The following is a 238,053-nucleotide window of genomic DNA, read 5'->3' as shown; positions in this document are numbered from 1 at the left end:
ACTGTGGATTTGGAGGACGAATGGCATGCGGTGATGCAGGTCAACCGCTGTTCCATCCAATTCAAGCTGGACACAGGTGTTTCTGCCAACCTCCTCTCACAGGCAGACTTCAAACGCATCAAGGAGCCCCCAAAGATCCTTCCAGCAGCCTGCCAGCTCCTGGACTATAACGGTAATGCCATCACGGCACTGGGGTCCTGCCATCTACTCGTCTCCAACCGGAGTACCCATGCATGGCTACGGTTCAAAATTGTCAAGGCAGACAGGGCATCCCTACTGGGTGCGCATGCCTGCAAAAGCTAAACCTGGTGCAGCGGGTTTAATTCAACGACATCCTCCAACATGGATCTTCAAGCTGGCACTGACGACATCCTCGCTCAGTATCCAGATGTGTTTGACGGGATGGGCATTTTCCCATATCGGTACAAGATCCTACTGCAACCTGATGCCAAGCCAGTGGTCCATGCACCACGCCGGGTCCCGGCTCCGCTGAAGGAGCGCCTGAAGGAACAGCTCAAGGAGCTGCAGCAGCAGGGGATCATTTCCAGGGTAACCGAACCGACTGACTGGGTCAGTTCGATGGTGGTGGTTAAAAAAACCTCTGGAGACCTGCGCATCTGCATTGATCCCAAGGATCTCAACCAGAATATAATGCGTGAACATTACCCCATCGCGAAGCCGGAGGAACTCACCAGTGAGATGGCACATGCACGGTTTTTCATGAAGTTAGATGCGTCACATGGATTCTGGCAAATCCAGCTGGATGAGTCCAGCAGAAGGCTCTGCACCTTGAACACACTGTTTGGCAGGTACTGCTATAACCATATGCCGTTCGGCATCGTCTTGGCATCGGAGATATTTCATCGCATCATGGAGCAGATGATGGAGGGCATCGAAGGGGTTTGTGTATACGTGGACGACGTCATCATATGGTCCACGACCCCTGAGGACCATGTTTCCCGTCTCCAGTAGGTATTCCGCCGTGTCCACGTCAATGGCCTGAAGCTGAACAGGGCCAAATGTTGCTTTGGCATGTCGACACTCAAGTTCCGAGGAGATCGGATCTCTCAGCAGGGCATGTGCCCCGATACAGACAAGGTCAAGGCCATCGCAGCCATGAAGGTCTCGGAAGACAAGAAGGCGGTATTGCGCTTCCTGGGCATGGTCAATTTTCTGGGCAAGTTCATCCCAAACATGGCCTCACATACCACGGCCCTACGAAACCTAGTGAAGAAGTCCACTGCCTTCGAGTGGAAGGCGGCCCATCAGGCAGAGTGGTTGGAGCTGAAAGCCAAGCTCACCACTGCACCTGTATTGTCATTTTTCGACCCAGACAGGAAAACACAAATTTTGACAGATGCGAGCCAGGATGGCATTGGTGCGGTCCTGCTGCAACGCGATGACACTTCATCCTGGGCACCGGTTGCCTACGCATCAAGGGCAATGACGCCCACCGAACAAAGGTATGCACAAATCGAGAAGGAATGACTGGGGCTTCTCACTCGCATTCTCGTTTCACGACTATGTCTACGGCCTGCCGACATTCACAGTCAAGATGGATCACAGGCCCCTCGTCCATATTATCCACAAGGACCTTAATGACATGACACCTCGGTTGCAGCGCATCCTCCTCAAACACAGAAGGTACGACTTTGAACTGGTCTACATGCCTGGCAAGGAACTCATCATTGCCGATACACTGTCCCGCTCCATCGCCGTGCCTAGTGAACCACCGGACGTCATCCGGCAAATTGAATCACAGGTTAAGTCACAGGTGCAGCTGTGTGCTAGCACCCTCCCGGCATCTGATGAGAAGGTGATTCGTATCCGTGAGGTGACAGCCAAAGACCCCCTCTTGCAGCGTGTTATGCAACACCTAGCCAATGGCTGGCAAAAGGGCAGTGCCCTCAATTTTTCAATGTAAAGGATGACCTCACGGTGGTTGATGGTATCCTCCTCAAATTGTACCGGATTGTAATTCCACAAAATCTCCAGAGTTTGGTGCTCCGTCAAATCCATGAGGGCCACCTGGGTGTGGAAAAGTGCAGACCAAGAGCCAGGCAGGCTGTCTACTGGCCTGGGATCAGCCAGGATATCGCGAACATGGTCCTTAACTGTGCGACCTGTCAACGCTTCCAGCCAGCGCAGAGTAAGGAGACACTTCAGCAGCATGAAATCGAAATCTCTCCATGGTCCAAGGTTGGCATCGACCTCATCCATGCAAATGGTCATGATTACGTGTTCATCTGATTATTTTCCAATTACCCTGAAGTCGTGAAGCTCTCAGACCTCACATCTCAGACCGTCATCAAGGCCTGTAAGGAGACATTCTCCAGGCATGGTATCCCACTCACTGTCATGAGTGACAATGGCCTGTGCTTCAGCAGCCATGAATGGTCTCTGTTTGCCCAGTCGTATCAGTTCAAACACGTCACTTCCAGCCCACACTATCCGCAGGCAAACGGAAAAGTTGAGAAAGGGGTGCACATAGTGAAGCAGCTCATCTGCAAGGCCGCGGATTCTGCGTCTGACATTCACCTTGTGTTGCTTGCGTACAGGGCGACCTCACTGTCCACTGGCATGTCGCCGGCTCAACTCCTGATGAACAGGGACCTGCGAACGACATTTTCAGCCATACACGTGCCCAACCTGGGTCACCTCCCGGTGCTGCAGAAGGTGCAGCAACTCCGAGACTGGCAAAAACAGGGCTATGATGCTCATGCCACCGATTTGCCCGTGTTATTCCCGTCAGACACTGTTCGGGTCAAGATCCCTGATGGAGGCTGGTCAGCTCCAGCTGTTGTTGTTCGACAGGCTGCCCGCAGCCCCCACCCCCCCGCCGCTCGTATGTTGTGCATCTGGCTGATGGTTCTGTTGTGCAACGAAACAGACGGGCACTGTGCAAAGTTGCCTGCCCACAACCACATTTGTCTCCGTTTCCTTCTGTTGTTTTGCCACCTCCTGATACCTCGACTCACGAGGCCACCAGTCAGGCTTCAATCCCGCCCATCAAGGCGCTGTCATCCCCACCACCACCTCTCCGGCGGTCGACCAGGATCAGACGCAAGCCACAGAGACTGGACATATGAACATTTGTTCTGTTTGCTATGTTCTGTGTTCTCGCATTAGGCAGCTGTTTTCACATGTACAAATGTTCACATCCACTGCATGTATACATGTTAATATTGGCCTATTCTTGTAAATACACTCACATATGTCATCCAAACATAAAAAAAGGGGAATGTCATGAAATGCAGGCACACACACACATAACGATGTACAGACAAGCAGCTAATGAACACAGAGAACACATGACCAATAAGCAGGCAGGACACTCAGGGGTGGGATCTGACTATAAAAGACACAAAGCCCTCACACTCCGCCTCTTTCCACTGATGAACATCTAGTCAGTCAAGGGTGTTGTTACAATCTCACACCTCCGCCACGTGGCTAAGAGCTACTCTGGTTCAGTCAGACAGAGTAACCACACTTAAGTTAGCAGAGAGTCAAACGCACAGAGAACTGTGCTAACTGTGCTATTAGTTCAATAAACCTGATTGAACTAACTTCAAGGTCTGGAGTATCTTTCTGATCTAAGTTGCATCCAGTTGCAGCCAGTGTTAGGCCAATGTACCTAACATGACAGAGTGGTCAATCTACCTACCCTGCACATCTTTGGGTTGTGGAGGTGAGGCCCACAGAGACACGAGGAGAATGTGCAAACTCCAACAGGCAGTGACCCGGGACTGGGATCGAACTCCGGTCCTCGGCACCATGAATAAAACCTCACTTATTGCAGCTGCTGTCTCAGTTCCCCCTGGTAAACATTTAACAGATTTTCTCATATGGGAGTAGCATTCTTCATCCTGAGGCCTTCAAACTAACAACATCCGTGTGGGATTTGTAGCCTTAGATATGTTTGACAGAAGATCAGAATAGAAAGACCCTCAGCGTCCAAGGCAATGAAGACATGTAGTGGGATCAGCACATATACAGCAGCGAGGGACACAGGAGAGAGGAAAAATTGAGATCAGGCATGGGAGGCGGTACAGAGTAGGAGCTAAGATTGAACCAGTTCTTGAGGAGTGAGTCTGTCACTCGATGATGGATTCTAATTTTGGCAGTGACTGTCACTCAGGGAATGACACTCACTCATGGTGTAACTTTGGGAGTGACCTTATGCTCAGGGCAGAGCCTGGGTTTGTTTAGTTACTCTGTGCTTGTAGTGACCGGAGAGTGATCATTTCTGAGGAAATGAAATAAAAGACATAGAGAGCATACAACCTGATGTAAACGGTACCTGTGGGCGTGAGGTTGCATTATTACATCTTGTGGATGGCGCAAAGAACCCTTAAAGTCCCGCAATTTTGCTATCTAAGGAACAAGAATTGGGTTTCAAGCCATACAGCTGCAAGGAAAGAAGTTACTGTCCAAATTGGAGGAGGGCAAAGTAAATTCAACTGATTCCTGTCTAAAGGACAGTCCTGTGATGTACCGGCCCAAGAGCGAATTAATAATGTGACATTAGATCATGATATTAGACTTGGAATTGTACCCCAGCAAGCACACAGGGAAATCAGTAGTTTGAGTTTAATTACTCTGCAGCATGGCAGCAGTGGGCTCCAGATAACACAGCCGCCAGCGGAGGGTTGCTGGCGGGGTGATGTGCTGTGTGTTCAGGAGTGGAAGATACTTATATTTCTACTTGTGACACTACAAGTTACTAAGCATGTCCCTGGGGAGGGGTATAAAGTTGAATCTCTTGAGGTGATTGCTGATGGGTTTGTGTAGAGAATGGGAGCATATGGATATATGGTAAAGGGGCTGAGCATATGTTACTCCTGACCACAGGCAATTGCTGTACTGAATGACAATATTATGCAGTGTTTACATAAAATACATTAAGATCAGAGTGGCAACCCCTCAGTGACAGTCACAGGAGAGCCGGTGAAGAATTCTTTGGGTGGCCCAGTCTGGCTGATGGTGCTTTCCTGATTGTGGAGAGTAATTACCCATGTGGAGGACTGAGCTGGAGGAACACCATCAGATCCTGTCTTCAGCTTTCTGGCTCAGTCACCCGGGAAGATATCCACTTGGCAGGGAGAACAGGGGTGATTTTCAACCCTCGGTAGGGTGACAAGTTGAATGAGGGGAAGAAGTCAGGAAAAGCTGCTGGAGGAACAGTTAAAAAGGCCCGACTGACATCAGTCAGCATGTTTTCGTGAGGGGGAAGCGTGTGAATGGATTTGGCAAAAGGGAAGGTCGCGTTATTGAGGAGATCTATCTGCTAGTGTCAGCTCTGCGGCAAACTGCGAAGGAGCGGGAGGGTGGGTGGGATCCTGGTTCCCGCAACAAGGATTCACAGGTGCGCAACTCCAATTCCAATTGCCGCCGGGCTCGAACGCTGGCGCCAACTGTCGCTGCGCGCGGCGGAACTACAATTCCCGTCAGGCACTGCGGACTGGCTCTCCCCCTGATTCCATACTACCGCTCCTTACTGCGCATGGGTAATGTAGTTGCGACCCGGTGGGAGTCTGCCTGGAAAGCGGCTGCGCAGAACTGCGCAGAGCTCGGAGTCAGGGAAGGCCCGCCCCCTCTACGTGACTGGCTGAGTGATTGAAACTGTTGGCGGGACATGTCCGTACTTTGTGTACGTGATTGGCTGTGAGAGACGTCAATCAGACAGCCCACCCACTCTGCCCATTCTCTCCTCTTCCTCTACCACAGCTGCTTCACTTCCTGTAGGGACTGAAAACCAAGTTAGCAGATGGTGAGTGAAGGAGCAGAATTTAGAAAATTGTTACAAATAATAATCGAGCTCGATAACATTTCACTGCGACTGAAGTTGCTAATGAGCAACGAATGGCACGAGCAGTTATCAAATGTTTAGACGTTTTCTCTAACAATCCAACGAAAAATAAACTGGCCAAACAAAGCCCAGTCGGCCATTGATTAACTAAACTCCAGTAAATGTTCCCCCCATTAACCTGACTGAACCAGCCACCACCACAATTAGACTTTATGTTCCACTATCAGCAGATTCACAGTGTTTACGGGAAGCTGTCCAATCTCAGCCTCAGCTTCCACCAAATTCCCTTCTCCTCCTCTGCCTGAATTGTAACATTGACCAACCTGCCACAAAGTGTTTACCTCTGGGATTCCAGAGAATTCTGAACCAGCAGCCAACACCGAGGCCCCTTCCGTGATTCTGCCCCTGTCCACATCAGGATGAATGTCCCTGGGGGTGTCTATTGCCACTGGATGTGTCTCCTTAACCAGAAGCCGTGTTTACCCCTGAATTCTCCCTGACAGCCCAAAGAAAGGATACCCTCTCCCCTCGGATCATAGTGACTAGACTTCTTGCTGTCCCTGTGAGAACTTTGTCTCTTTCTTCTCTCCCCTCGCTCTGTCTCTATCTCTTCCTCCCCTCTATCTCACAGACTCTTTCCATCTCTCTGTCTCCATCCCTTTCTCGTCTCTGTCTCCATCCCTTTCTCCTCTCTGTCCCTATCTCTTTCTCTCTCTCTCTTCACCTTTCTCTCACACTCGCCCTATCCCCTCTCTGTCTCTCTCTCTCTCCTTCTATCTCTCTATCTCGCTGACTTTCTGTCCCAAATCTCAAAGACAGAAAGTCTGTCTAGTCAGCCCCAGTTGCTCCTGTCTTTGTTTTCAGGTACGACTACTTTGCAAAACATTGCAGATGCTGGAAATCTGAATGAAAAACAAAAATTTCTGGGAAAACTCAGCAGGTTTGCCAGCACCTGTGGCGAGAGAAAGAGAGTTAACGTTTCAAGTTTGCATGAATCTTCTTCAGAATGTGCTAACTGTTGTGATAACTTTGCATCTTGCTTAACAAATCCCAACTTGTTCCTGTGGCAACCAAGCCACCTGACCCGCAGTTGGGCAGAGTTGTACAGCCTCCGACGAACCTCTCTTTTCTAGAGTTTTCTATTTTACCTTAAATTACAAAGACAGTTTAGAACATAGAACATTACAGCGCAGTACACGCCCTTCGGCCCTCGATGTTGCACCGACCTGTGAAACCACTCTAAAGCCCATCTACACTATTCCCTTAATAGAACATAGAACAGAACAATCTTACAAACTTCACATTGATAACACACCTGAGCTTCCTCAGCAGTGGGGAGGATTTAAGTGGTCTGGAGGAGAGTTCTTCCAGCACCACGGATGAGGTCGAGTTTGATCATCCACTCGATTACCTGAAGGCACTTTAACATTGTGTCTTGTACTGGTGTGCTGGGTTCCAACAATGTTGAGAATGGAGGTGTTCAGGCCTTCTCCTGTTACTGGACAATTTACAGAATAGAATGATAGAAAATTTAGGAAACAGAAAGAAGCCATTTATCCCATTATGTGTGCGCCGGCTGAAAAAAGCTTAATCCCACTTCCCAACATTTGTTCCATAATTCTGCGGTTACAGCACCTGAGGTGCAAATCCAGACACATTTCAAATGATTGGAGAATTCTTTCCTCTCCTACCATTTCAGGCAGTAAGTTTCAGACCCCCTCAACACTCTAAATGAAAACACTTCTTCTCTCCCTTCTAATCTTTCTACAAATCACTTTACATTCTTCCCCCTAGTCACTGACCTCTCTGCTAAAATAAAAGGGCACCCACTCGATCCAAGACCCTCACAATTTTGTAATCAATTCTTCCCTCAGTCTCTTCTGTTCCAAGGAGAACAACCCCAGCCGATCCAATCTTTCCGCATGGTTGCAATTTCCCAGTCCTGGCAATATCCTCTGAACACTCTCTGCCCCCCCCCCCCCCCCCCCCCCCCCCCCCCCATCCCCCTCCAGTGTAATCAATCCTATCTGTAAAAAGGTGATCAGAACTGCAAACAGTACTCAAGACATGGCCTAACTAATGGTTTTAACTTTTCTATCATAACTCACCCTGCTCTAATAATCTCTCCCTCGGCTAATGAATGAAAGGATTCCATTTGTCTTAACCACCTTATCAACCTGTACTGCCAACTTCAGGGATCTGTGTGCATTATCTCCAAGGCCCCATTACTTCCATTACACCTTTTCCATTATTCTCACTCATTGTGTAACGCTTTGCCTTGTTTGACCTGCCCAACTACATCATCTCCCACTTCTCTGAGTTCACTTGCATTTGCCACTTTTCTGCCCACCTGAGCACCTTCTTCTATTACATGACTGATTGTCCACAATTTTAGGCAAGATGTTCTAGGACCACAGACAGTTGCCCTGATCTGTTGAATATGGGGCTGTTTAACTCTGTTTATTCCTGCTGCCCTTGGTGTTTGGTCTGTCTGTAGCCCTTGGTGGTATATTCACTTGGTTCAAACCTGGACGCGAAGGTTTACCCTGACCTCCTGACATGTCTATCTACTGGTTTGATGATAATCATGGAATGAAGGTGGTGCCAGGCTGTGAGATTGTGGTGGATACAATCCTGCTGGTGATGGCTCACTACACCTCATGGCTACCCAGTTGTGAGGTTGTTGTTCGTCTACTTCCCCAATGATGATTGACATGGTGAAGTGCTCATTCCTCAGTTGGGAGAGGAATGGTATTTTTCCTTGACTTGTTCGACATGAAACCATGCAGTCAATATTAAGGACTTCCCAAACTGCCAGTTGGATGGAACATACCCAGGGATGGGGGAGGGAGGAGTTTGGGATGTTTCCAGATTGATACCATTCAGTTATTTGAGCTCATTGTGAATTGATAACCTATGTTACTCAGCCCGACTGTCTCTTCTTCCATTGTTCTCATGGTGCCTGGGAAGATGGGGATCAGGTAGAGGAAAAGAAGTAGCCACATTGTCTGTCCTGGTCACGATCCACTGTCCCTGGTGGAAACAGAGGGTGTGTGACAGTCAAGCGAGGAAAACAAAAGGACTTATATCTGATCTCCTACACAGGGGAATAGCAGACTGGCACTCACTGTGGAACTGTCTCTAACTGAGGAGTAAGTCCCTTCAACAAAGCAGGAGAGGGAGTTGGAAAAAAAATCATGTTTCCTTTCCCTGTTTTACAGAATGATTGCACTGTGCTACACTGAAGAATACAGAGAGGATAGACACCGCAGATAGATCCTGACCATCACCCAAGGAACAACTGCACAACTGTGGGAAGACATTCAGTTCCTTCACAGCATTGCTCAACACAAAGAAGGTTCGGCAGTGAAACCATCATCTGAAAATCGGTCGGGTCAGGGGAGCTTTGACATATCATCAGATCTGAAACTGGTCAGTGGTGTGGAACCTTTCATCAGAACCAACATTTCTGAAGGTTCAGCTGTGGATGAACGGTCAGGGTGAGGCTGGGAAGTGGGCTCTAGTGTGGTGACAGCTTCAATCATTCATCGAGCTTCATGAACCACTGACTCATTGCTAAGGGTGAAAGGTTGTTTGTGTCTGAGCTGTGCTCATCAGGCTCAGTTGTATCACCTGTAACTCAAAGATAGGCATATGGAAGAGAAACTGTTGAAGTGTGAGTTGTGTGACAAATCATTCTCATGTTTATCCCACTTGCGTATCCACCAACGCACTCACACTGGAGAAAAACCATTTACGTGTGAGGTTTGCAACAAATCATTCTCGCAGTCATCACATCTCCACAGACACAAACACATTCACACCGGGGAGAAGCTGTTCCGCTGTGACGTGTGTGAGAAAGCTTTCACACAGTTATCGAACCTCCAGGTCCATCAGACGATCCACACAGGGGAGAAACCCTTCAAGTGTGAGTTTTGTGATAAAGCTTTCCCAACATCTACAAGGTTCCTGATACACCAGAGCGTTCACACAGGAGAGAATCCCTTCAGGTGTGAATTGTGTGACCGAGCCTTCACGCAGTCATCAGCGCTCGCGCAACACCGACGCATTCACACAGGGGAGAAACCATTCAAATGTGAAGTGTGTGCAAAATCATTCTCTCGCTCATCTCACTTTCGTGTTCACCAACGCACTCACACTGGGGAGAAACCATTCACCTGTGAAGTGTGTAAAAAATCATTCTCCCGACCATCGAACCTCCGTGAACACCAACGGCTTCACACTGGGGAGAAGCCGTTCAAGTGTGAGGTGTGTAACAAGGACTTTGCTCAGTTACCAGGCCTGGTGAGTCACCGGCGCATTCACACAGGGGAGAAGAAAATATTCACCTGTGAGGTGTGTAATAAGGACTTTGAACAGTTATGGGGCATGTTGGATCACCGCCGCATTCACACAGCGGGGAAGACAAGTGAGGTGAGTGACTGAGCTCAGCTGGAGGTTGAAGAGGATGACAGTGACCAATTGTTGACGGAGATGAGAGTGGAGAGGGAAATCGAGAGGAATTTAAGGAATGTCAGAACTGGAGTCATCCCTTGAGTAATGCAATTAGATCATGGCCGATCCGAATCTTCACTCCATCTACCTGCCTTGGCTCTGTAACCCTTAATCCCATTGAGTAACAATAAACCTATCAATCTCAGTTTTGACCTTTTCAGTTGACCCCCAGCCTCAACAGATTTTTGTGGGGAGAGTTCCAGTCCCCTTTTTGTGAAGAAGTGTTTGCTGACATCACCCCTGAACAGCCGAGCTCTGATTTTAATGCTGTTTCTCCTTGTTCTGGACTCTCCCACCAGAGGAATAGTTCTCTCTAATGACTCTATCAACTTGTTTGATCACCTTAAACACTTCAATTAAATTATAGAACACAGAACATTACAGCGCAGTACAGGCTCTTCGGCCCTCGATGTTGCGCCGACCTGTGAAACCATTCTAAAGCCCTTCTACACTATTCCTTTATCGTCCAGATGTCTATCCAATGACCATTTGAATGCCCTTAGTGTTGGCGAGTCCACAATTACCCCATTATTTTCTATATTCAAGGGAATGCAAGCTCTGTCTGTGCAACCTGTGGTCATTTAACCCTTGAGCCCCAGGAACATTCTGGTGAATCTACGCTGCACTCCCGCCAAGGCCAATATATCCTTCCTGAGGTGCAGTTCTCCAGATAGGGTCTAAACAGAGCTCTGTACAGCTGTAGCAGAACTTCCACAAGGACACAGTTGGTTTTGGGGAGGAGAAGTTGTGGATTATCTTTTCTCTTCAGGTGGCCCTGGAGTAATGAGCAGTTTCGATAGAGGAAGGCAGGACTACTAGTGTTTGATATTGTCCATTCAGATTTGCTAACGGATGGCTAAACCAGTTATGTACCAGATACACGCAAATCTTCACCACTTGGACTTGAAAAACAGGGAGATCGACCAGGATGGAAGAGAGTAAAGGTAATTTTTGGAACAAGTGTGTAGAAGGTGAATATGAGGGAGTGGTTAAACCAGATTGACCGGCTAGAGAAGCAGTGTATGAAGGCCAAAGGGCAGAGAGTTGCGAATTTAATAATAATCTTTATTGGTGTCACAAGTAGGCTTACATTAACAGTACAATGAAGTTCCTGTGAAAATCCCCTAGTCGCCACACTCCGGCGCCTGTTCGGGTACACTTAGGGAGAATTCAGAATGTCCAATTCACCTAACAAGCATGTCTTTCGAGACTTGTGGGAGGAAAACGGAGCACCCGGAGGAAACCCACGCAGACCCGGGGAAAACGTGCAGGCTCCACGCAGTCAGTGACCCAAGCGGGAATCGAACCCAGGTCCCTGGCATTGTGAAGCAACAGTGCTAACCACTGAGCTACCTAGTGAGTGTGTGTTCGTAAAGTGAGCCAGCTCTCAGGCATGTATGTGGGGTAGAATCGGACTCTGCTTTAGTTGGTGATGTGATTCATACAAGGGTAAAACCCTTCAAATGGAAGGTTGGTGACCGAGCCTTCACACAACCACTGATGCTACAACATCACCAATGCGTTCACTCTGGGGAGAAACTATTCAGCTCTGAGGTGTGTGGCAAGTGCTTTGCATAATTATCGGGACTGGTGTATCATTGACACATTCACATGAGAGAAATCATTGAAGAGTGAGGTGATGATCAAATGATTGTAAACACATTGATCAGCAAACAATGATACATCCACAATGAGGAAAAGACATTCGAGCATAAGGTTTGTGACAAGGTCCATGTTCTTCCTGACATACCAGCCAATTCACTCGAGGCGTGAGGTTGTCAGAATGCTTTCATACTCATCTGATCTCTCGAGGCAACAGAGGATCAAATGTGAGGCATGTGACAAATGACTATGGGATAGAATTAGACCTTGCTTTAGTTGGTGATGTGAATTATGGACAGATCCTCTTCAGGTGATGGGTGTTTGACTAATACCATGACTAATGTTTGTACTCTCCTGTTGGGAGGATAACTATCCTGAGCATGGCGAGGGAGTGGAGGTGAGTCTCTACAGACCTGAGTTCCCTCAGCCCATCATATCTCGATGTAATAACAGTGTGATATGTTCACCAAACACTCTTCCCAGATTCAGTTCATGTTCTGGGAAAGATCTTGGTCATTTTTATTGTGTATTCATAATGTTTTTAGTGTTTCCTCACAAGCAACCTTGTAGCTGAACAGGGGCACTTTAAGAGAACAATTGCGTGACATCATCAGAGATGACATCGTCGGCCATTTGCGCGGGCAACCGGGTACTCTAACATCGCAGTCTTTAGTGTTAACTTCTTCTAAATAAAGATCTGTTTTGGTTGAACCTCCAAGGCCTGCAGACTCGATCTTGAATCCACAACAATTTACAAATATTTTGGTTTTGGTTGATTCAAAGTTTGGTGTAAACTTAATATTGTGTTGCCGTCTGCTTAGTTATCAGTCTTTTATGCATATTTATAACTCAATAAGTTTAATTTTTATTAACTGAACCTTAACTGTCTGATTATTCAGCATGATTTTTCCTATTCACTGAAATGTCCCGGAGCCTACACAATATATTGGTCAATGTTACTGTGGGCTGGAATCTCCATCAAGGGTTTTATAATTTCTGGTTCATGGGAATCAAAATTTTCCTTTAAAAAGAAAGATTTGCTGAGCGTTTACTCTAGCTTGTGTCAGTTCTATCAGTGTAAGCCAGCTGAAATTGACCAGATCAGGAATATTAAACCGGAATTATGTCAAACGTGAATTAATATTGCATCATTTTAAATGTAAGTTTTGTCAATCGTAAATTGAACTTTTGTGATCTTTTACACCGGTTTATTAAACATCACCCAGGAAGCTGGCACCAACCACAGAAATGACCACGGCTCCAGATGGGAATAATGAGAGTGGTGAGTTTCTGCCGATTGTGCCGGTTTGAAGTGGCTCTTCAAATTACACTGAGTTTTTGGGTGTTCAGGCATCAACAGTCAGTTATATTCATTGCTCCAGTCTGTGGCCAGAAATTATTTCAGCAAACTACAGGCCCACAGACAACAGTTTATTTCAGTTGTGTCACATAAATAAGAGCAAACGTTTAATATAGTCATAATGTAATTATGACCTCAATAATATTGTCTGGCATTTCTACTTTGTTTATTCATTGGTGACAGAGTTTAAAATGGTGAACTTTCTCTCTATTCCTCTCTTTATAATGCTGGAGGAGGAAAGTCAGAAACGGGGAGGACAGAGAAGAGGGTGAAAGAGAAAAAGGGCTGCATGAGTGGCCCTTCTTCATCTCAGTGGGCCGCAACAATGAAATCAGAACCGATTACTGACCATGATCAAGATTAAATATATTTAATACATGCCAAATGTTTCATAACGAGTTATAGAAAATACTTATTTATATATTGATTGAACTATCATCAACATCAACAGGTAAAAAGAAAATAAATATTTATACTTTTGGACGTAGAGCAAGTGAAATGTGTAATCAGCACACATGTCACTTCACTTGCCCTTGCTTTACTGTGTGTGTATCACTTCAGTCATACAGGTAGGAAGAAACTATGTGGATGAAAATTAGAGGCATGTGGCAACCCTGAGCATGGGCAGCGGTCAGCAAAATGTCTCGTGGGCCGCACTCAGAACCCAGACGGTCCGCAGGTAGCTCCCAGGCTCGGGGCTGCCCGCCACTGCCTTAAAGCCTTTTCCTCACTATGAGCAGTGCAATGATTCTGCCATCCCAGAGTGCTGTCTGGACCAACATCATCTGAGGCAAGGGATGAGAGCCAGTCCAGTAATGGAGAGATCATGAGAATGATAAGAGGAGGAATCTTCAACATTACTGGGCCCATTGAGACAGCTCTGACCAACACCATAATTGTCCCTGTGTTTTATTGTCAGTTCTCTCGCTCTGAGATATTTTATTCTTTATTTGTTCTCGTGTCTCTTCCTTTATACTTTATGACCTCCAGCCCCATTCTCTCCCTCCATGTTTGTACAAAGGATCTGTAATTGCGCTGAGAGAGCTGCAATCATGAACATAAGAAATTGGAGCAGGAGACCACTCGGCCCCTCAAACCTGCCCCACCATTCAATACAATCATGGGACTGATCTGCATCAACTTTACCTTCCTCCTCCACTCCCCACATTCTCTAAAAGACCAAAACGATCCATCCCATTCTGGAATGTACTCAGTTCCTGAGCGTCCACAGCTGCCTGGGATGGAGAATTCCAAAGATTCACAACTATCTGAGGGAAGACATTTCTCCTGATGAAAAGAGCCCATCAGTTTGAGCTGAGACTCCACATTCTTAAAGGCACTGATTGGACACGGTGGAATATTCCATTACATCAGGAAGCTCCTGACTCCCCACTGTTTCTGGTGAGGAGGGGAAGGGCGTTTTATAATTATTCATTAAGAAGCAGTCTCCACCCCTACCCCTCCCAGTTACAAGAAGTTTCTGGTTCAGTATTGTTATCTCGGCACCGCCATTGGTAGATCTGGAGAAGAGACAGAAGACAAGATGGTGGAGGATCCAGTGCAAGAGAAGCAACTTCAGTTGTGACAGAGAAAGAGGGAATGTGAGTGAGGCAGGGTGAGAGGGAGAGGGAATGGTGCGGATATAGAACCAACGTGAGGGAGGGAACGAGAGAAGGGAGAGAATGTAATACTGAGGCAAGGAGAGGGAAAGGGAGTGAGGTAGAGAAACAATGTGGGGATGGAGAGAGAGAATGGATGCAGGAGTGAGGGGAGGAGAAAAGAGGAAATATGAAAGGATGGGAGAGGGAATGAGAATAAAATAATGGAAAGAGAGGGGGAGAAGGAAGCCACTAAGGGCAAGAGAGCGGGAGAAAGGGTTTTGGGTAATAGGTCTGTTGTCAATCACATCCAAGCCAATCTCAAGCCTCTCTGAGGATGAATAATGCTATTCCCACATTAGAAATCTGTGTCAAACGTTCACTGGGGGGAGCTGAGACAGCAGCTGCAATAAATGAGGTTTTATTCAGATGGGACATTGACAAGGTTAAATCCTCACCTGATCTGCTGCTCAAAGTTGCCTCCATTTCATCAGTCAGTTTCCCAAACTTCAGGAAACTACTGTTATTCCAGAAATAGAGGGTGTGACAGTCAAGTGAGGAAAAAGAAGGGAATTTCTAAGCATGGAGTCAGTCCCTTCAGCAAATGAGAGGGAGTTGGAGGAACTTTCCTTTTCCTGTTTTATAGAAGGATTGCTCCATACTACACCAGAGAATATGGAGATACCAGATATCTTGGGATACCAGACAATTCACACAGGGGAGAAACTACAGATGTGGGGTGGATTCTCAGTAGATGCGGCGTGCCTCCGCCGGCAGCGGGATTCTCCGTCTAGCCAGCCAGCCAATGCGATTTCGCATTGTGGGCAATCCCACACCGCCGAAAAATCCCCAGGTGTGGTTGTGCTGCCGGCGCAACGTAGAATCCCGTCAGTGAAGAATGCAGCCCGCGATGTTTGCCACAAGGCTTTCACGCACTTCATCGATCTCCTGAAGCACCAGCTGATCCACACTGGTGAGAAACCACTCAGGTGTGAGGTGAGGGTCAGAGCCTGAGAGTCTCTTGCAGTGTCTCAATTAGCTTCAGAGCTGTATGCTGGATGAACTAGAACATGTGACTCAAGCAATGTATGAAAACAACAATCTTTATCAGACAACTTTTTTGGGGAAAATATTTTTTTTTAAAAAACATTTCATTAAGGCATTTATGATTTTATAACAATAAACAATACAAATACAAATGTAAACATAGTTCAGTGCGTAACACATCCTCCATCTCCCACTGTTCCCGCCTACTCTGGACACAAATTAGCCTAACCCCCACCCCCTTATTGAATCTGCTGACAGTTCAATTTTCTCCGAAGAAGTCGATTCTGAACAAACGCGAACGATCCTCTCAGGGCCAACTTTTTTTCTCAAGTCTAAGAAACCCAGCCATGTCGCTAACCCAAACCCCCGATTTTGGGGGCTTCGAGTCCCTCCATGTTAACAATATCGGTCTCCGGGTTACCAAGGAGGCAAAGGCCAAAACGTCAGCCTCTCTCACCCCCTGGACTCTTCCAACACTCCAAAAATCGCCACCTCTGGACTAGACACCACCCTCGTGTTTAGCACCGTGGACATGACATCTGCAAATCCCTGCCAGTATCCTCAAAGCTTCGGGCATGCCCAAAACATGTGGACAGGATTTGCGGGCCCTCCTGCGCATCTCACACACCTGTCCTCTACCCCAGAAAATTTGCTCATCCGAGCCACCGTCATGTGTGCCCGGTGAACCACCTTGAATTATATCAGGCTGAGCCTGGCACATGATGAGGACGTGTTAACTCTGCTCGGAGCATCCTCCCATAGACCTGCCTCTAACTCCCCTCCCAGCTCATCTTCCCTTTTACGCTTTAGCTCACCTATCTGGGTTTCCTCCTACTTCATAAGTTCTTTATAGATTTCCGAAACCTTCCCCTCCCCACCCCCGTTCTAGAAACTACCTTGTCCTGTATCATCCCCTGTGGAGGTAGAAACGGAAAGGTCGAAACCTGCCGCCGCACAAAATCCCTTATCTGCAGATATTGAAACAGATTCCCTCCTGGCAATTCAAACTCCTCCTCCAAATCCTCCAAACATGGAAAGCTCCCATCAATAGATAGATCCCCCAGCCTCTCAATCACTATTCTCTGCCACCTCCGAAACCCCCCATCCAGCCTTTCCAGGACAAACCAGTGATTACCACAAATTGGAGCCCACACCGACGCTTTCCCCACTGCCATATGCTTCCGCCCCTACCCCCAAACTCTCAGAGCTGCCATTACCACTGGGCTTGTGGAATACCGAGCCGGCGTGAACGGCGGAGGTGCCGTTACCAGTGCTCTTAAACTTGTGCCCTGACATGATGCCGCCTCTACCCGCTCCCACACTGACCCTTCCCCTGTGTTATTCCTGGTGTCTGAATAAAGCTCGTAGTCTTACAGTTGAAATAGATGCTTTATTTTGAGTTTGTTCTCCCTCCAGCGCTTATACTATGTTACATCTGAGCTGCCTGTCTGTGTCCTGCTCACCAGCTGCCGTTCCTGTGAAGAGTCCCTGACTTCCTGTCTGTCTTTATACATCTCCCGTGCTCCCTCTAGTGATTGCTTAGTTGTAGTGCATCTACATTGACACACAGATATGCAGATCACTACATCCCCCTTTTAAAAAAAACATTTTCTGTCCAGTGTTAAAGAAAATTGTACAAAACAGTGAGATTAATTATGATATGTATATCTGTACAAGTGGTGATGATATTGGTTATTCTAAAAAGCCAATTAATATTCATGTGTCCAATCTTAATAAACACATTTATGAGTCCAAACTTTATGTATTTGTTTGGTTGAGTTTTTTTCTGTTGTTGGTGTGGTGATGTTGATATTGTAACTTCTTTGTGAGTGTCGTCAGTGTTCTTGCGTTTTAAGTAACCAACAATTCATCACGAGGTGTTCGAATGGTCGAACCACTGATGTTGACTGACGTGGATTTTTTTCTGTGCTTGTGGTATCCATTTAGTGTGTCATGTGCCTTGAAAGCTGGTGTGCTCGTTGGAGCAAATGTGAATTTGTGATATTAGTTGTCATGTCATGGTATGTTTGTATTCTTGTCATTGTTTTTGAGTGTAAGGTTGCATTGTCCTTCGTGTGCAGAGTTGTACCATGTTGTACAGGTCGTTTTATTGTTTCTGTCTTTGTTGTTTTCGTTGTCGTTCTTGTTGCTGTTGTTGTCTTTGTTATGCTTCTTGCTGTTGTGCTTGTAGTTTTTGTTGTTGTTCTTGTTGTGCTTTTTGTTGTTGCTGTTGGTCTTCTTGTTTCTGTTGTACTTCTTGTTTTTATTGTTCTTGTTGCACTCAATAACTGCTCCGTGTGGATAATTTGAGTCATTCTCCAAGTTATTGGTGTCTCTGTCTTCTGTGGTGGTAACTGCTGTTTCATTGAGCGTTTCTTCTTGAGGATTGTGAGAATGATCTGATGTTGCATTAATCTTGGTGACATCAGTCATCGGTGGTGGATTTGATTCCTCTTCTTTGCTTCCTTGGTGCTCCTCTTCTGGAGTCATTTGCAGTGCATTTGAATCATCTTTGGTTTCTTGGTGCTCCTCTTCTGGAGTCAAAATCTTCAAGATTCCATTTTCTTGTCGGTCTTGATGCTCCTCTTCTGGAGTCAAAATCTTCAAGATTTCATTTTCTTGTGGGTAGTTTAGAGTGGATGAGGTTTCAATTGATGTGGTCTCTCTGGACTCATCAGTAGCCATACTCTGTGCTTCTGTACAGACGAGCTGAGATCTGTCAATCTCATTGTGATCCTGCACACCCTGTATGTCGAGTATGATCACATTGTCACTGTTTTCACTTACATTTTCTTCTTCTGGTTGCTCAGATACGGTGGGTAGACCTTCGTGGTCTTGATCATGCATGGCGTTTGCTATGGAGTCTTTAATTGCTTCCATTTTGGAGTCTGTCAACGGGCTCTCTGTGGAGGCTTGCGTTGCTCTCTTTGTGTAGTCTTTCATCGCTCTCTGTATGGAGTCATGCAGTGTTCTCTCTGTGGAGTCGATCTGTGCTCTCTCAACGGAGTCGGTCAGTACTCGCTGTGTGGCGTTGTGCTCTTGGGTATTTGACAGATTGCTGTCATCCAATGTTTTGACAATCTGCCATTGCATCATGGTATTGGATTCATCTTCCATGAGTGGAGTCGTGTTGAGCTTCCCAACCGTGTCGTTGATGCTATGATCATCATATCCGAATATCTCAGCTATGTCTGAGTAGTATTCTTCAATATACAAATCATCTCTTTTTGTTTCGGATTTGTTATTGTGCTCTTCATGTTCAATGAACAAATCTTCTTAGGTTTCTGATTTGTCATTGTGCTCTTCACTTTGGGTGGTGCAAACTGTTTGTTCCAGGGTACTGAGGAGGTTATTTTCAACTGCTGGGAGAAGTTCAGGCATTGTCCCGTCTTTCGAGATATAAAAATTGGATTTTGTGGCTTTAAAACTCTTTTTTAAAATTTTCGGGCATTTCCCTTTTAAGTAGGTGTGGTCCGGGTCTTCTGACGTCATGGCGCTCGTGACGGCATTCGTACCAATCGATTGCGCATGCGCAAATTGATTTTCCTTTACTGTGCGCTTTTTCTTCAACGGCACATTCGCATAACTACCTTCGAACGGTGCGGTCTTTTCCTTCAACTGCACATGCGCGACTTGCGCATGCGCAGATCGATCGGCGAACGGTGTTCGATATTCTGCTGACTGAGCATGTCCATCTTGCGCATGCGCAGGTCGATCTCCGACCCAACCCTCTTTTTTAACTGCGCATGCGCCATTGGCTGATTCCATCGGCGCATGCTCGACCGCAGGACCTAGATTTCTGTCTTGTTCCCCGGGCTGTTTAAAATGTGCTCAGACGCCATTTTAACTTCTTCAGACCCGTGAAAAAGAACTTTATCGCCGTTTTTCCTGGGTAAGCACTTAAAGTTATCTTTTTCTTGCAATCTGCACTTACCACTCGCGATTTCCAGTGTTAAACCTTTCTGTTCTGGTAATGATTGGTTGAGTTTCGCATCACTTATGCCCTGTGCATTTTGGTCTCCAAGCATTGAATGTCTTAAAGCAGTATTGTTACTGGTGTTACAGTACTCTTCAAATTTCTTCAGTATTACTTCTAATTTGGTGTTCTCTTCAACCTTTCAAGTATTTAAAGCAGTTATAGATTTTTCTAGCTATATGTCCCGCTGTTGTGAGTAGCATTGTTATTTTCAACAAACAAAGAACAAAGAAATGTACAGCACAGGAACAGGCCCTTCGGCCCTCCAAGCCCGTGCCGACCATGCTGCCCGACTAAACTACAATCTTCTACATTTCCTGGGTCCGTATCCCTCTAGTCCCATCCTATTCATGTATTTGTCAAGATGCCCCTTAAATGTCACTATCGTCCCTGCTTCCACCACCTCCTCCGGTAGCGAGTTCCAGACATCCACTACCCTCTGTGTATAAAACTTGCCTCGTACATCTCCTCTAAACTTTGCCCCTCTCACCTTAAACCTATGCCCCCTAGTAATTGACCCCTTACCCTGGGGAAAAGCCTCTGACTATCCACTCAGTCTATGCCCCTCATAATTTTGTAGACCTCTATCAGGTCGCCCCTCAACCTCCGTCGTTCCAGTGAGAACAAACCGAGTTTATTCAACCGCTCCTCATAGCTAATGCCCTCCATACCAGGCAGCATTCTGGTAAATCTCTTCTGCACCCTCTCTAAAGCCTCCACATCCTTCTGGTAGTGTGGCGACCAGAATTGAACACTATACTCCAAGTGTGGCCGAACTAAGGTTAATTTCTTCTGAGGCTGCTTTCAAATCATGAGCTATAATATATATGTTGAACATTTGTTTAAAACTTTTCCAACTATGACTTGAATTACCGGTTGTGTTCAGCTGCGGCGGAGTTCCAATAAATTCCATTAAATCAGCAAAGTCTTCCCATGTCGAATGTCCGGTACGAGTTTTCTTGTAATTTTGATCTTTCTTTGTTTGCATCTTGTGTAATCTTATAGTAAGCATTCTGAAGTTACTGGTACCATGTGTTATTCCTTGTGTCTGAATAAAGCTCGTAGTCTTACAGTTGAAATAGATGATTTATTTTGAGTTTGTTCTCTCTCTAGCGCTTATACTATGTTACATCTGAGCTGCCCGTCTGTGTCCTGCTCACTCTTACATCTGAGCTGCCGTTCCTGTTAAGAGTCCCTGACTTCCTGTCTGACTGTCTTTATACATCTCCCGTGCTCCCTCTAGTGATTGCTTAGTTGTAGTGCATCTACATTGACCCCCTGAGATATATATATATATATATACACACAGATATGCAGATCACGACATCCCCGACTACCCATTTCCTAATCATGGCTATATTTGCCACCCAGTAGTAGATACTAAAGTTCGGCAGCGCCAGCACCCCCCTCCCCCCCCCCCCCGGCTCCGCTCTAACAGCATTTTCTTTACTCGCAGGGTTGACACTCCGGGTTTTTGGGTGTTCAGGCACCAACAGTCAGTTATATTCATGACTCTAGTCTACATACTGTGGCCAGAAATTATTTCAGCAAACTCCAGGCCCCACTGGTAATAGTTTATTTCCGTTGTGTCACAGAAACAGGAGAAATAATTAATAATAGTTTAATATAGTCATAATCACATTATTACCTCAATAATATTGGCTGGAGTTCCTGCTTTATTTAACTGATGATAGTTTAAGAGTGAACTATTTCTCCATTCCTCCCATCTTTATAACACTGGAAGAAGAGAGAGGAGAGTCATGACAGATAGAAGAGAGGCAAAAAGAGGAGAGCCAGGCAGAGAGAAGTGAGGTAGCAGAAAGGAAGAACTGAAAGGATAGGAAAGTGGAAGAGAAGGAAAATGAAGGGATGGGAGGAATGGACACAGTAATGATGAGACCAGAGAAGTGGAAAGAGCAGGAGGAGGAAAGAGGGGTGGTAGGGAGGAGAGGAAAGAGAGATAGAAGCTGGGGAAGAGCAGGTGAGAGTAAATTCTTCCCTCCCTCCTGTGCTTCTTACCCTATCTCTGTACCTCCTGTGCCGTTCTCTCCTGTCTCATCTGCTGTCTGTGAAGGAGCAGCTTCTTCACTTGTACATAGATATTTGTGCTTATGGTGACAGATCCGGTTGTTCAATTTCACTGTGTACGACCAAACTGGGTACGTCTCTACACAGATCACAAGTTGCCCAGTGAGCTGACTTTTTGTGAGGCTGTTGAATGTTTTCACCCTGACTGGCTCTCCAACTCTCAACTCTGGCAAAAACCAGCAGTTTAATCAAAGTAATTTTGTCTTTCTGTCATTTCACTTGATCGTGTTACTAATTCTGGCCTCAGTTGCTTTTTAGCTGTTGGAAGAGTAGTCTTGGTGCAGCGTGACGTTAGTCACTGGACTGGATAACTTTCCATGCCTTCAATTACTTTGTACACATCTGTGCTGGTTCTAATTGCTTTTTTTTTGATGATCCCCTTCACAGTTTTCAGCACCGTATCAGCCTTTCCTGGGGATCGTGTGGAGATGATGTGTTGTGCATTTATTCATCAAGTGTCTGAATTCTTCACTTGTGAATTGAGGGCCATTGCCACTCATCACAAAGTCAGGGATGCCACGACAACTGAAGTGTGGTTTCAGCTATTCTTCGATCTCACTGATAATTGTTGACATTAGCTAGTCTAACTCCCAGTCATCTGAACAGTGGTTGACTATGATGAGATAATCAGTTCCAGTAAGAGTGAAGAGGTCTACTCCAAGCTTCATCCATGGTTTGTCTGGGATGGCATGAGTCATGAGCAACTCTTTATCTTGCTTAGCTTGAAGTTAATTAAAAACACTGCACTGGCTGACAGAATCCATACAGTGCAGAAGGAGGCCATTCGGGCCATCAGGTCTGTACTGACCCTCCAAAGGAGCATTCTACCTTGGCCCACTCCTTGTCCCAGTAACCCTGTGCATTGATCATGGAAAATTCAACTGACGTCACATCTTTGGACTGTGAGAGGAAACCGGAGCACTTGGAGGAAACCCATGCAGACACAGGAAGAATGTGTAAACTCCACACAGACAGTGATGTGGTCCTCAAACTCATTGCTCATGTTTGACCAGCAGAGGTTTTTTATTTCCTTTCTCAGACTAGACTGGATTTCTTGACGGTTTGTGTGAATGTGTTTCAATACCTCTTTAGGGATAATGAGCCTCAACTCTTTGTACAAGATGCTATCTTGGGCGATCACTTCATCACATCTATAATGCAGAAAGAGGCCATTCAGCCCATCGAGTCTGCACCAGCTCTTAGAAAGCCCATGGCGCTACCATATCCCCATAACCCAGTAACCTCATCTAACCTTTTTTTCCACCTAACCACATCTTTCGACTGTGGGAGGAAGCTGGAGCACCCGCAGGAAACCCATGCAGACACTGGGAGAAAGTCACCTGTGGCCAGAATTGAACCTGGGACCCTGGAGCTGTGAGGCAGCAGTGCTAACCACTGTGCCACCATGCCACCCAAAAAAAAGATAGATACTCTGTCCAATGCCCTCTTCAGCAACAGGTATGTCCTTGACGGCTTTCATCACAACGTCCTGTAACATTTGAATTTCACTGTGCAGTTTGCTTGATCTGAGCAAGATGCTGGTCTCAGGTTCAATGTTGTTGCTGGATTGTCATCCAGGAGATATGTGGACCTTGTGAAAATCTTGTCACAAACACCGTTCCTGAAGAGATTCTCTCCTGTGTGAATCCACGAGTGGCCCAGGAGTGTTAAAGATGTTACAAAAAAAGCTTAATCACAAACCTCACACTTGATGGGTTTCTCCAGGCTGTGGCTCCTCTGATGGAGCTGGAGACTTGATGACATTGAGAATTATTTGTCACATACCTCACACCTAAATGGTTTCTCCTGTGTGGGTGCGTTTGTGTTTGTTGAGGTTCCCTGACAGTGAGAAGGATTTGTCACACACCTCACATGTGAACAGTTTCTCCCCTGTGTGGGCGCATCTATGTGTGGGAAGGTTCGATGAATGAGAGAACGATTTGTCACACACCTCACACTTGAATCCGTGGCTGCGTGGGCTTTACCCCCACAACTCAAAGATGTGCAGGTTAGGTGGATTGGCCACACTAAATTGCCACTTAATTGGAAAAAAAAATAATTGGGTATTCTAAATTTCTTTTGAAAACCTCATATTTGAATGGTCTCCTGTGTGAACATGCGGATGAGCGGAGAGCGGATAACCAAAAGAATGATTTGTGACACACCTCACATGTGAATGGCTTCTTCCCCATCTGGCTTCACCGATGATTCCCCAGGAGTGCTTGTTGTGTAAAGCACTTGTCACATACATTTGAGCAGCTTGTCCCCAGTGTGAGTGCGTTGAATTTTGATGGATATACGAACGCTCAATTTTACACACTTGAATGGTTTCCCTTTCATGTGGCAGTTCTTGTGTTAGTGGTGGGGCAACAGATGCATCATGTGTGTTCAGAGATCCTCTGAGGCTATGGAGCCTCACAAACCTCAGACTTGACCAGCCTCTCACCTTGATTAGTGGTTCATGAGGCTGGATGAACGATTGAAGATATCACCACATTTGGAGTCCACTCTCACTTCTTCCCGGCCTCACCCTGACCGATCACCCAGAAAGGTTAGTTCAAATGGAAGATAAATCACTTGCGTCGGATAGATTGTATTTCAGGGAGTTGAATGAAGCCGGGGAGGAAATAACGGATATCCATAGGATCATTTTCCAAGCCTCACTAGATACAGATGAGTTACCAAAGGATTGGAGGTCTACGAAGGCTGTACCATTAATAAAAAAGGGTTGAGTGGTTGTTTGGTTGAGTGGGCACAGAAGTGGCAATTCAATAGGCCAGAAAATTACCGACTGGTCAGTTGGACTTCAATGGTGGGCAAATTATTGGAAACAATTCTGAGAGACAGGATACTTAGAAAGGAACAGATTAATCCCAGAGAGTCAGCTTGGATTTGACAAAGCAAACTGAATAGAACTTACTAACTGAATAGAACTGTTTGAGGAAGTAACAAGGAGGATTGATGAGCATAGTGCAGTGGATATTGTGTACACGGATTTCAGGAAAGTATTTGACAAGGTCCCACATGGCAGACTGGTTGGAAAAGTGAGATCTCATGGGAGACAGGGGAAGGTGGCAGATTGGATCCAAAATTGGCTCAGTGACAGGAAACAAAGGGTAGTGGTCGACGGATATTTTGCAAATGAAAAACAGTTCCACAGGGCCAAGTATTAGAATGCTTGCTGTTTGTTGTATATATTAACGATTGCGTGCGCAGCTCGCCATGGCACAGCGTGGCTGTTGAAAGCCGGGAGACCCCACTCCCGGGATCTACCCAGCTCCCCACGCCTCGCGAGATTCAATGTGATCTCGCGTAAAGTTGCGATGTGAATCCTGGCCACACTTTTGGCAAATCTGCACATTAGAGCAAGATAGTGCGCCTCACTCTAATTTGCAGATTCCCAAGTACCTGAGGCTTTGGGATTCAACCCCTTCAACGCGGAGAACTTGGGTGAGCGCCGTTGAGTACTGGTCTCCACAAACGAAGATCAGAAGGAACTGCACTCATGGGGGTCTCCCAGGGGATCGGAGGCCCTGAGCTGATTCGCCTTTGGGCAGAGTGGTGCCTGGTCTGCTGGTGCCACCTAGGTACCCTGGCAATGCCAGCCTGGCGTCTTGGCAGTGCATCTGGTTGTCAGCTTGGCACTGCCAAGTGCCTGGTTGGTACTATCAGTTGGCATGGGTGGTGCCAGGTTGGCACCCTCCCATAGTGCGTTCAGGCTGGGAGGAAGGTTGGGGATTGTTTGAGGACCTCAGAGATGAGGACGCCATTTAAAGATGGCATCCTGATCTCTCGCTACAATGGGGTGTTCCGGCGAGCGTAGCTCCCCACTGTACAAATCAAGGCTATATGCGACCTTGGCCACGCGTTCCCCGTTCAGCCCCCTTATTCAACTCGACCGCTGGAAAAATGCGGCTAAACGCGCTCGCTAGGGGAGTTTGTTCCCTTTTGAGAGAATCGTGCCCTTTGACTTAAATGTGAGTAGTACGATTAGAACATTTGTTGATAGTAGTTGATAGAGGAAAACTGTCGACTGCCGAATGAGATCAATTGTTTGGTTGAGTGGGCAGAGAAGTGGCAATTCAATCTGGAAAAGTGAGGTACAACATTTGGGTGAGGGCAAGCAAAGCACGGGAATACTCAATAAACATGAAGATACTGAGATGGTTTGAGGAAGTGAAAGACCTTGGAGTGCACATCCACAGGTCCTAGTTGGTGACAGGACAAATGGACAAGGTGTTGAAGGAAATATATGGAATGTTTTCCTCCATTGGGCGAGGTATTGAATACAGCAGCAGGGATGGTATGATGGAACTGTATAAAACACTGGTCAGGGCACAGCTGGAGTTTTGTATCACCACATTACACAAAGCACATCATTGCTCTGGAGAGAGTACAGAGGAGAGTTACAAGAACATTACCAGGGCTTGAAAATTGCTGCTATGAGGAGAGATTGGATAGGCTCGGCTGTTTCCATTAGAACAGAGGAGACTCAGGGGTGACTTAATTGAATTAGCCTAGTTTTTCCACCGCAGAGCTGGGAGCCGAGGTCAAGGCAGGATACCCGGTTTATGGTCATTTTATAGACCCCACAGAGCCACACCAACCTGTCCGACTTCAACATGAGGAATACAGGCGCGGCCCAATCGCCATAGGGGACAGGGCGAATAATACCAAGTTGCTCCAAATGGTCCAATTCCCGGTCTACCTTGGCGGGAAGTGTGTACGGCACAGGGCGGGTGTGCAAATATCGGGGTTGGGTGTTCTCTTCCACATTTATCGTGGCCATAGCTCGTTTAATGGTCCCGAGGCTGTCACTGAAAACCGAAGAGAACTTGGACAACACTCCGTCCGGTCCACAGGGGTACATCTGGCTTACGCATTGTCAATCTAAATAAAGTTGATGCAGCCAATCGCGCCCCAATAGGCTGGGCCCATTGCCGCGGACTACCACCAATGGTAGGCATGCTGACCGGTCTCCATATGCCACGGCACATGGGTGGTGCCCTCGATTTCTAAGAGATCCCTGGTATATGTGGTCAGTCGGGTCCCCGTGTCGCCAAGTTCTAGCGGCTGAAGACAAAAGAACAACAAAGAACAAAGAAATGTACAGCACAGGAACAGGCCCTTCGGCCCTCTAAGCCCGTGCCGACCATACTGCCCGACTAAACTACAATCTTCTACACTTCCTGGGTCCGTATCCTTCTATTCCCATCCTATTCATATATTTGTCAAGATGCCCCTCAAATGTCCCTATCGTCCCTGCTTCCACTACCTCCTCCGGTAGTGAGTTCCAGGCACCCACTACCCTCTGCGTAAAAAACTTGCCTCGTACATCTACTCTAAACTTTGCCCCTCTCACCTTAAACCTATGCCCCCTAGTCATTGACCCCTCTACCCTGGGGAAAAGCCTCTATCCACTCTGTCTATGCCCCTCATAATTTTGTATACCTCTATCAGGTCGCCCCTCAACCTCCTTCGTTCCAGTGAGAACAAACCGAGTTTATTCAATCGCTCCTCATAGCTTATGCCCTCCATACCAGGCAACATTCTGGTAAATCTCTTCTGCACCCTCTCTAAAGCCTCCACATCCTTCTGGTAGTGTGGCGACCAGAATTGAACACTATACTCCAAGTGTGGCCTAACTAAGGTTCTATACAGCTGCAACATGACTTGCCAATTCTTATACTCAATGCCCCGGCCAATGAAGGCAAGCATGCCGTATGCCTTCTTGACTACCTTCTCCACCTGTGTTGCCCCTTTCAATGACCTGTGGACCTGTACTCCTAGATCTCTTTGACTTTCAATACTCTTGAGGGTTCTACCATTCACTGTATATTCCCTACCTGCATTAGCCCTTCCAAAATGCATTACCTTTCGTAATGTCCGGATAGCAGTAAATATGAAAAAACTGACGATCGAAACCGCCGCTCCCACGTCCAGTTCCATCTCGGTGGGGTGTCCCTTTAGCAGCAGTGACACCCGGATAGGTGACGTTCTGGGGCCAGTCACACCGTTCAACGGTAGGGTTGGCTCGTCAGCTTCCAAATTTGATAAAAGGTAAGAAATTTCAAAATTATATTTATATTTTTATATTAAACACATAAAGGGTAAAACTGGTCTTCGCCTGTTTTACACTCTGCCTGATTGTCTTTTCCTTTGTCCTCATGGTGTCAGTGAAGATGGGGTCTGGGCAGAGGAAAGAAAGTAGCCACATTGTCTGCTCCTTGTCACTATCCAGTGTCCCTGCTGGAAACAGAGGGGGTGTGACAGTCAAGTTAGGAAAAAGAAAGGACTTATACCTGATCCCCACACAGGGAAATAACGGACTGCCATTCACTGTGGAACAGTCTCTAACTGAAGAATCAGCCCCTTCAGCAAAGGAGGGGAGGGATTTGGAGGAAATCATGTTTCCTTTTCCTGGTTTACAGAAGGATTTATCTGTACTACATCAGAGAATACAGAGAGGATAGACACCGCATACCACAATCTATTAAAAGTTGTGGGTCAGGTGAACTCCATGATACATTTTGGGGTTCTCTAAACCCTGGCCCATAACACTTCCACTTGCACCCTCTCGCACTAGATCTGTTCTTTCGCTTGATACCTGTAGAACTTCACAATCATTTCCGAGATGTATTCCGTGGGGTTTCTTCACTCCATTCCCTCCGGCAACTCCACCATTCTCAAGTTTTTGGTGGTGAGACCTATTTTCTTGGTCATCGATTTTCTCCCTTAAACCAAGTCTTAATCAGGCTCGCTACTAGGTCTCCAATTGTGCGATCCAGTCTCTTTGGTCTGTGGTGGCTTCTCCAGGTCTCTCGTCTTCAATTCCTGGGCCTCCATCTGCCGCTCCATTTTGCCCATCGCCTCCCTCATGGTGGCTGTCACTGTCTCCACAGCTGCCAGGAGGTCTCTTTCCTGAACCTCTCTGTGCCTCTACAGTTCCACGGTTGGGGCAGCGGAGTAACACCGATCCACCTCCAGTATGGAGTCAGTCAGCCGCTGCTTGGTTTCCCTTTCCTTCCTGTCCATGAAGGAATTTTCCGACAATTTTGAACCCCCCCCCCCCGAATTACAGAAAGAAAGAAACACAAAACAGTCAAGAATTATGCAAAACTTTTACATTGGGTTTCCCCATGTACAGTAACCCCCCCCCCCCATATGACATTCAAAGGTACCCGTAGGAAAGGCCCCCCCCCCACCCAAATTTCCCCCCGAAAGAGACCCCCCCTCACCCCCCCCCCCCCCCACCCTTGGGTTGCTGCTGCTGCTGCTGACCTCCTCTTAACGCTCCGCGAGATCGTCTAGGAACGGTTGCCACCGCCTGAAGAACCCCTGCACAGACCCTCGTAAGGCAAACTTTATCCTCTCCAGCTTAATGAACCCTGCCATGTCATTTATCCAGGCTTCCACACTGGGGGCTTCGCGTCCTTCCATAATAGCAAGATCCTCCGCCGGGCTACCAGGGACGCAAAGGCCAGGATACCGGCCTCTTTCGCCTCCTGCACTCCCGGCTCGTCCATTACCCCAAATAGTGCCAACCCCCAACTCGGCTTGACCTGGACTTTCACCACCTTGGACATAGTCCTCGCGAAACCCCTCCAAAACCCATCCAGTGCCGGGCACGACCAGACCATGTGGACGTGATTCGCCGGGCTTCCCGAGCACCTCCCACATCTGTCCTCCACCCCAAAGAATCTACTCAACCTCGCCCCTGTCAGATGCGCTCTGTGAGTAACCTTCAACTGTATTAGGCTGAGCCTGGCGCAAGAGGAGGAAGAATTAACCCTACTCAGGGCATCAGCCCATAGACCCTCATTTATCTCCTCCCCAAGCTCCTCCTCCCACTTGCCCTTTAACTCCTCTACCGAGGCCTCCTCTTCTTTCAGCTCTTGGTAGATCGCCGAAACCTTGCCTTCTCCAACCCATACATCTGAAATGAGCCTGTCCTGAATACCCTGTGCCGGGAGCAGCGGGAATTCCCTCACCTGACGCCCTCACTTGCATATACCTGAAAGCATTTCCTGGGGGTAACCCAAACTTCTCCTCCAGCGCCCCCAGGCTCGCAAACGTCCCATCTATAAAGAGGTCCCCCATTCTTCTAATCCCTGCCCGATGCCAGCTCCGAAATCCCCCATCCATCCTTCCCGGGATGAACCAATGGTTCTCCCGAATCAGGGACCAAACCGAGGCTCCCACCTCGCCCCTGTGTCGTCTCCACTGCCCCCAGATCTTCAACATCGCCGCCACCACCGGACTCATGGTGTACCTTGTCGGCGAGAGCGGCAGCGGTGCCGTCGCCAGCGCCCTCAGGCTCGTGCCCACACAGGACGCCATCTCCAACCTCTTCCACTCCGCTCCCTTTCCCTCCATTATCCACTTACGAATCATCGCCACATTGGCTGCCCAATAGTATCCGCACAGATTCGGCAGAGCCAGCCCCCCCCCCTGTCCCTACCCCGCTCCAGAAACAGCCTCTTTACCCTCGGGGTCTTATTTGCCCACACGAAACCCATGATACTCCTACCTACCCGTTTAAAAAAGGCCTTGGGAATCATAATGGGAAGGCACTGGAACACAAAGAGATACCTCGGGAGGACTATCATTTTAACCGACTGCACCCTGCCCGCCAGCGAGAGTGGCAGCACATCCCATCTTTTGAAATCCTCCTCCATCTGCTCCACCAACCGCGTCAAATTGAGTTTGTGCAGGGCCCCCCCAACTCCCAGCCACCTGGATCCCTAAGTACCGAAAGCTCCTTCCCGCCCTCTTCAACGGCAGGTCATCTATCCGTCCCCTGGATGCACCACAAAGAGTTCACTTTTCCCTAAATTAAGCTTATACCCCGAGAAGTCCCCAAACTCCCTTAAGATCCGCATGACCTCCGCCATCCCCTCCACTGGATCTGCCACATACAGCAACAGGTCGTCCGCATACAGCGACACCCGGTGTTCCTCTCCCCTCGGACCAGTCCCCTCCATTTCCTGGACTCCCTTAGTGCCATGGCCAGAGGCTCAATTGCCAATGCAAACAGCAAGGGGGACAGGGGGCACCCCTGCCTCGTCCCTCGGTACAGCCGAAAGTACTCCGACCGCCGCCGATTCGTAGCCACACTCGCCACCGGGGCTCTATATAGCAATCTGACCCAGCTGATGAACCCCTCCCCGAACCCAAACCTCCGCAGCACTTCCCAATGATACTCCCACTCCACCCGGTCGAAGGCCTTCTCCGCATCCATAGCTGCCACTACCTCCGCTTCTCCCTCCACCGAGGGCATCATAATCACATTGAGGAGCCTCCGCACATTAGTGTTTAGCTGCCTACCCTTTACAAATCCCGTCTGGTCCTCATGAATCACCCCCAGGACACAGTCCTCAATTCTCGTGGCCAGTACTTTTGCCAGCAACTTATCATCCACATTGAGGAGCGAGATTGGTCTATACGACCCACACTGCAGTGGGTCCTTGTCCTGCTTCAGGATCAGAGATATCAGTGCCCCGGACATTGTCGGGGTCAAGGACTCCCCTCCCTTGCCTTATTGAAAGTCCTCACTAGCAATGGGCCTAGCAGGTCCACGTATTTCCTGTAAAACTCGACCGGGAACCCATCTGGCCCCGGGGCCTTCCCCGCCTGCATGCTCCCCAATCCTTTAACCAGCTCCTCCAGCCCAATTGGCACCCCTAAACCAGCCACCTCCTGCTCCTCCACCCTCGGGAACCTCAGCTGATCCAAAAATCGTTGCATCCCCTCTTCATCCGCTGGGGGCTCAGATCTGTACAGATCCCCATAGAAGTCCCTAAATATCTTGTTTATTCTCACCGCACTCCGCACCGTATTCCCCCCGCTATCCTTAACTCCACCTATCTTCCTCGCTGCCTCCCTCTTACGAAGCTGGTGTGCCAGCATCCGACTCGCCTTCTCCCCATACTCATACGTCGCCCCCTGCGCTTTCCTCCACTGTGCCTCTGCTTTCCCTGTGGTCAACAGGTCGAACTCCGTCTGGAGGTTCCGCCGCTCCCTGAGTAGTCCCTCCTCGGGGGCCTCTACATATCACCTGTCCACCCTTAAGATCTCCCTCACCAACCTCTCCCTCTCCCTGTTCTCTCTCTTCTCCGTGGGCCCTGATGGAGATTAACTCTCCCCTGACCACCGCCTTCAGCGCCTCCCAGACTACCCCCACCTGCACCTCCCCGTTGTCGTTGGCCACCAAATATCTTTCAATACATCCCCGCACCCGCCCACACCTCCTCATCCGCCAATAATCCCACATCTAGACGCCACAGCTGGCGCTGGTCCCTCTCCTCTCCTAACTCCAGCTCCACCCAGTGTGGGGCGTGGTCTGTGGCCGAATACTCCGTTCCCTCCACTTTCTGGATTAGCGTCCTACTCAAAATTTTAAAATCTATCCGGGAGTAGGCTCTATGGGCGTGGGAAAAAAAATGAAAATTCCCTGGCCTGGGGCCTGACAAACCTCCATGGATCCACTCCCCCCATCTGGTCCATAAACCCCCTAAGCACCTTGGCCACAGCTGGCCTCTTACCCGTCCTGGACCTAGAGCGATCCAGTGCTGGATCCAGCACCGTGTTGAAATCCCCCCCCATTATCAAGCTTCCTACCTCCAGGTCCGGAATCCGACCCAGCATGCGTTTCATAAATCCGGCATCATCCCAGTTCGGGGCATATACGTTTACCAGTACCACCCGCACCCCCTGCAAACTACCGCTCACCATCACATATTGACCTCCATTATTCACTACAATATTCATTGCCTCAAACGACACCCGCTTCCCCACCAGTATTGCAACCCCTCTGTTCTTCGCATCCAGCCCTGAATGGAATACCTGTCCTACCCATCCCTTTCTCAGCCTAACCTGATCTGCCACCTTCAAATGTGTCTCCTGGAGCATAACCACGTCCGCCTTCAGTCCCTTTAAGTGCGTGAACACCCGGGCCCTCTTGACCGGCCCATTCAGGCCCCTCGCATTCCAAATTATCAGCCGGATTGGGGGGCTGCTCCTCCCCCCCCCCCCCCCCCCCCGCGGCCGACTAGCCATCTCCTTTTCCATGCCAGCCACGTGCCCGCGCCTCCCGCACCCTCCAGTCCCACAGACGGCGGACCCCCGCGCCGACCACCTCTCCTACTTCAAGCTCCCCTTTGGTCAATGCAGCAGCAACCCTATACCCCCCCTCTTCCCCCCCACTAGATCCACATCTAGCCCTTTTGCTCCCCCCATAACACTCCCGTAAGTCAGCTGACTCCTGCTGACCCCGGCCTCTCTCGCCAGTCCATCGACCCCCTCCAGTGAGAATCCCCCCTCCCCCTCCCTGGCAGTCAGTGTGCGCTCCTCTCCAGCACCGCCCATCCCCCCTGGCCCCCACCCCCGTCCTTCCCCAGCGCGGGAAAAAGCCCGCGCTTTCCTGAGCCGGCCCCGCCCCCTCTGGCGCAGCTCCTTTTCCGGCCTTACCCCAATTCCCCATCCCCGGGCCTCCACTCCCCCTCTTCCTTCGTCGGGGTCTGCCCCACCAACACCGACGCCCACACTCTCCCCATCAAATCCCTTCACCCATCCCCATCCAGCACCCAAACCAGAGGAACATTCCCTAAACATAATAAACACCGTATACACGGTAAACATCCCCCCACAACAGACCCTCAGTTTGAATCCAACTTTTCAGTTTGTATAAAGTTTCATGCCTCATCAGGCGTTTAGAAATAGTGGTGCCAATCCTGGAACGTGACCCACAGTCGCGCCGGCTGCAGCATACCGATCTTCACCCCCTTTCGATGGAGCACTGCCTTAGCCCGATTGAAACCAGCTCTCTTCTTAGCCACCTCTGCACTCCAGTCCTGGTAGATTTGGATCTCCGTGTTCTCCCACCTGCTGCTCCGCTCTTCCTTGGCCCATCTCAGGTCACACTCTCTGTCCATAAAGCGGTGAAACCTCGCCACTACCGCCCTTGGCGGCTCGTTGGCCTTGGGTCTCCTTGCTAGGACCTGGTGAGCCCCATCTAGCTCCAGAGGCCTTTGGAAGGCTCCCGCGCCCATCAGCGAATTGAGCATCGTGCTCACATATGCCCCAGCATCGGGCCCCTCCACTCCTTCAGGGAGACCCAGAATCCGAAGATCCTTCCTCCTCGACCTATTCTCCAGGTCCTCAAATCTTTCCGCCCACCTCTTGTGCAGCGCCTCATGCGCCTCCACCTTCACTGCCAGGCCCAAGATCTCGTCCTCGTTCTCTGAGGCTTTTTGCCGCACCTCCCGGATCGCCGCCCCTTGGGCCTTCTGGGTCTCCACTAGCTTCTCAATCGCCGCCTTCATTGGCGCCAACATTTCGGTTTTCAGCTCCTCAAAGCAGCGTCTAAGAAACCCCTGCTGCTCCTGCGACCACTGCGCCCATGCTGCTTGGTCTCCACCCGCTGCCATCTTGTTTTTTCTCCCTCTCACTTTTCGCTGCTCCAAGATCACTTTTTTCACCGCTCCACTCCTGGTCAAATCCATATAATGTCGGGGGGACCTTGCTGTCACCTTCCCACACTGGAAGCCGTTGAATAATTGCCGTTGGGGCCCCTCTATAGAGCCCAAAAGTCCGTTCCCGGCGGGAGCTGCCGAACGTGCAACACCAGAAGTCCCCGCAAGATACATAATCATTGATTGCTTGGGATATTTCACAGAATCACAGAATTTATAGTGCAGAAGGAGGCCATTCGGCCCATCGAGTCTGCTTATAGGGCCCTTATGGACAGGAAGGGAAGGGAAGCCAAGCAGCGGCTGACTGACTCCATACTGGAGGTGGATCGGCGGTACTCCACAGCCCCAACCGTGGAACTGCTGGCAGAAAGGAAAAAGCTGCTGATGGAATTTAACCTGCCCTCCACACGGAAGGCAGTCCACCAGCTCCGCCAGACATGGGAGGCCTTTTACGGACATGGAGACAAAGCCAGCCACATGCTGGCAAACCAGCTAAGCAATTGGGCTGCTGCGAGAAAGCTCAAATCAGGGACAGTAATGGCAGGATGGTAGCAGACCCAAATGAGGTCAAGGCCTTTACAAATTTTTACCGAGGACTTTACAGCTCAGAGTCCCTGGAGAGGGCCTTGGGGATAGTACAGTTCCTTGATAGACTGGATATGCCGGTGGTGGGGGAAGGACAAAAAACAGCCGCTGGATGCAGCCCAAGGGCTGGGCAAAATTGTGGATTGAATCAAATCCGTGCAGTCAGGAAACGTGCTGGGATCAGATGGGTTCCCGTAAGACTTTTACAAAACATTCTCAGCAGCGCTGGCCCCACACCTGTGGGAGATGTTCAATGACTTACTGTCTAAGGGGACCCTGCCACCCACACTGACCCAGGCCTCCATTTTATTGATCCCCAAAAAGGACAAAGACCTGACAGTGTGTGGATCATGCAGACCCATCTCCCTCCTAAACACTGATGCGAAAATCCTGGCGAATGGAGAGCTGCTTACCAGATGTGATCGCGGAAGATGAGACCAGGTTTGTGAAAGGAAGACAACAGCGAACGTCAGACGCCTGCGATCCCAGGATCCCATCAGGGGAGAGGACACCAGAGGTAACCGTCTCCTTGGACACTGAGAAAGCCTTCAATCAAGTAGAATGGAGGTACCTCATGGAGGTGCTTAAACAGTTTGGGTTCGGAGAGGGATTCAACACGTGGGTGAAGTTCCTGTACAGCGCTCCTATGGCGAGCATATGGACAAACACCACCGGCTCCGAATACTTCTTGCTGCACAGGGGAATGAGCAACAAGCAGACCCACCCCCTTTGAAGGCCTAAAGACCAAAGAGGGAGGGGGACTTTCCCCTTCCCCTTCACCAACAGAATGAAGGCTACAGACAAATGAGGGGAGAGACCCCAAACACACCCGGATACAGAAGGGGGAAACAAGAAATGACTCCTACCGTTAAGCGACAAATTAAGTCGGAGCAGCTCATGCTTTACTAACTAAGATGAACCCAGTTGTGGAGATGGGATATTGCTCTCAGGTACCGAAGTGGTGGCTCCACCCACAGCAAGCGAGCCAGTACTGCAATAACTGTATAGTGTGCACCCTGGCCAGTCCTTTTTTCCAATTAAGGGGCAATTTAGCATGGTCAATCCACCTATCCTGCACATCTTTGAGTTGTGGGGGCGAAACCCACACAGACAAGGGGAGAATGTGCAAACGCCACACGGACAGTGACCCAGGGTCGGGATTGAACCTTGAACCTCGGCACCGTGAGGCAGCAGTGCGCCACCGTGCTGCCCTCCGTTCTAGTACCTCAATGACGTACTTCCACTCCAACTGGTCGAAGGCCTTCGCTGCAGTGTCCTCCCCGGGTGGGGACATGGCCATGTTCAACAGGCATCTGATGTTTGCCTTTGACAAACCCCTTCTCACCTTCTGCGATCACTTCTGGCAAGCAACTCTCCAGTCATCTCGCCAGAATTTTCGTTAGAACTTTAGCGTCACTGTTTAGGAGTGCGATGGGCCTGTATGACCCACACTCAGCTGGGTCTTTCTTTGGGATCAGTGAGATCGAGGCCTGTGCCACCCTCAGTAGCAAGTCATTGAGCATCTCCTGCAAGTGCAGGGCCAGGGCTGCTGCAAACCTTTTGTAGAAGTCCACCTGGAACCCATCAGGTCCCAGTGCCTTCCCGGATTGCATGGGGTTGATGCACCCCATGACCACCTCCAGCCCAATGGTGCTTCCAGTCCCTGTCCCTTTTGCTCCCCCTCAGCTGCGAAGTCCAGCCCATCCAGGAATTATTTAATCTTCAAGTCCCCTTCCGGTAGAAGGTTGAGAAGGCTCTGTTGATATCCTCCGGAGCCGTGACTATCCGTCTCTGATGTGAGCTATCTCTCACATGCGACCGCATGTATCTTCAGCTGGTGTGCCAGTAGGCAGCTGGCCTTGTCCCCATGTTCATAAAAGGTCCCCCATGTCAGCGGAACTGACACACTGCTTTCCCAATGGAGAACAGGTTGAATCCCTTTTGCAATTTTTTCCTCTCCGCTAGGAGCAACACGGTAGGGGCCATAGAGTACAGGAAATCTACGTCCAATATGGAGTCGATCAGCCGCTGCCTGGCCCCCTTTTCTCCTCTGTCTCTATGAGCACTGTAAGCTATTATCCTCCCCTGATCGCTGCATCCAATGCTGATGGCTATTGTCGGCGAGTGGGCATCATCCCAATTTGAGGTGTACACATTCACTAATACCCTTCCAGAACCGCACTTACCATTATGTACTGTACCCCTGGGTCAGTCACTGTGTTGGTCGCCGTGAAGGCTACCCTCTTGCTGAATAGTATTGCAACCCCATTTGCCCTTGTGGCTGATATGCCTGTCTCACCCCGCTTTTCCTTACACTCATCTGGCCTTTAGTTTTTAGATACGGCTCCTGGAGAAAGATTATGTTGACCCTCAGGTTTGTGAAGTGGGTGAAGACTCTGGATTTTTTTGACTGGGCTGTTAAGTCCCCTTACTTTCCAGGTGACTCTCTGGGGGGGTTTCTGTCCCTGTGCTCCTATAGGGTCAGCCATATTTGCTTTGTGGACATTGTGGTAAACCACTGTGTACATATATAATGATGATAACCTGGTGTTGTAAAACTTCTTACTGTACATATATTAGGAGATGTACGGTAAGACCCTGTACTACAGGTACAGCGGTAGTCCCTGCCTGCTGGCTCCGCCCAGTAGGCAGAGTATAAATATGTGTGTCCTCCATACAGCAGCCATTTCGCCAGCTACTGTGGGAGGCCACACATCTTAGAGTAATAAAGCCTCAGTTGTATTCAACTCTCGTCTTTGTCCAATTGATCGTGCACCAATTTATTACTCTAAAGTTTTCAGAAGATGGACCTCCGCATCAAGCCGGATTGCCTGCAGCTGGATCCGCAATCAAGCGACGCCAAAAAGGACTTTCAGCACTGGCTAGCTTGTTTCGAGGCGTACATCAGGTCTGCACCAGATCGAATTCCGGAAGCTCAGAAAATACAGATACTATACTCGAGGCTGAGCTCCAACGTCTATCCTCTGATCTAGGACGCGCCGAACTACGACAAAGCCATGGCGCTACTTAAAGAGAATTACGCCCAGCGGACGAACAAGCTCTTCACCAGACACGTACTCTCCACTCGCTGTCAGCTCCCTGGTGAGTCCGTAGAAGAATTCTGGCGTGCATTTATTCCACTAGTGAGAGACTGTGACTGTCAGGCCGTTACGGCCACGGAACATTCAAACCTCCTTATGCAGGACGCTTTTGTTACGGGGATTGGGTCAGACCACATACGCCAGCGACTTTTAGAGGGGCCACGCTCGATCTCGCAGAGACAAAGAAACTAGCGCTATCCATGACGGGCGCATCGTGCCAATACGCCTGCGCCACGCGCCAGCCAGACAACCCCAGGGGTCCCCGATGTTACTTTTGCCGCCAACAAAAACGCCCCCGCCAACGCTGCCCAGCCCGCGCTGCCCTTTGTAAGGCTTGCGGTAAGAAGGGGCACTTCGCCGCGGTGTGTCAGGCCCGCTCAGTCGCCGCTATCGCCCCGACCCCCCCTCGTTTACGCACAATGGGCACCGCCATCACCTCCCCGGACCACGCGCGGCCAGTTGGCACCGCCATCTTCCCCCTCAGACCACGCGCGGCCAGTTGGCACCACCATCTTCCCCCCTCAGACCACATGCGGCCCATGGGCACTGTCATCTTTTTCAACCCCCGCCACATGCGGCCAGTGGGCCCCACCACTTTGTCCACCCAAGATCTCCAGGTGCCGCCATCTTGTCTTCCACACGGCACATGGGCACCACCATCATTCCCGGACCCGTGCCCCCCCCGGGTACCCCATCGTCCGACACCAGCGACAACCAGCCACAACTCGCCTCGATCACCATTGACTAGACTTGCACGCACAACTTGGCCACCGCATCGACCGGCGTTAAGATCGATGGGCGCGTGACCTCTTGCCTACTGGACTCCGGGAGCACCGAAAGTTTCATCCACCCTGATACGGTAAGGCGCTGCTCCCTCGCGGTACACCCCGCCAATCAAAGAATCTCCCTGGCCTCTGCATCCCACTCCGTGGCGATCCGGGGGTACTGTATAGTCACGCTCACGGTCCAGGGAGTAGAATTCAGCGGCTTCCGCCTCTCCGTCCTCCCCAACCTCTGCGCTGCCCTGCTACTCGGCCTGGACTTCCAATGTAACCTCCAGAACCTAACCTTGAAATTCAGCGGGCCCCTACCACCCCTTACTGTGTGCGACCTCGCAACCCTAAAGGTCGACCCACCTTCCCTTTTCGCAAATCTAACCCCGGATTGCAAACCCGTCGCAACCAGGAGCAGACGGAACAGCACCCAGGACAGGACCTTCATCAGGTCAGATGTCCAGCGGCTGTTTCGGGAAGGCATCATCGAGGCCAGCAACAGCCCCTGGAGAGCCCAAGTGGTAGTAGTTAAAACTGGGGAGAAACACAGAATGGTCGTGGACTACAGCCAGACCATCAACAGGTACACACAGCTCGACGCGTACCCCCTCCCACGCATATCTGATATGGTCATTCACATTGCACAGTACCGGGTCTTCTCAACTGTAGACTTCAAATCCGCCTACCACCAGCTGCCCATCCGTAAGGCGGACCGTCCAGACACTGCCTTGGAGGCAGATGGTCGCCTCTATCACTTCCTCAGGGTTCCCTTCGGAGTCACCAACGGGGTCTCGGTATTCCAAAGGAAGATGGACCGAATGGTCGACCGGTACGGATTGCAGGCCACCTTCCCGTACCTAGACAATGTCACCACCTGTGGCCACGATCAGCAGGACCACGATGCCAACCTTGCAAAATTCCTCCACACCGCCGCTCTCCTAAACCTCACGTATAACAAGGAGAAGTGCATGTTCAGCACGAACCACTTAGCCACCCTCGGCTATGTGATCCAGAACGGAGTTCTGGGGCCCGATCCCGACCACATGTGCCCCCTCATGGAGCTCCCCCTCCCCCACTGCTCCAAGGCCCTCAAACGCTGCCTGGGGTTCTTTTCATACTACGCCCAGTGGGTCCCAAACTATGCGGACAAGGCCCGCCCACTCATCCAGTCCACTCTTTTTCACCTGACGGCCGAGGCTCAACATGCCTTTGACCGTATCAGAGTCGATATCGGCAAGGCCGCAATGCACGCAGTAGACGAGACGCTGCCCTTTCAAATGGAGAGCGATGCATCAGACGTCGCCCTAGCCGCCACCCTCGATCAGGCAGGCAGGCCCGTGGCATTCTTTTTCCACACCCTTCATGCCCCCGGAATTCAGCACTCCTCCGTCGGAAAAGAGGCCCAAGCTATCGTTGAATCTATGCGACATTGGAGGCATTACCTGGCCAGCAGGAGATTCACGCTCCTCACTGACCAACGGTCGGTAGCCTTCATGTTTAATAACACACAGCGGGGCAAGATCAAAAATGATAAAATCTTGAGGTGGAGGATCGAGCTCTCCACCTACAACTATGAGATTATGTATCGCCCCGGCAAGCTCAACGAGCCCCCAGACACCCTATCCCGAGGTACGAGTAGACTGACTCTGGACCCTGCATGACAGCTTTTGTCACCCGGGAGTTACACAGTTGTAGCATTTCATAAAGGCCCACAATCTGCCCTACTCCATCAAGGAAGTACGGACAATCACCAGGGACTGCCAGTTCTGTGCGGAGTGCAAACCGCACTTCTACCAGCCAGACGGTGTGCGCCTGGTGAAGGCCTCCAGCCCCTTTGAACGCCTCAGCGTGGATTTCAAAGGGCCCCTCCCCTCCACCGACCATAACACGTATTTTCTCAGTGTGGTCGATGAGTACTCCAGATTCCCCTTCGCCATCCCGACATGACGTCGGCCACCATCATCAATGCCCTCAACACAATCTTCGCTCTGTTCAGTTTCCCCGCCTACATCCACAGTGACAGGGGATCCTCATTCATGACCGATGAGCTGCGTCAGTTCCTGCTCAGCAGGGGTATCGCCTCCAGCAGGACGACCAGCTAATACCCCCGAGGAAACGGGTAGGTAGAGAGGGAGAACGGGATGGTCTGAAGGGCCATCCAACTGGCCCTACGGTCCAGGAATCTCTCAGCCTCCCGCTGGCAGGAGGTCCTCCCCGATGCACTGCACTCCATTCGGTCACTACTGTGCACCGCCACTAACGACACACCCCATGAACATCTCTTTGCCTTCCCCAGGAAGTCCACATCCGGGGTGTCGCTCCTGACTTGGCTCGCAGCTCCAGACCCGTACTCCTCCGTAGACACGTCCGACTCCACAAGGCGGACCCGTTGGTAGAAAGGGTTCAGTTGCTCCACGCGAACCCCCAGTATGCCTACGGCCACCAGGATACTGTCTCCCTCAGGGACCTGGCACCAGCAGGTTCCACACACACACACACACCTCTGGCCCAGCTCCACACACCCCTCCCCCGGCGCTCCCAGAAACAACCCCCCAGGACCATCCGTCCTCCCCCTGCCCACACCCGAGGATGAAGAGGATCTTGGAACGCTCCCGGAGTCACCGAGGACCAGACCAACATCGGAATCGCCACCACCACTGCATCGCTCCAAGCGTCACATCAAGGCCCCGGACCGACTAAACCTATAACTGGTTCGGGACTGTCTACCCACTGGACTTAAAAATAATTTTTTTTTTGCAATACTGTACATTAAACTCAAATTTGCTGTATATAGTTCTCCACCACCCCCCGCCGGACTCAATTTTAACAGGGGGTGAATGTGGTAAACCACTATTGTACATATATTAGGAGATGTACGGTAAGATCCTGTACTACAGGTACAGCAGGAGTCCCTGCCTGCTGGCTCCGCCCAGTAGGCGGAGTATAAATATGTGTGTCCTCCGTACAGCAGCCATTTCGCCAGCTGCTGTGGGAGGCCACACATCTTAGAGTAATAAAGCCTCAGTTGTATTCAACTCTCGTCTTTGTCCAATTGATCGTGCATCAGACATGTCTCAGCATGTCCGGGTTCGCCTTTGTTCTTGGCCTGTCCAAGATGGCCGCTGCTGCCTTCCTCTTTCCTCCGATCTCCATGTGTGACCAGTCTTCTACCCTCCCCCCTCCCCTACCAGACTCCCAGAACTCCTCCGATCGAGTAATCTAACCTTTCCTCTCCCAACACCTCCTGTTCCGCCCCTTTCTTTCCTCCCATCCCTTATCCTTCAAACCCTGAACCACCACCCCCCCCCCCCCCCCCCCTCCCTCCCCGCTGACTTATCCTCCATCCCTGTCAGATGTTCCCTCCTCTCAGGAAACCCGCCAGACCCCCCCCCCCCTCACATTACTCCCATGAACCAGCACGTTCGCTAGTGTGGTAGCCCTCCCTGGAAAAGGAGCCCCATAATCCCTACCTGTCTGATTCCTCCCCGACCTTGACCCGTTGCTTTCCCGATTTAGCATTGTCCTGACTGGGGCTTGCGGAGGGGAGACCTTGATGCTCAAGAAGTGCCAGTCCCCTCCTCGCCCTGCTGGCCTGGCCCTACTGCATGTCCAGTCCCACTCTATTGCCCTAATGCTCTGTGACCCATAAGCTTTGTGTAGTAGTTTGCAGTGAAAATACCAATGATGCTTTCCCACTAAACAATCGCGGGACGGAACGTAGACTGGTTACCCGCCAATGGGACAAAGTCTCGCCGAGTACAGCATGCTGAATCGCACCTTGTTCTTAAAGTTTGGCCCCATTGAACTCCACTCGGCACTTGGCCAGGTAGGCCCAATGTCCTGATAGTCTCGGATGGTGTGTCTTTCCCATTTGCACGACCGCATGTTCTTTGCCCAACTCGGGATTCGTTCCTCATCTTGGTACTTGTGCAGTCTTACAATTATTGCCCGCGGTGGTTCCCCCAGTTTCGGCTTTTGGCAGAGCGACCTGTGGGCCTGGTCTACCCTGATTAGTTTCCCGAGTATTTTTTATACAAACTAAGTTGGGCTCCTACCTTTTGTGCCCTCTGGTAGCCTGCTGATCCGCAGGTTTTGCCGCTGGGACCTGTTCTCTTGGTTGTCTATCTTGGCCTTCAGTGTCTTTTGGGTTTCCGCCAACCTCGTTATCTCGGCCTCAAGTGAGGCAATCATTTTGTCTTGCTCAGTGACTGTTTTCTCAAATTCCTGGATCGTATATCCTTGAGCCTCCAGTTGTCACTCCACCCTGTCCATCCTTCACCGTATGGGAGCCAGTGCGGCCTCGATTACGGTGTTCATTGCCAACATTAGGTCCTCCTTTACCGCCTCCCTATGCTATTGGAGTTCTGTCGAGATGAACTCCATCAGCCTCTCCGTTGATGACTGGGACAGCGTTGGCGACCCTGCTGAGTCCGCCAAGTTTGGATTCATGTTGCCATGCGGGTCCCCTTGCTCAGATGTTGGGGTCTTTCTCTGCTTTTGCTCCCCTTGCGACCTGTCTGGTGGTTCGGCAGCATCCCAAACCGGGTGAGTTGTTGATGGGAGGTCAGTTGGTTTGGCTTTTTTACATTTCCTTAGTCAAAAAGGTCCAAAGCAAAGTTTCCAGGCGGGAGGCATGTTTTGCGGAACCGCTGAGCTCATGGCCACTACCGGATGTCCGCTGGTCCCTTCCTGGGGAGAATATTCTTGATACTGGTGGATGTACACTTCAAGTAGCTGAATATTCAGGAAATGGGGTAACAACTTCAGTGGCCACCATTGAAACCCCAAGACACATTTTTACCATTCATTGCCTTCCCGGTGTATTTGTTTCTGCTCATGGCACAGCTTTTACAGAGGAGAAATTCCAGTGTTTTGTACGACTAATGGCATCCACCACATTCGAATGGCCCTCATCACCTGGCCCTGGCCTTAAATGGCCTGGCAGAAAGAGCAGTGCAAAGTTTTAAACCATAGAAACATACATAGAAAATAGAAGCAGGAGGAGGCCATGTGGACCTCCGAATCTGCTCCGCCATTCATTATGATCATGGCTGATCATCAAGTTCAATAGCCTAATTCAGCCTTCCCTCGCACATCCCTTGATCCCCAAGATCTATATCTAATTCCTTCTTGAAATTATGCAACATTTTGGCCTCAAATACTTGCTATGGTAGTGAATTCCACAGATTCACCACTCTCTGGGTGAAGAGATTTCTCCTCATCTCAGTCCTAAAAGGTTTGCCTTATCCTCAAACTATCATCCCTAGTTTTGGACTCCTCCACCATCAGAAACATTCTTTCTGAATCTACCTTGTCTAATCCTGTTAGAATTTTATACGTTTCTATGAGATACCCCTCACTCTTCTAAACTCCAATGAATATAATCCTAACCGACTTAAGTCTCTCCTCATATGACAGTGCCGCCATACAAGGAATCAGCCTGGTAAACCTTCGCTGCACTCTTTCCCCAACAAAAGCATCCTTCCTCAGATAAGGACACCAAAACTGCACACAATATTCCAGATGTGGCCCGATACAATTGCAGTAAAACATCCCTATTCTTATACTCAAATCCTCTCGCTATGAAGGCCAACATACCATTTGCCTTCTTTACTGCCTGCTGTACCTGCGCGCTTACTTTCAGTGACCAATGCACAAGGACTCCAAGGTCTCTCTGAGTATCCATCTCTCTCAATTTACACCGACTCAAATAATAATCTGCCTTCCATTTTTGCTACTGAAGTGGATAACCTCACATTTATCCATATTATACTGCATCTGCCATGCATATGCCCACTCCCTCAGCCTGTCCAAATCACGCTGAGGCACCTCTATATCCTCCGCCCTGCTCACCTTCCCAACTAACTCTGTATCATCTGCAAATTTGGAGATAATAATTTAGTTCCCTCATCCAAATCATTAATATATAATCTCAACAGTTGGGATCCGAGCACAGATCCCTGCGGTACCCCACAAGTCTATGCCTGCCAATCGGAAAAGGAACCATTTATTTCAACTCTTTGTTCCTGTCTGCTAACAAGCATTCTATCCATCTCAAGACACTACCTGCAATCCCATGCACTTTAACTTTACATAGTAATCTGCTCTGTGAGACCTTGGCGAAAGCCTTCTGAAAGTCTAAATAATCCACATCCACCAGTTCTCCCTGGTCCACTCTACCAGTTACATCATCAAAGAATTCCAGTGGATTTGTCAAGCATGATTTCCCTTTCATAAATCCATGCTGACTTATACCACTGCTTTCCAAATGCTGTGCTATGAAATCCTTGATAATGAACTCTAGCAACATCCCTATTCTCGACATTAGGCTCACAGGTCTATAGTTCCCGGTTTTCTCTCCACCTCCTTTTCTGAATAGCTGGCTTGTATTAGCTACCCTCCATTCTGTAGGAACCATTCCAGAGTCCAAATAATTTTGGAAAATGACCACCAATGGATCTACTATTTCCAGGGCCACTTCCTTAAGTACTCTGGGATGATTATCAGGCCTGGAGATGTAGCCGCGTTGAATCCCATTAATTTCCCCAAAACAATTTATTTACTAATGCTTGGGGCTGCATGGTGGCGCAGTGCTTAGAACTGCTGCTTCACGCTGCCGAGGACCAGGTTCGATCCTGGCCCCAGGTCACCGTCCATGTGGGGTTTTCACATTCTCCCCGTGTCTGCATGGGTCTCACCCCACAACCCAAAAGAAGGACAGGAGAGGTAGATTGGCCACACTAAACTGCTCCTTAATTGGGAAAAAAAAGACTGGGTTCTCTATTAAAAACATTTCTTTACTAATACTGATTACCTTCAGCTCCTCACTAAAACTTGTGTTTCTCAGAACTTCCGGTCCATTATTCATGTCTTCCTTTAGGAAGACAGAAGCAAAGTACAAATTTAGTTCCCGAGACATTTCTTTGTTCCCCATTATGAATTCCCCAGTTTCTGACTGTCAGGGGCCTACATTCATTTTTGTCCATCTTTTTCTCTTTATATACATATAGAAACTTTTATAGTCAGATTTTATGTTACCCGCTAGCTTATTTTCATATTGTATTTTCCCCTTAATCAATCCCTCGACCCACCTTTGCTGAATTTTAAACTGTTTCCAATCCTCAGATCTATTGATTTTTCTTGCTAATTCTTGCTTCACCTGGTGTTCCCCAATTTGGCGAGGCAAGCTACACAAAAGAAGTACCATGACTAGGCAATAGATCATTTAAAATTGGTGATCTTGTTTTGGTAATTAACTTTGTATCTAGTCCACCATAAATACCTGGGAAATTTGTGGCAAAGTCCGGTCCTGTCTCAAAGCTGGTGAACTTACAAGGGAGACGAGTACGGAAGCACACAGACCACATGAGGAACAAGGAGGCTGCAGCCCCAATGACTGGTGGATCCAGTAGGCACTACGAACGTCCCTTTGAAACCTGAAGCAAGGGGCACAGCCTTGGACTTATCACTTAGATACTGAAACTAATGCAGCAGAAATATTATAATGTCAGCCGTAGTTTAGTTACAACTGTCGTCGGAGTCAGAAAGTTGTGGGTTCAAGTCTCACTCCAGAGACTTGAGCACTGAGGTTAACACTTCAGTGCAGTAATGAGGGAGTGCTGCACTGTCTCGGAGGTACCATCTTTCAGATGGGTTAAACCCCGTCTGCCCCCTCAGGTGAATGGAGGTGATCCCCTGACACTACCTTGGATAAGAGCAGGGGAGTTATCCCTGATGTCCTGGTCAATGTAGATCCTGCAATCAGCATTACAAAAACAGATTATCTGGTTATTATTACATTGCTGTTTGAGAGAGCTAAATTACAAAGAGGAGAGACTCATTAAAATACACTTTTGAACAACACATGTTGATGAAAGTTGATATAAAAATGCAAGTCTTTCTTTCTCAGGAAAATGTTCTGCTTCCTGTGAAACTGGAAATTCTAAACCCATTAATGGGGAAAGTATACCAGCCCACAGTGACGTTGAGCAATATATTGTAGACAGCTACTGAGTGTTTCAGTGGATAGCAACACATCATGCTGACAAATCAGGTAGATTGGGTCAAGCTAAAAAGTTATTTATTGTGAGTTATAAATCTATACAGAAGATTGATAAAACAGCAGACAAACAATAACACAATATTCAACTTACACCAAACTTTGAATCAACCAAAATAACAAAGCATTTGAAAATGACTCAAGATCTTTCCCAGAACATGAAATAAATCTTGGAAGAGTGTAAGGTCAATTTGTCACACTGTTATTACATTGAGGTATGATCGGCTGAGGGAACCTGGGTCTGTAGGCACTCTCCCCACACCCTCACCATACTAAGGATAGTAGTCCTCCCAGACAGGAGTACAAACATTACCCATGGTATTAGTCAAACACCCATCACATGAAGAGGATCTGTCTATAATATACATAATCAACTAAAACAGGGTTCGATTCTACCCCATACCCACTCCTGACAGATGAGTACAAACATTATAAATAGTATTATTCAAACACCCATCATCTGTCTATAAGTCACATGATGTGGAGATGCCGGCGTTGGACTGGGATGAGCACAGTAAGAAGCCTTACAACACCAGGTTAAAGTCCAACAGGTTTTTTTCGAATCACTAGCTTTCGGAGAACTGCTCCTTCCTCAGGTGAATGAAGAGGTGGGCTCCAGTAACATATATATGGACAGAGTGAAAGATGTAATACAATACTTTGAGCTGTGCTCCGAAAGCTAGTGATTCGAAACAAACCTGTTGGACTTCAACGTGCTGTTGTAAAAATTCTTACCATAGGTCACATCACCAACTAAAGCAGGATTCTCCCTCAGATAGGTTCTTGATTAATAAGGGGATCATGGTTATGGGGAGAAGGCAGGAGAATCAGGATGAGAAAAATATCAGCTATGATTGAATGGTGGAGCAGATCCAATGGGCCGAGTGGCCTAATTATGCTCCTGTGTCTTGTGGCCTTATACCCACTCCTGAGAGCTGGCTCACTTTACTAACACACATACTGTTGCGACTCCCTGGGCTGTTGCGCGGTCAATTCCCGCCTCACTTGACCTGGAATCACAACACATGTAAGTTAACTAATAATTCTTATAAAAATACCTGAAGTATTTCGCCCTTGGTTGCCCAATAATTGCAGTCTAGGTTTGTAAGTTTAAACACAATTACTGTTGATATATAACAAGAATTATAATTAAATATGCAGCAAATACAACTAGTTAACTATTATCTAATTCCCTGCCTTAACATGCCCCTCCTCCCCTACCCTATATATACACACACACAATACAAACAAACACAGAGAGAGAGAGAAAGAATCTTGTTTTGAACAGGTGAGGAAAAGGATTTGAAAAGTCACTGAGACTGTCCCAGAGACAGGCTTTTGAAAAGGATTCTAAAAGATTAACAGCAAATAATTGCTTCGTAAATACAATTATCATCTTTGCCTTTCTATGTAAGTGAAATGAGAGATATGTAAGTTCATTTGAAGTGATGTTTAATGGGAACTTGTGTGTTAAGAAACTATATGTAATCTGTTATTGTTAGGGTTGAAGTTTTAATGTTTAAATATTGTTTTTCTTCTGTTTTAATAGAGTTTGCTGATAAAATAACCAAGCCTTATTTCTTATATTATCAGTCCTGGAACAAATCTATCTTTCCGCACCTCATGAAAAACTTTAAAATGGTTTTATTTTGGTTCAGTCTCTTAGCCACTGTCAAACAGTCCGTACCACTAAGACAAGTGGTATTTAATTCACAGGAAGCATTGGGGTACCCGCCAATGACCCACCCATTACAAACCTCCCATTTGGGTCGATCAAAATCATAGCCGCCAGAAAATATATTTTCTTATTAATCAGGATCACAACACCCCGGGCCCTACTGTCAAATCCTGAATGAAATACTTGCCCAACCCAGCCCTTCAGTAATCTTGTCTGAACCTTAATCCACAAATGGGTCACCAAAAATCAGCACATCAGCCTTCAAACGCCTAAGATGTGCACTTTTGATCTTTTTACCAGGTCATTTAACCCCCTCACATTCCAAGTGACCAGTCGTATAGGGAGCTATCTACCTCCCCCACCCCAGAATCAGAGATTCCCATCCCGTGGGGCAGTCCAGGAACTCAAGGTGAGCTGACATCAGGTCCACCCAAGATGGCTGTCACATCCACCGTCAAGACAGAACAAAGAAAGGTTTAAAGTCACCATCAGAGAACCACCCCACCCTGCCTCCTACCAATACCACACCCAAATAACCCAGCGAAGAACAAGGCAAACAAAGACCCCCACCCTCCTCCCTCGCCTTCCCAAACCCCAACCAACACAGCAACAAAACACCTAAGCTCATGCTAAAATAACTCCCCACAGCATAAGCTGTAGATACCCCCATCCCTCTGCTCCCGTTAACTAACTATTGAACTATTTTGCGAGAAGGATGGTCCCCGCACAGAGTAAAATAAATATAACAATAAAAACCTGTCACACCAACCAGCACTCTCGCACGCCCTCACCCCCCAACCCCCACTCAAATCCAACTTTAACTGTTCCACGAAAACAGAAAGATACATGAACAATAACACCCACCCCACAAAATCCACAATAAAAAAAATCCAGGTACAAAGCTCCAAGAATGCCCAAAAAACACCCCAAAACTTCAAAACTCAGCCGCAAAGCCCCAGACATACAACTTCCCACCAGTATAAATCAGTTATCACGATCCCAGTCCATGCTTCTGCACAAATGCCTAAGCCTCCTCCAGAGTTTCAAATTTGTAATCTTTCGAGTCAGAAGTCACTTGGAGGCGCGCAGGGTAAACCACGCCAAATGTAACTTTGCTCCGATACAACGCAGCCCATCTGGAGCCCAATGCTCATTGACCACAGCAGAACTTTTTCTGTCTCTTCAAAACTGAAAGCGCATGCTGACCGCATGCAGTGGCACAACAGCCCGGGGTTTCTGCCTCAAAGAGTTGTGGGCCTGGTACAGCTCAAGACGGGTTGCCATTTTTCCTTCCCTCACCATCTTCCATACCAATTGCACCATAAACTTTGTCGGACTTGGGCCCTCGAAGCACTCTGGCAAACCAACCAACCTCAAATTCTGTCTTCTGAAACGATTTTCCAAATCGTTCATCCTGGCTCTTAATGCCGTGTTGTCATTGACCAACCGCGCCACCTCCACTTCCAGATAGGTGATCTTTTCACTTTGCATTGTCAGAGCCACCTCCACCTCTTTTAGCTCCACACCCTGAGCCTTTACCACATCCTCCACTTTTGCAAAGGTCGGACAAATCAAGGACATCATCCCCTCAATTTCTCTTTCATGATCTTCTGAAACGTCTTGGCGTTATTTCTGAAGCTGCTCCCGCTAGGATGCCTGTAAGCATTACCAGGGTTAATGGAGTGGCCACTGACGCTCCAGGGGCCTCCGCTATTTTGCTCACAGACAGAGCTTGAGGCTTCCGAGTTCAACAACGTTTCCTTATTTTTCTGTTGCCCAGTCTTGTATTTATTGGGCATCCCTCTGTCGTGGGAGTCTTAAAGCCATCAAACTAACCCAACTCCAGCCCAAATCCCTTCCAAAAATCAGGCAAAAGGAGCTTAAATAAAAGTTCTCTGGCGGGAGCCACTTCGTGCACGACCGCTCTACTATATGCTGCCATCAGAAATCCAATCTATCGGTAATTTAATTGAGGTGTTTAAGATGATTAAACAACTTGATTGAGTAGTTCGAGAGAAACTATTCCTTTGGTGGGAGAGTCCCGAACAAGGGGACAGAGCATTAAAATCAGAGCTCGGCTATTCAGGGGTGATGTCAGCAAACACTTCTTTACAAAAAGGGGACTGGAAATCTGGAACTCTCTCCACACAAAAATCTGTTGATGTTGGGGTTCAACTGAAAATTTCAAAACTGAGATTGAAAGGTTTATTGTTAGACAAGGGGATTAAGGCTGATCTATAGAGCCAAGGCTGGTCTTTAGAGTTAAGATTCAGATCAGGTATTATCTAATTGAATGGTGTCACAGGCTCAAGAGATGACTCCAGTTCCAACATTTCTTAAATTATCTTGATTGCCCTCTCCACTCTCATCTCCAACAACAATTGGTCAGTGTCATCCTCTTCAACCTCCAGCTGAGTTTCTGGCCCCATACCCTCTCCATCACAAAGATCACCTACATCCCCCTCTGTAACAGCGCATATTTCCAACACCCCCAACCACCCCCGCATTCGTCCATCTGCTGTCAAAATCCTCATCCATGGTACTGAGTGAAGTGTTTGTCACACACCTCACACTGTTTCCTCAGTGTGGGTGAGTCAGTGTTTCATGAGTATTGCTGACTGTCAGGCTCAGTCACTCACCTCACTTGTCTTTCCTGCTGTGTGAATACGACGGTGATCCAACATGCCCCACAATTGTTCAAAGTCCTTATTGCACACCTCACAGGTGAATGTTTTCTTCTCCCCTGTATGAATGCGCCGGTGACTCACCAGGCCTGGGAATTGAGCAAAGCCCTTATTACACACCTCACACTTGAACGGTTTCTCTCCAGTGTGAAGGCGTTGATGTTCACGGAGGGTTGACGACCGGGAGAATGATTTCTTACATACCTCACAGGTGAATGGTTTTTCCCCAGTGTGAATACGTTGGTGAACACGAAAGTGAGAAGAGCGAGAGAATGATTTCTCACATACTCTGCATGTAAATGGTTTCTCCCCTGTGTGAGTGCTCTGGTGTTCCAGGAGCCTCGTAGATGTCGGAAAAGCTTTATCACAAACCTCACATTTGAAGGGATTCTCGCCTGTGTGGATTGTCTGATGGACCAGGAGACTTGATAACTGTGTGAAGGCTTTACCACACATCTTACACGTGAATGGTTTCTCCCCTGTGTGGATGCGTTTATGTACACGAAGGGTCACGGACTGTGAAAATGATTTGTTGCACACATCACAGGTAAATGGTTTCTCCCCTGTGTGAGTGCGTTGGTGTACAAGGAAGTGAGATGAGCATGAAAATGATTTGTTGCACACCTCACACTTGAATGGTTTCTCTTCCATGAAGCTGTCCTTGTGATAACAGTTGTGTCACAGAAGCACCTTGTGTGTCAGGAGATCTTATGAACCAATGGGGGCCTCCTCACACCTCACACTTGGTCGTTCCCTGCAGGAATGAATCAGTGGTTCATTGAGGCTTGATGAATGATTAAAGCTCTCACCACACTTGGAACACTTCTTCCCAGCCTTACCCTGACCAATCATCCACAACCGAATCTTCAGAAAGGTTGATTATCTAATGGAAGGTTCCACACCACTGACCAGTTTCAGATTTGATGATCTTTCAAAGACCCGACCAATTTCTAGATTATGGTTTCACTGTCCAACCTTCTCTGTGTTGAGCAATGCTGTGAAGGGACTGGATGTCTTCCCACAGTTATGCAGTTGTTGCTTGGGTGATGGTCAGGATCAATCTGCGGTGTCTATCCCCTCTGTATTTTCTGGTGCAATCCTTCTGTAAAACAGGAATAGGAAACGTGATTTCCTCCAACTTCCTCTCCTTTGCTGAAGAGACTGACTCCTCAGTTAGAGACTGTTGCACTGTGAGTGCCAGTCTGCTATTCCCCTGTGTGGGAAATAAGATGCAAATCCTTTCTACTTCCTCAATGTCACTAGTTTCTTTACTCTGACCGGTCCCCATCTTCCCGAGCACCGTGAGTGCAATGAAAAAGACTGTGGGGCAGAACGTAAAACGGGCTGTCGATTCAGTATGAAGTCATGTCACAGAATGTATCAATCTGGAAATATCCTAGACTCCTCCCTCACCATTCCTGGGCATGTTCCATTCCACTGGCAGTGGGAAGTCCTCAATACTGACTACATGGTTTCATGTCAAACAAGGTCAAGGAAAACTATTAGTCCTCTCCCAACTGATGAATGAGTATTTTACCATTTTAATCATCACTGGGGAAGTTGGCTAAGGACAGATCCCGAACCTGAGTCTCCATGAGATGCAGTGAGCCAGAAACAGCAGCAGGACTGTATCCACCACAATCTCACAGACTGGCACATCCCTCATTGCATGATTATCATCAAACCAGTAGACAGATACATCAGGAGCAGCATTGGGTAAACTTTTAGAGTACAGGTTTGAACCTAATGAAGGTTATTATTGAATCTGCATACACCACCCCATCAGACAGTGTATTCCAAATTCTAACCACACGTTGTGTAAAAATATTTTTCCTCAAGTCGCCTTTGATTCTTTTCCAATCAGCTTTTATCTGTAACCTCTAGTTTCCACCAATGGAAACAGTTTATCTTTATTTACTCTGTATAAACCCTTCAAGACTGTAAACATGATCTGGTTTCTTCTGTACCCTCACCGAAATTCAAAAATAGGATGACTTTTCATAGTCCACAGGATAATAACCAACTCTCAACACACACAACTCAAAAATAGGAAATCAGGGAGAATCCTCAGACACCCTGCCCCTCCCAGATAATTCCACCTCACCTTCTCATATTCAGCAATGACCCATCAACAAAACTCAGCCTGTAAATCAGAAGGGAAATGCTTCAATAAACACTCAATATCAAACACAGCCGATCAACCAGCTCAGCACAAAGCACCGAGTAAACAGGTCTCTGAGCTGGATCTTCTCACATAGCATAAGGGGCATTTCCACACCTGACTGCCCACAGGATAGTCAGACTGCCTGAACATTAGTGTGGATATTGTGCAATGTAATTCTTCTAAATTCTGCTCCTTCACTCACCATCTCCTGACTTGGTTTGGAGTCCCTACAGGAAGTGAAGCAGCTGTGGTAGAGGAAGAGGAGAGAATGGGCAGAGTGGGTGGGCTCTCTGATTGACGTCTCTCACAGACAATCCAAATATTTCTGCAGGAACAGGAGTTTCCTGAAGTTTGGGAAACTGACCGGGGAAACGGAGGCGACTTTGAGCAGCAGCTCAGGTGGAGATTTAAACTTGTCATTGTCCCATCTGAATAAAACCTCACTTCTTGCAGCTGCTGTCTCAGTTCCCCTGGTAAATGTTGACAGAGATTTCTAGTGTGTGAATAGCATTCTTCATCCTCGGAAGCTTTCAAACAGACAGCATCAGTGTGGGATGTGTATCCTCCAATGTGGTTGACAGCAAATCAGGAGAGAAAGTGAGTAATGTTTCATGTTATTTCTGTAAGGGCCATGAAGAATCCAGAACGAGTTAGTTGAGTCAACAAAAAACTATTTTGTTCCAAACACTTAAAAAAAATTTAGAGTACCCAATTCATGTTTTCCAATTAAGGAGAAATTTAGCATTACCAATTCACCTACCCTGCACATCTTTGGGTTGTGGGGGCCAAACCCACGCAAACACGGGGAGAATGTGCAAACTACACACGGACAATGACCCAGAGCCGGGATCGAACCAGAGACCTCAGCACCGTGAAGCAACAATGCTAACCGCTGCACCACCGTGCTGCCCTTGTTTCAAACACTTTTATCGACAGCTCCAGTAGTTCCCTACTGGGTCTTCTCTAGTCATTGCCTTACTCACGACTCTATTTGAAATAGTTAATGGTTCACCTACCCCCTTATCGGGAGAGCTCATATTCCGCAAGATCCACTGGGTAGCCAAACAACCCTACCCCATAATATCTGCGTGGTGTAGTACCCTCAATAGGACACATGATCAGCACACACTTGGAGGGCCGAAGGGCCTGTTCCTGTGCTGTATTGTTCTTTGTAACTCCAACCCCTCCAAAAAATTAACCATGTCCAAATCATCCTCTGGAGGTTCCGAGCTGAACAATCTTTTGTAAAATGCCTCATTCTAGTCACCTTCTCGGGGCCAAAACCAACACCCCCGCCCCCCACTTCCTGGGACACCGCCTGCCGCCTCAACTGGCATGCCTGCAGCCTGCTGGTCTTCTCCCCATTGTCATAGACTGCCCCTCTTGCCCATCTCAACTGCCGCAGCACCTTATCTGTGGACACCAGGTCAAACTGTGCCTGCATTGGTTCCAGTTCATGAAAGGGTCCTCCAAATACTTCCCATCCTCCTTCAGTATCTCATCCACCAACCACTGATGCTCCTTCATCACTTCCCTATCGACCTGCGCCTTGTATGCAATTGCCTGCTCTCTCACCAACGTCTTCAGGGCTTCCCACGACATGGAGGTCGAAACCTCCCCATTCCTGTTGATCTCTACATAATCATCCAACACCTTAGCCATCTTTACACAAAACCCTAGGTCTGCTAACAACTCCACCTCCAAACTCCATGCTGGCCGCAAATCTAGCCCCCTCTCCAAAACAATATTCACCAGGCGCGGAGCGTGTTTGTAAATTACAATTGCAGAGTACTCTGTTTTCCTTACCCGGGGCAGCAGAGCCTTCCCCATTATTACAAAAGTCAATCCGCAAGTAGACCTTATGTACAAGTGAGCAGAAGGACAATTCCTTCCCCCCGGAATGTAAGAATCACCATGCCCCCCCCCCCCCGCCCCCCCACCATGGGTCCACCCCCCCCCGCCGCCCAAATCTCTGTCATAAACGGCATACCTTCCCCAAAGGGGTGAGCGACTTTGGCCTGGAGCGGTCCTCTTTCGTGTTCAGGGTCTCGCCAAAATCAACTGGAGTATGTCTATGGATGTGTGACCATGCATGGGAGTGCATGATATAATAGGACTGAGTCAGCACGGCTTCGTCAAGGGTGGTCATGTCTGACAAATCTGTTAAGAGTTCTTTGAGGAGGTAACAAGGAAGTTAGACAAAGGCAAACCAGTGGACGTGATTTTAGATTTCCAGATGGACCTTGACAAGGTGCTGCATAGGAGACTGTTAAATAAGTTAGAGCCGATGGTGTTTAGGGTAAGATCCTGGCATGGATAGAGGATTGGCTGACTGGCAGAAGGCAGAGAGCGGGGATAAAGGGGTCTTTTTCAGGATAACAACCGGTGACTGGTGGTGTGCCTCAGGGGTCGGTGCAGGGACAACTGTTCACAATATACATTAATGATCTGGGAGAAGGAACTGAAGGTACTGTTGGTACATTTGCAGATGATACAGAGATACCCAGGTGGACAGGTAGTATTGAGGAAGAAGGGGGAGCTGCAGAAGTACTTGGACAGGCTAGGAGAGCGGATTGGGAAATACTTAGGAAATTAGAAGCACAAAGGGATTACGGAGTTTTTATTCAAGATCCTCTAAGATTAACATGTAGGTTCAGTTGGCAGTTAGGAAGGCAAATGCAATACTAGCATTCATATTGAGAGGGCGAGAATACAAGAGCACGGGTGTACTTATGAGGCTGTATAAGGTTCTGGTCGAACCCCATTTGGGGCATTGTGAACAGTTTTGGACCCCGTATCGAAGGAAGGATGTGCTGGCCTTGGAAAGGGTCCAGAGGAGGTCCCCAAGAATGATCCATGGAATGAAGAGCTTGGCATATGAAGGACAGTTGAGGACTCTGGGTCTGCACTCGGAGTTTAGAAGGACGAGAGGGAATCTTATTGAAAATGAACAGGATACAGCAAGGCCTGGATAGACTGGACGTGGAGAGGATGCTTCCACTAGTAGGAAAACCTAGAACCTGAGGGCACAATCTCAGAATAAGGGGACGATCCTTTAAAACAGAGATGAGGAGGAATTTCTTCAGCCAGACGGTGGTGAATCTGTGGAACTCTTTGCCACAGTAAGCTGCGGAGGCCAAACCACTGAGTGTCTTTAAGATAGAGATCGATAGGTTCTTGATGAATAAGGGGACCAGGGGTTATCGGGAGAAGGCAGAAGAATGGGGATGAGAAAAGTATCAGCCATGATTGAATGGCAGAACAGACTCGATGAACCGAGTGACCTAATTCTGCTCCTATGTCTTATGGTCTTATATAGATTCTGAACCAGGAAGACATACATAACTGCCTCACATGATTTTGTTTCCTGGTTTGTCGACCGCATGTGCCTTTTTTTTGCGTTCTTGTATTGGTTTGGCTGTATAGCAATATTAATACTACTGTGTATTATATACAACATATGTAAATAATGCCGAAAACCAAAGGGCATCACGGTGGTTAGCACTTCTGCCTCAAGGCACTGAGGACCCAGGTTTGATGCCCGCCCCGGGTCACTGTCCATGTCGAGTTTGCGCATTCTCCTCGTGTCTGCGTGGGTTTCACTCCCACAACCCAAAGATGTGTAGGGTAGATAGATTGGCCACATTATTTGCCCCTTAATTGGAAATAAAAAAGAATTGGGTACTCTAAATCTGTTTTTAAAAGAGTGACAAAAACAAAATACTTTAAATAAAAATGAGGGGAACCAGGCCCGAGACCAGAGCGGGACAGCAGACAATTGTGAGAGGCGCACCGGCCTTAAGAAGTGAGAGGAACCAGACCTGAGACCAGAGCGGCACTGGGAGCAAGCATGGGAGGAGCGATAGCCTTGGTAAGTAGGTACTGGTGATTATTTCTTACTGTCCAGTGTTTGAAGTAAAAATTGGTCTTAATTTTTGATTAAGTTTGTGCTTAAAGTATAAAAGTATGGTCCCCAGTATATACTTAATATTCCTTAAACTAGAATAAGTAAAAATAAAGGGAGTAATTGAAGGCAAAGTCATGGCAGCTTGGTCATGTTGAATGCTCCTCTTGTGCAGTGTGAGGTGACCATGTGTGCAGGAAGTGTCGAGGGATGCAGCTACTCAAAATCCGCGTTTAGGATCTGGAGTCACTATGGGATATCTGCACGAATGAGAACTCCGTGGTTAGCATGCAGTGAGGTGGTCACACCTGTAAGAGATGAATGATCCCGTTTACTGCCTGTTCTTGACTTCAGGATTTCCGGCTCAATCAAAAACATGTTTATTAATAAAACACTCCCAATGCCCTAATACATGATCTCTAAAGTAGTGTAATAATGCCACACAACACTCAAAAACTACAGCTTGTTAATAAAATCCTCCACTGAAAAACCACAGGAAAACCCCGTTTAAGCCCGAACCTCAACTCAAATTCCCTCAGGATTTTAGGATTTAGTTGCGATCCTTAATCTATCCTTAAACCTCAGCCACACTATCCCTCAGATCTGGCTGATACAACTCCCTACGTTTTGTTGTTCTGGTGCAAGTTGTAGGTCTGTGAATCAGATTGTCCCTTCCTGACTCTCCTTCACGACTGCAGTGTCAGAGCCTATGGCCGTGGCCTTTTTATAATAAAACGTTATCGAAAATATCAAAGCTCATTTCCTGGAGACATTCTATTTGGACAGTTGGTGCTTAGCACTTTTTTAGTCTCTTTAGACTGGTTCCTGCCTTGGTGCAGACAAACCCATTCATCACGGTGTTGTTGCCCGACTGAAACAATGGCGCCCATTCAGGTGAGATGTCTCTGGCTTCCATGTTGATGTGTATGTGATAAAGTTCGTTTCTCATTAGCTGTTGTCGGTGTTGTTTGTTTGTCTGTTGTCTGATCAGCTCTGATGGTCTCCCAGTTTCTTTAATTGGATTGACTGATGGCCACAATTTTGTGTCTTTGAAATTATAATGTCCCGGTGTCTTTACACAGAATAGATTGGTCTCAGTATCGACATGCTTTATGGATTAACCCCTGACAGTACAACCTGCCTGTGTATTGAGGTTTGGTCTGTTAATTTGTCATGTTTATGTCCATGAAGCTTTTTGTTTTTTATATATTTTTTTAATATAACTTTAGAGTGCCCAATTATTTTTTTCCAATTAAGGCGCAATTTAGCGTGGCCAACCCACCTAACCTGCATACCTTTGGGTTGTGCGGGTGAACCCCATGCAGACACAGGGAGAATGTGCAAACTCCACACAGACAGCCACCTGGGGCCGCGATTGAACCTGGGTCCTCAGCGCTCTGGGCAGCAGTGCTAACCACTGCGCCACAGTGCCGCCCTTGTTTTTTTACATTTAATAAAAGTTCAGCTGGAGGGGATTCTAATCCTACAAATCCCCTTTTTTGTTTACAATTTACTCCACACGAATAGTCTGTGAAGAAAATGATCATTCTTGAACAAATATTTTTGTTCTTTTTAGTCTGTTCCAATTCTGTCTGCCACTACACACACATGTAATCTTTAAAGTGTTCAGGTCTTCACTTTCAAATATCTCTGTAAATACAGTTACATCATTTGTAAACACTTTGAGGCAGATAAAAGTGGTTTAAGAAAGATGCTGTGAAGTGGCTTGTGATCAGACTCGACCATTACTTTCTCTCTCCCAGATACCAATTCAAATGCTCACAAGCAAAGACAATTTCTCGGCACGCTTTCTCAATCTGTACATAGCATCGTTCAATCTGTGTTAATGCTCTGGATACAAACATAAATGATCATCCTTGCTGCATGAGGGTTGCTCCAAGTCCTGTTTGACTCACATCTCACTGCAGGGTGACTTCATCATTGGCATCATAGTACCTCAGCACTAGCGTTGTTGTCACTTGTTGTTTGATGTGAGTGAAAGCTGCTTCTTGTTCTGTGCCCCAACACCACTGAACATTCTTTGCAGTGAGCTCTTGTGGCGATTCACACTCTGATGACAGATTGGCAAGAACTTGGTGAGGTAGTCCCCGTGAGGTTCACTTCCGTGTAGGTTCACTTGAAGGTCAGGAATGGTCAACATGGTTTTGTCAGAGGGAGATCATGCCTCATAAATTTGATTGAGTTTTTTGAGCTTGTGACGAGGCGTGTAGATGAGGGTAGTGCAATTAATGTAGTTTACATGGATTTCAGCAAAGCCTTTGACAAGGTCCCACATGGGAGACTAATAAAGAAGGCAAATGCACATGGGATACAGAGTAACTTGATAAGGTGGATTGAAGATTGGCTTAGCTGTAGGGTGATGTCAGATGGTTACTTTAATGACTGGAAGCCAATGTCCAGTGGCATACCAGAGGGATCTGTGATGGGTCCCCTGTTGTTTGTCATTTATATAAATGACATAGATAACTACATGGACGGGGGTTGTGGGGGTAGGATCAGTAATCTTGCGATGACACAAAGATTGGCCGGGTGGTTAACAGTGAAGTCTTGGGTTACAGGAAGATATAGAAGGGATGGTCAAATGGGCAGAAAAGTGGCTGATTGAATTTAACCCTGAAAAGTGTGAGGTGATATACTTTGGAAGGAGTAACGTGACAAGGAAGTATTCAATGAAAGGCATGACACTGGGAAGTTTTGTGGAACAAAGGGACCTTGGAGTGTTTGTCCATAGATCTCCAAAAGCAGAAGGGCAGATTAATAGGGTTGTGGAAAAGGCATATTGGACACGCCTTTATCATTCAAGGCATAGATTACAAAAGCAGGGAGGTCATGTTAGAATTATATAGAACTTTAATGAGGCCACAGCTGGAGTACTGTGTGCAATTCTGGTTCCCACATTTTTGGAAGGATTTGATTGCACTGGAGGGGCTACAGAGGTAGTTCTCCGGGATGTTGCACTGGAGGAGCTACAGAGGTAATTCTCCGGGATGTTGTCTGGGATGGAACATTTCAGTTATGAAGAGGTTGGATAGGCTTGGGTTGTTTTTGCTGGAGCAGAGAAGATTGAGGGGCGACCTGATCAAGGTGTACAAGATTATGAGGGGCATTGACAGGGTGGCTAGGGAGCAGCTGTTCCCCTTAGTTGAAGAGTCAGTTACGAGGGGACATAAGTTCACGGTCAGGAGGTTTAAGGGAGATTTGAGGAAAAACGTTTTTACCCAGAGGGTGGTGACGGTCTGGAATGCACTGCCTGGGAGGGTGGTAGAGGCGGGTTGCCTCACATCTTTTACAAAGTACCTGGAGGACCACTTGGCACATTCAAGGCTATGGGCCAAGTGCTGGCAAATGGGATTAGGTCGGCAGGTCAGGTGTTTTTCATGCGTCGGTGCAGACTCGATGGGTCGAAGGGCCTCGTTTGTGCTGTATTATTTTGTGATTCTGATTCTATGTTCCAGGAGGTCCATAAATTGTGTGACGGTTTTATTACCGAACTCACATCAATAGATGTTTCTCCCCTTTGAGTGTGTTGATGGACAAGGAGATACACTGACTGTGGAAGACTTGTCAGATATCTCACACCTGAATGATTTCGTATCAGTGACAATCTGCTGTTGTTTCAGATATTTCAGAGGGTTTAGTGAAAACTCTCACACAAATATCGCATCTGAAGAATTTTTATGTGTGATAATCTGCTGTCCCAGGAGAGTTGAAAACATCAAAGCATTATCACAAATCTCACACTTAAACGGTTACTCCTTGTGTGGAGGATCGGTGACCTTAAAAACGTTTTGCACACTTCACATGTGAGTGTTTTCTGTGAAAGCTTTGGTGTACACGGAGACTTGATGATGAAGAGACTGATTTATCACTCGTCTCACACTTGAATGGCTTCTCCCTTGTGTGATTGAGTTGGTGTCTGTGGAGGGTCGATGAAGTTGTGAATGATTTGACGCATACCTCACACTTGAATGGTGTCTCTCCTATATGAATGCATTGGTGCAAGAGGCGTTCCGATGATGAACAGAATGGTATGTCACACACCTCACACTTGAATGGTTTCCCCTCTGTGTGAATGCACAGGTGTCGGTAGAGAGTCGATGACTGAGAGAATGATTTGTTGCACACTTTGCACGTGAATGGTTTGTCCCTTGCGTGAATGCATTGGTGTGCACGGAGGTTCCCTGACTGTGAGAATGATTTCATGCACACATCACATTTGAATGGTTTCTCCCCTGTGTGAATGCGTTGGTGTGCACGTAGGTGCAGAGATCTCATAAATGATTTGTCACAGGCCACACATGTAAATGGTTTCTCCCCTGTATGAATGCGTTGGTGTATGCGGAGGTTCCCCGATACCGAGAATGATTTGTCACACACCTCGCATGTGAATGGTTTCTCCCCTGTGTGAATGCGTTGATGGACAAGGAGACTAGATGGCAGCATGAATGATTTGTCACACACCTCGCAAATGAATGGTTTCTCCCCTGTGTGAATGCGTTGGTGTACGAGCAGGCCAGATGACAACATGAATGATTTGCCACACACCTCACATGTGAACGGTTTCTCCCCTGTGTGAATGCGTTGGTGAGTGCGGAGGCTCGATGAAACTCTGAACGATTTGTTGCACACCTCACATGTAAATGGTTTTTCCCCTGTATGAATGCGTTGGTGTGCGCGGAGAGACGATGACTCTGAGAATGACTTGTCACAGGTTTTGCACGTGAATGGCTTCTCCCCAGTGTGAATGCGTTGGTGTTTGTAGAGAGTCGACAAATCCGAGAATGATTTTTCACACGTTTCGCAAGCAAATGGTCTCTCCCCTGTGTGAATGCGCTGGTGAATATGGAGACTCGATGACAACAAAAATGATTTGTTACATGTTTTGCATGCAAATGGTTTCTCCCCTGAGTGAATACGTTGGTGCTTGCGGAGATTCCCTGATAATGAGAATGATTTGTCACATACCTCACATGTATATGGCTTTTCCCCTGTGTGAATCCGTTGGTGTCTGTGGAGAGTCGATAAAGCCGCAAATGATTCATCACACACCTCGCACCTGAATGGTTTCTCCCCCGTGTGAATACGTTGGTGTATGCGGAGAGTCGATGACAATGAGAATGATTTGCCGCACACCTTGCAGGTGAATGGTTTCTCCCCTGTGTGAGTGCGCTGGTGTTTGCGAAGGTTCGATGGATTTGTAAATGATTTGTCACACACGTCACACGTGAATGGCTTTTCCCCTGTGTGAGTACGTTGGTGTGTGCGGAGGTTCCATAACTGTGAGAATGATTTCTTACACACCTCACATGTGAATGATTTTTCCCCTGTATGAATGCGTCGGTGTTTGCGGAGGTTCGATGGATCTGTGAATGATTTGCTGCATACCTCACACGTGAATGGTTTTTCCCCTGTGTGAACAGGCCGGTGATTTAGCAAGCCAGATGACTGTGCAAAGCCCTTGTTACACACCTCACATGTGAATGGTTTCTTCCCTGTGTGAATGCGTTGGTGTTTGCGGAGGTTCACTGGATTTATGAATGATTTATCGCACAGCTCACAATCGAATGGTTTTTCCCCTCTGTGAACAGACCGATGATTTTCTAGTCCCGATAACTGTGCAAAGCCTATGTTACACGGCTCACATTTGAATGGCTTCTCCTTGGTGTGACTGCATTGGTGAATAATGAGCTTCCTTTGGTGCGTGAAGGCTCGGTCACAGACCTCACACTTGAATTGTTTTCCTTCCATGAAGCTAGTGTTAATGGTTATACAACAGATGCACCTTGTGTATTAAGAGATCTTATGAGCCTGTGGAGCACACGTCTCAAACTTGAACAGCCTCTCACCTGTAGGATTCAGTCAGTGGTACATGAGACCCGATTAATGATTGAAGCTCTCACCACACTTGGAGCCCACTCACACTTCTTCCCAGCCTCACCCTGACTGATCACCCACAGCCAAACCTTCAGAAAGGTGTGTCCTGATGGAAGGCTTCACACCACCAACCAGTTTCAGATCTGATGATCTATCAAAGCTCCCTTGACTCGACCGATTTCCAGGTGATAGTTTCACTGTCCAACCTTCTCTGTGTTGAGCAATGCTGTGAAAGGACTCAATGTCTTCCCAAAGTTGTGAAGTTGTTCCTTGGGTGATGGTTAGGATCTATCTGCGATGTCTATCTCTCCGTATTCTCCTGTGTAGTACATTGCAATCCTTCTGTAAAACAGGAAAGGGAAACATGATTTCCTGAAACTCCCTCTCCTCTGTTCGAAAGGGACTTGATGGGAACGGGAACTGCAGGGAGGATGAACAAACTGACCACAGCACCTGCTGCAGAGAGCCATTCAAGTGTTGGAGGTTGGGGGGGGGGGGGGGGGGAGAAAGAGAAAATAAATGCAGTCATAATTGGGGATAGTATAGTTGGGACATAGACACTGTTCTCTGTGATCAGGGTCGAGAATCTGAAAGGTTGTGTTGCCTGCCTGGTGCCAGGGTTTGGGATATTTCATCTGGGCTGCAGAGGAACTTGGAGGGGAGGATAAAGATCCAGGGCGGGATTCTCCGCTCCCGGGATTAAGTGCCCACGCCATCGTGAATGCCGTCGCGTTTCACGACGGCGCGAACAGGGCCCGGGCATGACCTATTCTGGCCCCCAAAGGGGGTCACCACGGCGCTGGGCGGTTCACGCTGCTCCAGCCCCCTTACGCGGCGCCAAACATGCGCCATGCCAACCCACGCACACGCAGTTGGGGCAGCTCATTCCTGCGTATGCGCAGTTGGGCCGCGCCATCCTGCACATGCGCAGGGAACTTCTTACGCGCGCCGGCCCCTCACCAACATGGCGCCGGGGTTCTGGGGCCAGCTGCGGAACAAACTAAGCCCCCAGTTTTCGTGGTCCACGTAGGTGCCAGCAACATAGGTAGAACAAGGACAGAGGTTTTGCTAAGGGAGTATGAACAGCTCGGGGCTAAATTAAAAAGCAGAACCAAAAAGGTAATAATCTCTGGATTACTACTTTAGCCACAAGCTAATTGGCACAGGGTGAGTATGTTTTGGGAGGGGTGGGGGGGGGGGGGGGGGGTAAATGTGTGCCTTAAAGATTGGTGCAGGAGAAATGGGTTTAAATTCATGGGGGATTGGCACTATACTGGGAAAGAAGGGACCTGTTCCGATGGGACGGTCTTCATCTTAATCATGCTGGGACCAGTGTCCTAAAAAAATCATATAACTAGGGAAATCAGTTGTAGGGAAAATTAGAAAATCCAAATTAAAGGAGGAGGTCAGAGTGCAGGTTGTGGTAGCGATGTGGTGGATGGTTTCCAGAAAATAAGGGTGAGGGGCAGAACGGGTGAATGTCTTTATGCACCGAGGAATTATAAAAGAGTAGGGAAATTTGACAACAGAACAAACTTAAAAGCTTTGTGTCTAAATGCACGAAGCATTCAGAACAAACTTAGTGAGTTAACGGTGCAAATAGAGACAAAAGGGTATGATTTGGTGGCAATCACAGAAATATGGTTCCAGAGACCAGGTCTGGGAATTGAATATCCAAGGGTACGCAGTATTTTGGAAAGATAAACTGAAAGGAAAAGGAGGTGGTGAAGCCCTGCTGGTCAAGAAAGGGATCAGTGCGGTAATGAGAAATGACGTAAGCACTGGAGATCAAGATGTGGATCAGTCGGACTAGAAATACGAAATAGCAAAAGGAAGAAGTCCCTGGTAGGAGTAATCAACAGGTCCCCAAAAGTAGTTCTACAGTATAAACCAGGAAATACTGGGGGCTTGGAAGAAAGGTACGGCAATAATCATGGGTGATTTTAATATGCACATAGACTGGGAATCAAATTGGCAAGTGTAGCCTCGAGGGAGAGTTCATTGAATTTAGTAGAGATTGATTGTTGGAACAATATGTTGTGGAACCAACCATGGAGCAGGCTACTTTGGATTTAGTATTGTGTAATGAGGAGGGATTAATTAATGATCTTCTATCTAAGGATCCTCTCGGGAATAGTGATCATAGAATTCAAAATTCCGTTTGGGACCGAGAAAGTGGAGTCCCACATTGGTGTTCTGGAATTAAACAACGGGTAATTACACAGGCATGAAGACTAAAAGGTAGGACAGCTGATGAGCAGTGGCAGTTGTTTAATGAGATACTCAATTCCTCACAACTAAAATATATTCCGGAATCAAAGAAAGATTGTAAGAGGGCTAAACGAGGAGACTGGATGGCATCGTGACACAGCGGTTAACACTGCTGCCACACGGCGCTGAGGACCTGGGTTCGGTCCCGGCCCGGGTCACTGCCCATGTGGAAGTTTGCACATTCTCCCCGTCTCTGCATAGGTCTCACCCCCACAACCCAATCATGTGCAGGATAGGTAGATTGGCTACGCTAAATTGCCCCTTAATTGGAAAAAAAAAATTGGGTGCTCTAAATCTATATAAAATAAAACAAGGAGGTCAAGGACAATGTAAAGACAAAAGCTTGGGTATACCATGTTGCAAAGGCCAGTGGCAGGCTGGCAGATTGGAAACTTTCAAACATAAACAAGGGGATACGAAAAAAAGTAATAAAAAGCACTAAGGTAAATAATGAAAGAAAACTAGTGCAAAATATCAAAAATGATAGCAAAAGCTTCTATAAGTACATAAAAGGGAAGAGAGTTGCTCAGGTGAATGTTGGTCCCTTGGAAGATGAAACCAGAGAATTAATAGTGGAGAAGTGTGAAGTTATGCATTTTGATCAGAAAAATGGGAAGGCAACTTATTATCCAAATGGGGAGAAACATTAGGGTGCTCCGGTGCAGAGGGATCTGGGTGTCCTCGTGGATGAGTCACAGAAAACTAGCAAGCAGGTAGAGCAGATAATAAAGAAAACAAATGGAATGCTGGCATTAATAGCTAAAGGAATAGAGTATCAAGGTAATCACGTGTTGTTGCAACTATGCAAGTCATTGGTGAGACTGTACCTGGAGTATTGTGCACAGTTTTGGTCCCCTTATTTGAGGAAATGTCGTGGCTTTGGAGGCAGTTCAGAGGAGCTTCACAAGGTTGATTCCAGAGATATGGGGTTTGTTGTACGAAGAGAGATTGAGCAGTTTAGGCATATACTCTCTAGGGTTTAGAAGAATGAGGGGAGTTCAAATTGAGGTATACAAGATGACAAACGGTATAAAAAAGCAGACATGGAGCAGATGCTTCCTCATGTGGGGCATTCTAGAAAGAGAGGTCATAGTCTCAAACTAAGGGATAGAAGATTTAAAAGAGATAAGGAGAAACTACTTCCCCCAAAAGGTTGTGAATCGCTACCCCAGAGTGCCATGGATGCTGGGACAGTGAGTAAATTTAAGGAGGAGTTGAACAGATTTTTAATTTGTAATAGATTGAAGGGTTATGGAGAATGGGCAGGATGGTGGAGTTGAGGCCATGTTAAGATCAGCCATGATTGTTTTGAACGGTGCGGGAGGCTCACAAGGCTAAATTGCCTGCTCTTACCCTTAGTTCTGATGTTCTAAGGAAGAACTATTCTGTCTAATTTCACCATCCATCTCTCGTCTGTTACCCTGTAGGTAACAGCACCTCAAGCACAAATCTGGCCTTCTTGATTGATAATGGGATTTCAAGATTAACGTGTAGGTCAGGGGTTATGGGGAGAAGGCAGGAGAATGGGGATGAAGAACATATCAGCCATGATCAATGGCAGAGCAGACTCGATGGGCCAAATAGCTTAATTCTGTTCCTGTATCTTATGGTCTTATGGACTCCTCAGTTTTTAAATTTATACTTGGACAGGGTGTGGGTCTCGCTGGCTAGGCAAACATTTATTGCCTTAAGGAGCTGATGATGAGCCACTTTCTGGAACCACTGAACACCATGGGGTACCAGTACACCCACAGTGTGATGAGGGAGGGAGTTTCAGTATTTTCACCCAATGACTGTGAAGAAACAAAGATTAGGGGCACGCTCTAACCAAATCAAGCCAGGGCGCGATCTAACTGGGCAGTACGGTAGCACAGTTGCTTCACAACGCCAGAGTCACAGGTTCAATTCCCGGCTTGGGCCATTGTCTGTGCAGAGCCTGCACGTTCTCCCCGCGTCTACATGGGTTTCCTCTGGGTGCTCCGGTTTTCTCTCACAATCCAAAGATGTGCAGGTTAGGTGGATTGGCTATGATAAATTGCCCTTAGTGTCCAAAAAGTTTGGGGGGGGGGGTTACTGGGTTAGGGTGGAGGAGTGGGCTTAAGTGGGGTGCTCTTTCCAAGAGCCGGCGCAGACTAAATGGGCCGAATGGCCTCCTTCTGCATTGTAAAAAAAAAATCTCTGAAATTGGAACCGAGTCCTGTGACGAGCCGTTTCCTGCACTGAGGAGCTCCGCTCGCCAGAGCTCCTCAGTACAGGAAGAGATTGACTCCCCCGACATGACTCCCAAACCGCCCCAAAGCCCCAACTAAGGGGGTCATTGGGCTCCCCTCACATGTGCAGGGCACCCCCAGTCCCAATCCCCACTGTGGAAAAATGCCAGCCTGCCACCTTGGCACTGCCAGCTTGGTACCATGGCAGTGCCCCTGGCAGTGCCACTTGAGAACCTTGGCAGTGCCAGGCTGGCATCCAGGCAGGCGGTACCAAGGTGCCAGGTAGCACCAAAAGTGCCAGGGTGCCACCCTGCCCCAGAGGGCAATGACATGGTGGTCTCTGATCCCCTGAGAGACCCCCAACAAGTGCCATTCAGTCTGGTCCCCGTTTGTGGGACCAGCACTGAATGGCACTTGCCCGAGGTCTCCAAGGCACAAGGGTTTAGATTCCAAAGCGTTGGGTAGATCAGCGGAGTGCATATTAGAGTAAGACGAGCTGATATCAGGAACTCAGGAGCCTCAGCCCTTGACCCTGTCCAACAGGTATGAGGCACTTGCTCCCTGTGTGGATGGCGAACAGGGCTGCAGGAAGGATGAGTCAGCTGACCAAGGCACCATGGTTCAGCAGGCCATTCAAGGGGAGGGAGTAAATAGGCAAGTTGTAGTTGTAGGGGATTCTATTATCAGGGGGATAGATAGTATCTTTTGTGAGCAGGATAAAGAGTCGCACATGGTATGTTGCCTGCCCGGTGCTAGGGTGCGGGACATCTCTGACCGGCTTGATAGGATACTGGAGAGGGAGGGGAAGGATCCAGTTGTTGTGGTCCATGTCGGTACCAACAACATAGGCAAGTCTAGAAAAGAGGACCTGTTTAGGGATTATAAAGAGCTAGGATTCAAATTAAAAAACAGGTCCTCAAGGGTCATAATCTCCGGATTACTGTCCGAGCCACGTGCAAATTGGCATAGGGAGGCAAGAATAAGGGAAGTTAACACATGGCTGAAAGAGTGGTGTGGGAAAGAGGGGTTCCTTTTCATGGGACACTGGCATCAGTTTTGGGACAGGGGGGGACCTATACCGTTGGGATGGTCTCCACCTGAACCGAGCTGGGACCAGTGTTCTGGTGAAAAGAGTAAATAGGGTGGTCAATAGGACTTTAAACTAAAGATTGGGGGGGAAGGGAAAGTCAGGGAACCAAGAGGTGAAGTAATCAGTGGGAAGCGTAGCTGCTTAGGAATACAAAAAAGCACGAAAAGACAGAACTCAGGAAAGGTTACGATAGTCCCCATCCCACAAAATATGATACAGTGTATGGAAAGGCTCAGTAAACCAAGGTCCACCGCACTAAGAAAACAAAAAGGGACGGTCAATAGAGAATTAAAGGTGCTATATTTAAATGCGCGCAGTGCACGGAACAAGGTAGATGAGCTTGTGGCCCAGATTGTGACTGGCAGGCATGATGTGGTAGGCATCACAGAGACGTGGTTGCAGGGGGTTCAGGACTGGCATTTAAACATCCAGGGATTCACAACCTATCGAAAAGACAGGGAGGTGGGCAGAGGGGGCGGGGTTGCCTTGTTAATTAGGAATGAAATTAAATCAATAGCACTAAACGACATAGGGTCAGATGATGTGGCGTCTGTGTGGGTAGAGTTGAGGAACCACAAAGGCAAAAAAACCATAATGGGAGTTATGTACAGGCCTCCGAACAGTGGTCAGGAGCAGGGGCACAAAATGCACCACGAAATAGAAAGTGCATGTCAGAAAGGCAAGGTCACAATGATCATGGGGGACTTCAATATGCAGGTGGACTGGGTAAATAATGCTGCCAGTGGATCAAGGAAAGGGAATTCATTGAATGTTTACAGGAGGGCTTTTTGGAACAGCTTGTGATGGAGCCCACGAGGGGACAGGCCATTCTGGACTTAGTGTTATGTAATGAGCCAGACTTGATTAAAGATCTTAAAGTAAGGGAACACTTAGGAGGCAGTGATCATAATATGGTACAATTCAATCTCCAATTTGAAAGAAAGAAGGGAGAATCAGATGTAAAGGTGTTACAGTTAAATGAAGGTAGCTACAGGGGCATGAGGGAGGAACTGACAAAAATCGACTGGGAGCAGAGCCTAGTGGGAAAGACAGTAGAACAGCAATGGCAGGAGTTTCTGGGAGTAATTGAGGACACAGTACAGAGGTTCATCCCAAAGAAAAGAAAGGTTATCAGAGGGGGGATTAGGCAGCCATGGCTGACAAAGGAAGTTAGGGAATGCATCAAAGCAAAAGAGAAAGCCTATAATGTGGCAAAGAGTAGTGGGAAGTCAGAAGATTGGGAAGGCTACAAAAACAAACAGGATAACAAAGAGAGAAATAAGGAAAGAGAGGATCAATTATGAAGATAGGCTAGCCAGTAACATTAGGAATGATAGTAAAAGTTTCTTTAAATACATTAAAAACAAACGGGAGGCAAAAGTAGACATTGGGCCGCTCCAAAATGACACTGGTAATCTAGTGATGGGAGACAAGGAAATAGCTGAGGAACTAAATAAGTACTTTGCGTCAGTCTTCACAGTAGAAGACATGAGTAATATCCCAACAATTCAGGAGAGTCAGGGGGCAGTGTTGAATATGGTAGCCATTGTAGTCACCTAAAATGGCTGATTCCCGATTAATTTGGCCAAACCCCGATGTAAAATGGCGAACTGAAAAGGCTGATGGTAAAATCAGCCAACAGGACCCAAACGGACAGCTGCAGACAGAACAGTGTATTCGGCTCTGGGGAAGTCGGCCCAGACCGATACCTGCAACCATTAGCAGCACATCAACCCAGCCATCTGCATTTTAATCAGCTATCCCCGGGAACAATTGCTACAAATTAGCAATTGAAAGCCGATCCAGACCCCTCGGCGCCAGCAATGGCCGAGACAAAGAAAGGTGAACGACCAGCCCCCGATCAAGGAATCGCCCCATTATTGGAGCATATCGAACCCAGTGATTGGGACCAAGTCCAATCACTTGGGACCAGGGTCAAGGTCCGCCCCGAGAGGCGGGAAGCCCCTGGGAACTATAAAGATGGGGGCCAAGTTCAGATCGACCCTTCTTCTCCTACTCGCAACCTTCGAGACCCTTCGACAAAAGAACAAGTAAGTCTTACTCCAGCGATCGCGACCAGATAGGTGTTCCAGACTATCGACCCGTACCAGCCTTTTTGAATCCCGCAGGCCAGACCCAATTCGATAAGCCATTCGTTTCCCTGACCTGGTGGGCCATCACCAAAGTTAAGTATTGGCCTTTAGTGGTAGGTAATAGTCTAGAGGTAGGATTATTGTAGAAGTATTTATTGCTGTATATAATAAATGATCGTTGATTTAACATTTACTAAGCGGTATGCTACATTATTAATCATTACTTGAGCTTGAACCACGTGGCGGTATCAGAAAGATACCTGGCGACTCGTGAGCAAAGGTGACAGAATTAGAGCTAATAAAACTAAGGCGAATAAGAGCAACATTTTGGCGACTCAGCTGGGACCCGATCTCGAAGTGGAAAACCACTCATGGAGAACCCAAGACATTTTGAATTAGAATCCAATTGGAAACAAAAAAAAAAACCACAAGTGTTCAAGCGGTTCTGATTAATAATTCACAATTCGGAAGTGTGTGTATGCATGCGTAACTAACAGGGCTATAAGGTAAAACTGATAGATTTTTGTTGCGTCAAAACTGTCGGAAGTCTGTATTTTCGGAAATTAGCGCAAGCGTACCCGCATCTACGACACCACCTTAGCCCCCTGTTCCAAATTTAACCGAAGCATGCAGATAGGAGAGATGGCCATGCAGGCAATGCAACGCCTCATGAACCCCGAGGAATTTGCGGTCGCAGCAACCAGCAGCAGTAGAGTGGGACAGTGCCCCACTTGGGAAGAGGAAATTCGGAAATACCTCAAGGGCAAAGGATGGCCCATGTGGAATGATTTCTGTAATAATGACGACTCATGTCCCGGAAGTATAGGGCATACTTGGTGGGAGAACATGAGTGAAATCCACAAAAAGAATTTAGCAAGAGCTCGCAAGCCAATGGCAATTGTGTCCTGTCTGGCACAATTGCGAGGCACAGAGGAGGTCGTCAGGACGCTCCGCAAAGAAGTAGAGGGCATACATCGTATGAGTAAAGTCGATGTATGCGAGGTGGAGAAAGAGAATCTGGAATTAAGGCGGAAATTAGCAGCAAAGGACGAAGAGGTGGCTGACGCCAAACTGGGTCACCAGTCTTGTCTGGCGCATTTGAGTAGTTTCCAGTCCCAGTACGAAAAGGCTTATCAGGACACGCAGTGTGCAGTCCTGGTAAAGAAAGAGACTGAGCAGCAGGTGAAGACGCTACAGAAGCAATGTCGCGATCTCAAGGCAGCCTTGAGAGCGCTCCACGCTGCAACCACGGAACAAAGGCAGAGCACCATAGACCATGCGAAGTGCCGGAATCAAATTGCAGACCTGCAATCACTGCTTTCTGTCCAAAAGGGATTCCAAGAAACCTTTGGGGAAAGTTTAGACCAGGAAGACGGCCCTGATTGGGAAGAATTACAGGAAACAGCGCAGAGATATGTTCAGGGAACATGTGCGCAGGGAAAGCCCCAAAGGAGAAAAGCATCCCCACCCCCCACACAGCAGGTAGTTCAGGCTCCCATGAACCCTGTAACAACCCACCGCACAGCCACATCAGACGAAGCGGAATTTCTCTATTCCACCCCCCTCACAGTGACCCAATTACGGGACGCATGTGCAAAAATCACACCGTTCCTCCCCGCTTCAGACCCACACCATTTCTTTGCCACCGTCAAACATCAGGCGACCATGTACAGCCTGGATGAGCGAGAGCATGTAAAGCTCATGGTTCTAAGTTTAGATCCATTGGTAGCAGCAGCCCTTCCCGACCCACAGAACGTAGGGGGAGGCACCCATGCAGAAATGCATACCGCGATCCTGGATGCGATCGGGTATTACCGGGGCGACCCTGTAGATGGCCTAAATAAGTGTAGGCAGAAGAACTCTGAACACCCCACAGCGTTCGCAGGACGCTTGTGGATTCACTTCGAAGACGTTTTTGGAGACGTCGACCATGCCCATTTGTCCCCAGACAATATGGCCAAATGGACCCGCACCCTTATCTCCCATGCCACAGAGGCAGGACAGAATGCCTGTAGTAATTATGATCCCTCGGAGAAGGCTCATAATGAGAAGTGGGTGGTTAAAAGATTATCCCGCGTTTGGGAGCAGTCTGTTCACAATCAACCCGCCGCTAAAACCACAGAGGAAAAGCAAGCCGCCGCAGACATGCAGGCAGTAAAAGCCACACCTCACAACCCCGCCTGGGTAAATGAGGGAAAGAACAGCCCCCCCACAAAACCGCAAGAATGTTACAACTGCGGACAGTTGGGACATTTTGCAAAAGAGTGTAATGCCCCCAAAAAGCCACAGAGAGACCACAGACAGGCACTCTGAGTAAGAAAAAGGCAGAGCCCATCCATAGCGTTAGCGCCCGTTCGGATCAGACGGACTTGACCGGAACGGACTGACGGTGTACAGGCTCCCCCAGTTGGGTCTGCGATACCCTTTGGGATAGGTCAGGACGACCCGTAGTCACAGCGAAAATTCGGGGACAGCCTATCGAGTTTCTTTGGGACACAGGAGGGTCCCGCACCACCATAAATTCCTCCACCCTTTGTCAGGACACGTGGCCCACTACAGCCACTATCACCCTCAGCGGCTTTACAGGCCACTAACAGCAGGGACACATCACAGCCCCTGCACCCATTCAAATAGGAAACATTACCACAAAACACCCCGTAGTTTTAGTCGACCTGCCCCACATAGCAGGACACATTCTGGGAATCGACTTTATGAATTCCCACCACCTATCTTTCGATCCAGTCAAGCAGTGTGTCCGGAAGATGGCGAAATCTGCTATAGCCCCCGCAACGCTCAACATAGGGGACTATATGAACAAAATTAGCACAGTAGGCGAGTTTTGGTTCAACTCCACCACACTCAGCACGGACCGGCAGGTTAGGGCAGTCCTGCAAAAGAACAGGGCGGCATTCGCGACCCACAAGCACGACTGTGGACGGATGACTGGCTCCGTACAAGTAACAGGACTGGACCCTAGACCCCAAAAACAGTACGGATTCCCCCTAGAAGCAGAGGGAGAAATCCTAAAAGTTATAGAGAGCTTATTAGAGCAGGGCGTACTAAGACCGGTGGCCTCTACTAATAATGCTCCGATTTGGCCAGTGAGAAAGCCCGACGGATCATGGCGCTTGACCATTGATTATCGGGAACTCAATAAAGTCACCCCCGCAGCAGCCCCCACCGTAGCAACAAGTCCCGAGACCATGCTCAAACAGGGACTCAATGCCCGATATTTCACGGTTTTGGATGTCAGTAATGGATTCTGGTCCATTCCATTGGCAAAGGCGTGCCAGTATAAATTTGTCTTCATTTAAAGCGCAGCAGTACACGTGGACATGCCTGCCACAGGGCTTCCACAACTCCCCCTCCATTTTCCACCGACAGCTGGCAAATGGACTAGCGAAATTTTCTCGCCCCGAATGTCTGGTACAGTATGTAGATGATCTACTACTGCAGACAGACACCAAGGAGGAGCACATTGAGCTTCTGTCCGAACTCCTGGAATTGTTACATTCCATTGGCTGTAAAGTAAACCCCAAAAAGGCCCAGATTTTGGAAGAAAAAGTGGTATATTTGGGTCCAATTATCACACACGGCAAACGCGAGATCGAGCATAAAAGAATTGACTCGATCGCTAAATTGCCCCTTCCCCAGAACGTTTCAGCCCTCCGGTCGTTTTTAGGACTGGTTGGCTACTGCCGAAACCACATCGACGGTTTCGCCAGCAAGGCAGCGCCTCTCTCAGACCTCCTAAAGAAAGGAGCCCCCTGGGAGTGGCTTCCGCAGCATACGGATGCTGTGGAATCATTAAAACAGGCGCTCATAGCCGCCCCCGCACTACAAGTTCCAGACCTGCTTGCCCCTTACGCCATAGAGGTAGCGACCACAGACCGCACCCTTCCAGCCGTGCTCCTGCAGGAACGGCACGACCAGTTAAGATCCGTAGCTTATGCCTCCCGAATTTTAGATGCTGTGGAGCAGGGATTTTCAGCCTGTGAGAGACACCTGCTCGCAGTTTTCTGGGCAGTCCAGTACTTTTCCTATATTACCGGACTGAACCCCATCACCATTCTGACCGAGCACACCCCCACCCAACTTTTACTGGACGGACGACTTAAGGACGGTACCATCAGTCAAATACGCGCAGCTAGGTGGACCCTTCTCTTGCAAGGATGGGACATCACAGTAAAACGGACAAAGACCCACACATACTTAGCGGACAATTTACAGTACCCCGGAACCCCCCATGAATGTGAAATCATCTCTCCACACCACAACACAGGCTCCTTTATAGCAACCCCCCCCAGGAAAATAGGTAATCCATCTCAGAGCCCCCCTCACCCAGACACGTGTGACCCCATTAAGATTTATGTGGATGGATCTTCCACAGTCTTAGATGGGCAACGCATAACAGGTTGCGGGATTTATGTTGAGGACGCAAAGGGACGCGCCCTCGAGGAGATAGCATTAAAACTCCCCGGACACTTAGGCGCGCAGGCGGCAGAGCTTGCGGCCATCGCGTACATAGTAGACCACCCAGATTCCTTCCCCAGTCCAGCAGACATATATTCAGACAGCCTATATGTCTGCAACAGCCTCACAGAATTTCTGCCCCTCTGGGAAACAAGAGGATTTGTTTCCGCGGATAGGAAACCCCTCCCCTCAGCCCCATTACTCCGCCATATTCTACAAAAACCCCAGAACAGGACTTTTGGCATTATAAAAGTCCGCAGCCACCATCTTTCCTCCCCCCCTGGAAATGTAAAAGCCGACGCACTGGCTAAGGCAGGATCCAGGCATGGGTACTTTTGGAAACCCCCCGAAAGCGCGCCAGTGAGTGCGCCAGTGAGTGCAGTTCAGGTCACGCAGACTAGGATCGAAGATCTAGTAGAGGCCCAGAAGCAGGATAGCGCTCTCACTGAGATCGTGAAAGGGAAGTTTCCAGCCTCCTACGAGAGGTTCAGAAATACACTGACCACACATGACGGTGTGGTGTTAAAGGACACCCTTTATGTAGTTCCTGAGCAGGATAGGAACCAATTAATCTGTTTATTCCATGATGGTCATGGACACCAGGGAATCAATCCCACCACAGCCCACCTCAAACAGCTTTGTTGGTGGCCAAATCTCAAGGAAGACGTAAGCCATTACAGAGAGAATTGCCTTATATGCGCGCAGAACAACCCCGATAGATATGCAAAACAGGCCCAACTCAGCCACACCCGACCCGTTAACGGCCCCTGGAATAACCTCCAGATTAATTTTATAGGTCCATTGCCCCCTTGCAGGAATGGCTATAAATATGTTCTGGTGGTCATAGACACTTTTACAAAGTGGGTGGAAGCATTTACAGCCCGCACCAACACCGCGAAAACCATAGCCAAGATTCTAACCCACCACATTTTTACTAGATGGGGACTCCCCCGCAGTATTGAATCGGTCCAAGGTTCTCACTTTACGGGACGGGTCATGCAGAATGTCCTCACGATATTTGGCATAACCCAAAAATTCCACATTGCGTACCACCCAGTCGAGTGGTATAGTGGAGCGCATGAATTGGACCCTAAAAACCACCCTCCGAAAAATGGTCCAGCAGAACAACACCGCTTGGGACTCAGTCCTCCCTTTTGCGCTGATGTTTTTGCAATACACTGTTTCCACCTCCACAGGTTACATCCCACACACTCTTCTGACCGGACGCCCCATGAAAGGGACAGAATACTTGTTAGGTTTAGACCTGACCAGCCCTGAAGTTACGGCCCTCACCCACGAGAAAGCCGTGGAGCAATTAGTTGCTAATGTAAAAACGGCTCAGTTAGCAGCCGCAGTTAAATTGGGCACCAAAAAGAAACAGAGCAAGGCCTGTTTTGATAAGGCAGTGCATGCAACGGAGTATGATATAGGATAGCAAGTGATGTTGTCTGTATATAACCCCAGCACATTCCTGTCTCCAAAGTACTCGGGTCCGTACTCCATTACGGATAAAGTAAGCCCATCGGTATATAAAATAAAATACCCAAATGGTAAGACTGCGTGGTTTCATATCAACCAGTTAAAGGCTTATGGAGCACAGTCAAACCACGCCCACCACGTCATGCTTGACGCAGCAGACCACACCCCGCCCACAGCCAACGTAACCAGACCAACCCCCACCACGTCCAGCCCAGACACGGACTCGCCCTCGACTCCACCCCCAAAATCTACACTCCGCCCCGGAACGCCCACAGACTGCAGCAGCAGAGACAGCGACTGTGACTCGGACGATAGCCACAGCACGCCTCCCTACTATCCCCATACAACCGGACCCACACCCAGCGACTCCGATTTCGACTCCAGTGATCCCTTCATGATCACTTTTCTAAACAAATCCCACCACCGACCACCGAACCACACGGACGACCCCAACTTTGTCCCCACACAACTTGACACAACTCATTGGCACCGCGACAACTCCTACAGACTCGTCCGCAACGACGAAAGCAACCCCAACTCACACCACGCAGCCCTTTCAGCCTTAATTCACTCCAGAGTTTGGCACCCGGGAGAAGGGGACGACCTTGAGTCTGACTCCCAAGCCGCCAACCCCTTTGCGACCCTGTTCGCAACAGAGAACTGAGGTGTCCACATGGTGTTTAAAGTAAACACTTGGGAGAAGTATTGTCCTTCCTGATGGAACCTGCAGGATGTTTTATGTTGTTCGTACGTTTGTTTTGTGTTGTTCGTCCTACAGTAAAAAAAATTCCAGACGCTTGTTCAGCGGTACCAACTTGTCTAGATACCTGGTCAACAGACCAGGTGCTTGTTCAGTGGAACTAGCTTGTCTGCAGACACTTCAGCAGATACCTGCTCACCAGATGCCCGATCGTAACTGCTCTTCTGATTCAAGGGTAGAATCACTATAGCAGCCCCACCACGATGACTACAATTTTGCCCGTTCTTGTCGGTTGCTCAGGTAGTGGAGAAACGGCGTGAGACCCGCCCTGCCTGGGGACCCCCCCGTTGGTCAAACACGCTCGGGTAGGGGAGATACGGCATTGGTATTCGTCCTACCCGGGGACTCCATCCAAATCTTACCCGTCGTGGCCCATACGCACCTCATTTAACATTCTTTCATTTCAAAAAGTTTTTATTTGTTTAGGCGACCTTTAGGTTGCTGCCATATGCTATTTACATCCTGGAACATTTGGCTGGTAAATCAGCACTGGTCCGTCATTGGGAAGTGTGCCGTGTCCTAAAATTTGTTTTTGGAAAAAAATGAGGGAGTCACACATAGTGACCAATTATAAGGGTATAATTGGCCCCAAAAAGGACAGACACACGAACACACCGGATATTAAACCAAGGTAGTTACAGATACTATGCTTGTTTTCACAGAACTCCAGAGGCTCCAGGACCGGAGAAAACAAAAGAACACAAGAAGGAAAAGGAAAGAGGACAGCCAGGACAGCCATGAGGACTTCTTTCATCGTGCTGAACATCTTTTTCATGAACATTTGGTTGCACGGGAACGCGGACCCCATTACTTCAAACCTCCCTGCCGTTAATGTTTCACTGCCCCGCAGTACCAAAGACCAGTCACCAGCGACACTGCATCTTCTTGGTGTGCCAGGTTCATAACCTGGTACTCCCTGTCCTACGTGATTGAAGCACTGTTAGCGTTGGCGATACTCTGCTGTGTAGTGCAGACTATGCACCTCCGCAAATGGAGAAGGAGAGCGTACCGCGCTCGAACCCCGGTATATCGGATCCGATCCCCTATATTCGGTTATGACCAGACCCCAGACCCCCGCGACCTATAACACAATAATAAAGAACATGCACTTGCGTTTACTGCAAATAAAAGATGTACAAAACTTTTCATGAACAAAAAAAAAATGTATGATCCTGAGCTTGACTGCCAAGCCAGGAAAGAGTATATTAAGTGTTGTGATTGTTGTTGTATGTTTTAGGAAGATAGGATAATCCAATGTTTAGTGAGTATAGTGTATTTAGGTAAAATTAGAGGTTCCAAGTTTTTTAATTTTGTAAATGCATGCCCCTGCCTGACATAGCGCCCTTAGAATTGTTTAGGTAAAAAAAAATTGTGCATAGCTAGGGTCAGAGCAGTGGCCATGTAGGAGGTGTCCCCCCGGTCAGGGAATGGAAATAACAAATTTATGTGATCCTTCACGCTTCGCGTTAGGATCACAAGGAGGGGACGTAGCCACCTAAAATGGCTGATTCCCGATTAATTTGGCCAAACCCCGATGTAAAATGGCGATCTGAAAAGGCTGATGGGAAAATCAGCTAACAGGACCCAAACGGACAGCTGCAGACCGAACAGTTTATTCGGCTCGGGGGAAGTCGGCCCAGACCGATACCTGCAACCATTAGCAGCACATCAACCCAGCCATCTGCATTTTAATCGGCTATCCCCGGGAACAATTGCTACAAATTAGCAATTGAAAGCCGATCCAGACCTCTCGGCGCCAGCAGTGGCCGAGACAAAGAAAGGTGAACGACCACCCCCGATCAAGGAATTGCCCCATTATTGGAGCATATCGAACCCAGTGATTGGGACCAAGTCCAATCACTTGGGACCAGGGTCAAGGTCCGCCCCGAGAGGCGGGAAGCCCCTGGGAACTATAAAGATAGGGGCCAAGTTCAGATCGACCCTTCTTCTCCTACTCGCAACCTTCGAGACCCTTCGACGAAAGAACAAGTAAGTCTTACACCAGCGATCGCGACCAGATAGGTGTTCCAGACTATCGACCCGTACCAGCCTTTTTGAATCCCGCAGGCCAGACCCAATTCGATAAGCCATTTGTTTCCCTGACCTGGTGGGCCATCCCCAAAGTTAGGTATTGGCCTTTAGTGGTAGATAATAGTCTAGAGGTAGGATTATTGTATAAGTATTTATTGCTGTATATAATAAATGATCGTTGATTTAACATTTACTAAGCGGTATGCTGCATTATTAATCATTACTTGAGCTTGAACCACGTGGCGGTATCAGAAAGATACCTGGCGACTCGTGAGCAAAGGTGACAGAATTAGAGCTAATAAAACTAAGGCTAATAAGAGCAACACCATCACAAAGGAGAAAGTGCAAGAGAAACTCAGAGGTCTAAAAATTGATAAATCTCCGGGCCCAGATGGGCTACATCCTAGAGTTCTAAAGGAGATAGCTGAAGAAATAGTGGAGGCGTTAGTTATGATCTTTCAAAAGTCACTGTGGCAGCACGGTAGCCTTGTGGATAGCACAATTGATTCACAGCTCCAGGGTCCCAGGTTCGATTCCGGCTTGGGTCACTGTCTGTGCGGAGTCTGCACATCCTCCCCGTGTCTGCGTGGGTTTCCTCCGGGTGCTCCGGTTTCCTCCCACAGTCCAAAGATGTGCAGGTTAGGTGGATTGGCCATGATAAATTGCCCTTAGTGTCCAAAGTTGCCCTTAGTGTTGGGTGGGGTTACTGGATAATGGGATAGGATGGCGGTGTTGACCTTGGGTAGGGTGCTCTTTCCAAGAGCCGGTGCAGACTTGATGGGCCGAATGGCCTCCTTCTGCACTGTAAATTCTATGATCTATGAGTCAGGGAAAGTCCCAGAGGATTGGAAAATCACTGTTGTAACCCCCCTGTTCAAGAAGGGAACAAGGAAAAAGATGGAAAATTATAGGCCAATTAGCCTAACCTCGGTTGTTGGCAAGATTCTAGAATCCATTGTTAAGGATGAGATTTCTAAATTCTTGGAAGTGCAGGGTCGGATTAGGACAAGTCAGCATGGATTTAGTAAGGGGAGGCCGTGCCTGACAAACCTGTTCGAGTTCTTTGAAGAGATAACAAATAGGTTAGACCAAGGAGAGCCAATGGCTGTTATCTATCTTGACTTCCAAAAGGCCTTTGATAAGGTGCCTCACGGGAGACTGCTGAATAAAGTAAGGGCCCTTGGTATTCGAGGCAAGGTACGAACATGAATTGACGATTGGCTGTCAGGCAGAAGGCAGAGAGTTGGGATAAAAGGTTCTTTTTCGGAATGGCAACCAGTGACGATGGTGTCCTGCAGGGTTCAGTGTTGGGGCCACAGCTGTTCTCTTTATTTATTAACGTTCTAGATGACGGGACTGGGGGCATTCTGGCTAAGTTTGCCGATGATACAAAGATAGGTGGAGGGGCAGGTAGTATGGAGGAGGTGGGGAGGCTGCAGAAAGATTTAGACAGTTTAGGAGAGTGGTCCAAGAAATGGCTGATGAAATTCAACGTGGGCAAGTGCGAGGTCTTGCACTTTGGAAAAAAGAATAGAGGCATGGACTATTTTCTAAACGGTGACAAAATTCATAATGCTGAAGTGCAAAAGGACTTGGGAGTCCTAGTCCAGGATTCTCTAAAGGTAAACTTGCAGGTTGAGTCCGTAATTAAGAAAGCAAATGCAATGTTGTCATTTATCTCAAGAGGCTTGGAATATAAAAGCAGGGATGTACTTCTGAAGCTTTATAAAGCATTAGTTAGGCCCCATTTAGAATACTGTGAGCAATTTTGGGCCCCACACCTCAGGAAGGACATACTGGCACTGGAGCGGGTCCAGCGGAGATTCATACGCATGATCCCAGGAATGGTAGGCCTAACATACGATGAATGTCTGAGGATTCTGGGATTATATTCATTGGAGTTTAGGAGGTTGAGGGGAGATCTAATAGAAACTTACAAGATAATGAATGGCTTAGATAGGTTGGACGTAGGGAAGTTGTTTCCATTAGCAGGGGAGACTAGGACCCGGGGGCACAGCCTTAGAATAAAAGGGAGTCACTTTAGAACAGAGATGAGGAGAAATTTCTTCAGCCAGAGAGTGGTGGGTCTGTGGAATTCATTGCCACAGAGGGCGGTGGAGGCCGGGACGTTGAGTGTCTTTAAGACAGAAGTTGATAAATTCTTGATTTCTCGAGGATTTGGGGCTATGGAGAGAGAGCGGGTAAATGGAGTTGAAATCAGCCATGATTGAATGGTGGAGTGAACTCGATGGGCCGAATGGCCTTACTTCCGCTCCTATGTCTTATGGTCTTATATGCAGATTTACAAAATAGTTATCCCATCCCACAATGGGCAGGATTTAGTTTGCGACATCTCGGGAGATCGCGTTAGGAAACGGAATCTCCCGGCATCCACCAGCCATACTGCCTTTCGAGCTCAACATGGCCAGTAGATCGTGCTGATAGTTCCAAGTCAGGATGATGTGTGGCTTGTCGGGGAATTTGCAGGTTCGATCCCGGCCCGGGTCACTATGCGTGTGGAGTTTGCATATTCTCCCCGTGCCTGCGTGGGTCTCACTCCCACAACCCAAATATGTGCAGGGTAGGTGAAATGGCCATGTTAAATTGTCCCTTCATTGAAAAAAAAAGAATTGGATACTCTAAATTTTAAAAAAAACATGACTGACTGCCTGACAGATGGTAGATAGCTTTCAGAAGTTGGGAGGTGAATTACCTACCACAGATTCAAAGCCTCTGACCAGTTCTTGTAGCTACAGTATTTATTTGGCTCGTCAAGTTCAGTTTCTAGTCAATGGTAACCCCCAGGATGTTGGTGGTGGGGATTCAACAATCTGACAACCAACGGATCAGATCTAAGCTCTGAAGTTCTGCCACATCTCGTTGTCGATGGTGGTTGGCAATTCAGTAATTAACTGGAGGATGTGGCTAGACAAATGTCCCCATCCACAATGATGGAGGAGATCAGCACATCGAGAAGAATTCACAACAATCTTCAGCCAGGAGTGCTAAGAAGATTATCCAACTCGGCCTCCTCCCGAGGTGCCCAGTATCACAGCTGCGGTGCAGAAGATTGCCACCAACAGAAGGTTTCCTTGCCCATGTTTAACCTGATGCCATGGAACTTCATAGGTTCAGAATCAATGTTGAGGACTGTCAGCATAACTCCCTCTGAATGTATTCCACTGCAACCTCCTGTAGGTCTGTCCTGCTGGTGGGATGGAACATTCACAGTCAGGGTGATGGTGGTTCCTGGGACATTGTAAACAGGTATTATTCAGTGTGTGTGACTATGTGAGGCAGTAGCTTGACTAGTCTGTGGGACAGCTCTCCAATTTTAGCACAAGCCCCCAGATGTTGATAAGGAGGACTTTGCAGGGTCGACAGGGCTGGGTTTGCCAGTGCCGTTTCCAGTGCATAGGTTGATGTCTAGTCTGATTTCATTGTGCTGTGAATAGTCGTTGGATACAACTGAGTGGTTGCTGCATTCATTTCAGAGGATATTTAAGAGTCATACATATTACTGTGGGTCTGAAGTCACATGTAGGTCAGACCAGGTAAGGATGGCACATTTCTTTCCCGAAAAGTCATTCATGAACCAGATGGGTTTCTATGACAATTAACAATGATTTGATGGACACGATTACTTAGACTGGCTTTTAAATCCAGATTATAAATTGAATTTAAATTCCACCAACTGCTGTGAGGTGATCTGAATCCACGTCCCCAGAGTATTAACCTGAATCCCTGGTATTATTAGTCCAGTAAATGTGCCGCTGCCACCTCCTAGTTAGAGACTGTTCCATTGCCTATGGAGCTCGAGGACCCAGGTTCGATCCCAGCCTAAGTTCACTGTCTGTGTAGAGTTTGCACATTCTCCCCATGTCTGCATTGGTTTCACCCCCACAACCCAAAAGGGCTGTTTAGTACAGGACTAAATCGCTGGCTTTGAAAGCAGACCAAGGCAGGTCAGCAGCACTGTTCAATTCCCGTAACAGCCTCCCAAACAGGCGCCGGAATGTGGCGACTAGGGTCTTTTCACAGTAACCACATTTGAAGCCTACTTGTGACAATAAGTGATTTTTATTTTATTTATTTTATTATGTGCAGGTTAGGTGGATTGGCCATGCAAAATTAGTCCTTAATTGGAAAAAATTAATTGGGTATTCTAAATTTTTTTTTTTTAAGTTAGACACTGTTCCACAGTGAGTGTCAGTCTGCTATTCCCCTGTGTGGGGCATCAGATAAAAGTCTGTTCTTTTTCCTCACTTGACTATCACATACACACTGTTTCCAGCAGGGATACTAGATACTGACCTGGAGCAGACAAAGTGGCTGCTTTTCTTTCCTCCGCCCAGACCCCCATCTTCCCAGGGACCGTGAAGACAATGGAAAAGACAATTGGGCAGAGTGTAAAACAGGCTATCAATTTTCCATGAGCTCGAATTGTGCTGGTGAAGACCGGTTTTACCCTGAGAGTTTGTTTTTAATATAAAAAAAGCTCAAGAGAAACGTGAATTAAATGGATATTGTGAAATCTCTCCATATGTTTTCCAAAATTATTTGGAGAAAACACACTGGGCAGGAAGTGCTGGAAGCTAAGGAAAATATTTCTTCAAGTTAACTGATTGAAGGGTTCTGATTTATCCTGGGAAATTACATAAACTGCACATCCCAAATTCAGCTCTTAGACACAACACTTGGCGAAACTATCAAATCCAATCCTACGGTTTTGTGAAAGACCAAGGCCGTCAGGTAAAATCTTTAAAGAAGACATTAAGACATTTCAATAAATGTGTCTCTGCCCCTCCCAGATAATACCACCCACCTTCTCAGTAATGGCCCATCAACAAAACTCAGCCTGTAAATCAGAAGGGAAATGCTTCCAATAAACACCCTCAATATCCAACACAGCCAATCAAACAGCTCAGCACAAAGCACCGAGTAAACATGTCTCTGAGCTGGATCTTGTCACACAGCATAAGGGGCATTTCCACACCTGATTGCCCACAGGATAGTCAGACTGCCTGAACATTAGTGTGGATATTGTGCAATGTAATTCTTCTAAATTCTGCTCCTTCACTCACCATCTCCTGACTTGGTTTGGAGTCCCTACAGGAAGTGAAGCAGCTGTGGTAGAGGAAGAGGAGAGAATGGGCAGAGTGGGTGGGCTCTCTGATTGACGTCTCTCACAGACAATCCAAATATTTCTGCAGGAACAGGAGTTTCCTGAAGTTTGGGAAACTGACCGGGGAAACGGAGGCGACTTTGAGCAGCAGCTCAGGTGGGGATTTAAACTTGTTATTGTCCAATCTGAATAACACCTCACTTGTCATCGCTTCTCGGCCTTTTGGCTAAGATGAGCATGAGGTCAGGAGTAATGCCTGGATTTGGTATGTCTCTCTTGTGGGGACCATGCATTGGATACAATTTGAATTGTTTTTTGGAGCAGGCAAGGAGCTGGATTAGAGGTTTGTCCCTGTCCACACTCTTGAGCTCTGGCTTTGTCACTCTGATAAAGTCATTTTTAAAAACTCACTTGTTGCAGCTGCTGTCTCAGTTCCCCCCTGGTAAATGTTGGACAGAGATTTCTAGTGTGGGAATAACATTCTTCATCCTCGGAGGCTTTCAAACCGAATCTATCTCACTCCTCCCCACTCACCTCCCACAGCATTATAAAAGCACAGTAAGAAGTCTTACACCAGGTTAAAGTCCAACATGTTTGTTTCAAACACTAGCTTTCGGAGCACTGCTCCTTCCTCGGGTGAAGCAGTTTTTTTTGGAGCAGTGCTCCGAAAGCTAGTGTTTGAAACAAACATGTTGGACTTTAACCTGGTGTTGTAAGACTTCTTACTGTGCTCACCCCAGTCCAATGCCGGCATCTCCACATCATAGCATTATAAAAATGAGAAATGGAGAGAAACTTCACCATAAATGGAAAAAAAACAAGCCTTGTCCAATATTATTGAGGTAAAATGTAATTATGACTATATTAAACTATTTTTATCTATATCTTCTGTTTCTTTGACACAAAAACTATTATCTGTGGGCCTGTAGTTTGCTGAAATAATTTCTGGCCACAGCATGTACAACACCATAGTGTTATGCATATGACTGACTGTTGGTGCCTGAACACCCAAAAACCCTGGGTGTAATTTGGAGAGTCGCCTCAAACGGGCACAATCGGCAGAACCTCACCACTCCTTATTCCCATCTGGGGCCGTGGTCATTTCTGTGGTTGGTACCAGCTTCCTGTGATATGTAATAAACCCATGTTAAAGATCATGAGTGGTCAATTTATGTTTCACATAAATTTCATTTTAAATTCCTGATCCAAGTTCAGCCGGATTCCGCCGATCGACATAACTAGGGTAAGCTCTCCATCACAACCGGGGCTCTTTGTTGCACATTTGTTAAGACATTTTACTGAAGCAATTTTTTTTAAATTGTCTTGGACATATTGAAGCAGTTTTATTTAAAGGTGATACATTGTGATCTGATTGAATTGATGATCAATGCAGTGTGTAAACATCTACAGGATAACTTTTTCACTCATTTTATAACATGTTTGTGTTTAAGTAAATGGTGGGTGGGGTTGACACGGAGAGCCCAGAGTCTGAGGAATTATTTGTGTGGCCCTGACAACAACTTTAATCCATGATCATGGAATAATCGATCTGGATTTGGATTTGAAAGCCACAATCTTGTTCTCTGAGTCAGAGGGTTGTGGGTCAAAGTCCCACTCTAGGACTTGAGCACAAGAAATCCTGACTGACACTCCAGTGCCATACTGAGGGGTAGAAGTGATTACAGAGTTAGGGAGGGTAGAGGCTATGGAGGGATTTGAAAACAACTTCAAAAACGTCATTAAAACAAACACTGAGCTTTCCCGAGAAGAGTGCGTTATTCCTTCAGTTTTATTCTGACAGACTATTAGAACTGAGTCTAAAAATGGGCAGCACGGTGGCGTAGTGGTTCGCACTGCTGCTTCACGGCACTGAGGATCAAGGTTTGATCCGGGCCCTGGGTCACTGTCCGTGTGGAGTTTGCACATTCTCCCTATGTTTGCATGGGGCTCACCCAAAAAGATGTGCAAGGTAGGTGAATTGGCCCCGCTAAGTTGCCCCTTAATTGGAAAATAATAATTGGGTATGCTGAATTTTTTTAAAAAAAAGAACTGTGCCTAAAAAAATAGAACTTTCATGAGTAGATGAATGCAGAATGGTTAATCAGCAGTACTGATTGAAGATAATCACTTACGATGTCCATTCCAGCTGATACCTGAGACATTAACACCTTTCACAGCTTCAGGAACCCAGATACAAAGACAACACTGACACCTGCAGCTCCAACTAGTTACCATTTAAATCAAGTGAAACTTTCAGGCTGCCAGTTTACAGGGGAAAAGCATTCTGTACACAGCCTTGGGACTTCACCCCTTGGAAAATTAATTTAATAGAACAGAAATTTGTCAGCCGTAGCTTAGTTAGCACTCACGTCTCTGAGTCAGACTGTTGTGGATTCAAGTCTCTCTCCAGCGATCACAGGTTGATACTGCAGTACTGTGGGAGTGCTGCACTGTCAGAGGTACCACCTTTAAGATACCACAGAGGTACCATCTGGGTCTTTCCTCCCAGGTGAATATAAAAGATGCCATTATACTATATTGTATAACACCAGGGTAGTTAGCGCTGATGTCCTGGTCAATGTGGATCTGCCATAAACATCACAAAACGTATTATCTGGTCATTATCACATTAATGTTTGTGGGAGCTTTCTGTGCACTGATTGACAGCCATGTTTTCTACAAGTTGCACACTCGATGGGCTGAATGGCCTCCTTCTGCACTGTAAATTCTATGATTACAACAATGACCACACTTCAAAAAGTACTTTATTGGCTGCAAAGTGCTTTCAAATGCTTAGTTTGTGAACGCTGATATAAAAATACAAGTCTTTCTTTCTTAGGGAAACGTTGTGCTCACTGTGAACTGGGAATTCTGAACCCATTGATGGAGAATGTATACCAGCCACAGTGACCAATATATTGCCTACAGGACTGTAGGCTCCTGACTATTTTAGCGATTAGGAATACATCTTTCTGACTGAAGAGATGGGTTAGGTCAATTAAAATAGTGAATTTATTGTGAATTATAAATCTATGCAAAAGATTGATAAATTGCAGACAAACAATTACACAATACTCAGCTTACACCAAACTCTGAATCAACCAAAATAACAAAGCATTTGAAAATGACTCAAAACTTTCCTAAAACATCAAATGAATCTTGGTGAACCTATCTCACTGTTGGTACATTGAGTTATGAGGGGCTGGAGGGAACTCTGGTCTGTAGAGACTCACCCCACTCCCTCACCATACTCAACATAGTCGTCCTCCCAGACGGCAGAGTACAAACATTACCCATGGTATTTGTCAAACACCTGTCAACTGAAGAGGATCAATCTATAATTCACATCACCAAGTAAAGCAGGATCTGATTTTACCCCACACCCACTCCCGAGAGCTGGCTCACTTTACTGACACACACTCACATCAGGGGAAACTCAGAATAATAGACGGACATTTCTTTAAAACGGCAACAACTGTGTGAACTCATAACAAAGAGTTTCTCTCCTACATGAGTGCATTGATGGACCAGGAGATACAATGACTGTGTGAAAACCTCATCACACACTTCACATTTGAATAGCTTATCCCCTGTGTGAATGCGTTGGTGATTCAGCCCTTCGGAAGTGAAATAAATGTGAGACTGTTTTCTCACACACCTCATATGTGAAAAGTTTCTCTCCTGTGTCACAATACCCTGTGCTAGTGCACGGTCAATTCCAGCCCCACTTGACCCGGAGTCACAACATAAATTTAAAATACCTGAGGTTTTTGGTTGAGCCCAATAAACTCCAGTCACCTAGGGCGTAATTCTCCGGAAACGGCGCGATGTCCGCCGACTGGTGCCCAAAACGGCACAAGTCAACCGGGCATCGCGCCGCCCCAAAGGTGCGGAATGCTCCGCATCTTTGGGGGCCGAGCCCCAACCTTAAGGGGCAAGGCCGGCGCCGGATGAATTTCCGCCCCGCCAGATGGCGGAAAAGGCCTTTGGTGCCCCGCCAGCTGGCGCGGAAATGACATCTCCGGGCGGCGCATGCGTGGGAGCATCAGCGGCCGCTGATGGCATTCCCGCGGAAGCGCAGTGGAGGGAGTCTCTTCCGCCTCCGCCATGGTGGAGACCGTGGCGGAGGCGGAAGGGAAAGAGTGCCCCCACGGCGCAGGCCCGCCCGCGGATTGGTGGGCCCCGATTGCGGGCCAGGCCACCGTGGGGGCACCCCCCGGGGCCCCCAGGACCCCGGAGCCCGCCCGCGCCACCTTGTCCCGCCGGTAAGGTAGGTGGTTTAATCTACGCCGGCGGGACAGGCATTTTAGCAGCGGGACTTCGGCCCATCCAGGCTGGAGAATCGCGGGGGTGGGCCGCCAACCGGCGCGGCGCGATTCCCGCCCCCGCCGAATATCCGGTGGTGGAGAATTCGGCAACCGGCAGGGGCGGGATTCACGCCAGACCCCCCCGGCGATTCTCCAACCCGGCAGGGTGGTCGGAGAATCTCGCCCCAGGTTTGTAACATGTCATAATAAAATCTTTATCGTCACAAGTAGGCTTGTAACATATAATAATAATCTTTATTGTCACAAGTAGATTTACATTAACACTGCAATGAAGTTACTGTGAAAATCCACTCATCGCCACACTACAGCACCAGTTCGGGTATACTGAGGGAGAATTCAGAATGTCAAATTCACCGAACAAGCATGTCTTTCGGGAATTGTGCGAGGAAACCGGAGACCCAGAGGAAACCCGCGCAGACATGGGGAGAACGTGCGGACTCCGCATAGACAGTGACCCAAGCGGGGAATCGAACCTGGGTCCCTGGCACTGTGGAGCAAAAGTATTAATAACTGTGCTGAAGTATTTTATTATGCACAGTATTATAACTAAACAGACAGAAAATGTAACCAATTGTCTAATATCCCTTTCCCAACCCCCCTCCCCACCTTCCCAACTACTCTCACTTTCTACACGCGCATTGACACACAACACAGATCAAAAGGGAAATAAAATATGAATAAAACTAAAAGGATAAAGATCCTTGATGCACTGAGATGACTTCTAGTTTATATCTTTTTGAAGTTCAGCTTTCGTTTTGACAGTTCTTCCTTCCAGGCTTGTGATAGTTTCTATTCAGCTCCATTCCAAGTTGACAGCAAAGGATGTGTCGGGCATTCACTGCTTTCAGAATAATAAAGCCATTCCTTCACGTAAGCAAGCAGGAGAGAGAGAGAGTGTTCCCATCACTTTCAATGTCTAAACACTTCTGCCCAGTTCTCCAAGAAAGCATTACGCAGGAACTAATCACTGACCGTTGTCAGGCAGAATAATGGCGATGAATCATTGAAGTTCTCACCACACTTGGAGCCCACTCACACTTCTTCCCAGCCTCGCACTGACTGATCACCCACAACCGAAACTTCAAAAAGGCTGATTCTGATGGAAGGTTCCACACCAGTGACCAGTTTCAGATCTGATGATGTGTCAAAGCTCCCCTGACCCGAAGGATTTCCAGATGATGGTTTCACTGCCCAACCTTCACTGTGTTGAGCAAATTCATGAAGGGACTGGATGTCTTCTCACAGTTGTTCCTTGGGTGATGGTCAGAATCTATCTGTGGTGTTGATCCTCTCTGTATTCTCTGGTGTACTATGGTGTAATCCTTCTGTAAAACAAGAAAAGGAAACATGATTTCCTCCAACTTCCTCTCCTCCTTTGCTGAAGGGCTGATTCCTCAGTTGGAGACTGTTCCACAGGGAGTGTCAGTCTGCTATTCCATTGTGTGGGGATCAGATAAAAGTCTTCCCAGTCCCGAAGGAGGAGGCCGGGTTTGTTTATCCATATTATTTCTGGCTGAAGATCCTTTAACATTGTGTCCGACACTCCTTTGCTGGGCTCCAACATGGTTGAAACTGGAGGTGATCATGTTGGCACAATTCTGAACAGGATTTGGGAGGCCGACAGGGTGTTGATCTGACCTGCTGGTTGTGCAGCTGTTTAATCTGCTTATTACCTGCTGCTCTTGGTGTTATTCTTCCTGTTGCCTCTGTATTACTGTAGAATGAGAGGGGAGGAGGAAGAGAAGGAGAGATCAGAGTAGACAAAAAGAGAGATGGCTCATAAGAAATAGGAGCAGGAGGCCATTCAGCCCATCAAGCCTGCTCTCTATTCAATAAGATCATGGCTGATGTGACTGTGGCCTTTATTCCACTTTGCCTGCCTGCCTCCAAAGCCACTGATTCCCTTGTCGATCAGAAATCTGTCTAATTCAGCCCGGAAAATATTTAATGAACCAGCCCCCACTGCTCTCTGGGGTAGAGAATTCCAAAGAGCAATCACCCTCTGAGAAGAAATTCCTTCTCATCTCAGTCTTAAATGGGAGACCCCTTGGACGGGATTCTCCGAGCCTCCGTGCCGAAATGGCGCTCGGCTAGGTAGCAGAGAATGGGGCCTCAGACCCGCGATTGGGTCCGACGCCGGGACACGATTCTCCAGCGATTGGAGAATCGGCGCCAGTCGCGTGTGGTCGATGCAGTGCCAGTCAGGGGCCATTGAAAGAGGCCCCTTTTACGATTTTCAGCGGTCAACCAGCCGAGTTTCCGCCGGCGTGCTTCATGTATGGTTCCACCCGGCGGGAGCTCGGCGTCACGGCTGTGGTGGCTGTCCTGGTAGGGGACGGGGGAAATCAGACTCTGGGGGGGGGGCCTTGGGGGACCTTCACGACGGCCAGGCCCGCGATTGGGGGCCACTGATCAGCGGGTGCATACGATCTGGGGGGGAGCTCTACCTTCTTCTGCGCCAGCCCGCTGTGTGGCTCCACTGTGTTGCGCGGCACCGGTATAGAAGCGGCCACATACAGGGTCGCGTACGGCAGCTGGACCAGCGCGGAGCACTCCGGTGCCATGCTGGCCCCCTGTGGGCTACAGAATCGCTGGCCAAGAGGCACATTTACACCGGCATGAAGCAATCCAGTGTTTACACCGGCGTCAACACTTCGCCACCTTTTTAGAGAATCCTGGCCCTTATTTTTAAACTGCAACCGCTAGTTCTAGATTCACCCAAGGAACAATAGGGAGGAGGAGTGAAAGACATAGGAGAGAGAGAATGAGATTGAAGTGCAGAGATCGATGGAGTGGAGCAGGAGGAGAATCAGAGAGAAGGGAGGAGGATAGGTAGGAGAGGAGGTATCGGGAGAAGAGATATTGGAGGCGATGATGGGAGGAAAGTAAATGACTTCATTAAATTGAATACAACATTCAGAGAGCAGTAGCAGAGGTCACTCGAGTTTTATGGAATAGCTGCTTCCCCAAGGTGCTGGGAGTGATTGATAAAACTCAGATACATTGAAGGTTACCTGAGGAGACTCACAGAGCTCCCGAAACAGAAAACAATTCCACTCTTTCATGCCGTGTGTAATGGCCATCTGAGAATAGTCCATGTGAATGTCACTCACACGGGATCCCACAATGCTTTCATTGTCAGGAACGTCGCAACTACATTTGGGGAAGGTGAGCGACCTGATGGTCAAGTAATTAGGGACAAGGTCCATCCCTTCCTTCCATGGTTGTGGTCACCAGTTTGTGCAGCACACATTGAGGTGTTGTTTATTCAGGCCGGCGTCTGAGACACTCCAAACACTCAATTCTTTCTCTCCCAGATGTTGCTTTTCCACGTGTTCATGTCTCCTTTCCCCCTCTTTCCTGTGTCCCGTCTTTCCTGGGCCCCCTCTCTCCTGTGTCCCTATATCTCCTGGTCCCAATGTCCTCCTTATCCTCTCCCTCTTGTGTGCCTCTCCCCTGTACATGTGCTGATCGCACCACTGCACATCATCACTGCATTGGATGATGTGTGTCTTCCTCTTTTTGGTCTGCTGTCAAACGCATCCCAGGCTACACATCGTACACTGATGTTGTCACTTTGAAAGCCTCCGAGGGGGAAGGATGATATTTTCACACTGGAAATGACAAACGTTTACCAGGAAACTGAGACAGCAGCTGCAATAAGTGAGGTTTTATTCATATGGGACATGTTTAAGACCCCACCTGATCAAAGTCACCTCGTTTCAAGTTTATGGAAACTCCTGTTACTGCAGAAATATTTGGATTGTCTGTGAGAGACGTCAATCAGAGAGCCCACCCACTCTGCCCATTCTCTCCTCTTCCTCTACCACAGCTGCTTCACTTCCTGTAGGGACTCCAAACCAAGTCAGGAGATGGTGAGTGAAGGAGCAGAATTTAGAAGAATTACATTGCACAATATCCACACTAATGTTCAGGCAGTCTGACTATCCTGTGGGCAATCAGGTGTGGAAATGCCCCTTATGCTGTGTGACAAGATCCAGCTCAGAGACCTGTTTACTCGGTGCTTTGTGCTGAGCTGTTTGATTGGCTGTGTGTTGGATATTGAGTGTTTATTGGAAGCATTTCCCTTCTGATTTACAGGCTGAGTTTTGTTGATGGGTCATTACTGAATATGAGAAGCTGAGGTGTAATTATCTAGGAGGGGCAGAATTCGCACTGATTTACGATTATTGAGTTGTGTTGGAAACTGGTAATTATCCTGTGGCCTGTGAATGGACGGTTCTGTCTGAATGTTGGGATCTGGATGTTTCCTGTCTTTCCAAATCCCTGCCAAAACTCCCACTCCGTCTCTGTAACCTCCTCAGAAAAGGCAAAATAAAGATTTGTATTTATGTAGAGCCTTTCACGACCACCAGATGTCCCAAAGATCTTTACAGCCAACAAAGAATTTTTAAAAATAAATTTAGAGTACCCAATTCATTTTTTCCAATTAAGGGGCAATTTAGCGTGCACCAAGCCTGCACATCTTTGGGTTGTGGGGGCGAAACTCACGCAAACCCGGGGAGAATGTGCAAACTCCACACAGACAGTAACCCAGAGCCTCGGTGCCGTGAGGCTACAGGGTTAACCCACTGCGCCACCGTGCTGACCTAACAAAGTATTTTTGAAATGGGCCCACTGTCATAATGTAGGAAACATGGCAGCCAATGTGTGCACAGCAAGATCCCACAAATAGCAATGTGATAATCATCAGATAATATGTTTTAGTGGTGTTTATTGAAGGATCAACTTTGGTCGGGACACCAGGGATAACTCCCCTGTTCATCTTCAAAATAGTGTCATGGGATATTTTACACGCACCTCAGAGAGAGCCATGTGTTTAGCATTACATCTGAAAGATGGTACCTCTGACGGTGCATCACTCCCTCACTATTGCACTCGAGTGTCAGTCTCAGTGCTCAAGTCCCTGGAGTGGAACATCAACCCACAACCCTTGGACACGGGTGAGAGAGTACTACCTCCTGAGGCAAGGTTGACAATCAGCTCAGCCCCACAACCCTCTCAGATCTCTGCACCCCTCCAAGTTGTATCTCTTGGGTAGCTTCCATTGGTGTTTGAGTTTTCAGCTCCCTGGATAATAAGCTCTGGTATTCCCTCCCGAAACCTCTTAAACTCCCTCTCCTTTCAGATACTTCATAAAACCAATCTCTATGATCTAGTGTTTGGCAATCTCCTAACATCTATTCTGTGATTCACTGGCATTTTGTCTGTTAATGTAGCTTGAAGTGTTTTCAGACCTTTTACAGTGATTTGTTTCAATTATTAGGTCATGAGATGTGGGCATCGCTGGCTGACCAGTTTATTGTCCATCCCCAATTGCCCTTGTGAAGGTGATGGTGAATTGCCTTCTTAAACAGCTGCAGTCCATGAGGTGTAGGTACACCTACAGTGCTGTTAGGGAGAGTTCTAGGATTTTGATCCCGTGACAGTGAAGAAACGACAATATATTTCCAAGTTAAGATGGTATGTAGATAAGAGGGGAACCTCCATGTGGTGGTGTTCCCCAGCTGCCCTTGTCCTTCTATGTGGTAGAGCTCACAGAGTTGGAAGGTTCTATCGAAGGAGACGTGGTGAGTTGCTGAAGTGCATCTTGTAGATGGTACTTACTGCTGCCACTGTGCATTAGTGCGGGAGGGGTTGGATGTTCGTTTGGTGGAGGGGGTGCCAAACAAGTATATTTCCTCAACTATACTTCCTCAGGAAACTAAGGAAATTCAGCATGTCCACATTAACTCTTACCAACTTTTACAGATGCACCATAGAAAGCATCTTATCTGGCTGCATCACAGCCTGGCATGGCAACTGCTCGGCCCAGGACCGCAAGAAACTTCAGAGAGTCGTGAACACAGCCCAGTCCATCACACGAACCTGCCTCCCATCCATTGACTCCATCTACACCTCCCGCTGCCTGGGGAAAGCAGGCAGCATTATCAAAGACCCCTCCCACCCGGCTTACTCTTCCAACTTCTTCCATCAGGCAGGAGATACAGAAGTCTGAGAACACACTCAAAAACAGCTTCTTTCCTGCTGTTACCAGACTCCTAAACGACCCTCTTATGGACTGACCTCATTAACACTTCACCCCTGTATGCTTCATCGGTGCCGGTGCTTATGTAGTTACATTGTGTGCCTTGTGTTGCCCTATTATGTATTTTCTTTTATTTCCTTTACATTTCATGTACTTAATGATCTGTTGAGCTGCTCACGGAAAAATACTTTTCACTGTACCTCAGTACACGTGACAGTAAACAAATCCATTCCAAGTGGCTGCTTTCTCCTGGATGGTGTTGAGCTTCTTGAGTGTTGTTGGAGCTACACTAATCCAGGAAAGTGGAGTATATTCTATCAAACTCCTGGCTTGTGTCTTGTACAGTCGGGAGGTGAGTTACTTGTCACAGAATTCCCAGCCTCTGTCTGACCTGCTCTTGCAGCCACGTCATTTATATCGCTGGTCCAGTTCCGATTCTGGTCAATGATGAACTCCAGGATGTTGACATTGGGAGATTTAGCCATGTCACTGCCATTGAATGACATGAGGCGATGGTTAGATTCTCTCTAGTTGGAGATGGTTATTGCCTGGCACTTGTGTGGCGTGAATGTTACTTACCACTTCTCACGCAAGCCTGGATAGTTTCCAGGTCTTGCTGCATATAAACAAGGACTGCTTCAGTATCTGCGAATGGTGCTTAACATTTGGTGGTCATCAGTGAACATCCCCACTTCTGACCTTATGTTGGAAGGTCACTGATGAAGCAGCTGAAGATGGTTGGACCGAGGACACTACCCTGAGGAACTCTTGCGATGATGTCCTGGGACTGAGATGATTGACCTCTAACGACCACAAACATCTTCCCCTGTGTTGGGTATGATTCCAACCAGCGGAGCTTTTACCCCTGATTTCCATTGACTCCAGTTCTGCTTGGGCTCCTTGATGCCATACTCAGTCAAATGCTGCCTTGCTGTCACCTCACCTCTTGAGTTCATGTTAATCTTTTGTCCGTGTTGGAACCAAGACTGTAATGAGGTCAGAAGTTCAGTGATCCTGGCAGAACCCAAACTGAGCATTAGTAAACAGTATTACTGAGTAAGTGCCACTTGGTATTGTTGATCGTCACTTCCATCACTTTATTGATGACTGAGATGAGATGGGCCAGTAATTAACTGTGATGGATTTTTCCTGTTTTTTGTGGACAGCACGTAACTGGGCAGTTTTCCACATTGCAGGATAGATGCCGTTATTAAACCTGTACTGGAATAGCTTGGCTAAGGAAACGGCAAGTGCTGGAACACAAGTCGTTAGTACTATTGCCGGATTGATGTCAGGGCCCGCAGCATAAGCAGTATCCAGTGATGGAGTGTATTGAATTAGCTGAAAACTGATATCAGTGATGCTGGGGATCTCAGGAGGAGACTGAGATGGAGAGGAGATGACACCTCTGGCTGAATATGGTTGAAAATGCTTCAGCGTTGTCTTTTGCATGATTGAGGAAGAGGATATTTTTGATGTCTCCTCCTCCAGTTAGTTGTTGAGTTTTTAAAAAATAAATTTAAAGTACCTAATTATTTTTTTCCAATTAAGGGGTAATTTAGCGTGGCCAATCCACCTACCTTGCACACCTTTGGGTTGTAGGGGTGACACCCATGCAGACATGATAAGAATGTGCATACTCCACAGACACCAGGGCCGTAGTTGTTGAACTGTTGATCACCATTGATTGGGCGCACTAGGGACCTGGGTTCAATTCTGAATTTGGGTGACTGTGTGGAATTTGCACATTCTTCCCATGTCTGCGTGGGTTTCTCCGGGTGCTCCGGTTTCCTCCCACAGTCCAATGATGTGCAGGTTAGGTGGATTGACCATGTTAAATTGCTCCTTAGTGCCCAAAGGTTAGGTGAAGTTACAGGGATGGGGTGGGGGACTGAACCTGGGTAGGGTGCTCTTTCAGAGGATAAGTGCAAATTCGATGGGTCGAATGGTCTCCTTCTGCACTGGAGAGAATTTATGATTCATGACTGGATGCGACAGGTCTGCAGAGCTTAGATCTGATCCGTTGATTGTAGGATTGCTTAACTCAGTTTATCACATGCTGCTTCCAGTGTTTTACATGCAAGTAGTCCTGTGTTGTAGCTTCACCCGATTGAACTCTCATTTTTAGGAATGTCTGGTGCTGCTCCTGACATACCCTCCTGCTCTCTTCATTGCCTCCAGTCAGACTCTTTCAAGCCTGCTTCTTTAAACAAGCTTTGGGTAATCTGTACTAATATTATCTTGGCACATGTTAAAAGTGTTACTAAATGCAAGTTGTTGTTTGTAATTGTGTAAAATACAGAAAGTGAGCAAGCGTTCAGTAGGAGCAACGTGATTCCCCTCATGGTTCACTACCCTACTGCCCCTCTCTATGAAGCAGTCTCCCAATGACAGGTAGAACCTTCAAAGGAGCTGAAATAATTTGTTGATTTTTAAAATTGTTTTACAGAAGAATCATCCTGAATTAAACAAGAGAACAGAGATCGCTGATAGATCCTCTTCATCACTGGAGGAGATGCCAGCGTCAGCCTAGGGATAACTCCCAAGGAAAACCATCTTCAGTCATCCAATCACTCAGCAGGAATTTGATCAACAATCGGAAGTGAAACCGAACAGTGTCCAGCGTCCACTTCCATAGGTTAGACTATGGGATATCAGTCAGTACAGGGGATGGAGGAAATGTAACGGATTGGAGGGAGTGTTCTGGGGATGGAACCAGTGATAGATTGAAACTCATTGACACACCTGAAACATTGAAACATCTGAGATGGAAGGTCATTCAGATTGAGGGCAGCTCCAAGGGCGAGGGGAGCTCTGAGGGTGAAGATAGCTTTGAGGATTCATTACACCGTGTGAAACGTTTGCAAATCCTGACAAGTGACTGATCTGTGATGAGGGTTCTTATCTGGTTGTAGGAGCTCCTCATTCACAGATAGACAAGAGTGTTAACAGTCTCAGTGAAGGCATTGTGCCTCCTGCATCTTAAGGGCAGACACATGGAAGAGAAATCAATTGAATATGGACAATTTGACTGAGTCGTCGCAGTCACCACATCCTGTGAAACCGCAGCCCATCCACATGGAGGAGAGGCCATTCAGGTGTGAAGTGTGTGAGAAGTCTTTTGTCCGATCATCATACCTCCTCAAACACCAGCTCACCCATGCAGGGGAGAAACTGTACAAATGTAAGGTGTGTGATAAAACTTTCTCTCAGTCATCGTCCCTCGTGGACCATCAGAGAACCCACACGGGGGAGAGACCGTTCACATGTGACGTTTGCAATAAAGCTTTCTTAAAGTTGTCCAATCTCTTACAACACCGACGTATTCACACTGGGGAGAAACCCTTCAGGTGTGAAGTATGTGACAAAGCCTTCACACACCCATCAACACTCCACCAACACCGACGCATTCACACAGGGGAGAAACCCTTTCGGTGTGAGATATGTGACAAAGCCTTCACACACCCATCAACGCTCCTCCAACATCGACGGATTCACACAGAGGAGGAAAAACCCTTCGGGTGTGAGATATGTGACAAAGCTTTCAAACATCCATCGACACTCCTCCAACACCGACGTATTCACACCGGTGAGAAGCTGCTACAATGTGAGTTTTGCAACAAAGTGTTTGTGACCTTCTCAAGCTTGCAGGTCCACCAGCGCACACACACAGGGGAGAGGCCCTTCAGATGTGTGGTGTGTGACAAATCCTTTGCTCAGTCATCGACACTCCTGCAGCATCAGCGCATTCACCGAGGGGAGAGGAAGTTCCACTGTCAGATATGTGACAAAACCTTTGCACATTCTTCAACCCTTCTACAACATCAGCGGACACACGGAGGGGAGAAACCCTTCAAGTGTGAGGCTTGTGACAAAGCTTTCGTGAAATCATCCACACTCCTTGTCCACCAGCGAACTCACACGGGGGAGAAACCTTTCCGCTGTGAGGTGTGTGGTAAAGGTTTCACACTGTCATCCACCCTCCTGATCCACCAGCGGACCCACACAGGGGAGAGACCCTTTAAGTGCAAGGTTTGTGGCAAGGCTTTCACCCAGTCATCGAGCCTCCTTCACCACCACAGGATCCACACAGGAGAGAAACCCTTCAACTGCGAGGTCTGTCAGAAAGCTTTTACACACCCATCGAGCTTGCTGCAACACCAGCGGATCCACACAGGAGAGAAACCCTTCAGATGTGACATGTGTGACAGAGCCTTCACCCATCCATCCCGCCTCCTCGATCACCAGAGGATCCACACAGGAGAGAAACCCTTCCAATGTGAGGTGTGTGATAAAGCTTTCACACGCTCCTCAAATCTCCTGGATCACCACAGGACCCACATGGGAAGAGAGATCCTTCCGCCGGGATTCTTGCAACAAAACCTTCACACAATTTGAGAATTCTTCATATTTGCAATATCATTGTCATGTGCTGGTAAAACAGGTTTGTGTGTGTGAATATGGGTGTGACTGGTTTAGTTAAACTGGAGACAGTCAACTCTCTAACTGCGATTCGGAATTGGATGAGTAACTTTGATCGTGTTTCGGCCTGGTAGACTGCAAAGGTCAAAGCATCAATATCGGAGGTATGAAGGCAAATGGTTGAAATGGTAATGGCAAGGGGACCAGGGTAGCAGCTTGATCAGAATTTACATGAGAAGTGATTTAAAGCTGACTGTTGTGTTTAAGAGCAAACGTATACACTAGGTAGATTGTAAATGTGTGAGACAATAGTAAATTTACTTTATAAATATAGTAGCCGTAAAGTAATAACAAAGCATTGATCAATTCTGGGAACATGAACTTCCAAATGATTTGAGAAACAACAGAGTGTAAAATCAAAGTTTAACATATAAATACAGTACAGGTGGCGCAATGATTGGCGTTGCTGCCTCACGGCGCTGAGGACCCAGGTTCAATCCTGGCCCCGAGTCACTGTCCGTGTGGAGTTTGCACATTCTCCTGTGTCTGCGTGGATCTCAACCCCCAACCCAAAGATGTGTCGTGTAGGTGGATTGGCCATGCTAAATTTTCCCTTAATTGGAAAAAAAGAATTGGGTACTCTAAATTTTAAAAAGAAAATATATAAATACAGTAGCCATAAGTAATAAAATGTTTGATCAATTCAAGGACTGCAGAAACAAAAGAATGGAACATCGGGGAGAAAAAACATATCTGAAGTGAAACTGAGATTTGTTGTGGGGTGGCTATGGGATATTAAACAAGATATTGTGTGTTGAAGTCAGACCTATGAACACCAGTTCTGCTGTCACCCTCCGAGAGGAGAGTCTGGGAAATTAACCTGGAGCAGTAGGACATTGTGTGGGAATGTTACTGGAGGTTTACTGAACAGAAAATCTGGAAGTGTTATGCTTTGGGAAATATTTCTAAAATATTGTTAACTGTGTAAAGGTGTTCTTGTGTCTTGAAATGTTATATTATTTTCCCTTTTAAAAAAATAAATGTTTTAATATATTTTAAATCATCACATGCTCTGGAATTTACTTATCTTAACTTCAAATAACTCCTCATAATATATACAAATTGCAAATCATTGTGGCAGCTTGTTCCAATATTCCCTTTGTAATTTGGGCAGCCTGGCACTTACCACCTGCCGTAGCATAACACACAGGAGACAGACCCCTCAAGTCAGCACTGTTTCACCGACTTGAGCTTCCACATTGTCTCCGTACAGGTTAGAAACCAACCCAGAGTGAGATTGGGCAGATCAGTTTCACCATCTCCTGCTCCCCATTTCCACTATGATCACTGCAGGAACTACTTCACTGACAGGCACACAGGCTTTGAGTAAATTCAATGGATCTCGGCTCCATCTGTGTCAGGTTGTCGACTATTTCTCAATTTTTAACCAGAGCAGAGCACTGGCATTTTTAAATAGAGTGTTGGCCTGCTGTATCTGACAGTACGTCTCTTAACATGTGTGTAATCACTGCATAAAGCAGCCCAGTTGTCTGAAGTCCCATCCACAACCTGAAACATTCAATCCCTCCACCACTGACAGTGGCAGCCGTGTGTACCATCTACAAGGTGCACTGCAACTCACCAAGGCTCCTTCGACATCACCTTCCAAATCCATGACTTCTACCACTGAGAAAGACCCTTGGGAACACCACCAACTGTAAATTTCCCTCTGAGACTCACACAACCTACTTGGAAATATATCGCTGTTCCTGGGTCAAAATTCTGGAACTCCTTCTTGAACAACACTGTGGCTGCATCAGCACCACATGGACTACAGTGATTTAAGAGAGAAATTAAACAACAATTAAATAATTTTTCTGCAGCTGTTGTATCAGTTTTCCTGGTAAACGTTTGACAGAGATTTCTAGTATGGGAATAGCATTCTTCATCCTCAGAGGCTTTCAAACTGACAACATCAATGTGGGACGTGTAGCCTCCGATGTGTTTGACAGCAGATCAGAAGAAGATCTACAGCATCCAAGGCAGCGATGATGTGCAGTGGTGGGATCAACACATGTACAGGAGAGAGGGACACAGGGGAGAGGCATAGAAAAGAGAGGTTTGAAGAGCACCCTTAAGACTCAGATTCACTGTGAGACTTGGGGAGGGACTATGGGAATGACCGTGTGACTCTGGGAGTGACACTGACTTGGCAAGTGACACTGACTTAGATTGGGGAGTGACTTGGAGACTGTTTCCTCACTCCTTCCCAAACCTCACTGCTGGTTTGTTGCACACTTCCTGATTTCACTCTCCTTGCCTGACTCAATATCATTTTCCAGGATTTGGGAGGCAACAACATGTTCAACAACTTTGGAGAGGACTCCCGATTGCAGCTATGCTGAGCTAAGTCGCACGTTCGGCAGCTCCTGCCAGAAACGGACTTTTGGGCTCTTTTTAGGGCCCCAGCGGCATTTGTTCGCCGGTTCCCAGTGTGGGAAGGTGAATGTAAGATTTCCCTGGCACTGTATGGATTGGACCAGGAGTGGAGCGGTGAAAAAAGTAATTTTGGTGCAGCGAAAAGTGCGAGGGAGGAAAACCAAGATGGCGGCGGGTGGAGACCAGGCAGCGTGGGCGCAAGAGCAGCAAGAGTTTCTTAAGCGCTGCTTCACGGAATTGAAAGCAGAGCTGCTGGAGCCGATGAAGGCTTCGATCGACAAGTGGTCGAGATCCAGAAGGCCCAAGGGGCGGCGATCCGGGAGGTGAGGCAGAAGGCCTTGGAGAATGAGGACGAGATATTGGGCCTGGCGGTGAAGATAGAGGCGCACGAGGCGCTGCATACAAAATGTCAGAAGTTCGAGGACATGGAGAATCGGTCGAGGAGGAAGAACCTGCGGATTCTGGGTCTCCCGGAGGGAGTGGAGGGGTCGGATGCTGGAGCATACGTGGTCACGATGCTGAACACGTTGATGGGCGTGGGTGCCTTCCCGAGGCCCTTGGAGCTGGATGGGGCCGAGACCTGGCGAGGAGGCCCAAGTCTAACGAGCCGCCACAGGCGATTCCACCGCTTGGTGGACAGGGAGTGTGTCCTAAGATGGGCAAAAAAGGAGCGGAGCAGCAGGTGGGAGAATGCAGAGGTCCGTATATACCAGGACAGTAGCGCGGAGTTTGCCAAGAAGAGGGCCGGGTATAATCGGGCTAAGGCGGTTCTGCATCGGAAGGGGGTGAAATTTGGGATGCTGCAGCCGGCGCGACTGTGGGTCACGTTTAAGGACCGGCACCATTACTTTGAGACGCCAGAGGAGGCGTGGACCTTTATCCAGGCCAAAATGTTGGACACGGACTGAGGGTCGGTTGTGAGGGGATGCCGCGGGGGGGCGCTACTGTGGTTACTGTGCTTTGGGGGATGTTCTGTTCTGTACTGTTTCCTTGGGTACTGGGTGGGGCAGGGTGAAATGGTTCGAAGTGGGGGTTTTGTGAGAGTGTGGGCGTCGGTGGTTGGAAAGACGGGGCCCCGTTTGGGGGGGGGGGGGGGAGGGAGCTGGGATTAGGCCGCAAAAGGGAGCTGCGCCAGAGAGGGTGGGGCCGATTTGATGGAAAGCGCTGGCTTTTTCCCGTGCTAGGGAAGGAAGGGGGCGGGGGGGGAAGGGCGGCGGTGTTGGAGAGGCGCGCCCGCTGATGGACGGGTGGTGGGGGGGAGGGGAGATTACCATACTGGGGGGTCGATGGAGTGGCTGGGGTCAGCAGGAGTCAGCTGACTTACGGGAGTGCTATGGCGGGAGCAACGCAACTAGGGGAGGACCTAGCTGCGGGAGGGGGGGGGAGGTGGGAGAGAACTGGGTTGCTGCTGCATTGGCCAAAGGGGAGCTCGGAGAGAGAGAGTCGGGGCGGGGGTCTGCCACTGGGGGGGAAATGGAGAGTGCAGGAGGCGCGGGCACGCGGCTGGCCTAGAAAAGGAGATGGCTAATCGGCAGGGGGGGGCGGGTGCGGGAAGTCCCCTGATCCGGCTAATAACTTGGAATGTGAGAGGCCTGAACGGGCTGGTCAAGAGGGCCCGTGTGTTTGCGCACCTGAAGGGACTGAAGTCAGATGCGGTTATGCTCCAGGAGACGCATTTGAGGGTGGCAGATCAGGTTAGGCTGAGAAAGGGGTGGGTAGGGCAGGTTTTGCACTCTGGGTTGGACGCAAAGAATCGAGGGGTGGCGATTTTGGTGGGGAAGCGGGTGTCGTTTGAGGCGCTGAACATCGTGGCAGACAATGGAGGTAGGTATGTGATGGTGAGTGGTAAGCTGCAGGGGGTGCGGGTGGTATTAGTGAATATATATGCCCCGAATTGGGACGATGCCGGATTTATGCGGCGCATGTTGGGCCGGATTCCGGACCTGGAGGCAGGGAGCTTGATAATGGGGGGATACTTTAACAAGGTACTGGATCCAGTATTGGACCGCTCCAGGTCCAGGACGGGTAAGAGGCCGCCGGCGGCCAAGTTGCTGAGGGGGTTATGGACCAGATGGGATGAGTGGACCCATGGAGGTTTGTCAAGCCGGGGGCCAGGGAATTTTCTTTTTTTTCCCACGTCCATAAAGCCTACTTCCAGATAGACTTCTTCGTTATGAGCAGGGCACTAATCCCGAGGGTGGAGGACACGGAGTATTCGGCCATAGCCATCTCAGACCATGCCCCGCATTGGGTGGAGCTGGAGCTAGGGGAGGAGGGACCAGCCCCCGTTGTGGCGCCTGGATGTGGGCTTGCTGGCGGATGAGGAGATGAGCAGGCGGATCCGGGGGTGCATTGAAAGCTATCTGGAAGCTAACGATAATGGGGAGGTGCAGGTAGGGATGGTCTGGGAGGTGCTGAAGGCGGTGATTAGGGGAGAGCTAATCTCCACTAGGGCCCACAAGGAGAGAGAGGGAGAGATTGGTGGGGGAGATTTAAGGGTGGATAGGAGGTATGCAGAGGTTCCCGAGGGACTAAAGGAGCGACAAAGCCTCCAGGCCGAGTTCGACCTGTTGGCCACCAAGAAGGCAGAGGTGCAGTGGAGGAAAGCGCAAGGGGCGGTGTATGAGTACGGGGAGAAGGCTAGCTAGATGTTGGCACACCAGCTTCGGAAGCGGGAGGCAGCGAGGGAGATTGGGGGAGTTAGGGATAAAGGGGGGAACATGGTGCGGAGTGCGGTGGGAATAAATGGGGTATTTAGAGATTTTTATGAGGGGCTGTACAGGTCAGAGCCCCCGACGGAGATGGGGGAATGCGTTGATTTTTGGATCGGCTGAGGTTCCCGAGGGTGGAGGAGGAGCAGGTGGCTGGGCTTGGGGCACCGGTAGAGCTGGAGGAGCTAAGGGGCTGGGGAGTATGCAGGCGGGGAAGGCAACGGGACCAGATGGGTTCCCTGTGGAATTTTACCAGAAGTACATGGACCTTCTGGGCCCTCTACTAGTGAGGACTTTCAATGGGGCGAGGGAGGGGGGGGCCCTACCCCCGACGATGTCCAGTCGCTGATCTCGCTGATCTTGAAGCAGGACAAGGACCCATTTGTGTAGGTCGTATAGGCCAATCTCGCTCCTCAACGTGGACGCGAAGCTGCTGGCGAAGGTGTTGGCTACCAGAATTGAGGACTGTGTCCCGGGGGTGATTAACGAGGACTAGACGGGTTTTGTGAAGGGAAGGCAGCTGAATACCAATGTGCGGAGGCTCTGTAACGTAATCATGATGCCTGCAGTGGAGGGGGAAGCGGAGATAGTGGCGGCGATAGACGCGGAGAAGGCCTTTGATAGGGTGGAGTGGGGGTACCTTTGGGAACTGTTGAGGAGGTTCGGGGAGGGGTTCCCACAGGGTTGGGTTAGGCTACTTTACGAAGCCCCGGTGGCGAGTGTGGCCATGAATCGGAGGAGGTCATAATACTTTCGACTTAACCGGGGGACAAGGCAGGGGTGCCCCCTATCCCCCTTGCTATTTGCATTGGCAATTGAGCCTTTGGCTATGGCTTTCAGGGAGTCCAGGAACTGGAGGGGGCTGGTCCGGGGACGGGAGGAACACCGGGTATCATTGTATGCCGATGACTTGTTACTCTATGTGGCAAACCCAGTGGGGGGGATGCCAGTGATACGGATCCTCGGAGTTTGGGGACTTTTCCGGGTATAAGCTCAACGTGGGGAAGAGTGAGCTCTTCGTGGTACACCCAGGGGACCAGGGAAGGGGGATAGACGAGCTTCCATTGAAGAGGGCGGAAAGGAGTTTTCGGTACCTGGGGATCCAGGTGGCCAGGAGCTGGGGGGCCCTACACAAGCTCAACTTGACGCGACTGGTGGAGCAGATGGAGGAGAAGTTTAAAAGGTGGGATATGCTGCCACTCTCCCTGGCGGGTAGGGTGCAGTCGGTGAAAATAATGGTGCTCCCGAGGTTCCTTTTTGTATTCCAGTGCCTCCCCATCCTAATCCCCAAGGCCTTTTTTAAGCGGGTCAGCAGGAGCATCATGGGATTCGTGTGGGCGAAAAAGACCCCGAGGGTGTTTCTGGAACGGAGTAGGGACAGAGGAGGGTTAGCGTTGCCTAATCTGTGTGGGTACTACTGGGCTGCCAATGTGGGGATGATACGCAAGTGGGCAATGGAGGGTGAGGGGGCGGTGTGGAAGAGGCTGGAGATGGCGTCCTGTGTGGGCACGAGTCTGAGAGCGCTGGTGACAGCACCGCTGCTGCTCCCGCCGACTAGGTACACCACGAGTCTGGTAGTGGCGGCGACTTTGAAAATCTGTGGGCAGTGGAGATGCCACAGGAGTGAGGTAGAGGCTTCGGTTTGGTCCCCGATCCGGGAGAACCATCGGTTCGTCCCGGGGAGAATGGATGGAGGGTTCCTGAGCTGGCACAGGGCAGGAATTAGAAGGATGGGGGAGCTGTTTTTAGATGGGACATTTGCGAGCCTTGGGGCGCTGGAGGAAAAATTTGGGCTTCCCCCCCGGAAATGCCTTCAGGTACATGCAGGTAAAGGCGTTTGTAAGACAGTAGGTGAGGGAGTTCCCACTGCTTCCAGCATGTAGGATCCAGGATAGGGTGCTCTCGGGGGTGTGGGTTGGAGAAGGCAAGGTCTCGGCCATCTACCAGATGCAGGAGGAGGAGGAGACCTCGATGGAGGAGCTAAAGGGTAAATGGGAGGAGGAGCTTGGGGAGGAGATAGATGAGGGTACGTGGGCGGACGCCCTGGGTAGGGTTGATTCTTCCTCCTCTTGCGCCAGGCTTAGCCTGATACAATTTAAGGTTCTTCACAGAGCGCATATGACAGGGGGGAGGCTGAGCAGGTTCTTTGGGGGTGGAAGACAGGTGTGTGAGGTGCTCGGGGAACCCAGCAAATCACGGCCATATGTTCTGGGCGTGCCCGGCGCTGGATGGGTTCTGGAGGGGTGTTGCGAGGACGGTGTCTAAGGTGGTGAACACCCAGGTTAAGCCGAGCTGGGGGGTTAGCACTATTTGGGGTATCGGACGAGCCAGGAGTGCAGGAGGCGAAAGAGGCCGGTATTCTGGCATTTGCATCCCTGGTAGCCCAGCGGAGGATTCTGCTACAGTGGAAAGATGCGAGGCCCCCAAGCGACATGGCAGGATTTATTAAATTAGAGAGGGTAAAATTTGCCTTGAGAGGGTCTGTGGAAGGGTTCTTCAGGCGGTGGCAACTGTTCCTAGACTTTCTAGCGGAGCGTTAGGAGGTGGTCAGCAGCAGCAACCCGGAGGGGAGGGGGGGGGGGGGGTGTATTTTGTGTTTACTATTGTGTTTATTATTGCTTAATGGGGGGTTTGTATATTGGGGGAATTCGGGATGTAGTTGTAAGATGTTTATTTATGTGCTCTTTGTTTTTCTTTTTTCTGTAAGGGGGGGCTTTGTTAAAAGTATGTAAAAATTTGAATAAAAATATATATTTTTTAAAACAACTTGAGGTAAGGGAGGTTGGAGATGGGAAGGCGTTTGCAAGGATGGAGGGGTCAAGTGTTGAGAGAGGGAACGTTTGGGGGAGGGATGGAAGGAGAGAAAGGGGAAAAGGAGGCTTTGGGGCGAGAGAGAGTTTGATAAATAGACAACATTGATCACTTCCACAATTACAGTTTACTAAAAATATGAGAATCTTTGTCCAAAATAAAACCAATTTAGGGCACGACCAGTAGGTATTAATTAGAGAGGCTGGGACAGAATTGCATTAATCACAGGTTGGATCAAAATTTGGATAAATCTTAGATAATTTAACTTTAGAATGGATGGATGTGATATAAGATTTTAAATTATAGAAAGCTGTTCCTTTCACATAGAAATGAGTAACATACTCGAACAAGAATAGACGTCCATAAACAATGTTCCATGTGGTATGTAAAATGGTTACTGTCTCAAACCTTTATTCATATATCATCACATTAATGAAATTAAAAAATGAAAGTCACCACAGTCCAAGAGGACCATAGGCTGCTCTCCCCTTTGAGAGAGCTGACTGATGATGATTTAACCTGAGGGTCACCAGACCTCAGGAGACAGAGACAAGGCTGAGGGTCGGTACAGGAACTTTAATATGGAATCCACAGTGTACAAAGATATTTATCCGAATATCTCCCGGTTAAAAAAAAAATTCCATATACTATAATTTCCAAACGAGTCCACATGCATTGTACATCTAGAAAATGATCACAAATGAACAAAACTGTTTGTTCTTTCGAGCTTGCTCCAATTTTCTCTCGACCGAAACACACATTGCTCACATAATCTTTAGTATTCAGGTCTTCTTATGGGATGTGTGTGAGGTGTTGTTGGCTATCCAGCTATGTCTGCTGATTCCTGAGGAGACGTTGCCACTCTGGGGAACATTATTGCCAAGATGACTTGTAGTCGTGATTGTTGCTGCTGATCTGTTGCATTTGTTGGGGACCGGTTGACCTCTGAGACTGAATGCCATTCAGTTCTTTGCGCAGTTGGTGAAATCAGATCTGCCTCATCAGCTGTCTGCTGTGAAGGAGCAGCTTCTTCAGTTGTACATAGATATCTGCAGTTGTGATGATAAATCTGGTTGTTCGCTTTCACCATGTACGATCGAAGTGCCAACTTCTCTACACAGGTCCCAAGTTTCCCAGTGAGCTGACTTTTGTTTTTACTCTGACCTCTCTCCAACTCTCAGCTCTGCCAATGATGTGGCCACATTATCAAAGTGGTATTTATCTTTGTCGTTTCACATCGGTCTGGTCACTGTTACCTGGGGGATTGGCTCTGTGTTCAAGAGAGTAAAATTGTGGCCGAGGAAGAGTGCCTCTGTTCTCAGAGTTACAGTCTGACATATTGACCTGGGGGAGTGTCTGTGTTGTTAATGACTGTGTCTTGGAGATAAACTCCACTATGAGGACATAAAAGAAAATAAATACAGATTGTGCATCTCGGCGGGGCGGGGGGAGACAGCTGGAGTGTTGTATGGAAGACCTACCATCTCGAGCAGAAACGTTCAGTTTTTCTCCACAGATGCTGCCTGACCTGCTGAGTATGTCCAGCAATTTGTGTTTTCATTCTAGTTTTTAAAAGCACAGAAACAAACCATTTGCCTCATCAGCTTTCTACAGGTACTTACGTTCGTTCCAGATGAGCTTTCCCCCCACCTATTTTATCTCACTCCATCAAGAGAACCTTATATTTCTTTCTCCCTCATTTACTTAGCTGGCTCCCCATCAAATAAATCAAAACCATTTCCCTCAACAGTTCCCTGTGGGAGGAAGTTCTACATTCCAATCATTCTCTTGGGAAAGATGTTTCTCCCGAATTCCTCATTGACCATCCTATATTTCTAAACCCTCGGTTTAGACTCTCCCACATAAGTGAGAACATCTTCTCTCCCCTTATCCCCAAATTCTTAATTTTATAAATTCCACATTTTAAAGATTTCTACGCTGCCCACCCCTCCCCCCAATCAGTCTTCTCTTTTCTGGGGGAAAGTGCTAACCTGTTCAGTCTTTCCTGATAGTTACAATCTCTCAATTCTCAATAACATCCTTATCAATGTTTTTTCCCCATCTTGTCCAGTTCCTTTCTGTCATTTTTCAATATGTTGATCTGAACTGTGCACAGCTCTCCAAGTGTCGGCTAAAGGTTCTAGAGAAGTTCAACATCACTTCTCTGCTTTTCAATCCTATTCTTCCAAAAATCTGCTGCAATGGTGAATCTTCCCACCGCCATCGCTCTGGTTCCTACCAAGGGTCAGTCTCTGCTTTTCAATTCGATTCAGCCGCTCGGGCTCGCGCTTCCTCACATTCCACTCCCGAACGCTGGGCGCCAACCGCCGCTGCGCGCGGCAGAACTACAACTCCCATCAGGCACTGCGGGCGACCGCTCCCCTGATTCCGCTCACCTGATCCCCTGCTCACTGCGCAAGGCCCGGTGCCACATGCTCCAGGGATAATTCTGAACGGGTGAGAGTCTGTCTGCAAAGAGCTGGGCGGAGAACGGAGTTGATGAACTCCCAGCCGATCCCCTGATTGACTGGCTGTGCAGAATGATCGACATGTCCGTTATGGGCGGGGATACTGTTACATCTCTCCTGGAATGGTGGTTAGGGCCGTCAATCGGAGAGCTAAGCTATTTGATTGGCTGTGTGTTGGATATTGAGTATGTTTATTGGAAGCATTTCTCTTCTGATTTACAGGCTGAGTTTTGTTGATGGGTATGAGAAGGTGAGATGTCATTATCTGAGGGGGGAGACACAGGTTTTCTTTAAACATTTTACTTGAAGGCCTCGGCCTCGATTTGATAGTTTTGTCCAGTGCTGTGTCTGAGAGCTGAATTTGGGGTGTGCAGTCTGAGTGAGTGCAGTGTATCTAATTTCCCAGGATAACCCAGAACTCTTCAGCAACACTGAAGAAATGTTTTCCTTAGCTTCTGGCACTTTCTGCCCAATGTGTTTTCTTCAAAACGTTTTGGAAAACAGGGATGAAATGTCAAAATCTCTATTTAATGAGCATTTCTCCAGTGTAATTTTTATATTAAACATATACTCTGATGGATAAAACTGTTCTTCACCGCCCAAGCAACCAATGAATTGATAGCCTATTTTACACTCTGCCTGACTCTTTTCTATTACCCTCACCGTGTCTGGGAGAATGGGGTTTTGGCATGAGGAAAGAAAGTAGCCACATTATCTGCTCCTGGTCACTATCCAGTGTCCCTGCTGGAATCATCAAGTGAGGAAAAAGAATGAACTTTTATCTAATCCCCCACTTAAGCGAATAGCAGATTGACACTCTGTGCAACTGTCTATAACTGAAGAGTCTGGATTTGTTTATTGACACGTGTACGGTGAAAAGTAACGTTCTGCATACAGTTCAGGCAGATCATTCCATACATGTAAAGAAAATACGTAGGACAAACATAAAATACACAATGTAAATACAGAGGCACAGGCATCGGGTGAAGCATACAGGAGTGTAGTACTACGAAGGAGAGGGAGTTGGGGGAAATCATGTTACCCTTTCCTGTTTTATCTGAAAATCAGTATGATCAGGAGAGCATATCATCAGATCTAAAACAGGTCAGTGGTGTGGAACCTTCCATCCGAACCAACCTTTCTAAAGGTACAGGTGGAGGCAATCGGTCAGAATGAGGCTGGGAGGAAGTGTGAGTGGGCTCCAAGTGTTGTGAGAGGTTTGATCATTGAAGCCTACTTGTGACAATAAGCGATTTTCATTTTTCATTTCATTTTCATGAACCGTTGACTCATTCCTACAGGTGAGAGGCTGTTCAAATGTGTACTGCACTCCTGTATGCTTCGCCCGATGCCTGTGTCTATGTATTTACATTGTGTATTTTATGTCTGCCCTATGTATTTTCTTTTCATGTATGGAATGATCTGTCTCAACTGTACACAAAACAATACTTTTCACTGTACCTCGGTACACGTGTCAATAAACAAATCCAGAATTCAGACTCTTCAGTGATAGACCGTTCCACAGAAAATATGATGCACCACAGGCGCAGAAGATCTCTGAACACTGGTGCATCAACTTTCCCACCTAAAAACAACAGGAACATGCAAGAGAAACCATTCCAGCATAAGGTGTGTGACAAATTGGCACGGGCGCCACGGTAGCACAGTTGCTTCACACTTAGGGTCCCAGGTTCAATTCCCGGCTTGGGTCACTGTCTGTGTGGAATCTGCACGTTCTCCCTGTGTCCGCGTGGGTTTGCTCCGGTTTCCTCCCACAGTCCAAAGATGTGCAGGTTAGGTGGATTGGCTACGCTAAATTGCCCTTAGGTTAGGTTAGGTGGGGTTACGGGGATGGGGCGGAGGTGTGGACTTAAGTGGATGCTCTTTCCAAGAGCCGGTGCAGACTCGAAGGGCTGAATGGCCTCCTTCTGCACTGTAAATTCTATTAAATCTTTCTTGTCATCATCAATACTTTGTTCACACCAATGCATTCACACCGGAACTAAATTATTCAGGTTAGGTGTGAGATAAATCATTTTCACAGTCATCAGATCTCTTTGTACATCAACGTATTCACACAGGAGAGAAACTTCACGTGTCGTGTGTGACAAATCATTCTTAACATCACCCAATCCTTGCTCACACCAACGCATTCACACAGGAGAGAAACACTCGTGTGTTGCTTGTGACAAATCATTCTCATCATCAATCCAAAGGGGTTGATTTGAAGCCGGACCCTATGGTGGCGATCTTTGGGGTGTTGGAGGTGCCAGAGCTGCTGGAGGGGAAGGGGGCCGATATCTTGGCCTTCAACTCTCTGATTACCCGGTGACTGATACTTTTGAGTTGGAGGTCGGCTACACCATCAGGGTTCATGGTATGGTATGAATTTCTCAGGTTGCAGAAAATCAAATTTGCCATAAGGTGTCAGAGGAGGGCTTCGAGGTACGGTGGAGGCTGTTCATGGCTATATTTGAGGAGCTGTTTGACGTGGGGAACGGGGGGAATAAGAGGGGTGGAAAATATACAAACTGTATAATTCTGTGAGTGTTAAGGTTATGTTATTTTGTAACACACGTTTGGAATGAAATATTTTTTTTTAAAACCCTGGTTTAAAACACATACAGGCAGTGTGTCTACTAAATTTAAAGAGTCATAAAAGGTGAGGTATTCATTCATTACAACCACTTACTTGGTTACAGATAAAGGTCTAATGGGATATTTCTATGATTGCTGGAGATTCCCTGGAGAATAGATAATTTATGAGGGATTGTATTTATTCTGAGCTAAACAGGTCATGGAACATCGTAGGATAAGGTGATGTAAGTAATGAGAGGAGCCAGGTCTGCCTAGTTTTGCAGTCTGTTATAGGATTTAAGGTTGAACAGCAGTTTTTGCCAAATGTTGTTAGATTGAGCAGAAGTGTACTGGATCTGCTCTTGAAAGTAACTCTCTCCAAAAGTCTGCACAGCCAAGCAAGTAACTTGTTTTTTTAACTTTATTTATAAGTGGCATTTAAATTATATTGGGTTGCTTAGTTGGAATTAGTGGCAGGTGTAGATAGTTAGTTCAAGTTTTTCCTTTTGTCTAATAACTGTTCAACTGATAATTGTATAAGTTTCTTTGATGTTAATGTCGTTAATTCTGTGTTTAAATTAAAGTTTGTTTTAACATAAAAGATATCTGCTGGTCAGACATCCTTTTCTCATAGTTTTACAAATCAAAAAAAAAAATTGTTTGCCATTCTTGTCCGGTATTGTAACAAAATGTCAGCTAATTTTACAATTCATGTTTAATGTGTCAAACTTTATATTTCTGAAACTTGTCATCAGCCTTTGAGTGAGAAAAATTTAAATGTACACCCACCCCTCTAAGCGAAGAGGTGTAGAAGGTGGCTATGAGGTTAAACCAGATTGATGGCTATAGAAGCATTGTGGCGCATGGATGGTCAAAGGGCAGAGAGTTGGGGAATTAGAAAGTGCTGTCCAACTCACCTGGGGAAGAGTGTCTTCCAAGAACAGAAACTGATTGGTTCATGGACCTGTAACCACTTCTTCTCTGTAACAATTGGTGGGTTTGTGTGATGTAAACAAGCTCCATTGTGTTTGCCGTGTTACAATACTCTGGGCTAATGTGCAGTCAATTCCGGCCCCTCTTGACCGAGAGTCTTAACACAATTGAAATTAACTATCAATTTTTAAGAAAATAACTGATATCTTTGGTTGCCCAATAACTACAGTCACCAGGTTTGTAAATTTAAATACATTTAATTTGTGTTAATAACAATAACTATAAGTAAATACAACTAGTTAACTACTAACTAATTCCCACCCCCCCTCTTCTTTAACTCACCCCGCCCTCTACACACAAGAAGACAGACAAACACAGAAGGGTGTAAGACACATTACAACAAATAAAAGGATAAACGTCTCTGTTTCAGATGGATGTCTTCCAGTTAAATACTTTTAGTCTATGCCTTCAGTTGGGTGCTCTTGCTTTCAGTCTGTTATGGTTTTCACTATAGATTCATCAGGATCTTAAGAGTTCTCTGCAGTCTCAGAAACAGCAGCCAGGAGACATTTTGGAGAGAGAAAAAACAACTCACAGAATCTTCTCTCGGTGTCCAGGAGCGTTCTCCCTGGGTTCTCTGAAAACAGCCCACCAGGCTAAACCCAATCATTGTCTTTTGCTAGGCAGGATACGGTCCTTAGCCAATCCATTGGTTCTCAACCAACCAATCAAACCAAATTCCTCCGATCTCTCAGGTGCCAAAAAATCTGAGTTCTTCTGTTCAAAATCTAAATCTGTAGAGCACAGTGTACTATTTTGCAACTTTTGAGTTCCTCACTTCCTCCGCTTAACTTAACGACAAAGTAAAAGAAATGGGAAATAAGGGAATCAACAGGAAATGCCCTTACAGCCACCGTTTCTGACCATTGGAATGGGAGCCAGGCTAAAGCACAGGGATTTTTACAGAGGTCTCTGTCCGTAGTATTCTGAGTTTTCCCTGATGTGAGTGTGTGTGCTGGTGAAGTGAGGCAGTTCTCAGGAGTGGGTATGGTGTAGAATCAGACCCTACTTTAGCTGGTGATCCTCTTCAGGTGACGGGTGTTTGACTAATACCATGGGTAATGTTTGTATTCTCCTGTTTGGGAGGAATACTATCCTGAGTAAGATGAAAGAGTGGGGGTGAGTCTCCACCGACCTCGGGTCTCTCAGCCCATCATACCTTGATGTAATAATGGTGTGATATGTTCACCTTTCACTCTTCCAAGATTCATTTCAGGTTCTGGGAAATATCTTCAGTCATTTTCCAATGCTTTGTTATTTTGGTTGATTTGAAGTTTGGTGTAAGCTGAATAATGTGCTGTTTGTCTGATGCTTAATCAACCTTCTTTGTTGTTTAATATCTCACAATAAATTTATGTTTTTAAACAAAACCCAAACAACCTGATTCATCAGTCTGTTGTGATCATATTCACTGAAACACTCAGTAATCTACTATAAGAATCTTGTACACAATAATATTGGTTAATGCCACTGAGGGCTGGTGTATATTCTCCATCAATGGGTTTTGAATTTCCAGTCCACAGGAAGGATTGCCCTAAATAGAAAGAATTGTATTTATATATCAACTTTCACAACCACAAACCCAAAGATGTGCAGGAAAGGTAGAGTGACCATGCAAAATTGCCCCACTAATTGGAAAAGAGAATTGGGTATTCTACCAATTTAGTTTTGAAAAACTTTCACAAACTCAAGGTATCCAAATGCACTTTTCAGCAATGGTGTGTTTTTGAAGTATAGACACTGTTGTAATATTGGAAATGTTGCAGCCCAATTTGCATACAGCAAGCTCCCACCAACCTCAATGTGATAATGACCAGATAATCTGTTTAATGATGCTGACTGTGAAAACCATTTTGACCAGTACATCGAGGTATCTCTGCTATCGTTTTTTAAAAAGGATAACTTAAATTAAGAGTACCCAATTAATTTTTTCCATTTAAGGGGGAAATGTAGCATGGCCAATCCACCTACCCGGCACATCTTTGGGTTGTAAAAACGAAACCAATGCAAGCACAAAGAGAATGTGCAAACTCCACACAGACAGTGACCCAGAGCCGTGAGGCAGCAGTGCTAACCACGACCACCGTGCTACCCTAACTCTGCTATCCTGTAGCTGTAGGATCACGGCATCTTTGATGGGCAGCACGGTGGTTAGCACTGCTGCTTCACAGTTCCAGGGTCCCAGGTCTGATTCCCGGCTTGGGTCACTGGCTGAGCGGAGTCTGCACGTTCTCACCGTGTGTGTGTGGGTTTCCTCCGGGTGCTCCAGTTTCCTCCCACTGTCCAAAGATATGCAGATTAGGAAAATTGGCCATGCTAAATTGCCCTTCGTGTCCAAAAACGTTAGGTGGGATTACTGGGTTGCGGGAATAGGGTGGAGGTGTGGGCTTAATGAGATGCTCTTTCCAAGGGCTGGTGCAGACTCGAAGGGCCGAATGGCCTCCTTCTGCACTGTAAATTCCATGAACCTGATAGTACAGAAGGAGCTTTGGTTTAACTGATCTGAAAGATGGTACCTCTGACAGTGCAGCGCTCCCTCAGTACTGCACTGGAGTGTCAGCCTCAGTGCTCAAGTCTTTGGACTGAGACTTGAACCCACAACCTTCTTACTCAGAGAACAAAGTTGCGGGTTCTTCCAGATGGATTATTCCGTGAACATGAATTAAAGATGTTGTCAGGACCACACAAATAATTCCTCAGACTCTGGGCACCTGCACAAACCCAACCCACCATTTATTGAAACATAAACATGTTGTAAAATTCAGTGAAGAAATTATCCCGTAGATGTTTACACACTACATCGATCATGAAGCCAATCAGATCACAATGTACCACCCTTAAATAAAACTGCTTCAAAATTATGCGAAAAATTGCTTTCTTTATACACCCTGACAAATATGCAACAGCCACGTGCATAGATTGTGAGAGTTTACACCAGTTTGTGTTGGTTTTATCAGTGCAATCCAGATGAAATTAATGGTATCTGAAATGTTAGTTACATCTAGTGTAAATTTACCTTTCATGATCTTTAATACTGGTTTATTAAACGTCACCCAGGAAGCTGGTACCAACCAAAGTTATGACCACAGCCGCAATGGAAATAATGAGAGTGATGAACTTTTGCAGATTGCTGAAGGAGAAAGATAGGAGAGAGAGAGTTAAGGAGGAAGAGAGAGACAAGATTGCGAAAGGAGAGGTAGAATTGTGGACAAGGACTGAGAGTAGAGAGATAGGGAGGAGAGATGGGAGGTGAAGGAACAGAGAGCAGAATAAACTACCCCTCCAGAGCCCTCTATATTCTTTTTGTGAGCGCCATGATGAATTCACCACGAGTTTGTAGAATCGAAAGAAATAACCTTATTTACAATTACATATATACAACAGCAGCAGTATTCCACTACTGCTCACTCCTCTCTAGCTGGTTCCACACTGGCCAGCTCTATTTATGCAGGTGATTCTGCTAATGATTTTTCCGCCCCACTCATTGGGGAAGCTCATACTCAGGAAGGATTGTGGGATTGCCATTAGTCCCCAGCCAGTAGTAATCAGGCAGGTTATAACATCCCCCCCCCCCCCCAAAAAACTCCAAGGAATCCACCGAAGAGCCTGGCGAAGGAGGGCGTCGGACTCGTTTTACCGCAGGCCGGACACCATTTGTATGAGGTGCTGGATCAGGCGGTGTGTAGCGAAAAGGAGAACAGCGCGTCCACGATGAACGGCAAAACGGTTGTATATTCTCAGGCTACGGGACCGAGGACTCTCCCTCGGAGCCGTCCTGTGTCTTCACCTTGGAGTCGGAGTCCACTGCCTCCGTCATCTCAGCGTCCCTATCTCCACACGGTTCTGCAATGACCTGCGCAGGCTTTGAGTTCAGCGCCAGAGGAAGATCGTGAGGATGATCCTCCACTGTGTCTGGTCTCTGCGGCTGTAGAACTGAGCTCCGAGGGCAGGGAATCTTTGGAAGAGGCGGTCTTCTGGACCGAACGTGGTCAATGTGCTTGCGCTGGAGACGACCTTGGCTTGCACCTGGTAAGAGATAGAGCCCGTTCGACAAAAGATAACGCCAGGGACCCACTGGGCACCACCAGCAAAATTTCGAACGAACACCAAGTCACCAGGCGCAAACTGCTGAATCGGCCGAAGCCAAGAAAGGCCATTCTTGAGTGCGGTGTACTTTTGCGCCAATGTCCGGGAAAACCATGCTAAGGTGGGTGCGAAGTCTCCGGCCCATTAGGAGTTCTGCTCATGTTACCGCATGTGGAGTTGTCTTTTATGAAAACAAAAAACGAGCCTGTCTCGTGTCCATAAAACCGGAAGACTGTTTCTTTAGGCCCCATTAACGTCTGCACTCGCGATCCGCCAACCCATTGGAAGCTGGGTAGTATGGAGCGGTGCGGATATGGCCTGTTCCGTTCATGAACCTCGCAAACTCCTCACCTGTGTAAGGAGTGCTGTTGCCCGTGACGAGTACCTCGGGAAGGCCTTGCGTACTGAAAGACAAACAGAATTTCTTGATCGTTGCGCAGGACGTTGTGCCTACCAACCTATTCACCTCTAGCCATTTATATTGGGCATCAATTAATAAAAGGAACATGGATCCTTGAAAAGGGCTGGCGAAATCTGCATGCAAGTGCACCCAAGGCCGCCCTGGCCATTCCCAGTGATGTAAGGGAGCGGCCGGCGAAAGCTTCTGATGCTCCTGGCAAACGGAGCAGTTTTGGGCCACCTTCTCAATGTCGGCGTTGAGGGCTGGCCACCAGACATAACTCCGGGCCAACATTTTCATTTTGGTCACACCCGGATGCCCATTGTGCAAGTCCTTTAGTATCAGCTCCTGTCCTTTTTCCGGGACGACCACACGTGTCCCCCACAAAAGGATACCGCCTTCCACGTTAAATTCTGACAGCTTGGAAGAAAATGCCCGCAACTCGCCTGGGAGATGTCTATGCTGCCTACCAAACAGGACTATGTGCCAAACCTTTGACAGGACTGGATCCGTCTGGGTCCACTCATGGCAAGGAGTCCATCGAATTTAAGGTTGCAACCACCTCACCGGTCGTGGGGGTCGACATGGGGCCGGTCGACAAAGGCAATTGGCTCAGTGCATCGGCATTCGCTATCTGTGTCCCTGGTTTATGCTCTCGGGAATACTCGTAGGCAGCAAGCAACAAAGCCCAGCCCTGGATCCGTGCGGAAGCAATGGACGGAATTGGCTTATCCTCTCGGAAAGTCCAAGCAAAGGCTTATGATCAGTCATGATAGTGAAGTGGCGGCCATAAACATACTGGTGTAAGCGTTTCACCGCAAAAACCTCCGCCAAGCCCTCCTTCTCGATCTGCGCGTACTTCTTTTCTGCTGCAGTCAATGTGCGGGAGGCGTAAGCTATCGGCTACACGGCTCCGTTCTCCATCTTGTGAGACAGTACCATATGAGGATGCATCACACATGATGAGCAAAGGCTTTTCAGGATCATAATGAGTTAGTAACCCAGACGACAGCAATTGCTGTTTCACCCACCGGAAAGCGGTTTCTTGCGGCTGACCCCAAACCCAGGTGTGATTCTTCTTTAACAGAAAGTGCAATGGGGCAGCGGAGTTGCTAGATTGGGGAGGAACTTCCCGTAATAGTTTGCGTGGCCGAAAAAAGAACGAAGATGCGAAATGTCAGTCGGGGCGGGGGCTTGTTGAATTGCGCGCACCTTCTCGATGGGGTGCAAACTTTGCGGTCCACCCGATAACCCAGGTAAACCACTTCCTTCGCCTGAAAGAAGCACTTTGTACAACGTAAACATACTCCAGCCTCCCAGAAGTGTCTAAGGACAGCCTCCAAATTTTCCAAATGTTCCTGCTCCAACATCCCCGCAATCAAAACCTCGTCTAAGTAAACAGCGACATGTAGTAAACCTCTCAAGGTGCCTTCCATGATGCGTTGAAAGATAGCGCAGGCAGAGGATACTCCAAAGGGCAACTGTGTATATTCATACAGGCCCCGTGTGTATTAATAGTTACATATGACTGGGAGGAGGGTCCAGCTCCAACTGTAAGGCGGCGTGACTCATATCTAATTTTGTGAACGAGAGTCCGCCTGTAAGCTTCGCGTAGAGATCTTCTATGTGGGGCATTGGATATCGGTCAAGCCGGGAAACCATATTCACTGTAAGTTTATAGTCGCCGCACAAGCGAACCAAGGCATCTGGCTTCATTACAGGTACAATTGGCGCTGCCTAGTCAGCGAAACGGATGGGCCAGATAATACCCAAGGACTCCAAACGAGTCAGCTCCCTTCTACTTCCTCGAGCAGGGCATAAGGCACCAGGCGCGCCTGGAAATAGCGCGGCGTAGCTCCTGGTTTAACCTGGATACGGGCTCTGGCCCCTTTTATCTTCCCCAAACCGGGCTGGAATACACCTGGGTACCGTCCTAATACCTCCGTCAACACTCCAGAACCTGTTTGAAGGACGTGCTGCCACTGCAGCTGCAAATGATGCAACACGTCCCGACCCAATAGGCTGGGCCTGTGGCCGCGCACAACGAAAAGCGGAAAACGCCTCTCCTGGCGTCCATAAACAACAGGGTTCATCGTAGTTCCCGCAATACCCAATGGTTCCCCCATATAGGTGGCCAACCTGGCCTGTGTATTGGTTAATGTAAGGGTCTGTATACCCTGCTTGATGTGGTCGAATGTCCTCTGGGCAATCACGGAGATACTGCACCAGTGTCTAACTCCATCTCAAGCGGGTGACCATTGACCCGTACTGTCACCTTAATGGGGGCCGCACGGGGAGCTGCCACACAATGCAGCTGCAGGCATTCGTCCTCCATCTCCACATCCTCCGGAGTAGTCAGCACAGGTTCATCCAGCCCCTGGTCTGGCCCCAGTTTCTGTCGGAATGACAGTGCCTCTGGCACCCCCAGGACCGGCGTCCGCGACGGGGTTGGCGCACACAACATGACACGGTTCTGGAGAAGGCTCCCTTCGGGGAGGAATGTCCGGCCACCACTGGCGTCGATCCGGATGCTGCCCCACCCAAGGTATGGCAGGAGTGCGGGGAAACGCTTTTGAACGGAAGGGGTTGCGCCCCAAGGCATGCACCTCCATTTCCTGTAGCTCCTGCACTCCCCGTTCTGCGCTCTCTCAGGACAATGCTATCTGAATGGCCTGTTGAAAAGTCAATGTTGGCTCAGCTAACAACTCTCTCTGGGTGACCGCGTTGTTAATACGTCGAACCAAACGGTCGTGTAAGATTTCGGACAGTCTCACCATAGTCACAGTACTCCGCAATCCTGCATAGCCTGGATGGAAACTCAGCAAGGTATTCTCCTGCAGTCCTCTTATTATCGGTATTAAACTGATAATGCTGGACTATCGTGGACGGGATTGGGTTAAAATGTTGCCCCACCAGGGTCACAAGTTCATCAAATGTCTTGGTGTCCGGCACAGCTGGGTACGTAAGGCTCCTAATCACCCCAAACGTATGCGGGCCACAGGCGGTGAGCAAAATGACCACCTGTTTTCGGTGATGTTATTTGCCCGGAAATAACAACACATCCGTTGTGCGTACTGGTTCCAACTTTCCTGCGCAGCATCAAATACATCCAAACGTCCATAAAGATGCATGGTGCAACAGAAAAAAAACTTCCAACCTGTATCCAACAAAAATTCAGGGAGGTGGCTTCAGCAGCATAGACAGCTATCCACTTTAAAACTCGTCGGCAGTTTTGTAAGGGCCATGAAGAATCCAGCACGAGTTTGTAGAATCAAAAGTAATAACTTTATTTCAATTACATATATACAACAGCAGCAGCACTCCACTACTGCTCACTCCTTTCCAGCTGGTTCCACACTGGACAGCTCTATTTATGCAGGTGACTCCACTAATGATTTTTCCGCCCCCCCTCATTGGGGAAGCTCATACTCACTAAGGATTGTGGGATTGCCATAAGTCCCCAGCCAGTAATAATCAGACGGGTTATAACAATTCTGCACCCCCTCTCTCTCTTGTGCCCCCCTCTCTCCTATGTTTCTCTCTCATGTGCATTTTATTATCCCACCACTGTCCATCATAGCTGCCTTGGATGCTGTTGGTCTTCCTCTTCTGATCTGCTGTCAAACACATTGGGGGCTACACATTCCACAGTGCTGTTGACAATTTGAAAGTCTCCGAAGATGAATGCTATTCCCACACTAGAAATCTCTGTCAAACGTTTACCAGGGGAACCGAGACAGCAGCTGCAATAAGTGAGGTTTTATTCAGATGGGACAATGACAAGTTTAAATCCCCACCTGATCTGCTGCTCAAAGTCATCTCTGTTTCCCGGGCAATTTCTCTAGCTTAAGAAAAAACCATGTTGCTCTAGAAATAATTGGTGTCATTTGAATTTTAAACACTGTTCCGTGTGGCGTGTAAAACAATTACTACACATTACTACACAAAACGTTTATTTACGTTTGATAATTTCAGAGGTCACATTAATAGAGGATTCACAGTGTACAAAGGCATTTATCCAAATGTTAATCTGTTCATAAAAAATAAAAAGCTTCCATGCACTGTAATTTAAAAATTACTCCACATACGTGCCATAAAGAAATTCATCACACATGAACACAAAACCGTTTGTTCTTTCTAGTCTGTTCCAATTTCCTCCCTACCTACAAACACATTGAACACAATCTTTAAAGTCTTAAGGGACGTATGTGAGTTATTGTTGGCTGCTTATCCGGTGTCTACTGGTTCTTGAGGTGACTTTGGTTGCGATTCAGCCACCACAATGTGCCTGGCGCAGAGCACAGGTGAATCCTGGGAAGGCCCCAAATTAGGCTTCACACCAGGCGCAGGCCCAATCACAAATACCCGACTTGCTACGCCCGGCGCAATCTGGATCACATACTCACTGGGCATCATCTAGATAATGATAATTAAATGAGCCATTCTGCTCATTTAAATATGCTGACACCGCATTCACCTGGTTGCCGGGGTCACTAGTCGAGCTGCAAGGCCTCAACCGGGTGTCGATTAGTGCAGGTTTCCACAAGGGTGGACCAGGCATGTTAGCAACTGGGGGAGTGTGATGGGGGTGCACTCTCAGAGGCCATTAGAGCCCCCGTGTGATCAGGGTCAGAGCAGGGTAGTACCCTGGCACTCGCCCTGGCACTGTCAGGGTTCTGGAGTACTGCCCAGGTGCCAGACTGGCACTGCCAAGTTTGCGCTGCCAAGGGTTGGGGCCTGAGGAGTGCCATGCCATAAAAGGGGGAGGTGAGGGGCTATGAAGAGGCTGCAGAAAGGTTAGGAGGGTAAAGGTGGCGACCTGAAAGGGTATTCTGAAATGGGGGATGAGAGGGACCTTCAATCTCACTTGGAGATCGGGGCAGCCTTTTAACATGGCGCCCTGATCTCTGAGGAGCTGGTCTTGCTGACGGGTTGAGCTCCCCAGTACCGGGAAAACTTTGAAGTCTGGCCATGACCGGTCAGAAACTCCCCAAGGCCCCCCAAAAAAGGCAAAGTCAAACGTGGCCGAAACCACAACTTGGAATGTTTCCAGTGAATCCTGCCTATTGTCTCTCTGCGGAACGTTGCAGCCCTGGTGAGTGCTGTTGCTGTGATAATTGCTGCTGCTGATCCATTGCATTTGTTGGGGACCGGTTGACCTCCGGGACTGATGGCCGTTCAGTTCTTTGCTCAGTTGGTGAAATCAGATCTACCTCATCAGCTGTCAGTTGTGAAGGAACACTTCTCCAGTTGGACATAGATGTCTGCAGTTGTGACGATAGATCTGGATGTTCACTTGCACCGTGTACGATCAAGGTGACAACTTCACCACACAGGTCCCACGTTTCCCGGTGAGCTGACTTTTGTTGAGTGTATTGAATGTTTTCACACTGACCGGCTCTCCGCCTCTCAGCTCTGGTAATGATGTGGCAACTTAAATGAAACTACATGTTGAAGGCTCCAAAGAAAATGCTGTTGTTTCTCTGCTCCAGGGAAGTACTGGACGACGAAGGTCGGTTGTGTCCCGTGTTTGTTTTCTGAGGAGGTCGGTGCAGTTTTTTGCTGTGGCGCGTTGGAACGGTCGATCGATGAATCGAGCGCCATATACCGTTCTTATCAGGGCATCTTTCAGCGTCTGTAGATGTTCATTACGTTCCTCCTCATCTGAGTAGATCCTGTGTATATGGAGGGCTTAGGGGATGGCTTCTTTCATGTGCAACTGGAGAGGGGAACTGGAGGGAGGGACCTTGGATTCATGTCTCATGCCATTTAATCTCCTACCATCTGGCCTGGGCTTGCGAAATCCTATTAAGTGTCCTGGCTTGAGACAATTCACACCTCTTTAACCTGTGATTATCCCTCTCTCCAGTTGCATTGTCTGGACCTGTAAAGACGTAATTACCTGCAAAGACTCACATTCAAAGTATCATCTTGCATCATTGGCTTTGTCTTTATATGCTATATTTGTGTAACCTACCCCTTCACTCACCTGTTGAAGGCGCTACACTCCAAAAGCTTGTGATTCCAAATAAACCTGTTGGACTTTAACCTGGTGTTAAAAGACTTCTTACTGTGCCCATCCGAGTCCAACGTTGGCATCTCCACATCAGATTACAAAAGCAGGGAGGTCATGTTAGAGTTGTATAGAACTTTGGTGAGGCCACAGCTGTAGTACTGTGTGCAATTCTGGTTGCCACATTGTAGGAAGAATGTCAGTTCACTGGAGGGGCTGCAGGGGCGACTCGCCAGGATGTTGCCTGGGATGGAACATTTAAATTATGAAGAGAGATTGGATAGGCTTGGGTCGTTTTTGTTGGAGCAGGGAAGATTGATGGGTGACCTGATCGAGTTGTACAAGATTAGGAGGGATATGGACAGGGTGGATAGGGAGCAGGTGTTCCCCTTATTTTAAGCATCAGTTATGAGGGGACACAAGTTCAAGGTGATGGACAGGAGGTTTAGGGGGGATTTGAGGAAAACCTTTTTTACCCGGAGGGTAGTGATGGTCAGGAATGCACTGCCTGAGAGGGTGGTAGAGGTGGGTTGCCTCACATCCTTTAAAAAGTATCTGGATTAGCGCTTGGCCATCATAACATTCAAGGCCATGGACCAAGTGCTGGCAAATGGGATAAGGTAGGCAGGGCAGGTGTTTTTCATGCAGGTCAGTGCAGACCCGATAGGCCGAAGGGCCACTTCTGCACTGTATTGTTCTGTGAAGAGCCAATCACAGGCTGGAATTCTGTGGAGAGTAACTCACTTCCTGACTCCCCAAAGCTGTCCACCATCCACAAGGCACAATCCTTGTGATGGAATACTCTCCCCTTGTCTTAATGAGAACACCTCCAACAGTGCTCAAGAAGCTCGGCACAATACAGGACAATGCTGCATGCTTGATTATGCACTCCCTCATCCCCAACAATATTTGCTCCCTCCACCATCTACACTATGTCCTTCAGAACTCAGCCAGCTCGGTCAGTAGTGGGGCTACCGAGCCCCCTCTGGACATTAAAGTCCCCAACCCAAAGTACATTCTGTGCCCTTGCCATCATCAGTGCTTCGTCCAAAAGGTCAATTGGTGTTCAATAGATTTATGATGTGTGGGGGAGGCGGTGGCTTAGAGGTATTGTCACTGGCGTACTTGTGGTAATGCTGTGGGGATCCAGCTTCAAATCCCGCCACTGCAGATGGTGAAATTTATATTAAATTAAAATCTGGAATTCGACGTCTAACGATGACCATGAAACCATTGTCATAAAAACCCATCTGGTTCACTAATGTCCTTTAGGGAAGGAAATCTGTCATCTTTACTTGGTCTGGCCTACATGTGACTCCAGACTCACTGCAATGTGGTTGACTCTTAACTGCCCTCTGCGACACCCACGTCCCATGAACGAAAAAAGAAATCAGCTGAGGGGCCAGGACAGGAATGATTCTTATGGCAGGTTGTGACCAGCCAGATGTTTCCTTGCACATATTAGATTTGATGCCATGATACTTAATAGCTGCAGAGTCAATGTTGAGGACTCTCATGGTAATTTCCCCCGACTGTGCCCCCAAAATCTGGTGGGTCAGTCCTAGTGGTGGGAGAGGACCTATGGAATAAGAGTGAAAGTCTTAGTCATACTCAAGCAATCAAACCTTACAGACAATGGCTGTTGCCTGATTGTTGGAAAGCTCTCCTAATTTTGGCACAAGTTCCCAGACATTAGGAGGACTTTGCAGGGTCGACAAGTGCTACATCTGGTTTCATTGCTTTATGGGTATGTTGTGGTTTGATGCAACTGAATACATGCTGTAATGTTCTTTGATTGGGCTAATGTGGAATCTCAATATTGCTATGTGAACAAAGAACATTAGACTAAAACAATTACACTAATGAGTAACTAAAATGTCTAAGATGAATACAGTTGGAAAAAATGTCTAACACTAACTTACACTAAGATACTACAGAGCTACTTTAATATGCAACTGCTATCAATTCCTTACGAACACCTTCTACAGGAACACATGGTGCATCCGACTCCCGTGCCTGCATACTCGCCCCGCCTGCTGGTCGGATGCTAGAACTACACAGTAAAACATATAACTTATAATACACATGCAGATGATGATTTACTTATAATAATAATAATTATATACAGATGATAGTCTACCTATCATCACACTTGCTAGCCCATTTTAGAAGGTATTTAAGAGTCAGCTTTTTGCTGTGGATCTGGAGCGCATGTTGGCCAAACCAAGTAAGGTCGCAGATTTACTTCCCTGAAGGACATAAATGAACCTGATGGGTCTATGACAATCAACAGTTGTTTCATGGTCGCCATTATTGTGTATTAATTGAACGCAAATTCCATTAACAGCTGGGGCGAGGGGTGGGGGGAATATTTGAACCCATGTCCCCAAAGCATTAGCCTGGATCCATTGTATTCCTGGACCAGTGACTTCACCATTGCCACCCCCCAGTTAGAGATTGTTCCACATAGAGTGCCAGCCTGCATATTGCCCAGTGTGAAGGATCAGATACAAGTCCTTCCATTTTGGACTTCATTTGACTGTCACACATCCTCTGTTTCCAGCAGGGAGACTGGTAGTGACCAGAAGTAGAAAATGTGGCTACTTTCTTTCCTCCACAGAGACACTCATTTTACCAGGCACCACAACGTCAATGGAAGTGACAACTGGCGAGTGTAAAACAGACTATCAATTCACCAAGAACTCGGGTTGTACTGGTGAAGTCCAGTTTTACCCTGAGAGTATGTGTTTTATATAAAAACACTCTGGAGAAATGTTAATTCAATATACATTTTGAAATTTCTACCCTTATTTTCTCAAATTATTTGAAGAAATCACACTGGGCAGGAAGTGCTGGAAGTTAAGGAAAATATTTATCCAGTGCAGCTGACTGAAGGGTTCTGGTTTATCCTGGGAAATTAGACACACTGCACTCACTCAGACTGCACATCCCAAATTCAGCTCTCAGACACAGCACTGGGCAAAACTATCAAATCCAAGATATAGCTTTTGGGAAAGGCCGAGACCTTTAAAGAATCTTTAGAGAAGACATTAAAAGACATTTCAATAAATATGTCTCTACCCCTCCCAGATAATTACACCTCACCGTCTCATAATCAGTAATGATCCATCAACAAAACTGAGTCTGTAAATCAGTGGCACGGTAGCACAGCGCCAGGGTTCCAAGTTCGATTCCAGCTTGGGTCACTGTCTGTGTGGAGTCTGCACGTTCTCCCCATGTCTGTGCGGATTTCCTCCGGGTGCTCTGGTTTCCTCCCACAAGTTCCAAAAGACGTGCTGGTTAGGTAAATTGGACATTCTGAATTCTCCCTCGGTGTACCCGAACAGGCGCCGGAGTGTAGCAATTAGAGGCTTTTCACAGGAACTTCATTGCAGTGTTAATGTAAGTCTACTTGTGGCAATAGAGATAAAGAAGAAGAAAGAAAATGCTACCAATAAACATACTCAATATCCAACACACAGCCAATCAAACAGCTCAGCTCTCTGTTTGACATCTCTCACAGCCGAACAGTCCAAGAGAAAGCATTAGCCGCGCCCATATATGACGTCAGTCATTCTGTGCATCCAGTCAAATTTGGGTGGGGTGCAGAGTCGAATTGAAAAGCAGAGATTGAGCCTCGGTAGGAACCAGAGCGATGGTGGTGAGAAGATTCTCTACATGCAAGTGAAGAGAAAGAAGTCATAGCACTCCGACTGACAGGGCAACAGAGAAGAGTTGCAGGAGGAGGATAGTGTGGTCGGGCATGTCAAAGGCTGCAGAGAAGTTGCTTCTCTCTCCACAGATGCTTCCTGACATGAGCATTTCCAGCATTTTCTTCATCTCTATCACATTTCCAGCATTCACAGTATTTTGCCCCATTGGATTCCAAGAGCTGGCTGTGTGCAGTTTAGGGAATGGACTATGGGCTGATTTGATGAAGCTTTGAAAATAACAATATTTTGTCTTCATGCCTTCATGTGGACAAATTATTTCAATTGGAGAGGTTAGGGAGGACCAACGGTTATATTTACAAGGGCAAGGGCAGAACTACAGATTCATCAATCATTAAAAGTAACAAGGTGTGGTATTATAGGTATTACAGTACCTGATAGGCTAAAGTACATTGGTGGAAACTGTGTGCTTTTTATTGGTTAGAATGTATGATAGCTCCGCCCTGCTAGGCGGGGTATAAGAACCCGTTGTAGCCACTTAAATTGGCCAACTCCCAATTCAAAATGGCGAACGGCAAAGGCTGATGGGAAAGTCAGTCAACAAATCAAAAACCAGCAGCTGCAGGTTGGCTGTGTATTTACCTCTGGAAAGGCCAGACAATATTGATACCAGCAACCATCAGCATAACAAAGCAACAGCCATCTGCATACTGACGAGCAATCCCCGTGAACAATAAGCAACATTTGGACACACAAAGCAAAACCAGACTCTTCGGCGCCAGCAGGAGCCTACACAAAGGGAGGTGAACGAGCACCTCAAGACCGGCCATCGATCAGGGAACCGCTCCAGTATTGGAGAAAATCGAACCAAGCGATTGGGACAAAGTCCAATCACTTGGGACCAGGTACAGGGTCCGCCCTGAAAGGCAGGAAGCCCCTGGGGACTATAAGAATTGAGCCCCAAGTTCAAATCGCTCTCTCTTCTCTCTTCGTCCTGCCCGGGTCACCCAGCAACGAACCAACATTGACCGTGACCGGTGCAGTGACTCCAGTGATCATCAAAATCGTAAGTCTTAATTCAACGCTCGCTACAAGATAGGCGCTCCTAGCTACCAATCCGTACCAACTTCGAATCCCGCAGACTCCGAATCCGAACGAAAGGCCATTTGTTCACCTGACCTGGTGGGCCAGTACAAAGTTAAGTATAGGCCTGTTAATTGTAGAAGTAGCTTAGACGTAGAATTTGTGCATGAGTAGCGATTACTGTGTATAGTAAATGTGCTTTGATTTAAATCTTACTAATCATTACTCGGACTTGAACCTCGTGGCGGTATCATAAAGATACCTGGCGACTCGAGAGCAAAGGTAATAAAACAGAGCAATTGAACCAAGGCAAAGTTAGCAACACCGTGCCACCCCAGCAGCCTTCATTCTGTACCTGAGCTGCTGGGGGAAACATCTAGCTTATTAAAGCCTTCAGTTGGACTACAACCTCGCTTTAGTGGTCATTGATCGTGCATCAATTTAATAAGCTAGTTTTTTAAGAAGAAAGGATGGAGCTCCGAATCAAGCCGGAGTGTCTGCAACGCGAACTCCGCAGCAATCTTTAAGCACTGGCTGGTGTGCTTTAAAGGGTATCTCGGGACGGCCAAAAACGCACCCACGGGAGAGCAGAAACTGCACGTCCTGCACTCAAGGGTGAGCCCGGAGATTTACACCCTCATCGAGGAAGCGGAAGACTTCGATGCAGCAGTAGAGCTGCTAAAAGGACACTATATTCGCCCGGTAAACCAGGTCTACGCCCGGCACCTGCTTGCAACAAGGCGACAAACCCCTGGGGAATCGCTGGAGGAATTCTACCGTGCACTCCTGGTGTTGGGAAGAAGCTGCAGCTGCCCGCAAGTTTCGGTGAGCGAACACACGGAACTCTTAGTCTGGGATGCTTTCGTGGCAGGTATGCTATCTTCACAAATCCGCCAGTGCCTGTTAGAAAAGGACACCCTGGGTCTCAGGGAGGCACGGGCCCTTGCAGGCTCCCTGGACATGGCCTCCAGGAACGCCCGCGCTTAAGTTCCCGACCGCACGGCAGCCCCGGGGCAGCGTGGAACCCCTCCGCGGCCGACCCCGAGACTTCCCCCATTCCCCCACAGGCCTGTGCTGCAAGGCGGCCTGGCAACCCCGGGAGGCCCCGCTGCTACTTTTGCGGGCAGGCCAAGCACCCCCTCCAGCGCTGCCCGGCCCGCGCATCCACCTGCAAGGGATGCGGCAAAAAGGGCCATTTCGTGGGAGTATGTCAGGCCAGTGCGGTTGCCGCGGTCTCCGGCGGCGAATGCGGACCGCAACCACATACTTCTCCACGGGCCCCGTGCGGCCAACAGTCGCTGCCATCTTCATATTCCAGGGCCACGTGCGGACCCCGGGCGCCGCCATCTTGTTCTGCGGACGCCACGTTGGAGGGATGGGCGCCGCCATTTTGTGCACCCTCAGCCATGTGCAACCAATGAGAGCCGGCATCTTGAATGAACCCCCAGGACCCCAGCTCGGCTGACTATGCACTGCCCGAAGAGAACTGTCAACTGCAGCAATTAGCCTCGGTGACTCTGGTTCAGTCTCTGCCTCGAACACTCTTTTTTTAATAAAAATATATTTTATTCAAATTTTTCGGCCAAACAAAACAATACAAAGGTTTTCCCTCTTTACAACAATAAAACAATATAAATAACAGTGACCGTTTTAACAAGTAAATAAATAATATATAAACTAAATGGCAACTGCCATAACTAAAAACAAAAATAATAACTCTCCAGATAATACAATCAAACAATCCAATATACATAACCAAGTGCAAATATCTATACAAAAACCACCCCTGAGGACCCACCCAAGCCCCTCCCCCCTGGGTTGCTGCTGTTACCTTCCCATTTCCTTTATCGTTCTGCGCGGTAGTCAATGAACGGTTGCCACCGCCTGGTGAACCCTTGAGCCGAGCCCCTTAGTGTGAACCTTATCCGTTCTAGTTTTATAAACCCTGCCATGTCGTTTATCCAGGTCTCCACACCCGGGGGTTTGGCTTCCTTCCACATAAGCAATATCCTTCGCCGGGCTACTAGGGACGCAAAGGCCAAAACATCAGCCTCTCTCGCCTCCTGCACTCCCGGCTCTTCTGCAACCCCAAATATAGCCAACCCCCAGCCTGGCTCGACCCGGACCCCCACCACCTTTGAAAGCACCTTTGAAAGCACATTTGCCACCCCCACCCAGAACCCCTGCAGTGCCGGGCATGACCAAAACATGTGGGTGTGGTTTGCTGGGCCTCTCTAACATCTCCCACACCTATCCTCGACCCCGAAAAATGTACTGAGCCTTGCTCCGGTCATATGCGCCCTGTGTAAAACCTTGAATTGTATCAGGCTTAGAATGGCGCACGAGGACGACGAGTTTACCCTACGTCGGGCCTTCCCGTCCTTCCCCTATGCCGTCTCCACTGCCCCCAAATTTTCAGTGTTGCCACCACCACTGGACCTGTGGTGTATTTCTTCGGGGAGAACGGCAACGGCGCTGTCGCCAGTGCTTGTAGGCTGGTTCCTTTGCAGGACGCCATCTCCAATCACTTCCACGCCGCTCCCTCCCCTTCTCCCATCCACTTACACACCATTGAGATATTGGCGGCCCAGTAGTATTCACTTAGGCTCGGTAGTGCCAGTCCCCCCCTATCCCTGCTACGCTGCAAAAACCCCCTCCTCATTCTCGGGGTCTTCCCAGCCCACACAAAACTCATGACACTTTTCTCGATTTTCTTGAAAAAAGCTTTCGTGACCATCACCGGGAGGCACTGAAACACAAAAAGGAATCTCGGGAGGACTACCATTTTGACCGCCTGCACACTACCCGCCAGTGACAGGGGCACCATGTCCCATCTCTTAAAATCCTCCTCCATCTGTTCCACCAATCGTGTTAAATTAAGCCGATGTAAGGTTCCCCAACTCCTGGCTATCTGAATCCCTAAGTATCGGAAATCTTGTTACCTTCCTCAGCGGTAAATCATCTATTCCGCTGCTCTGCTCCCCCGGATGCACCACAATCAACTCACTCTTCCCCATATTCAATTTGTACCCCGAGAATTCCCCAAACTCCCTGAGTGTCTGCATTATCTCAGGCATCCCCTCCACTGGGTCCGCAACATACAGCAATAAATCATCTGCATACAATGATACCCGGTGTTCTTCTCCCCTGAGTACTCCCCTCCACATCCTGGAGCCCCTCAGTGCTATGGCCAGGGGCTCAATCGCCAATGCAAACAGTAACGGAGACAGGGGACACCCCTGCCTCGTCCCTCTATAAAGACGGAAGTAGTCAGACCTCTGCCTATTCATGACCACACTCGCCACGGGGGCCCTATACAGCAGCTGTACCCATCCAATAAACCCTTCTCCAAAACCAAATCTCCTCAGCACTTCCCACGGATAGTCCCACTCCAATCTGTCGAATGCTTTCTCGGCGTCCATCGCCACCACTATCTCCGCCTCCCCCTCTGGTGGGGGCATCATCATCACCCCTAGCAGACTCCGTATGTTCGTGTTCAGCTGCCTCCCCGTAACGAACCCAGTTTGATCCTCGTGGACCACCCCCGGGACACAGTCCTCTATCCTCGTCGCCATCACCTTGACCAGGAGCTTAGCATCTACATTTAAAAGGGAAATGGGCCTGTAGGACCCACACAGCAGCGGGTCTTTTTTCTTCTTCAAAAGGAGCGATATCGTCGCCTCCGACATAGTCGGGGACAACTTCCCCCTTTCCCTGGCCTCATTAAAGGTTCTCGTCAAAAGCGGGGCCAGTAGGTCCATATATTTTCTATAAAATTCCACCGGGAATCCGTCCGGTCCCGGGGCCTTCCCCGCCTGCATGCTCCCAATCCCTTTTACCACCTCCTCCATCCCAATCTGTGCTCCCAGTCCCGCCCTCTCCTGCTCCTCCACCTTCGGGAATTCCAGCTGATCCAGGAAACACCTCATTCCCTCCTTCCCTTCCGGGGGCTGAGCCTTATATAACCTCTCATAGAATGCCTTGAACACCCCGTTCACTCTCTCCGCTCTCCGTTCCATCTCTCCCTCCTCATCTCTCACCCCACCTATCTCCTTCGCTGCTCCCCTCTTCCTCAGATGGTGGGCCAGTAGCCGACTGGCCTTCTCTCCATACTCATACTGTACACCCTGTGCCCTCCTCCACTGTGCCTCTGCCTTACCCGTGGTCAGCAGGTCAAATTCCACATGTAACCTTTGTCTTTCCCTGTACAGTCCCTCCTCTGGTGCCTCTGCATATTGCCTGTCCACCCTCAGAAGTTCTTTCAACAATCGTTCCCTTTCTTTACCCTCTTGCTTCCCTTTATGTGCCCTTATGGATATCAGTTCCCCTCTGACCACCGCCTTCAACGCCTCCCAGACCACTCCCACCTGAACCTCTCCATTGTCATTAAGCTCCAAGTACCCTCTCGCCCTTAAACATACCCCCTCATCTGCCAATAAGCCCATATCCATTCTCCAGAGTGGGTGCTGTTCTTTTTCCTCTCCTACCTCCAGGTCTACCCAATGTGGAGCATGGTCCGAAATGGCTATAGCCGTATACTCCGTCCCTGTCCCCTTTGGAATCAGTGCCCTTCCCAAGACAAAAAAGTCTATCCGTGAGTATACTTTGTAAACATGGGAGAAAAATGAGAACTCCTTACTCCTAGGCCTAATAAATCTCCAGGGGTCTACTCCTCCCATCTGCTCCATGAAGTCCTTGATCACCCTGGCCGCTGCCAGCCTCCTCCCGGTCCTGGACCTCGACCGGTCCAGCCCTGGATCAAGCACCATATTGAAGTCTCCCCCCATTACCAACTTTCCCGCCTCCAGGTCCAGGATACGTCCCAGCATACGCCTCATAAAATTTGCATCGTCCCAGTTCGGGGCGTATACGTTCACCAGAACCTCCACCTCCCCTTGCAATCTGCCACTCACCATCACATATCTACCCCCACTATCCGCCACTATGGTCTTTGCCTCAAACAGTACCCGTTTCCCCACTAAGATAGCCACCCCCCTATTCTTCGCATCTAAACCCGAATGAAACACCTGCCCCACCCATCCTTTACGTAGTCTGACCTGGTCTATCAGTTTCAGGTGCGTCTCCTGCAACATAACCACATCTGCCTTTAATTTCTTTAGGTGTGCGAGTACCCGTGCCCTTTTAATCGGCCCGTTCAGCCCTCTCACGTTCCACGTGATCAGCCGGTTTGGGGGGCTCTTTACCCACCCCCCTTGTCGACTAGCCATCCCCTTTTTTAACCCAGCTCCTCACCCGGTTCCCACGTACTTGTATATCCCACCGACGGTGCCCCCCCACCTCGACCACCCCATCCCATAACAGCTCCCCCTTCTCCTTAGCAGCAGCAACCCAGTTAACCCCCCCCCTCCCCGCTAGATCCCCCTCTAGCGTAGTTGCACTCCCCATGTTGCTCCCAGAAGTCAGCAAACTCTGGCTGACCTCGGCTTCCCCCCTTGTCCTCGGCCCCCACTGTGCGAGGCCCCCTCCTTCCTGCGTCCCCGTTCCCGCCACAGTTACCATAGCGCGGGAACAAAGCCCGCGTTTCCCACTCGGCCCCGCCCCTACTGGCGCATTTCCCTTCTCCTTCCCCTTTCCGTCCCACTGGCGCCCACAGTTCCTCATACTCCCCCCCCCCCCTCCCAACATGGGGAAGAGAGAAAAGTTACAGGGTCACAGAATTAACAAATTGAAAAATTGCCCCCCCCCCTTCTCCTTCCTCGCCCCACATAATCACCCTACCACTTTGTCCCAGAAGCTCTTTCTCTCGCCAGACTATTCCAGCTTCTCCTCCACAATAAATGTCCACGCCTCTTCTGCCGTCTCAAAGTAGTGGTGCTTCCCTTGGTGTGTGACCCACAGTCTCGCCGGTTGCGACATTCCAAATTGAACCTTCTTTTTGTGAAGCACCGCCTTAGCCCGATTGAAACTTGCCCTCCTTCTCGCCACCTCCGCACTCCAATCCTGGTATATGCGGATCACCGCGTTCTCCCACCTCCAGCTCTGAGTTTTCTTCGCCCATCTGAGGACCGTCTCTCTGTCATTGTAGCGGAGAAACCTCACCACTATAGCTCAAGGTATTTCTCCAGCCTTTGGTCTTCGCGCCAGAACTCGATAGGCTCCCTCCACCTCCAAAGGGCCCGTCGGGGCCTCCGATCCCATTAGCGAGTGAAGCATCGTGCTCACATATGTCCCGACGTCCGCCCCTTCTACGCCTTCGGGAAGACCCAGGACTCTTAAATTCTTCCTCCTCGAATTATTCTCCAGTGCTTCCAACCTCTCCACACACCTTTTGTGCTGTGCCTCGTGCGTTTCTGCCTTCACCACCAGGCCCTGTATTTCATCTTCGTTTTCAGCAGTCTTTGCCTTCACGACCCGAAGCTCCAGCTCCTGGGTCCTCTGCTCCTCCTTTAGCCCTTCAATCACCTGTAATATCGGGGCCAACAGCTCCTTCTTCAACTCCTTCTTCAGCTCTTCTACACAGCGCCGCAGGAACTCTTGATGCTCCGGGCCCCATAACAAACGGCCACCTTCCGACGCCATCTTGCTTTGAGCTTCCCTTCCTTGCCGCTGCTCCAGAGGATCCTCCGTAATCCGGCCGCTATCCTCTCCCTTTTCCATGCGTGTCCGGGGGGGATTCCCTTCTGGTTTGCCGCACAGTGTTTTTCGCCGTTTAAATTGCCGTTGGGGCTCCTATTAAGAGCCCAAAGGTCCGTTCCAGCGGGAGGTGCCGAAACGTGCAACTCAGCTGGTCATTGCCGCACCCGGAAGTAGCCTCGAACACTCTCAACTGCTACGATGACCGCATTCATCAACGGGCACGAGACGTCCTGCCTAATCGACTCTGGGAGCTCGGAGAGCTTCATACACCCTGACACGGTAAGGCGCCGTTCTCTCCTCATCCACCCTATTAATCAAAAAATCTCCCTGGCTTCCGGTTCACACTCAGTGGAGATAAAGGGGTTTTGTGCAGCAAACCTCACAGTCCAGGGAAGGGAGTTCAAAAATTTCCGTCTCTATGTCCTTCCCCACCTCTGCGCGACTACACTCCTGGGTTTAGACTTCCAGTGTAACCTTCAAAGTCTGACCTTCAAATTTGGCGGCCCTTTACCCCCCCCTTACTGTCTGCAGCCTCGCGACCCTTAAGGTCGACCCGCCTTCCCTGTTTGCGAACCTCACCCCGGATTGCAAACCCATCGCCACCAGAAGCAGACGCTACAGTGCCCAGGACCAGATCTTTATTAGGTCAGAGGTCCAAAGGCTACTGAGTGAAGGAGTCATTGAAGCTAGTAACAGCCCCTGGAGAGCTCAAGTAGTGGTGGTAAAGACCGGGGAGAAGCATAGGATGGTCATCGACTACAGTCAGACCATCAACAGGTTTACGCAGCTGGACGCGTACCCTCTCCCCCGCATATCCGACCTGGTAAACAGGATCGCGCATTATAAGGTTTTTTCCACGGTGGATCTTAAGTCCGCCTACCACCAGCACTCCATCCGCACTAGTGACCGCAAGTACACTGCCTTCAAGGCAGATGGGCGGCTCTACCACTTCTTAAGGGTTCCCTTCGGTGTCACCAACACCGAAGTCTTCCAACACCGCTGGTCTTCCAGCGCGGGATGGACCGAATGGTTGCCGGTACGGTTTACGGGCAACATTCGCGTATCTCGATAATGTAACCATCTGCGGCCACGACCAGCAGGACCACAACACCAACCTCCGAAAATTCCTCCAGACCGCAAAAATCCTTAACCTTCCATGCAACAAGGATAAATGCGTGTTTAGCACCGACCGCCTAGCCATCCTCGGCTACGTAGTGTGAAATGGAGTTATAGGCCCCGACCCTGAACGCATGCGCCCCCTTATGGAGTTCCCCCTCCCTCACTGCTCCAAGGCCCTGAAGCGCTGCCTAGGGTTTTTTAGCTACTACGCCCAGTGGGTCCCCAACTATGCGGACAAGGCCCGTCCCCTGATTCAATCCACAGCTTTTCCCCTGTCGATAGAGGCCCACCAGACCTTCAGCCGCATCAAAGCAGACATTGCAAAGGCCACGATGCACGCCATCGACGAGTCCCTCCCCTTCCAGGTCAAAAGCGATGCGTCCGACGTAGCTTTGGCGGCCACCCTCAACCAAGCGGGCAGATCCGTGGCCTTCTTCTCTCGTACCCTCCATGCTTCCGAAATCCGCCACTCCTCAGTCAAAAAGGAGGCCCAGGCCATAGTAGAAGCTGTGCGACATTGGAGGCATTACCTGGCCGGCAGGAGATTCACTCTCCTCACGGACCAACGGTCGGTTGCTTTCATGTTTGATAATGCACAGCGGGGCAAGGTAAAAAACAACACGATCTTGCGGTGGAGGATCGAACTCTCCACCTACAACTATGAGATCTTGTATCATCCCGGGAAGCTAAACGAGCCTCCTGACACCCTGTCCCACGGCACATGTGCCACCGCACAAGTGGACCGCTTCCGAGCCCTCCACGAGGACCTCTGCCACCCGGGGGGGGTCACTCGCTTTTTCCATTTTGTCAAGACCCGTAACCTGCCCTACTCCATCGAGGAGGTAAGGACAGCCACCAGGGACTGCCAAATCTGCGCGGAGTGCAAACCGCACTTCTACCGACCAGAGAAAGCGCACCTGATTAAGGCTTCCCGTCCCTTTGAACGCCTCAGCATGGACTTCAAAGGCCCCCTCCCCTCCACCGACCGCAACACGTACTTCCTGAACGAGATTGACGAGTACTCCCGGTTCCCATTCGCCATCCCCTGCCCCGACATGACCGCAACCACTGTCATCAAGGCCCTCCAGAGCATCTTTGCACTGTTCGGGTTCCCCGCTTACATCCACAGTGATAGGGGGTCCTCCTTTATGAGCGACGAACTGCATCAATTCCTGCTCAGCAAGGGCATCGCCTCGAGCAGGACGACCAGTTACAACTCCCGGGGCAACGGACAGGTAGAGAGGGAGAACAGAACGGTCTGGAAGACCATCCTATTGGCCCTACGGTCCAGGAACCTCCCAGTCTCCCACTGGCAAGAAGTCCTCCTGGATCCCCTCCACTCCATCCCGTCACTGCTTTGTACGACCACCAATCAGACACCTCATGAACGTCTCCTTGTCTTCCCTAGGAAGTCCTCCACTGGGACCTCGCTCCCGACCTGGCTGGCAGCACCCGGACCCATCCTGCTCCGAAAACACATGCGGGCGCACAAGTCAGACCCGTTGGTCGAGAGGGTCCATCTGCTCCATGCTAACCTCCAGTACGCCTACGTGGCGTACCCCGATGGCCGACAAGATACGGTCTCCCTACAGGACCTGGCGCCCGCCGGAACCCCACGCGCATCCCAGCCACCAGTCCCACCCTCCCCTCCATCGCAGCACCTTACAGGAGGATCGGTCCTTCCGCCAGCCCCGTCTAGGCCCCCGACCCACCGACACCCCCCTGCAGGCGCTCCCTTCCCAGGTCAACCGTTTTCCCCACCAGCGCCGTCTAAGGGTGCCGAAGCTGCCATGGAGATCGAAGCCATGGTCCCGGAGTCACAGACGCCCGAGCCTCCACCGGAGTCACCACCGAAGCTCCGACGATCGCAGAGGACGACCAGGGCCCCCGATCGACTGATTGCTTCATTTTAATTGTAAACTGTAAATATAAACCATCAAATGTACATAGCTATCAGAATTGTAAATAGTTACTAAACACTGTACGGAGGTATTACTGTACCTCCATGACTAATTATACCACGTTGCCATGTTTTGTAGTTTCAGGCCACCACACCCGTTGGACTCATTTTTTTAACAGGGAGTGAATGTGGTATTATAGGTATTACGGTACCTGATAGGCTAAAGCACCATTGGTGGAAACTGTATGCTTTCTATTGGTTGGAATGTATGATAGCTCCGCCCTGCTAGGCGGGGTATAAGAACCCGTGCCGCCCCAGTAGCCTTCATTCTGTACCTGAGCTGCTGGGGGAAAGCCTTCAGTTGGACTACAACCTCGCTTTAGTGGTCATTGATCGTGCATCACAAGGCAGCTAGCTCAACAAGGAAATTTTCTGAAACATCAAACAATCACACTATTATATTACTATTTCTGATAGTAATGTTGTATGCTTTGTGCAATACAAGTTACTCACTTGCTTCTTCCAGAATGATCTTTAACTCGATGATGATTAACACTCGTAGTCTTCCAATTAGAGCAAATACTTTATTGAGTAACGTTGAGAGTTTGTTCTCTCTTCAATGCTTAAACTAGATGTTACATGAACATGCTTGATTAAGAAATACTTATGATTATCTACACCTGTGCTTAGCTGTCCTTGTATGCTTGTGGTCACTAGACCCTGTTCCAGTGAAGAGACAGATCCTGGCTTCAGTCTGTCTATTTATACCTGTATCTAGCGCTGCCCACTCGTGATTACTTGATTGTTACGTCTATACATTAACCCCTTGTATACATACAGATCACTACAGCACCCTTTTTTTCTTTTACATATTTTCTGTACTGTTCTAAATGTCATGTGAGAGTACCTTTAATAAATGGGTGTTTATAAATGGGTGTGTATATAAATATCTGTAGTGAGAGTACCTTTAAGAAATGGGTGTTTACTACTGCAGTGATGTCAGAGAGTGGGTGGAGCTGGGCTGTCTGTCAGCTTTACACTTTCGTTTTTGAGCAAGCTACAGGGTGTGCTTTAGTTTCGTTTTCAGTGTTGGAGCTGAAGCCAGACCAAGCAGGTGTATTGCTGTTCTCTCTGCCATCAAAAGATTATCTCTTGATCATTTGGTGAATTCAGAATTATAAATGTTCTCAGTAGTGAATGTAAACCTAATGTGCTTCTGTTGAAAGGTGTTGCTTCTGTCTTCTGGATGTTGTTTGGGAAGTTATTAAGGATTACTTAGTGTTGTATTCTTTGGGGGTTGTATTTGAATTAATGGTTGCTAAGTTGTTCACTGTATGTTTTAAAAAGGTTAACTTGAGTTCATAGAATAAACATTGTTTTGTTTAAAAAAATACTTTTCCATTTCTGCTGTACCACACCTGTAGAGTGGGCCGTGTGCTCCCCATACCACAATCTAAGTTGTGGGTCGGTTGAACTCCATGATACACTTTGGAGTTTTCTAAACCCTGGCCCATAACATAAAGAAAATTGTATAAAACAGGAAAGATAAATGATGATATGTATACCTATACAAGTTGTGACGATATTGATAATTATACAAAGCTAATTAATATTTATGAGTCCAATATCTATAAATTTAGTCGGTTGAGTTTCTTTCTTCTTCTTTTGGATCTTCTTAACTGTTGAAGTGGTGATGTTGATGTTTTGATGTCTTTGTGAACGTCGCCTGTCGTCTTGTTGTGACGTAAGTCTTGTCGACTAATTGACTCATTCAGATCCAATGTAGGAAAAACTGGTGTTTGAAGTTGAATCTTTTTTTGTAGTCTGACCTGGACTTTTGTCTGTGTTTGCGGTATCTACTCTGTATGTCATCTGCCTTGAAAACGGGTTTGCTTGTTTGTTTTGGAGCAAATATGAATTTGTGAGATTCGTTGTCGTGCCATGTTACTTTTGTACTCTTGCCATTGTTTTGGACTGTGGTGTTACATTGTCCTTCATGTACAGACTTGTACCATGTTATACAGGTTGTTGTTCCATTGTTGTTGTTTTTGTTGTTTCTATTGTTGACTTTGTTGTTTTCATTATTGTTCGTGTTGTTTTTGTTGTGCTTCTTGTTGTTTTTGTTGTTATTGTTTTTGTTCTGCTTCATGCTGTTTTTGTTTTGCTCAGTGACTGTTCCTTGTGGATAATTTGAGTCATTCTCAAAGTTATTGGTATCAGTGTCCTTTGTGGTATCTGATGTTGAATTGAGCTTTTTGACTTGAGGTATGTGTGTGTGATCAGATGTTGCATTGATCTTGGTGACATCAGTCATTTCTGGTTGATTTGATTCCTCTTTGATACCTTGGTGCTCCTCTTCTGGAGTCATTGCTGGTTGATCTGCTTCATCTTTGATCTCTTCGTGCTCCTCTTCTGGAGTCAACATCGTCAAGATTTCAGTTTCTTGTCGGTTGTCAAGAGTACATGAGGTTTTAATTGATGTGGTCTCACTGGACTCGAGGGTAGTTTTACTTTGATTGTTGAGTGCTTCTATCGAAGAGCTGAGATCTGTCAATCTCGCTGTGATCTTACAATTGTGTATGCTGATTGTTATCACTGTGTCACTATTCGTACATACAGTAGTTAGACATTCATTGTCTTCTTGTTCATCAAATAAGGTAGAAATACCTTCATAGTTGTCTTTTTGTTGTTCAAATGAGCTGTGTAGACTTTCATGCTTCTGGTTGCTCAAATAAGGTGGATAGACCTTCATAATCTTGTTGTTGATTAAATGAGCTGGGTAGATTTTCTTCAGGTTGTTGAAATAAGGAGGATAGACCTTCATAGTCTTCTTCATGCATGGTTGTCACTCTGGAGTGTTTAATTGCATCCATTCTGGAGTCTGTCAATGAGCTCTCTCTGGAGGCTTGCGTCGCCCTCTCCGTGGAGTCTTTCATCGCTCTCTGTGTGGAGTCATGCAGTGTTCTCTCTGTAGAGTTGATCAGCGCTCTCAACGGAGTCGATCAGTACTCTCTGTGTGGCATTGTTTTCTTCTTGGCTATTTGACAGGTTGCTGTCATCGAATGAATCAACAGTCTGCCATTGCATCATGGTATTGCACTCATCTACAATGAGTAGAGTCGTATTGAGCTTTTTAACCGTGTTGCTGATGCTATGATGATCATATCCGAATAACTCAGCCATGTCTGAATAGTGTTCTTTAATAAACAAATCATCTTCTTTGGTTTTGGATTTGTTATTGTGATCTTCACTTTTAATTAACAAATCATCTTCTTTAGTTTTGGATTTGTTAATGTGCTCTTCACTTTGGATGCTGCAAACTGCTTGCTCTCGGGTTCTGCAAAAGTTATTTTCAGCTGCTGATTGAAGTTTAGGCAATGTTGTGCCTTCTGAGGGAAAAAAAATTGGGTTTTGTACCTTTCAGAGTCTTATTTGTGATGGGCAGTTTCCCTTTATGTGGGTGTGGTCTGAGTCTTCTGACACTATGACGCTCGTGACATCATACATAATAATCGATTGCGCAAGCACAAATCGATGTTCGGATGGTGTGCGATCTTTTCTCAAATGAGTATGCGCAGCTTCTTGCGCATGTGCAAATCGACCTTCAGCAGTGCGGGTTTTATCAACTGCGCATGCAGTTCTTGCACATGCGCAAATCAGAATTTTGCCGGTTTGCGTCCTTTGTAGATGTGCGCAAGTGCGCACTGGTTTGAATCGGAGCTGCCGCGATGAAGGTCTTTTGAATGCAGAGACACCATTTTAACTTTCTCAGCCTCGTGGTGGACCTCTGTGCCGTTTTTGTGGTAGTAAAACTCACTATACTGTTCTTTACTTTGTTTGTGAGTTAAACAGTTTTGAATCGTGATTTCCAGCGTTAAATCTTTCCATTTTAATAATGATTCTCTGAGTCCCTCATCACATATTCCCTTTACAATTTGGTCTCTGAGCATTGAGTCTCTTAAAGCAGCAAAGTTGCAGGCTTGTGCTATTGACTTTAAATCTGTGACAAAGCTGATGAATGATTCTTCATGCTTTTGCAAATGTCTGGTGAACCTGAATCTCTCAAAGATTTAATTTTTCTGCGTTTTGCAATGGGTTTCAAATTTTCTAATTTTTACATCAAGTTTGCTTTTGTCCTCCCTTTCAGAATAAGTGAAAGAGTTGTATATTTCTACAGCCTGCTGTCCTGCAAAGGATAAAAGCAGAGCTATTTTTCTAGCTTCAGAAGCAGTGGTCAAATTGTGTGCTTCCAGAAAGATATGGAATTGCTGTTTAAAAAGTTTCCAATTAGGTTTAAGATTACCTTTAGTCTACTTGCAGGCACGGAGATGGGTTGAAGTTTGTATGCTTCAACGCAAGAAGCATCAGGAATAAGGTGGGTGAACTTAAGGCATGGATCGGTACTTGGGACTACGATGTGGTGGCCATCATGGAAACTTGGATAGAAGAGGGGCAGAAATGGTTATTGGAAGTTCCTGGTTATAGATGTTTCAATAAGATTAGGGAGGGTGGTAAAAGAGGGGGGGGGGGAGCTGGCATTGTTAATTAGAGATAGTATAACAGCTGTAGAAAGGCAGTTCGAGGAGTATCACCCTACTGAGGTAGTATGGGTTGAAGTCAGAAATAGGAAAGGAGCAGTCACCTTGTTGGGAGTTTTCTATAGGCCCCCCAATAGTAGCAGAGATGTGGAGGAACAGATTGGGATACAGATTTTGGAAAGGTGCAGAAGTCACAGGGTAGTAGTCATGGGTGACTTCAACTTCCCAAACATTGAGTGGAAACTCTTTAGATCAAATAGTTTGGATGGGGTGGTGTTTGTGCAGTGTGTCCATGAAGCTTTTCTAACACAGTATGTAGATTGTCCAACCAGAGGGGAGGCCATATTGGATTTGGTACATGGTAATGAACCAGGGCAAGTGATAGATTTGTTCGTAGGGGAGCATTTTGGAGATAGTGACCACAATTCTGTGACTTTCACTTTAGTAATGGAGAAGGATAGGTGCGTGCAACAGGGCAAGGTTTACAATTGGGGGAAGGATAAATACAATGTTGTCAGACAAGAATTGAAGTGCATAAGTTGGGAATATAGGCTGTCAGGGAAGGACACAAGTGAAATGTGGAACTTGTTCAAGGAACAGGTACTACGTGTCCTTGATATGTATGTCTCTGTCAGGCAGGGAAGAGATGGTCGAGTGAGGGAACCATGGTTGACAAGAGAGGTTGAATGTCTTGTTAAGAGGAAGAAGGAGACTTATGTAAGGCTGAGGAAACAAGGTTCAGACAGGGCGCTGGAGGGATACAAGATAGCCAGGAGGGAACTGAAGAAGGGGATTGGGAGAACTAAGAGAGGGCATGAAAAATCTTTGGTGGGTAGGATCGACTAGAGCGAGGGTAGGTCCGATCAAGGACAGTAGCGGGAGATTGTGTATTGAGTCTGAAGAGATAGGAGAGGTCTTGAACGAGTACTTTTCTTCAGTATTTACAAGTGAGAGGGGCCATATTGTTGGAGAGGACAGTCTGATGTGTTGTAAGCAGCTCTCATTCCGCACAGCTGGTCTACCTCTAGCAGTTCCAGGATAACACTCATCACATTCATGTCCTGTCAAATATTCACTTCTTCCTTCAGATTGTTTGCAATCAAACTGACCCCAAATACTGTAATTCACTTTCTTTTTGGTGTTTTGTCAATTGTAAGCAGCAAAAAGGCAGTTTCTAGAAGTGAAATGGAACTTGCCACCTCTATAGGTGTTTAGTTATTTCTCTTCCCACACCTAGTGGTGCCGAAGGCAGACTTTCATTTATTCCCAAAGCAAGGTTTTCCCTGGAATAGTTCACTACTCTGCCACCAGAAGCTTATAGCTTAAGGGGCGCCACTCCACACTAAGCATGTCTGACCAGGAGTCTCTCCCACTTTTCTCTCCAGCCATTGGTGTGTTGGAAGGATTATCCAAGTTGATCCTCAACCTGTTTGGCCGCGTTATGAACACACCTTGCCTGGCCATCAAGAGCTCGGGTGTATCGCGAACACCGAGCTTCTGGCTCAGTGGCAGGGAAACTACCCATTTTACCACAAGACCACCTCAATTGGTACTTCGTTGAATGTACCTATCATTAATGCCTTTCCAATGCCTCAGAGATTAAGTACATGAGCTGCCTCTCACTTTCCCGTCTCATTTTAAAAGCAGTAAATGTCACAACGCAAACTATTTTGAACAAAATAAAATTAACATTTTTATTAATGTATAAGACTTTAGACAGAAATAGAAAAAACACTGCCAGAAACTAATGGGACTAAATAAACATTGCAGAATATTTACAACACAGAATCAGGAAGGTGATGCATGTCTGCGGTGATGTCATTGACACATGTGCAGAGGGTACCGGCAGGCTGGAAGCAGCAGTGTGACATCATTAGGATTTCTGCGCAATCGCCACCCAACAACCTGTGCAGATAGGTATCGGTGGCCATTTTGCATTCGCAGGAGACACAACACGGTTTTCCCACCTCGTTGCGCCTGCGCTGATCCCGCTGAGTCGGGTGAATAGCAGGAGAGGCCAAAATCAAGATTCGCACTGGGCGTATACCTTTTTGCAATTCCGAAGTTGAATGCAGCGGCCTCTCGGGAGTCACCCAACTCCACAGCGAGAAGTCACGCGAGTATCGTTTAGCTGGTGCAATGGCTACCAAGGGGAGGTGAGGAGGTGAGTAGCCATCTGCATTTACCGGCATGCAGCTCAAGGGCATCGGAGCTTCTGCACCAGAGTTCAGGAGGGTTGGGGTTACTCGGGTGCTGGAGCGTTCCAGGTTGGAGGTCGCCTCTGGGCTTGAGGGGGCTGAAGGGCTTTAATGTCTGTGAGGCCTTCAAGCCATCTTTAAATATTGTGGAGACCCATAACATACACAGAAACATACATAGAAATTGGAAGCAGGAGGAGGCCCTTCGACCTCTCAAGCCTGCCCCGCCATTCATTATGATCAAGCTGATCATCAAGTTCAATACCCTGATCCAGCCTTCACTCCCTGGATCCCTTTATCCCCAAGAACTGTACCTAATTCCTTCTTGAAATTACACAATGTTTTGGCCTCAACTATTTTCTGTGGTCTTGAATTCCACAGATTCACCACTTTCTGGGTGAAGAAATTTCTCACCTCAGTCCCAAAAGATTTACCCCTTATCCTCAAACTATGACCCCTAATTCTGGAGTCCTCCACATCTGGAACATTCTTTTTGAATCTATCCTGCCTAATCCTGTTGGAAGTTTATACGTTTATATGAAATCCCCTCTCACTCTTTTAAACTCCAATGCATATAACCCTAATCTACTTCGTCTCTCCTCATATGTTAGTCCCGCCATCCCAGGAATCAGCCTGGTAAACCTTTGCTGCACTCCCTCCATAGAAAGAAAGTCCTTCCTCCGATAAGGGCACCAAACTGCACATATTGCTACACGTGTGGCCCCACCAAATCCGTATACAGCTTCAGTAAAACATCCCTATTCCTATACTCAAATCCTCTCACTATGAAGGCTAACATACCATTTGCCTTCTTTACTGCCTGCTGTACCTGCGTGCTTACTTCCAGCGACTGATGCACGAGGGGCAACTATAGCACCAAACACTTGCAGGCCAGAGCCCTACTGCAGTTTCATAGAACCATAGAATTTACAGTGCAGTCTGCACCGGCCAGTCGAGTCTGCACGGGCCCTTGGAAAGTGCACCCCCACCCTATCACGTAACCCCACCTGACCTTTTTTTTTCGACACAAAGGGCAATTTAGCATAGCCAATTCACCTAAACTGTACACCTTTTGTACTGTGGGAGGAAACCGGAGCACCCGGAGGATACCCACGCAAACAGGGGAAGAATGTGCAGACTCCATGCAGACAGTGACCCAAGCCGGGAATTGAACCTGGGACCCTGGAGCTGGAAGCAACTGTGCTAACCACTGTGCTACTGTGCTGCCCTAACTTCTCTCATGAAAGTCAATTTCACCCCCTTTGTCTGTGAGCAGCCTTAAGCTTCACAGTTGAACGCTATCTCAAAGGAGGAATTAGCCTTGTTATTTATTTTTAAAACCCATCTGGCAATTTCTAGTGCATATACAATTGATTTGCGGAAGTGTATAAGAAAGTTGGATGGTGTCTGGCTCGGCCAACTCCATACTGAAGAACCTGCAGTCACCTGGATTTATTTCTTCATTTATTTTTAAAATACATTTAGAGTACCTAATTCATTTTTTTCAATTAAGGGGCAATTTAGCGTGGCCAACCCACCTACACTGCACATTTTTGGGTTGTGGGGGCAAAACTTAGGCAAACACGGGGAGAATGTGCAAACTCCACACGGACAGTGACCCAGGCCCGGGATCGAACCTGGGACCTCGGTGCCGCGAGGCAGCAGTGCTAATCACTGCGTCACCGTGCTGCCCTGTCACCTGGATTTTTAATATACTTCTATTTTTACTGAGACACGAATTGGGCCTCAATCAATTTGCAGTTCTATTTGATTGATTGATTGATTTATTGTCGCATGTACAATGTAAAGTGAAAAGTATTTTCCTGCGGCCAAGGGAACGTACACAGTACATATGCAGTAGGCAAGAAGAATAATCGACAAAGTACATCGATAAATAAGTAATTGGTTACAGTGGGGAACAAGGGCCAAACAAAGCAAATGCAACATGAGCAAGAGCAACATAGGGCGTCATGAATAGTGCCTTACAGGGAACAGATCAGTCCGAGGGAAGAGTCGTTGCGTCTAATAGCTGTGGAAGAAGCTGTTCCTATGTCTGGATGTGCGGGTCTTCAGACTTTTTGTTGTATCTTCTGCCTGATGGAAGGGTCTGGAAGAGGGCAAAGCCTGGGTGTGAGGGGTCACTGACAATGCTGTCTGCCTTCCTAGGCAATGGGAAATGTCGAAAGAATCAATGGGAGAGTGGCAAGCTTGTGTGATGCGTTGGGCTGAGTTTGCCACACTGCAGTTTCTTGCGATCTTGGGCCGAGTAGTTGCCGTACCAAGCTGTGATGCAGCCGGATAGGATGCTCTCTATCGCACTTCTGTAGAAGTTTGTGAGAGTCGATGCAGACATGCTGAATTTCTTTAGCTTTTCGCAGGAAATGGAAACGTTGTTGGGCTTTCTGGACTTCTGCATCAACGTGAGTGGACCAGGCCAGACTGTTGGTGATGATGACCCCCAGGAACTTAAAGCTATCCGCCATCTCCACTTCAGAGCCATTAATGTGGATTGGGGGGGAGGGAGGAGGGGTTGTGCTCTGCTTCCTGAAGTCAATGATCAGTTCCTTGGTTTTGCTGACATTTAGAGAGAACTTGTTTTCGGTACACCATGCAACCAAGTGATCTATTTATCTTTTTGTTCTTTTTCTTTCTTCTCACGCTCAGATTTTGCTTCTTCCTCCTTTTGTTGTTAAATCAAAACCTCCACTTCCTTCTGTTTCAGAACCTTGATGCGCATTTACCCGTTTTCTCAGGTCACAATTTACACTTTTTCAGTTGATAGTTTCCCAACGTCCATGGTCTTATTCAACACTTTAACTGCTAATGCAAGTGCCAACTCCAAAGTCATGTCACCTTTTCTGAAATCTTGTTTCAGCATAGATAGTGGGGCTGGTTTAGCACAGGGCTAAATAGCTGGCTTTTAAAGCAGACCAAGGCAGTCCAACAGCGCGGTTCAATTCCCGTACCAGCCTCCCCGGACGGGCGCCGAAATATGGCGACTAGCGGCTTTTCACAGTAACTTCATTTGAAGCCTACTTGTGGCAATAAGCGATTTTCATTTCATTTCATTTTATTGGTGCAGTAGCACTGTTATTCCCGATGCATGTGGCTTTCCACCCTCCGTAGTTTGCACTGGGATAACTCTGATATAACTGAGAGCCATATTGCTTATCCCATCCCATGTAGAGTAATGAAACACCAAAAGGCTGCTTGCGTCCATACGAGGTGTAAACCTGCCTAATATCACAGAGTGTCGTGATCAACTGCTCACATGGGATTGATTCGTGGCACTGAAGGAGATTCCTCTAAGTACTCAATTGCAGCTCATTTGTAAGAATGTTTGCATACAATGTTATTCCTGCGACGTTACAAGCCATATTGGTTAGTTTTATGATTTTCTGAAAATAAAACTTCATCCAGTAGTTTGTTTATGTTGTGTCTCTTTGCAGCCAGCAAATACCGCCATTTGCTAAGATCCCCAGGCAAGTCCCGGCGTGGTCAATGGCTTCCATAGTATATTCCACCTGATAGAGCTGCCCTTCTGGTGAAAATATGGTCATCCGCAAGTCATATCTTTGAGACATTGGAGGCTGGATTCTCTGTCGTCGGGATGCTCCGTTTTGCCGGCTGCTCGGGGTTTCCCGACGTCATGGGGCTGCCCCACAATGGGAAACCCCATTGACCAGCCGACGAAACGGAGCCGGCATTCTGAACCAGAAATCTGGCGTAGCGAGATGGAGAATCCAGCCCTGTATTCTTAGTTTTGATCAAAACTCTCCTGCTCCAGTACTGCCGTTGCCAATTCACGCTCCTGAACTATTGAGTGTCTCCTCAGAGGAACAGGTGGCCTGTCTGAAAAGATGATTAATAGACTGGATGTCCTGCAACCTTTGTTGCCTGAACAGTGTGCCTGTACTCTTGGAGGGTCAGCACCATAGGGCAGCTACCAACAATTCAACACTAAAGAGCAGGACTTCACCACTGAGAACCCTCTCGTGGCAAAGGGTAAGTGCCTGGATGAGCGGAGGACAGCTGAGCACGAGCTCCTGCCCTGTGAGCCCTGGGATCAGAGCCTGCCCTATATTAAAAGGAAGTGGTTCCACTTCTTGAATATTCAGATAGTGTGCGACCACCGCCTCAGGATCATGCACCTGTGTGTCTGCTATCCTGGGAGCATGCATGACAGCTACATCCTGGGGCATTTGTCTTTGAGGACCACCCCAGGATGATAGGTTGGCTCATGGCAGGCAAGAGATATCCACTGAGGTCACCGCTGATGACGCCAGTGCGGAGGCCTGAGACCGAGGCAGAGACCCGATACAATGAGGCCCATGTTATAAAGAGTTTTAGTTATGATGAGAGATAGGATAGATTTGGGTTGTTTTCCTTGGAGCAGAGGAGACTGAGGGGGTGGGGGGGACCATGATTGAGATATATAAAATTATGAGGGGCATAGATAGACAGGAAGAAACCTTTCCCCTTGGCGGAGGGATCAATGACCAGGGGACATAGAGATATGGTAAGGGGCAGGAGGTTGAGAGGGGATGTGAGAAAAAACATTTTTACCCAGAGGGTGGTGGGAGTTTGGAACTCGCTGCCTGAAAGGGTGGTAGAGGCAGAGACCCTCATAAAATTTAAGAAGTATTTAGATGTGCACTTGCGATCCCACGGCATACAAGTGCTGGGAAATAGGATTAAAATAGTTAGGTGGTTGTTTATGACCGGCGCAGACGCAATGGGCCAAAAGGCCTTTTCTGTGCTGTAAGACTCTGACGTTGCCACCCGAGCTGTCATTAAGCAGTGCATCGGGGAGCATGATGGGGTTCTGCTGCCTAGACTGCTCTGGCGGGACTCTACAGTACCACCCCCAGAGAATGTCTTTCTTTGTGGTGGTCTGCTGTGCCCTCCACAATCTGGCACAACAGCAGGGCGACAAGCTGGATGAGGAGGAGGAGGGACATGCTGCCTCATCTGAGGAGGACCAGAAGGGTCGGGAGGTTGGGCCCTAGGAAGAGCTTGAGGATAGAGGACAGATGGCGGCAAGGGTCCGACTTGCAAGGCGAACCAGGGAGGCCCTCATCACCTTGGAATTCTCATGAGATGAGGCTGTGTCCGTCAGTTCAAGACCGGCCCCCTCCCCCCCCCCCCCCCCACATCACACCACCCCTTCCCCCTCCAAACGCCTGCATAACATCACTTGGGATGATGGGTCTTTGTTGGCAGATCACTATACAAGGCCGGAGAGTGATGACCTCTCATTGTGAGGAAAGCTCTGGTGCACCTCAGATTTCATCTTCCTCCTGTCTTTCTGCTAACAGCGCACTTACACCCATCCTCATGATGATGGTGTCCACATTGGGGGCTTTTGATCTTGGACCACTATCCGAGAGGGTGGGCAGGCGGGGGCAGGGAGGGCGGGCAGGCCCACTGTGAAGATTAAAGTGACTTAGGCTTCACAAGTATCAGGTGTGAGATTTTTTGAATGGTGAACATTTTAATGTGACAGATTTCCATTCCCCCTAGCTATGGATAGTTATCACACCAATGCCACTCAGTACTCCTCACAATGTCCCGACAGACTTACTGGTGTCACAGATGTCGCTGTGCCACCTTGGTCTGCCCGCTGCTCTTGAGATGTGCTGGTGTCAGGAGTGGGAGATTCGAAGAACTGGAGACCGCTTTTGTCTCCTTGGTGAAAGGCACTGGGATGGGCTCCAGCGCTTCCTCCTCTCGGAGGGTGCCCGTAGTGCCCTGGACGATTCCATGGGACAGAGGGGCAGCTGGAGTGAGCTCCAGAGGCCTCTGAGTCATTTGGCACTGCCAGTCCTGGAGGCCCATTGTCTGCACCATGGTGTGAACGCACTCCGCGATGGTCCTCAGTGACTGGGCCATTCTCTGGAGTGCCTGCATCAGCAATGTCCGCCTGAGTCTGAGACATGTCCCTCAGTGAATGGGACAATATGTCAAGGCCCTCAACTATGGTCACCACAGACTGAGCAACGCCTTACTACCACTCAAGGCATGAATGTTGTGCTGCAGGTTTTCCATTGTGGTCGTCACCCTAGCGATGTTGGCTTGGGTGCCACACGTTGCTGGCACCATTTCTCGCGTTTCAGAGCTTTGCGACTCCTCCAATCAGCTGCTGGAATGTCGCTGACACCCCTTCCTAAATGTCACGGCTGTATCCTATCATCTGCATCAGCTCTGGGAGAACTGTGCATCAGCAGCCATGTGGTGCTCACCAGATTATGTCCCCGAAGCCTGTCCACTAATGTCGCCCACCGAGGTGTGTGTCTCTACACTGATAGAAGGTGGGTGAGAGCTGTGACGTTTCACCCAGGTTCTCCTCCAAAATGTTCTCTTGGGTGATGGGGGCGTGGGGGGCTAATTGACTCCAGTTGGCCCAGCCTCATCAGATGGTGATCCTGTAAGTCAATGGACATGGGGTCAGCAAAAGGGAAGGATAAGGGTCTGGGACATCAATAATTCATTTGAGACGGTCATCTGTGTGAAGGGACAGTGGATCCTCACTTCTCTGGCGCAGACCAACTTTGCTGTCGGCCACTGATCTCTTCTCAGGCAACCCCACAATCTCCAGGGTCCAATCCTCATAGGGAGTGAGAACTCTGATCTCTGGCATCCCGATACCCCGTCTTGGCCCTTTCCCGCTTCTTATGACCAATGATCTCCTGCAGGGACAAAGAGAGGACATTGTGTGTTGCACGCTTGATGGGTCAGGGGGGAGTCTATAACAGGTGCCATGTGTGGGCAACACACCTCGACATGAAGGGGTTGTGGGGGTACATGCCAGGGGCTCGGAGGAACAACTTGGAGGTCAGATGTTGGGAGGGTGTGAGGTGTCAGCCAGTGGATTGGGGCTGTTGGCAGGGCCAGAGGTTTGGGAATTTGAAGGGTAGCAGGCGAGCCAGGAGGAGAGAGGTGGTAACTTACCCTTGCAGCTCGCAGGAGGTCATTTATTTTCTTCCTGCATTGATGGAGGTTCTCCTGGTCATGCTGCCCGCACATACTGCAGCTGCCATTGCCACCCAGGTGGCATTTCTGACCCCCTCTGGGGAACAGGATGCCCCCGCCTCCCATCCACAGCATCGAGTAGCCTGGCCAGGTCGGCAACCCCAAAGCAAGGAGCAGGTTCCTGCGCTGCCACCCTTGTGTCTTGACTGGGAGCGAGTACTGAGGAAGTATTCAAATGTTGCTCCCCCTTGATAGTGGCAAGCAGCTGAGGCACGAGTCGGGCGAATCAGAAGGCGAAGGAGTCGGGCATGGCGAGATTCACGGGGGTGGGGGGTGTGTCATTATTTTGCATTAAGTGAGGGTGAATACAGGTCACGATCTCGCCAATACGGCCAGCAATAAACACCCCGCCAATCCGGCCAAAATGACATTTAGTCATTTTGTGGGTGAATCGTGGCCACAGTGTAAGAGAAAATAGGCAGAAAGCTCATGTGGAGCATAAGGAAAGAAGGGAACAGATGGGCTGAATGGCCTCTTTCTGTGCTTTAAAAACTAGATTCAAATCAAAAAGTACTGGAAATACTCAGCAGGTCAGGTAATAGCCCCCATCCTCACTCAACAGTTGGTGGCCCCCTGCTGCTATCCCTCTCGTCCCACAGGCAAAGACACACACCATCCTTGTTGAGATCTCATGATCAAATGTCCCTCATTCTATTTCCTCATTCACTACAGAGTCAAACTCCAAGTTACTGTCACTCCCAAGCAAGAGGAACTCCCCAAGTGCAGTTTCTGTCCTGGGCACAGAATCACTCCCCGAGTCACAGTGTTACTCCCTGAGTCATGGTGTTACTACCCTGTTAGATCTGAACTTTGGTTAATGTATCTTGTGTGTCGCCGCACATTATACACTACTCGTCAGATTATGAAACAGAACTTTATGCATGAAGTAAATTGTCTTTATTCATTGAGCTTTGCAGATGTCTCTTATCACAGGTCAGTTTTTAAGCATTTTGTCCAAGCAAATACAGTGTACTGAGTTGAATTCAATACAAATTACAGCTCTTGATATTTCTTCTAATTGAATACACGATACAGAAAAGTTGAAAATAAAAACAGAATGGCTGTTCAAAGCGATAGCACAGAAAAGTAGCTTCAGAAGTTTAAAGTCGGTGATTCCGGAATGAGTTGTTCAAACCGGCACGATTATTGCTGTCACTAGTGTTACCCCCCTTTCTGGCTGTGATTGGGTTAAAGTTATTACACAGTTAATTCAATTCGATCAACGTCTGTCCGTCAAATTTTCTCATGAGGTGATGAAATGCGCCTTTCTTATGAATCCTATCCGTTGTCATGAAAACAGTTTCTGGGAGTGTTGCCCAGACTCTTTGTCTTGGCCAAATGTGTCCTTGATAAGTCTAGCTTTCTTATCTTGATGATTCCCATGGGAAACAGCATTATTTTACTGTCTTGTTTGATTTTAACACTCTATTTCAAGAAGCCATTTTAAATCTTAGGCCATTTATTCCTTTCCACTTGTTATATTCTAAACCAAAAAAGGCAGATTCTATCATACCCGAGTCACGGAGTTACTCCCCGAGTTACAGCGTAATACCACACATCTCAAAGTCACTCCCTGAGTAACAGTCACTTCACAAGCACTGGTTCATTCTCCTCTCCCAATCGCTTCTCTGCACCTTCCTCCCCTCGTCCTCACTCCTGTGTTCATCTCGCTCATGTACATGTGCTGATCCCATCACTGCTCTGAATGTTGTGGGTCTTTCTCTTCTAACGTGTCATCAAACGCATCCGAGGCTACACATCCCACACTGATGGTGTCAGTTTAAAACTATTCCCACACTAGAAATCTCTTGTCAAACATTTGTCAGCGAATGAGCAGTTTTTTTACATAGGAACAGGAGTAGGCCATTCAGCCCCTCAAGCCTGTCCTGCTGTTCAATGAGATCATGGCTGATCATGACCTAACTCCATAACCCTTAATATCTTTGTTTAAGAAAAATCTATCTCAGATTTAAAATTAACAATTGTTCTAGCTTCAACTGCTGTTTGTGGGAGAGAGTTCCAAATCTCTACCACCAATTGAGTGAAGTGCTTCCTAACATCTCTCCTGCCCGTCTGGCCCTAATGACATTTACAGACAGCATCCTGTAATATCTACACTTGTTCAGGAATTCATATTCACTGAGTTATGCATCAAGATTCCTGTGAATTTTATCACATAATATTCATACTAATGTTCAGGCAGTCTGACTATCCTGTGGGCAACCAGGTGTGGAAATGTCCCTTATGCTGTGTGAGAAGATCCAGCTCAGAGACCAGTTTACTCCGTGCTTTGTGCTGAACTGTTTGACTGGAGCAAACCCAACCTGGGAGAAAGGGCCTGGAAGTTGGGGTATTTATTCCTGGGTGGTGGAGTACCCTTGGAGTCGGGCCGAGGACCCTGGAATGAGTGAGGAGAATGCTGGGTAAGTAAACAGGCTGGGTGGAAGGCCTGTCTCAGCACTCTATGTAAGTTTAAAAACAAACATAAAACAGCTGTTACCCCTCACACACTCCTCATCCATGCCAACTGAAGCCCCAAACCCCCCCTCATCGCTTGGCCCCTCATACCATTGATATCATCCAATGCCACCCCCCCGACCATGATCCCTCCATACTTTCCAAGCCAACTTATACATCCAACCACTCCCATGGCCCTTCATACCTTCCATGCCAAACTCTCTAACCCACCCAGTCCACATGGCCCTTATAACCTCTATGCAAACTTTCTGCTCATTTAAACCTGTCCATGCCCCCCATCTGTAGCCCTTACACCACCCATACGAACTCACTCAGTATCCACAATGGGCAGAAATCGGGGCCAATGCTCAGGATAAGTAAAATGAAGTTCCAAGTGTCTGTTGCAGACTTTATTTTTTAAACCATTCATTTATAAATAATTAGTGCATTTGTATTCCTTATAATAAATGGATCCTTCAATTGCTTAATCCTGTCTAAAGAAGGCATTAAAAGTCATAGTCCCACTTCAAATAACCACTTGAGAGCTGACAATTTTAATATAACAGGTACCCTACTGTCACAATGGATGGTTGTGAAATCTGTCCTGCAACATTAATCCAGTCAATCACAAGCACAGTGAAAGACAATAATTTTTAACATTCCAGTTTCTTCAGCCTCCAAGGCAGGAGGCTTAAATGACTGGATAGCTTGCCAGCTCCATTTGACAGTTCATCTTGAAACTTATAACAACTGTTTTTGACAGTTCCTTGAGCACACCGTTCCAATGAGTTTATGCACTTTCATGCACATTAATTTCTACTTTCAATAATGTCAAAGGACAGCTTTTCTCCCACAAAGATGTCTGGGATCCATGTCCTCTCCAAATGGGCAGCATGATAGCAGTGGTTAGCACTGTTACTTCACAGCTCCAGGGTCCTGGGTTTGTGTGGAGTCTGTGCGTTCTCCCTGTGTCTGCGTGGGTTTCCTCCGGCTGCTCTGGTTTCCTCCCACAAGGAACATTCTGAATTCTCTCTCTGTGTACTCGAACAGGCACCAGCATGTGGCACTAGGTAACTTCATTGCAATGTTACTGTAAGCTCACTTGTGACAATAAAGATTATTATTATTAAAAGGGTACTCTATCTATTGAATCAATCCAAGAAGTTCAAACCTGCTCCAACTGTGTCTGATATGCACACGATAAATTCAGACACCTCTTAACCAAAACTACATGAGTAGAGACAGCTGCTTGTTTCTATGAACAGTTCTCTCTGTGGAACATGCAAATCTTGACCTGGCCCAGTCCTACGCCCATGGAAATGGGAGGGGCTTTGATCAGCCGTGGTGGGTGGACAGGACACACAGATTTGTGGGTTTTTTTCCACCATTGTTCTCATGACATTGTTCTCTGTCATGGCAAAAATCCAGACAGAAATACATCCCTCAGGAGGCGGAGGTACTGAGGTCGAAAAGGCAGGAACCCTAATGCCTTCAGCATCTCCCCCGTTCCCGTGACGTGACCTCTCCTGTGCCAGAAGCATGTCCAGCAGTAGATGCCTCTGCACTGGGTTGCTGCTGGCTGGAGGCTGCAGGCGCTAAAATCTGAGACAGAATCTGCCCCATTTCATTCAAAGTTTCATTGCTTCTTTGCAGAAGCTGACAAAGAATCTCACTCTGCTGCTGATGAATCTCATTGTTTCTTTGTAGATGATGCTGAAGAATTTCATAGTTTCTTTGCAGATTCTGGCTAACATCTGTCTTAAATTCTGTCAAAGTTTGCTGAAGGAAGTTAGAAGTGGTCTGATAACTCCCTGTACTTTGAACCTGTTCCTGACTTAAGCGCCGAAGAGGTTTAAGGTCATCTTCATTTTCTTCACCAGGAGCATGGGCCTGATGTTGTCCCTGTGCTTGTGGAGATGGCGGAGTCTCTGCTCCCAAAGCCGCAGTTTCCTCACTGTTGGAAGGTTCTGAGTTCCTTCCCTCCACCACAGCAGCCAGATCATCACAGGCCTCCTCCTTCACACAATCCATAATACTTAACTTGAACTCGCCAACACTACCCACCAAATCAGACATCTTACACTCCTGACACTCCTCTCTTTCCTCCACTGCAGCTGCCATGCCACATTGCTGTGAGGTATTCACCTCCGTCCCTTCCTCATCAGCCCTTTCAGGAATTTCGGACGCTGCTGCCAACTCTCCTCCATCACCATCTGATGTGTCCATGGACAGCTCTGTATCTTTCAGAGGAAGAAAATCACAATTATTATCTTTTGTCGCATAAATTAACTCTCCTCCTGATGGTTTAAACACTCAGCTGCCGACATCACCTTCACTCATCCCCATGTCTGATCCACCAATGGTTATCGGGTTGGAGAGGCCAAACAGCTTCCTTGTGAACTCCTCCTGTTTCGTCAGCTCCTTGATGTACGGAACCCGCCCTCCATTCAATGAACGCTCCTGGGATTTATGGGCCAGCTTTACCTAAAGGAAGAATGAAAATTAAAAATGAATCATGGTCCAGACTTTGCTGTGCTGTCTTATGACACGTTTTCCGAGTGCTGGAGACAGTTTCCAGCCTGCACACAGGGGGAAGTCTGATTAGACATCAATCTTATGACAAAGTCAGAGCCATCTCCAAGACAACTGCATTTTACACCTCATAAAATCAGTAAATAAACAATATGGGCTTTCTGTATTTTCAACTCAAAAAGTAGGATTTAAAGATTAAAAAATGGGTATATATATACATATTTAATATTCAGCTCTTGCCCTCTTGTCCATTGCAGGAAAAATGCATAAGCAGAATATATCAGCTTACATACATACTGATGTCTTCTTTTGGTGATGTTTGGTGATCTGGTCAAAGGTTAAAATTACCTTCTTGAAACGATTGCACTGACAGTGGGAGAGGTTGGAGACAGACAGGTGCTGAGACAGACAGTGCTTTGGAAGGACAACTCCCCTGTGTGAGCACTGGAGGGTAAACAACTCGGACAACTCTCAGTGTAAGGGAAGCAGGTGAGCCGCATTGTGAATATGCTGGTGGCTGTGGAGGTCTGATGAACGTGAGAAAGATTTGTCTCACACGTCAACATGAATGATTTATCACCAGTGTGTGCAGAGGGCTGATTAGTCCGACAATGATTTCTTACATACCATATATGTGAATGTTTTGTCTCCTGTGTGAATATGTTGCTGTGTGCAGAAGGAAGTTGACTCAGGGAATGATTTGTCATATACCTTACATGTGAGTATGTCAGTGTACGGGAAGCTAATGAGACTGAGAATAAGTAGATTGTCACGGTGGCCCAGTGGTTAGCACTGTTGCCTCACAGTGCCAGGGACCCGGGTTCAATTCTCATCTTGGGTGACTGTCTGTGTGGAGTTTGCACGTCCTCCCCGGGTCTCCATGGGTTTTCTCCGGGTGCCCCAGTTTTCTCCCACAGTCCAAAGATGTGCAGGTTCGGTGGATTGGACATGCAAAATTGCCCTTTAGGTTGAGAATACAGGGGAGGGGATTGGGCCTAGGTCGGTGCAGACTTGATGAGCCGATATACCTCGTTCTGTACTGTAGGTATTCCATGAAAATTAGTCACATACCTTGCATGGTAAGGGTTTCTTCCTTGTGTGAACACATTGGCGCTGATGGAGAGTCGATGACCACAAAACTGATTTGTCACACACCTCGTGCATGAAGGGTTTCTCCCTTGTGTGAGTGCGTTGGTGAGTGTTGAGGTGCGATGATTGCGAGAATGATTTATTGCACATCTTGCACCTGAAGGGTTTCTCTCCTGTGTGAACACGTTGGTGTTTACTGAGGGTCGATGACACTGAGAATGATTTGTCACACACCTCACATGTGAAGGGCTTCTCTCCTGTGTGAACACGTTGATGTACATGGAGCGTCGAGGACTGTGAGAATGATTGGTCACACACCTTGCACATGAAGGGTTGCTTCACCTAAAAGAAGAAATGAGAATGAAAATAAATTATTTTCCAGACTTTGCTGTGCTGTCCTGTGACACATTTTCCGAGTGCTGGAGACAGTTTTCAGACTGGGAGACTTCTGACCAGAGATCAATCTTATGATAAAGTCAGAGACGTCTACATCTTACAAAACCTCTTAAAATTAACAATAAAAAGTGATCTTTCTGAATTTTTAACTCAAAGATTATGATTCAAAGTTTCAGAAATTAACATACATATTTAATATTCAGATATTTCCCTCTTGTCCATAAGCAGCATCTTCTATACAGATTGATGTATTTTGGAGATATTTGGCGATCTGATCAAAGGTTGAATTGACCATCCTGAAATGATTGGACTGATGATGGAAGAGGTTGGTGACAGACATTGCTGAGACATGCAATGAGTGGCACGGTGGCACAGTGTTAGCACTGCTGCCTCACAGCGCCAGGGACCTGGGTTTAATTCCAGCCTTAGGTGACTGCATGTGTGGAGTTTGCATGTTCTCTCAATGTCTGTGTAGGTTTCCTCTGTGTGCTCCGGTTTCCTCCTACAGTCCAAAGATGGGCAGGTTAGGTGGACTGGCCATGCTAAATTGCCCCTTAGTGTCTAATAATGTGGAGTAACGGGGATAGGGCGGGGTAATGGGCTCTTTCAGGGCATTGATGCAGACTCAATGGGTCAATGGCCTTCTTCTTCACTGTAAGGATTCTATGGAGTCTTCAATGGATAGACAGTGCTTCGAACCACAGCTCTCCTGTGTGAACATTGGAAGTTGGGCAACACAGAAACAACTCTCATGTGAGGGAAATAGGTGAGCCATAGTTTGAATCTGCTGCTGTCTCTGGAGGTCTGATGACAGTGAAGATGATTTGTCGCATATGACTGGTTTCTCACCAGTATGTGCAGAGGGCTGATCTAACAATGATTTGTTACATACCAGACATGTGAATGGTTTTTCTCCTGTGTGAATGTGTTGCTGTGCGCAGAGGGAAGGTGACTCAGGGAATGATTTGTCACATACCCTACATGTGAATATGTCGATGTACACAAGAATAATGAGTCCAAGAATAATTCATCACATACCAAGCATGAGAACGGTTTCTCCACTGTGTGAATGCTTCGGTGTCTGTGGAGGCTCCATAACTGTGAGAATGATTTGTCACACAACTCGCATGTGAATGGTTTCTCCCCTGTGTGAATGCGTTGGTGTTTACGGAGGGTAGATGACCACGAGAATGATTTGTTGCACATTTTGCATGTGAAGGGTTTCTCTCCTGTGTGAATCCTCTTGTGTGATACAAAATGGGAGGATTGGTTGAAAGCTTTCTTACAAAAATTACATTTGAAGGGCTTTTTTTGCTCACCTGTGTGAAGACGTTTGTGTTCACTGAGGCTCGATGACCGTGTGAATGATTTGCCACAAACCTTGCACGTGAAGGGTTTCTGCCCTGTGTGAACATGCTGGTGTTGATGGAGAGTCGATGATTGCGAGAAAGATTTCTCACAAATATTGCACCTGAATGGTTTCTCCCCGGTGTGTATCACATGATGCCTCAGGAGCCTCTGAGAAGTCACAAAACCTTTGTCACAAACATCACACCTGAATCGTTTCCCTTCCATGTGTCCTTATGGTAACAGTAGTTGCAATGTACATTAGAAGATCTTATGAACCTATGAAGCCCTCCTCACACACCTCACTCTTGAAAAGCATCTCACCTGTAGGAAGTAGTCAGTGGTTCATGAGGCTCAATTAATTATTGAAGCTCTCACCACACTTGAAGCCAACTCACACTTCTTCCCAGCCTCACACTGACCGATTACCCATGGCCAAACCTTTGGAAACTTTGGTTCTGATATAAGGTTCCACACCACTAACCAGTTTCAGATCTGATGATATGTCAAAGCTCAATGTCCAAATGATGGTTTCACTGCCCAACCTTCTGTGGATTGAGCAATGCTGTGAAGGGACTGGATGTCTTCCCACAGTTGTGCAGTTGTTCCCTGGGTGATGGTCAGGATCTATCTGTGGCGTCTATTCTCTCTGGATTCTCTGGTGTAGTACGGTGCAATTCTTCTGTGAACAGGAAAAGGAAACATGATTTTCTCCAAATTCCTCTCCTCCTTTGCTGACGGGGCTGACTCTTCAATTAGAGACTGTTCCATAGTGAGTGATTGCCAGTCTGCAATTCCCCCGTGTGTAACACACCCTGTTTCCAGCAGGGATAGTGACCAGGAGCAGACAAACGTGGCTACTTTCTTTCCTCTACCCAGATCCCCATATTCCCAGGCATCGTGAGGACAATGGAAAAGACAGTCGGACAGAGTGTAAAATGGACTATCAATTAACTGTGAGCTTGTGTTATGCTGTTAAAGACCCGTTTTACCTTTAGAGCATGAGTTTATGATAAAAACAATCAAGAGAAACAATAATTCAATTGAGATTTTGAAATTTCTCCCCTTGTTTTCCAAAATTATTTGAAGAAAACACATTCGGCAGGAAATGCCAGAAGCTAAGGAAAATATTTATCCTGTGTAGCTGACTGAAGGGTTTTGATTTATCCTGGAAAATTAGGTACACTGCACTCACTCAGACTGGACAGCCCACATTCAGCTCTCAGACACAGCACTGGGCAAAACTTTCAAATCCAAGCTCAGGCTTCAGGGAAAGGCCGAGGCGTTTCGGTAAAATCTTTAAAGAAGGTGGCACAGTGGTTAGCACTGCTGCCTCACAGCACCATGGACACGGCATTGATTCCGACCTTGGGTGACTGTGTGGAGTTTACAGGTACTTCATGTGTCTGCTTGTGTTTCCTGTCAGTGGCCCAGTTTGTTCCCACAGCCAAAGGTGTGCAGGTTAATTGGGGTTATGGGGATAGGACAGGAGAGTGGGTTGTGGCAGGGTCCTCTGACGGAGGATCGGTGCAGACTTGATGGACCATAAGGAGCAGAATTAGGCCATTCGGCCCATCGAGTCTGCTCCACCATTCAATCATGGCTCATTTTTCTCATCCCCATTCTCCTGCCTTCTCCCCATAAACCTTGATCCCCTTATTAATCAAGAACTAATCTTAAAGGCACTCAGTGATTGCCCTCCGAATTGCCTCCTTCTGCACTGCAGCAATTCTATGGATTAAAAGTCATTTCAATAAATGCTTCTCTGTCCCTCCCACGTAATTACCCCTCACTTTCTCGTATTCAGCAATGACCCATCAACAAAACTCAGTCTGTAAATCAGAAGGGAAATGCTTCCAATAAACACCCTCAATATCCAACACAGCTAATCAAACAGCTCAGCACAAAGCACCGAGTAAACAGGTCTCTGAGCTGGATCTTCTCACATAGCATAAGGGGCATTTCCACACCTGACTGCCCACAGGATAGTCAGACTGCCTGAACATTAGTGTGGATATTGTGCAATGTAATTCTTCTAAATTCTGCTCCTTCACTCACCATCTCCTGACTTGGTTTGGAGTCCCTACAGGAAGTGAAGCAGCTGTGGTAGAGGAAGAGGAGAGAATGGGCAGAGTGGGTGGGCTCTCTGATTGACGTCTCTGACAGACAATCCAAATATTTCTGCAGGAACAGGAGTTTCCTGAAGTTTGGGAAACTGACCGGGAAAATGGAGGCGACTTTGAGCAGCAGCTCAAGTGGGGATTTAAACTTGTCATTGTCCCATCTGAATAAAACCTCACTTAATGCAGCTGCTGTCTCAGTTCTCCTGGTAAATGTTTGACAGAGATTTCTAGTGTGGGAATAGCTTTCTTCGTCCTCGGAGGGTTTCTTTTTTTTGAATAAACATTTTATTGCGGTATTTCTTTGGTATTGTAAGAGCAACAAAATCAACAATGCACATAACAAGGAAAATATAAACATAGTGCAAATTCCGCCTCCCCTCCCACAGGTCCTACCATTGCTTACCTTACCCCGCCCCCCCCCTCCCCCTCCCCCCAACCTACGCTAACCCCTTCGCGGCAGTAGTGGGAAGGTTGGTACCTGCTTCCGCAGAAAGTCCCGTACCTGTAAATATCGGAATTCATTTCCCCCCGCCAATGCAAACTTCTCCTCCAGCGCCCTCATACTCGGGAAGCTTCCTTCCAAGAACAAGTCCCCCATATTCTCAATCCCCGCTCTCCGCCAAATTCAGAACCCCCCCGTCCAACCTCCTCGGGGCAAACCGATGGTTATTACAGATTGGGGACCACACCGACGACCCCTCTGCTCCCACATGTCTCCTCCATTGCCCCCAGACTCTCAGGACCCCCATCACCACTGGACTGGTGGAGTACCGCGCCGTTGGGAATGGCAGGGGCGCCGTTACCAACGCCCCCAAACTTGTGCCCTTACAAGAAGCCGCCTCCATGCACACCCACACTGGCTCACCCCCCACCAGTCACCTCCTCACCATGGCTCTGTTAGCCGGTCAGTAGTAGTTGCTGAAATTCGGCAGCGCCAGCCCTCCGTTCCCCCGACACCACTCGAGCATTGCCCTCTTCACCCGTGGGGGCTTGCCCCCCCCCACACAAAGCACACGATAATCTTATTGTTCCACTTTAAAAAGGACCGTGGGATGAAGATGGGAGGCATTGGGAGATGAACAGGAATTTCGGGAGGACCGTCATTTTTACCGACTGCACTCTACCCGCCAGGGACAACGGGAGCGCATCCCATCTCCGGAAATCCTCCTTCATCTGATCAACCGGGCCAAGTTCAATTTATGTAGCCTGTCCCAATCCCTCGCCACTTGGATACCCAGGAACCTGAAACTGTCCCCTACCACTGAACGGCAGTTCCCCCAGTCGCCTCTCCTGACCTCTCGCCTGGACCACAAACATCTCGCCCTTCCCCATATTGAGCTGATACCCTGAAACCCGGCCAAATTCCCCTAAAATTCCCATAATTTTTTCCATCCCCTCCATTGGGTCTGAGACATACAGCAGTAAATCATCTGCATACAGCGTGACTCTGTGCTCCCCCCGCTGCCCCCCCCCCCCCTCCGACCAACCCCTTCCAACCCCTTGAGGCCCTCCGAGCAATTGCCAGCAGCTCTATTGCCAATGCAAACAGCAGTGGGGAGAGGGGGCATCCATGTCTCGTCTTTTGGTGCAGCCTGAAATAGTCTGAAGTTGTCCTGTTTGTCCGTACACTAGCATTCAGAGCCCGGTACAGCAACCTAACCTAGTCAACAAAGCCCCTTCCAAACCCGAATCGCTCCAGCACCTCCCATAAGTAATCCCACTCAACCCGGTCAAAGGCTTTTTCCACGTTCATCGCGACCACCACCTCAACTTCCCTACCTTCCGGGGGCATCATGATCACGTTCAGCAGCCTTCTCACATTGGCCACCAACTGCCTGCCCTTAACGAACCCAGTCTGATCCTCCACTACAATGTCTGGTACACAGTCCTCATTCCTGGAGGACAGAATTTTGGCATCTACATTCAGTAAGGAAATCGGCCTGTAAGACCCACACAGCTCCGGGTCCTTGTCTCTTTTCAGAATGAGCGAGATCATGGTCTGGGGCACAGCCCCTCTTTCCTTGGCCTCGTTGAAGACCTTCATCAGCACCAGCCCCAAAATTCCAAGGAACCTTTTATAGAACTCGGCTGGGTACCCGTCCGGCCCCGGGGCCTTGCCCGACTGCATGCCTTCAGCCCCTCCGCTATCTCCTCCAGCCCAATCGGGGCCCCAAGCCCTTCTACCAGCACCCCATCCACCTTCGGGAAAGTCAATCCGTCCAAAAAGTGTCTCATTCCCTCTGGCCCCGCAGGGGGTTCCGAACTGTACAACCTGCTATAAAAATCCCGAAAGGTCTTGCTCACTCCTGCCGAGTCCCCAACTAAGTTCCCATCACCGTCAATAACTTTTCCGATTTCTCTAGCTGCCTCCCTCTTTCTGAGCTGCTGTGCGAGCATCCTGCTGGCCTTCTCCCCGTGCTCATAAATTGCCCCCTTCACCTTTCTGAGCTGTTCCACTGCCCTCCCGGTGGTTAACACACCAAATTCCGCCTGTAGCCTCCGGCGTTCCCTTAAAAGCCATGCCTCTGGAGCCTCCACATACCTCCTATCCACTCGTAGAATCTCTTTTACCAGTCGGTCCTTTCTTCCCTATCCGTCCTGTCCCTGTGAGCCCGGATCGAGATCAGCTCTCCTCTCACACTGCCTTCAGTGCTTCCCAGACCACCGCTGCTGAGACCTCCCCCCCCATATCGTTTACCTGCAGGTAGTTCAGCATGCACTTCCTCAGCCTCTCGCACACCGCTTCGTCCGCCCATAGCCCTGCATCCAACCTCCATCCTCGGAGGGTTTCTAACTGACAGCATCAGTGTGGGATATGTCGCCCGATGTGTTTGACAGAGGATCAGCAGGCGAAGGCCCTCAGCATTCAAAGCTGTCATGATATGAAATGGTGGGATTAGCACATACACAGGAGAGAGGGATACAGGAGGGAGGGAGAGAGAGGAGAGAGGGAAACAGAAGAAATAGAGGTCCGGAGAGGAGAGATTGACCCAGTGATCAGGGAGTGTCTCTATTCCTGAGATATTGACTTGAAGACTCCGGGCATGTGCTGGGGCTTATTGTGGAAGTAAATGCCCCATGGATTGATATCTTACAGTCCTACTTCATTAATTTAGGTCATCCAAAAGCACCTTGGAATGTATTTTGAAATGTAACCAGTGTTATAATGTAGGAAACATGGCAGCCAATCGGTGCACAACAAGCTCCTACTCAGCAATGTGATTATGACCAGAGAATCTGGGCTGGATTCTCCGATTTTGCCCCGGTGTGGGAACTGGCGTTTAGCGACGCCAAAATCGCTGCAGAACCCTCACCAATTCCGGGACCGGTGAGGGGTGAGCAGCGGCGCCAGGTAGAACTCCCGGCTCCCACGCCAAAAACAGTCGAAGAATGGCTGGGTCCGTGGCCTCGCATGCGCACGCCAGCAACCTGCAGGGGTATAACATGGCGCCAGCCGCGCCCAGACTTGACCTGTCAGAGAGTGCCCCCCAGGACTCCCCCTCGCCACCCAGGACCACCCCCTCCCAGCCCTCGCCAAAGCCACCCCCGCCTCCCCGACTGTGGCGGCGCTGGACAGTCTGTAGCCGCCAGGGAAGGTTCCCGAAAACTGAGAACACACGTGTCCCGTGCCATCAGGAACTCGGCCAATCGTGTCCCGTGCCATCAGGAACTCGGCCAATCGGGGACGGAGCCTCGGGGGAAACCCTTCAGCTAACATCCTGAGGCCGTCCCAACGGCATGCTGCGCACTCCCCAATGAAGCTGTTTTGGAGGAGGTGCAGCATCCGGAAAACAGGCGGCGCCCCGATTCGGTTGTACAAAGTGATTCTCTGCCCGATCGCCGATTATGAAATTGACGTCGGCAAGCGGAGTCTCTTGATTGCAGAATCCAGATTGACCACGAAATCTGGGATAATTTCCCTGCTCTTCTACAACGTTGTATCATGGGATCTTTTCCATTTACTTGAGGGGGCAGACAGGGCCTTGGTTGAACTCATCCGAAAGATGGGGGGCGGGATCCTCCATCCCACTGCACCCGTTTTCTAGTGCGGCGCGCCCTTGCCGGCAGTGGGATTCTCCGTCCCGACAGCCGGCCAATGGGGCTTCCCATTGTGAGCACCCCCTTGCTGTCGGGCGATCCCCGGGCATGAGTGCGCTGCCGGTGAAACGGAGGATCCCGCCGATGGAGAATGCAGCCGGTGCTTCTGACAGTGTAGCGCTCCCTCAGTAGTTCACTGGAGTGTCAGTCTCAGTGCTCAAGACTGGAGTGAGATTTGAACCCGCAACATTCTGACTCAGAGACGAGAGTGCTAACTAAACCACAGCTGACAATAACTTATAATATTTCTGTTCTGTTATATTCAGTTTTGAAGGGGTTAAGTCCCAAGGCTGTGGACAGAATTATTTCTTCCTATAAACTGGCAGCCTGAAAGAAGTAGGATTTGATTTAAAGTGGTAACTAGTTTGAGCTGCAGGTGTCAGTGTTGTCTTTATGTCTGGGTTCCTGAAGCAGGTGCTCCAGTCCTGGAGTGGGTCTTGACCCCACAACACTCTGACTCAGAGTACAAGGCTAGCAGTTGAAGTCCAACTCCAGATGGATTATTTGGATTTAAATTGCTGTCAGGGCCACATGAATAATTCCTCAGTCTCTGGGCTCCCTGTACAAACGGCACCTGCCATTTATTGAAACACAAACATGTTGTAAAATGAGTGAAGACGTTATCCTGTGGATGTTCATGCACTGCACTGATCATGAAGCAAATCAGATCACAATGTCCCGCCGTCTATAATTGGATGGCTGTGCGGAATGTCAACCATGGGCGGGGTTACTTTTCCCTCTGTCCCCATTGGCTGGACGAGCCGTCAATTGGAGAATTGAGCTGTTTGATTGGCTGTGTGTTGGATATTGAGGGTGTTTATTGGAAGTATTTCTCTTCTGATTTACAGACTGAGTTGATGGGTCATTGCTGAATATGAGAAGGTGAGGTGTAATTATCTGGGAGGGACAGACACATTTATTGAAATCTCTTCTTTAAAGATTTTAACTGAAGGTCTCGACCTTTCCCAGAAGCCTGGGGTTGGATTTGATAGTTTTGCCCAGTGCTGTGTGTGAGAGCTGAATTTGGGATGTGCAGTCTGAGTGAGTGCAGTGTATCTAATTTCCCAGGATAAACCAGAACCCTTCAATCAGCTGCACTGAAGAAATATTTACGATTTTGGAAAACAAGGTGAGAAATTTCAAAATGTCCATTGAATTATCTTTCTCTTAGGAGTGTTTCTTGTATTAAACACCTACTCTAAGTTGAAACTAGTCTTCAGCGGCACAACTCAAGCTCATAGTGAATTGATAACCCGTTTTACACTCCGCCTATCTTTTCATTGTCCTGATGGTGCCAGGGAAGATGGGGGTCTGGGTGGAGGAAAGAAAGTTGTCTGCTCCTGGTCACTATCCAGTGTCCCTGCTGGAAACAGGGTATGTGACAGTCAAGTGAGGGGGAAAAAATTATTTTTATCTGATGCCCCAAACGGGAATAGCAGACTCGCACTTACTGTGGAACAGTCTCTAACCGAGGAATCAGATACTTTAGCGAAGGAGTTGGAGGAAATCATGTTTCCATTCCCTGTTTTACAGAATGATTACACCGCAGTTAAACCTTGACTATCACCCAAGGAACAACGGTGGGAAGACATCCAATCCCTTCACAGCATTGCTCAACACAGAGAAGGTTGGGCAGTTACCATCATCTGGAAGTCAATCGGGTCAGGGGAGCTTTGACATATCATCAGGTCTGAAACCGGTCAGTGGTGTGGAACCTTTCATCAGAAGCAACCTTTTCGGAAGTTCTGCTGTGGGTGATCAGTCAGGGTGAGGTGAGGCAAAAATGTGAGTGGACTCCCAAGTGTGGTGAAAACGTCATTCATTCATTGAGCTTCATGATCCACTAACTCATTCCTACAGGTGAGAGGCTGTTCCAGTGTGAAGGCTCCACAGGCAAATAGACTCTCCTAGTATACAAGGTGCATCTGTTGAATAATTATTAACACAAGGACAGCCTCATGGCAAATAATCCATTCAACTGTGAGGTCTGTGGCCAAGCCTTCACACACACAATGATCAAAGCTTCTATAACATTGCATTCACACTGGAGAGAAATCATTCATGTGCAATAAATCATTGTCATGCTCATCTCACTTCCGTGTACACCAGCACATCTACACAGGAGAAATGATTTCTGTGTGATGTTTGCAAGAAATCATTCCCTCTGTCATCGCGCCTCTGTGCACACAAACACATTCACACAGGGGAGAAACCATTTATGTGCATGATGTTGACAAATCATTCTCGCCTTTAAGAAATCCCACGCACAGCAACACATTCACACCGAGCAATTTTTTTTAAGTGTGAGGTGTCTGACAAAACCTTCACATAGTTATCAAGCCTCCTGGTCAATCAGGCAGCCCACACAAGGGCGAAGCCCTTCAAATGTGAGATTTGTGATAAAGCTTTTCAGACATCCCCAAATCTCCTGATTCATCAGAGCATTCACACAGGGGAGAAAACATTCAAGTATGAGGTTTGTGAGAAGGCTGTCACATAATCCTCTGATCTCCTTGACGAATGTGATATAAAATAGTTACTTTAAAGATATTAGTTACTGTAATGTAGATCTCGGCCGGTCTAATTCATGTTAGTTCACAGACAAAGGATTTCAGAGAGCATGGCAAAAGAGGGGGGGATGGGGTGTTTAGAGTATGAAGAGAAAAGGATGCTGGGTAATAAGAGGCCAGGGGAAGGGATGAGAAGTGAGCCAATTAGGATGTTTGGCCAGGTCAGGAGGAGTATAGGATGACCTATGGGAATCGTGTATGTGAAACTTGATGCCATTTGAATGTGTTGGTAGAGATTTCTTTGTTCTACAGAATCACTCGATTCTGGAGACCCAGGAGGCAGCTTGCATTCTGGGTTTTTGTGAAACAAGCCAGACTTGCAAGTCAAATAAAAATAACTAATGCTATGCCTACAAATCCATCTCGAGTTTTATTGAGGCCAGACTGACGGGTAAAGAATTTATTATTTCTCATTTGGTGCCGGAAACCCGGGATTTCTCAAGACGGTTCTGACCAACCGCAAAATCAGAATTAGACTGATTTTGGACAAGGAGAGTGGAAAAGTGCCCACAATGTATAGCTGAAAAATGACCGTGCATTGATTTTTCCCCTCTTCTTATGGTCTGATTAGTCTGGTCACTCGCGGTTGGTACGGAAAGATCGTCTCGACGAAATCAAAGGTCAGTCTGGGGATTAGAAATTTAACTGATAGGATTTCATAATTGATGATTCGGTTTTGGGTTAGATTTTGGAATTAATGGGACATCAAAAAAGATGGTTTAATTCCATGTGTGAGTGTTTTTGAAGAACTGATGCGACCTCAGGATGAGGGTTTAGTTCAATGAGTGTTTTTAAATCTATAGTTGATTAAGCTAAAATTGTATCCTTGGACTGTAGTGGCGAGAAACAATAAATTTTAAAACAAACTGGATGCTGCATGTTAGTTAAAGCAGAAGTCTCTCAAAGGGTTAACAGCAGCTTGAGATAACAGGCAGCTTGTGGTGTAATTGGATACCTTGCTTTAGAGTCAGTGAAACTCCAGCAAAGTTACGTTTTGAATTAATTAAAGGAAACCAGTGGGTTTCTCCACCTCTTTGATAAAAGTTTATTATTTTCGCAAGCAATTGATTGAAATTGCCAGAATCTTCAGTTTTAATTACTTGAAACAATGTTTCTCTCATTTTATTTGTGAATTAATAGAAACTTAAAGAAACACGCTGACACCATTTTAAAATGTGTAAATCTGGAAATGACAGTTGACTTTGCTCCGGTATAAATCACCGCCGCTAACTGCTCCCTCGTTGATAGCAGCCAACATTTTTGTGAATGTAAGAAAAACTTGTCAAAAGAAAAATTGTTAAGATAAAGAATTAATTAAGTTGTAAAAGTTATACAAGTTTGTGTTAAGCAAATCGTAAATTTAGTTCTGAGTTGAGATCAGAGCTAAGCTTGCAGGTTGCAGTAATTCAATTTGAATTTTCAAAAATGTTAAGTTTTAAAAGAACACTGTTAAAACCTTTTCAATAATTTTGCCAAGTAGCAAAAATTGCCATTGGTTATAAATAGGCAAATAAATAAAAAAATAATAATTTTAAAAAAGAGAGCCGAAGTATGAAAGCTAAAGAGTTAATTGGATTATGGAGACAATATTGTGAACATGAGAGGGATAAGATCATGTTATTAAGTTGGCAATAAAATGCCCTTAAAATGGGGATTCCAATTAGTGAAGGGGGAAACCAGAAGACGCTAGACATCTTGAAAAAGGAGTGTGCATTCAAAAAAACGCGCAAGTAAAGAGAGGGTGGACTCGAGAAAAAAAAAAACATGGGCTACGTAGTTCAATGGCTGGCCTTGCATTGACAGAGACGGGGGATGAACTAGAGAATTGGACCGACTGCACCAGTAGCATTGTCTGCACTCATTCCGAAACCACCAGAGTATCATAATTTATATCCAGTCACTGCTCCCCAGATTCAAATTATGCCAGCCTCCCCAGCCCCCTTCGGTTGATAGCGTGGGTCCTATTTTACCATCTTCACTGTCTGCGAGAGAAGGGGAGCTCTGTTCCACAAGCCCAGTTAGCTCTAGGACCCGATCTCGGACAGCGAGAGAAGGGCCCAATCCTATCCAGAAACAATCACGCATATCACCTAAATCCCTTCAGACCGATATAGTAGGACAGAAAAGTACGAGAACAAAGGAAGAGGATAGGGATGGTTCTGAGGAGCTGGAGCTCCCTCTAGTGACCGGTAAGGACGTTGAAGTCTTGGAAGAAACAGAGGAATCAGCTCGAGCGCCCCCTAGTGAGACTCTGAGACAGTTGCCGATTAGGAAAATACCAAACCCTGACGCTGTGACGGCGGCAGCCCAGCCCACGATAGACGTTTATTTCCCATGGAGACCCAGATGGCTATTATGGCTGAAATCCCAGACAGGAAGAAATCTCCTGCTGCTTTCGTGGATCATCTGAGAACTACCATCTCAGTTTATCAAGCTGATTCTAGGGACCTCTGGGCTAGTCCAGCAGGTTTTAACCCCAGCAGAGTACCGCAATCATCGCAATCATTTGAATTATGCTAGCCACGCCGCACTCCAGCAAGCCCATGTGTTGGACGATGATAGACGGACACAAATCCTGAATGCGTTGAATAACACATTTCAAAAGCCCATAAACATCTCTGCTATCTTAGACCTCAAACCTAAAAAGGCTGAAGAGCCAGAGGAATTTCTGGAACGTTTTAATGAAATCTACCGTGGGCAGTCAGGTGACTTGCTGTGCCAAAATGGTCAGAATTCCCCATAATATTGTGCTATGTTAATGCATTGCCTACCACCTTCCGTGGCTACTGCCGTGAAATGTAATAACATGAATTGGACAGAGAACGACCCTTCTCAAATGGCCAGGGCAGTTAGATTTTATTGGAATGAGGGTGTAGGCCAGGAAGGAGGCTCAGTTACAAAGATTAAGACTGAGTATGTAATGAAAAAGGATGATCTGAGACCCCAACCAGCGGCAGAAACGGTGGCTTACCAGCTGGAACCCCAATATTGTGACTTTGGATGGGTGGATCAACATGGGGGAGGATATCAAACCCACCCAAATGGACCCTCAGCTCCTCTTTATGGCCCACCGTATGCACCAACAGCTTTACAACTGCCACCCCCTCTGAGGGGCCATTGGTCTACTGGGAAAAGAGGACGGGGCAGATATAGAGGGAACAATGCATGTTTTAATTGTGGCCGTGCAGATAACTGGCAACAGGAATGCCCCTTTAAAAGATGGGCAGCAGAAGGAGACTACCTGACCCAAAAGGAGGGGGACCCACTAAGGGGAGGACAGACGAGGTACACCGACTTCTCCCAGGCAAACCCTTTCCCAACACAAGATTGACTAGCTAATTTAGTCATAAGGACTCTCCAGTCGGACAGGATACCTGTTATCTCTCTGCAGACAGGAGATCAACATTACCCATTTGTAATCGACACTGGAGCAGCCATGTCTTCGGTGCAATCAGAACTTCGACTACCACTATCCGACCACACCCAGCATTTGACGGGGTTCCAAGGACAGGTGTGTGAGTATCCTGTTTCTGAACCTGTGACAGTCACTTACGAGAATAAGTCTGCGGATCATCAGTTTGTAGTGACTACTGGATTGGACTGTAACTTGTTGGCCCGAGATTTACTGTGTATCTTCCAGCTACAGCTAGAGTGCGGAGACGAAGGGGTAACGGTTCAATCATGGAGGATGAGACAACAGTGCTATATTTCTATCACTCCCCAGTGGTGGACGTTAGACATTGACATTCACTGCATCACGTTACCCTGGCCTATGACAGAACTGGACAAAACAGGGTGTTGGAGGACAGATACCGGCCGTTAATTGGGACCGAATGGCCAGTCAAGATTACAGCCACAGTCACGGGAAAAGAAGGGACAGCCGATTTTGTTACAATACCAGCACATTTATGGCCACAGTCAGCTTCTGTAGGCCCTCATATTACACGTCAGGTCCACGACCAGTACCATGCCAAGGATCTGGGGCATATGGTAAAGAGGGTAGTGGATCATTCAGATCCAACAGAGTACGCCAGACGGCACTTCCATAAAATATTTTGAGGTTCCTGAAACGATTAACAGTCAACTTCAGCCAACCCACAGCTCTGGAAGAATAGGGGATTCCTTACCTCAGCCGGCACGGAAATATCCCACCGGGGTTTAGTTCATGACCTACTACAGGCCCTCCTTATGCCCGCGCAGATTTCCGTCATTAAATGCGCTGCCCATACAAACGGTAAGGCCCCAGTTGACATTGGTAATGAACAAGCAGATTGTGCAGCGCGGACAGCCGCGCAAATTCAGCAAGCGATGGTGCCTAAAATGTTAAGTCAGACTAAACAATCTACTATAAATATGTCTGCTTCTGACAAGCCAATGCCAACCATCCAAGACGTCATAATGTTACAGGAGTACGCTCCTGAGAGTGATAAACAAATGTGGAAACGGTTAGGTTGTACATATGATTCTGTTTCCTCTCTATGGACCACGCCAGCACATCAGACTTGTATGTCTGATGTACTGGCTTTATGGGTTGTTGAATGTGTACACTTTGCAACTCATTGTGGGGCTCGGGGGACTAGTGATTTGTTGCTGGACACTTGGTGGCACCCTAAAATGCAGGGGTTGGCCCAGAGTATCAGTAATCGGTGTTTAATCTGTCAGCAATATAACACCGGCAAAGGTATCCCTTGCAGTATGGGGCAAACCCCGTTGCCCAGTGGTCCCTTTGAGACACTCCAAATGGATTACATTGAGTTAGAAAGGTGTCAATGTTATAAATATGTTTTGGTTATTGTGTATGTGTTCAGCAGATGGGCGAGGTGTATCCGACTGCCGATAATAAAGCTGCTACTGTGGTTAAGGTTCTGATTTGGGAAATCATTCCCCGGTACGGCATACCAGCTCAGTTGAGTTCTGATAACGGGCCTCATTTTCTTGGACAGATTAACCTGCCTCCCTTCCCCAGCGCTATTTTACAGGTGTGGAGCATGATGGGGTGGCTACGCACTGCCTGTGTGATCTTCAGCCTCATCTCATTTGGAGTTACATCGGCGACGGACATGGAAAAGGGAAATATGATCTACATTTGTAACCCCAACCAAACTACAAGGACATTTTGTTTGTGCAGAGGTGAGGTTCTTCGATGCCCCCATATGGTATCAACTCAGGGAAGGTCATCAGGTTAACGGACACTGCAGGACTCATGAAGCAGTTGCACCGGTCCCGGCGATGGGAAGGAAACATTACATGGACATTCCCTTGTTTTTGGAGTACATGTAAATTTGATTTTGGATGTGTTGAGCTTGGTGCCATAAAGGTAAAATCAGACCGTCAGGAGAGGGTAGGAAGAGGTTGTGAGAGAGAGAGGGGGACTAGAGAGAGGACGGGGTGTGTAAGGAGGGGAGTACAACTAGAACGTAGGTTATCAGGCGATACACTTAATTCATTTAGGGCCCAGACTGAGGAAAACCCGGGTAGTATGAAACTCTTCTACCAGATTTACCACCGCTTGTATGGCCAGGGACGGGTTGTCTGCTACCCGAACCCCGCAGCGGTGTCTAGGTTATTTTCTGTTTCACCACTTTGGGGCACTCCCCAAACGGTGGTTCATTGTCAGCGTTCCGAGCCACCGCCCGAGCAAGTCACTCTTCCTTACGATCCGGGTTCAGCACCACCGGCTATTTGCCTTTCCCTGCCTCGGGATAATTCCCACTCACAGTATGATAGGCTGCAACGGTGGAGGGCGTACATACCTAGCCACTTCACTCCCAATAGGGACTACCGGTCGTACGAGAATTGTTTCAGCAGTGACGGGTATGGCTGTTTACTGGTAGAGGTGGAAACTAATATAACATGTCTGTTCCCCACCTGTACGGATAGGAGGTGTCATATCACCCAGGTGTCTGGCCAATGCGTTTGTTACAACACCACCTGCATTCCATTGAACGCCGGCCTCCAGCTCCTTTGTGGCTGGGCAAATGTCTCTCATATCACTGTTGGGACTAGTGATTTCTGCATTGCTAGGAGGCCCGAATGGGCGTTCCAAAGCTGGATAAACTGAGCTACTGGGGGATCCCTACTCAACCGATATACTGATTGTGATGGAAGCCTGGAATTTGGAGGTTGGAAGGACTGGATAGACGCCCCTAGAATCTTGGCTGTTAGGATCCACGTGGGTGCAGCGGATGAGGGGGGGGCTACAACAGGAATTGGAAATGCAGCGACAAATCTTTTTAGATGAGGGGCCGTAGCTATGGATTGAATAGCTAGGTTATCATGAAATGATAAAAGGAGGGAATGACAAATGTGATATAGAATAGTTACTTTAAAGATATTAGTTACTGTAATGTAGATATAGGCCGGTCTAATTTATGTTAGTTCACAGGCAAAGGATTTCAGAGAGCATGGCAAAGGAAGGGGGGGATGGGGTGTTTAGAGTATGAAGAGAAAAGGATGCTGGGTAATAAGAGGCCAGGGGAAGGGATGAGAAGTGAGCCAATTAGGAGTATGGCCAGGTCAGGAGGGGTATAGGATGACCTATGGGAATCGTGTATGTGAAACTTGATGCCATTTGAATGTGTTGGTAGAGATTTCTTTGTTCTACAGAATCACTCGATTCTGGAGACCCAGGAGGCAGCTTGCGTTCTGGGTTTTTGTGAAACGAGTCAGACTTGCAAGTCAAATAAAAATAACTAATGCTATGCCTACAAATCCATCTCGAGTTTTATTGAGGCCAGAGTGACGGGTAAAGAGTTTATTATTTCTCATCCTGAAGCACCAGAGGATCCACACAGAGAGAAACCATTGTGAGGTGTGTGACTGAGCATTCACACAATCATCAATGCACGTGTAACACTGACACATCCACACTGGGGAGACCGTTCAAGTATGAGGAGTGTGACAAATCATTCTCGGACTCATCAAACCTCCGGGCACACCGATGTATCCACAATGGGGAGAAACCATTCACATGCAATAAATTATTTCCCCACTCACCGACCCTCAGTGAACAATGACGCAGCCACATAGGGGAGAAACCATTCACTTGTGATGTTTATGACAAGGCTTTAACCCACTCCTCTCCTCTCCTAAGGCACCAGAGGATTAAACTGTTCAAATGTGAGCTTTGTGATCAAACTTTCCCATAGTCATCAAAACACGTGGAACACCAACACATCCATGCTGCAGAGGAGCTGTTCAACATGTAAGATCCATTATGAGGGTTACGTACATAGGGCCTCTTAAATCACCATCACATTCACAGAGTGGAGCTCCCTGGCCAATAGTTGCTGGGGTAATCTTTATGTCCTTTTTTGAACATGGGTGTGAAATTTGTAATTCTCCAGTCTTTTGGCACAACCCCCAAGACTAAAGCAGTTTGGAAAATTATGGCCAGTGCAATACTTAGATGCATCACATGTGGTCCAGTACCTTATCATCTTTAAGTAGAGACAGCCTATTCAATGCCTCCTCCTCATCAATTTAAATCCTGTCTGAACTACCTCCTTTTTCACCATCACTTTGTAAAATTAGGTGCAAAGTATTTTTAATACCTCACTCATGCCCCTTGCCTCTGTACATAAATCGCTTTTTTTGGTCCCTCAATGGCTCAATTCCTTCATTTATGACGTGGAGATGCCGGCGTTGGACTGGGGTGAGCACAGTAAGAAGTCTTACAACACCAGGTCAAAGTCCAACAGGTTTGTTCCAAATCACTAGCTTTTCGGAGCACTGCTCCTTCCTCAGGTGAATGAAGAGGTAGGTTCCAAAAACATATAAAGACAAAGTCAAAGATGCAAGACGATGCTTTGAATGCGAGCATTTGCAGGTAATTAAGTCTTTACAGATCCAGAGAGAGGAGTAATCCCAGGTTAAAGAGGTGTGAATTGTCTCAAGCCAGGACAGTTGGTAGGATTTCGCAAACCCAGGCCAGATGGTGGGGGGGTGAATGTAATGCAACATGAATCCAAGGTCCCGGTTGAGGCCGTACTCATATGTGCGGAACGTGGATATAAGTTTCTGTTCGGCGATCCTGCATTATCGCGTGTCCTGAAGGCCGCCTTGGAGAACGCTTACCCGGAGATCAGAGGCTGAATGCCCTTGACTGCTGAAGTGTTCCCCGACTGGAAGGGAACATTCCTGCTTGGCGATTGTTGCACGATGCCCGTTCATCCGTTGTTGCAGCGTCTGCATGGTCTCGCCAATGTACCACGCTTCAGGACATCCTTTCCTGCAGAGTATGAGGTAGACAATGTTGGCCGAGTCGCATGAGTATGTACCGCGGACCTGGTGGGTGGTGTTCTCATGTGTAATGGTGGTACCCATGTCGATGATCTGGCACGTCTTGCAGAGATTGCCATGGCAGGTTTGTGTGGTGTCGTGATCGCTGTTCTGAAGGCTGGGTAGTTTGCTGCAAACAATGGTTTGTTTGAGGTTGCACGGTTGTTTCAAGGCAATTAGTGGGGGTGTAGGGATGACCTTGGCAAGATGTTCGTCTTCATCGATGACGTGTTGAAGGCTGCGAAGAAGATGTTGTAGTTTCTCTGCTCCGGGGAAGTACTGGACGACGAAGGGTACTCTGTCGGTTGTGTCCCATGTTTGTCTTCTGGTGCGGTTTTTTGCTGTTGGGCGTTGGAACTGTCAGTCGATGAGTCGAGCACCATATCCCGTTCATACGAGGGCATCTTTCAATCTTTCAGCGTCTGTAGATGTCTGTTATGCTCCTCCTCTTCTGAGCAGATCCTGTGTATCCGGAGGGCTTGTCCATCGGGGATGCCTTCTTTAATGTGATTTAGGGTGGAAGCTGGAGAAATGGGGCATCGTGAGGTTATCCGTGGGCTGATTTGTCAGCATGGTGTGTTCCTATTTACTGAAACACTCAGGAGCCTACAGTCAGAGCCCTGTACAAAATATATTGGTCAATGTCACTATATATTTATCTACATCAATGAGTTTAGAATTTCCAGTTTACAGGAAGCAGAATGTTTCCTTGAGTAATAAAGACTTGCATTTTTGTATCAACTTTCACAATCTCTGGTTATCTTGTGCACTGCATTGCCAATAAAGTGTTTTCATTAGCTTTCGAATCTCGGATTTCACAAACCAACTGCTCCCACAAACAGCAATAATTCAGCCTCGGTGCTCAAGTCTCTGGAGTGAGACTTGAATCCACAACCTTCTGACTCCGAGACGAGAGTGCTAACCAAGCCACGACTGACAACTTATAATATTTATTGTGTTCCATTCAGTTTCTCAGAGGTTAAATCCCAAGACTGTGTACAGAATGCTTTTTGCCCTGTAAACTGGCAGCCTGAAAGCTTTGACAAAGAGTCATCCAGACTCAAAAGGTTAGCATCCTTCTCCCTCCACAGATGCTGTCAGACTTGCTGAGATTGTCCAGTATTTTCTGTCTTTGTTTCAGATTCCAGCATCCGCAGTAATTTGCTTATATTATTATAGCCTGAAAGTTTGATTTGATTTAAAGTGGTAACTAGTTGGAGCTGCAGGTGTCAGTGTTGTCTTTGGGTCTGGGTTCCTGAAGCTGTGAAATTTGATAAAGTCCCTGGTGTCAGTAAAAGTGAAACTGATGGGAGAAAAGTGGGTGACCCAGGAGTAAGACTTGGTACTGATAGAGGATTCCCACATTGAACAAGAACCCAAACATCCGAAATCCCACTGACTCAAATAGAACCACACTCCAGAATGACTATCAATCGTCTGAAAATCCCTGGGATTGCTGAGTGATGGTGGTCTGCAATGCAGCCTCCCACCACTAGATTCACTGTTTGTGGAGGACTCTCTTTGTGCCTGGGTCCTGCTCCCAAACACGGCACCCATTGACATTAAGGTCAGTAACACAGGAGCATCTGAGTGACTGAGACAGGTGAGTTTTGATCCTGGTCCGGTTGTGTGAGTGACTCGGGTCAATCCCACACTCCAGGGACAGTTTAGAAGGAGGTTGGCGATGTATCTAACCTGTGCTGTACCTTCTCTGTGAGTGGTGTGAGACAGTGTTAACTGGAGAAGTTATTCCATCTCCATTTTAAATGTGGGGCAGTTATTCCTTCTAGTTCATATCCCAATGTTTTTTAAATATGATGAGGGTTTCTGCCTCTAGCGCCCTTTCAGACAGTGAGTTCCAAACACTCACCACCCTCTGGGTGAAAAGATTACTCCTCAACTCCCCTCTCATCCTTTCCTCAATGACTTTAATTCTCTGCTCCATGGATAGTGACCTCTTAGCTCAGGGAAATAAGATTGAAACAATCATCAGCTGTCTCTGCCACTTCATCACCTCCACGAGCCCTCCTGGACAAAATTCCATTAATGCTGCACCTGCCCGAGCAAGGAACTCTCATCTTTCTCCAGTTTCTCCCCTATCTCCCCTCATGTCCACTCTGAGCTCATCTTGTCCATGACACCCTCCTCCTGTTCCCTCAACCCTATTCTCACTGAACTGCTGATCACACAACTTCCCCTCCTGGTCCCCATGTTGGCCGATTATTGTTCCTGGTTCTCTCTCTTCAGATGTTGTCCCTCTCTCCTTTAAATATACTCTTATCACCCCTATCCTTGTCTTTGCAAACTACCGTCCTATGTCCAATGTCCCTTTCCTGTCCAAAGTCCTTCAACATGTTGCCACCTTCCAACTCTTGAAAAAGGACATGGGGTCAGGAAAGAGGTGAGGGGTAGAAATGGGGTGTGATATCAGGCGAGGGATGAAAGGATAGCAGAAAGGTCAACCGAAAGTGAGCACTCAAATCACAAACCATAATCGAGTCAATCTTTTCATTTCTCTCCTGTACATGTGTGGATCCCACCACTCAAGTCATCGCTGCCTTAGATGCTGTGGGTCTTCCCCTTCAGGTCTGCTGTCAAACACATCCGAGGTTACTCATCCCACACTGATGGTGTCAGTATGAAAGTCTCCAAAGATGAAGAATGCTATTCCCACACTAGAAATCTTTGTCAAATGTTTACCAGGGAGGGAGCCGTCTTTTTAGGGATGGCATCGTGTAATATCCACACTCGTTCAGCGATATATTCAGTTGTGATGGATCAAGGTTCCTATGAATTTCATCTCATAATATCCACACTAATGTTCAGGCAGTCTGACTATCCTGTGAGAAATCAGGTGTGGAAATGCCCCTTATGCTGTGTGAGAAGATCCAGCTCAGAGACCTGTTTACTCGGTGCTTTGTGCTGAACTGCTTTACTCGAGCAAACTCAACCCAGGGAAACGGCCTGGAAGTTGGGATATTCGTTCCAGGGGATGGATTACCCTGGGAGTCAGGCTGCGTGACCCTAGACTGAGTGAGGAGGACGCTGGGTGAGGAGGTGGGCTGGGTGGAAGGCTGGTCTTGGAGAACCGGTACTATCAAAGAACAAAGAAAAGTACAGCACAGGAACAGGCCCTTCGGCCCTCCAAGCCCGTGCCGACCATGCTGCCCAACTAAACTACAATCTTCTACACTTCCTGTGTCCATATCCCTCTATTCCCATCCTATTCATGTATTTGTCAAGATGCCCCTTAAATGTCACTATCGTCCCTGCTTCCACCACCACCTATGGCAGCGAGTTCCAGGCACTCACTACCCTCTGTGTAAAAAAAATTTGCCTCGTATATCTACTCTAAACCTTGCCCCTCGCACCTTAAACCTATGCCCCTGATTCTGTAAATGTTACAAGTTGTTTAAGTATCAATAGACACTAGACTCTGGCGTGGTCCGGCAGATTGGAAATTAACAAAATGAAAAAATGAAATGAATGAAAATGAAAATCACTTATTGTCACAAGTAGGCTTCAAATGAAGTTACTGTGAAAAGCCCCTAGTCGCCACATTCCGGCACCTGTTCGGGGAGGCTGTTACGGGAATCGAACCGTGCTGCTGGCCTGCCTTGGTCTGCTTTCAAAGCCAGCGATTTAGCCCTGTGCTAAACGTGACACCACTGTTTAAAAAAGGAAGTAGCCAGAAAGCAGGTAATTATACGCCAGTTAGCTTAACTTTGGTAGTAGGGAAGATGCTGGAATCTATCATCAAAGGAAGAAATAGCAGGGCATCTGGATGGAAATTGTCCCATTGGACAGACGCAGCATGGGTTCAGAAAGGGCAGGTTGTGCCTAACTAATTTAGTGGAATTTTTTGAGGACATTAACAGTGCGGTAGACAACAGGGAGCCAATGGATGTGGTATATCTGGATTTCCAGAAAGCTTTTGTCAAGGTGCCACACAAAAGGTAGCTGCATAAGATAAAGATGCATGGCGTTAAGGGTAAGGTAGTAGCATGGATAGAGGATTGGTTAATTAATAGAAAGCAAAGAGTGGGGATTAATGGGTGTTTATCTGGTTGGCAATCAGTAGTTAGTGGTGTCCCTAAGGTATCAGTGTTGGGCCCACAATTGTTCACAATTTACATAGATGATTTGGAGTTGGGGACCAAGTGCAATGTGTTCAAGTTTGCAGACATCACTAAGATGAGTGGTAAAGAAAAAGTGCAGAGGATACTGGAAGTCTGCAGAGGGATTTGGATAGTTTAAGTGAATGGGCTAGAGTCTGGCAGATGGAATACAATGTTGACAAATGTGAGGTTATCCATTTTGGTAGGAATAACAGCTAAAGGGATTATTATTATTTAAATGATAAAATATTAAAACATGCTGCTGTGCAGAGGGACCTGGGTGTCCTAGTGCATAAGAACTAGGAGCAGGAGTAGGCCATCTGGCCTCTCGAGCCTGCTCCGCCATTTAATGAGATCATGGCTGATCTTTGTGGACTCAGCTCCACTCTCCGGCCCGTACACCATATCCCCGAATCCCTTTATTCTTTAGAAAGGTATCTATCTTTTTCTTAAAAACATTTAAAGAAGCAGTCTCAACTGCTTCACTGGGCAAGGAATTCCAGAGATTCACAACCCTTTGGGTGAAGAAATTCCTCCTACACTCCGTCCTAAATCTGCTTCCCCTTATTTTGAGGCTATGCCCCCTAGTTCTGCTTTCCCCGACCAGTGGAAACAACCTGCCCGCATCTATCCTATCTATTCCCTTCATAATTTTATATGTTTCAATAAGATCCCCCCCCCGCATCCTTCTAAACTCCAATGAGTACAGTCCCAGCTGAGTCAACCTCTCGTCATAATCTAATCCCCTCAAACCTGGGATCAACCTAGTGAATCTCCTCTGCACTCCCTCCAGTGCCAATATGTCCTTTCTCAGGTAAGGAGACCAAAACTGAACACAATACTCCAGTTGCGGCCTCACCAACACGCTATACAATTGCAGCATAACCTCCCTAGTCTTGAACTCCATCCCTCTAGCAACGAAAGACAAAACTCGATTAGCCTTCTTAATCACCTGTTGCACCTGCACACCAACTTTTTGCGACTCGTGCACCAGCACACCCAGGTCCCTCTGCACAGCAGCATGTTTTAACATCTTACCGTTTAAATAATGATCCATTCTGCTGTTATTCCTCCCAAAGTGGATAGCCTCACACTTGGCAACATTGAATTCCATCTGCCAGACCCTAGCCCATTCAACTAACCTATCCAAATCCTTCTGCAGACTTCCGGTATCCTCTGCACTTTTTTGCTTTACCACTCATCTTAATGTCGTCTGCAAACTTTGACACATTGCACTTGGTCCCCAACTCCAAATCGTCTATGTAAATTGTGAACAACTGTGGGCCCAGCACTGATCCTTGAGGGACCCCACTAGTTACAGGTTGCCAACCAGAGAAACACCCATTTATCCCCACTCTCTGCTTTCTGTTAGTTAACCAATCCTCTACCCATGCTACCACTTTACCCTCAATGCCATGCATCTTTAGTTTATACAGCAACCTTTTGTTTGGCACCTTGTCAAAAGCTTTCTGGAAATCCAGATATACCACATCCATTGGCTCCCCGTTATCTACTACACTGGTAACGTCCTCAGAAAATTCTACCAAATTAGTCAGACACGACCTACCCTTTGTGAACCCATGCTGCGTCTGCCCAATGGGACAATTTCCCTCCAGGTGCCCCGCTATTTCCTCCTTAATGATAGATTCCAGCATTTTCCCTACAACCGAAGTTAAGCTTACCGGCCTATAAATACCCGCTTTCTGCCGACCTTTTTTAAACAGTGGTGTCATGTTTGCTACTTTCCAATCCTTTGGGACCACCCCAGAGTCTAGTGAATTCTGATAAATTATCACTAGTGCGTTTACAATTTCCCTAGCCATCTCTTTTAACACTCTGGGATGCATCCCATCAGAGCCAGGAGACTTGTCTACCTTTCGCCCCATTAGCTTGCCCAATACTGCCTCTTTCGTGATTACAATCGTCTCAAGGTCCTCACCTATCATATCTTTATTTCCATCAGTCACTGGCATGTCATTTGTGTCCTCCACTGTGAAGACTGACCCAAAATACCTGTTCAGCTCCTCAGCCATTTCCCCATCTCCCATTATTAAATCTCCCTTCTCATCTTCCAAAGGACCAATATTTACCTCAGCCACTCTTTTTTGTCTTATATATTTGTAGAAGCTTTTACTATCTGCTTTTATGTTCTGAGCCAGTTTACTTTCATAGTCTACCTTACTCTTCTTTATAGCTTGTTTAGTAGCTTTCTGTTGTCCCCTAAAGACTTCCCAGTCCTCTAGTCTCCCACTAATTCTTGCCACTTTGAGTCGCAAAAAGCTGGTTTGCAGGTGCAATAGGTGTTTAAGAAGGTGAATGGCGTTTTATACTTCATTGCTGGAGGGATGGATTTTAAGATTAGGGAGGTTATGCTGCAACTGTATAAGGTGAGGCCACACCTGGAGTATTGTGTTCAGTTTTGGTCTCCTTACCTGAGAAAGGACGTACTGGCGCTGGAGGGTGTGCAGAGGAGATTCACTAGGTTAATCGCAGAGTTGAGGGGGTTGGATTACGAGGAGAGGTTGAGTAGACTGGGACTGTACTTGTTGGAATTTAGAAGGATGTGGGGGGATCATATAGAAACATATAAAATTATGAAGGGAATAGATAGGATAGATGCGGGGAGGTTGTTTCCACTGGCGGATGAAAGCAGAACTAGGGGGCATAGCCCCAAAATAAGGGAAAATAGATTTAGGACTGAGTTTAGGAGAAACTTCTTCACCCAAAGGGTTGTGAATCTATGGAATTTCCTGCACAGTGAAGCATTGAGGCTCCTTCATGAAATGTTTTCAAGATAAAGATCGATAGGATTTTGAAGAATAAAGGAATAAAGGGGTATGGTGTTCGGGTGGGAAAGTGGAGCTGAGTCCACAAAAGATCAGCCATGATCTTATTGAATGGCGGAGCAGGCTCAAAGGGCCAGGTGGCCTACTCCTGCTCCTAGTTCTTATTTTCTTATTATTATGTTCAGTAGAGCTCTTCTATTTCTACGAAAAATCTTCCCAGATTCTGTGCTGATTATGTATGATCTTGGTGATTTCATTTGAGTACTTTTGCAATGTCCTTCCATCCACCATCAGGATTGCGAATGCGCACAAAATCACTTTCTCTGAGTGGAGAGAATGGTTTTTATTGTAATATCTCTTTTGTTTGATCTTCAGTTGCTGCATTTTCTGATGCACAACTTGTTCATCCTCATTTGGAACAATTAGGGAAAGTAATGTCGTATTTCTGCTCCTTCCCATCAATAGTTGTGCTGGAGAAAAACCCAATGACAATGGTGTAGCCCTGTATGAAAACAGTGTTAATGCAAGTCCATTTTGTCATCCATTGCTTTTTTGAAAAATTGCTTCACAATTTCCACCTCCTTTTCAGCTTTCCCATTTGTCTGTGGATATTGGATATTGTGGGCGAGAAGGGACATGTGTGAAGTTGTATTCGTTAGCATATTGTAACCATTCCTCGCTGCTCAAACCTGGTCCATTGTCCGTGACAACAGTAACCGGTGTCATGATATTCAAACACACACATCATGATAGACACACCAACAGACAAATCAGAACACACACCACAACCAATCACAGACAAGGACAGGGACAGTATAAAAGGACAAACACGACACCTGGTGGCCAGTATTAGCTGGAGACCAGGACAAGGACAGACCTGTTACACTACACACTCAGGGAGACACAACATGCAGAGTATCCAGAACGAACTGTATATAGAAATTAAAATAAAATAGAGTTGTACCAAATACAACTGTGTTGGTTCATCTGTGCATCAGAGCACCCAACACCACATGGTACAGGAGTGGATCGATACCTGCCGGCATACCTCAGTGTACAGAGACAACCAGCAGTACCCAGGCAAGATGTATTGGCTCCCTGTTCCGCAGCCGTTCCAGTGCCATGGCGATCTCCGCGAAAACTGGCGGCGATTCCGGCAAGTGTTTGAATTGTTCCTGGTGGCAGCTGAACTCGAAGACCTGGATGATAATGAAAAAATTGAATTTCTCCTCACCATCGCCGGTGCAAGAGCAAAAGAAATCTTCACAAGGTTCAGGTTTTTCAGGAGGCAACAAAGGTACGATTACCAGGCAGTCCTGGACAAATTCGCCAAGTACTGTGAGGAAAACGTACTCCAATCGGCAAGTAAAGGTAAGAAAAGCGGCAGTACTCACCTCGTGGCCGGGATCCCGGAGGCCGAATTCCCAGAAGCCGAAATCCCGGGCCTGAGAGAGAGTGGGTCGAGGTCGGTGGCCATCTTGCTAAAGGTATCACGCTAGCACAGTTGCGCGAGCAGTGCGCAGAACCGGAAGTTTCGTTTGCGCATGTGCGAGACGCTGCACATGCGCAGTCAAGAAAATGGTCATCGGTAAAGGAACAGCGATCTGCGCATGCGCAGTCGCTTGCTACGCGCTACATACCGAGCGTCAGGATGTCAGAGGCCCCAGACCGCACCAATTTAAAGGGGAAACGTCCCAAATCCAATTTAAAAGGGAAACGTCCCAAATCAAAAAAAACAAAAATCTGTTAAAGCTGTAAAACAACCTTCCCTCACCTGGAATGACAGCACATTGCCGCAAATTGACCCAGGAGATGAATTTGACCTCCGAAGAACCCTGCAACAAGCAGTTACCTACGCACAAGCCGATGATTCCGACCTCGAATACTTCGAGACCGATCTTTACACTTTTTCTGGACCTCGCAAGCCCAATGACCGCTCCATGGTCCTAGACGACTACGACTCGGACGAACCTTTCGTGTTGCACATTGGCGACCCTCACATTGAATCCGACGCAGATGCAGATTCATTTTTCGGATTTGAAGATCTTCAACCCAGCAGATATGACGTCCCAACTCATCAGTGCAGGATGATGCCGCAGCCTGAAATTAACAGACAGGGAGCGGTGCAAGCCCACAGAGAGCGGCCTGCTGCCACACAGAGCATGGTCCACGTCCCGCTCAATATTCCCGACTCCACGATAGAAGGAACACAAGACTCCAGAGCGCAGTCCTTGCGCGAACAAGAAGTGACTCCAGTGTCACAAGCCTCCACAGAGAGCTCGTGGACAGCCTCCACGATAGAAGAAACGCTTGACTCCGATGCGCAGTCCTTGCAGGAACAAGACCATGAGGGTCTAGCAACCTCTCCTGACCAACCAGCGGCAGACGATGCAAGTCTGCCATGCTCACGTGAACAGCAAGAAGGCTATAACAGCCTACCATGCTCCACTGCACAGCAGCATGACCATGACGGTCTCTCATGCTACGATGAAGGGCACAGCGCTGATGACTGTTCAAGCCCAACTGAAGACAAGCCAAAGGAATCGCCTCCTCCAAGCCCGAAGGAAAAAGGTTTATGTGCTGACCTTCAGGATCATTATAGCCGAACAGAGATTAATAATGCTGCACGGTCACAGAAGGATGCTGAGGATTTGCTAAAGAAATTACTTGTATGTTTAACTTGCAAGGAGCAGACTGAGAATTGCCAGTGTTTTAGTACGAAAAAAAAAAATGGACAAGACATTGATCCTCAGTTAATGGAAATAACACAACCTGAATCATACCTACAGCAGGGACAAATGTCTCCCTTCAACACAACACCGCAAAGTCCCAACTTCGGAGACCAGCAGTTAGTCAGTAATGACTCTTCAAACCTTGAGGGGAACATTAACTGCATTGAATCTATACACACTCCACTGATAAATGAGCAGAACATTGGATCAAGAATCCTGAGGACACCGACATCGAGTAGCCAGATAAAGAATTTAAAACCCGCAGCAGTTTCAAGTGAACCAAGTGTGCTTTCCACTAATGGTGAAGATGCAGATAAGGTCGACCCGATTATCCATTGTACCACACTAACCCCAGAGATTAAGCAGTTATGTCTGGGGAGTATAATGTGGGCAATTGCGAACAGTAAAAGAGAGACTGTGACTATGCCAGTCCCAGAAAAATCAGACCCAGAGACTATGAAGGCATGTACATTAGACAAAGATACATATGAGGTAACTGAGAAGAAAATTGAAACGGAATGTTGTTTGGAAAATAGTACAATGTTGAAAGAAACATTGGATCCTACATTCGAGACCATACATATGGGAGAATTTGAGGGTAATAAACAAGGTTCTGCAATGTCTGGGGGAAGATTTAAAATTCCAAAGAAGAAAAGCCCAAATGAAGGACAACGGCAAGACAATGACAGTCCACCGACATGGTTTGCACCACCAGATGAAAACTCTGACAATGTACCCAACCCTAGTGAACAGCAAGCTGCTAATGAGGATCTATCCACGGGATGTGAGACGAGTGACGACAGCATCCCACTTCCCATGCAAAAGGTGCAAGGTGACAGACCTCACCTAGTGCGTACAGAGGCACTCGACGATCATGGTGGGACCACTGACGACTGCGGTGGCGCCGCACCGCTTCCACCCTTGATGACTCGAGCCTCTCCACTGGTCGGTGCATTCCTGCATGTTCCGACTCCAGAAGTGCAGCTTCAGGGAATCTCGGCTGCCTCCAGTGAACCTGTTGGGACTCCAGATGGGGAGCAGCCAAGCGCCGACTCTGATTCGCGTACGCCAGACTTTGCTCCGGACGGGCAGTGTCGCGGCCTCGGTGATGGCACGCTCAGGGTGACGGCGGATGCCATGGCGACAGGGAATGGATCGCGTGGCAGTCACACTGGGTCGGCAGTGATGACCAGCACCGGCGGTCCAAGACGGATACACCAATTCGCGCCATCGCCAGACGTTGATGCGAGCAACAATTCTCTCTCCAAGGCGACATGCTTCGACGTTCCTCTGCGGAGTCGCCCTTCCAGCACAGCATGTGGCCGGAACCAGCGTGCACGGTCTCGGTCGACTTCAACATCTGGCACATTCATCGCCTTGCATGACATTAGTGATGGTGCCTCTTCAACGGCAACGACCCATCGGCTACAAGATGCCGTCCAGCGGCACCACCACAAACATTAAAAAGAAAAAAGACTCCACCTCGTTCCTGGTATGCATGACGGATGGATTGGTGCGTAGGCGCAATCGGCGAGCCTTGCGCTGCCTTCCACGCTCGCAACTGAACCGTGCACACACGCCGGATCCTCCACTGGTTCCCAAGGATGACTTCGTGGAGCTGCCACGGATCATGCCCCTTCCATCGCCACCCGTGACCAGGCCACAGCACCTAAAATCCTCCCCATGCAGAAGCTAAGGCTGTTTCTGGGACCTTGCCACCTGTCAAATCCAAGGCAAACTTTATTGAAGCAGACAAGTATTTTCTCCCTTTTGAGTTGGCATGCCAGTCGAAATGTCCCCGCATAGTCAGCACATCACTTGACTGTTTACAGAAATTAATTGCCTATGGGCATCTCACTGGTAATGCCCCAGACAGTACAACACCTGGCAAGAAATTAATTGATAGAATCATAGAGACAATATTGGTTGTTTTCAAGGACCACAAACCGACGAAGGTGTTCAGTTGCAGATAATTAAGGCCTTACTAACTGCAGTAACATCTCAGCATATAGAAATACACGAAGGAACTGTGTTACAGGCTGTTAGAACGTGCTACAATATTTACCTGGCCAGCAAAAACTTAATAAACCAAACCACAGCCAAGGCAACACTAACACAGATGTTGAATGTTATATTTGCACGAATGGAAAACCAAGCACTGCAGGAAGTAAAACAAATGGAAAAGGAGAGACTTCGGCAACAGCATCACCTCCAACAGTCCAATGTGAACCAGTGTGAACCTGAATCTCCACAACTGAACCAACTTGAGGACCAGCCTATTCTTGAGGTGTCACAGGTGCCTGAATCAGGCCACCTCAATGAAGTCGACAAACATGTTCGCGAGGATACAGAACCAGAAAATGGGACGGATATTTGTAATGCCGAAAATGAACAAACAGAAGTTGACCAGGCTTGCACATCAGCCGGTGGTTCTTGACCCACCCTTGAGGCGGTCAACCCGAATTCGTCGCACACCTATTAGACTGGACTTATAACACTGCTCATACGTTTAAACGTTAAACACTGCTGTATTATAACCTGTTGTTGTTTTATCGTTCCAGATATCGTTTGACCGGACCACTAGTCAAAGTTTTTTGCATTCATGTTTTGTTACGGTACAACCTCATTAGCATGACGCACCCGACATCGCCCCATGTATATTGTTACGTCGTATGCACATGCTGTAAATAACACACACACACACTCTTAGATGCACACACGACACGATTATATTTATAACCAAGTAGGCACATATCATTGTAAAAAGGGGGGATGTCATGATATTCAAACACACACATCATGATAGACACACCAACAGACAAATCAGAACACACAACACCACAACCAATCACAGACAAGGACAGGGACAGTATAAAAGGACAAACACGACACCTGGTGGCCAGTATTAGCTGGAGACCAGGACAAGGACAGACCTGTTACACTACACACTCAGGGAGACACATCATGCAGAGTATCCAGAACGAACTGTATATAGAAATTAAAATAAAATAGAGTTGTACCAAATACAACTGTGTTGGTTCATCTGTGCATCAGAGCACCCAACACCACAACCGGTATGCCATGCCTGGCAAATATATTTTTTGTTGCCCTGACAACTGAATGCATTGTTGAATCGGATAACATGATAACCTCTGGAAAATTAGAGTATGATAATTAAATAATCACGTCCTCGAAAATAAAATAGATCCATGGCGACTTTTGCCCAAAGTTGAGTGATGCCGGTTGGTGCATTTGGCATACCCGACACTTTTGCATGTAATTGGCTATATCTGTGTTGATTCCTGGGCAATACACCGCGGTATTGCCGTGCTCTCCATCGACATTTCTCAATGCCTTGATGTCCCTCATGGATTTGTTCGAGAATATTTTGTCTGAGACATAATGGAATTACAATGCGGTCCCTTTTCAGCAGAAAGCCGTCTATGCTTGTCAGGTCATCTTTGATGTTGCGAAAGTTTGCCCATTTTCCTTTAGGCCATCCAGTCCGTAGATATTGTATCACTTGCTGAAGTGTTTTATCTTGTGGAGTTTCTACCTTGATTAAGCTAGTTACATATTAAACATCTTGTTCCAAATGCTGGGCATTGTTGCTTTAAGTGGCCACAGCGTCGGCAAATCAACACGCTTGTGACGTCATGCGCAAACCTCTCATGCGCATGCGCCGAACGGTAGACTTCCAGTTCGTGTTGTTTTTCAAAGTGCATGTGCGAACTGGTCCTGCACATGCGCAGAACACTCAACATTCGAACCGTATTATGTTCTCAAACGCGCTTGCGCAAAACGGCCGCCTCCTGCAGCGTGATGTTTTTTTTATCTGCGCCACAGAGTCAATGGCACGACCACGTTGCTCAAGTTTACGCCTTTTTCTCTGGATCGGAACTCAGCATACTCGTTGGTGGCTTGCTCACCATTCACTGACAGTGGACATCCAGGGACAGTTTAGGCAGTGCTTGACTCATCTAACCCATATCTAACCCGTTCTGTACCTTCTCTGTGAGTGTTTGTGTCGTGGTTCCCCAGGACGACAATTCGTTTACACCGATTAAAACAGAGAGTCTGAGCAGCAATCTTCCAAGCAGTAGACTTTATTCACCTAGCACAAGAGAATAAAATCGGGATGTCCGGAACAATCCGATGAGCCCTCAGGCTTACAGTCTTTTTATGTGCATTTCAGCTCCGTATCTCAAGATTCTTATCTTTATTATCTTACTTTACAGCCGGACCTTGCTTTGGCCACCATTGTTTTTAGTTGACTTTTATCTGTCTTATTCAAGATTGGTCGCTTCCTTTTTCCTCTCTTTGTCTCTTAAACCATGGTGGTTATAACTCTTGCCCTTATCTACACTTCTCTACTTGTGCAACAATCGTGGTTTAGCTGACTTAGGCCGAATGTGTGGAAACACCTGCTCACTTTATTCTCTCTTTTTTATTATGGTCAACTACTAAAGTGAGCCACTGAGCAGTATTCATTGTTCCCCCAAGTGACTATTGTTTGCCTTCGTTAATTAGTGACTGCTATACTACTTTTCTGGGTCTTCTGCTTTGATCATATCAACTATACTTGATTACATTAGGTCATCTATTCTATGTTTGATTACGTTAGGTCACACGAGGTTACTCTAAATTACATTAGGTTACATAGGTTACATACCCATTTCACTACTCACCTAAATCTGCTTTATCATTTCACTAAAACCTATGATTCTGAATTCCATACCTAGCTCATACAATATCCAGTACAAATTCCCAACATGTCCCCCCTTTGAGGCTATTTCCTAGCCTCATCTCAATTACCAAGCTCAAATAACCCCCTCGCTTGATCCCATTCGCATTTTTATTTTAATCACTCTTTGCAGGCAATGTGGAGGAGCCGAATACTTTGGTCAGGGATCAATGCCCCTGTTCTAACTTTATCATAATGTGTTTATCCAGGTTCTGATTCTTGGGTTGCTCCCCCAGATTGCCTGCTCCTGACAGTCATCAGCCAAAAACCTTCCCACCCTTGTCGAGGGAAGGGAAAAAGACTGATTCCTGTGTACAGACTAAGTTCTCTTGGTCCCCCGCGGATTTCAGCAAGGTGCTTATCGTTGTCACCAGACGATCTTCCACTATCGTAGTTAGTTTACAGAGTGACGAGTTTCAACTTCAACCAAGGTCATGGTAAATTCACTCAGCGGGGGCGGCTCAAAGTTTCCCCATTCCTCTGTTTTTCCTCTTGAGCGAGAATTGCGTATCACCCGAGTCACCATCTGCCGTGCTGCCACCCTGGTAAGGAAGGATCTCAGGACGGGTAGAAAGCAACAAAATATTAATCCCAGAATGATTATTGTTGTGATTGCTACAGCTCCAGCCTTGGCAAACCATGCCCCCCATCTTCCGAACATTCTATCCAGCCAACTCCATACCCCCTGTCCAAACCCAGCATTTTCTTTCATTTCTTTCGCAAGATTCTTTAACTTATTCATGGCTTGTGTAAATGACCCCTCTGGACTAGTGTTATTAGGGATAAATGTGCAACACTGATCCCCAAACATAACACACACACCTCCTTTTTCTGCCAGGAGCCAATCTAATGCCTGTCGATTTTGCCACGCCATTTTGCTGGTCGCATCCAACTGCTCTCCCAAGGCCTCCAGGGCAGCATTTGAATAATTAATAAACCTCTGCTGATTATAATAGATGTAATTGATCCACTCAGTATTCTTGTTGGGTGTGATCCAAAAAAAGATGGATTCAAACCCTGCGGCTATTTCGCTTCTAGCTTTGAACTCATTCGGGATGCCTCGGGGCTGTCCGATTGCGTCCATTTGTACGTTAGGGTCAAGGGTATATGCCCTCTTAACTCTTTGTGATTTAGTTCCGTTTTCCACCGGCAGTATCACAGTGCTCTGGGCCAGCATAACTCGGGCACATAGTCCCGTCCAATTCAGTGGTAATCGAGCCAGCAGCCCTTTTTCCGGGCCACAAAGCCACCAGAGATCGGCCAGTTGATTTACTTGATATTCTAGTACATAAGGAGAGGGTGGCGTTCCCCCTGTCCGGGCGGGAACAGCAGGGTTGAGCAGACCACGGATGTCGGATATATCCCAAATCCTTTCACACTGTCCTGTGTAGTTTCCCAAACTACTTCCCGTGCTGCCTTCCCTCCAATAGCAATCTTGGATTTGTAAATTGGGCTCCACCCTCCATTCCTCTGGGGCCGCGTCCATTGCCGTCTTTGGCCATATTGGACAATCGTGGGCCACATGGTAGGTGCGCTTTTTTACCCCAGCACGCAGGATACATTCGAATGGACACCTCGGCATTTTCCCCTTACAAAGGTTATCACACGCGGATCCTGAACAGTTTATCGTCTCATACGTGTATGTCTGATTCTTATGCGTATATGTCTGTGTGTATGTGTTATATGTACGGCAATTTTCCTTTTTCCATTTTAGCAGCATGGTCCAACAGTCTCCTGATCCCCACGGTATATCAGTTACTTGGGTGCGTGGTCTTTCTGCCGCACATATCACACAGTCTTTCCCATCACTGTTTTTCTTACCAGTATACTCAGCCCATTTCCACCAGATGTTTTTCTGTGCTTTCTCCCAAATAGTATCTGTGCTCACTGATCGTTTACGTCTTTCTTGTCTTAATACTCCACCTTCCTGATTCTGCACCCTTATGTCCTCTGCATCCCACTTTCCTTTGTCACGGGTCAATGAAGTCCTCAAAGGAAATAGTTTCCAAGTCCCAGGTGGGGAACGAGGCCCCCTCCCTGTTCTCACCTCCCCCGGCACCTTGACTAACAGGCCCAGGCTGGGCATTTGTATCATCAGCCAGCTCATGCACAGAACTACTTTCATCATCCTCTACTCTTTCTGTTCTACTTTGGCTCTGTTCCTCCTCCCCACGATTCTCCCCGTGTAGTTCTATCTCTTCCTCGCTGCTACTTCTATCCGCACTGCCACTGTCTTCAATCTCCCTTCTCTCCCCTACCCCTGTTATCGTTCTGGTACAATGGTTCAAGTGATACCACAGTGTACTGCCTTCTACTTGCAACGCCGTGGGAGACACTTTGGTGACTTCAAACGGTCCTTCTCGTCTCGGTTCGTTCCAACGTCTCCGGAACTTCCTGATGTATACTTGATCTCCAAGTTTGATCTGGTGTTCCGTTGCAGGGCTCTCCTCCTCCTTGGCCTTTTCCTGTTCAAATATAGTTCTATGTATAATAGTTAATTGTTGTACATACTCCCTTGCGTCCTGCTCTAAACATTCCAGCGCGGGGCCCCCTGCTCCCCTGATCTTTGGCACCGGCATTACTCTTCCTGTCATCATTTCATGTGGGCTCAAATGTGTGATTCTGTTTTCCTGACTCCTGTATTGCATTAGAGCCAATGGCAGAGCATCCATCCAGTTTTTCCCTGTCTCGCTGCAAATTTTGCTTATTTTAGCCTTAAGGGTCCCGTTTGCTCTCTCCACCATTCCTTGGGATTGAGGATGATACACACATCCAAACTTCTGCTTTATTCGGAGCGCTGAGAGCGTCTCTCTCAGTGCCCTTCCTATAAAAGCAGATCCATTATCTGAACTTAATTGCATGGGTATGCCAAATCTTGGGATAATTTCTTTTGACAGGAAGTTAATCACCGTTCCAGATCCTTGATCTTTGGATGGTGTTGCTTCTATCCATCTGCTGAATCTATCAATAATCACTAGCATGTATCTTTTCCCCCTCACCACCTTTCCCATATCCACATAGTCCATGCATAGATGTTTAAATGGTCCTTCGGGAATGGGTATATGCCCTATCGGGGCAGTAATGCCCTTCCTGATATTATTCTGAGCACACACCTCACACTGACTTAGTATGTAGTCAATTGAGTTTTGCAGGTATGGTGACCAGAATCCTTCCTTCTTGATCTTTCTAGCCACCTCTCCTCTTGCACAGTGGTCCACTCCATGTGCTTCGCTGATTAGTATGGTTAGTAATGATGTGGGTGCTATGACCAATCCCTCCCCATTTCTCCATATTTTGTCATGTTGTCCCTGTATTGCTCCTCTATCTTTCCACATTGTTTTTTCAGCTACAGGGGCTTCCTCCTGTAACTGTGCCACATCGTCTAATGTGATTTGAGGTTCGATATTCCCCACACCTGGCCCTGGGTGTGGCCTTGCTATTTCTACTGGGGCTATCGTAGCCTCAATGCATCCTGACGCTTCTTTAGCTGCCTTGTCGGCTTTGGTGTTTACCTGTGTGATGCTATCCGTTCCCTTTTTATGCGCCTGACACTTAATTATGGCTAATTCCCTTGGACCCATCATGGCCCTTATTAAAGCCCTGATTTGACCTTCGTGGTGTATTGGTCCTCCTCCACTTTTCATAAATCCCCTTTGCTTCCATATTGCCCCAAACAGGTGGCAGACCCCGTGGGCATAGGCCGAATCAGTATAAATTTCCACCGCTTCCCCGTTTGCTAACTCGCATGCTCTGGTCAGTGCTTCAAGCTCCGCTAACTGGGCTGAGCATGGCTGCTCACATTCTTTTGCCTCTATTACCTCAAATGATTCCCCTCTCTGTTCAACTACTGCATAGCCAGCATGATTTCCCCTATGATCCCTATAACACGAACCATCAACGTACAACGTCCTCTTCTCTTTTGTGCTTAATCTATCTGCCTTCAAGTCTTTCCTCAGTTTCATAAACACTCTTGTCTCTTTTACACACTCATGCTCCTCTCCCTCATGTGGTAATGGCATATAGTCAGCTGGGTTGGCCCTATTACACTTCACTATCGTAATGTCCGGGAATGTGGTCAGCATTTGAAAATGATGAATTCTAGCCGGCGTCAGAACAAACTTCCCTTTTTCAATCAATTCAGCTACCTTATGGTACACATGTATGTTTATCGGATATCCCATTGTGACTGTAGCTGCCTTTTCGTACGCCCACCAAGCTGCTGCCAGGCCTTGATAGCACGGAGGATATCCCATTGCTACGTCGTCTAGCTTGGTACTGTAATATGCTACAGCCTGCCTTCGTCTACCCTTGCAATTTTCCTGCGTTAACACTGCTGTAGCAAATCCGGCTTCTCTGTTACTCACAAATAAGTCAAAGGGTTTGTCATAGGTCGGTAAAGCCAATGCTGGTGCCTGTGCCATCTCTTTCTTTATATTCTCAAATGCGTCTGAAGCATCTTTATCCCATCTTAGTTTGGTTCTTAATTCTTCGCACCCTGCCTCCTTCATTACCTTTCGTAGTGCCTGCGTTTTTTCCGCATAGCTTTCCACCCATTCTGAACTGAATCCTGTCATTCCCAAAAATGTCATCATTTGTCCCACCGTCTGTGGTTTCGGAACTTTTAGTACAGCTTCTATCTGCTGAGAAGCTATCCCCTTCTGCCCTGCTGATATTTCTCTTCCCAAGTACTCTACTTGTTTCTGGCACAGCTGCAGCTTTTTCCTGGATACTTTATGGCCCCCTTCTGCTAGTCTTTCCAATAGTTTTAAACTATCCTTCCTGCATTGTTCTTGTGTTTCTGTGCATAATAATAAATCATCCACATATTGTATCAGTGTTCCTTCCAACTGCACTCCTTTTAAATCTGCTCTCAACACCTGATTGAATACATGTGGGGAGTGTTTAAATCCTTGGGGCATCCTATTGTATGTGTATTGTTTCCCTTCGAACGTAAATGCAAAGAGATACTGACTTTCTTGAGCTAACGGCACACTAAAAAATGCCGAACATAGGTCTATCACAGTAAACCATCTACTTTCAGGTGGTATATTTGTCAACAAGGTGTAAGGGTTTGGAACCTCTACTGGCATATCTTCCACTACCTCATTAATTGCTCTGAGGTCATGCACCAATCTCCATTTTTCTCCGTCCGCCTTCTTTACTGGTAGCAGCGGTGTATTACACCTGCTCCGGGTTTCTTTTAATACCCCTGCTTCTATCAATCCCTTAATCGTTTCTCTAATTCCTTCAATTGCTTCTGTCTTGATTGGGTATTGCGGCCTATAAGGCCCCTGGCGTCCTGTCTTTAATCTGACTTCAACTGGATTAGCGGTTTTGACCCTCCCTACATCCGTGTCCTGTCTGGACCACAACTCCTGCGGGAGGGAGTTCAAATCCTGCTCTAAACTCTCTCTCCACTCCAGTTCCTGTTTCTCAATTTGCACTCCTATTGTTATTTGCTTTGGTTTCCCAAGCATCTTAACATCCAAAATTATTTTCATCATTTGTCCATCGCTGGACGTCCAAATATCTACATTGTCTGTCTGGACAAATTCTAAGTCTTGTGCTCTCAACACCATTGGACCTAGGTCTTTTGATCTATATCCCGGATTCACTTTCAATGTGACATGTGGCTCCGCTCCAGATACAGAGAACCATTTGTCAACCCATTCGTTCCTAACGATTGTGAGGGCCGCCCCCTCTAGTCCGATTAAAATACTTCCTGACTTTATTTCCTGTTCTCGTCCCGCCTCCCTTTCCCATTTCTCCTGTACCTCAGGTTCCTGCTTTTCATCAAATATCATTGTACTGTGTAATTCTGTTCTTGGCCATTTGGCTTGTGGAACCCAGGCGTCTATAAGTTTTCCCCAAACTTCCCATATCTGTTTTTTAACTTGTTCCTCTATCTCTCCCAACCAATATACATTAACCCTTTCTTTTCCTGGTATTTCAAGTGGATACATTCCCATCAAATCAATTCCTTGTTCAGTGCATTCTAATTTCAGTCCTAGACCTAGGATTGCATCCCTTCCCAATAGATTTAAAGGAGTTTTATCACATACTAAAATAGGTACATGGGTAGTCTTATTTCCAATGGTAACAGGCACCGGCGTCGTCATTCGAGCTAATGTTACTTTTCCCGAGAACCCCACAGTTTTTACAAACTGGTTTGACAATGGTAAGTGATCCGCATATTTCGTTTGTATGCACGTACATGTGGCGCCGGTGTCTATCATCATGGGGACCTCGATCCCTCCTACTCTAACGTTAACTATAGGTTCCTGCTCTGCGGTTTCTGTTATTTGTACGTACTGTCCTACCATTTTGGGGTTCTCTGGGCCTCCCTATGGGGAACTCTGATGGTTTACCGGCCCTTGAAACATCGGGATGCTGTTCGGCGACACTTGGATCAGTTGCTGGCCTGTCTGCTGCTGGTTTTCTCCCTGCCTGTGGGAATTCCGCGGGCAATTCCTTTTTATGTGCCCTGCCTCCCCGCACCCCCAACACACACCTGAAGGGCCAGGCAATGGTCCCTGTCTCGGAGTCTGATGATTAACCTGTCGCTGTCCTCTCTGATTCTGATAGGGTGGCCTACCACCTCCCTGTCCTTTCCCATTTCTATTCCAGTCAGTCTGACTTTGCAGGGCGTATGGGTTTTGATAATTTAGGCCATAGGCTTCTGGGTTCATGGACAGTGGGAAGGCAGAAATGTTATAGGTTATGATGGGCCGGCCTCCATCTCCGCTCCCCCCTTCTATTGGTGCAGGTATTTCCTCTGACTTTTGCTCCACCATCATCGGTGCTATTTTTCTGGGTACGAGATCCTCTTTTGCCTTTATCTTATCCTTGCTTTTGATCTCCTCCAATTGTGCCTGAAGGAGTTTACGTTGTATCTCCTTCAGCTGTTTGTCTGCATTCTTTTCATCTTTGCGATGTCTTTCTACTGCATGGGCAACATAATCCACAAACTCTCGGTAGTTTTTTGAGTCCAAGCCCACTACTTCCTCCAGTCTTGTCTTAGCTGAGACTGGCAAGCCCTCTAGGATTGCAGCCCGGAACATGGAGTTGGTCAGCGGGTCTATTAGAATGTCCCTTTCCGTGTCCCTTCTCCATCTTTTTAACTGCTTTTCCACATACACAGCTGCATTCTCCTCCTCACCCAATGGCTCTCCCCTTAGGGTTTTTACATCCATTCGGTTGGGGTATATATCCCGCAGTGCCTGCCAGATGTCGTGGCGATACGGGTCCATGAGTGTCCCATCTACCTCTGGGTCATAAGCTGCGGTCGGGATGCCAGCACGCCTCATTACTTCCGCCATTTGGTCCATTCCTAGCACCTTTGTCAGGAGAGCTTTGATGTCGCCCAATGCCATCCTTTTTCCCACCATTCCTGTCTCCAACTGTCCAATCCACCTTCCAGCTCCATCCAAAATACTGGGTAATTCATTAATTAGACTAGGCAAATCCTGACCTGACCAAGGGATATACTGCAGTCTGCCACCCTTCAGAATCACCGGGAGCATCCTTTTCTCTCTCCTATCCTCAGCTGGAAACTTCACAGGTTTGTGTTTGTTCCGCGTTGATTTTCTTTGTTCCCCTAACACTGATTGTCCCCCTTCGTCTTCACTACTTTCTTCTGTCTCTCCTTCCATCTTTCCCTCTATTCTATTTTTCTCTGGGTGCTTCCACATCCATGTTTTCCCCAATCTTCGTCTGTCTGCCCCGTTGTGCACTCCCCAGCATATTTCCTCCATGCTCCTTTCTCTTTCTTTTTCCTCTCTGTTCACTCCGACTCTCTTTCCTTCTATTTTTCCCTGTGATGTCTCACTTCCATACTCGGAGGGATCATCTTCTGTTCTCCCCTCATATTCTTTTCTAACATTCTTTCCTTTCCCTTCTCGTTCCTTATCCACTTTCATTACCTCCTTTGCCCATTTCAAAAGTTCTACCACATTTACTTCTTCCTCCAACTCCTTTCTCCTTTGGCTCAGCCCATCCAAATCCTCTTCCGTTTTCCTAGCCGCTTCTTCTATGCCTTGTCTCTTTTCTCTCTCCCTCTGTGCCCATTCCTCCTTCGTCATTTGTTCTATGTTATATTCTCCCTCAAAATTCATTGTGCCTGATATAACTGGGTACAGTCCCGTAGAGCTCTGTTCCCCTAAGTATGGGGGCGGGGCTACGTTTGGATCTTCCAATTCTGCTTTTTCCTGAAGTTGCACTGGCATCTGCATCCTACCTCCCCTCCATACCTTTCTTCTCTCTTTCCCCTCTCGTTCGAATAGTGCTAGTATCTCTAACTCCTTTTCTCGCTTCTCCCTTCTTTTGCTCGACCTATCCTTAATTTTATAGTTCTTTATCATTCCCTTCTGGTCCCCACACCTCTCTATGTCCCATGTGCCTTCCTCCGGCCACTGTGTATTGGTCTTACTTGTTCTTTTGGCCCATTTTTTAGAGACGTGTTCTATATCTCCCCTGAGGGCTGGGAACTTATCCCCTAATATTTCCACTGGTGTTTTAACTTTGTGTGCCATTACTCGTCTTTTCGGACTACTGTCACAATTTTTATCACTTAATCTGTCAGAGTTAGGTATCACAGTGATTATTACTCGCTGTATTGCTTTTCCGTGCTCAGTCCCCTGTTTACCTTTCCTTTGGGTTTCCCTTGCCAATATCTGTAACTCTAACCGGGGTCCCGATATCCACTTCCCCGTAGTCCCCTGTCCCGGCACTATCTTCCTCTCCCGGGCTATAGGGTAGTAGGTTTTCACTTGCTCGTCTATGTGTATAGAAACCCTGTATCGGTCAGATTCCTTTATTAATTTCTCTAGAGTTTCCAATTTTATTTCGTCTATCCAATTCCTATCGGCTATTCCTTCCCAGTTTACATACGGCCACTCATTCTTTATCTCCTCTAAGTTAGTTATATGTGTAATCTTTTTCCAATCCAGTGTTGCTTCCGTTTTTGTTATTATCCTTTTTAATCCCCTGACTTTTTCTTCTCAACCGGTTGTACCAATCTCGCCACTAGGCGGTTTTGTCAGTGTAATCTTTCCAAGTTGTTAGTTATTACCCTACCTGTGTTCCGACTCTCCCTCTTATTTCTGTCCTCCACGCCGCTACCTCAGACCAGTTTGTTCAAATTGGTCGTTTACTTCCTCTATTCTAGCTGCTAATCCCCTTCTCTGGGTTAGATTCCACTCCTGTGCTTTTGACTACCGTATTAGGTCAGAGAGCGATCTCTCACTGATCTCTCTCCCTCTCGGTTGACGTCCCTTACCCGAGGCCCTGGGTAGGTTTGGACTGGCAGATTTTCCCACACTTACTCTCTTCTGGGCAAGTCGTAACCTGAAAACCCGCTCCAAACCGCTTGACTTAACCTAATTGCATTACTTTAGCGTTCGGCCTTTTTCCCGTCTCACTTTTTACCCATTCACAGACAATACAGTATTCTCAGCGCGCTTTTGCATGCAAAGCTCTACTCTTCAGATCAGGCTCAGTCTCTCAAAATATTTTACACAATTTAGTTTTACCTTTGCAGGATATCTTTTGGGTTGGGGAGATCCAGGACCAGCAGAGAGCCGGGTGCGCCGAGCCTCGAGATCCCTTTTCCGACAACAAGGATTTACATGCAATACAAATCTGCTCACCTTGCTGTCAGAATGCCGGCTTTGGGATGTCCAGCCCCGGTCGGACCTCCGCCTCCGCCACTCCTTCCAGATGCTTTTCTGGGCGATCTCTCACCAACCCTGCTCGCAGCGCCAATTTTGTCGTGGTTCCCCAGGACGACAATTCGTTTACACCGATTAAAACAGAGAGTCTGAGCAGCAATCTTCCAAGCAGTAGACTTTATTCACCTAGCACAAGAGAATAAAATCGGGATGTCCGGAACAATCCGATGAGCCCTCAGGCTTACAGTCTTTTTATGTGCATTTCAGCTCCGTATCTCAAGATTCTTATCTTTATTATCTTACTTTACAGCCGGACCTTGCTTTGGCCACCATTGTTTTTAGTTGACTTTTATCTGTCTTATTCAAGATTGGTCGCTTCCTTTTTCCTCTCTTTGTCTCTTAAACCATGGTGGTTATAACTCTTGCCCTTATCTACACTTCTCTACTTGTGCAACAATCGTGGTTTAGCTGACTTAGGCCGAATGTGTGGAAACACCTGCTCACTTTATTCTCTCTTTTTTATTATGGTCAACTACTAAAGTGAGCCACTGAGCAGTATTCATTGTTCCCCCAAGTGACTATTGTTTGCCTTCGTTAATTAGTGACTGCTATACTACTTTTCTGGGTCTTCTGCTTTGATCATATCAACTATACTTGATTACATTAGGTCATCTATTCTATGTTTGATTACGTTAGGTCACACGAGGTTACTCTAAATTACATTAGGTTACATAGGTTACATACCCATTTCACTACTCACCTAAATCTGCTTTATCATTTCACTAAAACCTATGATTCTGAATTCCATACCTAGCTCATACAATATCCAGTACAAATTCCCAACATTTGATGGGACAGTGTCAACGTGGAGAAGTTATTCCATCCCCATTGTAAATATGGAGAGAATATTCTTCAAGTTCATATCCAGTGTGTTTTAAATGTGATGAATTTCTGCTTCTATCACCTTTTCAGACAGTGAGTTCCAGACCCTCACCATCCTCTGGGTGAAAAAATTACTCTTCAATTCCCCTCTAATCCTTGGATGGCTCCTGCTGGGTTTTGGATTTTAATGCCCAGTTTCTGAATAAGCTGATGCAGGAAAGCATAAGGAAGGTGGGGAATGTTTAAGACCCAGAAGACGGGTGAAGAGATCAAAGGCTTTTACACAATTAAAGAGCTTCAAGGCCAACGATGTTGCAGGGCACCGATCTGACAGTGAAAGATCAGGTGAGGCTTAGGAAAGATTAGGTAACGGGGCACATGGAGGACCAGGGTTTGACTCCTGGCCCTGGGTCACTGTCCGTGTGGAGTTTGCACATTCTCCCCGTGTCTGCATGGGTTTCTCTCCCACAACCCAAAGACAGGTTAGGTGGATTAGCCACACTAAATTGCCCCTTGGGAAAAAGTAATTGGGTACTCTTAAATTTATTTTTTAATAAAGGAAAGGTTGGGTGAGATAGGTTTTCCACTCGGGGTTTGATCGAAGGACTCGGGGGACGGCAGGTGTTCGCGGTATTGGTGGGCAAGAGGGTGAGCTTTCAGATGGAGAAGGTGGTGGTACACCAGAGGGGCAGGAACGTGATAGTGACAGGGACACTAGAGGGGAGGTTGGTGGCACGAACTGGGATGATGTGGAGTTTGTGAAATGGGTGCCAGGTGCCATCCCTGATTTGGATATTGAAGAGTTAATAGTGGGGGAGGGGATTGGAATATGGTGCAGGAACCGAAGGTGGACAGGTCTCAGCCTCGCTCGCTGGCCCAGTCAGATGGCTGTGCTCATGAGGGAGATGGGAGGAGTGGATCCGTGGAGGTTCTTACAACTGAGGAATGGGAGTATTCCTTTTTGTCCCTAGTACACAAAGTGTACTCGATAGACTTTTCCATGCTGGAGAAGGTGCAATTGGCTGGGGTTAGGAGGTTGGAGTCGTCAGCAACAATTATTTTGGATCACGCTCCACATTGGTTGGATGTGGTTTTGGAAAAGGGGATGGCCCAGAGGCCAGGGTGGAGAATGGACGTGGGACTTTTCGCGGACCAGCGGTTTTGTGACAAGATCGGGAAGGTTATAGAGGAATATGTGGGGTTTAATTGCACGGGGGAGGTTTCACAGCCGGTGGTTAGCGAGGCTCTGAAGACAGTGCTGAGGGGGAAAGTGATTTCATTCAAAGGTAAGGTGGAGAAGGAGGGGAGAGAAGAGTGCCAAAAACTGATAGAGGAGATTTTGGAGGTGGTGGGGAGGTAAGCGGGGGACCTGGATCTGGGTTTCTTAGCCAAGAGGAAGGAGTTGCAGGCGAGGCTTGACCAGTTGTCCACAGGGAGAGTGGTGCATCATTTGAGATGCGTGAGGGGGTGGTTAACGAGCATGGGGAGAAGGCCGGCCGGTCAGCTCCGGAGGGAAGCAGCGGCGAGGGAGATAGTTCAGGTACGGGACAAGATGGGGAAGCTGTTGGTGGACCTGGAGCAGATCAATAAAGTATTCGAGGAGTTTTATAAGGATCTATATAGGTCAGAGCCACCAAGAGAGGAGCGGGGGATGGGGGAGTTCCAGGACGGGTTGGAGTATCCGAGGCTGGATGAGGGGCATAGAGCAGGCTTGGAGGGGCTGATGGGGGAGAAGGTGATGAAGGAGGTGATTGGGAGGATGCAGACAGGGAAGGCGATGGCGCCTGATGGGTTCCCAGTTGAATAATATAAGAAATTTAAGGATAAGTAGGCACTGCTGATGGTGGGAATGTTTTGAGGATGTGATAGGCAGGGGTGTCTTGCCGCAAACAATGGGGCAAGCTTCTATTTCACTGCTGCTCAAGAAGGATAAGGATCCAGTGGAGTGTGGGTCGTATATAGAATGTAGATGCCAAGGTATTGGCAGAGGTCCTAGCGTCAAGGTTGGAGGGATGTCTTCGAAGGTGATTGGTGAGGATCAGACTGGGTTTGCGAAAGGAAGGCAACCGTTCTTGAATGTGAGGAGATTGCTGAATGTGATCCTCTCTCTGGCAGAGGGAAAGGTGACAGAGATGGTGGTGGCACTGGACGCAGAGAAGGTGTTTGATCGGGTAGAGTGGAGTTACTTGTTGGTGGTATTGGAGAGATTTGGAATTAGGCCGAGGTTTGTGGCGTTGATGCGGCTGTTGTATAAGGAACCCATGGCAAGTGTTTGCACTAACTGCATGAACTCTGGGTACGTTGCACTGCACCAGGGTACGAGGCAAGGGTGCCCTATGTAATAATAATAATCGCTTATTGTCACATGTAAGCTTCAATGAAGTTACTGTGAAAAACCCCTAGTCTGTCACCCCTGTTGTTTGCATTGGCTATGGAGCCTTTGACCATTGTGGAATGGGATAGTGAGGTGGTGTGGAACATAGGGTATCCTTATATGCCAATGATCTTCTATTGTGTACATCTGTGGGGATAATGGAACAGAGATTTGGGATGCTCTCGGGGTATAATTTAAATTTTAGGCAAGAGCAAGTATTTTATGGTCTCCCGCTGGGAATAGGGGCGGGAATGGAGTGGAGGCGAGGGTGCCATTCCGAATGGCAGCAACCCACTTTAGGTACTTGGGGCACAGGTAGCCCAGGATTGCGGAGGGCTCCGAAAATATAATTTTACTAGTTTGGTAGGGAGGGTGAAATCCAATCTGTCAAGGAGTGACAACGTCCTGTCGTTGGCTGGCCGGGTGCAGGCAATGTAATGAATGTTTTGGCTCGATTCTTGTTTTTATTCCCGTGCCTGCCGGTCTTTTTGTCAGAGTCCTTTTCGGGGGGTGGACAAGTTGATATCTTCGTTCATCTAGGCGATGGGGGGCAGAATTAGGAGGGTAGTCCTGCAGAGAGGATGACAGGCAAGGGGTGGTGTGGCTCGGCCTCCCAAACTTGCTGTACTAATGGGCAGCGGATGCAGAGAAGGTGCAGGGTTGGAGCACGGCCAAGGCTTGGTGGGTTAAGATGGAGGTAGGCTCGTGTAGGAGATCGGAGTTGCGGGCTCTGGCTATGGAGCCGCTTCTGATGGATCCAGGAAGTGGTTGGTGAGTCCAGTGGTGGTGGCCACATGAAAGATTTGGAGGCAGTTCAGGCAAAATTTTAAGCTGGAGTCCGGGTCAGGAGGGATGCCAATTAGGGGAAATCATGGGTTTGAGCTCGGGAGGATGGACGCAAGGTTCCGGGAATGGGATGAAAGAGGGATCAAGCAAATTAAGGATTTATTCCTTTTAAAAAAAAAAAAATTTAGAGTATCTGATTCATTCATTCCAATTAAGGGGCAATTTAACGTGGCCAATCCACCTACCCTGCACATTTTTGGGTTGTGGGGGTGAAACCCACGTAGACACTGGGAGAATGTGCAAACTCCACACGGATAGTGACCAGAGCCGGGATCGAACCTGGGACCTCGGTGCCGTGAGCAGCAGTGCTAACCACCGTGCCACTGCGCTGCCAGAAGGATTTGTTCCTTGAGGGGGTGATTCGCAAGCCTGGAGGAGTTGGGAGAGAATAATGGGTTGGCGCAGGGGAAAGCGTTTATGTAGCTGCAGGTTTGGGATTTCGCAAGAAAAGTTTTCCCGATCTTCCCGATAGTGCCAGCCCATTCGTTGCTGGAGGTGGTGCAGTCAGTGGGTGGGCTGGAGAACGGGATTATTATGGAAGGATTCTGGAGGACAGGGTATCTATGGAGATGATTAAGACAATGTGGGAGGACAAGCTCAGGGGGGGGGGCGATGGAAGAGGGAATGTGCTGTGAGGTGCTGCGGAGGGTGGAAGCCTCGACCTAGTGTGCGAAGCTGGGGCTGATGCAGCTGAACGTCGTACATAGGGCACAACTCACAAAATCAAGGATGTGCCATCTGTTCAAGGGGGTGGGGGGTGCCTGTGTGTGATAATGGGAGGGGCTCCATGAACCATGTCCATATATTTTGGTCCTGCCCAAAGTTGTAGAGGTTTTGGAGGATGGTATTTAGCACAATCACAGGGGTTTTGAAATGAAAATCACTTAGAGTCACAAGTAGGCTTCAATGAAGTTACTGTGAAAAAAGCCCCTAGTCGCCACATTCCGGCGCCTGTTCGGGGAGGCTGTTACGGGAATTGAACCATGCTGCTGGCCTGCCTTGGTCTGCTTTCAAAGCCAGCAATTTAGCCCTGTGCTAAACAGCCCCTGTATATGGATTTGCATATGGATGTGGAGCCCAGTCCCCGAGAAGCCATATTCGGGGTGTCATAGATTATCATAGAATTTACAGTGCAGAAGGAGGCCATTCGGCCCATCGAGTCTGCACCGGCTCTTGGAAAGAGCACCCTACCCAAGGTCAACACCGCCACCCTATCCCCATAACCCAGTAACCCCACCCAACACTAAGGGCAATTTTGGACACTAAGGGCAATTTATCATGGCCAATCCACCTAACCCGCACATCTTTGGACAGTGGGAGGAAACTGGAGCACCCGGAGGAAACCCACGCACACACTGGGAGGATGTGCAGACTCCGCACAGACAGTGACCCAAGCCAGAATCGAACCTGGGACCCTGGAGCTGTGAAGCAAGTGTGCTATCCACAAGGCTACCGTGCTGCCCACTGGAGTCAGACCGGCCCGAGTTGCAGGCAGGTGGGGACGGATGTTTTAGTCTTCGCCTCGCTGATCGCTTGTAGGCGGGTCCTGTTGGGGTAGAGGTCAGTCTCTCCACCCTGTTCCGCAGCGTGGCGGGGGGACCTGCTGGGGCTTTTGACCCTGGAAAAGGTGGGGCGCGATTCTCCGAGCCCCGCGCTGGGCCGGAGAATCGCTGCAACCGCGCCGCCACGCGATTCTTCAAGGTGCGGAGAATCGGCACCATTTGCGCTGGCACATTTGACGCGGGGCCGGCATCGGCGGAGCCGCCGATCCTCCAGGCCGAGCAGCCGCGCGGATACGACAGAGTCCCGCCGGCGCCGTTCACCCCTGGTCGCTGCCGGCGGGAACTCTGAGCGAAGAGTCGGAGGGGGGGGGGGGCCTGTGGGGCGGGGGAAAGCGCTTCTTCACAGGGTGTGGCCTCCAATGGGGTCTGGCCCACGATCGGGGCCCACCGATGTCACTTTGAAAGCCTCCGAGGGTGACCTCTGGTTCTAGGTTTTCCTACAAGTGTGAGGCATGATCAATTTGGCTAGAGACGAAGTTGAATTCAAACTGAGGCTTTATTAGTATCTGAAGTGTGGCCTCCTACAGTAGCTGATGAAATGGCTGCGAGCTGAAGGCCACGCATATTTATAACCCGGCTCCTGGGCGGAGCTAGCATGCAGGGGCCCAGGTGAACCTGCAATGCAGGTTCTACCGTACAACCCTTAATATAGGAACACTGTGGTTTACCACAAAGTGGAAACATCCTCTCCTCGTCCACTCTATCCGTGCCTCGCAGTAACCTGTATGTTTCAATAAGATCCCCCTTCATCCTTCTAAACTCCAATGAGTAAAGACCCAGAGTCCTCAACCGTTCTCATACGACAAGCTGTTCATTGCACAGATCATTCTTGTGAACCTCCAAGGCCAGCACATACTTCCTTAGATACGGGGCCCAAAACTCCTCACAATACTCCAAATGGGGTCTGACCAGAGCCTTATACAGCCTCAGAAGTACATCCCTGGTCTTATATTCTGAACCTGCACGTTAACCTTAAGAGAATGGTGAACAAGGACTCCCAAGTCCCTTTGTGCTTCTGATTTCCTAAGCATTTCCCCATTTAGAAAATAGTCTGTGCCTAAATTCCTCCTTCCAAAGTGCATAACCTCACACTTTTCCACTTTGTATTTCATCTGGGACTTCATTGCACACTTTCCTAGCTTGTCCAAATATCTTTTGCAGCCCCCTTGTATCATCAATACTGCCTTTCCCTCTGGAGATCTTTTTATCATCTGCAAACTTCGCAACAGTGCCTTCAGTTTTTTCTTCCAGAACATCAGAAAGCTATTCCCATACGAGAAATCTCTGTCAAACGTTTCCCGGGAGGAACTGAGACAGCAGCTGCAATAAGTGAGGTTTTATTACTTTATCAGAGTTACAAAGCTAGAGCTCAGAATGTGGACAGGGACAAAGCCCTAATCCAGCTCCTTGCCTGCTTAAAAACCAATTCATGGTCCCCACAAGAGAGACATACCAGATCCAGGCATTACATCTGACCTTACGCTCATCTTAGCCAATATTGGCAAGTTTAAATCCCCACCTGATCTGATGCTCAAAGTCGCCTGTTTCCCCGGTCAGTTTTCCAAGTTTCAGAAGACTCCTGTTACTGCAGAAATATTTGGATTGGCTGTGAGAGACGCCAATCAGAGAGCCCACCCACTCTGCCCATTTTCTCCTCTTCCTCTACCACAGCTGCTTCACTTCCTGTAGGGACTCCAAACCAAGTCAGGAGATGGTGAGTGAAGGAGCAGAATTTAGAAGAATTACATTGCACAATATCCACACTAATGTTCAGGCAGTCTGACTATCCTGTGGGTAATCAGGTGTGGAAATGTCCCTTATGCTGTGTGAGAAGATCCAGCTCAGAGACCTGTTTACTCGGTGCTTTGTGCTGAGCTGTTTGATTGGCTGAGTGTTGGATACTGAGGGTGTTTATTGGAAGCATTTCCCTTCTGATTTACAAGCTGAGTTTTGTTGCTGGACCATTGCTGAATATGGGAAGCTGAGGTGTTATTACCTGGGAGGGGCAGACATACAATTATTGAAATACCTTCTAATGTCTTCTTTAAAGATTTTACCTGAAGCCCTCTGCATTTCCCAAAAGCTTGGGCTTGGATTTGATCATTTTGCCCATTGTGCCTGAGAGCTGAATTTGGGATGTGCAGTCTGAGTGAGTGCAGTGTATCTAATTTCCCAGGATAAACCCTAACCCTACCCAGCGGACTTTCTTCAAATAATTTTGGAAAACAAAGGGAGAAATTTCAAAATCTCCATTGAATTAGCATTTCTCCCTTGAGGATAAAATTGGCCTTTGCCAGCACAAGCCGAGGTCACAATACGTTGATAGCATGTTTTATTCTTTGGCGATCACTCGCTAATGAGTATGAGTGTCCACCTGAGAAAGGTTGTGTTACATGGGTCCTTGCATGTCTGCTGAGCCCAATCCTAGAGCCTAATCTTCGACCACACACTTGGCAGGTATTTCTGGGAGGTGGGAATTAACTTTGGCCTCGAGATCACTGATATTCCTTTCTCAGTCATCTTTTCTTGATCTCCTCTTGCTGCCGGGTGTCCATGAAGAATTGTGTCCTTCAATCAGCAGGTTCCTCCAAGTAAGTCTCTTCTGAGCAAGGGTCTCCCAAGCATCAATGTTTATGTTGCATTTCTTGAGATAATCCTTCAGGGGTGCCTTTTAAGCACTTCTTTGTCGTTCATCCCTAGTTTTCCCTTGAGAAAGTGGTAGTGTGCTGCCTTCTTGAATCGCTGCAGTCTATGTGGTGTAGGTATACCCACAGTGCTCAATTTTACCCAGCGATAGTGAAGAAATGGCAATATGTTTCCAAATCTGCGGGAAGCTGTTTGCATTTCAAACCAGCAGATCCCACAAGGATTTGACTGATACCAATGCTGACTCAGATTGATGGACTCGGCTGGTGGCCAATGAACTGGCTCAGATTGCCAGTACTGATTGGTTCTGATTTCTCTGGGTGGTATATCTCACCCACAGTCCAAAGACCTGCAGGTTAGGTGGATTGGCCATGATAAATTGCCCTTGGTGTCCAAAAAGGTTAAGAGGAGTTATTGGGTTACGGGGATATGGTGGACCATTGTAATTGTGGAACAAGGAACGATCGTCTTCTGAAACACAATCATAGTCATCAGCCTACAAACATATCAGCCATGAAAGATAGAAATTTACACTGGAGACTCAAAGGGTCACTCACTCAACATATGGAAAGTAATTTAAAAGGTGAAAAAAATGTAATTGAATTAAGTTACCTCGCCGGTTTATTGAGCGCGGGCGAGGTTACCCACAGAACCAAAGAACAGAACCATATGGCTTAATATGAGTCGGTGCAGACTCGATGGGCCGAATGGCCTCCTTCTGCACTGTATGTTCTATGGTGGTGTGTCCAGAACCAGGAGTCACAGTCTGATGATATGTGGTACACCGTTTAGGACAGAGATGAGAAATTTCTTCATCCAGAGAGTGGTGAGCCTGTGAAATCCGTTACCACAGGAAGTAGTTGATGCCAAAACATTGCATGTTTTCAAGAAGCAGTTAGATATAGCACTGAGGGCGAAGTGGGTCTAACAATATAGTGGAAAAGTGGGATTAGGCGATGGAAATGGATGATCAGCATCATAATGAATGGCAGGGCAGGCTCGAAGGGCCTCCTATTTTTTTATGTTTCTGTGATGGCTGTCTTCAGCTCTTTCAAGTTTTCCTCCACTCCATTAGAATGGACATTTTGGAGAAGAAACTGTTGGATGTTCACTAGCATGCTTGGCTCTTGAAGCTGTTTGACATCAATCTTTTTTCTGAGCTATTTCTTCATCTTCCGCTGCTTCTGCTAGAGTTTGATTGACAGAGAGGAGAGGATGAACCGGCGGTCATCAGCATTGGCCATCGCTTTGGTGATAAGGGCATCCTTTTGGTCGCAGATGATGAAGATGTCACTCATGTGCCGGTGCTATGATTGTATATGGCGCTAGGAAGCCTGAACTTGTCTTTTTGGTGCTAAGTGTTCGTGATGACAAGCTGGTGCTCCACACATTTTGTGGGCAGGAGGACTCCTTCCTTTCCGATGGTTCTTTTTCAGAGTTGGGGGTCCTTTCCTACCCTGGCATTGAGGTCCTCAAGGAGGATGATCTTCCTTAGGAATGTTGGAATAAACAGTGTCCAGAGTGGAGTAGAGGTCTTCTTTGGACTCTTCATTAGCATCAAGGGTTGGGCAGAGGCACTCATGACTGTTGCTTGCTGGTTCTAGGCAAGTTGTTATCGGAGGGTCATGAGGCACCCGTTGATGTCGACGGAGCTACGAGAGTTGGTTGACGAGTTTGTTCTTGATTGCGATAAACATGGTAAACGATATTAACCATTTCCTAGTGTCCTCTGCCATGAGATAACCAATGTGGTAAAATGGTATCGACTGTTTTGTTATGCCTGGTGTAATTGTGGAACAAGGAACGATCGTCTTCTGAAACACAATCATAGTCATCAGCCTACAAACATATCAGCCATGAAAGATAGAAATTTACACTGGAGACTCAAAGGGTCACTCACTCAACATATGGAAAGTAATTTAAAAGGTGAAAAAAATGTAATTGAATTAAGTTACCTCGCCGGTTTATTGAGCGCGGGCGAGGTTACCCACAGAACCAAAGAACAGAACCAAAGAATCCTACAGTGCAGAAGGAAGCCATTCAGCCCAATGAGTCTGCAATGATCCGCTGATAGAGCACCCTGCCTAAGCCATCTACCCTCACACTATCCCACCTAACCTACACATCTTTGGACACAATTTAGCATGGCCAATCCATCTAACCTGCACAACTTTGCTCTGTGGGATGAAGCTGGAGCACCCGGAGGAAACCCACGCAGACTCAGGAAGCACGTGCAAACTCCACACACTCACCCAAGGTTGGAACTGAACCCAGGTCCCTGCCGCGGTAAGGCAGCAGTGCTCGCCATTGTGCTACATGTCTTTCTATCTGTGTGTTTGGGCAGTGTTGAATTTCTGTGTGAGTTTCAATGTGTTTTCTGCTCTAAATTGTCATTGGTGTGTGGAGTTTCAGCACTTTGAGTTACAGGCCTCGTGAGGATTGTGAGTTGGATTAAAGGATCCCATCAGGCCGACAGTATTGGCTAAATTTCCCATCATGCCACAGAGACCTCTCATAACTACATTTGTCTATTCTAACGCTATTAATGTATGTTTTAATATCAATCTTAATAAAACCCATGATGTGGAGATGCCGGCGTTGGACTGGGGTGAGCACAGTCTTACGACACCAGGTTAAAGTCCAACAGGTTTGTTTCAGATCACTGGCTTTTGGAGCACTGCTCCTTCCTCAGGTAAATGAACAAGTAGATTCCAGAAATATATATATATATATAGACAAAGTCAAAGATGCAAGAAAATGCTTTGAATGCGAGCATTTGGGCAGCATGGTAGCATAGTGGTTAGCACTATTGCTTCACAGCTCCAGGGTCCCAGGTTTGATTCCCGGCTTGGGTCTCTGTCTGTGCGGAGGCTGCACGTTCTCCCAGTGTGTGCGTGGGTTTCTTCCGGGTGCTCCGGTTTCCTCCCACAGTCCAAAGATGTGCAGGTTAGGTGGATTGGCTGTGATAAATTGTCCTTAGTGTCCAAAATTGCCCTTATTATAGTTTATTATAGAATTTACAGTGCAAAGGAGGCCATTCGGCCCATCGAGTCTGCACCGGCTCCCGGAAAGAGCACCCTACCCAAGGTCAACATCTCCACCCTATCCCCATAACCCAGTAACCCCACCCAACACTAAGGGCAATTTTGGACACTAAGGACAATTTTATCATGGCCAATCCACCTAACCTGCACATCTTTGGACTGTGGGAGGAAACCGGAGCACCCGGAGGAAACCCACGCACACACGGGGAGGATGTGCAGACTCTGCACAGACAGTGACCCAAGCCAGAATCGAACCTGTGACCCTGGAGCTGTGAAGCAATTGTGCTATCCACAATGCTACCGTGCTGCCCCACGGGTTACTGTTGGGTGGGGTAACTGGGTTACGGGGATAGGGTGGAGGTGTGGGCTTGGGTAGGGTGCTCTTTCTAAGAGCCGGTGCAGACCCGATGGGCCGAATGGCTTCCTTCTGCACTGTAAATTCTGTGATTAGCAGGTAATTAAATCTTTACAGATCCAGAGAGAGGGGTAATCCCAGGTTAAAGAGGTGTGAATTGGCTCAAGGCAGGACAGTTGGTAGGATTTCGCAAGCCCAGGCCAGATGGTAGGGGGTGAATGTAATGCGACATGAATCCAAGGTCCTGATTGAGGCCGCAATCATGTGTGCGGAACTTGGCGATAAGATTTTGTTCGGCGATTCTGCATTGTCACGCGTCCTGAAGGCCGCCTTGGAGAACGCTTACCCGGAGATCAGAGGCTGAATGCCCTTGACTGCTGAAGTGTTCCCCGACTGGAAGGGAACATTCCTGCCTGGCGATTGTCGTGCAATGTCCATTCATCCGTTGTCACAGCGTCTGCATGGTCTTGCCAATGTACCATGCTTCAGGACATCCTTTCCAGCAGCGTATGAGGGAGACGACGTTGGCCGAGTCGCACGAGTATGTACCGCGTACCTGGTGGGTGGTGTTCTCACGTGTAATGGTGGTACCCATGTGATGATCTGACACGTCTTGCAGAGATTGCCATGGCAGGGTTGTGTGGTGTCGTGGTCACTGTTCTGAAGGCTGGGTAGTTTACTGCAAATAATGGTTTGCTTGAGATTACACGGTTGTTTGAAGGCAAGTAATGGGGGATGCGGGGATGACCGTGGCAAGATGTTCATCTTCATCGATGACGTGTTGAAGGCTGCGAAGAAGATAGCGTAGTTTCTCTGCTCCGGGTAAATACTGGACGACGAAGGGTACTCTGTCGGTTGTGTCCCATGTTTGTCTTCTGAGGAGGTCGGTGCGGTTTTTTGCTGTGGCGCGTTGGAACTGTCGATCGGTGAGCCGAGCGCCATATCCCGTTCGTATGAGAGCATCTTTCAGCATCTGTAGATGTCTGTTACGCTCCTCCTCGTCTGAGCAGATCCTGTGTATACGGAGGGCTTGTCCAAAGGGGATGGCTTCTTTAATGTGTTTAGGGTGGAATCTGGAGAAGTGGAGCATTGTGAGGTTATCCATGGGCTTGCGGTAAAGCGAAGTGCTGAGGTAACCGTCCTTGATGGAGATAAGTGTGTCCAAGAATGCAACCGATTTTGGAGAGTAGTCCATGGTGAGTCTGATGGTGGGATGGAACCTATTGATGTCATCGTGTAGTCGTTTCAGTGATTCTTCGCCGTGGGTCCAAAGGAAAAAAATGTAATTGATGTATGTGGTGATACGCATCACTGTAAATACACAAGGGGTTAATGAAAATACACTCCGACTAAGTAAACACGAGAGGGAGCACCAGAGACGTCATGACATGCAGACATGCAGCTAATGAACACATAGAATAGGACACGACCAATGGGCAGTCAAGACACCCAGAGGTGACACTACCACAAGAGGGCATTACACAACCCATATATAAGGACAGGGCACACATGCTCTGTCTCTTTCCACAGGCTACACTTCGAGAGTAGGACAGGGGCAGATCAGAAGCATCACACTCACCACGTGGCTTAGAGCAGACTGGTTAGTTAGACTTGAGTTACTATAGCAAAAGTCGGGGGAGAATCAAACTCATAGAGAACTGTGCTAATGGTTCAATAAATCACATTGAACTTACATCAATGTCTGGAGTATCTTTTGGTCAAAGCTGCATCGAGTTGCAGCCTGTGTTATCCCAGAGTACATAACACAACAGTGTATAACGTTGGTTGAAGGTTGTTGTGGGAAAATCAACCACTTCAGGAGTCAGACTTGCTGTGTCCAATTAGTGCAGTTTATTGTTATACGAAGCTTCGGGAGAAAGCGTACGTACCCCGCGGTACGGTAGCCAGCCTTTCTCGTGGTTTGAATGGCAGTCATTCATTTTATACTTTGGGTTCACAGTGGGCCCAGATACAAAACAATTATCACCTTGTTATCTTTAAACAGCCACTTCGGGTTCACAATGAGCCCAGATACAAAACAATTATCACCTTGTTATCTTTAAACATTTTATAGATTGTACATCACTATTTGTAAGCGTTTTGCCATTTACACATGGTTATAGTTAAAATGGTGTTACAGGTGGCAGCAGGAAAGCAGTATCGATTGTCCCTTTGTTTTAGGAAATGGCCCAAGACATTCGTATTAGCATATCATTGTGTACACCTTGGCTGAAGTCAGCTTTATTCAAGTGGTGTCCCGCATTTATGTATTTCTTAATCTTCCTGTCTGGCTCCCTTTGTCCTGGATCTGTTCCTATCTGTCCCACTGGCACCACGCTGGGATCAAGGCATCAGTTATGTCTGCTTTATTCTGTGTCTCCATCTTGTGTGTCAGGCAGCCATCTTCTGTGCCAAGTGCCCTTCTGAACCATTTCCCACTTCAAAGGTCCTGCGGGGAGGAGGTCTTGTTCAAACTTGTGCATGAAGGTGTTGGCATATTGAGGTGCAAATTTGGTCTCCATGGCTGTTCGTGAGTCTGGATGAAGAAATTGTGGAAAGTGAAGGTGTTGTGATCCAGAATGAGTTGCAGTTGCAATAAAACCCATTTCATCTATCCGACTTCAACAATGGTTCATTAAGTTTACAAAGAACACCAAGGGTTCCGATATGAATCACTAACTCGATAGAAAAGTATACAACCTTTCACAGTTGGGAGTGGTTTACTGATCCCAGAGGGCGGACAAATGTTTGGCACAAAGTGTGTTCATTTTAATCTTTCTCCTCTTTCTAGAATGTGTCTGCAGATGAGAACTGCTCCCACACCAGCACCCCGTCACCAGAATCCCACACCAGGACTCCCACCCCATACCACAGTCCACACACCAGGGCCCCTTCCCAAACCCCCTCACTGGGACCCCTCAACAGGCCCCCATTCTAGGGCCCCATCATCAGGGCCCACTCCTCCATGAAACCCCTCATCAGGCCCCCCTTACCACTATACGACCCGTAACAGAACACCACCGCTGGAAATTGCAAATATCCTCTTTTTCTGGGGCTGGTATTTTACACTCAGTGTCAATTATCTATTTAATAGACACAAACTGTCAGGGGAGTTACCATTTTCCCTGTATGTCACCCTGCTCGAGGACAGTTTTTTTTAGTTTACATCCTGCTACGGGTGATATTCTGGTCCTTTCTAAACAATTACATAGATAAGGAACGCAGTAAGAAGTCATACAACACCAGGTTAAAGTCCAACAGGTTTGTTTCAAACACTAGCTTTCGGAGCACTGCTCCTTCCTCAGGTGAAGGAATAGATAAGGAAGTACACAGGACGCCATCTAACAGAGATAAGAATGTTAACCCACCAGCCTGAATTCAGTGACCTTGCTCTTTTGTAGACTGTTTAAAAATTGTTGCCTTTTTAGAGTTTTTTAATTATGCAGAAAATGTCTTTTTATTAAAGACCTCCAATTTCTTCCTCAGCCAGGACAAAGCAGGCTACTTGATTGGTCCCCATCATTCACATTCACTTGCTCCATCATTGAGACAGTGACAGCAGTGTGTACTATCTGCAAGATACACTGCAGGAACTGCCCAAGGCTGCTTTGGCAGCACCTTCCAAACGAGCAACCTCTGCCACCTGGAAGGACAAGGGGAGAAGATGCATTGGAAATCCAACCCCTGAAAGTTTCCCCCCAAGACACACTCCATTCGACCCACCATTCCTTCATTATTGTTGGGTTAAAATCATGGAACTCCCTCCCTAACAGCGCTGTGGGTATACCTATACCACCACATGGACTGCAGCAGTTCAAGGAGCAGCTCATCACCATCAAGGGCAATTAGGGATGGGCACCAAATGTTGGTCGAGCCAGAAACAGCCACATTTTCTGAAAGTATCAATTCAAAATTGAGAAGGCAGCCCCTTCAGCAGAGTAGGAGATGAACTATAGAAAAGTTATGGTGCAGAAAGAGACCATTCAGCCCATCGTGTGGACACGGCCAAAAAGGAAAAAATAAACTAGCCGCTGATTTTAATTCAACTTTCAAGCACCTAGTTCGTGGCGTTGCAGGCAGGCAGTGGCGTAGTGGTATTGTCATTGGACGAGTAATCCGGAACCCAGGGTAATGCTCTGAGGGTATGGGTTCAAATCCCACCATGGCAGATGGTGTAATTTGAATTCAATTTTTAAAAATCTGGAATTAAAAGACTAATGATGGCCATGAAACCATTGCCGAGTTGTTGTAAAAAAAAAACATCTGGTTCACTAATGTCCTTTAGGGAAGACAATCTGTCATTCTTACCTGGTCTGGCCTGCATGTTACTCCAGACCTACAGCAATGTGGATAGGCACAGTAGCACAGTGGGTAGCACTGTTGCTTCACAGCTGCAGAGTCCCAGGTTCGATTCCCGGCTTGGGTCACTGTCTGTGCGGAGTCTGCACGTTCTCCCCATGTCTGTGTGGGTTTCCTCCGGGTGCTCCGGTTTCCTCCCACAATTCCCGAAAGACACGCTGTTAGGTAATTTGGACATTCTGAATTCTCCCTCTGTGTACCCAAACAGGCACACAGTTTGGGAGGCGACTAGGGGCTTTTCACAGTAACTTCATTGCAGTGTTAATGTAAGCCTAGTTGTGCCAATAAAGATTATTATTATGTTATTATAATGTGGTTGTGTTGCTCTGTTTCTCTGGTTATAAATATGGCGGTCAATATGGTCGCCTTCCTGAATCATGTTTACTTTAGAGTCGACTGATATCTCTCGATACCGCCACAAGGTTCAAACCCGAATACTGATCAAAGAGCCAATACTCCAGTTAGTTAGTTCAAAGTCAATAACATTTATTTACACACACAGTAATATCTACTCATGCACAAAGTACTACAAACCCTGTAAGAGAAGGGTCCAACGGGATGCTCGAATTTGGCTGACTGTGCCGTCCTTAAGTCTACCATCTAGTAGGAGTTGTGTTGGGGTGTGCTCAGTTAAAATGATGATGGGGTTGAGTCCTGTAATGTAGGCGAAGTATTGTACTGCTCATAAAATTGCAAGCAGATGCCTTTCGCAGGCAGAAAATCCTTACTCCACTGGATCAAGCACTCGTGAGGCGTATGCAACGGGGCCTAATCGATCATGTCTTTCTTGGAGGAACACGGCCGAAAGAGTTCGGTCGGTGATAGCAACTTCAATTGCGTACGGGGAGAGTGGATCTGGGACCTGTAATGCGGAGGCTCTGCTGAGGGCTCTTTAATGCATTCACGGCATCCGTGTGCTGTGGAAGTCATTCCCAAGGTGCTTGCTTCTTGAGAAGGTCAGAGAGGGGCGCTGCCTTTGTGGCAAAGCCGTGTATGTGATTCCTACAGTAGCCAACCAGTCCTAAAAATGACCGGAGGGCTGTGACATTATGAGGCAGGGTTAATTTGACGATCGAGTCAATTTGTTTCTGCTCGATCTCGTGTTTGCCATGTGTGATCACTGTTGCTAAGTCAATCACTTTTTCCTGCAGAATCTAGGCTTTTTTGGGGTTCACTTTACAGCCAATTTGCTGAAGGAGTCCTAATAGTTCGGCGAGAAGCGAAATGTGCTCTCCCTTTGTCCGTCTGTAGAAGCAGATCATCTACATATTGGACCAAACAATCGGGTCGGGAAAATTTGGCTAATCCATTCGCCAGCTGTCGGTGGAAAATGGAGGGGGGTTGTGGAAGCTTATGGAAGGCACGTCCACGTATATTGCTGTCCCTGGAAGGTGAAAGCAAATTTATATTGGCACGCTTTATCCAATGGAATGGACCAAATGCCATTGCTAATGTCCAAAACGGAAAAAGATTTTGACTGTAGTCCCTGTTTGAGCATTGTCTCGGGACTCGTGGCGACGGTGGGGGCTGCTACTGGGGTTACTTTGTTTAGTTCCCTATAATCAATGGTCAGTCGCCATGATCCATCGGGTTTCCTGACGGGCTAAATTGGTGCATTATTCGTTGAGGCTACTGATTGAAGTACGCCTTGGTCAAGCAGACTCTGAATAACTTTTGCGATTTCTCCCTCTGCTTCTTGGGGAAAACCGTACTGCTTTTGGGGTTTGGGGTCGGGACCTGTAATGTTCACTAAGCCAGCGGGTTTGCCACAGTCGTGCATGTGCTGTGCAAATGATGCTTTGTGTCGCTGCAGGACTTCCCTAACTTCTTTATTCTGGCTAATGGCTCGAGGGTCGAACCAGAATCTCCTACTGCGCTAATTCTATTTTCTTAGTCTCCAACTGTGAGCATGGCGGGGGCTCGTGCTGCCTTTGCCATTCTCCACACACATTTGTTCACTGGATTGAATGATAGACTGTGGGAGCTCATAAAATCAATACCTTGTCCATATGTTTTGGTCATGCCCGGCACTGGAGGGGTTCTGGAGAGGAGTGGCGGGAGCAATATCTCAGGTGGTGAAAGTCCGGGTCAAGCCAAGCTGGGGGCTAGCAATATTTGGAGTAGTGGATGAAACGGGAGTGCAGGAGGCGAAAGAGGCCGGCATTCTGGCCTTTGCATCCCTAGTAGCCCGGCGAAGGACCTTGCTAATGTGGAAGGAGGCAAAGCCCCCCCAGCCTGGAGGCCTGGATAAATGATATGGCTGGGTTCATAAAGTTGGAGAGGATTAAGTTTGCCTTGAGAGGGTCTGCGCAGGGGTTCTACAGGCAGTGGCAACCGTTCCTAGACTATCTCGCGGAGCGTTAGAGGAAGGTCGGTCAGCAGCAACCTTGGGGGTGGAGGGGACGTCCTGGGAGGGGGGTGGAAAGGGGGGACTGCCTGGGAGGGTGGATGAGCAAGAGATAACATGAAGGGTTGGGGAAACTGGCACGTACGAGTGAGGGCCAGTGTACAAAGCTGTGTAAATATATCATTTTGACATGTATATATCTTGACCTTGCCGATTTCTCGGGTTTTTTGGTACGGGGAGGGGGGAGGTTATTGTTTGTAAGGGAGAAAAATTGTGTTAAAAAACTTTAATAAATATATATATTTTTAAAAAATAATAAAATCAATACCTAAAATGTGTTCGGCTGTCTGGGGTAGATCGACCAGAACTACAGGGTGTTTAGTTTTAATGCTCCCTATCTGAATTGCTACAGGGGCTGAGTTGTGTCCCTGCTACAAATGCCCTGTGAAACCGCTGAGAGTAATGGTGTCCGTGGTGGGCCATGTGTCTCGCTGAAACATTGTGGAGGAATTGAGCGTGGTGCGGGACCCTTCTGTGTCCCAAAGGAATTCTACGGATATCCCCGGGCTGTGCCTGCCACTACCGGTCTACCGGACTTGTCCCAAAGGGTGTCGCAGACCCAAGTTGGGGAGTCCGAACACTGTCAGTCGGTGCCGTTCATATCTGAGTTATCAGAATGGGCGCTAACACTGTGAATTGGCTTGGCCCTATTCTTATTTAGGGTGTCTGTCTGCTGGTTTTGCTGCTGTTTTTGGGGCGCATTGCACTCTCGTGCGCAGTGTCCTAATTGGCCGCAATTATAACATTCCTGGGACTTGGTTTGCTGTGGGCTGTTCCTTTCCTCATTTACCCATGCGGGTTTCTGGTGCGTCCTAACTGGATGCATGTTTGCATCTGCCTGCTATTCCTCTGCTCTGCCATAAACTGATTTACCTTGAACGGACTGTTCCCAAGTGCGGGACAATCTTTTTAGTACCCATTTCTCATTGTGGGCCTCGTCTGAGGAGTCGTAATTTGCGCAAGCTCTCTGTCCTGCTTCTGTCACATGAGAGATTAGGATTCAAGTCCATTTGGCCATATTGTCTGGGGTCAAATGGGCGCGGGCTAACTCTCTGAATACCGCTGTAAAATGAATCCACAAGTGTCCAGCAAATGCTGTGGGGTGCTCTCTTTTTCTGCCTACACTTGTTTAGGCCTTCTACGGAGTGTCCTTTGTTGTAGCCGATCGCATCTAGGATCGCTGCATGCATTTCTTGGAGGGTGCCTCCTCCTACATTTTGTGGGTCGGGAAGGGCTGCCACGACTGAGGGGTCGAGGCTCAGAACTGTGAGCTTCACTTGCTCTTTTTCATCCAGGCCGTACATGGTCGCCTGTTGTTTTACCCTTGCGAAGTAATGGTGGGGGTCCGATGTGGGTAGGAACGGTGTTATCTTGTCGCACGTGTCCTGGTAATTGAGTGACGGTTAATGGGGTGGTGTATAGGCAATCTGGGTCTCCTTCTGTTGTGGCCCTGCGCTGTGTGGTGACAGGGTTCATAGGGTTGTGCTCTGCCTGTGCAGTGTGGTTTGTCCTGTGTACATGTTCCATATACATATCTATGGGCAGTCTCATTTAACTCCTGCCAAGCGGGGCCATTTTCTTGGTCTAATTGGGGTCCAAACGTGCTCTGGAACCCATTTTGGACAGAAAGCAAAGATTGCAGTTCTGCAATTTGCTTCAGGCATTTTGCGTAATCTACCGAGCTCTGCCTTAGTTCCGTCGTGGAAGTGTGGAGTGCTCGTAGGGCTGCTTTTAAATCGTTACATTGTTTCTGTAACTGCTCAACTTGGTGTTCTGTTTCCTCTCTTACCAACACCGTGCATTGCGTGCCTTGGTAGGCCTTGTCGTATTGCAACTGAAAGTTGCTTAAATGGGCGAGACAAGATTGGTGTGCTCGCTTGACATCAGCCATCTCCTTGTCCTTCGCCGCTATCTGCTCTCTCAGTTCCCTGTTCTCTTTCTCATATTCATTCATGTCTCCTTCACTACTCTCTCTCTCTTCAATCTCTCTACGGAGCATCCTCACGACCTCCTCTGTGCCTCGCAATTGTGCCAAGCAGGACACGATTGCCATCAGCTTGCGAGCTTTCCCAAAGCTCTTCCTATGGATCTCTGTCAGGTTCTCCCACCAAGTATGCCCTATACTCCCGGGTCCTGTTTCATCATGCGCACAAAATTCACTCCAAAGGGGCCATCCTTTCCCTTTGAGGTACTTTCTAATTTTGTCTTCCCATACGGGACACTGTCCTACACTACTGGTCGCTGCGACCTCGAATTCTTGGGGGTTCATAAGGCGTTCCATTGCCTTCATTGCCATTTCTAATGCTATCTCTGGGGTCTATACCGAATTTGGAACAGGGGGTGATAAAGTGGTGATGTAAACACGGGTACGGCTTACGCTAACTTCCGGCCTACAAAACTCCCGACAGTTTTACGCAACAAAATCTCACAGGTTTACCTTATATCCCTGTTAGTACGCATGCAAATAACACACTTCTGAATCTTGAAGGTTTGATCAGGATTGGTCTTACACTTGTGGTTTTTCGTTTTGTTTCCAATTGGATTCTAATTCAAATTTGGGTTCTCTCAGAGTGACTAGGCTACTTCTAGGTTGAGTCCCGTCAGATGTCGCCAGTAATGTTGCTCTGTTTCTCTGGTTATAAATATGGCGGTCAATATGGTCGCCTTCCTTAATCCTAATTATGTTTACTTTAGAGTCGCCAGGTATCTCTCGATACCGCCACAAGGTTCAAACCCGAATACTGATCAAAGAGCCAATACACCAGTTGTTAGTTCAAAGTCAATACTATTTATTTACACACACAGTAATATCTACTCATGCACAAAGTACTACAAACTAAACTATCTCTAACGCTAACGCCTATACTTAACTTCGGGTTCCCACTCAGTCAGAGGAACAATGGCCGTTGTTCGGATCTGAGGTTGTTGGGTTCGAAGAGGTACAGGAGAACAGCTAAGGTCATCCGCCTGGTAGCGAGTGTTGACCTTGGACTTACTTGCTTCTGGTGCAGCTGGTGGATGGGTCTCCGCTTTGAGAGCCAAATCCAAGAGAGCGATTCTCTCGTGGGTGTTCCTTCTTATACCCAGAGGGGCTTCACGCGCTTTTAGGCGGGCCTAAATTAATTGGGCCGCTTCTCGATCACTGGTATTGATCTTGACCAATAAAGGGGTGGGTGCCCTGATGGCTGGGCGTGTCTTTGGTGGCCGTTGGCCTGGCTTTGTTTGTGCTTTCGGTTTGGGGAACTGGTGCTGGGATGTCTGGAGCTGTATCGGTTGCTTGAGTGTCTTTCCTTTGTTCCCAGAGATGGGCCATCAATATGTTAATTGACCTATAGTTTCAACTCCGTCTGGGAGCTGTCTTTCCAATATGCATACAGGCTCTGTGCCTCCTTGCTTTCCTAACATTGTCCACAAGCGTCCATTTTGTATTCTGGAAGTGGCCAATCCAGATGGCTACAGTTGACTCTTAAATACCCTCAGGAATGGGCAACAAATGGTGGCCCAGCCAGCGACACTCACATCCCATGAACAAAGGGGAAAAAAGGTTACAACACTTCAGATGCTGATCCAGGTTCCTTTTAAATGAGTTGAGTGTTTCAGCCTCAACCACCAATTTAGTGAATTCCAGATGCCCATCACCCTCTGGGTGAAAACGTTTTTCCTCATGTCCCCTCTAATCCTTCTACCAAACACCTTAAATATATGCCCCCTGGAAATTGATCCCTCAGCTAGGGGAACAAGTCTTTCCTGACTACCTTGTCTCGGCCCCTCATAATTTTGCACACCTTAATTAGATCACTCCTTAGCCTCCTCTGTTCTGAGGAAAACAACCCGAGCCTATCCAACCTCTTCTCATAGCTGCAATTTTCAAGCCCTGGCAAAATCTTGGAAATTGCCTCTGGACTCTCTCCAGAGCAATGATGTGCTTTGCGTAACGTGGTGACCAGAACTATACACAAAACTCCAGCTGTGGCCTAACCAGTGTTTTATACAGTTTCATCATTACATCCCTGCTTTTGTATTCAATATCTCGCCCAATAGAGGAACACATTCCATAAGCTTTTTCCACCTTGTCTACCTGTCCTGTCACCATCAAGGTCCTATGGACATGCACTCTCAAAGCCTCCCATTTCCTCAAATCCTCTCAATACCTTCCTATTTATTGAGTATTCCCATGCTTTGTTTACCCTCCCCAAATGCCTCACCTCACACTTTTCTGGATTGATTTAATTTGCCACTTTCCTGACCACTCAACCAAACCACTGATCTCATTCTGGAGTCGACAGCTATCTTCACTATCAACTACATGGCCAATTTGTCATCTGCACATTTCCTAATCATGCCACCCACATTTAAGTTGAAATCATTAATGTATGCAACAAACAGCAAGGGCCCTAACACTGATCCCTGAGAAACATCACTGAAAACTGTTTTCCAATCTCAAAATATCCATCAACCATGACCCTTTGTTTCCTGTCACTGAGCCACTATCGGATCCAACCTGTCACCTTCCCCTGTATCCCATGAGATCTCACTTTTCCAACCAGTCTACCTTGTCAAATACCTTCCTGAAATCCATGGAGACAATATCCACTGCACTACCATCATGAACCTTCCTTGTTACTTCCTCAAAAAATTTGATTCATTTCATAAGATCTGGTCTTCCTCTCACAAAACCAAGCTGACTCTCCATGATCAATCCATTCCTTTCTAAGTAATGTTTTTTTCTGTGTCTCAGAATTGTTTCCAATAATTTACCCACCACTGAAGTCAGACTGACCAGACTACAATTCCCGGCCAACCTCACACACACTTTTTTAGTAATGGTACAGCGTTCAGACCTCCAATCGTCTGATACCCCAATTGTATCTAGTGAGGATTGGAAAATGATCCTCAGAGTATCCACTGTTTCCACCCTGGCTTCCTTCAATATCCTGGGATATAATCCATCAGCCCGAGTGATTTATCCACCTTCAAGGATTCCCGTCACTCCAGTACCCCCACTCTCACTACTTATTGTATCTAATATTTCCCACTCCCTTTAACTAGAATGTCTGAATCATCCTTATCCTTGGTGAAGATAAGACAAAATACTCATTGAGAACCCTGCCCACATCTTCTGAAACCCACAAGTTACATGCACATCTCTGACTGGCCCCACCCTTTCCTTAGTTATTCTCTTAATAATAATGATAATCTTTATTGTCATAAGTAGGCTTATATTAACACTGAAACACTGTCTTACTCTTTGTGAATTGGTAAAATCATGTTTCCTTTTCCTGTTTTACAGAAGGATTACACCATACTACACCAGAGAATACAGAGAGGATAGACACCGCAGATAGATCCTGACCATCTGCCAAGGAGCAACTGCACAACTGTGGGAGGACACCCAGTCCCTTCACAGCATTGCTCAACACAGAGAAGTTTGGGCAGTAAAAACATCATCTGGAAATCGGTCGGGTCAGGGGACCTTTGATACATCATCAGATTTGAAACTGGTCAGTGGTGTGGAATATTCCATCAGAACCAGCCTTTCTGAAGGTTCGGCTGTCAGTAATCAATCAGAGTGAGGCTGGGAAGAAGTGTGAGTGGGCTCCAAGTGTGGTGAGAGCTTCAATCATTCGGCAAGCCTCATGAACCACTGACTCAATCCTACATGCAAGAACGTGGTCAAGTGTGAGGTGGACTCCACAGAAGCACAGGACTTCCTAACGCAAAAGCTGCATCTGTTGTCCCGCCAGTAACACAAAGACAGCCACATGGAAGGGAAACCATTCAAGTGTGACTTGTGTAATCGAGCATTTGTATATCCATCAAAATTGGAGAATCACCAACGCAGTCACACTGGGGAAAAGCCGTTTGAATGTGAAGTGTGTAACAAGTGCTTTACACAACAATCAGGTCTGGTGAATCATCGGCGAATGCACAATGGGGAGAAGCCATTCAAATGTGAGGTATGTGACAAATCATTCTTGTGGTTATCTGCTCTCCGTATGCATCTGCGCATTCACACAGGGGAGAAACCGTTCACATGTGATGTGTGTGACAAATCCTTCTCATCGTCAACGGAGCTGCGCAAACATGAACGCATTCACACAGGGGAGAAGCCGTTCACGTGTGAGGTGTGTGACAAACCATTCTCGACAACATCGGATCGGCGCAAACACCAACGCATTCACACAGGCAAGAAACCATTCACCTGTGAGATGTGTGACAAATCATTCCCATCAATATCGGATCTCGATAAACACAAACGCGTTCATACAGGTGAGAAACCTTTCAGGTGTGAGGTGTGTGAGAAATCATTCTCATTATCAGGGAACCTCCGCAAACACCGACGCATTCACACAGGGGAGAAACCATTCAAGTGTGAGGTGTGTGATAAATCATTCTCTCATTCATCGAACCTCCTCACACACAGACGCATCCACACAGGGGAGAAACCATTCACATGTGAGGTGTGTGACAAATCATTCTCAACATCATCTGAGCTCTACACACACGAACGCACCCACACAGGGGAGAAACCATTCAGTTGTGAGGTGTGTGACAAATCATTCTCCGTATTAGGGAATCTCAACAGACACAAACGCAGCCACACAGGAGAAACAGTTTAGGTGGAACAAATAATTCTCGTTGTCATCAAGCCTCCTGCTCCCATCAGAGGAGCCACAGCCTTGACAAATCCTTTAGATGTAATGAAGCTTTTGTGACATCTTTAACACTCCTGGGCCACTGGTGGATTCACACGGGGGAGGAACTCTTCAGGTGCGGCATTTGTGACAAAGCTTTCACAAGGTCAACATATTTCCTTGTCCTGGATGTCATCAATCCAGCAACAATATTGAATCTGACAGACAAGCGTCTTGCTCAGTTCCAGTAAACTCCACAACAAGATAAAACTCTTCAAATGTTGCAGGAAGAAGCTGTGATGAAAGGATTGCTTGAAACCATCAAGGACACCTGCTGCTGTAAGAGAGCAATAGGCAGGCAGAGATGAAGTGAATGCCCAAGATGGCAACAAAGGGACTAGAGTCATTATTCTTAAAGACATGAGAAAAGAGATGTTGAAGCACATCCACACAAGCATCAAGAAATCCAGTCTAGTCTGAGGAAGGAAATAGAAATGGCCAAACATGAGCAATGAGATTAAAGGCAACATCGCTGTCTGTGTGGTGTTTGCACATTCTCCCTGGGTCTGCGTGGGTTTCCTCCAGGTGCTTTGGTTTCCTCCCACAGTCCAAAGATGTTCAGGTTAGGATGACTGGCCATGATCAATGCAAGGGCAGGGAGTGGGCCTAGGTAGAGTGGTCTTTCAGAGGGTCTGTGCAGATTTGATGGACCGAATGGCCTCCTTCTGCGCTGTAGGGATTTTATAGCCTCCATCTGCACTGTCGAGATTATATAGATTCTATCTGACAAAGCTATGCAAGATAAAGAGCTGCTCGTGACTCCTGAAATCCCAGATAGACCATGGATGAAGCTTGGAGTAGACCTCTTCACTCTCACTGGAACTGATTGTCTTGTTACAGTTGATTACTGTTCAGACGACTGGGAGTTAACCAGCTGATGTCAATGACTGCCATTGAGATTGAAGAATACCTGAAAGCACACTTCAGCAGTCCTGGCATCCCTGACATTGTGATGAGTGACAATGACCCTCAATTCAGGCACTTTGTGAATGATTGGGAAATTCAGCACCACACATCATCTCCACACTATCCCCAATCAAGTGGAAAGGCTGAGGCAGCGTTGAAAATTGTCAAAGAGAGCATCAAAAAATTGACTAGATCCAGCACTGATCTGTAAAAGGCAGTATTAGAGTGGAGAAGCACACCTACTGAAGGGCTGGAAAGTTTGTCCAGTCCTGTGACTAATGTCACGCAGCACCAGGCTACTCTTCCAACAGCTTTATCAAGATCAAAGTGAAACGACAGAAAGCTAAATTTCACTTTTATAAAGCTGCCACATTGTTGCCAGAGCTGGGAGTTGGCGAGCCAGTCAGACTGCAACCATTCAACACATTCAACAAAAGTCAGCTCACTGGGCAACTTGTGACCTGTGTAGTGAAATTGTCACTTCAGTCGTACAAGGTGAATGTGAACGACCAGATCTATCGTCACCACCGCAGCATCTACGTACAACCGGAGAAGCTGCTCCTTCACTGCTGGTGAAATAGGAGTGAGCGGCACAGGAGCAATGGGGACAGGGGAAAAAGCACAGGAGGAGAGTAATTTATCCTCCTCTGCTGTTCCCTAGCTTCTATCTCTGCTTCGCTTCTCCTGCCCACCTCTCTTTTCTCGTCATTCCTATGGCTCTTCCTCCCACCCCTTAATTTTGCTTCTCTTCCACTTTCCAATCCTTTCAATTCTTCCTTTCTGCTACCTCACGTCTCCTCCTCAATTCTCTCCTCCTGTGCTTTTCTCCTTTTACCTCTCTTCTATCTGTCACACTCCTCTCTCTCTCTCGCTCCTCCTCCAGTGTTACATAGATGGAAAGGATGGAAAGTTCAACATTTTAAACTATCATCAATTAAATAAAGCAGAACCTCCAGACAATATTATTGAGGTAATAATGTGATTATGGCTATGATAAACTATTTTAACTATTTATCTTGTTTATATTCCACAACTGAAATAAACTATTACCTGTGGGCCTGTAGTTTGCTGGAATAATTTCTGGCCACAGCATGTAGACTGGAGTCATGAATATAACTGACTGTTGGTGCCTAAACGCCCCAAAACCCTGAGTGAAATTTGAAGAGGCGCCTCAAACAGGCCCTAACAGCAGAAACTCACCACTTTCATTATTCCCATCTGCGGCCGTGGTCAATTCTGTGGTTGGTACCAGTTTCTTGGGTGATTTATAATAAACCAGTGTTAAAGATTGTGAAAGTTCAGATCATTTTTGGCGTGACTTACATTTAAAATTCCTGATATGGTCAAATTCAGCCAGATTAGGCTGATTAAAGCAACAAGGAATTTTACTGAAGAAAAGGTGAAAGTGGGTGGGATGCTTGACAGGGAGCCCGGAACCTCCGGAATTCTTAGTGAGGCCTTGACAATAATTTTAATCCATGTTCATGGAATAATCCATCTGGAGTTGGACATAATAGAGCCCATGACACTACGTTGTAGAAGAGTGAGGAAGTTATTTCCAATGTCCCGGTCAATATGGATCCCACAATCAATATCAGTACAACAGATTATTTGGTCATTATCACATTGCTGTTTGTGGGAACTTGCTTTTGTTGCAAAAATCTAGTTCAGAATTCGTATTATTTAAAAAATACCTTTCAGTTTCAGAAATTCATGTTTTAACTCTCTCAATGGGAGCATATCTTTGCGAAACTGGTAATAATTCTGAGGTAAATGCAATTCTAACAAACTAGTTAATTCATGTAAAAAGCTAACCTATGTTTATCTTACAGGATGAAGGGTAGCGGTGTGAAAGTATTAAATAATAGGTCAACTTCAGCTCGAAAAGGAGCCAAAAGGTCTACCGCTCGATAAATTATTTAAATGATGTCTGTAGTTTCCAGATGAAAAGTAGCTGAAAGCAGCTGAGTGAACATTGGGAGTTTCTTCATGCACCCAGTGAGTCTGGAGAGAGGCCAATCACATCCATCAGTGTTATTAATAATTCATATGAATCAAAAGAGTTGGGTGGAAAGTTATTTTGTATAATTTAGCCGGGTGTTTGCTCACGGAAGGCAGTTGCAGTTCTACTTTGAAGCACACGGCACTTCATTGGATAGTGTGAGCCAATAGGAGATGATTGTTCATCAGGCCTGCAATTTAAGTAGGCAGAATACTCACCTTACCGTTCACCATATGGATTTCGCTAAAGTGCAAGTTGGGATTTTGAGGAAAAAAAGCAACTGGAAGATTAGCCTGGTTTGACGCAAGAGGAAAATATCTGCAGTGGTCCACACAGAGCCTTGTGGCAGAAATCAGCCAGCAGAGTTAGCTTGGAAGCTGGGTTTCTGCCTGATCTGAAACACAGAGCTGAGGCATTCACAGTTGCTGCTCAGTCAGCAAGCTAATGGAAGGAGATTAGCTGGAACGTTGGGAAGAATTAAAGAGAATTTTTGAGGACTGTGGCACACTTTTGGCGAGGTCCCAAAAAAGGTAAATGAACCTTCAATATTCTTGTAATGTAAAGGGGAACTCTTGGGCTTTGTTTAATTCTTTTGTGCTCAATAAAGTTTGTTTTTGATTAAAAACGCGAAACCCGTTGGTTAATCACAGGAAGTTCACATTTCTCTTCAACTGTTAATGGCCCCTAACAGGATCGTCATACTGCACAGATTGGCTGCCATGTTTCTTACAGCACAAACTACACGTCAGAAGCATTTAATGGACTGGGATGTTAATGAATGTTAACAAATAAATTCAAGTATTTCTTTCCTTAGGAAATATGATACTTCCTGTGAACCGGAAATTCTAAACCCATTGATGGAGAAACTCGACCGATTTTCAGATGAAGGTTTCACTGCCCAACCTTCTCTGTGTTGGGCAATGAAGGGACTGGATGTCTTCCCACAGTTGTGCAGTACATTAGGTGATGTTTACGATCTATCTGTGGTGTCTATTCTCTCTGCATTCTCTGCTGTAGTATGATTCAATCCTTCTGTGAAACAGGAAAAGGAAACATGATTTCCTCCAACTCTCTTTCCTTTACTAAAAGGGCTGACTCTTCAGTTAGAGATTGCTCCACAGTCAGTGCTAGTCGGCTATTCACCTGTTTGTTGGGATCAGATACAAGTCCTTTTTCCTCACTTGACTGTCACACACCCTATGTTTCCAGCAGGAACACTGAATAGTGACAGGATCAGACATGGTTACTTTCTTTCCTCCGCCCGGACCTCTATCTTTCCAGGCACCACGAGAGCAATGGAAAAGACAGTCGGGCAGAATGTAAAACAGACTAACAATTCATGATGAGCTAGAGTCGTGCTGGTGAAGACTAGTTTTCTCCTTCAAGTATGTGTTTAATAGGTGATCGGTTAGCTCATGGCTGGTTCGTGATGGGGAGTGACGTCAGTCGTGCACGTTCAATTCCCGTACCAGTTGAGGTTATCATGAAGGCCCCACCTTTTTAACGTTGCCCCTTGCCTGAGGAGTGGTGACCCTCAGGTTAAATCACTACCAGTCAGGTCATTCTCAAAAAGGGGGAGAGCAGCCTATGGTCCTCTGGGACTTCAGCGACTTTCATTTCATTTCCTGTGTTTCATATTCAAAAAACTCAGGAGAAATGTTAATTCAATGGACATTTTGAAATGTCTCCCCTTTTCCAAGATTATTTAAAACCAAACTGGGCAGGAAGTGCTGGAAGCAAAGGAAAATATTTCTTCAGTGTAGCTGATTGAAGGGTTCTGGTTTATCCTGGGAAATTAGATACACTGCACTCACTCAGACTGCACATCCCAAATTCAGCTCTCACACACAGCACTGGGCAAAACTATCAAATCCAACCCCAGGCTTTTGGGAAAGACCGGGGCCTTCAGGTAAAATCTTAAAAGAATTAAATTGAATAGATGTGTCCACAAAATTCGGCCTGTAAATCAGATTTCCAATTGAACTGTTAAGACCCCCTTGGGGGCCAAGGACTATGCTTGAGACGATTTCTCCCCTCAGAGTATGAATTCCCCATGTAATTGGAGGCAGGGTTTCCCCTTAACAAGGGGAAACATCTCAGTATAAAAATCCTGACCTGGGTGCAGGTTGAGGAGGGTGGACATTTGGGGAGAGGAGTTGTAGCTTTTGTGATTTTTTGTATACCGTAATAAACCTTTGTTCATGGTCTATCCTATCATGTGTTCCTGTGTCTTTTCCATTGGATTCTACATTGACGACGAGGATGAAGTGGAGTTGCCGCAGCCACCATTATACCACCAACCCACTTTGTCCAGGCCCAGAGAGGCCTCCCCTCCGAACAGTGAAATGCCACACATCGGCAAATTTGAACAGTTCGATGCTGATATTGATGACTGGATCCAGAACGTCGAGTGGGTACAGTATTTCTTTGGGTCTAACACAATTATTGGGGATGAGCTGCAAACCGTTATCCTACTGACCACAGTCGGGGGACCCACCTATGCACTGATCAAACGCCTCACCCACCCAGACAGGCCAGACTCCGTGTTATTGCCCTGGTCGAGGTCATCTTAACCCACAGCCCCGATAATGGGCTGCTAGTTCCATTTCCACATGGCCTCGCAGGTCCAAGGAGAATCCAATTTTGACTTTTTGGCGCACTTGAGGATGCTCGCCACCTCGGGAGTTTGGAGCTGCACTGTCCTAATCACTACAGGACCATTTCATCTGTGGGTTCAAGACGTCGACACCCAGAGGAAACCCCTTGTGTAGGCCCACTTAACACTCCCATGGGCAGTAGACATCGCCATTTCACTGGAGAATGCGTGGTCCAAGTGTTACAGGGCCTAGCGGTCTTGAACCTCGGTCGGCTGGAGCAAACTGCGACCGGCTGCACCCAGGCCTGAGAAACGTAAGCTTCTGCAAAGCAGGACCGAATGCGGGATCCAAGACGCAACTGGGACGACTCCCCTGAACCGGAGCACCAAGGTGGAGGCAGTAGGCTGCAGGCTCGGTACCACAATCAGGACTAGGATGTCAGATGGGCCCATGGGGGTGCCATTCCTGCCAACCCTCAGGCATTATCGCCCTCCTAGAGCCAAGCTTATGTTGAGGACTAGGAGGGCACATACCAGCAGCTGCATTGCATCGAAGGTGAATGGATGCCCCATTGACATGGAGCCCGACAGTGGAGCGGCAATCTCGATGATCAGCTGCCAGACGTTTGTCATTATCCGGCCGGTCTCCAGACATTGACCCTTCGGGACATGGATGCCCGGTTGGCTACCTACACTGGAGAGTCTTTGGCCATTGAAGGCACCACCCACATGGCCATGTCCTATGGGGACATGGCATATTTGCCCTTGGTGGAAGACCCAACTTACTGGTCTGCGATTGGCTGCATCATTTAAAATTGGATTGGCAATGCGTCTGCCACATGTACCCCCATTTTCGGGTTTTCCAGGACGTGATGGAAAACATCCTGCGGGACCTACCCAGGGTAGCCATGAACCTAAATGATGTACATCACCAGGGCCTCAGACAAGGTGAATTGTACATTCTGAATTCTCCCTCAGTGTGCCCGAACAGGCGTCGAAGTGTGGCGACTAGGGGATTTTCACGTTAACTTCATTGCAGTGTTCATGTACGTCTACTTGTGACACTAATAAAGATTTAATTATTATTAAGGAACATTTGGAGAACCTGGCCGAAGTCCTCTGGCATTTTGAATAGGACGGCACTCGTTAGGGTAACAGGTAGACAGGCACATCCTTCACCTGGTGGAAGACAAAGTGCGGGCCATCCAGCAGGTTCCCATCCCTCAAGGTCCGACCGAGCTCCACTCTTTCTTAGGGCTCATAAATTAATATGGAAAATTCATCCCCAACTTAGCCAGGCTGCTCAGCCCACTCCACCAATTGTTGAAGAAAGGACACAAGTGGGAATGGAGCCTCCCGCAACAGAAGGTGTTCCATTAGGTCAAGCGGTGGTTGTCATCCGAGAATCTGCTGACACACTTTGACCCAGAAAAAACACTTCTCCTAATGTACTATGTCTTCCCTTCTGACGTAGGGGCTGCACTCTGGATGCCTGATAGTTCAGAGCGGACGTTAGCTTTCGCGTCTCGTACGCTTGCTGGCGCCAAGCGGAACAATGCCCAAATCGAAAAGGAGGGCTTGGCTGTCGTGTTTGGTATGAGCAAGTTCCACCAGTATGTCCACGGCCATGCATTCATGGTCTATACAGACCATAAGCCTCTGCTTGGGCTGTTCAAAGAGGATTTAGTGATTCCCCCAATCACGTTCCCCAGGGTCCAATGATGGTTGCTACTCCTAGCGGCGCACGAGTATTTACTGAAACACTGCCCAGACTCCTGGATCACACATACCACACATCAAGCCACCTGTCCCTCTCCACGAGGCCGCCGGCACCCACCTCAGCCGCAAAAGTAATAGGGATCTCCACTTCATGGACTGTTTGCCAGTTATGGCAGCTCGCATCAAGGAGTGGACCCAGATGGACCTGCAGTAGTCCCAGGTCTGACACATGGTCCAGTATGGGCCCGACACAGAGCCCTCCCCTAAAATTTGCAGGCCGACACCATGAAGATCCCAGAACTGAGCATGGAGTTCAGTAATTTGTTGTCGGGACACAGTTGGTCATCCCGGAACACGGTCAACAATGGACACATGGGAATATCCAAGATGAAGATGCTTACTCAGAGCTACATTTGGTCCCGGGATAGACTCAGACATTGAGACGGTGGCCCAGTGCTGCAGTCCTTGCCAGGAGAACCAGAAGGCACCAACTGCTGCTCCGATGCACCCTTAGGAGTGACCTGGAAAACCTTGGGCCCGTGTCCACATAGACTTCGCCAGTCCATTCCAGAGGGTGACATTCCTCATCATGGTGGACACGCACTCAAAGTTGCTCAAGGTCCCCAAGGTGCAGACCGTGACCACAAAGGCAACCATAGACAGACTGGAGGCACATGTACAGTACCCATGAAATACCCTAAGTATTGGTGTCCAATAACGGCACGGCTTTCACCAGCAGGTAGTTCAAGTCGTTCGTGGCCTTAGTTCAAGTCATTTGTTCAAACGGAATCCGACAAATACTGATTGCCCCGGCCTCAAACGGGGTGGACAAATAGGCAGTCCAAACCTTCAAAAGGGTCATGAAGAAACTGAGTACCGGATCTTGGGAGACGCGGCTGGCCTGGTTCCTTTTTAATTACTGGATGACCGTTCATGCCACCACGGAAGTGGCCCCAGCAGAGGCACTGATGGGACGTCAGCTCAGGACTCGCCTCAGCCATGTCACCCCAGATATAGGTGCTTGGATCTGCCAGCGACAAGACCGCTTCGTGGTGCAGAAGGTGCGTGACTTCAAGCCAGGGGATGCTGTGTAGGTTCAAAATTTTGCCGCCAGTGCCACTCACTGAAGCAGTTTTATTTAAGGTGGCACCATAGAAACAAAAGATACAGCACAGAAGGTACCTGGTCCGGTTTCCTATCCAGTCTGGGCACAGTGACATGAAGCCAGCCGCCACCTGGACCACATCTGCAGGAACCTCTGCTCAGGCTCAGAATGAGCCAGTCCACGTCTGCCCATGGCAGCACACCAATCTCCGTCAGCACCGCCCAGGTCACCACACCAATCACTGTCGCCTCCGCTCGACAGGTCCAGGAGGCTGAGATGCCTGACGCCTCCTCGGAAGTCACTATCACCGATTCCGACATGGACACTGGCCCGCCCGACATAGTTGTCCAGCTGCCTTCAATGCCCTTTAACGCACTCACCACTCACGCTTCAACACTCCTCTTGAAAACGGTGGTCACTGGTGCATTACACACCGCCTGGGCCTGCTCCGTCAATGCTGGGCCGTCGTCCGCTCCCAAGTGGCGAACAAGAGGACCAGTCTTGTCCAGCTGGCATGGACATTTCTCCGGAGAGGGAGAAAGGTATTACGAACCCCTTGGGGGTTAAGGACTATGCTCTATATGATTTTCCCCCGTCACCTCAGTGTATTATCTCCCCCAGTAATTGGGGTTGCGGTTTTTCTCTTAACTGAGGGAACCTCTCAGTATAAAAACCCCAACCTGGGTGCAGGTCGAGGAGGGTTGGCCTTCGGGGAGAGGAGTGAAAGCTTTTGTGATTTTGTATATACCGTAATAAACTTTTGTTCATTCCTATTCTACCGTGCATTCCTGTGTCTCTTCTGTTGGATTCTACACAAGCAGCTCAGCACAAAGCACTGAATAAACAGGTCAATGAGCTGGGTCTTCTCACACAGCATAAGGGGCATTTCCACACCTGGGGTGGAATTCTCTGATAATGGCCCCACGCCAGCGAGAAAACGGACGCGAATCACTCTGGACTTTCGTGGCCTTTCTCCGGTGCCTCGACAACAGTGTCAAGGCATTCCACTCCATGCATACAGTAAACACCATTGGCATATCATTAGCGTGCCTGACCAGGTATTCTCCAGGGCCTTTGCGATTCTCCACCTACACCGGGGCGAATGCCCGACGGTAAGGTTCACTTGTGCTTTTTAAAATCGAGGAAAAAGCACCGTGGCTGATGCGGGAGAGAGAGGAGGTAGGACACGGAGAGGCACGACCATAGGCTGCTGGGCTGGACACTGGCCGGGCTTGCTGGCGGGGGGCCCCAGCCAGAGAGGGGGAGTCGGGGGGGGGGGGTGGATGTGCTGTGCAACCTGGATGAACCCCCATGAGACTGGAATGACCAGGAATGGTGTCATTGCCACGGCCTGCAAGGCAGCTATCCCGCTAACTACCCACCTTGGCCTTGGTTCTGCATTGTGACACCTTCCGTATGGGTGTTCTCAGCCCATCACCCCTACCCCACCCTCCGTCATACCCCTCCAACCTGCCACCACCCACCAGCGGAGTATCACGCAGCCTGCCCAAGGGCAAAACCCATAGTAGCCCCTACACGGGTCGCCGGATGGGGGCCAGAGGCCCTCACAGTGCCAGGGGTGCAGTCAGGGGGGACAAGTGGGGGCAGAGCCACAGTGCCAACTGGGGCCACCGTGTAGTCTGGTGGACCTGGTTGAGCACAGGGGTATGCACCATATTAACATTTTGTTTTTTAAATTTGGAGTACCTAATTCATTTTTTCCAATTTAGCATTGCCAATCCACCTACCCTGCACATTTTTGGGTTGTGGAGGCGAAACCCACACAAACACATGGAGAATTTGCAAATTCCAGAAGGACAGTGACCCAGGGCCAAGGTCAAACTTGGGACCTTGGTGCCGTGAGGCAACAATGCTAACCACTGCGCCACCGTGCTGCCCACACACCGTGCTAATATGTCGACCTTTCACCCCTGCAGACAATGTATATTGGAATATAACCAGCTATGGTGGCCTTCCTCCAAGTTGCTGCAGCTCTGGGGGATGCACTGTGGTTGTACGAACTGGAGCTGCCCGAGGAGGAAGCTGCAACAGCGGAGACTGACTTAAAGGAACAGGAGGCAGCCGCTGAGGATGGAGAGCCGGCCGCCCAACAGGCCAAGGAGGTGCAAAGAAGGCACCGCATGAGGCCTTGCGTGTACTGGCAGCGCCTGTCATTCAAAGACCTGCCAGACCAGGCATGCCGTCGACGACTCCAGCTGAGCAGGGGGACAGTGCAACATATCTGCCTGATCATGGCGCACCTGGCACCGTGCGGGAATGGGGGAGGTCACCCGCTCCCGGTGGCTGTCAAGGTGATGGTCGCCCTGAACCTTTACATCACGGGGTCCTTTCAGATGCCGAGTGGGGACGTGTCCGGGATCAGGTGCACCCGTGCCGTCACAGAGGCCCTACATGCCCAGTTGGCAAAATACATCGATTTCAATCTAGACCGAGCCCACCAGCGTGTCCGAGCAGCAGGGTTCGCTACCATCGCCGAGATGCCCAGGTCCAAGGGGTGATCGACGGGATGCTTGTTCCACTCGATGAACGTGCAGCAGGTGTGTAACCATCAGATGCGCATAATGCACGTCTGTGCCCAAAACCCAGTCAGGCCTCCTTCATCGTAGCATATTCGACAATTTCCAGCCTCTTCGAGGTGCACCCCCAGCTGGGTGGTTGGCTCCTGGGCGACAAGCGTTATCCGCTGTGGTTGTGGCTGCTAAAGCCTATCCGGAGGCCAAAGGCCAATGCTGAGACCTGCTACAATGACGCCCATGCAGCGACCAGAGGCGTGATCGAGCGGTGCTTCGGCCTCTTGAAGATGCGGTTCAGGTGCCTGGATCGCTCTGGAGGAGCCATCCAGTATTGTGCTGGGAGGGTTGCTGAAATCGTGATGGCCTGTTGCGCCCTCACAACATCGTGCAGCAGAGGGGCGATGTTCCGGAGGAGGAGGATGAACGCCAGGCCTCATCCGACAAGGAGGTTGCGGGGGAGGGGAGGATGGCCTGGACAGGGTCCAGGTAGGCACTGGAGACCACATAAGTGTGGGCTCTGATCGCATCCAGGTTCACCGATTAGGCTGGTGTGACCGGCCAGCGGCACGGACACTGCATCCCATCTTCATCCCGGCCACCCCCCAGGCTGCAACCCCCTTGGTGATACATACCTGCCGCATTATAGGGTGCAGACCTTGGGTTGGCACCAATAGTGGGTCTGGTCCAGCGGATGGAGGATGATGACGACCCAGTCTGCGATGAGCTCTGATGCTCCACATCGTCTGACAATGTCTGGCTCCTGCGCACAGTAGTACTTTCCACCACCCACCAGGGTGATCCGT

At 47.6% G+C, this 238,053-nt stretch overlaps 6 protein-coding genes, 1 long non-coding RNA gene and 1 pseudogene across 14 annotated transcripts; 3 read left to right on the top strand and 5 right to left on the bottom strand.

Annotated features, from left to right (window-relative positions):
* The first annotated feature begins 5,672 nt into the window (after positions 1 to 5,672).
* Positions 5,673 to 12,644, top strand: LOC140390156 (uncharacterized). Its single transcript, XM_072475099.1, has 2 exons — positions 5,673 to 5,770; positions 9,031 to 12,644. The coding sequence occupies exon 2, from the start codon at positions 9,464 to 9,466 to the stop codon at positions 10,253 to 10,255; it is 792 nt and encodes a 263-aa protein (XP_072331200.1). The 5' UTR covers positions 5,673 to 5,770; positions 9,031 to 9,463; the 3' UTR covers positions 10,256 to 12,644.
* Positions 12,645 to 46,990: 34,346 nt separating this feature from the next.
* Positions 46,991 to 52,375, bottom strand: LOC140390157 (uncharacterized). Its single transcript, XM_072475101.1, has 2 exons — positions 51,304 to 52,375; positions 46,991 to 47,996 (listed from the first exon to the last, which is right to left on the bottom strand). The coding sequence occupies exons 1-2, from the start codon at positions 51,997 to 51,999 to the stop codon at positions 47,988 to 47,990; spliced, it is 705 nt and encodes a 234-aa protein (XP_072331202.1). The 5' UTR covers positions 52,000 to 52,375; the 3' UTR covers positions 46,991 to 47,987.
* A 5,397-nt stretch (positions 52,376 to 57,772) lies between these two features.
* LOC140389073 (uncharacterized) lies at positions 57,773 to 162,192 on the bottom strand. The gene is made up of 6 exons (XM_072473234.1): positions 162,158 to 162,192; positions 159,791 to 160,781; positions 158,339 to 158,698; positions 157,066 to 157,219; positions 156,232 to 156,975; positions 57,773 to 63,226 (listed from the first exon to the last, which is right to left on the bottom strand). Exons 2-6 carry the CDS (start codon positions 160,325 to 160,327, stop codon positions 61,215 to 61,217), a joined length of 3,807 nt encoding a protein of 1,268 aa, XP_072329335.1. The 5' UTR covers positions 160,328 to 160,781; positions 162,158 to 162,192; the 3' UTR covers positions 57,773 to 61,214.
* On the bottom strand, positions 79,856 to 85,006 carry LOC140390161 (uncharacterized). Its single transcript, XR_011934572.1, has 2 exons — positions 84,803 to 85,006; positions 79,856 to 82,926 (listed from the first exon to the last, which is right to left on the bottom strand). It is a non-coding gene; the product is annotated as an uncharacterized lncRNA (long non-coding RNA).
* LOC140390152 (uncharacterized) lies at positions 92,967 to 100,705 on the top strand. The gene is made up of 2 exons (XM_072475095.1): positions 92,967 to 93,046; positions 97,670 to 100,705. Exon 2 carries the CDS (start codon positions 98,239 to 98,241, stop codon positions 99,616 to 99,618), a length of 1,380 nt encoding a protein of 459 aa, XP_072331196.1. The 5' UTR covers positions 92,967 to 93,046; positions 97,670 to 98,238; the 3' UTR covers positions 99,619 to 100,705.
* LOC140390158 (proteasome subunit alpha type-4-like) lies at positions 147,984 to 148,830 on the bottom strand (annotated as a pseudogene).
* Positions 162,193 to 190,896: 28,704 nt separating the features above from the next.
* On the bottom strand, positions 190,897 to 208,522 carry LOC140390150 (uncharacterized). Of its 5 annotated transcripts, XM_072475089.1 has the most exons (3): positions 208,402 to 208,472; positions 201,198 to 201,404; positions 190,897 to 194,015 (listed from the first exon to the last, which is right to left on the bottom strand). In XM_072475089.1, exon 3 carries the CDS (start codon positions 193,676 to 193,678, stop codon positions 191,945 to 191,947), a length of 1,734 nt encoding a protein of 577 aa, XP_072331190.1. In that variant the 5' UTR covers positions 193,679 to 194,015; positions 201,198 to 201,404; positions 208,402 to 208,472; the 3' UTR covers positions 190,897 to 191,944. The 5 variants fall into 5 exon arrangements, with proteins under 5 accessions (XP_072331190.1, XP_072331192.1, XP_072331193.1 ...); XM_072475091.1 differs by lacking the exon at positions 201,198 to 201,404 and having other exon boundaries at positions 208,402 to 208,522; XM_072475092.1 differs by lacking the exon at positions 201,198 to 201,404 and having other exon boundaries at positions 190,897 to 194,031; positions 208,402 to 208,500.
* A 35-nt stretch (positions 208,523 to 208,557) lies between these two features.
* On the top strand, positions 208,558 to 235,494 carry LOC140390154 (uncharacterized). Of its 4 annotated transcripts, none has more exons than XR_011934568.1 (3): positions 208,558 to 208,596; positions 224,984 to 229,826; positions 230,111 to 235,494. XR_011934568.1 is itself a non-coding variant. In XM_072475098.1 (3 exons), the coding sequence occupies exons 2-3, from the start codon at positions 225,456 to 225,458 to the stop codon at positions 229,129 to 229,131; spliced, it is 513 nt and encodes a 170-aa protein (XP_072331199.1). In that variant the 5' UTR covers positions 208,558 to 208,596; positions 224,984 to 225,455; the 3' UTR covers positions 229,132 to 229,921. The 4 variants fall into 4 exon arrangements, 2 of the variants coding, with proteins under 2 accessions (XP_072331199.1, XP_072331198.1); XR_011934569.1 differs by lacking the exon at positions 230,111 to 235,494 and having other exon boundaries at positions 224,984 to 228,264; positions 229,127 to 229,921; XM_072475098.1 differs by lacking the exon at positions 230,111 to 235,494 and having other exon boundaries at positions 224,984 to 225,963; positions 229,127 to 229,921.
* The last annotated feature ends 2,559 nt before the right edge of the window (positions 235,495 to 238,053 follow it).

This window comes from Scyliorhinus torazame, chromosome 14 (assembly GCF_047496885.1).
Source record: "Scyliorhinus torazame isolate Kashiwa2021f chromosome 14, sScyTor2.1, whole genome shotgun sequence".
In the NCBI taxonomy this organism is placed as follows: domain Eukaryota; kingdom Metazoa; phylum Chordata; class Chondrichthyes; order Carcharhiniformes; family Scyliorhinidae; genus Scyliorhinus; species Scyliorhinus torazame.
The sequence above is the reverse complement of the archived record's forward strand: the minus strand, read 5'-3'. Positions and strand labels throughout refer to the sequence as shown.

Bases quoted from the DNA above. Each gene is read 5' to 3' on its own strand.
- LOC140390156 (XM_072475099.1), top strand. From the start codon at position 9,464: ATGGAAGAGAAACTGTTGAAGTGTGAGTTGTGTGACAAATCATTCTCA.
- LOC140390157 (XM_072475101.1), bottom strand. From the start codon at position 51,999: ATGGAAGAGAAACCATTCAAGTGTGAGGTGTGCAACAAATCATTTTCA.
- LOC140390152 (XM_072475095.1), top strand. From the start codon at position 98,239: ATGGACAATTTGACTGAGTCGTCGCAGTCACCACATCCTGTGAAACCG.
- LOC140389073 (XM_072473234.1), bottom strand. From the start codon at position 160,327: ATGGAAGGGAAACGATTCAGGTGTGATGTTTGTGACAAAGGTTTTGTG. The intron at 157,220-158,338 runs GTATGTGACTAA...TTCTTCCTTTAG, and splicing joins AGAAACCCTTACCATGCAAG to GTAAAGCTGGCCCATAAATC. The intron at 156,976-157,065 runs GTGATGTCGGCA...TTCCTCTGAAAG, and splicing joins AGACATGGGGATGAGTGAAG to ATACAGAGCTGTCCATGGAC.
- LOC140390150 (XM_072475091.1), bottom strand. From the start codon at position 193,678: ATGATGAAAGTAGTTCTGTGCATGAGCTGGCTGATGATACAAATGCCC.
- LOC140390154 (XM_072475097.1), top strand. From the start codon at position 225,456: ATGGAAGGGAAACCATTCAAGTGTGACTTGTGTAATCGAGCATTTGTA.